This window comes from Tyto alba, unplaced genomic scaffold (genome assembly GCF_018691265.1).
Source record: "Tyto alba isolate M040663 unplaced genomic scaffold, T.alba_DEE_v4.0 Super-Scaffold_45, whole genome shotgun sequence".
Taxonomy (NCBI): Eukaryota; Metazoa; Chordata; class Aves; order Strigiformes; family Tytonidae; genus Tyto; species Tyto alba.
The window spans coordinates 29,706,164-29,968,775 of NW_024881321.1; the positions used below are offsets into that span (position 1 = coordinate 29,706,164).

The 262,612-nt window shown below is 42.3% G+C and overlaps 2 protein-coding genes across 5 annotated transcripts; both read left to right on the forward strand.

Annotated features, from left to right (window-relative positions):
- Positions 1-21,130: 21,130 nt before the first annotated feature.
- On the forward strand, positions 21,131-49,304 carry TM9SF2 (transmembrane 9 superfamily member 2). The gene is made up of 17 exons (XM_042805990.1): positions 21,131-21,381; positions 25,435-25,502; positions 26,629-26,722; positions 27,459-27,586; positions 31,703-31,832; positions 33,416-33,540; positions 34,432-34,543; positions 36,978-37,057; positions 37,168-37,276; positions 37,390-37,522; positions 37,769-37,888; positions 40,073-40,130; positions 40,756-40,915; positions 42,399-42,550; positions 43,594-43,705; positions 44,319-44,490; positions 48,637-49,304. Exons 1-17 carry the CDS (start codon positions 21,253-21,255, stop codon positions 48,702-48,704), a joined length of 1,950 nt encoding a protein of 649 aa, XP_042661924.1. The 5' UTR covers positions 21,131-21,252; the 3' UTR covers positions 48,705-49,304.
- A 16,667-nt stretch (positions 49,305-65,971) lies between these two features.
- CLYBL (citramalyl-CoA lyase) lies at positions 65,972-243,474 on the forward strand. Of its 4 annotated transcripts, none has more exons than XM_042805941.1 (9): positions 65,972-66,038; positions 157,397-157,586; positions 214,514-214,702; positions 218,226-218,327; positions 220,136-220,229; positions 221,601-221,768; positions 226,897-227,021; positions 242,819-242,918; positions 243,045-243,474. In XM_042805941.1, the coding sequence occupies exons 1-8, from the start codon at positions 65,974-65,976 to the stop codon at positions 242,912-242,914; spliced, it is 1,029 nt and encodes a 342-aa protein (XP_042661875.1). In that variant the 5' UTR covers positions 65,972-65,973; the 3' UTR covers positions 242,915-242,918; positions 243,045-243,474. The 4 variants fall into 4 exon arrangements, with proteins under 4 accessions (XP_042661875.1, XP_042661876.1, XP_042661874.1 ...); XM_042805942.1 differs by lacking the exon at positions 243,045-243,474 and adding an exon at positions 229,282-229,337 and having other exon boundaries at positions 242,819-242,906; XM_042805940.1 differs by having other exon boundaries at positions 242,819-243,474.
- Positions 243,475-262,612: the final 19,138 nt, after the last annotated feature.

The window sequence follows — 262,612 nt, forward strand, 5'->3', positions numbered from 1 at the left end:
AATGCTCGTAGCAGTCACCACCGACATCGAGCAAACCCGCTCTCGCTTTCCACGCTGGCACCCTCTGATGAACCACTGCTCTCCTGACCCCACTTTTTGGGGAGGACCTGGACCTCAAGCCTCACGCTGGACTGGAAAATGCCTCACAGTGAGGAGGACCAGGGGGATTTTTGGCCAGTGGTAGGCGATGGGTGTAGAGCGCCAGGGAGCACAACCCGGTCACAGCGTGGCGTGGCTGAGGCTGGCGCCCAAAAGGCCTTGCCCTGTGAAAGCAGAGCTCCTGCGGGGCTGTCAGGGGGTTGCCCTCAGGACCTCTTCCCGTGAAATTTCCCACAGAAAAAATGCGTTTTTCTTGTGCCGCAAATGTTTGGCAGCGCTGTTTTGCCTCAGTGCTGCCACCACATGCAGACACCATAAGGCTGGTGGGCAGTTTTGAGATGGAAAAATCCCTCCCATTTGCAGCTCATAAAATACCGCCACTTCTTTTGTCACACCTCAAAGGTTCCAACTGTTTTATTTTACAAATGAGTCTCGCTTTCACTAGGGAAAGTTTAAGGCACCTGCAGGACCAGGTAGTCACCAAGGTCCTGGTTTCCAGCCGCTTTCTCAACTGCCAGGGCTTGCAGGAGGAGATGGAGGAGGAGGTCCGGGGCCCTGCCGCACGGGAGGCTTGGCCAGGAGGACGCTGCTCTACAGAGTATTCCTGGACCCTTGTGTTACCCTGTTCTCCCGGTCTGAACCCCAGGGGCTAGGCAGGTGTTTCCATGTCCCCAAATCATTAGCACGAGGTTTGCAGGTTTGCCTGTACAGCCTGAATTTGTACAGGCAGGCCCGAGAACTGCAGCCACGCCGCTGCCTGTCACCTCCTTGGTCATGGCGGGAGGTGGGAGAGGGAACATTGCTTCCTGGTAAACAAAAAGGTGCTGGTGTACGTGCTCTGGTTTAATTTCTTGTCAGAGACAGTTCTCCTTATACAAGGCCAGGTGTGGGGGCGGAGAGGAGGAGGGAGGAAAGATGCCAGCGGGAGGAAGCACACCACCCCGAGGGCTGCAGGACCCTGACTTCTGGAGGGCACCCTGGGGTGTTACGGCATTTAAATGTGTCATCTGGCCTTAGGGCCCATGTGGCGTGGGAGAGTCCCAGACCTCAGAACCCGAGTCAAGGCTGACGCCTTTCCCAAGGCATGGAGATCTTCTCGGTAGACAGGGAACGTAAAGCCAAGGGTTTGCCAGTCTCAGCTGGAGCGGGTGCCACCTCAAGCGCGGGACCACGCTTTGCTCCCCTTTTAAGGAAATCTCCTCCAGAGGCTGTGGAGAATCAATAAGAACACCTCGATAATAAACACTGCAGTTCATCGGACTGAAATTATCAAAAGCCAGTGCGGCTTTACTGCAGTTTATGACCATTTAATAAAATCTGCTTTTCATCTCCCTCTGAAGGCACGTGACCCCAGTGATTGAAAGCAGGCCAGAAGCCCGAATGAAAAACCCACCGTACGTATGGGACAAACTCCAGTACAGGCAACTTAGGTGCTGATTAGAGACCATAAACACGTGAACAGAAATAACAGGGCAAGCCAAGGTGCTGGAAAAGCCATTGCTCATAGGAACCATAGGAGAAGGTGAACTGCAAACTGATACAAGGCTCCGTCCGGCACCAGATGGCTGTAGCAGGGCTCCTTCACGTACCGTTTGATACAGAGGGAGATCTGGGGACTAGTTCTTAGGCCAACGTTTAGGCAGAGCAAGGATCTCAACGCATTCCAGCTTTGTGTCTCTTCTGACTGCTCTGTTGACAAGCAATGTGGTGAGACTAAAGCAAGGCAGAGATGAGAAAATGGCCCAGATCTTTGTTGTTATTATTCAGGCGATAAATAAAAATCTGGAAGACCTGCATGTACCCAGGAAGCAGGTACTTTCGACAAAGTTTGAAATGACAAGCTAGTTAGAGAAAAAATGTATAATAACATGATTTTGGACTGCCAAGGAAAAAAACGTTTCCCACAAGTGCTGTCTTTATAGATCACATACCAAATTCAAGAAATAAAAGCAATGGATCCATATTCTTTTTTTAATTTGGCTTTACTAATATTATGAAAGACATGTTGTGAAAGGGCTGCTAGTAAGATCTATTCCAGCCTTGCCTAACCTTTGATGAGAGTTAGCAAACAACGTTGACTGACAGAATTCAGTTAATTAGAGTCAGTTTTTAAGGATCGCAGACATGCCTTCAACAGGGAAGTTAATCTTAGTTAACGCCTTAATCGGTTACAAAAATAAACGATCAGCAAGGAAAAAAAGCTCCTCCCAGAAATCCTCCAAACACTTTAAATTCTTCTACTTTCAGTGATGTAAATGGCCTCAGTATTTAGGGCATCTGAATCTACCCAGGAAAATTAAATTTATGACATTTTGACAGACTGTGGATATTTTGAAATATAAACATATGACATCAATGTTTCTTGAATTAAATCATTGTGTTTGTGTTGGTGAGATTCAGGATCTCCCAATTCACCCACCTACAATGAGATATCTGCAAAGCAGTTAATTTCCTGTGAAAAAAAAAAAAAATTCAACTCTAATATTGAGACCCAGGCAGTGGAGCTGAGAAAGACAAACCTTGCAGAGTTTCAAGTGGAGAAAAAAATAGCGAAAAGTTACATTCTGGTAGTGTGGACAGTGAATTTAAAAAGAGCACAGCTCTGGTTGCTGTTATTTCTTAGATTTGGGACATAATCCTGTTCTGATTTAAGTCAATGGGAGTTTTGCTATTGACTTCAGAGGGACCAGAATCAGGCACTTTGTCTGCTCCAGACCTGATTGTTTTATTTGGAAATATAACTTTTTAAAACACACACTTTTCTCTTAAAATGCCACAAAGTAGAGCAAGTAATTACATTAGGCTCTACCTGAAGCTCCAGAGAATTAATACAAAGGCTGCTTGGCTCTTGCCAACTTTCACTATTACAATTTTACTAGCACCATATGCAGCACTACCTTACCTGCTTGTTTCACCTAGTAAAATCACTGGGGTTTTTGTTATTTTTTTTTTAAAAAAAAAAGGAACATGCAATATCCACAAACAAAAGCTCCAGGGAGTAGGGACCAGCTCGGTGGCCCATATGGTCTTAGTATCAAAGAAATCAGAGATGGAGCAGGTCTGTTTGCTCAGCAACCCTGTCCTTTTTGCAAGCATGTGAGAGTAGGCTCAGGAATAAATGCTCTTTTGGGTGGTTTATGTTGCTTGCTGTCACGTAAGAAACTGTGAAGTGAGATTTCCGGTGTTATTTTGAGCACCCCTGTGGCCAAAAATGAAAAGAGCTGCAAGGTAGGGAGAGGACTGGCTGTGTCAGCTTTGAGACCATGGAAAGGTTGGGGACAGTTTTCTGAGGACAGCCAGGAAAAGGTTTCTGTAGAGGAGAGTTTTCACTGGAAAAATCTAATCCTGTGATTCTTATGTGACTAATTCCAATGCAGGAGAAGAATCGAATGCAAATTATACATAATACAAGGCTTCATATAAAGACCGAAGTGGAGAATACTGACCAACAGACAGATTTGCTAAGGTAGGATAAAAGTTGGCAAGCGATTTGTCACCACAGGACTCGAAAATAAGGTAAAATCTTGCTGGAAGATGAGTTTTGAAGACCAAAGACTCTTGCAGCTCCCTCAGGCTTGCCCAAAAGAGACCTTCTGCTGCATCAGGCTGGGGAGATGAACCTTAGCCGCGCCAGCACCATGCCATGTGGTCACACCAATGGCAATCCTACCTTTGTTTCATCCTAGTGAAAAAGCCCTGCAGTCAAGCCACTGAGGCATCTGGTTCTGCCAACATCCTTTGAGATTGTTTCACTTGGCTGCATTGGAGCAGACTGATAGACCTTTTGGTTGAGTTGGGTTCTCCTCTGCGGGTGGGAAATGAACAAGAACCTGGTGTGCCTCACTCGAGGGCCAAGCGGTGTAAGCTGTGCAAAGGGCAGACAGTGAGCTTTTTCAGCCCTAGGGATTGTGAGCCATGAGGTGGGCAATGAGAGGGTCTGGAAGTCCAACGGGTGTCAGGAGGAAGCAGTGTTAGATGGAGCAGGGAGGTAGGGAGCAGAAAAGGAAAGAAAGGGCTAGAAAAGGAAGGCAAAGGTGGTAAACTCAAGGAAGTTTCAAGTTGTTTCTCAAAGACGGATTTGGTGATCGAGTACAGTGTATGGATAACTTCTGACCACTACACAGAAGATTTACTGTATCAAAGACCTCCATCGTTGGGCTCCAACTTAGTTCAGGCTGTTGCAAAACAAGGTTATATCTTCAGAAGACAACTCGTACCGGCTACTCCTTGAGTCAGAGAGAAAATTCAAAGGATTTCTGAGGAAAGGTTAAAGGTTTGAAATTGAAGGTGCAGCTTTCAGCCTCATTTGGAGTCTCCTACAGCTTAGTCCACAATGAGACTGGGGAGGGGGTTACTGCCAGTACATTGCCTTGGGACACACAAGTACATTGAGCCATGACTACTGCAAGGCACAACCCTGTGGAAGTCAGACTTCGGTGGCTTTAAGACACTGGCTAGAAAAGGCTGACAGGTTTTGTTGCAAACTTGTTTCTGAACCCCAGCATAGCCTAATGCATGCTTATGAGTAAGAGCTAGGCTGGGCAGCCCCCAGGAGCTAGGGTCTGGCAGAGCTGCCTGCTCTCTCTGACCAGGTGAACTGACATGATTTGGGAAATGCTTTTCCATGGCTCTGGGGAAAAGGACCACAGAATCACAAAAATGTTGGTTGCATGGGACTGCTGGGGGTCACCTAGTCCAATCTCCCGTAGAAGCAGGACTACCACCAACATTATACCATTAAGTCAGCCTTTATTTAGCCAAGTCACAAAAAGCCTCCAAGGAAGGAGCCAACATCACATCTCTGGATCACCTGCTGGAGAAGGTTTTCCTAATGGCCAGCCTGAACCTCCCAACCCACCGTGTGTAGCTGTTGCCCCTTGTTACGTCCTCTGGCAACACTAAGAAGAGTCTGGCTCTGTCCTCTTTGTACCTGCCCTTAGGTAGACCCAGGCTGTTGTTCCATCCCCCTTTTGGGCTCCTCTTCACCAGGCAAAACAAGCCCTGCTCCCTCCACCTCTCTCACACTGCACCTGCATTCTGGGTGCCAGACCATGGGGCCAGCCCTTGGCTGGACCTGTCCAGTTTTTTCACATCCCCCTTGAAGCAGGGGTCCCAAAAGAGGACACTGTGCTCCAGCTGTGGAGCCACCAGTGCCACTCAGGGAAGGGGAAGTGCACGGTGCCAGCTCTTGTAGCCACAGCCTTGTTCTGTGGGCCAATGCATGGTGTGGGCAACACCTCGTCTTCATCCACATCCCCACGGCTGGCTGTCAAAGGGGTCTAAATGGTTGATATAAACTAGGAGAAATGGAGCAGTTTCAGTTACAGCTAAAGCTTCAGTGTCAAAACACCAGAGAGCCATCTCCTCAGGAGCTGCATATAACTAGCCACGCTTCTTCAGTAAACCAGAGCAGTGCCCAACTTACATTCTCTTGTTCCTCAAGTTCATGTTTCAGCCTAAGACTTACCAAAACATAGTTTTATATGCTAATTTCCTTATAGTAAATCCCTTACTGTATGTTGTTCATCGATATCAAGCGGTGTACATGTAAGAGTAGGCTAATATTATGTATATATTACCAACTTTATGAGTTCAAGAATTACAATGTGCTTGCTTTATTTAGGTGGTAAAGTTTTTTAATGAGTCTGGAGGGTCCTTTACATAAAAGTAGTGACTCTTTTTCCATGTTTATTAGAAATGTGTTTTACTTTACCATGAAAAAAGCCAAGGAAACATGCAGCCTTAAAGTCTAATGAAGTAGTTACTCATGCAGTCAAAGTTCATAAATTTTAAATACATTTAATTTATAAATTGAAAACATAGCTTGCACTGGCTTTTTCAAGATTATTGCTTGCCACAGGGGTTTTAGGATAGTTGCTGGGCCATGCTTGTTACCTCTTTCCTTTCAAGGCCAAGGCTGGATCTTCATGATTTGCTCACATTCATTCTCATATTTTTGAGAAAAAAAGAAAAAAAAAAGTATTTTCAAAAAGGGAGGTCTTTAAAATATTAAAAATCATAACCCAGCCTGAGGCCTCTTTGTTCTCAACTCAGATAAGATTGCTTTTGAGTTGACACTTAAGAGAGAGCTCTTTCTCGTCGTGAGAAACCCTTTGTCCCTCTGGGTACCTCTTTTCCGAACTAATTGCGGAGCACAGTCCCTGCAGTGGCAGTCTGAGCCGGGTTCCAGTCTCACACCAATAAAACCTCAGTGCCAGCCTCGGTTAGGAGCCCAGACCCCAGGAAAAGGGAATTTAGGGGAGGGAGGAAATGAAGATACCAGCTCCCCACTTTTGCCCTCTGCAGTCTTCAGGTTGTTCATTCGTCCCCAGTGAGCAACTCTGGCTGCACAAGCTCCACCATAATTTGTCCTACTTGCAAAGCAGTCTTGGGTACAAAACGTGCCATAGGGATGCCTGGCACCCGGTGGTGCTCTGCCTGCATCAGGGGGAGGAGAGAGGAGGATGCCAGCCCTGTGCCAGCCAGGATTTCCACCAGACACCCCACTGGGCACCTTGCCTCGTGCCCGTGCCAGCAGCTAGCTGATGACCACTGGATCACTGTTTGTTGACTCAGAGTGTCAAGAGGTCAGTTCTGGAGCTTCAAATAACTTTACAGGGATGTTATGTAAATGGGAATGTGCCTATGATAAGGGAAATCATCAAGCCCCCAATACCAAGAATAGTGGTGTTGATATTTAACTGTTGTATCTTTAGATTATACGGACAATCCCCCCCCGGCTTCTTTTAGCAATACAGCAATGCAGACGAAGGAAAAAGGGTAGCAGGGCTCACCCTCCCCATTTCCATGCCCCCCAAACCAGTCAGTTATACCCAAGCCATTTCAGAAAAATATTTCTCTCAGTTGGCCTCCACCAACAGACATGCCACAACATCCCTCACCTGGGTCCTCACTAAGGCCCTGTCCTAAAAATATTTTTCCTACATCTAACTCACATAAGGGCCACATTTGCGTGGCTCATCCGGACGACTTCAGCCGCAGCCGTGCAGGCACCTCCGAGGGTTTCTGCAAAAGGCAGCTGTGAGATGACAACCTCCCAGCGACTGATGCACGTCCCTGCTCTGCCCCACCGCTCCTCCCGTATCCTCCCTCCCTGAGCCCCAAATCCCCCCTGTCGCTGCCGAGCCGGCAGCACACGCCAGGCCCAGCCAGCACCGGGGAGCGGGGCCGGTAATTGGAAAGGGGAATTACAAAGCACCAAAGCTTATCAAAAGGCAGCGGGGGGGAGTTCAGCAGCCGTCCTCGAGGGCCCGGCCCACGGTCCGGGGCGGGTTGGCAGCTTTTTTGTTTGGTGGCACGGGGAGCACGCATGGCTGCTCCGTTCGGCGCGGGCACCGCCACGGTTGATGCGGGGGGACGGCTTGCCGGCCGGTGCAGCCTCCTCGGGCTGCCGGGGCTGCCGAGGGCGCGGGGAGCAGCGCGGGAGCGGGAAACCGGCACGGCACGGTGCTCGGGGCACACGTGCTCGCTGGGTGCTTTTGGGGTAGCCTTAGGCACAGCTTCTTGGCCTCGGAAGTGCCACCAAGCGCCGTCACGATGCGCACAGAAGTAGCAGCTATTTTCTCACATATCTTTTACTCATTAACTGAATAGTCTAAATATAGCCTTGGCTAGCACTAGCAAGAGATGGTGGGTGCCCTCTGTGGCTGGGTCTTCGCTGCCTGATTACCTGCAGCACTGGTTCTCTGCACCAGATCCTTCGTTTGCCTGTGCCACGTCAGGTGTCCTCTGCTCTCAGCCCTGAGGTGGACAGATAATTTATGTTATAGGTTGCTACCGTGCACAGGAAGAGCATGCTGCCCCAGGAATGGAGCCAGCTCCTCCCATGTTCCTCCCATCCCGCTGTGCCCTGTGCAGTCCTCCCCTCCATCCCTGTGCCAACTCCTGACCAGAGGATATCCCTCCTGTCTGGATGTTTGGATAAACCAGACTCTTGGTGCAGTTGACATGGGTAAAAGTCAGAACTTCAAAGCCTGGATCCTTTTGCAGGAGTTGTTTTTACCCATTACCCAGGAGCTCCCCAGTCCCAGCATGGGGAGATTTAATCCTACCAAGGAGGGAAAGTATTGGCTTTGCCTGGGGTTGGGAAACTTTCAGGACATATCAGGAATATCTGATATGGTCATAGTCTGTGTTCCTGACTTCAGTCTTGGCTTGATGCCAGGTAGTAGTATCTCCATGCCTGCCAAACACTCACTACCAGCCAAAACTTACCCCTTCACTCAGCAATTTATTCAAAATAGTGGGCAAGCAGAGAAGAGGGAAGACACCTCGTGACCCTGTGTGGATTTCAGGCTACATCCCAGCTGTAGTTTCTGCATGTGTCCATTCTTTTTCCCAGTTCTGTAAGAATTGAAAAAGATGATCAAGGGACTAAAATTAAAGGCACATTTGCACTTTGTCTGAGAAAGAACAAGGTTATGGATGCTTAAAGGTTTGTTGTCATATTCGAGGTAAAGGAATATGTTTGTCACCTCTTGCATGTTGACATATGATGTCACTTGTCAACTTATTATTGATTTCATTTTCTGTCCATTCTTAACAAAACACTTTCCAACGCAGTAAAAACTTTAGATAGTCTCCAAAACTTGAAAGAGAAAGGTACCATGAGACTTTGTAATCTCTCTATGGGAATTCCTCAGCTCATCTGTCTCAGCATGATTTTCTTGGAATAAATGCAAAACCACACTTCTCTATGCCTTGAATTCCTTCTATTGCAATACTTGAGGCAGCACAGCATTTTATGGAGAGATAATTCTTGTACATGGCACAATATCCTCATCAGAAGTAATCTGCTTTTTAGTGAATGGCCTCTCATCCATCCTTCCTTGCTCACAGATAATTTTTCTCAGTAGCTGGAAATCTAATACTCTATTTCTTCTCTTGAGATAACAGTATGAGAAAAAAGATGTCAGTGAGCAAATATTTGGTGGCAAAGCCAAAGGAATCATGTTCTTTTGAGACAAAACTCTCTTTACTTACAGCTGAGTAGACAGAGATTAAGTTATAAGGAATCCGGGCTCTTTGCCAATTCATCCCATCTGCTTGTCAGGAACAAATACTTCGTTATTTGACTTGGTGAGGAAGCAAAGACCAGGGAAAAGGGCAGTGGGCCACAGCCATGCCCTCCCACGGGTGCTTCCCCACCCACAGGAGTTGCTCTTGCCTGGGACCTCCAGCACTAATGCTCCATGCTAGTGAGAGAAAGAGGGCCAGGGCTGGATTGCTAGCAGAGGTGAGCACCATACAGGAAAAAAAGAACATTTGGATAGAAGAAAAATGAATGATGATGGATATGTGAGGCTTAAGAAAAGCAAAGCCAGGTGTGGGAAATTAAGAAGGTCAAGAAGCAGAGAGATTTTCAGTGTCCCTGAGAGATCGAGGCAGTTTGTGTCACAGAGATAGAGGCTGAGAGACTACCGGGGGCTGCACACAACTGGAAGAGTTGGTAGTTCCTGGAGCAATGTTACTGTGTCGGCAGTGTATTGTAAAAATTGTGAAAAATTACAAGAAGGGCAAGCCCAAGAACCACGTAGCCTTTCCACGGCAGCAACATCAGCCTCTTTCTGCACCTTCAAGTATCAGAAGGCAAGCTGAAATGATAAGAGGCCTTGAGTGAGTGGCAGACCATTGCATGACACTTCAGTTTGCGAGCTGAGGAAATCTGGGCTGAACGTCTGTTGGATGGTCCGATGCCTGTTTTGCTGTCAGGTGATTTGAAAATTGCTTAGACCATGGGGCTCAAAGGGCAGTGATCAACGTCTTGATGCCCACTGGATAGTTAGTAACAAGCAGAGTGCCCCAGGGGTTGATACTGGTGCCAGGAACATTCCTTATTCTCATCAAAGACCTGAATGACAAGGCAAAATGCAAATCTGTAAATGTATCATCCTCAAACAAATGGTGGATGCTACTAAACTAAGGGAGTGGCTGACAAACCGAATGGTAGAGCATCAATAAACAGACCTTGAAAACCTAAAGACTGCGCCAGCAAAAATCCCATGAAGTTCGACATGGAGACATGTAAAGTTCTGTGGCTGGGACAGAATAACCCCAAGCTGGGAAGTAACAGCTCTGCTGAAAAGGACCTGGGGGCTATGGTGGGTGACAAGAGGAATATGAGACTGTGGTATGATTTCACTGCAAATAACTGCAAATTGCACATTCGGTGGTGTTGGGAGGAGGGGGGCCAGCAGATGGAACTGAATGTCTGCATGGCACTGGCAGGTCTGCAGGTGGAGTACAGCATCCTCTTGTGGGACCCCTGCTTCAAGGGGGATGTGGAAAAACTGGTCAGGTCCAGCTAAGGTCTGCCACCATGGTTCAGGGTCTGGAGCACAGATGTGGTTTGAGAGAGGTGGAGGATGGAGCTGGGCTTGTTTTGCTTGGTGAAGAGGAGCCCAAAAGGGGGATGGAACAACAGCCTGCATCTGCCTGAAGAGCAGCTACAAAGAGGACAGAGCCAAATTCTTCTTGGTGTTGCCAGAGGATGTAACAAGGGGCAATGGCCACACATGGCAGATGGGGACATTCAGGCTGGCCCTTAGGAAAACTTTCTCCAGCAGGTGATCCAGAGAGGTGGTGGCAGCTCCTTCCTTGGACGCTTTTCACAACTTGGCTGGATAAAGGCACAGCTGACCTAGTGGTATAACATTGGTGGAAGCCCTGCTTCAAGTGGGGTCATCTCCAGGGTCCCATACAACCAACATTTCGGTGATTCTGATCTCATTTCTTTATGTAAAAATTATCAATGTAGGTACTGGCCCACTTCACTGGCATGCATGAAATTTCAGAGAAGTTGCAAACAATTAATGCAACACTGCGTACACGAGTAGACACATAACTTGATGCAATTCAAACATGTCACCCTGCTCGGAGCAGTGAATGCACTAGTTGCATATTCAGCTGCATGTATTTTCCATTCAGCCAGGTCACACAAATGTAATTATGCTCTCTATGAAGCCTTTCCCACTGCACATGGGGTGCCAAGGCACTAGCAGACTCAGCTATTGATTGTCTGTAATTGCTTTCAGATTCACCATTCTTGGGAGGCCGACACCAGAGATTGCTCTTCTTTTTTTTTTTTGGCTTTCAAAACTCCCGGAGCACAATGTGCTCCAAACACAAGTGTAGCACTAAGAGTCTCTACAGTCCATATGAATCCATAGACTGCACTGTCATATGCAGTGCCAGCCCACCAGACTACCACTCTGCACTCACCTCTATGAAGGAGGAACAGTACAGAAACTCATCCATGCTGAAACAGCATTGTCAAACATCCACATGCTGGCCAGTGCACTCAGTCTGAGTATCTATGAATACAGCCACGGCACCATGTAATGTCAGAACAGTAATCACCTTTTTCTCACTTAAATTTTCTGTTCTTTTAATTTAGGACTGCAAGTGTTCTGCACATTACAAAGTCATACTATTTAGAAGACCACCTAATCTGGGGGAAAAAAAAAAAAAAAAAAAAAAAAAGGTGACTTGCAAAAATCTTGGCCCTGGAAGATTTTGGGTCGTGTTACCTTTCTGTTTTCTCAGCATCACTGCAATGTATTGCTGCTCATCCAAATCCCAGAATGGCAAACAGACACCCCTTTCTGAGCAGTGCAAAGTAGCCTCTGAAGAACTACTCACCATGTAGGAGTGTTTATAGATTATTGTCATTATATGTATCCTGAGAGTTGCCTTGTTAGCAAACTCACACATCAGGTGAGATTCTTTTCACTACAGCCTCTAGTTTCTGCTCCTGCCTGTCTGCACTGTGATCACGTATAGCATGGCAAGTGATTCTCCCTGGGAATGTAGTGTGATTTCCAGAGAGAAAAGGTCACCAAGAGAGCCATCATCTTTTCACCAGAACTTCCCAAGCATATCTCTTCTCTATGTAAATAAAATGCATGGTTTTTTTCATATCTGATCAACCTTCCTCCCACCAATCGTAAATTAAAGAGGCAATTTTGTGTTTATCTGTAATCTACATAATCTTATTATCTTTGGTGAGATATGGAAGACATAAATCAGAATGTAATTCAAAATTTCCAGCATTACTCTAGTTTACAACGAATTTATAACAGAGAATAACAGATAACTCTCCTAGCTGATGTTTTACATCAACTTTTGACATCCTAATCCCATTGATTTAATTTAATTAAGTTTTAGACTAACCTCCATCCTGTTACTGATTGGGACATATTTGGAAAAATTTTTAAAGCGTGTGAAGTAATGTTTTAAAAAAGATCTCAGCAGAGATCTTATACAAAAATCAATAGGAGAACCCCCCTGCTTCTGGTGCACTCCTTTCCCTGAATTGTCTAAACACTCCTAAGAAGTCACTTTGCAAAGGGCAACAAGGGAACCTAAGAAATAAGTTCAGTTGCAAATGAGAGCAAATAACATTATTAAGCCAGTAGTCTACCCATCAGAAAAATGTACTTCTTGATTTTTTTTTTAATCATTCAAATTTGGGTACTTAGAGACCCCACCCTCTAAAATATAAAAGGGAATTTCATTATGGGAGGAGTTGCATTGGATTTGCTTGCTTTTCTCCCTCATTTGAGAAATCAAAAAGCTTCATGCAAAGGATCTTAATATTTTTGTCGGCATAGGGCAGGTTTGTGTTTACTGATCTGGCAAATCAGGTTCTATTTGCAGTCACACACTATTGCTATGAAGACAAAGGCACTTTCACGAAACTGCAACACTAGATGTGTCATATTGTGTTGTTTTTTTTATTTTGGACCTTTTTTGTTATTCTCAGAGGAAAAAATGTTACCCCATTTTGTGCCTTCTTCCCTCTCCACACCTCTTTCTTCCTCTTCTGTCTTCCATGCACTTGCCTGATCCCTTGCCTCCTTTTTACCCCACTTTAAAATAGTCTAATGAAGACCACATGTCCCTAGTTTGCCCATGAGAGTGTCGTATGGGACAGCATTAAAAGGTTTCCTCATACTGCCTGCCTCCAAGCCACCTTTTACACCATCTCTTTGACTGTCAGGTCATCTTCCTAGGCGGCCACGCTGGCCTCTCCCCGTTCTTGCTGTGAGTCCCTTGCATCAGGGTGGTTTTTCATCATACCTTCAGTGCCTCTTTTAGGAGCCAGCAGTTCTCCCGGGCTCCCTTTCCCATTAAAATTCCTTTCCACAAGACTGCATTTACCAATTCTTTGAGCGGGTTGAAGTCTTCTGGTTTAAGTTCATTAGTCCACTGCTTTCACTCCCTCCTCTCCTGAAACTCGAGAGCTCTGCTGATTTGTGATCTTTTCCACCCAGATCACCTTCCTGCAGCAGCAGCCTCTCAACCAGTTTTCCCACGCTAACCAGCAGCAAACCACAAGCCACCAGGTACAGCTGAGTACGCCTCACATCACCGAAACAAAAAGCCGCTCTTTATCCCCAAAACTTCAGGGATGGGCTAACACGGTGCGGTCGCCTCCCGAACACATATCTAGGACAGAGTTTCTGCTGCTGTGGGATGCAGCCTACAGAAGGTACAGGCTGTACGCAGGGACCTGGTTCAAGGTATCAACTCGCTGTGGCTGAAGCAGGATGCTCACGGCTCTGCTATCAGCCTCTTAGTCTCCATGCAAGCAATTCTTCTTGGAGCCGGGGACCAGCTCAAATGCTTCGGCTCTGTGCTGTCCCCCACCCCTTGTAAGCCCTAGGATGTAACTGGCTGGAAAGAGATGGGCCTGTGAACTTTAAAGTTGCATCAACATTCCCGTTCCTGAATCAAGGGGCTTCTTTCCCGAGTGACAGGCAGTCAGATGTTCAGATGTGGTTAGTGATTTTGCATGGCTATCATCTTGGATGCTGAATTCCTCTCTGAAGTCAACGGAAGTGGCATCAGGCACCCAGCAACACTGAAAGTCACACGCAGGTTGTCTTAAGAAAGGGCAACAACAACAACAAAAAACAACAAAAAACAAACCCCACAAAAATCAAGGCATATAAATCTGAAATGCAGACTTTAGAAAAACAGGAAAGAATAATTTTTGCCTGAATTTCTCCCAGAAACAGCCACTATAATTCTCTGTTAGGCTAAAGATCAAGGAAATTATCTTTTAGTTTTATCCACATCATCTTACACAGTATTTTAAACATAATATTATTCATCATAATTTTTCACTTCTAATTGTAAACTTCTTTTACATCTAAGTGTCAAGCCTAGAAGAACTAAATAAAGCTCTTTTCAGTGTCAAATTCCCCCAGAATTAGAGGGCTGGGTGCACCGAATTACCATTATTGTTTCACACACATCGTGCTTCTCACTGCTCTCTGTCCTGCTTTTGCTTTTCTCCGGTCATTTATTACCTTCTTTCCTTTCCCCACTTTCTATTTCAGGCTGTCAAGGAGAGAGCAGAGTCTGACTCCCGCAATGAAATGCTTCACCTGCAGAGCCTGCTGAGAGCAAAATTGATAAAGGACAGCACCAGCCCAGGCAATTTCACTCACAGCGGGCACTTGCAGGTGAAGCACTACCATAAAATGGAGCAAGGTTACTCGCACGCTGTCTCCCAGCACAAGTCACCAGCTGGTAGCTGCTTCTTTCATGATCTTTTCACCCATCCCCTGCCAGGCACCGCTTGCTCTGACCCTGGCACGAGAGGCAGGAATCGGTCATGAGGACTAGTGTTTGCTAGCAGGGGATGAGCCCAGGTTTGTGCTCCAAACGTTGAGTGCTCAGCAGAAGCGTGGCCCAGCTGCAGGACTGCCGGAGGCCTTCCTCAGGCCACCTTCCCACTGGTGGCATCCCAGGGAGGATGCCCACGGTCCCACCCACATCACCAGGTATGACAACAGTGCCATAAAGCTGTGCCCGCTGCAACCGCCTGACGGGACAAATGTGACTTGTAGCTGTTTCTGTAGGATCTGGTAAGGCTACCAGCCTGATGCTCGGCGTAACTCAGGACAACCTGTACATCATTTTAGCTGGTGGCTCCCATGGATCTATTTCAGCACAAGTTAGGTCCCAAGAGGTAGGAACTCTGCAACTCTAGCATCTCTTTGCCCCAATCCCGTTTTCTCTGCTATTTGAAAATCCTGTGTATTAGAGGACACCCTTTCACCAGCTCAGGATTTTTTAATTTTCATAGGAATACTCCCCAGAGCTTCATTGACACCAGGGCTGAGATTTTTTCCCTCAGACAGGTTAGCATAAGGAGTAGTCATGAGGAAAGCCTGGTGATGCAGAGTGGGGAAACTGGGCTCTGCCATCTACCCCTTTCTTCAACAATGGGAGTAGGAAATGAAACTTAAAAGCTCCAGCTTTGAAGCAAATAAAGAGATTTTCCTTACATAATTCATAATTTATTTGTCAAGCAAAGATATACTGTGTCGTAACTGAGACCAAACTATTCTGAAATCTAAAAAGGATTAAGCCTTTAAGGGAAACAGTCATGGTTCCTGTTAGATCACACTGACAAAGCAGGATAAAAAGTTGCGACGTATATTTTTTCTCATACTTCAGGGCATAAAATTCCAGGAATTTAAGAGATTATTGAGAAACTTCCATTCTAAACTGCTTCTTAGGGAGTGCTCTATAGTCCTTGTTAAAGACTTGAATACCAGGCAGTGCCAGACATGTGGTAGAGCCATTCCTGCAGTACTGGTGGGGGGGCAATTATTAGGACAAATACTCTGTGAGTCAAAAATTACCCATCACAGCATTTAAAAAAAATTAAAGGACTGAAATTAAGACCTAAGAAGCACAGTGCAAACCTAATGTTACATGAACACTCAGCTCCCAATTTGGCACATAATTCCCAATTGAAATTAGTGGAAAAAATAGGAGTCTTGAAATAATTTAACTGCCTCATTACCTTCATAGTTCTTGTCTAGATTTCCAGCAGCTACATCCCAAATCAGCTCTTCACCCTTTACCACGTTGTTCCTAAAGGCTTCCCATAATCTGAATTTCATAAACATTATTTGTTTTACAGCAGTGTGAAATTTACCACCAGGAACTGGACTTGGGTAAAGATCTTTGTCAATGAACGTGGCTGATTGCATGTGCTAATACGTCATGCCACAGGACACAGGGTGAGGACAGAATACTTGAGAAATGTGACCACAGATTAACTGCTAATAACCAGATGGTGTCTGTGCATGTGTGTCAGTGTGTTCCCACTTACGGACTAGAATAATTTTGCTGTACATTATTACACAAAATTTTTATTTTTTCCCTCCCCAAATCTAGTTTAACTCTTGTCAAAGATCCTGGACAGTCTCTTCTTGAAGGAAAAAAACAAACAGATTCTTCTTTTCCCAGGTGATAGAAAACAGTGATCACCGAGAGTGATATTTAAGCTTGGAAAGGCTTGGATATTTAAGCTTACAGTGAAACTGTTAACTACTGACCACGGCCACTGCTGAACAGGTAACCAGCTCAATTATTTGGGGCTCATAAAGAGCTATAAAAAGAAAGCATTCCCCTTTGTTTTATCCACAAGCATATTCCTGTATAAAGGTTTGTTCTTCCTAATCCCTGTAACAGGTACTAACGTGAACAGCAATTATATTCTTACACACTGAGGGCTGAACAAACTAATTGGTGCAGCCTGAACCAGACCCGCTCCAAACATGGGAGACGTGGGTCAGGCAGGCAGTGATCTTCCCACACTTTCTTTCATGCTGGTTTAAAAGTCACCAGGGACCTCCCAGAAACCTTACCTATAGCAGCTGCTGAAGAGAGTCATAAATGCAGCGGCTCCCAGGGCCGCCAGTGCTGAGGCTGCACTAGCTGGTGGTGCCACGTGCCCCCTCTCCCTCCCGCAGGAGTCTGGTTTGTGTTTGCTGCAAGGCATCACTGTGTCCCTCTCGGCACACTCATTTCTCCAAAGGCTCTGCACCACGCTGAATTTAGCCTTAAATATACAGCAATGGCTTGTCCCAGCATTTTCTTTTTAGGTGTAATTCAGCAGTGGTTTATACCTAACAGAGCTTTTATTTGGCTATTTTTTTCAGTCAGTCCTTTCTCTTTTTAATTTGGTGAGTCAGGTATCAGACTGATTGCACATTCCTAGCACCATATGAAGTAGTGGTGATGAGGACATGGGCCTCTGTAGTATACCAAAAGCCTGAAAGGACTTGTTAAATATTAATTTGAAGCTGTTCATAAAGTCATGGGAGGTGCTGGAACTAATATCTGAATAAAGATTGGGGGGGGGGGGAAAGGAAGCCCCAAAATCAAACAGACTTGCAAGCCATAAAACCAAACAAAGACAGCAATGGCACAACCACACAAGTTTCTACATGCTGTGTGACTGCTCCGATTGCTGCACTGTTAACTTAGGTTGTGAACTGGCTGCTGTTCAAGAGGATACACTTTTCATGGCATACTATGGCTCTACTTTGACCCGAAGGAGAAGCACACCTCACATGCCACCAAGCCCCGCAGCGTGTTCACAGGCTGCAGCACGGCTGCTGCAATGGTCCTGAGCTGCAGAAGGCCAACACCTACCCACCGGAGGACGGGGCCTTGGGAAAGAGGGAAACCTGCTGGATCTCTGCCCCAGGGCTTCACAGACGACGCTGCCACCCCCCTGCATGGGCTGGAGGGTGCCAATGCCATGCCTCCCCCCCCACCCGTCCCACAAGTAACGCGGTCAAGTGACACGTTGCTATTGCCAAGGAAACTCTGGATCCACAAAAGGCCTAGGGCATTCAGTGTGCTCGACTTCCACTTCAGGCACAGAGCCGTAGCCCATCTCTAATCCTGCTCTGCTGCTGCTCTACTGAGGAGGCACACAGCCCTCTCCCATTTTCAGGCTCAAAACTCCCTGAAGGTTGTCTTCCCATCACTCGCAGAATTACCTTATGCTGAGCAGGACTGCACTGCTCAAACCTCCTCAGGCCAAAGCAGCATCAGTCTTCACAAACCATAATCCTTCACCTGTTCCATCTGTGAGAAGTTCTCAGGCACACTTGATACACCTGCTGGGGTGGAAATTGTTACCAGCAATCATTGTTAGTTCAGCCATCTGGGACTTCCACTACACTGTGAGGTCCTCACCCGTACTTCTCACTCCCTAAAAAAAATGACCAAACGACCAGTCTGGGGGCTACTTTACAGTAGGGGATTTCCCCCAAATACTAAATTTGTCAACAAGTTATTAGTGCCGATTGTCTCAGGAGTGAAAAAGAGGGTGCTCATTTACAAAACTCTGTATTTTGGTTGTTAGGCGAACTCATCTGCAAGAAGTGAGATTTGGGTTCCACGCTGAAAACACACAGTTTATATTAAATATTTTTTTTTTTTAAATAAGGTTGAAATTACTATTAGCAGTAAAGTGGATGTTACTTGTATCCAGTTAGCACCCTAAACATTATGCAGCAGAGTATTATTCTGCTCTATAAACACACCCCCTGAACTGTAACCTATGGCTGTAAAACCGGTAATGGAAGAATCTTAACTGTGTGCTTGTACCCTCCACAGCAAGGAGTATTTGTTTCACAGCAAGTGGAACAGCCCCACAGCTTGGTTGCTAAGGTGCTATGGTGAGAGAAGGGGGCTTCAGTGCCCTCAGGCAAGGGAGGGACTACCCTGGGAGAAGGCACTAGCCACTGAAGTGTAGCATACAAGAGACTTTAAAGTTTAGTATGTTTCTGAAATTACAAACTAAGTTATAAGAAACGTGAGTCCCCTGAAGAAGGGAGGCACCCCTCACAGCCCAGACATAAGCAGTAAAAGGTGAGAATAACCACAGTGACAGCAAAAGTTATTCACAACAGTTTCTGGTAACAAAAAGAGTGGTAACATTTTCCAGTGAGCAACATTTATTTTCCCAGCAGTTTCTGACCACTCTATATTGTCATCTTTATATTTTCTTACCACAAGAACTTATCAGGAAAAAAACGAGGATGCTCTTTTGTTTTAGCTTCTGTTGGTTCATTAATCTCTGAAACAGTAATTTTTCCTGTGTTTTATTTCACAGTCTTGCATAACCTTAGAATTCCTCATGATAAAACCTGTGACACTTGTTTTTCTGGTACTAAAACCACACCCCCTGAGTTGTAACCTATGGCTGTAAAACCACAGGGAGGGAATCTAAGATGAGAAATTATCAAGCAAATTCCCACTGAAGTTCTCGTTAAATTAGAGAAGACGGGTTTTGCCCAGGCTGAAATTGGATCTCGAGGACCGTGGCCATTCCTGGGATTATAACCCACGGTTATAGCTACTCCAAAAGAGTCACTATACTGAATTAATAACAGAGCCTACAAACTGTTTTTCCACATCACCTTTGTGGAGCAGAGAGGAGGAAGCATCATAGCATTCGGCGTCACATCCACTGAAATGCTCTTCGGACCTACTGCCAAATCACCATTTAAAATAGCTCTGAGTCAGCAGGTTTTGTAGTCATGAAGGCAGAGCAAGACGAGGGATTTGAAGAGATCACAGAGCACACCACAACTCCTACTCATTGTGCTGCCTTTGGAGCGTTCTCAAGGAAGATGAGAATTAAATGGGGAAAGACTTTTAATATTCTCTCATGTGAAGGAATGGAATTAGGCCCACAAAAGTAATTTGCTTGGAATATTAACCTGGGAAATGGGAGATGAGTTTGAACTCCCTTGTGGCAGAAGAGAAACTGAACTTGGGTCATTTACAACCTGATTACCCTAATCATGAGTAATTTTAAATAAAAAGAGAGAACTGGGATTTCTTCTCCAGCTGCGCTTGTCACAGGGCTTGATCTTATAATTGTGCTCTTAGGATATCTACAGGATGAGACAAGTAGGAATTAGACCAACGAATGAGAAAGGTAGATGAACAATTTAAATTTTAAATATATAGTGAGTTCAAGAATATCTAACGTATGTAATGTTATAAATTAACATGTATTTATCTAAAAATAAGAATGGCTTATGTAATGTATACAATATATAAAAATTTATTAAAATAGCCTCACCTAAGGGCTACATTATGTGGCCCAGGTGCTGTGTCTGGTCAGACGCTGTGTGAATTAACCTGCTAGAGACAGGCCGGCCACTTATACCTGTAGCCAGGTATCTCATTTATTGCTTTCTGCTGCACCGCTGCGCTGCGTTGCAGCACGCAGACCTTCAGCCAGCCCCACTCATTCCTTACTGACTTTACTAGCAAGACCTTCGCTGCCTAAAGACGTTGGCCGTATGTAGGATTGTGTGAGCAACAGGTGTATCCCCTGAACCCTGCAAAAAATAGAAGGGTATCAGAGCTGTTGTGAGAAACAAGGAAATTAGTGGAAACACTGCAATGTTTATAAGTACAATTTTCCACTAGGGGCTGTTGTTTGGAATTTCTAAAGCCACACAAAACCGCACTGATGGAAAATATTAGGAAGTAGGGGAAGGTAAAAGGAGAATCTGAGCAATGTCCTCTCCAACGTCATCAAAACAACGGACTTATAATGCCTGTCCCTTCCATGGGGGCGATTTTTGGTGGGGATTATTTTTCGGCAGGGGGTGCCGGATGACAGCGGGAACGGGGATCCAGGTTGTTCTAAATATTGAGCTCGTAAGGGATGTCAACCGCCGCCAACATCTGTCTGTCTGCCTGCCTCCTCCCCGGCTCCGCTCTGACAGCAGCAGGTCTCTCCCCAAGTTCAGTCTGGAAACCGTGAGAGTTGTCCATATCGAAACCCTCGAGAATTTAAGGGAAAAAAAAATATATATATATATATGTATAATATATTTTTAAAAGAGTAAGGGCCGCTGGACGGGCGCGACGCCGGCGCGGGGCCTGCTGGCCGCTGCCATGGCAACCGGGGCACGGCGGCGGGCACCACCCCGGAAGCGGACGACGACGACGACGACGACGGCGTGGCGTGGCGTGGCTCGGTCGCGTGCACCGGCCCCGCCCCTCCCTTCCGGCGCCCGTCAGGCAGGTCCGCGCGGGGGGTGACGTGTCGCGCCCTGTCGCGCGCGCGCGCGCAAGCCGGAAGCGGCGGCCGTGTCAGGGTGTGGGGGGGGGGGAAGCGCGGGGGGGGTGGGGGGGGGGGGCGCGGCCGCCGTGTTTAAGCCGCCGACCGTTTGCCGCCGCCGCCGCGCGCGCGCGCGCGCGAGAGGCGCCCAGGGTCCCCCCCCGTCCGCCGCCGCCGCGCGCCCTCCCGGCTCGCGCCGCCGCCGCCACCGTTCCCTCCCCGCCATGGCCCTACGGCGGCTCCTCATCGCGGCGGCGCTGGCGGCGGCCGCGCCCCCCGCCGCCGCCTTCTACCTGCCGGGCCTGGCGCCCGTCAACTTCTGCGAGGCTGGCAAGGAGAAGCCCGAGTGCAAGGTGAGGGGGGGGGGCGGGAAGCGGAGCCCCGGGGGGGCGGGGGCGGGAAGCGGGGCCGCGGCCGGCGCCCCCGCCTCTGAGGCCCGGGCTGCTGCGCGACTTTTTACCCTTCTGCTGTGGGGCTTGCGTGTGTGTGTGGTGGTGGTGGTGGTGGTGGTGGGGGGTGTGTTGTGTTTTGTTTTGTTTTTTTCCCGGCGGGTTTGTAGCTGCCTCGTTGTAACGGGCCAGAAGTCCCCGTGGGCCGTGGCAGCAGCGACTTGGAGCCTGTTTCAGTTCCCAGTGTCATCGCCGGTGGTGGGTGAAGCGTCCACGTCCCTGGCAGGGAAGGGAATGGAAGAGCTACCAGCTTATCTCGTCGAGTTATGGTCACGTTGCCGAAATAGGGAGCCCCGGCCGCTTATCTCTCGGGCCATCTTAAACACTTGTTGAGAAAGCTGCAGAAAGTAAGAATTGCAGTGACAGCTCATGCCCGGGGGGGTGTGTGATTCTTTGAAGCAGGCAGATACAAAACCAAGGCAAGCATGCAGTGACACTTTCATTGCTGTGTCTTCCCAGCTGCAGGAATCTGAAGTGTAGGGGCTTCTAGGCCCCAGAGTCTCAAGGGAAGCTTAAACTCATTTTCATGCCTACATAAGCGACAAGCAAAGTTCGCATAACCAAATCACATATTTGTAAGGATGTTACTCGGCAGGGAAGTCGGTCTTTCTCGCTTGGGTGAGCTTTAGGAGTTATTTGCTGCTGCTGCGATGGAAGTTAACGCCAGTCTGTGCTGTAAAACCTGAATGAGAAAGTTCAAGACCAATCACTTTTATGACCCGTTGTCTTACTGATGTTGAAAGTGGCTATCTCACATTTCCTCATCTCTCAGCTTCTGTATTACATGAAACACTAGTCCATGATTCTTCAGAATAAGAGTCTATTTAAACTGTATGCTTTTGGTAAATACCTTGGACTGACTTTATTCATTTGCCGTTACAAATCAGTAGAGCAGATAATAAGGCAAACATGGAATAAAGGCGTAGTTGCTTTAAATGTCTTTTCCTGTCTTTAAGTGTGTCGTTTCGTTCAGACCAGCCAAATCTTGCACCTAACACATAGCTGTGGATTTTTTCACTCTTGCTTCCGTGTCACTTCTGTTGTAGTAGTAAAGCATTCTGTGGATGTCCTTTCATAGGATCACAGATGTTTGGAAGTGACCTTAGGAGGTCACACAGCCCAACCTCGTGCTTGAAGCACAACTGTTGCCAGCATAAGATTGGCTCAGCTCTACCTTTTTTTAGGGAAGCCTCAAAAACATGCAAGCACAGAGCATCCGTCAACCCCCTGGGTGACCTGTTACAGTGCTGCACTACCCTCTTAAGGAATATTTTTTCTTCAGGTAGAGGCTAAGACTTTCAAGCTGTAGTTTGTAATTTTCATAACATCCCTGAAAAACAATGCTATGTTTGAGTTGTTTCTGTTTTAAGGTAGGATTGTGGTAGAAAGATTTTTATTTGTTTTTGAGTCAAGTAAACCAGGTTGCCTACTGTCTTTTGTAACTAACCTTGAGACACATACAGGGTGATCTTTCTCAGATATCTTTGTATTTTTTTTTTTCCTCATAAAATGTGTACAAAATGTTTGTCTCCTTATCCTGAGAATTTATCATTTTGTAAATGTCAAGTGAGGTGCTTAGGTAATGTAAATCTACCACCAGTGCCTAGCTGAACATTTTAGGATAACCTCAACAGGTATATTACTGCAAAAATCTCTTTTTGAAATTGGCTACCTCTTATATTCCTTTACCCTGTGCCAGCTAATTTATGCATTAGGTGAGACATAGGCATATGGAGAAGTCTAAATCTTCACATCTAATTCTCTCCATGTAGTCTGCAACTGAATGTAGTCTGGTCCCTGGTGAGGCGAAACTATGCAATCAGACAATTGCTGTATCATAGTATTTATGTAAGTGGATAAAACTGATCTTCCCTGGACAATCTTAATTTTTTACATGTTCTCGTGGAGTTCTTACAATTGTCACTGTTGATTATGATGTCAGTAATAATAGTGAATTTTCCTCTGTCTTAAGGATTTAGATCCACAGATCAGATCTCTAAATGGTACTGCTTGTCTATTATAATCTCTGTGGATCTCCTGTCCTCTGTTGGAGAGATGGGATGTTGTTAGTAGGACATGTAGCTAGCAGCCCAAGAATGATGAGACTCATGACTTTCTCCCCTCCTCTAAGTTTTCTGCTAATCTGCTTGGACAAACTCAGTTTGGCTACTTTTCCTGTTTCTGGTTGGAATATCACCAGAAATGGAATGTGATTTGTGCAGACTTAAATAGTAACTCTTGTCTGAACATTAAGAATCCATACTCAGTTTCATAAAATACCAACGGCTCCAAAGGGGACTTGCTATTATATGGGAAAGTGTTCATCAAAGCTACTGATCTGCAGTGATGCATATATGTCTTATGGAAGATAGGAGCATTCAGGTAAATCTCCTCCTCCCATGAGAAATAGTTAATCTAAGGCTGTGGTTCTGTGACCAGCTGAGGCAGTCTAAGTCCTTGCTGCTGGAAGTGAGAGATTTAATTCCTGTCTTCCTCTGGGCACTATGTTCTTGTCCTCTGCATTGTCCCAGCTGTGTTAACTTGTTAAATCCTTTCTTGAGCTTATTATTATGGCAGGAAACCATCCAACTTTTTGCCAGACTATTTTTTTTTTTTTATTTATTGTGTTACTGAGTTGAAGTGGCTTATAGAATTATGACAAGCATGCACTAACTGCCCAGAGGTAAGCAGCAGGTCTGCCTGGCTTCAGGCAGAGGAAAGAGGAGCAGTGAGGTGTGTTGTCACCTAGTGAGTCGACTTAACAGCTCACAGCTGCCTACCTCTCATAGAACTGCATCCAGACTTGCATGTGCACAACTACAGTATATCAGTAAAACACAGTACTTGACTGAAGTATCTGAGCTACAGGTACATATGAACAATTTCATCTTTTTTCTTATCTCTTCCAGAATTTCTTGGTTTGCTAAACTTGAGTAAATTTTCATAGGGAGGAAAAGTTCTCCTGTTGATTCATGGTGAGAAAATAGATGGCTTGCTGTTGGAAGGGAGAGGTCTTGTTCCTGAAAGCACTCACCTTCCTTTTGCTGTGTCCAGCTCTTGTCTGATTGCAAAATAAGACAGTTCAACTTGCTATGCTGCTAAAAACTGCTATTTTAAAATTTTTGGGTGTAAGTCTTTTGCTGTTTTAGTCAATTGAATTGATTTACTGTGCAAACAGATAACTGTCAAAACCAGTGTAAACAGTTGAACTGTGTTGGGACTGCAGGACTAGAATAAGGGAAGGGATTTTGAGACTAAGAGGGAAGAGTGAGAGACCTCTCCCTTTCCGCAGCAGCAGGCTACCCCTCTGTAATTAATGTGTATAAACCAAACCAATCTGAAACCATAGCAGGCTGAATTTCAGGTTCTTACTCAAGAGTTGCTAAAGTTATTGATAAACTTTTATAAGAAGGTAAATGTGGATATCTTTGCATTCTCTTTGGAAAGAGCTTCTGTTTGAACTTAAAATAGTGTATTGTTCTGAATAGATTGTTTAAATCCCCACAGTTCCATTTACAGTTGCTACATATATAAAATTGTGGAGCAGCTTAGTTACAGGGAGAAGTACTGATCTCATCCATATATTGATTTTTTTTTTAAGACTTATTACACAAGTTGTGGTGATGACTAATATGGCTCTAGCCTGGTACGTTAAACTAAAACACTTGCAAGTATGGTAATTATTCTCGTGCATTTCTTGCTGATTTGTAGTTTGCATGGTTGTTAGCCTTTAAGTGTTTCTGTCATGTGGTCAGTTCTTGTGATAGTTAGATAGTGTTTTACTTATACTCTCAGCAGACAGTTCATTACACAAGATTCTACATTTCAAGATGTATAGTTACACAAACCTTATATTTTCAGCTTTCTTTTACCTTATTCACACCAATCTATTTATATGTATCCATCAGAATTGAAGAAGTGCTTTAATATAACTGCTGATTATCTCTATTCTTTCAGTCTGGAATCGAGCTGTTTGTGAACAGACTTGACTCCGTAGAGTCTGTCCTTCCCTATGAATATACTGCGTAAGTATATTATACTGTTTATGGTATCAGTTCTTCCAAAAAGATGAATTTAACTTATCTTAAAGTATTATCTACATCTTGCTACAGCAGTTTGCTGGTGAGGAATGTCTAGTTATTTTGCTAACATAAGTTAATAGAATTTTCAATGGGCAGATGGGTGCATACATTGGTTCCTTCTCAATTGTCTTTTCTCATGCTTTAAAAGTAGTGCATGGATTCATAGGCCCTCATATAGGTCGAATCACTGCTTTAGAGCAACAAGGTTAAAATGTGTGTGTGTATATATATATAATATTTAATCTTCTGTGTTAGTTGTCATTTCATGGATCAAAATATTACTGCTGTCTTTAGTAGCCTATAGCCAGATGAGTTAGAAGTGGTAATGAGGTGTGAACTTCCCATCAAATTATCTTAATGAGGTGTTAAATGTTTTCTTGGCACACATCATAGGAGTGCACAAAATGTATCAGTGCCTTGAACAGCTATGTAAAGTTGTTGCTTCACATAATAATTTGACTGTTAATATTGAAGAGGTTAAACACTAGTTATACTACTCTTTAATGAACACAAACGTGATATACTTGAAACTAGGCTGGAAAAACTTGGAGGATGTGCTATTAAGTGTATTGGTGAATAAAACTGCAATAACCTGTTTATTTAGTAGTTCTTGTTGTAAAGGAGCTGTCTGTATGTCTGTGTATATATATTCAATTTTTTTTTTTTTGCTTTTATTATTCCCCCCTGCCCAAGAATCTGGCCTGCGTGCTTTTCTCTGAGCTGTCATGAAACTTTATGTGAAGGTTCAATTCTTGGCTAAAATCCCTATTCAAATAGGAAACTCCTAATTACTTAAATAAACTTTTATGTTTACCTATGTTTACCATGTTTAATATAAACCAAGTTCTGAAATAGCTGATGAAGAGATTGATTGTTGGTTTGGTTTTGTTTTTTTCAAAATGGGAATGTGACTTGCTTTGCAGGTTCAAGGAAGAAACTCTTGCCTAGAAGAAAAGCTGTATGATTTCTTTACTTGTCATGAAGGTCTTGATTTGGGAGCACTGTTTGAGGTCTAATATTTGCAGCTGAGAATATTTTTATTAACTTTTGTATCTTTTCTCTAATTCAGGTTTGATTTTTGTCAAGCAGAAGGAAAAAAGCGTCCCTCTGAAAACCTTGGCCAAGTATTGTTTGGAGAGAGGATAGAACCGTCTCCTTACAGGGTTTGTTCTCTGAAGGGATGTTCAGTAATACGTATGTTCAAATGTAGCCAAAGGAGATCAGAATCTTGAAGATCCTCTTCACAAGGGCTTTATGTCAAAGAGCTTCAAAATCTGAAATTCCACAGAATAGAAATCTGTCAATTTAACTTAATTGTAACTATGCGCTTTGCATCACGAAGCTGTAGCTTGAAATGCTGTGGATGTTGTCTTCTCTCTTTGGAACCTGCCAGAACCTGATTCTTGCCCCTCAACTGTCGCCTTGTTAGAGGGAATTGAGTACTCCTGTTTCTCAGAACCAGATCTGAAAATACTGCAGCTGTAAAATGGAAGAATTAGAAATGGTGTTATCCAGCTTGTCTTTGCTGGTGACTGAAGCTCTTGCCTTCTCTCCTATATGTAGAAGGAAAGAAAGTTATTAATTGAATCTGCCTGGGACAACATTGCTGCTGTGAGGTCAAATGACTTGTCTGGTAAATCATTGAAGAAAACAGGTTTTAATCAGTAACAAGGAGCTTTTAGAGTAGGGCTCCTACAATAAGCACAGGAGGGTTTTATAGTTTTAAAGCACACACAAATACAAAAACCTCCTCTGGAGGGTTATTTTACATAGTCTTGGTAATTTGTTCGGTGTTTTTATTATAATAGTATAGGCAATTATAAATGCATGGGAAAACTTTTAAAATACTGAAATGGCACAAAGTTTTTTACAACCTGTTTGCTCTTTCATCTTTCTTAGTTCACATTCAACAAGGAAGAGACGTGTAAATCTGTTTGTACAAAAACATATGATACCACAAAGCCAGAAGATAAACAAAAATTAGACTTTTTGAAAAAAAGTATGCTACTGAATTATCAACATCATTGGTAAGTTGATATCATAATTCATAGATCGGTTAGTCTAGTATATTGGTGATAATTTAGTTTAGCATTTTGTATCTGCAGGTTAATACAGATTGAACACTAGGTATTTGCATTGAATCTATTTCCCTTCTTTTCTTGCAAAAGGTTTTACATTGTTTGTTGCCTTCATAAAATATTACTTTCACTTGAAGGATAAGCACCAGGTATAATGGAAACAAGTCTGTTTCCAAACTCAAAGCTTTCTGTGGTTTTTGTGCTCCCTCTGTGCTTACTGTAAAATGCTGCTATTTTTGTGCACGTGTAAATGTAGAAGCTAATCCTGCCATAGCTTGAGAAGAGTCTTAAGGGACCTTCATTCTACTGCTAGGTCATCTTTGTTTTCCTCAAGAGCCTTTGCACTCCCCTTTGGGTGGTGTGCCCAGGAGATAGGATCAACGGTTCTGAAAGTTTTACGCAAAGTTTGTTTCTTGTATAGGATATGGAAGTGAAAGTTGGCCAGTGAAAAGTAATTAAATAATTTTGAGGAACGCATAAATACCTGGTCTTTCCTTTTCTTTGAGTCCCTCTGTAACCATCTGAGTCATCTTGGAGCATGCTGGGGCTCTGTTTCTGCTTGGACGTTGCCGTCCTCTTCCGATGGGTATTAAAGGTGGGCTGAGGCCGAATGTGTACGCTGAATCCCATGCTGATTTTGAGTTAGGTTGTAGCCATGCTGTCAGCAGGCTCCATCCTGACATTGGAAATACCCAGCCACACTATCAGTGTTTGTATAGTGCTTGGTACGTTGGTATGCTGTGCTAACAGCAGCCTTTGGGCGTGAGGGCAGAAGGAACAACTTGGGTGTGAAGTTTCAGAGTTCCTGTGGCGTGTCTTTGCAAGTAATATGTCAGCATAATTAACCAATGTTGCCCATATGATTCCAAATATATGCTCTCTGTTTCAGGCAAACAAATGTTTTGGTCTTTGTCTAATTAGATTAAAACTTTCTGGATGTATTAGTAAAAATTGCAGGTGAAATGTTGAACGTTGCCACTGTCATTAAATGTTTCTCTGTAATGTCACGTTCCATTTTTCCAGTGTTGAAACAGCCACCCATGCTGGAAAGGCAATGAGTGTGTTTCTGCTGCTCTTGAGAACTGATATGGGATATCCCTTTTTAGGGATAAGCTATGTCTCACGGATGTAAATCTTTCTGTGAACTTCTTGAAAATGGGTGTAGTTGAAAGCTGATAGATTAGGTCAAAAGGGTTCACAGGCAATAACTGTATGTTCATGTAGGTTAACCAAGAAGTAATAAAGAAACCCTGAAAGGTACAGCTACTTGGGCTGGGATTTGCAGTGTATATGCCTAGTGCTGAAATAAGTAGAGCTTCAAACATGCTTGATTTGGTTATATTCCTATTAAATACTGCATGTATTTATAATATTTACACCACTTTGAATTTCACTGATGCCTGCTGGTCTGGCATAAAGCTTCAGCTTTAAAAGTTTGTGTATGTTTTGGTGTATAAATGAAAAATAGTTTCCCAGTGCAATAATTCTGTCACTCTTTGAAAGAAATTCAGTTTTTTAAGGAAAGACCAAAACTTAAGCTGACAAACTGAAACAGTACTGTGTAAAACTATATATTTAGTGTATTTAAGTATATTTTTGAGCCTGTACAGCTAACCTGATAGGACTGCAGATTTTAGTAAGATGTAGTTCTGGTTTTCAGTGTGAAAACTTCCCTTTCAATTTAGGGTACTTCTTGTATTCTTTGTTCTTTTAACAGCACTTCCAGTATGTTGGGTGGTTTTTTTTTTGTTTTTTTTTTTGTTTTTTTTTTTTTTGTTTGTTTTTTTTTTTTTTTTTGTTTTTTGTTTTTTTTGCTAGGCCCACTGCCCTAAAACTTTAGAACCAGTGGCATGAAGAATCCCTGTTTATGTCTGTATGGTAATGATAGTCTTCCTCAGCAGCAAAGTGGAAGTGGCTGGATTTTGTGATGAATGATGCGTGGTCCAGGGGTATGTTGTACAGGGATCAATGAGGTAGCATCAGTGAGGATTTAATAGCTTCAATTTATCACAAAATTCCTGGGGAACACAACTGGTGCAGAATACTTTCAAGGTTTTAAAAGCCGCTTAATAAGATTAGGAATTGACATATTGAATTGGACTCAACAGCTATACTGATATCTTGGCTGACAGTGTTTATCACCAGATGTTCTTGAGAGACATATAAGAATACTGTTGCATAGCATATTTGCACCACATGTATAATCTCTTCAAGTCATTTTAAATTTGAAGATTAACTATGAAAAATGATTTGCTGTTTAAACTATCAATTTGTTCCAGCACAGCTGCTTGAAGGCAGCTCAGTATGTCTGTGCTGCGGAAGATGCAAGGGAAAGCCTTTACCCCAACCAAACTCATTTGCAATAGGTTAATGCTATACCTGGTTTTGATTATGAAATTAAAATACTAATAAAAGCAAGAGGTATCTCTAGTATATGTTATGTCAGTAAAATTCCAAATATGGTCCAAGTGTAATGAATCTGCATCTGGAATAGCTCCTAATTAGCAACTTAATTGTACCCTGTAGTAGCTAGCATGGTGAAGTGAGTAGGATTTGGTTGGTGGCGCTGCTGCTTGCAACTGCGATAGTCTTTGGAATCTCCTGAGAACCTGGAAACTGTTTTTGGAGGGCCTATCTTCACCTCTTCCACTGTGTCCGTATGAGCCAAGAGCATTGCTATGTATTTCTGTCTGGTAGCTAATGGTAGTGATCATGCAGATCTCTATGTTGTGTGAACAAAGGCAGCAGGTACTGCTCTATTGTTGATGTGCATTAAAAAATAGTGCTACTTTAGGGACTGTTACAATACAAAGCAGACTAAATAATGCTTTGTTTTTGTTGTCTGAAGTCATAATTCCTGTGTTTAATTAGCTATTTAAAAGTAACTAATGAGGTGTTATCAGGTATCTATTAGCATTATTAGCCTAGTGGTTATAATGATGGGACATGTAAGGCTATTCAGTAGCTTAGTAAGTTTTACCGAAAAAGTGTGGTGTTAACTTTCAGTGGTCTAGTGATGCACAAAAAGTGGCAGTTGATTCATGTCTTTATGCGTGAAGTTTATTAATAGGCCTTTAAAAACATACCTTGGAGTAATTAATGTTGCCTTAAGGGCAGCTACTGAAGTTGTCTTCTTTGAATTATTTTCTTTTGGGATTTATCTTTCAGCTAGTTAAACCGGTTCACAACATAAAGAAACAGGTTTGGATTTTTTTTAGTAGTTCCTTTTACAAAGGGACAGGTCACCATGTTGGCTACCTTTCTCTATTTTTAAAAGTATATTTTTGGTTATGACATTTGTACTGTTTGAAGAATGTTGGACACTCGTATCTTACTGTTTTACGATACTCTGCAACTCCTTATGGGGGTGTGGGGTTCCTCCACAAATTTTTCATTGAAACTGAACTATAAACCTGCTGGTCTCAGGACTTTTACATAATAGGAATATAAATCTTGAGGCAATAATATAAAAGCAGCAGGTAGACAACGAAGGGGAGGTTGAAAGTGATTGCTTTCCCAAACGTGTGGTGGCTTACAATTTTTTGGTCATGTAAACCATCTAGTTAATACAGGGAACTATAACTGATGTCAATGGTCAGGAATTTACTTAAATAGCAACCAAAAAAAAAAAAAACCAAACAAACAAAACAAAACCCAACAAAACTTAAGCTTTGCTTTAACACAAAAAAAAAAAAAAGTTTAAAGAGTGCCATATAAACCATATTTTTCAATGAAAGAGCAGTGAGGAAGCTGGAGAATTAATAATATGTGTGTAGGCAAATTTCTTTTTGATATTTCCAAGCCATCTTCTGAGGAAATAGATTAATTTTTTGAAATATTTCTTTTTCTAATGAAAATAAAGTTTCAGTTGAAGACCTACATGCTTATATCTCGTTTGGAAATTGAATTGGCAATTGATGCAATTTCACAGGTTAAGATCTGAAAGAAGTATTGTTATTGGAAGATTAACTACAAGAATGAATGTAGCAGATGAATATTAATCTGGTTTTGTTTCCATCGCATTGTGTATTTTGAAAGATTGTGAAGTGTCACTGCCATTTACAGGATTGTGGACAACATGCCTGTGACCTGGTGTTACGACGTTGAAGATGGCCAGAGGTTCTGCAATCCTGGTTTTCCTATTGGCTGTTATATTACAGAAGATGGCCGTCCCAAAGATGCCTGTGTCATTAATGTATGTCTACGCAATTATTTTTTTTTTACTATCCTCCTTTTACTAATTTAAAGACTGGCATTTCTCCTATGTCATGTTTCTATGGTGAGTCCTCACTATCTTAAGAACCCTTGTTGCCTAAAGCTAGGTAAATGTTTTGATATCTCTGCAAGTACTGCAATTTGTAAGTCTCGTCTAAGCCTAAGAACTTTGTCTCTTCTATTGCATAATACAGAAGGGCTCTAGAAGATAGAAGAGATGAACGTGCGTAGCATTTAGTACATGTAACAGATGAATGAGAAAAAAAACATATTGTCCTTCATTGCCTTAAAAGTCTAAACATTTGAAGGCTTGGACTTTACATTTTTGTGGGATAGAAGTGTTTTCATGGAAGCAGGTTTGCATAGACCTGTTGGTACCTTTGCATGGAAACTAATACTTTTTGAAGGATTGCTTTCCCTAAAACTCTGTGAGTTAACGGAAGAAGGCAGAATATAAAATTTCTGAGTGAACAAAGCTTTTCCTGTGAGAGATTAACTGGTGGAGGTCAGATAAGTGAATAGGTAAGCATTGTGGAGATAAGAAAGCAAGAGAAAGTCCAGGATGTCTTTAGATTACCACAGACCCCTTCCATGGTGAGGTCACTGAGAACCTGGAATAGGTGTTTGGTTTTACCAAAAATGCTTGGTTTTACTGAATAGATCTTACAAAAGATGACAGTTTCTGCAGTTTCTAATTTTGTTTCCTTGCTTCCATAAGGAATTGGTTTCAGAGGCTCCGTATGAGTGGATGCATTTATGATCAAATATGTAATCTGGCAGTATTCTTTTAATCTTGCTTAAATAATTGTTTTTAATAAAAGGTAAATAACCTTTGAAGGAGTAACTGGGAGGACTGTAGAAGCACACTTCGTTTATATAACTGTTCTTATAATTGGGGTGCTTTGTAGAAAGAGGTGGGGACATAACCCTGAAGAAGTACTAATTGAACTTCAGTAGATATAATGCTTGTGGTTTTGCAACCTCTTTAGCTGACTATATTCCAAGCAGATGTTTTCCTTCACCTGAGATTAGTATTCAGCATTCTTGGCTGCTTCTTGCAGTTCATCCCTGTGCTTTGGTTTCAAATATCAAGGTGGTTCTGTCACAGCAATTGCTTGCATTGTTTGTCTTGGAAGGTTCTGTTTAATCTATGAAAAAAATACTTGTTTTGAAATAGCTGATGCTTATGAAATGCTTCTGATATGAAAGTTGTCACATAGTTATCTATTCAGTTTACTACTTCAATTAAATAAAATGGGACACCTTCAGTTACCAAAATAATAAATATATTTATAAATACATGTTATATTTAAATAAGTTTTTCTGCTTTGCAACTGTAGTGACGGTTCTTAGCATTACCTTTTCTAGTTTGTCTTTTTAGTGCAAGGCTTTAATGCAAAGAATTTACTACCTTTGTATTCCTAGAATTCCGCATTCATCCTGTATAACTTCTTGACAGAAAAACTGCATGCAGTCTGAAATTCTGTAATGTAAGCTTTTGCCTAAGGCTTTCAGATGTCTTTTATCTTTTTGATTGTTTAACATCATCTTTTATCATTGCAGTCAGAATTTCATGAAAAAGATACTTTTTATATCTTCAACCATGTTGACATAAAAATATATTACCATGTTGTGGAAAATGAAGCTCTGGGAGCAAGACTAGTTGCTGCTAAACTTGAACCAAAAAGGTTAGTACTTAGAAGTAACTTGACATCAAACACTGGTCCATCCTAATATACTTGCTTTGATTTGGGACCTGTTGCTAGTCAGAAATGTTTTCAGATATGTGACCCGTAGATTAGCTTTCCTGTTGATTGATGTAATGTAGGACAATCTAACAGTTTTGTTCTGAATTTGATAGATCTTTGTGCACTATTTCCTGTTTGGGCCAAAAAAAAAAGATAAAACCTGGAAGTGGTTTATGTTCAGTGAGACAACTCTTGTTTCCCTGCTGGGGAACATTTTGTCTTGAGACGGAATAGGCCAACAGTGCCTGATGCAGGAGTAATTGAAATGCAACATTTGATGTCCAGCACTCAGGATTTGAATGGAATGATTTCACAAATATACTTGTCTGTAGTTCTGGTGTCTGTGTGGCTTTTGCACAACTGATGTCTGTTTTATTTCTTGGCATCTTGTCTTTCCTTTCTTTCGTGTTCTTGGTATAATTGAACTTGTTGCATTGTTGGTGCAACATCACGATGAAAGTTTGTTTGTTTTTTTTTTTTTTTTTTTTTCTGACAGAAGTTAGTAATTCTGTTCTATCTTTTTGAGTGTTTTGGAGGTTCTTAACAGTATTCAGACTTCTTTAACTTTTGGTGCTCTGCTTTAAAGACTGTGATCTCTATAGTTTTCTTTTTAGAAGAGACAACTGTTAAAACAAAAGTTCACATATCAAAAAGTCCTGTGCTTTTGATACATTCCTTATGAGTTCTGAAATTTATGAGGCAATAAGAACAGTTTTTATATTTAAGGGAAGAATCCTAGATGAAACAGATGCTTTTGTAAGATGAAATAATTCTTTAAGAGTGTTTGTTGTTAGTGAAGCAGCCTTCATTCTGTGTTTTTTCTTCCCACAGTTACAAGCATACCCATCCAGACAACCCTGATTGCTCAGGAGTACCTATGGATATAAGTAATAAGGCTAATGGAGAAGTCAAAATTGCTTACACATACTCTGTTTCTTTTAAAGTGAGTACTAAGCTTCCTGTGGTAATTACCTCTTACAGTCATGCATTAATACTCCGAGTTATAAAGATGGACAACTAAAATTACCTCATAATAGTAAATTTGTGTGTTTAAAACTTTATTTGAACTGGAATGTCAGAGGTAGCGTGAGATTTAACCACACGCTTTACAATTGTGTATACCAGCCCCCCCACACTGAATGTGAAATGCATACGTGGGGTTTTTTTAAAGAATACACGCTCCATGTTTACCGAGGTTGTCTCTTAGATTATTCTTCATTCCACGCTCTTAACTCTGAGAAATTGTGTTTCAGCAAATTGGTTGTAGGTAGGTTGAAGCTGACCATTTTCTGCTCTCATCGTGTAAAAACTTTGTTCTCTCCAAGGTCTTTCTCCCATGGAAATCTGCAAAATAATAGCAAGCTGGTATATTCTTTGTTCCTCAATTCTCTATTTAAAAGCAGAGGAGCAGTATATCAGGCAGCTGAAGGGAACCATGATACTTGAATATGCCTTATTCTGGTGACAAGCAAGTGAGAGTTGGATTTTTTTAATGGAGTTTACTGGACAAACTGTTTACCACTCTTTCCCAGACTGTTTCCCTATTAGTCTGAGACCTCAAAATACAAGTGACTGGCTAAAAAGAGTGCAGATTATAACTAATCAGATTTCTAAACTCCTTGTGTATGTATTGAGGGGATAGCTCACACACAGCAGTTCATATTTTCAACATCAATAATTCTGTGATTCTACTTTGATCAAAAGCTTGGCAATTAATAGATTAAAAAATAGTGATAAGGCAGGTTTTTATATTTGTTTAACCTTATTTTGATTGCAAGGTCAAAATGATAAGCCATTGTTATATCAAGGCTGTTCATATATCTTAATTCTAGACTTATAGTCTGCTGTGGGATTCAGTTCAACTGTGGTGAAATGGAGACTAAATGGTTGATCTTTAAAGTTAGTTGGAAGGTAGCATTGAGTTAAGCTTTGGGATCCACTGCCACTGTTACAAGAAGTCCTCGGTAAAGCACTGGTCTTACAATATCATTACATTGCCACAGTTTGGGGCATGAACCCCTTTGATCTCTTATAAGCTTATAGCAGTGTTTGTAGAATTACCATGATTGTTCTTTACTCTAGTAACGTACTGGATTACATGGTAAAGTTCAAAATACAATAAATAGCATAAGAGAAATATTCAGATGACTTAAGAATTATATTTTGAGAAATTATATTGGTTATGATGCTGAAGTTAATTTGTATACTGAAAAGCAAGTACTTCTGGAAACTTGTAAGAAGTTAGTACTTATGAATGACTTTAGCTTCATGCTATTATACTGTTTCTCTTTAAAAATTACATGGACAGCTTTGTGTGTGCTACTGTCCTGTGCACAATGTTACATCACTTGGAGTTCATCTTCTGAAATTCCATCAGGTTAGCAGATCAGGTCATCTCAGGAAGACAGAAAAAAGGCATTGTAGGTACAGGGAAAAATGCAATTCTATCCTAGAATCATTGATACTGGTTAAGAAACTTGTTGCTTGCTTTGAGACCTAGTTTATTACCTCAGTGAACTATATATTTGATCTTGGCTAAATTTTTTAACCCGCTGTTCTTTATGTTTTCGAAAACTGGCTTTAATGGAAAGCACTCTTGTTCTTGTATGTTATAAATTACTGAAATAACATCCTGTCAGACACCTAGCCATTTTTATTAATTGATAATAGTGTTTATGGGTTGTTTAATAGCAATTTTCAGGTTGATCAGCACTGTTCATTCTTTTTTTAATGTTTGCTCTGCAAAATAAATAAATGCTCTTTTTGAAGTGTTTCTGATCAATGAATGTTCAGTCTACATAAGTATAATTTGTTGAAATGCCTGATGGAGTAATTGGTTTCCCTCTACTAACAATGTGATAAGTTCTGTAGTTGTCTCCCCATCTGTCTTGCAGTATAAGATGAATTTAACTGGATTGGTAGTTGGTACTGATACAATGTTGTATGAAAGGAAAGGACAGAGCACTACCTAGAAAGAGGACTGGAGACTAGCAGAGCTTACTTGCTCAATGTCTGTGGTGTTGACTTACACATGTTAAAAAATGCATGTTCTTTTATTATTCTGCTAGTCATTTGAATTCCAGATGAATTAATGTAATTCTTGAAGGGAGGAAGCACAATTCAATTGATTTGATAGACCTTTATGTCTTAAGAAGACATAGGTGCTCAATACTATTCAGCAAATATTTTGGTTTAGATTCTGTGGTCGAATCTTACGTTTGTTTTAGGTAGCTATTTTTCAACTACTCCCTTTAAGGCATGCAACATGAAATTTCCAATTTGTCATTAGATTAAAGATTGCTTTGCATGAACACGAGCTTGTAAATTTACAACTTGGATTCTGGCTATATCCAAAATGGATGTGTTTGCTCTTTCAGGAAGAAAAAAGTATAAGGTGGGCATCAAGATGGGATTATATTTTGGAATCCATGCCTCACACTCACATTCAGTGGTTTAGGTAAGAAGAAAGTTTTGTCTACAAGTGTACTGTACTGAAGTGTTTACATTGCAATTTGAATGATGATTTTTTTTTTTTTTTTTTTTTTTTTAATTTATTTTAAAATTCAGTATTATGAATTCCTTGGTGATTGTCCTCTTTCTGTCCGGAATGGTAGCTATGATTATGTTGAGGACACTGCATAAAGACATTGCAAGATACAATCAGATGGATTCCACTGTAAGTCCTCCTAAAGTCTATTTGGAATGGAATTTTTTCAGCTAATTGTATTTCTGTAGCAGACTATTTAAATGGCAATCTACTGTATTAAAATAGGTGTATCTCCTTTACAGGAAGATGCTCAAGAAGAATTTGGCTGGAAATTGGTTCACGGTGATATTTTCAGACCCCCAAGAAAAGGAATGCTGTTGTCTGTTTTTCTAGGCTCTGGCACACAGATCTTAATAATGACTTTTGTTACCCTGTGTAAGTAATAAAGTGGGGAGAAGTTAGTTGAGTACAGGCGATTTTTCACAGCTAATTGCATAGTACTAGTAAAATTAGCAGTATAGTTTTTGTCTAGAAATTTCTTAAAAGTCTAGAGGTTAGAAGCAGCTGAGCAGATACAATAGACATGCAACTTAGTATGCACAGATTTTTAAGGTAACTAATGTACTGGCTTAAAGTTAAATGTGTAGTTACTTTCTAAAATTGTGCATCTCTGCTTCACAGTTTTTGCTTGCCTGGGGTTTTTGTCACCTGCTAACCGGGGAGCTCTGATGACCTGTGCTGTGGTTCTGTGGGTACTGCTTGGAACTCCAGCCGGTTACGTTGCTGCCAGATTCTACAAATGTGAGTAAAAGTTATTTAAAATGACAAGGCTTAAGTTCATTAAAGTAAATTATCACCACAGAAGTGATTTTGATTTTGCAGCACTGTTTGTAGTTCCTCTCAGGACAAGTTGAAGAAATGTACTTACCTTAACAATGGAACACACATAGAGAACACTGACATAGTTACCTTGGTTTTGATGTGGTTATGCCTAAAGACCCTAAATTGCTCTTGCTACTACATATTTATGGAATTGGGAAGCAAATTCCATTTTACCAGTACTAGGCTCATTACAGACTGTTTGGTGCTTTTGTTGTCTGTGGGGAGGGGGAAGGGGGGTGCGGTGATAACTTGCATTTAGTTTTAGCCATTGATGCTGCTTGGTAACATTCCTCCCACCACCTCAGCCCCCCCTAGTCATGAACCTCTGTTCTTACATGCCTGAGATTTGTCACCTCGTTTTAGCTAGTTCCAGGTCTTTGGGAAAATAGTGCTTACCAGACTGTGGCAGGGGCACAGGGGGAAGTATGATTAGGTGTTCGGTAGTGGTAGAAATCAACCCAGTGGTGTTTGGGCACCTGACAGAAGTTAGTTGATACTGTTTTCCTTCACTGATCCCAGCTAGCTATTGTTTCAGGGCCTGCCTACCAACCTCAAATGGTTTGCCCCTGTACCCTCTGGTTTATTTTACACTGAAACATGCCATTCTGCACACAGCTTTTTCTATTTCCCTTACTCAAGGTAAATGACTCTTTCTGACTCAGTGAGCTGGATCTTTTGGACTATGTTAGTTCTGAACATACAGGGCTGTAGAAGGAGTTTATTTCTGAACTTCAGCCTGGCAGTAGGCATTGGAGTTTGTTCTAACCATTTTGCAATATTCATGTGGGGAGAACCACTGGGGAAAGAGGGTTTGTATTTTGTAAGGAGTTTGTCCATAGTGGTAGTGATGCAATAGTGAACTATTCCTTTTCCTAATCTTCAAGCCAATTAGACTTAAATGGAAGGAGACTTTAGGACTAAGAGCATAGCTGTGGACAGAATTGTTCTTTATATCACACTGCATATTACGTGTTTTGAAGAATATTTTTGAAGTGTATTGATGGTAAATTGAATCATGTATCTTTGGTGGAGATGTAGCGAATAATAATTACATTTCATATTATACTTATTGGGAATCATTTAGTTGATACTCAAATGTTGTGTTTAACTACTAAGATGGTGAGTGACTGAAGCAGAGATATTCTTATTATAACACGAGGTGGTCCATACCCTGTATAGTGCATGTGAACATGAATGTTTCTCCGTATAGAATACAAATAAAATAATGTGACACAAACCACTATGCAGCTGAAATGGATATCCAGTTTAAAAAGGGTTTTTTTTCAACATTGCATTTAAAAAGTGAAACCTGAGTTGAATTTAAATGGTTAATCTTAATAACCGGTGCCATGTTCTACCAAGATTTTATGAAGAAATAGAAACTTAATTACAATCACTCTAACCATAATCACTTCTGACTCTTGAAGTAAAGAAGCATGTAATTATGGCAATGCTCAGATGAAATTGTCAGCTTCACTGAATTCCAGCAGGATATTTTCATTTGAAAGTATGCTGACTAGAATTTTTATCAGTGAAGTGCAAGTTCATAAAGATTTTCTTAATAAAGCTATATTTGGTCTTTTGGTATTGCCACTGCTTAATGCTGTTAAGACTCAAGAGACACTTACTACTTCCTGTAAGCATGTTAGGCTTGACATTTTTGTAAGATTTGTAGACAAGAATTACGTGAAGAAAACTGTTAAGCTTGCTTTCCACATACTTATGGTTGTTTTTGCTACTGAAACCTGCACTCAGGTGCTAGAAAGCTTAAACTTCTTAATCACTCCAGGTTTAAACTGTTTTTTAAAGACTTAAAAGTACTGCAAATCTGCTTCTTTTAGCAGATAAGGTGGTCAGAGACCCAGTTTGTTTGGCTGGATAGTTTTCTTGACCTTGGCTTTTCTTTGCCTTTAAACTCTGATTAAGCAATACGATGAGGGAATTCAGGTTTATTACTGAAGATCTAGTTTACTGTTTTAAACTTGGGCATGATAGCACATTATTTGAGTATTTGCAAACTAAGTATTAGAGGTAAATGGACTGGAAAATTAATACTTGTGAGCTTAATGGATGTTTTGATGACTGTCAAATGTTTTAATACAGCATTTGGAGGTGAGAAATGGAAAACGAATGTCCTGCTGACATCATTCCTTTGTCCTGGGTAAGTTGAGAATATCGACATGATTAAAAGATTAAAATTGCTTCTCTCACCTGCATAGCTAATTTTTAAGTTTCAGCTATACAAGTAAATCTTACTACATCATCCTTTATTCCAGAAGTTTCAAGAATATGTTTTGACAAAGGTGAATGTCAATGGCATATCATCCTTAGATATTTTTTTTAGTAAGCATTTGTTTACTCTCATAACATGAAAAGGTTGATTAAGAAAGAGCGTTATGATAGTAGTGAGTTTGACAGGCACGCTTTTTCATTGCTTTCTTTTACTCTCTAGGCTGTTTCTCTGACCATGCTGTAGTTGGTCTTCATACAGTGTATAACCACTGTGATAAGTTTTTCTGCTTAATCACAGCAAGCAGTCTTACCCTAAAGTGTAGTTAAGCATATATTTGAAATTGCTTGGTTGGAACATCAGCTCCTGCTGGAGTGTTCAATCCCACTGGATTAACAAAGAATTGCTTGTTTGACCTCTACATTTTGATATTTTGTGTGTGTCATTTGGCTTTAAGAGATTTACAGCAAAATCCTGATACAGTGCAATTGTTCTGTTAACATTATTAAGTAGTAAGGAGTATTTCTGTGCTTTAAGTGTGTTCTGTATTTTTCAGAATCGTGTTTGCAGATTTTTTTATCATGAACCTCATTCTTTGGGGAGAAGGCTCTTCAGCAGCTATTCCGTTTGGTACTTTGGTTGCTATTTTGGCGCTCTGGTTTTGCATATCTGTACCGCTGACGTTTATTGGGGCCTATTTTGGTTTTAAGAAAAACGTAAGTGTGTTTGAGAAATTGTTTTGTAAGTGTGTGCATACACATATATGTACACATACACATTTTTTCACTCTATAGACTATGACTGAGGTAGCACCTAAGCTAGTTGCATTGTCAGCTCCAGTTCTGTTTAGTTGCTTTAGCTACATTAGATAGCTGATTTGGGGATTCCAAGACTTTGATACTCAGCTGGTGGTTGGTGATGATATTTCTCCACAGCGATTAGTGTTATCATTGTATTTAAGTGACTGCCACAGATAAAGTAGTCATTTGGGCATTTTTATTTTAATTAGTACCTCTTTCATTACTAAAAAAATGAGCTGACCCAGCCAAGCATAAGGGAAAGCAACTTATGCATATCTGGTTTTCCCCCATGTTTTTTGTTCCTGTTCGCCCTCTACAATGAGGATATTTTCTGATCAAATTGCTAGAGTTCTTGTGAAATCTCTTTGTATAAGTGTTCTGTAATTGGTTATCACTGCTTGGAAGACATTAATTGGGATTTACTCCTAAACTGATAGATTTTTACTTACCTATATGAGGGCTCTTTGTGACACTGGTGACCAAACCTTCTTAAATAATGAGATCTGTTCTGTTTTTGCTTAAAAAGTGGTTTACTGTGTCCCCCAAACATAAAAATCTATAAGTTCAGATATTTTTATGTTTTTTCCTGTATAGGAAGCCAGAATTCCAGCTCTCGGTAGCTCTCACAGAATACCTTCAGAGAATATTTAACTATCGTAGAAGACACTTTCTACATTGACTGTAGTTATCCAGAATTCAGTGGTATTTTTCTGATAACCATGTTGAAATTCCAGCAAACACCACTGAATTGTACAGAGGTGGTTCCTTTAAGAAAGGAGGATTTGCTAAACCATAAGGCAACGTGGCAGGTGTCACTTTAAAGACAAATCAGAAAGCAAGTACCTAGCAAGTATCTATTGATGCTCTTGAGGTAATCTTTATGAAAGAGGAAAGATGGCAAGGTATGCATTTATCTACATTATTTTTTTTTTTCTCCAACCATGCTGATTTATGCATGCATCTTAAATTAGATTTTGATTGACAGATTGAATCCTCTTAGTCTGTAAGTTTACCCTAATGTGATTCTTGGTGTAAATCCTGAAGAACAACATACAGGGATTTTTAGAAGGGGAAAGCAAGAGTCTGCACCACCCCTAACCTGCAGCTGAGAAGTGGTAAATCGGCTCGAGCTCTGTAACCATCATGGATAGAGAATCAGAAAAAGGGAAGTCCTAAATATCTGTTTCTGTGATTTCAATAAGAGTTGTCTTCCAGCTTGTTTGCCTAGCAAATGTTGGTAGGTGGGCTGGCAGCGAAAGCAAATGCAGTGGTAGCTGGGTATGCACGTACTCAAAACGAATAGTAGATTTTGTCACCAGTCATTTAAAAAAGAAAGCAAAAAGGTAGTGCTGTAATTTGACGTTTTATTTATTTAGCAATTTCTTATTTTCATTCAAAGGCTATTGAACACCCTGTTCGCACAAATCAAATTCCTCGTCAAATTCCTGAGCAATCATTCTACACAAAGCCGTTACCCGGCATTATCATGGGAGGGATTCTACCTTTTGGATGTATCTTTATACAGTTGTTCTTTATTCTCAATAGTATCTGGTAAGTTAACCACAATCTACCTGAATTTTCCCGGTCATAAGAGGTGGTAATTTCTTTCTTAAGGTTTTTCTTCAAGATGCTGTAACTGATTTTTGGTAATGCAGGGTTACCAGAATACTGGTTCAATAAAAATTTAAGTTATAACATATTTTTAATGTTTTGTGGTTTAGGAGGTACTCGGTGCCTGTTTTGCTTGTTGAGGTGTGGAGAGAAGTGGCTGTGATATGCTTAACAATTTACAGCTGACCTACAATATTCAAATAGATAGTTTTCTCATACTACTTCTCTGACTTCATGTGGAAGTAGCTCTGAAGCTGACATATGGCATGTAACTTGAAAGTAGTAAGTATATTAAAATTGACTTGAAGTGTGGGGTTTTTTTTTTAGTAGTTGTTGGGCTAGAAAATATTAGTACTCTTGGGACAAAAAAGTCGAGAAAAAAATTTGTGAAGTCTTTATAAAGGCACCAGAGAGTAAATATTTTCAAAAATAAAACACTAAAGACTAGTCCAGTGTAAGTGAATTCTGATGTGAGCTCATAGCACACTGACAAACTAATCTACTGTGAGGAATTCGTCTTCCTTCTGGCACAATTTAGTTATTGGATCTTGTTAAACTGTTTCTGAACCTTGAATAGGTGCCTCTACCAACCTAGACAGCTACAGCATTTGACATTTCTTGTTATTTTGCAGCTCTACTCCTTTGATTGAAATGTGAGGTGAAATCCAAGTTCTGCTGAAGTCAGTGGAAGAGGTCATGCTGACTTCACTGGAACTGTAATTTCACTCATTATGTCTAGTCAGTTCTTTCCCTAAAATCCCAACCAGGAGCAGGCTTTGGGCTTGCTTTCTCAGTTTTCAGACTGAGCTGCTGAGGCTCCTATTCTTCAGTTAGGAAATAAATTAGTCAATTGTATGACCGCACAACTGACAGTACTTCAGTAGGAGGGGGAATAACTAACATGAAGGTGATATTACTGCATATGAAGAAATAATATTAGCACAGTCTCTGGTTTAATTTTTTTTTTAAACTCCCTTTTATAGGTCCCACCAGATGTATTACATGTTTGGCTTCCTATTTCTGGTATTCATTATTTTGGTTATTACATGTTCTGAGGCTACAATATTGCTCTGCTACTTCCATCTATGTGCAGAGGTAAGAAATATTCTTCAGTATTCATACCTGATATATTGGTTTAAGATTGCTTCCAAAAAATTGCAAGGCTTTTGCAATTGAAAAGAAGTATTCCAGAATTCAACATAAACACTGTTATCGGATGAGATATACTTAAATCATGTCTTTAAAAAGTGAAGCAGACTATTTTTGGCGAAATTTGTAACAAATATGAAAACACTGCACTGATGAGTACTGCTGAGTTAGATATCTCACCTTTAGATTCTTAACTCCCTGTTTTCTGAAGACGCTAAACTAATCCGTTAATTTTGTTCAATCAACATGCATTCTGGACATGCCCAGCCTTGGGGAAAAAAAAATCTGTGTCTGGCAATAGTAGGTCTGGCTTATTTGGGTTTTTAGATTTTTGCCTATTTGATATTAATCTAGGTTTCTTATCTCTAATTGTGAATGGTGTAGTTAAAACAGTATTATATATGGTTCTTATTCCTGTGGATAAAAACTATAAAACCTCACTTTTGGATAAAGTGATAATAGAAAAAGTAACTCTGCATTCAGTAGTAGGGTCAGTGTGAGGTGTATGGATTATTATTCATGTGCTCATGTGTGTATATTTTTTTCCCACCCCTTCTAGGACTATCACTGGCAGTGGCGTTCATTTCTCACTAGTGGCTTCACTGCAGTTTATTTCCTAATATATGCAATACATTATTTTTTTTCTAAACTGCAAATCACAGGAACAGCTAGCACCATTTTATATTTCGGTTATACCATGATTATGGTTTTGATCTTCTTCCTTTTCACAGGTAAGTATCTTGAACCTTAATTTTAAATTTTAATTGAGTCTACCTTTGGCTTTTCACAGTAGAGTCCTTGGCAAAACTTATCTTGATACAAGATTATAAATATATATATGTCTTTGATTTTTTTTTTTTTTTTTCCAGGTAGTTGTTGTAGCATTTTGCAACTCTGTGATCACAAATTTTAGTGAAAGAGATTAAGTGAGGATGAGGCAAAACTGCTGCTGATTTAAGGTGTGGCCTACAATTAGGTCTTTAAAGGTGTCATATTTGAACACGATAAATACTTCTTCAGTTTTCATTCCTATGTTAGTCATGTGACAAACTCAATTTTTAAATTAGTTATCTTTGGAGAAACACACTTAACATCACACACAATCAAGTATAAAGTTAGTGTCAATTATGGAAAAAATTGCAGCTTTTGAGGAATAGGAGGGAAAAGGGAGGAGTGAAAGTTGACAGAGAATGCTGCCTTTTTTTTTTTTACCCCCCCTCTGTTTGGTCTCTTCCAGAATTTCTTTACCTTGTTTCACAATTGTATGGAAACAGCACAGGGAGTATATAGAATTTCTTAACCATTTTTTGATGCAGTCTTGTCAGAACCTTGTCATCTTTATTGTGAGATTTTAGAAAAACACCTGTCTTAGGTGCTGCATTTCAATTTCCTCTTCAATAAGTGAGATAAGGTCACAAAATCTTACTTTGTCATCTTCAGTACTCAGAAGGAATTTTCAGACACACATATCCCTTGTTTAGGGTGGAAGAATGGAAGTACAAATGCAAGAAGTTTCCTTTCAGATTCTCATGCAGGGAGGCAGCTGCTGCCAACTCCTCAAAAATCTGCTAGAACAGAATTTATTATTTTTAAGAATTTACTCTCTGTTTATGGACTTTACCCTACAGAGCAATATTTTTTAAAACTATTTTGAACTGATCGCTGCTTTAAATAATTTCAAGCCTCATGTTTATGAAGACATTTAATGATTCCTAGGGCTTTGATACATATTTATGTATACAGCTATACAAGTTAGTAGTTTGAGGCCTCCTAGAACACAAGTGGCTTGTCATTGGAGATTTTAATACAGATCTCACTATAAGTAGAATTTTCATTTCCACTTAACATAGGAGGACAAAAAAGTCTAGTGGGAGGAGAACTGACATTTGAGAGTGGTGTTCATTTTAACTATAACCAAATACTAATTTCAAAGACAATTGCCACTTCAGCATAGGAAATACTGAAGCTATTTGTGCACCATGACTGAATGCAGATGGTGTTGAACAGGAGCGAGAGCCTGCAAGGAGTTTCTTGGGTCATTGCCTGTTGAAAGGAGGGAATGGGACTTAAATACATTATGTAATCTTTTTGAAAAGTGATGAAGCTGTGTTCCAAAAGTATTTAGTTTTATCTTCCATCCTTCCTTCTAAGTCAGTCAAATGTGTTTTGGCATTGCTCATGGATATGTTGTCATTTACACATCATCTCTGCTCTTATTTATATTTTGTGTACTGGTTAACAAGTCATTTAGAGATTCTGCTTCCCTTTCTCACTCCATCTTATTTCTCACCCTGCCTGTCTCTTAACCTTTATTTCTGATCTGGGTTTACTAATAGTCTCATTGAACAAAAGAATTTAAGGATGCATGGTCGTTCAGCTAGAAATTAATGTGTACTGTTGTATGTAGACTAATTTTAAATGCAGTACAAAGTTACAAAGTAGCATGAAAAAATTAGTCATTGCATAAGTGTAAGGTCAATTAATTTAGCTTCACTAGCTTTTCCAACAGATACTCAGCATGTCTGCCTTTAGTAATAAACCGTTTTGGCCAAAACCAGAACTGTGTTTACCCGGTCTCCTTTGTTCAGTCTGTTTACTCTGGATGCACGCAGTAATTCTGGAGTGCACACATTCAAGTTAACAGGGTTTTACAGTAAATTTTCTATGCTGAGACTTGACTTAGCTCCCTTTCTGCACCTAAGATACCCATATAATTTCCGTCTTTTGCCCTTGTTCTTTCAAGTCAGTCATGTCACATGACACTGTCTAGAGGCACTAAGATGTGTCCAGTGCATCCCCTTTTTCCTTTGCTCACACATTCACTTCCAATTGGCCAATCACCTGTGCAGTGCCTTCAAGCAAATTTGGGGAGTCCTTCTCAGGGTAGGTTCACAAGCATACGAAGAGGAGGTGGTTTTCTGTCAGACCCCTTCGGATGCTTTCTGTGGTAGTCATCTGTATGTAATCGAACGGTGCAGACAGGAGTTGTGCTGTGCAGCTTGAACTAAGCTCTTGGGGTTTGTATGCTTTTGTTTGTTGAAATTTTCAGTTTCTGTATTGAAATCAGGGGAGAATATGTGTGAAGTTAACCAAACAGTTAAAACTTTGAAACATTGTATGCTTAGCGATTTTTTTTTTTTTTTTTTTTTATATATATATATATTTTTATTTTATCTACTTCCCACAAGATTAAGTGCAAATTGTCATTTAATTTGAGGGAATAGTCTTATTTCTTAAGATTTAAGAATAATTTTGTCCATTTAGGTTGATATGCATTCAAAGGCAGATATGTTCAGTTTTGAGATTTACCAAAGTGCTCTGAGATAAGGTTTTACAGGAGAAGTTAGAGGTGGGGTAACGGGACAGGCAGTTCTCCAGTTTCTTAAACAAAAAAGCATATTAGCAATTTAGCAAAAGCTGCTCCTGAAGGCATCTGGCTTCCCATGTCAGGATGATACAGAAGCTAAAACGAAAAAATCATAATTGTTGTATCAAAACTACTCTGCTGCTGCTTACTCATCTGTTAAAAATCGTCAGTATCAGGAAGGGTTTGGACGGTGTCCTGCTGCTATGGCAGTGTAACACATGCTTCAGGCACTCGCATCCGTACTGCATTCCAGGTCATTGATCAGACTCAGCAGGCAAAATACCAGGAGCTACGTGACAAATCTTTGATTCACAGCTGGGACCACAGCTACGTATCATAGTAAATGAGTCAGTTAAACATCAGTAGTTTAGCAAGCGTGAAGGGAGGAAAAAAAAAAAAAAATACTGTGATATCATTCGTGGTTCCTTCCAAGCTTGTATAGTAAATAAGTTAGCACACAACTTTTGTGGTGCCTCTTACCAGATCTAAAACAAAGGCTATTTTTTTTTCTTTAAAGAACTTACTTGGCTCTTGCATAAGTTAAGGCTGTGATTTTAGAAGAGGTACATGGGCAAAAATCAGAAAATCTTCAGGGCTTTTTTACTGTCCTAGTTTTTGTGGGAAGTAGAGAAGGTTCCTGTAACGGGTGTTCTGAGCTGCTGTTGGGTCCGTTATCGTTCTGATTGAGGCTGCATTTTGAAGTAATACAGTTAGATTAACAAAGTCAAACTCTAGTAACTACTTTGCATTCAAAGGAATGTTTTTGTTAAAAACTTCTGTTGGAGTTTCACAAAGAGAAGGGGTGGGGCTCTTTCTTCAGCTAAATGGCTTATAAGTTGTAAGGGAAACAGTCTTCATCCTTAAATTTCAGTTCAAGTTTGCTTATACCTTTTGGCTGCCTTAAGTATTTTAGAAGTGTTTATTTTTAAACAAATATGCAACACGTTTTCAACAGGAAGTACAAGCTGTGTAGTAAAGACACTATGGTTTGTAGTTTATATTAACTTGATATATGCAAAAATAAAGGTAGTGCTCTAATTTTTCAAGATCTTAAAGTATAACTAAGAAATGGGAACTCCTTCTGATGCTGTCAATCTAACTGGTTTATTAACTGTAATAATATTCTGATCAGCTGAGCAGATCGGGTAGAGTGTGTAGGACTAGTCACTGAAGAAGGGTGAAATGGAGCAATGTGAAGGAGTTGGACTGGGGAATAATGAAATAACAAAGAACAAATATGTAGGAAGAGAAATAACATGGAAACATCTTAAAGCGAGAGTCTTCCACATGATCAGCTCTATGATTGTGAAAATAGTGAGGTACTTTATATAGAAGCTGATGCCTATAAAGACCAGCTACTGTCTGTAGCTTTCCATTATCTGATCTGTTAGGTGTACTGAAGACTAAAGATGGCAGATTGCAAATACATATGTCCTGATTTATGAACTACAGATAGAAATTGATGTCTCCTGTGTCAGTTTTCCTAATGTGTAACTTTTTTTTTTTTCAGGTACAATTGGATTCTTTGCATGCTTTTGGTTTGTAACCAAAATATACAGCGTGGTGAAAGTTGACTGAGGAAACCAATGTAAAGAATTAACACAGAAGAGGTTTAATCTTCATTAACATAATTTAAAGACCTGGTCTAGTTGATGAACTTGAGCTTTATCAGAAGTATTGGCTTCCTATTCTTTGAGAATTATACTGAATATGCAGCTACTTTTTCCACTAACACGTTTGTATTGTGACTTAACAACCTGTTTTCATTCAGGTCTTAATGAAGATCAGAGTTACGGTATTTATGCATTTGTAAATACAACTATACTTTAAAAGAAATGTTAAATTCTAATGGCAGAGTAGAAGTGGCTGTATTACACAACTTAATGATACTTCTGATCAAAGTACAACTGTAAATAGGATTTTCTAGCTTGGTAGGTGGGATGAATTATTTTTCTTTGAGGGAAATGAGAACTTTTTATTATGCTAACTTTGAAGGATGACTCTTGAGAAGTGTTGCTTTTAGTTTGGATGTGATTTTTATTTTTTACTGGTGTTACGTCCATAAATATTCTGATTTCTGTGACTGCATTAGTTTCGGTGTTCCTGGCCTTTTAAACTATGTGCCTCTGAGTCCTTGAATTTATAAATTCATAATCTAATAAATATTGTAAAAATGTCTTCAGTGGCTTATTACATCTTACAAGTTCGTAAAAACATGTAAATACAATTATATTGAAGACAAATGCTTAAAGATTGCATAGAGTATTTTATGGCATTTTCTATGGTTTAATGTATATTGAAACACCCTTAGATCTGCAAGAAATGTTATTTGTGCTACATGGCTATAACACGGAAATGTGATTGTGGCGCATGAGAATTAAATTATACACACATTTAACACAACCACTCTGCAACATTAATCCAGTCCTTAACCCAGATATGTTTTCAGCGATTGCTATGGAATTGTCAGTATGTTGAGAAGATCTTATAACGCATGAGTCAGCATTCTCTGCTGATCCTGCTTTTAAAAGATCTCAATGATGCATATTCTATACGGCAACCATTGCTGATTGTACTTAATGTAGGTTGAAAAATAAAAGGAAATTACTATTTTTGCCTTATATTAAGAGACTAATGTCGATTTCGGATGACTAGTATTAAACCTATATTTACTTTTTCTTAAAATGGAGTATTTTGTTCATACATTGTTCAGTAACTTTAGACTCGTAGCACGATTTGGCTTTTGGCATGTTTTCAGAAGCCTGGTAAAATTTTATTTAAAATTAAACTTCATGTACCAATTGCCATTCATAAGGTTGGGGTTTTTTATTCTTACCGGTTTACTTTTCTAAAAGACCTTAACCTAATGATGCTTGAATACTGAACCCAATAAAAATATCTTTGGTTAAGGTACCTTGTCATTATTAACCTCCTGCAAGTTTGCATGTAAAAAGGCTTCAGGTGACATTTCCTCAGCTGCTGTGCCCCACAACCCCTCCCAGATGAGCCACAGGGCACTCTGCTCCAACCACAGCTCCATTCGCTTCTTGTGGACAGGTTTGTGCTTGTGCCCCTCCCCACGTGCAATCACTGGGAAATGCTGGTTTCAGATAAACCTTCCCTGTTTTGTGTTCAAAACAGGAAAAGGGTGAGTGCGGTAAGCGTTTGTTCTTGCCTCTGACTTGGATCAGTAGAGTGATTTGTGGGCAAGTATTTCTGCAAAGCTTTGTGGCCTTGAGGGGGAGGGGTTGCTGTAGCCAATCCTGACTACATCAGCAGCGCACGATAAGTAAAAACTGAGGTTGCTCAGTGAATGATTGTTACTCCGGTGACAGAGAGCTCAAGTTTCACAGGTGAGGAATAAGTTGCATGTAATCTTGTAACGGAAGTATGGTATATCCTTAGCTGCTGGTAGAAGTATTTGTATTTGTTTGATAAAACATTGTTCTGAACATTTTTTTTTTTTCCTCCAATTGAATGTTACTGCAGTGTTGGGTTTAGATTTGCTCCAGGAATGAATGTGTGAGCTACAACTCTGATAAGCTTAGCTGGTGTGGGGCACACGTGACCATGACTTTATGCCATGAAGTTACATGCCATCCTGTTCCCGTGCCTTACCAGTTTGGACAACAGCTTCATTCCTGGGGGCAGCTGTATCCCCAGCACCAAGAGCACATCCCAACCGAGTATTTTCTTAAAGGAAAGATTATTTGTGCAGGGATGTTCTGGTCTTCTTCCAGATACACGGTTTCCTACAATTCACCTCTAATTTTTTTTGATTCTCAGTATCCCGCTGTTTCCCCTTATGCCAGATAGTTACTAGTGATCTACATATTTATGTATCTCCATAAATCTGACTCCTGAAATATTTCTCGTTACCTCATATGTTGACTTTGGGTACATGTGCGTACACAAGTGTACGACACTTCAGACTAAAACACAAATCTTCAGAGACTACTCAAGAGACTTAATTTATTGGTTGATTATTGTATAGCTGCCATAATACACTTTCTTCTTATCTGAAACATGTGGGACTCACTGTTGAGGGTAGCTAACTGCCTGTAAATCAGATATGCTAGAAGATTACAAATGAAACCCGTCACGTTTGGGTGATGGCACATTCTTGCTGCTTCTCAGGATTCCAGCACTTTCAATTAAAATGCAGTTGAAACTCTTCCTTCCCTCAGAGGTATTTTAGCATCACCTGCTGGCCACAGCACATACAATCTTACAGAGTGCAGGAGCAGAGTAAAGGGGATGAGAGGAAGAGTTACCAAAGTACACTGTTGGCAGGGGCTTATCCTTAACGTTGTCTTTAAAGATGGATGCTCATTTCAAAGTTCCCAGAAGTAAGCTGCCAAAAATCAAGGTGAAGAACAATAGGAGTAATCATACAAATAATTTATCTGTAAAGGTGTTCAAAATGTATTTCCTGCATCTGGTCTGAGCACGCTGCTAGCAAAGGTCCTTTAGAATGAACTGTATTTCAGATATTCAGGTGGTTGGTCCTTTAGAATGAACTGTATTTCAGATATTCAGGTGGTTCTTCTGACCTGGGTACCCGCTCCGATACCTTCCGCCAGTTTTTCTGAGGTCACTAACGGGGTGCCTCAGAGGGGGCTGCAGCGTGTCCGGAGAGGCTGGGCAGCGAGATGGGCTGCAGGCCGTGTCCCAGTGTCATACTTTCAGTAGTGTCCAGCCCTCAGATTTGAAAAATTCAGCACAACCATTATTTTGCTACTGCTGGTGTAAGATTTACTTTGGCTCGTGTGGGGTTTAGAGGTTTTTTTTTTGGTAGTATGTTGCTTTTTAGTTTGGTTTTTTTGTTTTTGTTTTTTTTTTTTAATTGAACTTGTCAAGATGACACATTTATTTCTAATTTTCTTCTCTATTTTTGGGGGAGTTATTAAGGTAGAGAAAATATTCTTCCTGATATTTTTGACTATCCATGACTATCTTCTGAATTACCTATTCAGCTGAGGTATGTAAAATCATGGAATAAAGTGACTCAGCTGTGACTACGTGAGGAAGAACAAGTGCAGGTGGTGACACGGGGCTGGCACGTGCACGTCCCCGGTCTGGGCTCTGCTCCCCCTCAGCCTTGCTGAAGGTGAGCGACTTCCTAGTTCCCAGGAAAGGCAGGTAGCACTGCGTTCTGCTCCCGCCGCGCCCCTGCGCTACGAACGAGTCGCTCCAGGATGCTGCCGAGGAAGCCAGCGGGCTGGTGGGGAGGCCCATCCCCTCCCAAGGACATGACAAGCAGCAGGGTTGTGACGTTTCTTCTCCAGCCTCACTTAGGAGCTGCCAGTAGGAGCAGTCAGAAGGTCAGCCCCATTTCTTTTGCTCTGCAGGTTCCCACAGGGACTCCTAACCACTCTTCCCCTGGAAACAGCTCATCTCTGCCCATTGCAGCAAAACTAGCAGGACAGCTGAGAAGAAATGGATGTTTCGTTCTGTTGCCCTTTTCTTGCTGTTTCCAGGCCATAGTGACAGCAAGAGAGCCAAGTCACACAATTCTGTGTGTTCTCCTGCTGCATGATGTCAGATCAGTGCAGCCCCGAGGCTGGTGGAGGGAAAGGCAAAGGGAAGCAGCAAGTGGCCTTAAATTTACTGTTTATCCCAGAAAGCAGGGTGACCAGAGTAACTGGACAAAAATTGCAGAGAGGAAGAGAGAAGCTTCCTTCCCTACAAGGACAATATCCAGACAGAGTGGGGCAAACTCCAAAGAATTGATTAATGTACCAGGAAACTGCTGGTTTATTAAATCCAAGTCTTTTCTGTCATCCTGTTCCCAGTTTCAAGTGGAGGGTTTTGCTGGAGGACACATCTTCGATTCAGACCAGAATTTCTGAAGAGAGCAAGACAGGCAGACAAATTTAGGCAGATTAGGAATGTGACTCTCAATCCCCAGAGAGCTTCTTGACCAGTGTATTATTTCAAAACAGCTTTACAGCAGAGGTTTGTGAAGACCATTGCTGCACAGAATGGGGCAGAACCTGCAGTCTTGGTGTTCTGTTGGAGAGGTCACCACCTCCTGTCCCATCCACTGCTGCCACTTCAGAGAACTGAGGGCAAAATAACCTGAGCAAGCCACCTCCCATGTAACTTGATGCAGCAATACACTTCTGCATGCTGTAAAACAACGTCCAGACAACCAAATATCCAGCAGGAGCCCCTACAGACAGAGACAGTCTGATGGGCCGTCTCTGCAGGGCTGGGAAGGGAAGATGGTAGCCTTGGAGTCCTCAGTGGAAACACTGCCAAAGGCAAAGGGGATAAACGAGAAAAAGGAATTGCCTGAACAATGTTAAGAGTTCTAAGGCTGCAAATAGATGACAGCAAAGACAAATGCTTCCTCCTGCACTTCCAATTGCCTTTGAATCTTTATTCTTTTAGATGAACACCGACAAGATTTTTACACGTGGAAGAGACTGAACTCATACTATGACCACCAAGTGTAGCGACTCATTTTCAACTATTCTGTTAAAAACAGAACAACTACAGGCTACTTCTCTATATCCTAACACCGTGATGATTAATCAGGCCAATCATTGTTATCTGGGAGGTATACAGGAGGCTGCCATGTAGCAGACACTCACAGCAGCACTAAGATAAATCACCACATCAAAATAACAAACAGAAGAGGAAAGCTGGGCTGCAGAAGGATTGTCCTTGGTCCCATCCATACTGAAAACACCACATGACCTTCTTCATGCAATGGCAAAGAAAATCACTTGGTTGTGCAGCAGTGCATGTTCCCTCGGTGAAACTCTGGGAGGCAGCCTCTTCTCACAGGTACTCCTGCTAGAGATTTTTCTTGTACACTCAGCTCATGGATTTCCCTTGGAAGTTTATTTATTTATGTCTGGAGATGATGATCTCTTTTTGTAGACTGTGTGCCTCCACTATGGATGATAATGGCTTTCTGCATGGTATACAGTATACATCTACTGCCCAAAATTATTTGTAATTTTTACTTTCAGTTCAACTTAGGTTTAATTGTCTCGATCTAAGCCTCTTGTGGTAACACTAAGCTGCTTTTGTTTTTACTTTGGATCCAATAATTTTAATGTTTCCTCCATATGGCAGTGGGTTTTCGAAGGAAAAAACAAGGTCTGAGACAGAGTTATTTGAATGGATTGAAATTAGGAAAGTGAAACTAAAAATATAAATGGGAAATACCAGGTTAGTGTGACATATATGTAGGGAATTCCTGTATAATATAAATATATTCAAAAATCTGACAAGATTTTTCATGTCTTATGTTCAGCCTTTCTGTATCTACGGTGGATTCACTATGCCTTCAACAGCAGCTGGATAAGCAGTACAGCTACTCCTCTGGGGTGAATGCCAGAGAATAACAGTAATAAAATACATTTCGGTGCTTCTAAACAATGTCTTACACCTTCTTGTCAAAAGTATTTTTTTCAAGTATAACTGGGCTGTAGGCTTATTCTGTGAGTGTGGTATACTTTGTTAGCCAAGTTTCCTTTATAGTCAGTTGGATTATTAGCACAGGGAAAAATATGGGTCTGCTGATCCAGTTTTTCAGACCAATAGGTATATTGGTAAATAGTCTCCCCTTGAACTATTTAACCATTTTTTAAATTGGTAAAACCAATGCTGCTGTACCTGGAGTCTGAAACCTGGGTCCCCTCCCAGCTGCGGCTGTGTCCTGTGAGGCCAGGCTGGGGGGCTTCACCCCCAAAGGTGGTACATCAGAGACTACATTCCTGTTAGATCTGCAGGCTGAAATGTTCGTGAGACCACCTCGAACTCATTTGATTTCAAACACATTAGGTTAGCCAAGATCTCCTACTTAAACCTGCTGATTTCAACTAAAGACCTTTGGGAGCAATTGTATGTTCCTTTCTCTCAAGTCACCAGGCAGTTCAGGAGGTCCTGCAGGTAGCAGTAGGTCATTTATAACCACAACCGATGCAAATCCACCTGAAGCAGAGTCTTTGTGTTGCTTTAGTTAAAGCACAACTCTCTTTTCCGTGTAAAGAGTATGTGGGATATGGGAGGTGGCTAGCTGGCACGTTTCCACATCTGCTAGCACCTCCCTGCTTGCATTTAAGTTGTAGGTCGCTCTCCACGGCTGGGCTCTAAGGTGGGAATTTTTTCAGTCCCTGACTGATCCAAAAGTAGCCTAAATTGTTAGAGAACAAATTTCCTGCCATGTGATAGCCATATGGCGATCTCTATGAAATGATTGATGATTCTGGTCTAGCTGATGGCAGAAAATGTTTACATGTCATTAAAATCATTGCGACAACCATTACTTTTCATGCCATGTCAGTCACAAATCTGAAGGTTAAATGGAAGCTGTCTTTCCAATATAATCCTGGAACGCCGGTAACTGTGAGGCTAGTGAGATGCAGGGGCTGTGTGTACCTGTTGGGCGTGATAAATGTGGATGACAAAGTCATCAGATGTGTCAATTTGGGATCTGGGACTGGCACTAATTTTACATCTGCCGTGTCCATGCGGAGGTCTTCAGAGAGCTCCCGGCTTGGTGCTGCTGCGGCATGTGGCACTGAGCAAAGATGAGTCAGTGGGAGGGATACCTGGCATTTTTACCTCTCCAGCCCAATGAAACAAACACAAAAAAACCTCAATTCTAATTCATGCAAAGAGGGGAAAGGAAAATTTAGTCTTCAAAATCCTAGCCAAGACAGAACATGGTGTGCAAAGCACTTCTGTGCATTTGCAAGGGATTCCAGGTTTTCCCAGGGGCCACAGCCCACTTGAGCACCTGCATGGAGCCTGAGGGAGCTCTGCCAGCAGCAGTAATGATCTGTGCTTAAGGACATCTAATGTAATTATTCCCCATCATTCATCTGATGAAGTGTCTCTCTTTCTTGCTGGGATGCATGGATACCCGGGTTATTTGAGGAAAGCAAAATCATTTCACATTGATGTTTCATGCATTGAAAACATTCATGAAGTCTTATCACAATTGCCAGATCCTTTTGTTCTCTTCATAAAAATTAGAAAATTACCTCACTGAAGTGATGTGAGACACTAGCCTTTGGATGTTTAATGGTCTTCGGAAAACTATTTTATTTTGAGATGCACTACTTTCTGACATGACGGAAAGCAGTAGCATCTAAATGATGTTTCAGAGTCTGTAAACAGAATAATATATTCAGAGTATGCACTGTATTTAGAACATGTATTCTTACCTTCTTGATCTCAGCACATGTAGTGGGTTAGAAAATCTTACTGGAAATCACTGAAAGCTCTACTTTCTGGTTTTATTTTTCTACTGTTTTTGCTTTTGTACAATGTAAAGTCTTTCATATAGTGACTTCAGAAATGTTAAAAAAATATGGAAAGCCTGTTAAAGTCGTGGGTAGGCAGGCCAGATTTAACTTCTATAAGACTTCTTCAGATGTTTCATTTATTATTATAGTGGAGTGTAACTTAAGAAGCTAGCAACAATCTCATCCAAATTGACAGGACCACAGGGATAAGTTATAAAAGACTTTTTAACTAAGGAAAAGCTAAATTGTACAAATCTTTAGTTTAGGATTAGATAAGAATTGGACACTCCTTAAATGTTGCTTCAGAGCCATGAAGGGAAATTGATTCATCAAAGCTCACCAACTTTTTAATAGATATTTTCCTCTCCAGTTTCCTGGTGCCGATTCCCCAGTTCTTTGGCCACAGCTGCTCTTTCGGGGCTGCACTGAAAGGCTGCCAAAGGTCCTCCTTTTCTTTCCCATTGATTCAAGTGGCACTTATTTTAGAATATGAAGGTTTCCCAGTCCCCGCTGCACTACTCTGGGCACAAGCATCATTGTCTACAAGTACAACAGTCTTCCCTACATGCAACTCATGCTTGCTCCCAAAGCAATGCCCTTGCAGAAGCCTTCTGCTGACTCGATTTGCTGTCCCCTTCTGCATGGAGTTTCATAAGCTTCTTACAAACCACAGCATCGTATGTCCAGGAGCTGTACAGATGTAGGAATTGGACCTGAAAACTAACAGATACAGTCAGCTGATGGATACCCCATGGAAGGCAAGTCTCTGGCACAGGCACGCTCGCAGAAGGAATTTACTTTGCTTGATATGGAAGTTTCTGAGCATCCATTCAGAAATATCCAAACTCTTCTGTAAAGTACAATAGGGACCTGGACTAGCAACAACAGGATTTCAAAAACAAAACAAACAAACAAACAAACTCCAAACACTACAACTGGCATCAGAAACAATTTTTAAAATATGACTTGCAGTATAACTGAAATTTGGTACAAACACATTCCACCTTGGGAAAAAAAATGGCTTTGTTCTACTTACCTTTTAGTAAATATCATACAATTTCTATACACATTTTTTTTTCTTTTCATGTTGGCATTTAATGACTGAAATTCTACTTTGCCTACTAGTTTGCTTGCAAACAAGTGTCAAACAGAGTTCAGCTCTCCATTATACAGAGCAAGCTTTAACGACAGCGATATGTGGCAGGCACATGAATAAACCCAAGGGTCTCTGCCTTTTAAACAAACCCATTTCCCTCCCCCTCCCAGCCAGTAAACAGCTTCTGGCTGCAGATTTGATCTTCTATAGAAGAGATTTTTAAGATGCCAGCTGACCTGTCCAGCAGCCTGGTAATCCTCAAATCATCTGCTCACCATGCTCATGCAGAGATGTCACCGAAAAGGCTTGTTGACAACCTTCTGTTGCACTAAAGATAAGTCTGTAAAACTGCCACTGTCTTACTCTGTTCAACTTTACCACATGGTCGAATAAAACCTCCCCTTCTGACAAACTGAGAAAGACTGTTGATAGGAGAAAATTTTATGAAAAAAAAATTCTTCTGGTTTCCAGTTCACTTTGGGTTAGATTAAATTGAGACAGATCTATATAACAGCTCGCAAATTCTTTAAAAAAAAAAAAAAAAAGATAGATTATTCCTTCAGAAGTCTGAATGTTTTGCCCATGCACATTCTCATACAACCATATAAATATAATATTTTATATAAGTATGAAGTTAAAATAATTAGTAACAGATTTATGTCAGTTATTCAGTTTTTACTTTTTCACACAAAGTGTTTAGTTTGTTGTCATATCTTAACAAGAACTCGTATGGTAAAAAGGCAGTAATTTGGTGACCAAATACAAACTGTGATATTGTAAGCATCTATGAATCCTTCAATCATTTTTTGCATTGAGTAATTAATACTAACCTCAGCTAAACTGTTTTGTTACATATACAGCATGCTCTGATCCCAAACAACTCCTTAATCCACTACTTTAATAATAGTCTATGGATTAAGGGGTCTATACTGTAAACAGACACAGTGTATTGAGTTCAGATCCTATAGATGAACATTTCTGTGATCCATTTTAATGGCATACAAGCCACTGTAGTATTATGGTGTCAACAGCTTGCAGATTATCTACTGGCTTTCAAAGCATCCTGCAGCAAAGCAAGTTTAATGAACCTCCATAAAGGTGAAAACACTGTCAAATGTGTGGGGAGAAAGGACTTTGAAATAAAAGCATAGAGTATATAAATACCAACAAGTGTTTATATATAACCACCTATTAAATATACAGAATGTTTTGAGTTTTGAAATCTGTCAAAATAACAAAGTTAAGAAGGGCAGTCTGCTTTCTTGGCTCCCTTCTCACCTATACGTGCATCACACTTTTCTCCTAGCATACTCTCACAGCTTGACCGTATTTCATGTAGGAAGCCCATCATGATGGATTTTACTTTTTTTTTAAATAAATTTTCTCCAAATAGCTCCCTATCTGTTATATTCCTGCTTCTGAACTACAGCATCGCCTGCCTCTCGTTAAGTAAAACCACCGGCGTGCTGACGGCAGAGGCTCTCCAGCACCACGTGAGGTAAGGCAGTGTTCCCACCTCCACCTGGCACCCACGCTAAATGTTTAAGGTTCTTCTTCCCAAGCTCTGCCTGTCACCAGGGAAAGCACACGCTCCTACAGACGGCAGTTCAGGTAGGAGCCCTCGTCGCCCTGAGATGCCCTCTTCTCCTTGAGCGTGGAAGGTGTGGAGCGGGATGAGCCCAGCAGGCTGGAGTCGGCGCCCGTACACAGCCCCCCCGTCCCCCAGGAGCGGCATCGGCACCGCTCGCAGGCCCCGTGCCGGGGGAGGGAGCTGGGAGTCCCCCTCCCCAGGGGCAGCGCGGGCACCGCGTCAGCAGGCCCAGGGTACCACAGATAGGGGAGAGCATCCTGGGCCATTCCCGTGCGGCGTTCATTGCTAAGTGACTGGCTAACGCTCAGGAAATAGCCCCATTCCAGCCCAGTGAAAACATCTACTCAGTGTATAGCACCAAATGAAACGTGAGGATGTGTGGGGAGTGAAGAAGAAAACCAATACTGAAACCACACCACTTTTTGTAATAGATCACCTGCTCCCACCTGGAGGACTGGCAAGCACATCTCTGCTTCAAACCCTCTTACAAACTGTTTTCCGGTTGTTTCTCCTTTATTTTTCCCCTCTAATTTCTCCCAGCCAGTGTATAGAGCATATAGGTTGTGTGCTGCTTCCCAGCATGAACATATTTTGACTTTTCTACATTCCAGTGATTTCACGCAGCCACTTTTCATTAATCTTTGCTCAAAGTTGCACAGTACATAGCAGCATCTGAATTGGATAGCAACAAATTCACTGTAACGTCCTCCTGATGGCTGAAAACAGACCTCCCATTCTTGATACCACTTACCAAGCATTTTCTTCAATTTATGGCTGGACCCATTCTTGTAGTTCTTACTCCCTGCAGTTTCACCTCAGCTACTGGCCCTTCATTTTTTCCAGATGTTCCTCCCTTTTTTGACTTTCTTGGTCCATCTGTTGGTGGTGTTAGCCAACAGCTCACCTGGGGAAGGGAAGGGTTTGATTGCAAAGGCAGAGAACTAGACTTGGACAAGCAACCTCTAAAGAGCATCTCCGGTGAGGAGGCTGGGATGGGCAAAGGGTACTTACCTTTCTGGAGGAGCTTCCTGTGATCTGGGGAGGATCCGTGAGCATATGGCTGCGGATTTCCCCTGGTTCAATAGGATGGTGGTAGCAGGCGCTCTCTGCCCTCCTCAGGAGGAGGAAGCAGCTGCCCCAGCTGTGGTTTTGAGGTGGTTGATAAAGGGAAGCTGGGGTCCTTCAGGCCCCTCAAGACTGCAGAGAGAGCTTCTCTTCAAAAAAAATGATCGTGTGTCGACATACCAGGGCTATTCAATCCATTTTCACCAAAATGAACTTTCCATCACACTAAATGTACAGTCTCCAGATGACATGCTCTGCATGGATTTATGGTGGATTAAAACACTATGCACTGCTGGGATATGACATGCACTGCAATTCTGTTAAACATAATGGTGCAATGAATAGACATTAGAAAAACAAATTTTACACCTGTGAAAGCTATTTGGTGTTTGCTGGCCTATTTCTAGTCTTACATCAATATAGTTTTGGGAAAGGTTCCCCAAGATTTTCTTGCTGATGGAAAGCAGGTTCTTCCTCGGGGTCTCCTCCTCCTACGGGAGGAGCCAAACTGTCCCAGCAGTGTGCCTGCATGTGGCACGCTGTTGGCTCTGTGTGCAGCAGCAGGCCAGGACAGTTCTCCCAGGTGATGGGCACGGCCATGACAGCCAGGGGCTGCAGGCAACATTAGGCTGAGCACACGTGGCCCTGGCACCCCCTCCACCGGGGACCCAGGTGCTACCACGCACCTCACAGCGGTGGTGGAGGATGGGGGTCCTGCCTGGCATGGGAACACAGAGTTCAGCTCAGCTTTCCAGACTCCAGACTACCAGTAAGAAAGACGAGGTCTCGGGCAAGGAGGCTGGCAGAACCATGGGCTCCATGCGGTGGCCTGCCCGTAGATGTCCAGTGCCACTTGAGGTGCTCTTAGTCCATCTTGAACAGATGCTGGGGCTCAAGAAGGGTCTCGGTCCTGTGATGTATCTGCAGCCTGGTGCAGATGTCTTACATGGGACTTAAGGGCTTATATCTAGGTGTGTGGACTGAGCTCTCACACACCCTGTGTGACATCCAGGCATTATTTATGGTAGCCTGGATTCAAGGGAGAAATTGCTGTCTCAATCTGTGTCTACACTATCAGTAGGCCCAAAGCAGTAGTGTGGTTTCATAGTGAAATCCACCACTGCATTGTTGTGCCCTGGGTTGGTTCTCAAGGCACCTGTGAAGTTCAGGAATTGGATGCTTTTTGAAGGAAAGAGAGCTGGAAGCTATGCTCCAGTGCCTGCTGGGGACACCAGCGTCCAGTGTCTAGGGCAGCATCATGAGGTCCCCTAACACAGATGTGCCAACAGGAGATGGCTCTTGCACCATCAGGAACTCCCAGAGCACTCTGAAATAGTTCTTGCACTATATACAGGGCAAGTGTGCCACCATGTCAACCTTTGACTGCACAAAGTCCTCAGCACTTTAGGACTCCCATCCACCTTTCTTCTGGCTCAAGATTCTTTATCTTTCTTTCCTTTCCCTTGTTTAGCCACCTATATTTTTATCAGCTTTTCTCTTATCTCCTTAATCCACTGTCCAGGACAAGCCAACCCCATCACTCCTCCAGAAAAGCCAGTGAGTCCCAAGCAAGATCCCTTAGGCGATGTCACTGCTGGTCACTGTGCTGTGAGGCTGAAGGCGGTTTCTTGCTGGACAGACATCCATGGTGGTGCTGTGGAGGTGCTAACCTCCTGGCTGCTGCTGGGTCCGAGAGGGCCACACAGAACCAAAGGTGGTGAAGGCAGCTTTCTTCTAGAGTCAGAACACCAGCTGGGTTATGAGGTGAGAGATGGCCTGGCAGGCCTGCCCCTGTTGCAGGAGCTTGAAGAGGTCTTCTGACATGAGTGTCCCACCAGCCCCAGGGACGGCCACGTGGCAGTGTCTGGAGGGCAACATATCCTCACACTCTGCTCTTGCAGGAGACCCGGGGAGGGATGACGGGCACCCAGCCTGCAAAGAGGGCCTGGAGTGCCCTGCAGCAGGAGCTGAGGGTGCAGGGGTGAGCTCTGTTCTCGCAGGGATGGCACTAGCAGGAGCCAGGAGTGAGAGGCCTCGCGTGGCTGGTGTTGGCGTGGGCAAAGCTCTGCTGGCATACGTGGCATGAGGCAGGCAAGAGGCCAGCGTGGGTTTCCTGGGGTGCTCGCAGTGGGAAGCAAAAGTTTAGCACCTTTCCTCCATTCTGCAAGCCCGAAAACACAAACACAGTTTGTAGGGGAAACCAACCACCCATGGCTAGCAGCCAGAGCCTGAATAAAAGACTGACAATGCCCCTTCGTTCCCTCTGTGCCATTAAGCTAGAGCTGGAAAGGACGGGATAAAGACGTGTAACCTGAGGGAATGCTGTGAGCTGTCTGGTGGCACAGGAGGCACTGCAGAAGGCACCCACCAGGCAGTGAGTGCTCTTGGAGGTGGGAGGCAGCTGCGGCATTCAGAAATTCCCACAAACACTTGGCCAGGTAGGAGACCAGGACCAAAGTAGTAGCACCTTAACACTGCTGGCCGGCAAAAATAAGTGCCTGTCGGAATGAGGCACTAAAATCTCAGTGAGATTGGTGCCAACAGTTATTTATTTCCCAATTTTGCACAACTAGCTGAGGAGGACATCCCCGTGTGTTCACAATACCAAGAGGAAGCCACGTCATTCCTTGGCTGTTACATTGCTCATTTCTCTCTTGAAAATCAAAGTAAATGAGTGTCAAGAGGACCATGGCATGTAATGGCTTCAGGCAGCAACACAGGTCTTTCCTCTATTCAGACTCCACACAGACTCACATAAAAGATTATCTATTTTTATCAGCATGGCTCATTAATAGTTCTACAGTAATTCTGTCCTACACCACTTCTTTTTCCCTTTCTCATGCAAAAATACCTGCTTTAGTCACTAATCGTACCATTAAGAAATCATTAAGGAATTAGAAAATGAGTGTAGAATGATGACAACCATATTTTCTTCCAGAATATTTGGTTTGCTCTTTCACAGGAACCTTATGCTTTCAACATCTCAGAGGATACTATACCACCATTACAAATAAGGTGTTTGAAATACAACAATTATAAAAAATAGTGTACGTGAAATGTACATTGTCGCACTGTGGTTGCTGTGATGCTTTACTGAAATAAGAGAAGGAAGACTAGTAGGCAGTTATCTTTTTTTAGACTATTTTCCCTAGTCCATTAAAATTGCTAAGTGATTTTCAACAGCGCAGTCGATGAGTCATTTGATCTTCATAATCTGTTTTCTATTTGAGAAGTTGCAGGATCGCTCTCTCTGATTAATTTCTCTGTGTAGTTATCACACATTCCGCTGAAACATTTGTGCAGATGAGGTTTTGCAAGGAGACACAAAAAGCAATAAATAGCACTGACAACAGTATCATAATACTGACTAACAGCCCCAGCTGAGCTCAGCGACCCTTTTCTCCACGTACTCTTCATGTACATTTGGCTCCAAGGGTCTTAACCCCAAAGATACCGCTGCTATAAGACTTATATCCTCATAAGCACCTGGGTGCCTAACTTTTGAGGATGTCAGTGGGAGTGAGGCTCATAAATACCTTCTGAGCATCCTCGAAAATGTTACATTGGCTTAATCCAATTCATGGAAAACACAGCATCTTTAAAAGGCCTCCAGTTTTAAAAGTGCGAGACAGATGAACAGTGTTTTTCCCAGAATACAGAAGGGAAAGGATGGTAATGAGATTTAATCGATGCCCCTGTGTTCCTATGATCATTTACAAGCTGAAGGGCTGTATGTCATTTGGAAATGAGCAGACCAGGCTACCCCAGGCTTTCCAACACTGATTTACGCAAAACCTACGCTCAGTTACCAGTGCGGAAAAAAGGATGTTTGGACTTCTGACAAAACCTGAAAGCTGCTCTGCACACACGGGGATGGCTGATCTGCTGTCACCGCTGTGTCCTGCCTCTACTTGATGTTGCAGCACTAAATGCCGTTGCTGCAAGGGAGATCCACATTTTGGAGGGTCTGCCCCTGGCCGGTTGTACCCCTGCTCCCACCCTCTCCACGCTGGCATGGGGAGCCATAGAGAGAAAACGGCCAGCAGGGTCTGTCAGGGGTCACACATCTCTTTTTTTTTTTTTTCTCACTGCTGGCCAGCTTCATCAGCAAAGTGGGGAAGGAGAGCATTTTGTGCACCTGAGAGTCTTGGAGTCAGAAAAGACAAAAGAGGTGCCAGGAAGGAAATCCCTTGTCCCTACAGAGGTAAGAGAGGGGGAGGAGACAAGTCCCAGGCTCTCCTCCACCACCTCATGCCATATCAACTATCCCTGATGAGAAAGTTCCCCATGGATGTAAGATTGGCAGGAGGACAGGGCGAAGGGAGGGAGGCATTAGTGATACAAGAGAGGCGGAAGAGTCTCTGCCACACACAGCTCACTGGACCTATGCTGAAAACTGTTAACGCTCTCATGCTACTGGTGATAGAGTAAGTGTTTCTTTGTTATCACGTTATGTCGGATTCAAGTGGTATCACACATGACTAGCACGTGAGATTACAGAGGGGAGGGAAGTTGAGCACAAGTCACTTCCATGCTTCAGCACAGCTCTTCACGGGAGCATATTTCATTTTGCTAGAAGGGGAAACTCACACCACTTGCTGACACCACTTCCCCAGAAAAGTGATGCTAAGCCAGGCTGGAAAATCTCTACACTGACAAAGAAAAGCAAATTGTGTGTCAGGGAAAGAACAAAGTTATACAACAAAACTCATTAACATTAGAAAATAAAAAAACTCTTCCATGAAGACTTAAGCTTGACCTACATGGATGTGAGCCTGGGCCTCGCAGGCACTGCTCTGGGGTGTTATTTCATTGTCCATATCCTTTTTTTATAAAGGCTGTTGAAACCAAGTGTCTTGGGGATTTCTCTCCTGTGGCCATACTTGGTCCAAATTGGGCAACGTGCTCAGCAGTTTTGGGAGGGTAGGGACAGTAGACGATGGGACAGACAGGCAGCACAATCCAGGCTCCTTTCCTTAGGAAACCTGGCTGAAATATCCACACCACTGGAGCAGCTTGCTGGGATTATTCTTTGTGGCCACTCCAGCACACTCGAGCAGCACTACAAGGAAAAATATGTTCAGTCTAGCACTGGACTGATGGAAAAATAGATCAGCAGTATCCCTCTTTTGTTTTCAGGACCCTTTCTTTCCCAATTTCGTTTCCTTCCCGCCCCCTCCCCTGCTACTTCATGTTACTTTTGGTCTCAGCTCTTTACCCTCTGCAAGAACGAACTACTCCCCCTCAGGGCAGTTATTTCCGCACTGAGCTGTGCAGCGCAGGAGCACCCCTGACAGAACTGACCCCCTGAAGTTGGAGGCACCTCTGCCAGAAGCCTCCACAGCAGCAGCAGCAGCAGCGGGCCTGGCCCCCCGCTCAGCTTCAGCCAGCAACTCCGCCAGGGACGGGCTGACTCTGGCAGCCTCACCGCTGATACGCCCCAACAGCGTGAGGCTTCGCCGTGCCGCGGTGTGTACCGGGGGTACACCGGCACCTGCCCGGCTGAAGTTGTGTCACCACATTGGCTGTACCAGTACAGGCCCGGCTCCCGGGCGGGCGGGCGGGCGGGCGGACCCGGGGCGGCCGCCGGCACCGACTCGCGCTCCTCCGGACGGCCAGTAACGGCCACGGGCCGCGCGCCGCTCACGTGACGGCGCAAGGCTCCTCCCCCGCCCCGCGGCGCCCGGCCAGCTCTGGCACGTGGGGGGGTGTCGGCGCGGGGCACGCCCTCCTCCCCGCTCCCGACCAATCAAGAGAGGGAAGGGGGTCGGAAACACCGCCTCCCCAGCCAATGGGCTGGGCCGGAGGGCGGGACCAAGGCGGTTGATGATGGCGGCGGCGGCGGCGTGGGTCTTCCTGCGGGCTGGGCTGCGCCCGGGGAGGCGGAGACTGTGAGTGACGCGGACGCTGCGCGCGCGCAGGGGGGGGAGGGGCGGGGCCAACGGACCCCCGGCGCCGCCGCCGCGTCTCCCCCTCCCCACTGGAGACCGCGTCCCGGAGCGGGGGCGGTGTCTCCCCTTTCCCCCCCCCCCGCCCCGCCGCAGGGTCCGAGCGGGGCTGGGTGCGCACCCTGGGCTTTTCCTGGTTTTAGGAGGGTGTCGTGTTGCCTCCCCCGCCGAGAAAGCCGCCCAAGGGTCGCGGTGGGGGCAGAAGCGGTGGTGGCAGCAGCAGCCCCCCTCGGCATCCCTCCCCCTGGGCGTGGGGAGGCCCGGGCGTGGGCTCTGGGCAGGAGCCCAGGGAAACTGTAAATTCGCACTGTAAATACCGGATCCCCCACGCAGGCCAGGTCGCAGAGTGGGGCTCCGAGTGACGTGTTCTCTGTGAGATGAGCCCCGCGGCACCTTTCTCCTGGAGGTGTGTGCAGTTTTGATGCCCTGCTTTCGGCCTGCGGGTGCGTGCCTGCGTATTACCCGCAGCCAGAGAATTACTCCTGCCCGAGTGAGCGATTGTTGAGTCAGTGCTGATTTAAGGGAGGTTTTCAACAGCACTTCTAGAAGGAGAGCAGATTTTTTTCTAAGTACAGATATTAGGAAGGCAATCAAGGATTAATTCATTTTAATATTTAAATCATTTAAACTCTTGCAGTCTCTCTTGAGAGACCATGATACTGTAAATACAGTTGACTGACAAGAGTGTGCAGTGTGTATTAACTGCAACGTAGGTGTTACTGTGAACACGCAGTATTGATGCTGGCGTTCTTGGGGAACCCCAGGGACAGCTGGACTGCTTTGTGCGGTGCTAGAGGCAGTGTGAAGAGCCCATAAAATCCACGTCAGTCTTTCTTGCCCACAGTAACACCATCATGCGTAGCACTCAGGGTAATTTTTCCAGCCTACCTCCTTCAGCTTACTTTTATAGCCTGTTTCTGGAGAAGATGCTTGCATGTACATGTCTTTTTTTTCCCCCGCTCCACTCCATATTGGTGCAGAATCATAAACGCGGTGCCTTGCTATTTCTGGTCATGAGGAATTTTGAATATTTATCCTGTGGGGAGGAGTCTGTGCAGCGTGAGGGCAATCAGATGGTCACATTTATATGCGCGTAGCACCCGTTCAGGGCTGGGACAGGAGGCTGACCGCACGCCCCTGGTGAGGTTGCTCTCTTCTATCCATGGTCAGAAAGGGTTTTCCTTGGCTGATGCTGCCACGGGATGGGCCATGGCTGCCAAACAGCACAGCCCCCTTGCTTAACTCGCAGGAGGCACGATGGCCTCTCCGTGGTGAGAACTGCCTGCCTCCTTGTCACCAGCACTGCTGCGGAGCCCGAGAAGCCACCACGCAGGTGGAGGCCACAGAATTTGCGGCACCTAAGTGGTCAGAGACCAGAGCAGGAGGAGGCGTGAAGAGTCCTTGCTCACCTTTGAGCTGGGCAGCCATGTGCAGTGGGAAGAGAAAATACAGGGACAACTTCAAATGTCGGCAATCGATGTGTGTGTGTTGGTTGGATTTAATTAGCAGCTCCCTGGTCTTTAGCAGGAGGTGGCAGGTGCCGCTGGGTCCGGACCCTGGTGCCTGGGTCCCACAGCTCTCATTGCTGCGCTGTCAGGCTGGAACTCTTAATTAAAGGAGGTACCTCTGATGCGGTGCGGCTGCCTTTACAGCTGCTGCCATCCTCTCTTCATGCAGATGTTGCTGCCCCTGCGAAGCCACTGCACAGTTCTGCCATGAGAATGTGGACAGTGTATTTGTGTTGTTAGCGGGCAGGCGAAACCTATGGTACCCAGAGCTGGTTTTGCTTACTTGTGACGTTCCAGAGCCTTTTGGGCTTTCCCTGCCTGCAAAATATTTTTGTATTGTTGGAGAAAGTTCAGAAAACCTCCTTCCAGCTGTTTTTTAACAACAAATGCAGCTGTTCTTTCTGTTGTTAAGAGCTTCAGATGTGCTTTAAAGACAATGTTGCAGTAAAGCATTGACTGTGAAAACTTTTTTCCTGACAAATTTTCGTCAAGGGTTTTCTCTTTGCTTGATGATTATGCTGCAAGAGAAGAGCATTACATACATAAGCATGATCATGTTTGCCCTTGGCTAGCTGAGTATGTGTCTGCTTCTCCCGTGTATAAGAGGGTTTTTTACATGTATTCATTTACATGGCATATTCCAGGTAGATCTATACCCACATGCCTGTACTAAGTCAATCAAAAGCAGCATTATTAAGCTCACATCTCAGTGGAGTGCTGCAGAGTATGAACTATACCATGTGGACACATAGAGCGTGTCATGCCAAAGGTGCAGACACCAGCGCGCCTGCTAGGAACAAAGGAGCCTGAGGAGAGTAATAAACCCGTATCAGATCTTGGTCAGGGACTGTGCCTATGTCATCAAAAATTTCTAGCACTGGGAGTTTCTTCTCTCATCTCTGATTGCCATCTTCTCACCTAGGAATCCATCACTGCTCTGTCTTCTGTTTGACACTCCAAGTTTGTGTTGACTTGGCAAATTAGTGACGATGTTGTTTTTCATGGATTGGACACTGGAGGGTGCTAATGCAATGAGAGCTGGATTTGTTCTAGCAAATTAAAGGGTTCCCCTTTGTTAGTTGGGAAATACTCTTATTCTTTGTTGCGACGTTTAAATGGGAAGACCTGGATCATGGTCCTTACCAGTAGCTGATCCCGCTCAGTGTCTGTAGATCTATAACCAGTAACATCAATAAAGTGTTAAGTCTGTGAGGGATTTCTTTCCTGAACCTCTACCCAAAAAATCACTCATCTTATGTTCTACGTATTTTTAAGTGTGTCTTTCGAGATTATGGCCTCAGGGTGAAATTTATTTGAAAGTGTGACTTTCTAGTGATAAAAATACTTTATCTGGCAGAATTTTTGAGCTGTATCTGCAGAATCTGCTTTTCTACGAGGTCGCTTTGGTTCACCTAAACTAATGTTGTGTTGCTGGCAAGGTGAGAACCTGATAGCAGCTCATGTCGGGGAGGGAGGGGGACACTTCTAATCGAGCCCCCAGTACTGCAGCCCTCTCTCTGGGGATGGACCTGATGGAGCCTCAGGAGGGAGCATGCAGGATTGGGCCTTCCATCAGCTGTCACTGCTAGGTCAGGCGAAGCACGTAACAAAGCTGAGCCTTAGCTCTGGTGTTTCAAGCTCACTCGAACGTTTTTGGCAGGTTAACGTTACACTGGGAGGTCTTACGCCAAAGGAGGTACTACCTGTCCATACTGCTCCAGCTTTTGGCTGAACCAGGTCTCTGCTCTCCTCTACCCGTGGCAGAAAGGCACGGGGCTGACATAAACTCCCCGTTGTGCACTCTGGCAACTCCACACTCAGCATTAAGGACTGTGAAACTACTGCCTGAGCCAGTTCTCATCCTGGCAGCAGCAGAGGTATGATGCCAGCTAACTAATGTTAATGAGAAGCAGGGCGCAAAGCTGAGCGTGTCCAGCTAATCACCGCTGGCACCCCAACTAGTCTGCTTAAAGCTAATGTGGTTCTGAGCAGTCCTGCCCGGTCCCATACCTGTCTTTGCAGACCTGTGAGACAATGAAAGCTGGTATTCATAAAAGGTGTGAGCAAACCAGAACTGGGTACAAATACACCTTTTTTCAGTCGTTCTCGTTTGGTCTGAGTGGCAAATGAGTTACTCCTCTTGTTTGCCTTTGCAAATGAATTGGGCTGTCCCCTCCTGGAAAACGTTGTTAACTTGATGTATGGTCAGGTTGTAACTTGATATTGGTCAGGTTTTGTTCTCTCCCAGGTGTTGCAGTTTGCTTACATATGGCTGGTTTAATATTTCTTTCTTTTAAAAATATCCATAATTTTTCTCCAGATTCTTCCTTGAACTCAAAATGTGTATAGGCATGAAGAAAGACCCTATGGATGAGGAAACCAGAATCCCCTACAGTCCTATTCTGATACTGGTTGAGACTTGCTGTTCACCTTGCCAACAGATGCATGGCCAGTTTCACAGCAAAGTTGCTTGGCTGTTTATCATAAGCAGCAGAAACATATCCAGCTGAAAGTTGACACTTCTTTTGCAAAAGAAGTTTTAGTAGCTTACCAGTATAGGGTTATAAGGCAATGTGAGCAGAAAAGCTTTTTAAAATCATTGTAATAAGTAGCAGTACTGAAGATGGTCTGCTTAAGAGAAGATAATGTATTCTAAGCACCCAAAATAAGATGTGGTTGACAGTGTATTCGACTTGCTTACCAGCTGTTAAAAGAAGACCGCTTCTTCCATCGCACCTCCGTGCTTTCGAGCAGGGAGCCAGGGTGCGCCTCCTGGTGCCGTTTCAAGAACCGACATGCTAGCTGTGGTGCCAAAAGGAGTTGCAGTTGTGCATTTTATATAGGTGGTGTCCTAATTTATCCCGGGAGACCGCTCTCTGGGAGGGAGGTTTGACGGACCTTCCACCAAGCTTGCGTGATCACGTTGAATTTAGATACCACCAACTGTGGGATGCCGTCTTGAGGCCCAACGCCACCCCTGCTCTGTGGCCCTGCGTGGGGAAGGAGGGCGCTTGTTCCCTTGGGGGAAGCTCAGTGCCTTCCAGCATTGAGCCTTCACACACTCGTGCAGTATTTCTTGGCTACTCATAAAGACTGGGTGAGTGGGGTCCCTGGGGTTTTCACGCCCTTTGGGGAGATCAGGCTGCTGTACTTGAAGTCTCTTCTCTTAAGAGTCATTCTGGGAGGTAAAAGCCCCTTGATGCTAAGAGCTTTGTAGGATTTCTGCTGATGAACCCCAGTGTGGTATTTGCTCCTGTCCTCTGCACATCAGGTGGGCTCCTGGTGGTCATCTCACAGACCCCTTTCTGACACCTCCCTGAGCTCTGAGCCTCCTCATTTGGAAAGGGGAAATACTCAATTCACCCTTATTTTGTCAGACAGGCTGTGCATGGAGGTGTTTCTCCAGCCGCTGCCCTTTTCACGCTTTCCTCTCCCTCCCCGTGAGGCCATGGAGCACAGCAGGTCTGCAGAGCTTCAGCTGCAAGTGGGTCTGGAGGTCAGCTGCGTGGTTACTGAGCCCCGGGTTTTGAACAAGTCCCCTTAGTAATTTTTCCCTTATTTTCTCATCGGTGCTATATTTACCTCTCGAGTCTCCCTGTGCCCTTTAAATCTCCTAGCATCATCAACCTAAATAGGATTTGCCTGTCCCTGTGAAACGGGCATCTCCGCAGCTGCCTTGCCTTGCCTTCTCCAGCCCTTTGTGGGCTGGGGTTGACCAGTTGTCACAGGCTGAGCAGCCATACCCGCTTTCTTCTCAGCCGTTTTAATTAAAAATGGTTGGCATCAGGGGCTCTGCAGCGATGAAAGGGAAATGATGAAACTTTGAAGAATTTGGGGCATAAAGTTGATCTCTAAATTTTAATGTACTCATTGCACTTAAACAGTTGATACATTTTATTATTGAGCTTTCAGGTGACCTAATTTCCCTTAGTACTGTACATTTAGCTTTATACATCTGCACCTAATTTGTAAAAAAGGACTTAATGAGAAACTTCAAACAGTTTAAATGTCAATTACAAAGAAAGCGAGGTTTTAAAGTTCCAGTAATCTGTCCATATTGGTCATCGAAACATGATCCCAGGTGGACGTTAATTCAAGACAGATGGCATTCCAAAGGCACAATTACAAAGAGCTTATATATTTTCAACACTAACAAGCTGTCACGCTATGTTGTAGCTACACTTCCAATACTGTATAACCACAATTGCCGCTTTATCTGCTGCGGACTTGGTAGTAAAGAGGTTTGATATCTTGATATCATCAGTGGAATTTTCGGGGGGTGAACTGGAGAGCAGGGTTAGTTAGTGTGAATATCTGTCATTTGCTCAGTCTATTGGATGGGGAGGTTGTGTTTGTTTTTATGTTTTATTTTTTTTAAGTTGGTGAAATGCTCTTCAAAGAAAGGAGGAGAAATATTGAATACGGACATAACAAGACTAGCTCATCACAGGCATATTTATATTGCCTGGCAACATTAATTAACTTCAGTCTTACCAGCTGCTGGGCAATAGCTATGATGATTTGTTAAAAACTCCAACATCCTGGATGTTTTCAGTTAAAAAGTCATCTGAAAGCCTTTGGAGTAACGCACGTGTTACTTGGAAGACTGAAGTCCAAGGGATTGGTAGTGACTTGACTTGCAGTGGTGTAAATGGGCAGCAGCTCGGCTGCAGCTGGGCAGGAGTGCTACACCCTGTGCAAAAGGCGGTTTGAATTATTTTTATGTTTATGAAAGTATTCTTAGGCCCAGAGGCAAAGGTGGAGAGGCTGGACAAAGCAGGGTAAAGGCAGGACTCCCATTCAACTGGAGCATCAACACATGATGTTGTTGATCTAGTTGAAGATGTCCCAGCTCATTTCAGGGGGGGTTGGACTAGATGACCTTTAAAGGTCCCCTCCAACCCAAACCATTCTGGGATTCCATGCAGTAGATGGCAAGGTTTGTTGTAGAAGGACAATCTTGGGTATCTAGTTAGTTGTGGTGGGCAGTGATCTGTATAATTGAATAGTGAAAGGTAACTGGACATAATTTCCACTGATGTTTTGTTTTCTTGTTGAAACCAGGTCACAAACAAGCAAGACTTGCACAGCTATGACTTGACAGTGTTTTAATAGGCTTTAAAAATTCTGTGCTGTTAGGAGCATGATTAATAATGCTCTCCAATAAGGTTTTTAAGATCCTATGGGTATGTGCATCTGCTAAAGAGGTACTGAGAATGAAGAGCATATATTTCTGCTAATTTATCTACCTTTCACTAGAAAGTGGAGAAGAAAGGAGAAAGCCTAAGATGCTTCATCCTTGGAAGGCTGGAATTAAACAGTGAGGTTATGCTCTTTAATTTTTGTTTGTCATTTATGAATGTTGTAAACGTGTTTTTTGGAAGCATTTTGCCCGACCTCCTTTTTGGAGGAGATGCAAGTGCTATTTGAAATACGCAGCTTGCCAACAAGCAAATTAGACTCTTGAGCCACACTTGAAACAAAATACCAATTTTACCTACAGTTTTACTAGGATTCTTGGTTTATGCAGTGTCATTTGAATGGTCTCTAGTAATTGTTCTAGCAGAAAAAAAATTTCAAACAAAAATGAAAAACACAACCCAAACCTCATTAGCACTGTATTTGGCATGCCATGAATCGTTAATTTTTTATATAATGCAGAAGTAATTTGTAACGAACAAAATCCTTTATTTTTTTTGGAAAGACTTTCTTTTGAATTTTTGTTCAGACTGCTGTATGTTTCCCAAACATCAGATGTTATTACCATAATAGGGGAGGAACCAATTCGTATTTTAATTAAATATTATGTATAATTCTTGAATGTCGGATATACTTAGTGGTGATAACTGAATAAAATCAGGTGGAAAACAAAAGACAATAAATAAATGCTTAGATGGGGGGTTTTAACCCAGTTTTTTTTAAACCTGAATTTGATGCTAGTGTGTGTTGTTCTCAAGTGGTTTCCCCTTGGATTTTCCCAGTGCTTATTGGGGTAACATACTGCAGTCTTTTTATTTAGATCAGGCTTTGCTTTCAGAGTTAACTAATTGTTCAAGCCCAAGTGGGAAACTTTCTTGCACCTGGAAAATTAGGAGAGCAAAAGCAAGAGACATGTCCGCATCCTTTCCCTGGTGGTTCTTCACCTGCGAATTTGAACTGCAGCGGTAATAAAAGTTTTGTGGACCTCATTTTATGTGAGATCATTAAGCGACAGGAGAATTCAGGACTAGCTGCCCTTCATAATTCAGGACACTGAAAGGTGCCATTTATAAGCTCAAAGTGCCTGCAGGAAGGCAAAACAGGCTTGTAAAACCTGCACTCCAAACCCTGAAAGGGAACCGGTTTGTACTGCTGGTTGCAGCCTTGGAGTGGCAAAATTGCAAAGGTGGTGGGGATTGGGTTTTAAAAAAAATGGAAGAACACCTGCCTGTAGTAGTTAATGTAATAGCCTGGGTTTTCACACTTCTTGTGTTGATAACTCTTTTGTCCAAAAATCTCCCAAAACATCCCAGGCAATGATCCCAGTAAAAACCTTATCAGTTGTACTGCCCAGCTGTTGGGCTTATTCTCTTTCCTCCTATAGCCCACTGTTTTGCTGAGCTGCTAATTTGGCTATAAAATAAGTTTCTTCTGACTTTTTAATATTTTGCAACCGATGACCCTTGCCCATGATGTGGGCCAGGCATTTTGTAGGGAGAGCTCTCACCTCCTTATTGCTTGAGGAGGAGTAGCAGCATGCACAACGCTTGAAATGAAGAGAGGTTTTCAGGAAAGTGGGTGACATGCCAGCATACCCAGTCTTCGCAAAACTGATTGTTATGGCTCTAAACAGGCAATGTAATCTGCTAAATTCACAACATGCTTCAGCTTCATGGACTTAGAAAGCCTGAAAAGCACTAGAGTGGCAGCCCAAGGAAACATTGAGTCCAGCGTGCATTCTCAGAGCAGGTACTGCTTTCCTTATGTTCCCCCCCTGTTACTCCCCAAATGAGAGTTGAAGCAATCATTTTTAAGTTTATGACCAAAATGTAGCAATTTCGACCTGGAAACAAGGCATCTGTATCTGTAATCTTAAATGGCTGGGGCTGAATGCTTCTAGTCTGGCCAATATAAGCCAACTATTCATGGCCTCATTAACATCCTATGACTGAAGTTACGTGGGTGCCAGTTTGCACTGTCAGACCCTAAATTCCAGTGAAGATGAGAGCCAACTGCACATCAAGTCTGCCTGCAGCGTCTTTGCTTTATTAATCTGTATTAATTGAATGCCTGCGCGTTTATGCACACTGATTTCAGCAGCAGCTGGCTATATGGTGTGATATCCAAACCGTTGTCCCTCGGTACATCGATCAGGTGGGAGCCAGAGAAGTGTCTGCGCTTAAGAAGTGTATTGGTATTATTCCATTTTCTGATGCTGCTTTTGTTGCCTAGATTGATGTGCTCAGGGCCCCAAACACTGCACTGAGTTTAGTATGGCCCCAGGGCCTTTGCAGAGTCGACTGCAAGACTCAAACCTTTATATCCACTATTAAAAGGCAGTTATGTGACAGTTTATGTTAGAGCCAGGTGCTTTGTTGCCTGTGGACATGCTGTTGCTTGACAAATTTATTTTTTTTTCTTTATGGTCAAAATGTGATAAACATACTTACCTGAGTATCTTACTCTTCGCACATGGTCTGGCTGCCTGCAGCAACCACTCGGATTTATGTGGGAGGACGGGAGTCAGGGTTTTCCAGCTCTCTGTTGGGATGTGTCTGTGGCAGCATTCCTGTTACTTACATATTTTCTTTGTGAAGCACATACAGTTTCTAGATGCCATGTTGTCAATATATTTTTAATGATTTTTTGGTGGTATTTTTCATTTAAGTTCTCTAATTTGTAGTGTGTTTCTATTTTTTCTGTATTCATTTTATTTAGGCTTTATATATGAATGCATGCTTTGTGGGCTTATTACATTAAACATGGGTTTATTTTTTGTTAAAGCTGTAGCAACACTGAAGGTGCTTTGGGTTGGGTCAGTACCAAATAGTGACTTCAGCATACTGGAAGTATAAAATCTGTTTTCCTAGTGACTGTTTCTTTGAGAAGTTGATAGATATGGAAACCATTTAATAGTTGTTGGGGTTTTTTCCGTTCCTGTTAAACTAAGCTACTGAGGAAATCTTCCTACCACTACACACTGCAATATGTCAGAAACACCGTTATGTTATAGTTGCATCATTATCTAAAGGAAAAATTGAGTGTGGGTTTGAAGTCGACAAGTGATGAAAGTAGCCCTGAGGTTGTCAATTAGAAAGCCAAGGCCTGGAACTGATAAGTTAATGGCCAGTTCCCTTCGCACCCCCTCGGTTTGCTGTCTGCTCCCGCCTCTCCCCACAGCAGCTTTACTGCTCGGAACATAAAGAAGAGGGTCCCGTTAGTTTGTGTCCCAAAATTTATCTCACTGATATGATTCACTTAAATTCTTGGCTGGTTGCAATGTTCTTGGTATGGACAGATAGTTAAACAAGGAGAAATGAGATGCAGCAGATAGAAAATACAATCTCAAAAGGATACCCCCTTTTTTTCTTTTTTAATTTGTTTATTTTTTATTTAAATGTTGAACCGTTAACACTGTTGTTTCAGACAATCTTCCTGGAGTACACACAGCAGATTTGGCAGCAGTGCATAATTTAACTTCTACCGTATGTTTGTTTGCAGGTTTTAAAACCTGAAATTTAACGGCAGCCGGTTGGAACCCATGTGTTCCTGTTAAAGGTGGAGGGCAACACGTGCATTTTTTCCTGAAGGGAGATACTGGTTACCAAAGTTTATGGCATACTGTTATATAATACAGAGTGTTTCTATTTTGCTTGGGCAGGAGGGAACTAACATGTTGCCATTTATCTTAAGGAACATGTGGGTTCAGATAAATAGGTAAATTATAGAAAATAACAAAAAGGATTTATTCAGATATTAATCATTCTTGGTGTGTTGTGTTGTGAGAACAGCAGTAACTTTATGAAAAGAACTTTAAAGTAGTATTAGAAGTAGAATATAATTCAGACAGGTATCGTGCAAAGCAAAACCTGTAATTTATCTTCTGTTTTTTGAAAACTTTATGTACAGTGTGAGTTTTTAGGGCTTGTAAAAGGTTGCAGATGGGCACCCCCCTCTGCAGCCTGAGGTTTTCTGCTCGTGACACAGCATCTTCAGTGACAATGGAAAGTCAAGATTTTTTCCACGTAGACCTTGTCTCAACCTAGAGCAGATGAGTAATAATCGTGAGTGTGAGAAGGCAGTTTAATTGTAAGCACATTCAGGTTTCTGACCTTTCTGGTGGTTTCACCGTAACCAGCAAACATCTGTTGAATAATTTAAAAATTGCAGTTGCTACTTACCTGCTGCAATCAAATGAAACAGGGAGCTCCAAGCATGGACTACTGCTCTGGAGTCCTTCTCTCCTCTAGACAGATTTCAAAACATGAAGTAAATGTTATTCTAGCTTAATTCACAGGAAGAGAGATGCAATATCGTATTAAACAATTCAGCATTGGCTGGCGCTCCCTCCGCCTGATGTGCTAGCTGTGCCTAAGACCCACGTGGCAGAGCTTTTCCAGTGCTTCACCAGGGGGGTTCAGTGCAGAAGAGGGAGTATATGACTTTCCAAAAGCACATGTTCCTTCTGTGCCATGCTTTGACTTATATCTTGAGATGGGTGTCTCACAGAACCCATAAATAATTAAAATATGTGATGACATTTTTAATGAGAGGTTTTGTTTTCTTACACGTTGTAACTCTGGTGTTTCTAGTGCTACAGGATAACCTCCTGTGGTGGCTTGTTGCAAGAGAGGTTATCTCAAGATAAGGTAAGAGCATTGTATCTAGTTTAGCCTGACCTGTTTAGGTGTCACACCTACCAGAAGGCGTAATTCTGGGGTTTCCTTCTAAGTTGGTCCTTTCCTTAGATTGTCGTTCTGTCTTTACAGGAATATTCTGTAGTTACTTTCTGAATGAGGTTCTGAAAGTTAGTGGCATTGGGTCAGCAAAGTTTGTCTTCCAGGGGGATAGTCATCTCTTTCTGAACTTTTCTTCTCTTAATCTCTTTGATATGCTTTTATATACCTGTCAGCCCAGCAGGGTCGTGCAACTTCACACGCTGTATGGATGCCAGTCAGCCAAATTTTGGTGGAGCCAGTCACTGCTCTGCAAAAGGCAAACTGATGCCAAAAATTTCCATCTCTTTCAGTGGGTTGCTGCAGGACATTGGTCTCTGCTCTTGTGGGTTTTTTCCCCCTCCCCTTCTGTTTTTGCTGTTGGTTAACTGTTTTCTCACCCATGGTCCTCTTTCAGCTTGAGAGTCCTTCTATTGCCATGTGTTTCTTTACTTTTGCCATGCCTTAAGTACATCCACGTCCTTCAGCATGAATGAAAATTTGACTTGTGTGCTGTCTCCTCACCAGTTTATTCTAGTTACTTCCATAATTCCACAGCACATGAGGCACAGGGGTGCTAAACAGTGCCCATCTTAGAGGGAAGGCTATGATGCTCTACAGAGAGGCTACAGGTAGCATTGGTCTTTTTCCCTCTTTCCCTACATAAGGAGGAGTCTCATTTTAGAAGGAAAAAATTGTTTCTTCTCAGCGAGTCTGGGTCCACGTAAATTCTTCAGCTCTGTAGAGGTTTGGCTGCACTTCTGTCTGAACGTACAAACCCCTAGTGCTGGAGCTTTTGATGCTATAGAGCTTTTTAGGGCTAAAAATCAAAGGGGCTCCTTTCCACCCACATGCAGTTTCTGACAAATACAGCCTGAGCAGTGCTCCTTCCTCCCCACGTGAGTGTTCTCAAGTCCAGAGCTCCTGCCCAACTTCATGTTCATCCATACTGAGAGGAATGCTGGATAGAAATTAAAATTACTCACTAAAAAGTGGTGTGGCATTTCCTAATTTTTTCATTCTAATATGGAATCTTAAAATAAGGAAAAGCTTGTCTAGATTCAGTAATTTGAAACATTTGGAATGGATAAAAACCTGTCTTATACACTAGAAATAAAAAAAAAATTTAAATGAAGAAAAACCCAGTGCTTGCACAAAGGCATGTTTGGAGTGAAAAAGTTGACTTGGCATTCCCAGGTTTTTAATTTCTAAACCAAAATTGAATTCCACTGTTGTCTTCATGCAGTCAAGATAGATTTCCTTTGAGTATCTCTGAAATGATACAGAGTTCAGTTAAGTCAACTGTGTCTTTAAGGTCATATCATCATCTAAGACACATGCCATTATCAGGTTGTCATCCTGTAGGAACTCAACATCAGTGTTCCTGAACAAGATAAACCAGAAAATGAATATGCTATCAAAAGGCTGCATTTCTTTGGGCAGCTGTGGGTGTTTTTTATCAGCTTCTTTGACCACTTTTGCCTGGAAAATGACCTATTAACCTTAAAACACAGCTAACAAATGGCAGAATCTAAAAAAGAAAAATTAAGACATGATGATTCAGGTTTGTTGTTCTAATCTGTGACTGTATAAAATCCCATATTCATTATGCAATGGTAATGGCAAAATTAAATGGTTTCAAACCAAATGTAGACTTTTTGAAGAAAACCGGCAACAGAAAGTTTGGGTCTTTCTGGTACTGTAGACCTCAGAGATGCTTGGAGGCCCTGACTTCAGACAGTCAAATATTCACCACCTTGCTGATTCATTTGTTGCAATGCATGGCAGGATCTGCTGTGTGGAGAGGGATGGCTGCAGAATGTCTTTGCTCTACAACCATGAAGAGAGTTGATTTAGAAGAGAAAGACATTAAAGATTTTTAATACTGTAGACATGTCGAGTGTCTTTTTCAGACCACTTTCAGCCTGTTCTACAACTCATAAAAATATTTATTTTCTGGCATTTTTATATAAAACATTTGAGATGTAGGTCTTGCTGCTTTCTGCCACTAGTAACGGTAATGCTAGCACCTTTCTCCATTAAAAATATAATTCTGGAACTAAATGAAAAGGAAAGAGCTGAACCCTGAGTCAATGAGATAGTAAAAACTTAGTGATCAAGTAATAAATAACAGAAATAGTTTTCAGAAATTATGCTGAGTGTATTTCTTCTTAAAAATACATCTATTAAAATTATGCCAAGGCCTAATCTTACTGTAATCTGCTTAAATCATAAAAAAATAACAAACAAAATAGAAACAATGCTTCCAGGTTGTGTGTCAGACCATTCAACTGATGAAAGTCACTGCCTAAACTCTGGAAACCGAAGTGTTTGAAGTACTGAGTTGACTTTTGAGATCAGTAGTCTCTTCTGCAAGTACCAAGAGAATATTCTCTTCAATATATTCAATTAGTTCAGTTAAATGACTAATTTATTCAAACTTGACCAACTGGGGGATGAAAGAAGCAGAAAAGCTTCTTCTTCTCTACCAATCTGTGAATAAAAGCTAATTATGAGAGGATTAGATTTGCTCATGCTACCATATTGAAGGATATTCTGACCAAATACTGAACTGGTGCTAATTCTAGCTAATACAGAGTTATTTTAATAGATCAATTTTTAAATCAAATCATTATTTTCTTTAGAAGTCTAGCCTCTTTAAGACAACGCTATGCAACTGATAAACTGTCTCGCTATATTTTAAGTTACATTCCGGTTTCCATCCAAAGAAACATAAATCACAAGTAAACACAAAGGGATCAGCTAGTAAATAAGAATTGTGCCATACATGATTTTCTAAGAAAAACAGTAAAATTAATCTGAAAAAATGTATAATGAGGTATAGAAAAGCTTAAATATGTATCAGTGGAGCTACTCTGTCCTTCTGGCTAGCAATAAGAAGTGCCAAATTTAGTGTAAAAGCTATATTTAGTTACAAAGCAACATACTTCAGTGGTTACATACTGAGAATTAACCTTTCTCCAAGAAAATAACTAAAATGTTTAAATGGGAAAACAAGATTCAAATTATTTAACTCAAGGTTTCCCATGTGGTAGTGTAACTTGTTATTTAAGTGAGTGGGTTAAAAGATTTCATCCTGCCAAAAGTCAGTGGTAACTGAGGTACCTATGAGTGAGCATAAACGTAAGTGCAAACCTGGCATAAGGATCCAGAAATTCAGCCAAGAATGTGATGTCAAAAAAATGTAAGGATAAAATTTTCAGTCCTGTCCATAAACATTTAGTTTATGGGACACCCCACAATGAAATTTAATTACCTCTTCTGCTGATGGGATCATGAGAAAAACATTGCTTCAGGCACCAGCAGAATGAGATACAGGGGACAGGATGGAGAGTGTCTCAGTCATTGCGCCTTTGCTAAAAAGGTGCCAAGTCCTGGTGCTGTTGGTCCTTGGTGTCCCAAACTTTGAGACAGATACCATCATGGTTCCTCTCCATCTGCTGGTCACATCGGAAGCTGTTTCTGTAAATGCTAATTCATAACCTTTCATCAAATTGCCTTGAAAAACCACTGATTTCTGCTGCTGACTATTTAAAAGATCAGTTTGGCAATGGTTAGGCTGCCTGGTTTTTATATCCGTTCCCCCACAAGCAGAGTCTGTGAATGGTGCTGAGTTTCCGAGAGGTGGTCCTTCTCCAATAGCTTACTTCACGGCGTGGCTGCCTTCCTCTTCCTCACCTCCTAGCCGGGATGAATGACCGGGGCAACAGAGACAAGTGTTTGCTGCAGCGCTGACAGACCAAGAAGCAAATCTCGGGCTGTTCCAGCACCGTGTTGTGGGTGCTGGCTGCTGTGTGCCTGGCTCAACCTTGCTGGGTAGCTTCTTTAGGTTTTAACCTCTCATGAACATGGGTTCCTCATCAGCAGCAGGTCCCTATGCCAGCTGTGTAACTTAAAAGTAGCCTTTTAGTAAGTGAAAAAGGAATTTATGGCTGGAAATTTTGCTGGGTATAATGGTCTGTTCCCCCAGCTCCCCCTTTTCCCTACAGTTATTTCCCAAGGTAGCACTGTATGTTTTCTCTGTATGTCCTGAGCCTCCGGGAGCCTCCTGCTAATCACTTCTCGTGTTGACAAGCCCAGAAGAGGATTTTCTTAACCAGCCGCCCAGCCTGCTGCTCACTGCCGGAGGCAAGTGGATGTAGCAACGAGGGCTGTGCAATGGATGAAAAACCTCGGTGGTGGCACCCGCCTTCCCAAAACTATTAACACAAACAGGCTACGGGTGCCCGCCGGCCGCCGTTCCTCTCCGCGTGATCTGCCGTCTCCCGCATCGGGCTCTGGGGTCCGTGACCCAGCTTAGGCGCTCACCGCGGGAGCGATGAGGCTTTATGTGGCTGTTGAACTGTAACAGCTGAGGTAAAGGCTGTGTGTTACCTGCCCGGAGTCCAGATTTTTAAGTGTGCTATTTCTTTGTAGTCCTTTTCAAGTAAAAATCCAGGGTTTTGCCATTTCTCCTTCATATGCATCCACTGTGAAAGATTAGAACATTATTTAGGTTTTTCCAGACTGATTTTCAGGATAACTTGGACCTTTTTTTCTGTGATGTTTCTAAAACTGGCAGAAGAAGAACTTTTTTTTAAGCCTGCATACACTGCAAGGAGTATTTTAAAATAAAGAGGGTTGTGGTTTTTTTTTTTTTTTTAATCTGTAAGTGTGTTTAATGCTTGTATAAGGTGCCAGATTTTAATTACAGTTGGCATTTATAAGCGTGGTGCTGGCAATGGCAACCATATTGCTGAAAAAAGGCATAAATTTTGACACTGGCAATATGGGAACCCAGCATACGAGACTGTAAACCTCATTGCTTTCTGTTTTAATATACTTGTTTAAGGGAAGAACTTTTAATGGTTAATATTTAACTAGAATGTTTAGGGTTCGATACAAAGTTGTTCTAATTTCAAACCATTTAGTAATTTAGTTCCTATCAAAGATCGGCTTAGGTAATAACTTTCTATTAAACAGCCTTTAAATAAGCATGCTTAAAGTAGGGAAAATAAGATGCTTCATTACAAGAAATGAGGTTGGCATCTACCAGGTTTTCCATTAAGTTCCAGGTCACAGACAAATAAAGGAAGTATGTTAGGAAAAAAAACCTTTTTAAAAATAATTAGGGAGATGTCTGTTTTGTTCACCAGATGGAAAATCAGTAGTTGTGGGTGGTCTGTGCTGGATGGGGCATCTCACAATTGGCAGAACTATGCCTTTAACTTTTAAAGTCCTGGGACAAAATGTGAAAGTAATTGACTGTTCAGAACGCTCTCTCTCTGGATACCTAGCATGCTTTTAAAACCAAGATTTGGTGAGTTTCTGACTTTTTTTTTTCTAAGAATGATCAAGCTGTTGTGTCTAGTATTAGGCCAGTTGGGTGTATTTTTGGTAGCTGTTTAGTGGGGCTGTTATCTTTTGTGCTTATGTCTGTGTGTGTGCCTGGACTTGCATGTGCACAACTGAAATGCCACAGCTTTACAATTCTCTATTAGTATGTTGTGCACACGATTTTCACAATATTGTCAGTGTTTGCTGTGTTCAGGGTGTACATAAATTGTTGGTTAACATCATTTTCTTTCCTCTAGTTCCTTCCGTCTTAAGGAATTTAAATCTATCAATTTGCCAACATACAAAAGAAAACAAAGTTGCAACCTTATTTTTGCAAACAAGAAGAAATTTCCTGTTTTAAAATAATTAAAGGATTTCCAAAAGTATTTAACACACATAGTGTTGGGTCTTTTAAAATCTGAATAAATAAATCCAACAGTGCATGTGTGGATAGTATGTGTGCACATACGCATATTATATACAGTCATTTAAGAATGTGTTAGAATCTTCTTGGTGCCGTTTATAACTTTGTTTACTGTTCCAGTACTGATGCTTTGTAATTGCCAGATTAATTTGAGTATTTCGAATGTGTAACATGAGTTAGAAAATGTTTGTATTCATGTTAAGAATAACAGGCTCTATTATCTGAACTGCGGTAAGAATGAGCGCTGTTCACTGGTGACCTCTCAGAGAACGAGGCAGAACTCATTTATGACATAGGAGGCAATTGCTTTTTATTTACTTTACTTTACAGACAATTTTTTTGCAGTTATCTATATGAATGGACACAGAGAATTGTATGCATGTGTTATATCTATATTGTAGCTTGTGTTAAACCGATCCCCACACTTATTATGTAGAAGCATTCTTGAAGATAAGTGAGGCACTCAACTTAGTGCCTTCTTTGTAAAATCCCTTTTGCTATGCATGACATGTACTCTGTATTTTTTTCCTTGCAGTAAATTATAAAGCTTTTTTCTTTCCATGAATCTCCCTCCAAGAAAACACATACAGCCTAATAACACTCGCCTTGAGAACCATGCATTGCCTCCACTACAAAGCCGTGTTTTCATTGAAGAGATAATTATAATATGGTTTAATGTTCTTGTCAACCCTGAAACACTGTCCCTAAAGAGTGCTATTCTGGGGGATGTCTTTTTGAAGAGAGTTGAATGTAGCTAAGAAAACATACATATAGCCACACACTTTTGTGATGAACGAAGACAGATTTTTAATACAATGGGTCCTCTCTGAAAAGAATTACATGTTTTCTAAGGCGTTAATTTAGAGCTGTATCTCCCTCCAGATTTCACTGTTAAAAATTTGGGGAGTTTGCTTGGATTTATTTTGCTGTCTTCCCCCCCAACTATATTATTTATAGACTTCAAACCTATACAAGGACATAAACTCATAATAAGAATTAAAATGCTTTTAATGTGCTTTGAGGCACAGACTTCAAATGAGTAAAAAAGCCCAAACTGGAACACAAATGCTTCTTCCCAGGCAACAAACACGCTTGGCTGTTGATATGCTGTAATTTTCTGCTTTACTTAGTAAAAACAGCAATTACTTATTTGTTCCATATCCCCCCCCAGCACAGATGCTACTCAGTCTGTCCATTTTCTGAGCGCCGAGCAGGCTGCGTGCGCGCGCGTGGACGCGCGTGCCTGCGTTGTTAATGTGATGCAAGTCAAGTTTTCCCCTTGCGTGCTGTACAACAACATTTATTTGCCACTGGTGCCAGCTTACCACCAGCCCAAAACAATGCTGTGCTGGAAGTGGCTGTGGCTGTGAAAGTCTGGCTTAGCAGTCTCTCCTGCCGATGGCAAACATTTCCAGGTGCAGCTTTGCAAATCGTTGAGCTGACCTTGCAAACCAGTGCGAGGACAGATAAAAGCCAGACAGTCACACTGGTGGAGATTGCAGCCCGGTCAAACAAATCTTTAACATCGTTTTCACTGCATTGTCTTTTGTGGCAGCCTGGTGGTTGTGAACAGTGTCTGGTACTGCTAAAAGCTACGTAGTCTGAAGTAAAAAGCCTCCAAGGGAAATGAAATCACAGGCTGACTGAAGGCAGTGCAAAATTCCCCTTGGCTTCAGGCCGTCTGGGATTTCCCCCTTGGGTTTCAGTTAAAGGCTGGCAAGTAAGAAAAATGTGGTCATCTGCCACACCACAAAAAGTACCCGACCGAAAAAAAAACCCTGAAAAGCTACGGACAGCACAACTCTCACTGCTCGTATGGCGAGTGTTCGTGTACGCAAGGAATTGAGTGCCTCAGCACAATGCAACCTGGTTGCTGAATCAGGTGATTGGGATCTTGAATTTAAGACATAATTATTTTCAAGAGCCACTGTTAAATGGAGAATATGAGCAAATATATTATTTAACTGAAATACATTTTATTAAGTATTTAATCAGTATAATTCTGGAGAGGTAGTATAAAAGAAGCACAAGACCTGGCAAAAGAGTATCGTTTGAACCTTTACAGTCATCTCATTATTAGCAATCCATTTGCTTGCTCTGAAGTTAATAGGATTACTTTTTTTTTTATCTTATTTGAGGAGGAATTGCAAAGTAAGGCCTTAAATTAGTATTGTAAATAATCTCTCTGGAGAAACTTTTCACTGCAAAAACTTCCTCAACAGGCAAGTGCTAAAATGTTTCTGGTGCTGCGCAGTGGTTTTTTTTCCCCTCAGGCTTATATATTCAAGCTAGATAGCCGCCATTCAAAGAATAAGCAAATGTTTCTGGCAGAATTAGCACTTTATAGTCATGTCAAGTATGTTTTGGTTTCCCCACCATCTTTCTTTTGTTTTGTAGTGGAAGGAAAAAAATAGCCTAAAATACAAAATCTTAGTTAAAATGAATGTAGATGCTAAGTGGCATGAAAAGAAATGAAAACTGCCTGTTTCCCACTGCCCCTTCTTTTCCTATCTTTGAATTTGTTACTAGAAAAGTTATTTTCAGAGTTTGTTTTCTTTTAACAAAATATGCTGTGTTCCTACCTAATCTTTTTTATGCACCCCAGCGCCTAACATTTTGATGGGTATTTCATATCTTAAATCTTGGATTTGGGCTTGTTTGTTTTTTTTTTCCTAAACTACCCCTTTTCTTTTTTGATCAAATAACTCATTGTGGAATTAAATATCTGACAAACACATATAGGACTTTCCCAATAGGTGAATATATGTTAGGTTTGTAATTTTTTTTTTCAGGCTATATATTCGATTTATTTTAAAAATCTTTTTTATTTTAGCTACAATGATGTCACATATAAATCCATTGCCACATTAGGTGCTGCTACAATCACAGATAAGGCTCAGTGATCTCTGTCCGACAGATAGGTATCTTTGCTGTTGTATGTCCTCACAAATGTCCCTCTCTGAGAAAGCCTGTGTGGCAGGATACTTCCAGACCGCCTGTTTTGTGCAGTCCTCCTCCCGCTGCCCAGAGGCACGCTTGCCAAGGCAAACGTTCCTACTCCGCTCTTAACATATCCTTAATATTCCACTCTCCTTTTGCATGTAATTTTGCAGATAAGGAATTGTTAAACTCTAAATATTCTCAGTTTTTGTTTACCACCAACACACAGTATTTTTGAAGGCACTTGATTTTGCATCCAAATACTGAGATGGAAAGAGTAACTGAATGGAAAGCTGCATTGTTGTGTGTTGATGACCAAATCTTGTTTAAGTGGGTAAATACTCTGTTTGACCCCATTTCCTCCGGAAATTCCCATTGGTTGCATATTATTGCCAGGAGATGTAAACTGATTCACTAATATTTTCTTGCCCTTTAAAAGACTGGAGAAAAATTTTGCTGAAGTTCTCTTTTGATATTAATAATAATAATAACAACAACAAGAAGAATAATCTTATTTTATTTTATGATCCTGGCACCCATTCAGCCTCTGTATCTCTCTGCACACTGCATTCTCATAAGTCTTCTCTCAAAAGGGAGACTGTAAAGACATGCAACAGCTCAAGACAGCCTCATTAAGGCTGGAAAGTAAAATATTCAGGAGTTAGGAAATGGCAGAATTAAGATAGCTGATGCAATTGAGGTTCAGGCCCCTTATATGTTTGCATGATAGCATAGTCCTTTCATTTCAGGATCATACATGGGATTTTCCACAGGACCCCGGCCTCAGTTAGTGAACAGGATGGACGATGCTGAGTTAATGAGCAGTTATTCAATATTTTGTTTTCTCCTAATTTTTCAATGTGTAGCCCTAGGCCTTATTTACTGCACACTATTGAAACCCTGCTGTGAAGACAGAATTGTTAATTTCCTCATGAGCTTTTCTATGGCACTTATTGCTATAAATATCTGAATGCTTAACAAACATTAATTAATTTATCTTCAGAAAACCCTCACGATGCAAAGGGCTGGTATTACTACTGTTTTACAAACCGGGAGCCGAGGCATAGGAAGATGAGAGTCATGAATGTCCCATAAATTTGGGCGCTGTCAGATTACAGTTAAGGAGGTAGAGATCTGTATTTCAGCATTCAATTTTGAGGCACCTTGCCATCAGAGCAGAAAAGTAGCACTAAGTTAGATAAACAGGCTTTCTCTACAGTTATTAGAACAGCTAGTGAGATGAGCTGTGCAGGAAGCACTAATACCATTTATTGCACTGATAGCTTTTATGTGGGGAAAAAACCCAGAAGCCTTGGGCATGCAAATTCTCTTCACCAGCCAAATAATTTTAATTCTTTGCCAAGTAGAAACTTCTAAAGAGACCCACAGAGCATCATGGCTGCAACTTCACTACGCTTGTGAAGAACTGGAAATATGTACCAGATACAGTGAGCAGGGAATCACCTAAACCTAGGTAAGGGAAAATACAGCAGAATACCATTCCCTAAATCACAGCCTTTTCATTGATTCGGTATGCTTACTGTGGGTTTCAGGAAAGTGCTTTCTTCCACTCAAAATTCAGAGCTGTCAGACCTTTATTAGAGTCACTTATCTAAGCTCTTGCTTCCAAAATCATTTAGCAATTTGATTTAATTAGCTAGAACCCTTCCAGAAGAATACAGAAACAAAAATGTTGACCGGAGTGTCCTCTTACTTTAGAAATTGCTCTGTGCTAGGAAGCAATGGCATCGGTTCATCTTTTTTTGAGATGATTCAAGCCTGTATTTCCAAAACACTGCTTTAACTAGTAACAGGTTAAACTATGACTTTCTAGATCAGTAGGTAGAGGCATTCACTTGGTAGAAGGCAGACCCAGTTCCTGTCCTTGTTCCAGTTAGTTAGCCGAGTAATTGGTTAAAGTAAGAATGTAGTTTTTAGATAAGTCTTCATGGACTGGCCTCAAAGGTCATACTTGGGCATGTTTATATCACCTCCCTCAGGTCCAGTGAATATGTAACTGTATGCCAACTAGCACTGCTTCTGCAGTGTTCCCCCAAGTAAGGGCAAGACCTTAAAAAACCTTAAAATGAACACACAAATAAACAAAAAACCTCTTAGGTTCCTACAGACAATAATCTTCCTTATCCGGTCATGATTCAAGTCTGTCCCATAAAACATCTCTGTGGGAATATATTATTGAAGACAGTTTCATAAACTATATGCCCTGAGGGCTGAATTTGGATTACACAGAAACGTCAGTTTGGCTGTTTCCTAACTTTCTGTTAGTTTGCCTTGCAATCTTAGCAGTAGTATTTTAATGTCGTTTTTGCAGATTGCTAAGAAGATGTTTTAGCCTGAAATGATACTGGACCCCGTGTGGTTTGTCAGCGTGGCTCGTGAGCTGGAGAGCACTGAGCTGTGGTGGGCGAGGTGCAGGCAGTACTGCACTCACCGATATGCAGATGGCAACAAGGCACTAGGTGCCGATACGGTGTCGGTGTCCTCTGTGCAGGCATTACGCCTGGTTTGGTGTGGCTTGGTGTCACTGCGTCGCTGTCCTTGCCACCTCTGTCCCCGGAGCACGGTCGGTGCCTGGTGCCACCCACGGGGAGGGAGGGGGCCACGCTCCTTCTCCAGCAAAGGGCCGGGGCAGGCAGGCGGGAGCCTTGTCCTCATAGTGGGGAGGGGGGTCAGAAAACTGGACCACAGGGGGTGGAAGGAAAATGAGGACTGGAGTGTCCTTAGGGTCACTTTCTGCCACAGCCTTTCGTCACGGAAGGAGTTTGAGCCCCTAGTACAAGCAGGTCACAGGAGCCACAGAATGCCAAAGTCCCACTGACTTGTCTAACAATTCAATTATAGTTGGTGGTACTATGATAATTTTCCTGGGGTTTGGGGGGGAGTCTTTCCAACTAAAGATGCCCAGGTGCATCAGGAGCCATTGCAGGTGAAGTGATGCTTTCTGCTGCAGTTCTGCTTGTTCTCTCTCTTCATGGCATTGTTTCAGTCTCATTCCCCTTCTGACACTTCTCATTTACTTCAGCCCTCTTGCCAGGCCAGGTCTAGCTTTCCCCTCAGGGTTCAGCATTCGGGGGAAGGTTTTGGGGAATACATAAGCAAAATGCCTTCTTCCCATGTTTTCCCAGAACTGCTGGTAGCGACCACCATGGGGCAAGAAATTTGAGCCATGCCATGGAGCTCCCTTGAGGGGATGGGTACTGCACAGTCTGGTCTGACCAAGGGCTGCAAGTGGAAGGAGCACAGCAAAACATTTAGATTATTACCATCTTAAATGAAAAAAATCTTCCCTGTGTATGTTGAATAGCAGTTTTTCAGAAGTCTTTAACTTGGCTGAATTTGGGCCATTTCTAATGAGCATGACAGACATACATAAAATACAAAAGACTCCCAGTCCTCCTTGCTAAGTTGGAACTAATTTGAAAACAAGTATTTTCAAGGTCTTGGTAATTTCAATATGCAGAAGAACCTCACTCTCTGAAATCGCCTGTTCCTACTGTAAAGTTCACAGAACTTCAGCCCGGAGCGGACATGTGGCACAGACAATTCCTGTCCATGCTGTCAGCAGAATTGTGTGCAGCTGAAGATGAGGAGTAGCTGACAACACTTAGTAATAGGCCACAACATGATCCTACTGTAGATAGTCTACTTCCATAAGGGAAGCTGAATCTGGAGAATGATGTTGCTGTGTTAATGGAGAAACAAAACTTTCTGCGGGGCTCGTGGAGAAAAATGGGTACTTTTCCAGTCTGCTTAGGCTGCAAATTCTAGAAATTTAGAAGAAAAAAATGAATCCAAGCTGAAGGCAAGCAGACATCCCACTCCAGTGCTCAGGTGGAGAGCTAACTAAATGTGAAGGTTTGAGGTTTTTGTTAACAAAAAGACCAACGTTGCTAATGCAGACCCCCTGCTATTGGAACACCAGAAGTGTTGGACTAACAAATTAGCACACAGGAAATCTGCAATTGCAGAAAAAGTCAGGTCTCGTGATTGTAGCAATTGTTTACATCTTTCTACAGCAAAAAAAAAGGCTATTTAATCGTGTTAAATTACAACCTTGTGTTCAGATAGTGGGCGCTCGCATTAAGTCTTTGTGAAGATGAGTTGTCACTTCTCTGATCTAGGTTGCTCTCACAACAGAGGCAGCAAAGCTTTCTCTTTGAAATAGAATAGAAGAATTTCTTTTGGTGCTAGGCAGTGCAACAGTTTCCCTTGTAGAAGCCCTAAAGTTTAGCCTTTACTAATTGGTACTGAAACGAAAATTAATCAGTGCGAATGAAGGGAATTCACAGCTGAATTCTAATTATTGCAGAGGAAGTAAGCAAAACTGTGCTCGGACTGTGCAAAAGCATGGCGTAAGGGTGAGTTGCTTAGCTGGAGCTTGTTAACTGGAACTGATGTCCTGAAACAGCTTTGTGTGCTTGCTCTTACCAGCAGCTGGCAGCTAGGTTGTAGCTGTGCATGTTGGAGCCAGCCGTGCTGGTTGAGAACGGCACTGCTCTCCATCTCCCTGCCGCTCCGGGAGGGGCGGCTGCCCCCGTAGCTCTGCCTCGGAGAAGTTCGATGCGCACTAATGGGGCTCGCTGTGCCGGGAGCGGGGCAGGGGCACTCACACCACCCCTTCCCACCAGCGTGGTTGCAGAGACAATCGGGTCCGGCCCGTGGGTGATCCCAAGCACCCCTGGCTGATGCCATCTCAGGCTAGGTTCGAAAGAGGACATCTGCCTGCAGCCTTCAATCACCAAAAGCAGTAGGTGTCCTGCTGGCAGAGGTTTTATGGCTGCTGCTTAGCACAGTGCTCCCTGGAAAGCATTTCATGTTCCTCTTTTCCCTCTCCCTAGCTGAACTGCACAGGCTTTCTTCCCACATGAGTACTCAGTCAATGGAAAAAAATATCTAATCAGTTTAATAGAAGTAGGTTTTTTACACTTTCTCCATGAAGAGTAAATTCATCCACTGGCTGAAGTGCTACATCTCTACTAAGCTCCTGTTCAGATAACACTACAGCTGGTTGAAAAATGTAAAGTAGAATTTCCAGAGTTTTGGAAAATGACACTTTTTTCCTTTTGATATTTCTGTCATTTAAAGAAAAAAATAACATTTGGTTTTCGTTTTAGTTTTTCCTCACCCTCCTCCTCTTACCCTTCTCTTCTTTTCCTTTTTCTAGTTTTCCATTAAAACAAAAACAGTAGATCAGGTTGTGCCTATATTGTCTTCCAATTTTGACTGAAATAGTGAAATGTCAAAGCTTTGGCAGTGGTTTTTTTTTTTTTATTAACTCTTTCTTAATGCAAGAAAAGGTCAACCACCTCTAGTGAGTAACGGCCACAGTACTCGTCAGTCATTCATAAGCACCAGTAAGTAGTCATGAACTTCTGTAGCAGCAGTACATAGGCTTGTATCCTTCCAATTTGCATAGAGGTTGTGGGGAAACATGAAGCTGAACTTGTACCTGCTGTACAATGTGGAGTTACTGTTATCGCCAACTTTGGCTGTTTCTGTTAAGAGCAAAAGCCACTGCAACTGAAGCTGTACAGAGCAAGAAAAGGTCATGCCTTTTGCAATGTCTCTTCTGATAAACCTGTAAGGATTTGATTTGAATTAGCAGATGGTGATAAATGCTGATTTCTACAAAAATCTTTTTTAAAAGACTTACAAAAACTTGGAATTCTGATTGCAAAAATAATGGTGCCCATCTGATTCTTCAGCATACACGTGTTTCCTCTCTTGTTCTGCTCTGGACCCATGGCATTGTCTTTGCCTTGTATATTTAGAGGGACTTGGGCAGGAGAAACCAAAAAAGGCTGAACCTGACAAAAGCTATACTTGGCAATTATCTTTGGCAATGCCTTTTGGCAAAGGTCTATTAACCGTTGATTTTTTTTTTTCCAATAAAAAGTACTAATTACATGACCATTGGAGGCTTTTTCCAAAGGAAGAGTTACTGATGAGCTATTCTTCCATGATTATGCTGGTTTCTCCAAATAACAACACTGCCATGTGTTTTTCTCAAAGTGAGTGTAATTTGCATAGCATGCTTCTGGGGGTTTCTGCTGCCCCAAAGCTAATTTAATACTCATTAAAGTACTGAGCAAGTCTAATCCAAAGCCTTATGTGCCTTCAATGCAGGCCCATAAAATGTGCAGATTTGCACTTGCTAGGCAGCTCCAGGGGAAGCGTGCTGTGGAAAGAGGGGGTTCGCGTGCATCCTGCTATCACAGAGCTGCCACTGCATTGGGGAAAGTCTGGAGAAGCTTCCAGTCGCTGTGGGCAGAGGCATGTATCCCCTGGCAGCAATCCGACCTGCCGGGACCGCGGATGGAGCTTGGGGTCCACTCTGATGACCATCATCCCATCCCAGCGGGCTGACCGAGCTGCGCAACAGGCCCTGGTGTCCCACGAGGGGCAGCTGCCCTGACGCCGCGGCTGCCCTCTGCCTTGTGCCCGCGGAGGCATTGGGCTGCTCAGCTGTGCCACCCACCAGCCCTGCTTCTCAGGAGGGGGGCCCAACGCTTGCTCACCCCCCCCCAGCCCCCCCCGCCCCCAACCCTTCCATCTTGTGCGGAGTCTCTCTGCAGCGGGTGGAATCACGGCGCTGCCACTGATACAGGGCTAAGATAGGAATAGGGGATGTAAGGGTTAACATGAGAATAGCAAGAAGGGGATAACAAAAGAAAATAGTTCAAGGGAAATAGTTTAGATAACGGTTAACAGTCCTGCTTAGTGAGCAGACAGTTTATAAAACACGGTGAGCTCTCTAGGCTTTATCAGTACCAAGCCGGTTGGAACTAGACCCACGGTTTGGACAACAGCCAGTAAGAAACTGAGTCTGCGCAAAACCTGGGGTCACAGAGCAGACAGGAGGAAGAGGAGCTTGACTTCATCCCCAAAGACCCCCACGACCACCACCAGAAGACATTGCGCAGACTCAACTAGGAGGAGATTATGGAAATGCTAATTATAATACGAAGCGGGGATAGGTGTTGAATATGTATAGGCATATTGCGAAATATTATGAATATGTAATCATTCGCTCTATAAATCTTAGGTAACAGCACCACACGTTGGGTACACAATAGGAGGAGTTATCCCCTGTGTACCTCAGCGCTGAATAAACATACCTACTTTACAATCTATCAGATTGTGGAGTCTATTTCCGCACGTCACCACCACGTTCCGTGGGGCCGAGGTTTTTACCCAGCCTGCTGTGGGAGCCGAGCAGCCCACGCCGACACCGTGGCGCAGCACAGGTCAGGCGGTGGCACGCGTGTCAGGTGTGGGGGGGGGGGGGGGTGCCACAGGCCTGGGCGACGCGAGCTGTGGCTCCTGCTGGCACGGAGCCACCCGGGCGGAGCGCTGCCCGGGGCGCAGTGACCTCCCTGCCGGCAGCTGTAACACCAGTCTCTCTTGGGGCTCACGAATGCGCCCCCCACACCCGGAGAAGCGTGAAACAGGCCGCGGCAGCGCCAGAAACACCTGCCCGGCGGCTGCTCCTCCCGGCTCCCCCATCTCCTCAGCGGTTGCAGGCGCATTTCCGACAGGGCACCTACCCTGTCCTGCGCCTTCCAGGTCGTCTTCTGACAACTCACGTCGCGCTGGTTGTTCTCCACGCTGACAAAGTGGGGTGTGGGGTGTGTGGGGGGGGGGGGCGCAGCGGCCCGCTAGCGGGCATGCCGGATGGGTTTGGCCCTTCGCCCCGTTGGTGACCGTGCCTGCTCCGGCTGCTTCGTCTCTCCCGCACTGGCAGCCAGCCCTGGCTTTTCTTCCTCCACGAAGCGACTCTCTCAAGCAGCCGTCCCGCCGCTCCCACGGGCCTCCCTCGCGCAGAACCCCACGAAGGCAGAGGGAGCTGTGCCGGCCCCCGGCTGCCCCACGCAAAGAAGGCGGGTCGCCTCCTTCCCCAAACCTGACCGTCAGCCCGGCGGGGAACCCCGGCCAGCGGCGAGCTTCCAAACCCACCCGCAGCCGCGGCCCACCCGCCCCGGGCCCGCGTGGGCCGCGGCCGCGTTGGCGGGGCACCGCTAGATGGCGGTGCTGCCCCGGCGGAGCGGCGCGGCGCGGGGGGCGGGGCTGGAGGGGGGCGGGGCGAGGGGCGGGGCGAGGGGCGGGGCGAAGGTGCCGGCTGGGTGGCCCGGGAAAGGCGGGGGGGGGGGGGGGGGGGGGGGGGGCAAATAGTGCCGCAAATTAACTGCCGCAAATACTTTACTTTTTATAGAGCCTTTATTGTGAAACATAGATAAATTGTTCCCAGCTAGTCATATAAATAGCAACAATTTAGTACCTTTTACAACCAGCTAGGAAAACATTAATACTGAGACCGTTCCCAGCCTGCTTGGTGAAGAAGTGGAGACAAAACGTCGAGCGATATTGTCTAAAAGCCGTAGGCCTAAATCTCTCATGCTGTAGGTTGAAACCCTGCCAGTTAATCCAAAGGAATTACACCAGTTTATTACAACAGAGACTGCGGCCGGAAAATTTTAAATGTGACCGTAATCATAATATTCAGAAAATTCCTAATTTTCTGATAGTAAGGAGGGAATGAGTCTCTCTCAACCATCATCTCCCTGAAATGACGGTGGGTTGTCTGAGGCAGCCTTGCTTCTGCCGCTTGGTGAGATGTTCGGAGCCTACGTGCAGGAGTGATTCATCTCTGCGCTTCTTAGTTGAGATAACAGCATCGCAAACCCGGCTGTTAAGGTTAACCTGTACGCTGCATAAGGACAACAGATGGAAATTCTGGTTTAGAGCCACTGCAAAAATAAAAACATGTTCCAAAGGGAAAAGGAGCTTGTATTTCTGTGTTTGAACCTTTGATCTTCGTTCACATCTGAAGGGAAGAGTAGACCTTTTGCTGAAGACACATGGTTTTGCATCTGTGAAAACACAGCTGTATAGAGCAAAACAAAACTGGTGCAAAACACGGTGGTTTGGCTGTGTCAGTTTAGCTGTTGGCATTAAAATGCTTTAGTAATAGTGGGGTTTTAAAAAAATGTTTCAGAAAGTCCCTGTCTTTACACAGTTGTTTGTTGAGATTTCACTCTGTGGATTTTAAATTTCACTGGTGATCAAGAGACAGGTGCTACCTAAATATTTAAAGCGAACTCGTGGGAAAGTCTGTAATTCCCTCAACAATCCTATTTTAACAATTTTCTAAAAAAAAAAAAAATGTATGAAAGCATCAAAATTTACAGGAAAATCCACGCTGGCAGAATAACCTTGATTCAGAGAAAAAAATTAATCCGTATCTCGTCAATGCTGTCATTTTTAATGGTGTATGTGCAATATACAGCTATTTCATGAGAACATACTGCCTTTCTGGGGTTGCCCCAACACACCCCCGGAAAGTAAAGCGACGTCGCCGGGTGTCCTCAGTCACATCGCTTTGCATCTGAGCGCGATGGCAAAGCTGCTCCCCGATGCCTGCCTGTTGTCTCCTGCCTCCCCGCATTTGCAGCCACACATCGCTGTCCCAGCAGTGTCCCCAGCAGCCCCGCTGACTCACTGCGTGGCCCAGAGCCTACCTGTCACCCCCCCAAACCTACCTGTCCCCCCCCCCCCGCACTGCCACTCGCTAGCTGTGTCAGGAGCCTGGCAGCAGTATTCGTTTTCTGCCTTAAATCCCTACTCCAGCTGGTTTATTACAAAAGACAAAGAGAGGAGCTAGAAGTGAGAAAAGCTAAATGTGCAAATGCAAAATTATTTCTTCAAATAGAAAGAAATATTCTCTTATTTCTTAACCACTCGCTTCCTTTTGGGGCAGGGAGGGAATCGGACTCCATTTTTTATTTCTTGACATTGGTACAATGGTGCTTCGCTCTTTTCACTCTTAAAATTTATCCCTCCTGGAGCCTTACAATAAATTTTCAAATGTGTTTGTGTTCCTAAACATGCAGCTGGCTCTTAATGGGATTTTCAAAAGAGCATAAGCAGGTTAGACATCCTCCCATCCATTGAAATTGGTTGGATTTAGGTACCTATGTTGCTCTGTTGCTTTTGAAAATCCTGCCAGGTGCCTGTCTGCATCTGCAGTTGTCCTGGAAAACCTGGTCCCAATCTATCCCTGTGACCCCCCTGCTCCCATCGATATTTGTCTCCCATCTCTGTCTCACACACTCTGGCCTATATCGATGCCGGAGTCTCCTCCTTTGTAGTTCCTTAACACCAGTGACATCCCTCTCCTTTCTCTCCACCAAACTGGCTCTTCAGCTGCTTAAAGGCTCAGCTGAGCAGCTATGAGAGTGCCCAGATTTTCCAAATTAGTTTCCCTCTCCTCCTAATGATTTTTAATTCTTTCTTGGTGTTGTTTTGACTGTGTAAAGCATTGGGGGTTAAAAGACTCAGGGCAAACGGGTGTGCGTGTGAGGGGAGCGCCCTGTTATGTCTCTCTGTTAGGTTTTGTGTGTCTCTAGGCTGAATGCAAGGAGATGGGGAATTAATTTCCCGATCAGCCTGTCTCTCCTCATCCCCTGGAACGGTAAAGTGGTCGATGGCTTTTATACTTAAAGTTGAGAAAATTAGTATTTTAATTTCTGGCTCAACCACAGAGCGGGGTGACTCGCTGGGTCTCCTCATGCAAGCAGTTCCCCATCTGTAAAATGGATCCCCGGGTCTCCGTTTGCATGGGTACGGAGCACGGGTAATTAATTAGTGTTTGTGCAGCCCTTTGAAAATCCTCAGACAGAAGGTGCTAGAAGGTGCTGCGGGTTGGCCTGGGGCTGAAGAGGCTCACCCCAGAGCCCGGCCGCCCTCAGAGCCCCGCGGGCCGAGGACATGAGCTGCGGACGCAGAGAGCTGCCGGCCAATTCCTCTGCCAGAGATATTTTCCATTTTCTTTCAGGGGAAAATAAATTGGAAAGGGAGTTATCGGTGAGCGCGCCTCCCTCGCTGTGCGTTGCCTCCTCCTTTCCCAGCAATAACAACAGCTTCATTAGCAAGCTGACAAAAAAAAAAAAAAAAAAAAAAAAGAAAGAAAATAAGGAACGAGAGTATTGAAATATTAATAATAATAATAATAGTCCGGGTAACGGAGAGACAACAACTCTCGTCTCTGGCTCATGCGGAAAGTTTTCCCTTTGAAGTGGTTGCTTCCCTCCTCGCCCCGCCGGGAGGGAAGGGGGAACAATTGTCGAGATCTAAAGCCAGCCAGGAATGCTGAGCCGATGGCTTTCCTGCCTGCCCCCCTGCCCGCCCCCCTGCCTGCCCATACCCCTGCCTGCCCCCCTGCCTGCCCATACCCCTGCCTGCCCATACCCCTGCCTGCCCCCCTGCCCGCCCCCCTGCCTGCCCATACCCCTGCCTGCCCCCCTGCCTGCCCCCCTGCCTGCCCCCCTGCCCGCCCCCCTGCCCACATTCCTGCCTGCCCCTGCCCGCACCCTGCCTGCCCCCCCTCCACACCTCTGCCCGCCCCTTCCCTACCCCCCTGCCCAAATCCCTGCCTGCCCCGACCCACACCCCTGCCAGCCGCTGCCCCCCACCCCCGCCGGCACCCCTCGCCCCCCCCCCCCCCCCGCCTGCATCCCTGCCCACTTCCCTGCGCGCTCCCCTCTGCCCGCCGGCGTGGGGGGGTGGTTTCGGGTGGCCGGCGCGGGGCTGCATTTTGCGGTGGGGTCGGTGGGTGTCACTAGAGCCTCTGGTTTCCCCGCTCCGGCCGCCCCTCGCGTGGCGTGGGCCCCGGCTGCCCCGTGGAGGGTTTTGGGGGGTGGGGGGTGTTACCCTCGAGGAGTGAAGACCCCCCCACACACACCCCACGTAGTGTCCGAAAAAGAGACGTTTCCATCTAGACGCATCAAGCATCAAGCGTGGGAGAGGGTTCTGAAGGGTTGGGTGGTTTGGGGTTTTTTACCGAGGGGGTTGTTGAGTTTTTTCCCCTCGTGGGGAGGAGACCCCCGCTTGTCCTGAGCGTGGCGGGCGCCCTCCAACTTGGGCTGCAAACCCGGCTGTTCGCAAAGGGCGCGATTCCCCTCACGCTCCTTTAGCAACTATAAAAATGCCACCAGTGACAGCAAAAAAAACGTTGTGGGTTTTCTCCCCCCCCCCCCCCCCCCCCTTAACTAACCTTATGTAGGTGTCTAGGTGTCCACCTGCTATCGGCAGCGGGGGCAAGAAATACTTACATTTGGCTGAAGATCATCAATGAACATGAGCAAGGGTACCCCTTGCCTGGCTTTGACCAGCGAGTGAGGCAGCTATAAATGGATATTTGTTCTTTTAAAAAATATATGCTTGAACCATTTTTTTCCCGTGAGGTTTCCTGCATGTCTTACGGGTACAGTTTCTTCCCCGTCCAGGATTATTTTCTTGGAGGATTATGATTTCTCCCTCTCCTTTTTCTTAAGAAAGAAAAAAACAAACCAACAAACAAACTAAAGATAAATACTTTAAACATCTTCCGATGTTATGGGCTATCCACATTTTGCAATGTATTTACAGTAATTTGCAACTTTTGAAAGCCGGGCATTGTTTCTCTCAACTTATTGAAATGCACAGATATGTTAAATAGTGGGGGGGGGGGACACGGACACGACCCAACCCCAGTGACTTCTGTTTCGCTGCATATGCAAAGAGAGGGCAGCTTGACTCTTCCCTCAGCGTTTGTTAGTCACATCCTCTTGGCCATTGTTTTGATGTTTGTGCTGGGAATACGATTTATTTCATGGCAAAGAGTCGGGGGTTGGATTGGGTTTTTTTATTCCCCTCATTTTGAGCTGATCTGAGAAAGCAGAAAAATATTAGCCATGCCAAGGGGCAGCTCCCAAAGAAAGGTCCAGTCACCTTGCAGGAGGTATGAGGATCTCCCAAGTGACCAGATAAAAAATATACACTGCTCTTGCACTAAGACATTTTTGGTTGGATATTTAATTTTTGAAGATCTTAAAACCCATCCGGTAGAGAGACGGGTGAAAACTTGCCCATTATTTCAGACACTGGGCTGCATGTACAGTACTTCTCTCCTTTTTGTAAGCCTTAGGAGGTGGTCCACTGGCTGCTGTAGGTTACCTATTTCTTGAAAATCCTACCCCAAGTCCCCCAGAAAAACTGTTTATAGCAACAGGCCTATTTCCAGTGTCAAGAAGGAGCGGGGGACACATCATTTTCAAATTAGGAGATTATTTTTTTTTAGGGAAACAGAAACAAGTAAGTTCCTTGTGAGAAAGGTGTGAGCTGCCTAAATTGAGAAACTGTCCTGCCTTTGAAAGCTCCCAAGTCCGAAAATTATTTTATTAAAAAGGACATCAAGGACCAAATTTCTGACGTTGTTATGGCAACAGAAATAGTTGGGTGGCAACGTGGGTATCCAGAACGTCAAGATTGTAAGAAACCAGCCAAATAATCACTGTGTTGTATTTGGAAAAACAAATTGAATGGTGGTGGCCAAGTCTTATATTTCTTTCATTCAGCACAATCCCCATTTTCATCTGTCCAGCCATGCCAACGGTGCCTTAACGAAGGTGCCAGCAAGGCACTGCAGTATTTATTGCCCTTAAATGCGACCTGAGATTTCAGTTTGTTGTTTTTGCCATTGACATGCTGGAATAAGGGTGTTTCCTTATGTTTTATATTTACTCCTTCTTCGGTGCCTCCAACTTTTTTTTTTGCTGCCTTTCTCTAGCGACACGTGCTCCAATCTCTTTTTGTCCCTGCGCTCCCTACCTCGCCTGCCGCAGGACTGTCAGCAATCCCCCCGTAAAAACAGCCGAACGTGCTCCTCTTAAACCTCTGCAATATTAAAATTTCACCACCACTTTCATTTCGCTCTGGTGGAGGGAGCCCTGAAACCGCAGCCCCATCTCCCCTAGTTTAGAAACAGCCAAAGTATTTGGGAAGCTCGCGGGTCCCTACTGTAACACGCTTCAGGGACCTTTTGTACAGCAGCCGAACGGGATGAATTTGCCAAGTTTCAAATTTCAGGGGCAGGCAAGACATTTGTAAGTCGGTGTTTTTGTTATTCTGGAAAAGTTCTTTGATTTGCGGGTGCTTTTTTTTTTTTTTTTTTTTTTTTTTAACTTACCTTTAATAAAAAGGAGATGGAGTGTGACATTAAGCAATTTTACAGCATTAGCAGCTTTGGGCTGTAAACAAAGACAAACGAATCCCGCTTACTTTCAGTCTCAGAAGTTTGCTGTCAGTTGTTCCTAAACTGGGGATTCGATCCTACGGGATGTTATTCAAGCAAAACACGGCTTGAAGTCTCGGAGAGTTGTGCCTGAGTAAGTACCCTGGAATCAGCCCCTCTGCCTGCTGAAAAAGAGAAGTGCTGGTTATCTCCTTTTAAAGATCTTTTTGGTGACTGCACACTTCATCCTAACGCTTTTGATTTGCTTTGAGATTGCCTTGCTAAGACAGTGTTCTTGACAAAAAAGCTGGAGAGCAAAAGGGAAATCAATATTTTTTGAGTGAGGCTGGGTTTTTTTCTTTGTTAGATTTTTTTTTTACTTTAAAAAAAGTCCCCTCCTCCAAATAAAACAAACCAAAAAAACCTTTTATCAAAGCTTCTGATTTTAATTTGATGTGATTTTTGTTTTGAGGTTCCTGAAAAAATTAAAACATATTCCCCCAATGTTTTGAGCTTCAATTTTCAACATTTTACAATGTAAGATTACTTGACATTATTTAATTGGACTTGAGGGTGTAATACAGGAATTTCCGTTATGTGATGGATTAATTGTTTTCCTAATACTTTAAAGGCTGAGATCCAAACATTTTTCCATTCTATTGCAAAATTAACTGCAATAAATCTGTCAGACCCAATTATTAATTTAAAACATTCCACACTGATTAAATCTGCACATTTGCCTGCGTGCGAGTGCGAGTGAGGGAGAGGAGGTGTGCGCGGAGGGGGAGTCCAGGTTTACTCCCTCTCCGTCTCAAAACGGCGGCGGTGTTAGAAACAAGTCCCTTAAATTTAATGTGGAAAATGTGATTAGCTAAAGAGTCTAATGAGAGGATGAAGCATACGTAGACGCACATCCCTGAGCCTCCCCACCATCCCTCCTTCTCGCTGCCAGGTCCGGACAGGCAGAAGCATCACGTTTGGATGTTTGATGATATTTGAAAAGACCTTATTTTACTTCTGGAGAGGGGAGTTTTTGGGGTTTGCTTTTTTTTTTTTTTGTTTTTTCTTTAGTTTGTTGATGTTTTCAAAGTCTCTAAACAAAGTCAGATGTGTTAACAGTCTTATTAACAATGTTAAAATGGAATTAACAGCTTGTGGATACCTCTGGAGTACAATAGCATGTCAGCCTACCCTGCCCCCTTATAAATCGCGTCCCGCTGTCTTTCTTTTGTTTCATGCCCAATCAGCAAACTAAAGTTTTGTTGAGGCAGAAGGGCAGTTCAAGTGTTCCTGCTCGGGCGGAGGGAGGAGCGGCGGTGGGGTTTCTCCCTGGCCCCGGTGAGGCCCCTGCGCAAGCGGGGAGAGGGACCGACCCCCAAACCTTCAGGCAGGGCTTTGCTGACCCGCCTGCCTCCCTGACCTCTGCCGTGCTGTTTTGTCAGTTTAAAAGGCTTTGCGGAGGTTGTAGTTTACTTTTATGGGCCTTTCAGCACGGCTACAAAAGCTTTTGTTTATTTAAGATGTTAGCGCGGTTCAGATTTCTATTAATCTTCATATAACTTCGGTAGCTTCGCCGCTTCCATAAAGGTTCGTCGCCGAAATGGTGCCACGACTGGTTTTAGGCAGCCAACATCGGCTGGGTAATTATAGAGAGTTTGAGGTATTTCAGAAATGATTTGTCTCTGAGAGCACTAACACATGCTGTTGTTTAACTCGATTTCACTGTAATTTGCGTTCTGCGCTAAGGAAAGTCTTTTCTTTTACCTTTTACTCCCTCAAGTTTACTTCTTGCAGTTGAACTCTTTAGAAACATCACCCAGCCGATTTCAATGTTAAATGCAAAACGAACATTTGATGGGATCTAATTTTTCTCATGTGGCCAGAATCACCCCAGGTTAATTTGCATAGAAAATGTATGTAAAACAAGAGGCATTCCCCACAATGAAAAAGCTTATATGTTTTGCTTTATGGTAATTGTATATTTACTCCTTTCATCCAACAATCTCCAAGTATTTACAATTCCTCCTAGAAGTGCATATCAGTACAAGGCAGGCACACGTTTCAAGCCCTTTTATAGGTCAAAACCTGCAAGACACAGGCAGGTTGCAGTTCGCCCGAGGACTGCAAAACAGTTGCAAGCCCAGAATAAGAGAAAGCCATCCCTTTTGTGGGGGGCCCAGGCCCCGCATGCTCCCGGACGGTCCCACACGCTGCCCCAGAGCTGCCCGTCCTGTCCCGCCCCGCTCTGACCCCCAGCCCCCTGGCACAAGAATCCAAACGCAGGGGACAAATTAAAAGAAATAAGCTTTGCCTATGAAGTACTGTCAAATCCAGAGAAACGTGAGTTATATGATAATGTATCTGCCAGGTGAGTGCCCACGGGTGATGCGCCTGCCCACCGTGAGACTCGGAACCAGGCAGTCTCCGTGTCCAAAGGCTGCGATCTGGAGCAATAGTTTGCCTCTGGCAGCCCCCACACATCGTGCCCTCTCTGAAATAATCTGGCCAGGCTGGGCTACACTCTTCCCCCTTTTTCCTTGTGGTCCCTGTTGTTGGCTCCTGCTGTGTCCCCACATGCGTCCCACAGCCCAAGGTGCTTCACTTTTGCTTTCCATGGGGGTAGCAGAGGGATATTTGGTTTCCAGCATCAGAACCGCGGCCGGACCACCTGGCCCTGCTTCCCTCGGTCCCCTCTGGTCTGCGCACATCTCTCAAACCCCAGCCTAAAACCCTGCTGCTCTCCCTTCCTTTCAGTTTACACAGCTGTTCTGTAAGTGGAGAAGATGATATCAAATGCAATGTGAACCGATCAGCACTCCATAGGCCATTTGACTCCACTCAGGTGCACATCGAGCATGGCTCGTCCTCACCACAACAACACAATATGAAAACGTTCCCCCTTTCTGGGGACTGTGTCCCCAAGAAGGTGTGTGGTGATGAGGATTAAGTTCAATTCATTATTTTCTTACCTAACTGATAGAAAAACTCTCTCACTGGGAAACTTGTACCGGTTTTATACATATAAAACCCAGTATCTAGTCTTAATTATGACAGAACCAGGGTGATAAAGACTAAATTATAGAGGGATAAAGTGCATGTTATTTATAGTATAGCTCACTGTACCAGGTTGTGAAAATATTATATTTAATAGGCCATCCAATAATATTCTAGTAATTCAGCTTATTCTAAATGCTCTGTGCTTATTTTTACACTACAAAGGTTTTACATCACTTTGAAATTCTACAAACAAAAAGATATGTTCTCATCTTATTTTAAAGCTTATGAAACTGATGAACAAAGAAAAATTTGTGACCAGGTGCTGGTTTATTTATAGAGAAAAAAAATAAATGTCCATTTTTGAGAAGTGTATTCATTTCTATGCAACATCTGTTGAGGGAACAAACACATCCTTTGTCTGACTGCTAGGAAATTCATAAATAGGTGTAGTGTTTGTTGAGACAATATTTTTTGTTGATGGAAATTGTGGATTACAACAATTATGTCAACACTTTGCATTTGTTGTCATCTTCCAGATACAGGGCGTCTCAAAGTGCCTCCAATAAGCAATCCTCTCAGGAAGGGCGCGTAGGGATGCCGAAACGAGCTCCACCACTCACCCTCCGGACCCGGGGGCTGCACTCCCCGTCGGCAATCCCCATCACCTGGGATATAGCCCGCCCGACAGTTACATATACGGTGCTTCTGTTATTATTCCTCCGAGTCTTGTTTATTTTAGTGGCGGATCGGCGGCCATGGAGGAGCCTGGGCGCGGTGCCTGAGGAGCCGGGCAGTCCTCGCCGGCTTGCCTTTACGGGGCCCCAGAGCCCAACCGCCGGAGGTGCTGAGACCTTCCCGGCGGAGCGGCGGCTGCCTCCGCTCGCCAGCTTCAGGCCCCGGCGTGGGTTTGTTTTACAGAGGCTCGCTCCGGTGTGCCAGTCTGCCAGGTTCCTTGACCCGTGCTTTCATTTCTGTGGTTGTGCAGAGATCATCTTCCTTCTTAGACATCTACTGAAAGAAGATTTAAGAATAATCACATTTCCCCCTTTTTATTTCTATTCTTGATAATTTATAGCAAATCCCTATCAGAGATTTGTATTTCTTTTAATAGTGCAGTCTGTTTACTTTTAACTTATGGCAGTTTTGTATATGGATGTATGTGGAAGTTCATTATACGTATCGTCTTCTTGATGAGCTCTCGATAATGCCCACAGAAGTTGAATGAGTTTTCTGAAAAAAGAACCCCACAAACTACACAACAAATAAAAAAAAAAAAAAAAAAAAAAAGGAAAGAATAATCAAGCTTAGTTCCACTGATTTAAAAGCAATTTTAAGTGAGAGAATATGTTACCTACTTGCTCATCCATTTACGTCCAAATAATTCTACAAAAATGGACAGTGGAAATTGAAGCATAAGAACAGAGCAGAGCCAAAGTAGTGTTACATTATGAATCCGGAAAAATGTACCCACATATCCCGTACTACAAATGCAAAGAGATCTTCTGAAGGTAAAATCAAGATGCTGCAAAAAAATCTTTCCCAGACTAGGTCTTGACAAAAATGTCTCTATTTGAAAGAAGCGATGATATTATACAGTACGATGCTATCTTTTATTTAAGTCTAAACTAGTAACTTGTACTTTTGGACGTATTTCCTGATGATATGTCTGGGGAGCTTCTTCCAGCTGTTGGAGGTAGGCAGGATGTGAAAGAGGACTCAATTTTAGTGAAGAGTGGCTATGGGAGTGAGGCGGTGGTCATTCACTGGCTGAAGCAGAGGATGAGGCATTCAAACCCCTTGGAGAAGCCGCTTCCCCAAGACCTCGGAAAAGGCCCACAGATGTCCATGGCAATCTTTTCATTGCCCTTATCTTCAGAAAAAACAAGCGTGTGTCTTTGGGGCAGGAGGAGAGGGTGTGACTTCGATGGGTTTTGGGTTTCTTTTCCTTTGGGTGAGCTGCACATGGGCTGGGCCAGCATGGGTGTTGGGGTATGTGCCAAGGGCAAAAGTTGCCGATGATGGAAAGTCCCATTCTTCCTGCAGAGCAAAAAGAGGTGCCTTGACACAGACAGCACCATCCTGAGTAGTGGAGCACAAAGATGTTTGAGAACCAGACATCATCCGCACGTCTGCCTGCCTGGTGCTCAGCCAGGTGGAGGAAGGCACTTGGACTGAACTTAAAAACTCCTGGGGACTTTGCCAGAGTATTCCTGGGGTTCACCTCTAAAATCAAAACCCACCTGGCTAAGCTTTTCCAAGGCAAATAGTTGTGTTCATATTCTGTCTTCATCTGTCTTGGATGATTTATTTGTTTATATTTTCTGTGCCGGGCAAGTTTTATTGAAGACAACCTGCAGGTTAACCAGATGCAGGTGACTTTAGTTTGAGTGGCTTCTGCCCTTGGAGGGAGGTGCAGCAAGGTGTCTGGAGAGAGGTCTGCTGGGACCCAAGGAGGCTGCATTTCATCCCCAGACAGAGCTGCCACAGGGCGGGTGCAGGTGAGCGGTGGCGTGGGGAAGGAGCTAAGGGAGATTGTAGGTGCCAGAAAGGGACTTGGGCTTCCCCTAGATCATCTGAAGAGTTGTATTACATTAATTCTTTACTTGCACTATATTTCTATGAACACATACTTATACTAGGAAATGCCATCTCAAAGTGCTTGATCTAAATCGGTACACCTATAGAGAGATTTTTCCATAGAGGTATAATATAGTAATAATTAATGTCAAAGACACGAGACACATTTTGAAGATGTAGTGCCTTTAATTCTATATGCTTTCCTATTGCAAGATGATTTTTAAATTGGGAAACTTGGGAAAACCTTGCAAATGAGACTGTCGGTTTATTTATTTATTTGTTTCGTTTCAGCTGAGACAGATGGGATTCTCGGATCATGCACTGTTAAGCCTTCCTTTGGAATTCGCGCCACTGTGGCCACAGAGCCCAGATGGTGCTTAAATCTGTCATTTTTTAACAACCCGACTTTCTTAATTTTATATCCAAACACATTGAGCATTCAAAGTGATTAATTACTGTCCAGATATGTCTGTGCTGCAGCAATTTACTCGCATGTGCCAAAGATCATTTCATTTTGGAGTAGGTAGTTTGGTGAGGGCTGAGTGGTGGCGAGAGACTCACCAGCAGATACCTTATGTTGGAGGTAGCAGTGCGGTGCTGTTTGTATCGTCCTTCTCCCACAGCAGTGGTTTATCAAAAAGTTTCCATCAGTAAAACAGAATTTTGGTGCACATCAATATTTTACAGCTTCCATGTGGGATTTTTTACTGTTGCTGTATAAGCTTCAGTCTCACGAAATCTTCCTTTTCCCACCAAAAAGGGATTTTTTTTTATGCCTGAAAAATACTAGCATTACCTTTTCAGGATTTTACATCCAAACACTAGTGACATGGCCAAGATTATAATGGCCAAGTATTTAGTAAGAGAAAGCTAAGGGATTTTCTTCGAGAAGCAGAGTTTGTACGAGAGGTTTCAGGAATTAAATGATCAAATTACCATAATTCTTCAGAATCAGATATTTCTCCAGTGGTTTCTCCTCAATTTTTGTTTTAAAGTGGTCATTCTTCTGAGAGAGTTTAAATATTATTTGCAAGTCCAACACTTGCATTAATTTGCATGTTTGCAGCAGGCTGCTATCAATTCCTCAACTTTTGGAAATGAGAGAAGAAGTGATGCTGCACGCTCAGTGCATCTCTAGCTCTAGCTTTGCTGCAGACACCAATATAGCCTGTCAAAATCCTTGAACAACTGCTGCTGTTCCCTTTGACCAGGCACTGTTAGACAACCACCTGAAGGTTATTTTTGGATATTACCACATAGCGTTTGTTGGGTCATGTAGGTTTGGTGCCAGTGGAACTGTAGCTTTCAAAGAAACCCAGAGAAGTGGAAGCTTCCTCCGTTGTTCTTGGAGCCAACCAGGGTTTCTAGGTCTTTCCTCCCCTTTGCTAAGGAATTGTAGTGCTCGTGCTATGTTAAACACCAGCAAAGCAAATTTCTAACTCTTTCCATTACTGGAGGACACTGGGTAGTGGCAGGCTGTGTCACTGCTTCTTCATACCATTTTTATACCAGTCTTAGTTGTTGGCACCACTATTTCATGTCTCACCCACCATGCGCACCACCACTGAGGATCAGTTCACGGAAGAGAAAAAACCTGTTACTAGAGACTGATTTGTAGTTATCTGAGGAGTAAAAGTTTAGCAGTGATGAATTTTGGTTCTTCTTAAAAACCTTGAGAAAGAACGATTCCTTGCCATATTAACACATTTTAAAGGAAAATTTAGTTCTGAAAAAACAAAATGAGATTTTTTTCGCGCCCCCCCCCTCATTTTCCAGGACTCTGCATGGAATCAGATAAGTAATAAGTAATCAGATGATCAGACACTGCTGATCGAATGTATGGTACAAAGTTTTAAGGAATACCCTTTACTAAAAGAAAATGTGCTGTTCAACAACTCAAATAGCCAATGTGCAAGGTTTGAAGGAGTACATTCTACAGAGGCTAACACTTACATAGATTTTATTGTTTCCTTGTAAATAAGCGTCTTGCTAGCTCTGGCACAGCACATGCTTGGAAATTGTGATATATATATATATAGATATTTATAAACTGAGTTTAGACAAACACACTTATAAAGTGAATTTACATCTATAATAAAGTGAATGTGTTATATTGATAAATATGTGTGTGAGTGTGTATAACCAGTCTGAATCCTCCCATTTTGAAATATACTGTAGTTTCCATTATTTAACACGCTGCTGTAGAAGGCTTTTATTCCGAAAGCACTACATCTCAGTATAGACATTTCCCTTGTTAAATTTCATTTTAATTTAATTACTGTTAATAATTACTGACTGGTGGTCATTGTTGCAAAATTTATAAGTAATATTAAACAGCTATTGTACAGGATTTAAAAAGAAAAAGCTCTTTTGAGGAGGGAGGTGCCTTGGCATCAAAGCCCAGTGCTGTGTCCCAACACTGATTCTGGCAGCAGTGAACATCACCTCTTTCACATCCGAATTTCCCTCCCTGCTTATAACACAGTCTAGGAGGTCTTACAGTAATTATATGAAGTTGCAGCAGTGCTTTGACGTTTGCTATTGGTTTATGATTTAATAAGGCAGGGGAGGGCTAAGCAGGCTCTGGTTTTTAGAAGGAGAGATTTATTGGCTTTCTGGGGCAGGGAGTTCAAGTTACTCTGTGCTTCATTGCTCCCTTACTGGTGATATTTTTATCTAGCATGACATTTTTCGGACAGGCTAAGAGTGCTATAGTTGGGAAGGATTTTCTTCTGTCTTTTCTGGATTGTACACTACCATATACTAAGAGATGTGTATGATAACACCTTCTGTAGCGTTGCAGTTTTCAGTTAATTTTTATGTAAGTTATAAACCTGAAGTTTATATAAAAAGAACTGATAAGCCCTCAACCTGAGCCCCACTATAAAAAATAACCACAGTGCATTGTTTGTATTAAATTAGAATAATCCTGGTTAGTATTTTGTCTTTTTTTCTTTTCTTTTTTTTTTTTTTTTTTTTTTTTTGGTGATAAATAATTCAGCTTGGCATCAACTCTATAAGCTGTTAATAATAAGCATCATAAGTTTTCATTAAAGTGAATCCCGGTGATGTGGTGGGAGTTGATCCATTCACTAAGTAGGTTGTGGTCTCTCCTCAGCTTGCTCCTGGGTATAATAATACCTAAGTTTCAGTAGCCCATTAAATGACTGTACTAAGCATCAGCAGTTACTTCTGCATCTCCTAGGTGTCCCTAAAATGTAATAATCAGAGTTTCTCAGACAATGGAAGTGCAAGTTTGGTGTGGTTTTTTAGTTATCTTTTTGTGAATAAATATACAGGGAAATTTACATCTGTAGCTTCAATTCTGTTTTGTCCTTCCTGTACAAAGCAAAATACCTTATATTCCATGGGATGGTCCCAGTTCCAATTCCCTTTGTTTCCAGGTAGAGATAGAAAATGTTGCTACCAGGTTTACACTTTTCATGATACTTCAGGGCAGTTTCACCCAGGAGGAAACGGCTGCTGTTGACACTTTATTAGTGCATGTTTGGTTTTGGCACAGAAATTACTTGGAATATCTCTACAACATCTTCCTTGAATCTTGTTAGCCAGAGAATGTCTTGGCACTGCTCATCACCTTTTGACACTTAAAACGCCTGAGGATGTCTTCTCCTTGGAGTCTACCCCTTGGGAAATCCAGGGGTTTGAGCTCACTACTCAGAATATAGAAAACCTATTGGTGCTTAAAAGCTAAACCAGGTTACCTAATCAAAAACCCAAAACACAGTCAAAAGGATGAAACTCCCAAGACCCCCATTCCCATCCACCTTTAAAAAGATCCCACTTCATCTGATTTCAAATCTATTGGCTTCTTTCTTATTTGTTTCCAGCTCTGAAGGACTTTCCTCCTAGCTAAATCTGTGTTGTTAGGCTAGGGTTCCCGTTTTCACTGGTCCTCTGTCACGTAGGATATAAAACTTTAATAGGAAATACTGTGAAACAAGTTGCTTTTTTCTGCAGCTTACCTTTGTCGTAGGGTCAAAACATGATGAGGAGAAAGGGTATCCACCCTTACTAGGGCTCCTCTCTCCTTCCTCCGGGAGTGCTTCTTCCCAACATCCCAAACGCTGGACTCTTCAGGATGCTGCTCTAATCGCAAAAAAGCTGTCTTTCACGAGTAAGTCTTTTTAACCTTTTCCTAATGAGTTCCCAAGTGCTTTTTGGCCATAGATATTAAAGCTTGTGTGTTTGCGATTTCTCTGGCAAGCTGCCGTTCGTAAAGAGGATATAGTGTTTTCTTGGTCCTTTGCCCAAAGTAATTTTGCAAGGAACTGTAACTGCATTTAGTATATGTCATTCACTGGAGAGAAGTCATTGTAATTGCATTTGATCACAATCAGTTTATGGCTCTTTTATCATGTTTTCATGCTGCATATCTACTCAAACTTCATAGCAAAACTTAATGGCTACTGTTTTACTTCTGCGTAAAAACATTTTATGGCCTTTTTGTGCAGCAGACATCAGGTTTCAATCACCATTGCCCCATAGAGAGAGAAAAAAATTGGACGAAGAACTATCAAAAGTCCTTAACTACATAAAATTTTATTTCAGGTCAACTTCCCATAAAAGATATTAAATGTATTTTGTGGTTTATTCTGCACGTTAACAATTTTAGAGGAGCTGCAATATTTTGGGGGAAGCAGTAAGAAAGGGGGAAGTTAATTCACAGAAGATGTTTTACATTTAGGGTAGTTCTCCTTTGTAAAAGAATGGATATGGATGTGGAAGAGGTGGCTGGAGAGTGCTGTAGTCACATTTTCAGAGCAGCTTTAAAAGCTCACTGTTGCCTCCACAGAATACAGATTTCTGACCTTCTGCTAAGCCTTTTTAATCATTGCTTTAAATTTTTGATGTTCCATTCATAAAATCCAGCACAATTCATGTGCCTTAAATGATATCTTTTGCTGCCTGAGTGCTGCCGAAGTTCCCAGCTGAAAAGTTTAATTAAAAGGGAAACTTTGACATGCTGCTGAGAAGATTAGTTCGCATTAGAATGGCAAGATAAAAGAAAATTTACTTCTAATCTAATTAACACCAATTAAAAGATGTAAAAGAATTTGCATTGCCCAATTGTTAATTATGCATCAATTTGCCTTTCCTGTGACAAAAAAAGCAAAACATGACCCATTTTGTTTTAGGATACCTATAGTGTGATGATATTGCCACAGTCATTTTTCATGCGAATTGGCTGAGATGGTAACACTTACTTTGTGTCATCCTGGTGCTCTGGTTTGTGATGAAGATTTTATTGGAAGGTTATTTCAGCTGAATTGGTCTGTAACTTGACAACTGTATGTAGGGATGATGGAAATGCAAATAAAAATTCTGGTTTTACAGAAACCTATTGTGTGTATATACATGCTTCATCTCCTTAAATGTATGTACGTAATAGTTTGGAGGTGTTAGAGGAGTAAGCTCGGCCACTTTTAAGTGTGTATAGTTACACAAGCTTGTATTTATTTTGATTCACAGGGTTTCTTTAGATGATATCTGGGATTATCTGGTAATAAGTATGGGTTTATTATACATGCTTTCACTGCGCTTTTATGCAGGACGTCATATTTCAGGAGAACTGATGTGGCTAGTGAGCTTCTCAGTTTGCTTTGAGGTGGAAGGCTCAAGATATTTAATCGCCGTATGGTAGGCACTTGCTGCAAGTTTAAAACGTTCTTTATTTTTTCAATGTGTGTTGCTTTTTTCTAATTTCGCTTTTGCAGATTTAAAATTTAAACATGAGATGTCTAGTTCAGTATAAAGAAAGGACCCAGGCAAGACTATGCTGTTTACATTCTGTTAAGCACTTCCTAGATGAGTTTATGTATATAAATACCATTTTTTTGGTAACACCACCAAATGAACAATTAGTTTATGACATTGATTGATGCTTGTGCTCTCATTAACCTGAAGATAAATTTAGTAGAAATTTCTTGAATTCATGTTTATCATCTTTTAAACTCTTTTACTCACTGTCTATCTGTACAGCTGATAGTGTAGACATGATTTGCCTTCAATGTGCCAAGACTAATGGGGTTATGAAGATGTCAGAGCTCTGAAAAGTGAGAGTTGCATATTTCTGCTAACCAGCTACAGGGGAAAGGAGATGCGTGTTTGGATCTGAAAAAGTGGTTATGTCAACCCACTTTGGGAAAGTAATATGAAAATTGAATGTTATGACCAAGTGGTTTATTGTGGGGGCAAAAAAGAGGACAGGGAACATGTTGAAGGAAAGAGAAATATTTGTGTTACAGTGTTGCTTGCAATCAAATGGCATAGAGTTGTAACAAGGTCTTAATTAATAATTGTCCTGAATTTGCTCATAATATTAAAAAAAACCTAAGTAATCCTTTACTACTGTAAAAATGTATCAAGTAACTCTTCTGTATGTCTTCTTGTTCATTCTATGCCTTGCTGTGCTGTTCTTTGTGCTTTATATTGCCTTTTGTGAAAAGCATCACAAAGGTTCTTTCTAAAGAAAACAAACCAGGAGCTAGAACATTAAGAGTATATTATATATTTGACCAATCACTTTTATAAAGTCTGATGCAAGTCTTTAATCTGTGATCCTTAGAGAATGCTTTAGTTTTTAATATTTCTATGACCTTCTCCAGGGGACTGAAAAATTACTTTGAAGTATCAGAGTGGTACATGGAGTTTTAGCTGTGTGATTCCCATTAAAGTCAGTAGGAGCCAGGTAGCTAAAACTCAACACAACTATGAAAACATACTCCTTGTGCAGTGTTAAGTAGTAAAGCAATTCTGTGACATGGCAGTGACATTTTACTGCATTTCCTGGCTTTATAGATCCACTCAAGGCTTGTATTTTTACTGGTTTTACTGTTCAGTGAAAATAATAAAGGAATATTCAAAAGCAGGTGTAGGCTATTCTAGTAAAAGGCACAGCTGCCGGGAAAAGCTGATGGCTTACATATATTTTTAATGTAAAATGGCAAAATCAGGTTTGCAGACTCCAAGCTAATCACCTGCATGTTGGTCATACTGTAAGTATTTGTTCGAGGTGCCTGAAAATACTTTGCGTACTCTCAGCCCGGGGCCAAAGTCAGCCCCTGGTGTCCAATGGTGCTGGCAGGCAATGGAGATGTCTCAGCTCAGCCGTGCTCCTGCCCAAGGAGAAGGATGAGCCAGTGATCCCAGAGGTACTGACAGGCTAACACAGAAGAGAAGTAGCCTGATCTAATTAATACAGTGTCTTTCAATCTGAAATACTCTGCAGTTGGCGAATGTATCTACAGAATAGGCATTCAGTCTTCAAACCTTCCCTCAGCAAAGGCAGAAGGATTGGGGGTTTTGTGTTTTTTTGGTGTTGGTTGTTGTTGTTGTTTGTTTTTTTTTTTTTAATATCGGGGTTGCGGGAACCTCCAAGAGGGCAAAATGTTTTTATTTGGTGTCACCTATGGACCGGGAAGACAAGACTCAATGGGAACTCCAGCTATTTGTATTTAGGGCTTTCCCTGAGGATTTGTGCTGGATAGATCTCAGAGAAATCTGTCGCCACATCTTAATCAGACATCATCACCAGCTTCCAGCAGCATGCCTTTACTTTCAGCTTATGGCTGTAAGATTTTTAGTTTTTCCTGTTAAAGATCTCTAAATACTGTGTTTTTTATAAAGTTCTGATTATACTCCAAACCCTGCTGCAATATGTTTTACCCTGTACAAAACCTATATATATTCTTTTGAGTTGACCATGATAACCTGCTCTACATCTTTTCTAGCAAAAGCAACCCATAAAATCAGAGTTGTTGGTCATCCTCATTAACTACTTTTCAGCTCTTCTGGGTTTGTTGCTATTGATACTTTCTAGCTAACACTGTCTCTGACTGGAAGCAGCTATTTTTTACATAAAAACCTCTGGTCTGGCCAAATTCACACCATATATGTAGCCTGGAATGTGAAAAGATAGTGTCTTCTGCAGACAGCTAATTAATTTATTTTTGAATTACATATAGGTTTCCGTATCAGGTTTTCTGAAAGAGTGTGGGAAGTCTGATTTATGATACTGAGACAGGAGAAAATGCAATGCTATCTCTGTTCAGTTATGTCCTAAGGTACAATTACATAGAGTCTTGATCCTCAATTATGAAACCCAATTGCCCTTTTCCAAGCAAAAAGCCCATGCTTATGGGTTTTTTTGGCTCTGGAACTGCATGCAGAAATCCGTAAGGTTGTCATACACCAGGGACTGGTTAGAAATAATTGATAATACCCTGGAGTATTAATGATGCTGGAGAAACAAGACCACCACAGTCTTTAAGCGAAACTCAATTCCAAGTTTTCCTGCCAAGGTCATCTTTTCTTTGTCCAGTACTTCACAAGAAGAGCAAGCATTGAGAGGAGCTGGCAATCAGAGCTCCATTCATCTTCTCAAACTTGGGCTTTGTCCAGGCTGGTCTTTGACCAATTTGAAGTAGCTTTGGAACCAGCACATCTCCTTTTCATCCTTCTGCCTCAAACCAAAACATGCTTTAAAGAAGTCACAACACAAGTTGTAAGGATCTATGAAGTTTAATTTACACCAGTGTAAGAGAATAAGTCAGGTGTTCTATTCATCTTGTGTAAAATCAGAAAGGAGGATTTAAAGCTTCCAAATCTTGAATTTCACAACAGCGTCCAGTAGCTGTTTGACAATCTGGACAGCCTTCTAATGGCATCCCTACCTGGACCTGCCGTGCCCTCCCAAGCAAGGATCAGAGCTGTCTACCAGTGCTGCTGGCTGGGACGTGCTCCCCCATGCAGTTGCAGCTTCTGAGAGGAGTCCTCCAAGTTGTAAGAGATGGGTAGAGTACCTGATGAGGAGTATTGTCACAAAAGGTTGTTGAGGAAATAAACTTATAGCTATCCTATCTGTTTCATAGGCAGCACTGAAAAATCAAAATCAATTACTCCAGAAATTTGGGGCCTGAGTTCATGTCTAATTGACATGATGTGCTAAGAAGCCTACAGTACTCAGAAGATAAATCTAGCCATTAATATCTGACTACAGCTTCTTGATATGGCCAATGATATGCTGACATTTGCATCTTCACCCCAAAATCATGAAATATGCATAATGCACCACATTACCTCAATAATGCTGCAACTTTTATGCAGCTAGGAAAGTGTATTTATAGTGTTCAAGTTATAGTGTATCACATTTTATAGTGCCAAGTGTTTCATCATGAACACGATCATTTCAGTTTTTCTCAAGCTGACTGAAAAATTTCCAGAATTAAGTAACGTGGAAAGATAGCAGGTAGTGTCCATGGGCTAATCTACCTTTAATCCCCAAATTTTTATTGTGTGAATCTCAGCACAGTTTGCCAGAAGCTCAAGTGCTACACAGGGTTTTCAGAAAAAATTAATGGTAATTCATATTTAATATGGGAATGTAGCTCCCAGAAGGTACAGGCTTCAGAATAGAAAATGTCCGAAAGTACAGAGATAAAAAATCCATATCAAAGAGTTTTGGTGCACTTCTGTTTCAAAACAGTACACTGCATTTAGAAGTCATAGCATTGACTTCCTTGGGTCCATAATTTATATGAATTCTATATCCTGAGCTACTTTCATTTTTTTTTGTAAGTACCATTTTCAAACCTTCTGAGAAGACCATATTTATGAAACGTTGAACTATACTATAGGATCCAGGCACAAGGCCAAGGACTTGCTCAGTTTTCCTCCTCTGCTACCCCATGCATGTTTATACTGACCTGTTGGGAAATGTATAGTGTTATTCTATGATTTATTGTTATATGACAATAGAGAGTAACTTTTCTTATATGGTTAACTCAGAATGACATTTCTGTAATTTTTAACAACATAGTGTATGTGTGTGCGTCTGTATTTGCATATTTTATTCAATTACTAGAAAATTCTTGCCCTTGATTTGTGATACTTAGCAAAGATATCTGAATAATAGCAGAAACAATAGTATCATTAGATTATCTGTATGAGATTTTTAAAGATATAAATAGGTTATGATTTTATTTAATAGATTATGACTTTATTATTTATTTCTCTTTAATTGAGAAATATTTTGAAGTGTGCAGAGATTGAATTGAATCTTCATTACATACCTGGTCAGGGACCAGGCTAAATGATTCTTTAAGCAGTTTGGGGAAAAAAATGTTCATTGAAGACTTGTTAAGTCATGTGAGAATATGCATTAAATGCTTATCTCTCCTGTGGGTATGTAGGTATCAGCTACTTGGTTTACTGTGTGAGGTTTAATGCTTTTCTTCTAATTTCTAATGAACTTTACCACCAGACTACTTGATCATGACTAAGCCTATGAACAATGCAAATGGAATTGCCCCCTGATGGTGAGGAATGGGGCCCAGATGGCCCTTAAAAGGTGATAATTAGGAAATATAGCATATCTGAGTAGCTAGAAAGAGAGAAATTTGTTGAAGATAGTCAATCTGTTTGAAGCAATGGTCTTTTCCTTAATTATATAGATTTTCATTTAGAGCTGCTTTAAAGTAAATTTTCCCAGAAAATTTTATTTGCAACTGGAAACGAGAAACCACTGGTTCTGCTTCTCCCTGTTTTAAATTCTCTGTGGAATCTTTTCTTCTCATGTTGTCTTCAAAATATGAGTGACAGACTGACTGTATATGTTGTGGCAGTATTTTGAGTCATAGGTATTCTTCTGCTGCAGAATTACAACAAAATGAGAAGCATCAGAGAAAGATATTGGTATGTTGTAAAACATGTATTATTAGAAGTCAACTGTAAACTCTATTGGATGAGGATTTGCTTGTTTCTAGAAAGATTTGTCACTGTTTTGAGTGTTTCATTGCCTTTTGGGGGTTTCATAAAGCTCAGACTTTTATTTCTCTATTTAACTTTATAACTTTATTAAAACACTGTGATTTGGAAATATATGGTTGCTTTATATTATAGCTCAGATGCTAATGAAATAGTACCACAGGTCATTTAAGGCTTTCCATTGTAGCTCTCTTTTTACAGCTGCCTCGTGAAATGAGGTTTTATGTTAATTGTATTTTCTGTGTTGTGAGAAAAATGCCAGTGGGGAAGGGACATCCATATTGCTAGCTTCTGGGAAGATATGGGAAAAAGAGACAACTTGTTGGTAATTAATTAATTTTTAACGGTATTAATTTTGTAAACTTGGTCAACTCTGTATCTGGGCATGATGTGACTCAAGCACATATCATAATTTCAGAGGACAGGTAGATAGAGACATATAACAGGCAGGTGCATATCAAGTATTAATCTTTGAACATGAAATCTTTAACTGAATTCAGGTGTTGAATGCAAGCCCGTGACAAGTGTTTAGTAGTAAAATCTGTTGGGATGGCCTGCTTGCTTCAAGTTTATGTCTGATTTACCAGGTCAGAAATAATTCTCTAAAACAGAGCTGTATCTTGCAGGCTGTGTTTTGTTGCTGTGGGAAAGGACAGACTTGCTGACAAAGTAGGAAAGGTCCTCCAGAAGGATGATTTTGTCCCCTAAAATATTTGATTCTGTCTCATATTCTGTCCCTTAATAAGTGGTACTGAGTTCTGACCCTGTCACATTGAAATGGAAATACAGTCACTGTATTTCCAGGCCCCAAAAGTGCTCTGATCATAATTGCCTACGTTAACTTCCACCTTATGTTGCGTACTGTCCTCTCTTCCTAAACACATTTTCCTCAGCTTCTCGTTGGCTGAATGGAGATCATCAAAAGTTGAGTTTCTAGATCCTTAAATATCGGTGCATTACTGATTTCTCTTCTGCTGGAGCATCCTCTTCTTACAAGAAACAAACAAACAGTGATAAAGGAAAGCCAGCCTACTGAGAGGGAAGATAGAGGAAAATAATTTTTTTCCATAATTTCTTTTACTTTTCTTTCTTCCCAATGTAAGGTACTCCAAAGCATAGAATGGTACCTATATTGGGTTAACACTTTTATGTCTAGAAGCCTTATTGCAGAAAGTAAAAATATTTCCAAGACTTTGAATACACTCATAACAGCTTGTTTGATGATACAGATAATACTAAATGGTAACATTAATATGAAGTGTAATGAAAAAATAGTCTTTGTTGTCAGTTTGCTATAGGTTAATCTGACAGTTATAATACATCCACAAACCGTTCCTCAAACAGACAGCAGTTTGAGCTCCCACATTATTTTTTTTTAATTAAGAGTTTTGAAGCATGAAAACAGAGTTTGTGAAACTATCTCACATATTTTAGGAGAGTTTTAAAACTATTAAAAATTATGTAGAAAATAATGTAAGTTGTTAAGAATAGCTCTGGCTGCCAGTATATATATTCAAATTAATATAGTTTTAGGAGACTTGTGACTGCTGAAGTGGCAAAAAAGTACCAGCTGTAAGGGACAGGAGGGGGAATAGTAAATCACCACAGTAGTTTTCCTCCTCCTTGCCTCACACATCACAGCACAATGTAACTAAAAGTACAACTTCAGCAAGGCTTGTAGGATTCACCACGTGCCTGACCCAGGAGTGGTCCGGACACAGACCCCAGTGCCTGGAGTCCATACAGCCTGCAGCCAGATCCAGCATGAGCGTGAGAGCCATGATGGCGAGAATTACCCATAATTTAGGTGATTTTGTGAGTGCTGCAATAGCCCTACACATTTGGATAAAAACAGTTTAGCAAACACATAAAAGCGGTTGTGCTGCTTTATCCCGATGACGAGGAGTTTTCCACATGCTCAGCTTTACGCCTCTCTGAAGCAACCAGCACATCCAAGTGGATGGAGTTAAAGGTGTGTAAACAGAAAGCAAACGAGGCAGGCAGTTGACATCTGCATGTAAGAAGCTGGTTGCCTGTTTATTGGTTCCAGAAGTGACTTCCCATTTGACAAGTCGCCTGTGTGTCTTCCAGGAGGCTCCCACCCTTCCTTCCTTCTGTGCTCCTGTGCTGCCTGCACCGGGAGGCTGTGGCCCCTTCCCTGCTGTAAGGGAAGGATTTGCTGCCATCCCATTACATCTCCCAAGCCTTCCGAGTGCTACATTTCTTTTTGTTCTGGCTGTTATAAACCAAATTAGCAAATCTTGTCTGCTAGACAAGATTGTGCTGCTTGCCAGAATTTCCATAGCACCAAGATTTTGGGTTGCCTTCTGCTTTGAATGGAATAGTTGGGTTTATTCTGCTGCTCTTTCAAAGTTGGTTTAAAAAAAGAAGAGAGACTCTTACCATCACTGATGTTGTTTGTTATTTAAAAAGAGTGGTTTCAATCTCTCTATCTGTCCCAGTCTACCAAAAACCTTCCAGAACATTCCATATTCTGTCATTTTACAAGTAATTTATTGCAAGTTTAATTTTACATGGCAGGAAGGAGAAGACGGAGGTGCAGGGTTACTGCATGGTGCTCTGATGCAATTCAATGTACTTGTTCTGTTTATTATAATTGATTGGGAATGGTTAAAGTACCTAACAGCTGCCCACTAGATTGTGCTGATATTTATATGGTACTTTTATATTCTGTCTGAAACCATAAGCACAAAGAGTTTCTAAGGAATTAATATAAAACTTGCTTGTAAAATTCCAAGGTTTATAGCATGATTCCTTCAGTACAGACCTGTTTGGTTTATGTGGGTGGATGCTACTTAACTCTGCACTATCCTTTTCCATGCTTCTCTCAAACAGAAAAACTCCAAGTTTCAAACAGTTTACAACCTTTTATCTTACTGAGACGAGCCTACCGTCTTTTTGTAAGGGAGTTATTTTGAAAGTAGGTGACATGTATACGTGCAAGATTAATGTGGTTTAGATATCCTGAAATACTTTAAATCACTTGGGTAACCAGTGGCCACTTTTTCCTAGCACTTGAAACCTTTTGTTTAGGATTAACTCTTTAGTACTTTGCTTCTTTGCCCTTTCAAACAGGCAGCCTAAGGCTTGATCCAGGAGATGATGCCAGTGCCAACTGACTCAGGACCATCTTTACCCCTTTATCCTGTGACCACACTTGCCATGAGGCAGGCCTCTTCCGATACTTTCCCCAAAGCTGAATTTATGATTTCATGTGTTTTACACCCCACGCTGGGTCTGTGGATCCCAGTTTCCCACTGTGCTAATACAACCCCATCTCTGGTTGGGGTAAAGCACAAGCCCTTTATTTCTTCATGAGCCGGTCACCATCACAAGGCTTTGTACCACCTCCACCCAACTGTGCTGGCCTGTCGTCAAAGGGGCACAGTAAGCTGGGGGAAAACCTGCAGCTCTTTCTGGGTGTTGTCAAACCTGAATGTCTCAAACATATCCTCTGGAGCCTCTCCCACCGCTAGTGTGGTCACTTCTCCAATTTCAGTGACTTCCCGGGAGCCACTGTGTATCAGTCTCATAAATAACATTATCCTAGCACTGCCTTCTGCTCTGCACATATACTAATCGTTAACCAGGAACATGCAAGACCTGAGAATGGTTGGGATAAATTGAAGGGATCGGGGGAGAAGAGTGCAAGTGTGTTAGTCCTGAGCAGGTGGCAATGCCAAGGGCAAAGAAGGTGTGATGTGAATTTTTTCTGAGTCCTTTCTGACTGTAGGAGGTGATGGGGCTGTCCTGGATATCTCCACCTCTGGAGAGGTTGGTTTTCCTCAACCTGAAGCCTCTTGGGTCTTGCTGTGCCTTCAGGCTTGGTGTTTGGTTGTGGGTCTCTAATCTCCTTCTTGAATGAGGTTTTAATGAATCCCCACCTGAAACATTAGAACCCCCAAGGTTTTAACGTGTGTAATAATAATGCTAAGAGTATTCTGGTTTTGAACTGTGGGGTTCCCACATTTCCAAGCTTTTCTCTGCAATCAGCCTGTCTTGAGATTTACCCTCTTTTAAAAATTGCCAGGTAGGTCTATGACTCTCAGAAAGGAAGTGTGAACAAAAGACAACATACCATGTTTTATAATGCTGATAAATCCCAAGGGCACAGTTAACTTACTGAATGTTGACAAAACCGAGAAGAGGCAAATGCCCCTATGAGTATGGTTATTTGTGCCCATTTTCTTTTCATGGGCTGGATTTAGCTTTAATGAATGTGTCAGTGTGCCAGGAGCATCAGAGGTGCTCCTTGACTCTTCCCACTCCTCCCACCCCTTACCCTCCCCCACACACCCCACCCCAGCCAGGATGTTATTACACAATGTTAAGCATATTCTTTCCTGGACATTTGCAAAAGAATAGGAAGATTACCTTATTTTCATGTCTATAGGCTCCATTACAGATAACTTGTGCCCTGTTAGAAGTACTTATACTGGAAAATAAGGTGGTTAATCTGCATCTACAGAAAACCTGTATTAAATAAAGAGCCAGGAGTAGGGTGGGATTAGAGAGAAGAACTAATTGGTCACACAGAAGGAGCTCTTGGGCAGGTAGAAGAATAGTAAGATCCCCATCACATGCATCCTCTTTATTTTGTTTTGGTTTGTATTTGGGCAGCTAACCCGTGGATTGCATACATTAAAATAAGAGACTAGGAATTCACACTTTGGGAAAGGAGCAAAGCTGCCTGCTTTAACACTGTGCTCCGTAGTGGGATATAAGGATTGTCTTCACTTTGCAAAGCAGTTTTGAGTTCAGGTAGCTAATATACATCTGCTGCGCTTAGGTAAAAACACAGTGAAGATGAGGCACTTGGGTTTTGTTCTGAGGTCATACCCTGACTCTGCATGGAGTTAACCTCCTGATAAAAATGAAGTACCTACTTTCCACTGTCTTTCTACCTGCCAATATCTGCCATGCACAAGTTATTCCAGCGGAAGAAAAAAAAAAAAAAAGCTGCTTTTTTATCAGGGAGAAGCCTGAGGCGGTGGAATCCTCAGCCTTACAAATATATAAGTGACCAGGCTTTGATTCCTGCAGAAGGTTTAAGGCTGATTATTTTAAGAACCGTTGAAACCTGAAGCCGCAGCCCTCTGATTACAGTCCTAGTCTGTATTTGACATAGTGGAGTAATGATTTCTAACATCTATTTTAGTTTGGATTTAGAGAGAGAGAGGCAACCTACATTGAAGTATATTACCATGCTCTGACTTGTGAGCATTGTGTAGGAGGTTTAAATCAGATTATTTTAAGAACTCAACAAGCCTGAAACAGCATTTTTATGATTATAGCTTTTTTTCCCCCCATCCTTTCCACCCAGAGCAGTAGTGAATTCTAACATCTCTTTTAGCTGTCTTTAGAGCCGGAGCCAGCCTACACTGAATTGGCCTCTTTTGATGCTACAGTATTGACTGAGGGGAGGGACAGATGGAACAAAAATCCTAATTGCCCAAACTTACAATAGGTTCCCAGCAGCAGCCATCACAAAAGAAATGTTAATGCAGTAAAAGGTAAATGGAAGGAAGCTAAACCCAACTTGTGGACAATTCAAAACCTACGTCAATTTATTTTAAACTGCTTCCTGCAGTTTGTGAACACCTTCCTTGTCATAGTAGAATTATATTTGTTTTAACATTAGTCACTGCTTTGCAGAAGTCTTACCGTGCTTCTGCAATTTGTAAAGTAAACTGGAAAATGTCATCTGGCATGAAGAACAAATGACTTCCTATGGTCAGGGCCAATGCTCTTGAAGTTATTTGTTGCAAATGGTCAACTTCCCCTGCATGGTCTTTGCAGCTGCAGCTGAACACTATCTTTTCTAGTGGTGACAGTTGAGGGTGTCTGCATGCACAACAGATGGCAGTAGTATTTTGATGCTTCAGCCATGAAATGAGGGGGCAAAATGTCGTCATCCATCCATCCATCCATCCATCCATCCATCCATCCATCCATCCATCCATCCATCCATCCATCCATCCATCTCACAACAATTCTGTTAATGGGTCATTCATCATATCCATATTTGCCATGTTTTCTGTTCCATTTCCATTTTCTGATGCCCTTACCTACATGTCTGATGTTTAAAACGTAGCTTCTGTGGGTGAAGTTGCAATTAATTCAGACCATGCTGTAAACCGAAAACTGCTTTGCAAGAAGCCTGTGTCCCTGTTCCATGCCGTGAAAAGCTCCCACTCACTAAATAGATTTTAAGAGTTAGTTTCTTTGGCTGACCATCATTACATTTTCTAATAATGGGTACAGCTGAGGATTGTTTTGCCAGTTCTTAGACTTCTGAACTAGGCATTAATTCAAGATATGACTTTAACGTGCTTTTTGCCATTGTGTAAAGAATCTCTAGTCATGGAGCAAGCCCCCTTGTATTAGACCAAATATTTACTATTTGGGAAGATGATCCATCCTCTATAGAGACTCCAGCCATTACTAATTAATAGGTAATTTTCTTAACTTACGTTTGGGATGATTTTCATAGGCTGTTTGGTGTCCACTGTTTTATGGTTGATGGATACCTACAATTACACTCTTAGGAGAAGCAAATAAAACTGTCCTTTAAAATTAAAGTACAGTGAGAACTGGTCCATATTTAGCACAGAAAATTTTCAATTTTTCCACTCTTTTAATCAAAATCATTAACAGTAAGTTTACAAGGACCGTGCTTGGAAACTAAATCCCACCATGACTGGCTAAGTACCTTATAGAATTTGGCAGTCAGGTTCCTCCCCTTGCATCCTTATGACCGCACACATCGCACCAGCAAAGTCTTTCATGTGGACAAGAGCTGCAGAGGACAAAGCCCTCTGCCAGTGGGCAAGGAAGAATAAAGTGATTTATGCAATTGTGTATTGTAATCAGAAACTTTCTTAGTTGCGATACCTACAACTTAAAGGACTCTGCTATCATGATAATCTTATAAAGAAAAATGCACCTCTCAGATGCAAGTGTATTTGTCCAGCCATGGGGTCACGTTCACTGAGATGGTTGGTGTCTCCCCACTCCTCTGTACCCACAAGGATGCAGTCAGGGTCTTGGAGACAAAGCAAGAGATGCCTTCCTCTTTGATGGTATGAGTGTGCTTATGTGGACAAATATGTATGACAATCTGTGATGCTTTTATTGCACAAAGAAACCAAAAGTTATCTATATGGTTTGACATCATTCCATGCAACTACATTGTCCTGAATTTTTTGGAAGAAAAACATAGAAGTTCCGAGTACAAAAGTCTGACGCAGGGTTATTCTCCAGGGCTTACCTGTGGGTGTCTTGTCAACAGTGAAAGTGCTAAGTAATGAAACTTCTAGAAGTTCCTGCAGAAAACTGTGCTGCAGCTCCCTGCAGGACTCCCTCCCTCCATGCTGAGGTGCAGTTGGCATTTGCCGCTCTTGGTTTCACCTCATTTCTTATAAACCTATTTCCCAAAAAGCCCCTCTCCAACCACATTAAAGAATTGCTGTCCATTTTCACTCAAAAAGCTTTGACAGGACTGCAGTCAGTCACCTCATCCAACATTTGTCACCGTTGCTTTTGTTCTCAAGAACCTTTGGGTTTCCCTCTCCATCCCTCGAGCAGGGTGGATGGAGGGGTGCAGCTGCCAGCTCCCCCCATCCCATCCCCTCCTGCAGCTCTGGCTGGGTTCAGCAGGATTTAGCCTTTAATTGTAAAGTGCTTTTTCCCACCTCTGCCTGATTATTAACCCCTTCTTTGCCTGGTACAAGCACCACTGGTGGGGACGCTGCAAAAATGCCTCCCTGGGGTCCCTGGGGAGACTCGTCTGGTGCTGTATAGCAGAGGAGTTGTTAGCAGAAACAAGGCCCCATCTCCCTTCCTTCCATGTTGCTTTCTGCATCCTTTTCCAGGCAACAAGTTTTGTACAGAATCTTGGTTTCTTGGAAGCTCAATTATTTCCATCCTGTAACCGTCCACTACTGTGGGCGTTTGGTTTCAGTGCCTGGCAGTGGTGTCACTCACTGATCCCCTCCACAGTAACAATTCAAGGTCTGTATGTTTAGTTATAAAAGTCAAAGGTTAAGTGATTTGGGAATAAAATGTCACTTAATGCGACAGAAACACGACAGAACTGAACCCGCTGATGCTTGCATTACTCCTGGGGTTTTCTTTTCGCTTGCAGGCTTGGTGTTAAGTAATTTTATTAACTGAGGAGGGAGAAACATATTATAAGCTAACATTATTATTCCCATTGCAAAATTTGTTGCGTGTTGCTTTGTAAGGATTTGAAAGCATTGCGATTGGGAAGGCAATGAAAGTAAAAATGGAGCTTTTTTTTTTTTTTTTTTTCTTTTGGAGGTGGTATTTAAAACATTGTACGATTAGTCAAAAAGATTAATTGTTGCTTGTGGCTAAACAGATGATAAATTTTAAAATTATATTATTACAGTGTGTCAGCATAAAAGCTCTGTGTCCCAAGTGTGTCGCCTTTTTATGTTTCTGTTGACAAGGTTCACGTTTTATAGCACACTACCAGAAAGTGTTGACACATATTCAGATCACTGATTAAATGTTTTAAAAACGTGCCACTCAGAAACTAACCCTGATGGTCTTGGAGACAGGCATTTTAGTAGTCTGAATGCATTTCCCTTCATCAGTTAGGCTGCGACACAGTGAGCAGTATTAATTAACAAATTTAAAAAAAAAAAAAAAAAAGAACAAACAATTTGGTACATTACTATTTTAGGAACAGAGCTATTTATAATATATTTTCAGGCACATAGTTTTTATGGTTGTCCTCAATATGGCTTAAAAATGGAATGTTAGATAGTTGCTCAAAGATACTTGGGCACTGAAACTGGGGAAAAAATCATCTTTCTCATGTAGGATTTTGTGGCAGTGCTTTTTGGTTTGGAGGGTTTTTTTGCTTTTGTTCATTGTTAACACTTTGATTTGTCTGTCTTGAGACCATCGGATGATGTTAAAAAATACAAGTCAATGCATCTGTAATTTCACGAGGGAGAGGCGCTCCTTATTTTGGAGATTTTGCTCATGACTTTGTTCCAAGTCCTGCAATCTGGTCTGCCACCTCAGGCATTTTTTCCTGCATGGAGTTGCCTGGAGGTGGGAAAGCTCCCAGGCCCACCATTCAGGTTCAGGCTTGGTCCACAGCTTTTTATTGCCTTGTCTCACAGGTTGCTGAGCAGTTCCCATTCCTGCTGCTTTCACAGAAGGGCTGCTTCTTCCCACAGAAGAGTCATAGGATAAAAAGCAAAACCAGTCCTGAAAGCACAGGTTGGGACCCAGGTGTTTCCTTTCCCTGCCCTGCTCACTTTTACAAACTCAGGCTTCTTTGTAGTTTCTGCCCTCATCTATCTTCTGTTCTTGGAAACCAAGTGGTCCATTCGCAGGGATAACCCTGGGTGTGCTATTGCCTGGCTGTAAAATTCCCTCCTAGGGTCGTTGTGTGTTTGAGCCTCCTGAGCCTGACCCTAGCATGAGAACCACAGCTCTCATTCTGGGCAGCAGCTGCTGGGTAGCTTCTTCACCACCTATCCTTCAAAAGAAAATAATTAACCCTCATTAGAAAACCATTGCTTTTCATTGGAAATATGCTGTGAAGCTCAACTTACTATTTTCTGCTGGGTTTTTTTTGTTGAGTTTTTTTTTTTTTTTAGAGAGAGAAGGCGTTACTGAAATATGAAACATGCCATCTGTAAGTGTTCTTTCTCAGTGTTTGCCACTCCAGCCTGTTCTGAATGGATCCATAGTATTTCTGGAGTGAAAAGTTTAGTAAGGTAATAATATCTGGTTGACAAATTACCTTGCTATTTCATGGGATAGGAATGCTTGAAACACAGTGAACACATCTTTAATTATCTCATCTCTTGGTTCACTGGTAGATTTTTTTGTGACTATTATTGTCCATCAAACTCTATTCATATTATGAGTGCCATGTGTATTCTGTTTCCTTGTCTTGCAATACTACTATTCAGAGATACTTTATTCTGGAAAACACTACTAAAATTTGTGCAAATGAGGAAGCTGACTAGCTGAGACAAGAAGGAATTTTTAATTGCACTGTTTAGAGCCTTTGGTATGCTTCATTTCCAAAAAATCATTCATCGTGAAACAAAGGTGGGACTTCAACTACAGTTTCTAGTGAAAACTCCCTATAAATATTTTTAAATAAAATTTTTGAAAGATGTCATGGTTTGAGCTCAGAGGGCAACTGAGCACCACGCAGCCGCTCACTTCCCCCTTCCCCACCAGCACTAAGAAGGAGAAAATAAGCAAAGGGTTTGAGGGAGGGATGAATCACCCATTATGGTCACGGACAAAAGGCAGACTCATTAGGGCAAGAAAAAAGAACATAGATTTAATACAGACACCACCACCACTTAACAGAGTAGGACAGCGAGAAGCATTACCACATCTTAAAACCACCTTCCCTCCAGCTCTCCCTTCCTTGAAGCTCAGCTTTTCTCCTGATATCTCTACCTCCTCCCCCCAGAAACTCAGGGGCAGGGAATGGGGGGTGCAGTCAGTGCTGCCACTTCTTCCATCTTCGAGGGTGGGGGAACTTCTGGAACTTTCTCCTCCTGCTCCAGGGTGGTCCCCCTCTCACAGGAGACAGTCCTCCATGAACTTTATCTGATTTGAGTCCCTCCCACGGGCCGCAGCGTTCCCCATGCTGCCCTAACGTGGGACACCTCCACATGCTGCAATCCTCCCAGCACCAAACTACAACAGCAGGGGCTGCTTCTTCCCACAGCCTCCCAGCCTCCTTCAGGTGCAGTCACTTGAGACAGCATGCCAGCGTCTGCTCCACCGTAAACCTCCATGAGTGGCAGGGGGTGCTGCCCTGCCATCTCACCACAGGATACAGGGGGGGTCTCTGTTCCAGCACACCTCCCCCCGCTTTCATCCTCCACTCTTCCACTGACCTTGGTGTTCACATAGATGTCGCAACTCCTCATGACTCCACCTCCTCCTCCCAAGTTCCCCTTCTTAAATATGTTATCACAGAGGCACAGCCACTGTCTCTAATTGGCTTGGCCTTGGTGCAGAGGTGGGTCCAACTTGGAGCCAGGGGACCTTCGAGAAGCTTCTCACCGGGAGCTACTGCTGTAGCCTGCTCCCCTGCTACCAAAAACCCCACCACTCACTCAAATCCAGAACAAAAGAAGACTTCCTTCCACCTTTACAAGTTGAAATAACCCGTTGTAGGGGAGATTCCCGGATCTGTAAGACCTGGAACGCATCGAATATATGGTCAAGCAGAGCAGATGAAAGAGTCCCATCATCTCACTTCTGCTCTTGTGGTGATGTTGACTCACCTCTTGTTTTCCTTCCCTGTTATGCCACTGATGAGCACTTTTCTAGTGGGCGGACTGTGAAACAAACCCATCCATGGGGCCGTGGTGCAGTCACATGTGCAGCAAGTCCCTCTGGCCACCATTTCACCCAGGAGCCACCCTTCTTGTTTTGCTTCTGCCCTCTTGTGTCTGCCACCCTTCTGCCTGTCCTCTCTGCCGGCAGGAAAAGTGATACAGCTCATCCAACGCAAGGTGTTACATGTGTATTAAAGAGTGAGAAACCATGATTTTCCTCAGGAAGGTAGTTCAGTCCATCCCTGAGACAGCAGTGATGAACCATTCCATGGGGAGCTGCCTCTTTCTCCACAGACTACTTATAAGAAATGGATAACTTGCGTAGGCTCGAGACCTGATATTTAGTTGACTAAAGAATTTTAAAAGGCAGACAAGCAAAATCCTGGCTCAGTTAAATCAGTGACTTTTTTATGTCATTGAATTCAGTAGTGCAGAGATAATTCACCCAGAGCGCTCTGGAAAATCATGCTCTGGCAGTTGGGTAAATGGCTGAGTGTGGAGCACCTGGAGCTGAACCTCCCATTGGGTGAAGCGACATGACCGACACAGAAATGCTGGATCAGTGGCCTGAGCTTGGGGTTTTTCAAGATAAACAAGGAAGCATTACCTCAATATTTGCTTAATTTGTATTTTTGAAAAAAGAAATATCTTCCAAGCATTAACAAATGGAGCCATTACGGCACTAACAGACATGAAAATGCATCCATTGCTCCACTTACACTACAAAAAAGCCTACACCCAAAGTCCCAGTTGGGTATTATTTCCTGGATTTACTACAAAAAGAACAATGCATGTTTATTAAAAACAGAGTGGCTTTTAGCAGCAGCAGTAGCACTGCGCACAATACACCAAAGCACAACGGGGGCCTTCTCCCAGCAATTGATGTGGAGAAGACCTTTGGCAGAGCAATATGGAAATTCGCATTCAGTGGCTTGATTAATTTGGAGTTTGGAAGCCACCTTCCCAAGATGGATGACAGTGGCTTATTAAATAAATAAATAAGGAGCAAGCTGAAGTCGCGCTGGCGTTATAGCATCAGATTTATGTCATCTGCGCAGGCAGAAAAGGCCTTTGTTGCTGCTATTGTTCAGCCTGTCAGCAGAGGCCTTGGCAGCGGCCTTTTGTCAGGGCTTGTGTCGGGGGTAATAACGGGGAGATGACGGCGGTTGGTCCGTTTGATGTAACCCGGTTTTATGGACGCCGGAGTTGGCATCCGCACACGCGGGCGGAAGAAAATAAGCGTGCCGGGGCGCCGGGCCTGTCTGCCCTCAGCTCCCCTCTCCGCCGGCCGGGTGGGGGAGAGGACGGCCAGGGTCCCCGGGGCTCTGCTTTGGCGTGGGTCGGCCGGCAGCCTCGGGCCGTCACCCAGGGTGTTGAACGGGGAGGAAAGGCTAACAGCGAGCAGTGTCCCCCCGAGACGAGACGGCATGTTGTGCCTGCCTCCAACTGCCACAGCTCCCCCCTTGCCCTGAGCAAGGCTCCGGGGCTCGGGAGCCTGCACGGATCCTAAGGGAATGTCGGAAGCAAGTGGCAGTGTTCAGGGTACGTGTGCCTAAAACTATTTGGAAGTGATTAAGAACTGTCTGGTACAAATCAGAATAGCGTGGTATATAATAGTAATCTGGCACACTCAGGATAGAAGCAGATAGGAACATTAGAAAAAAAAAAAAATGCTGCACCACAAGCTATTCTAATATGACATTATTAGAGGGGTGAAGGGACCCAAATTTCACATCTTTTTAGGGGAAACAATCTGAAATCCCTGTGGTTTCTAATAAGATCTTTGTACTTCTTTTCAACTTGATATTTTTATGTCTTATCCTAAAAAGCAGTAGACTTAAAAAGGCAACATTTTATTTGGAGTGCTGTGTGATTCATTTTCTCTACAGAAACATAAAAAAAGTTTATGTTGCTCATGTGAAAGTCACTTACTTCTTCCACCTTAAATATGAAAAGTAGATAGATCGCCACAAGTCACCAAAAGATGTGAGCACACTGACCTGAAGATGGGAGATAAAAAAGGAGACTATCAGTTTGCGGCTGACTCTAAGAGCAACCCACTTTATTATGCCATAAAGCCAATATCATTGGGTAAAAGTTAAAGAATATTTGCCACCCATTGAGAGTACCTGTCCAGTCTTAGCTCCATGGCTTTAGAAGAACTTGCATGAGGACTGAACAATTGCCATTCACATTGGAGGCCTCAATTTCCAATTTGCAAGCAGAATATGAAAGTCATTTAAACTCCACTAATGCAGAACTGACTAGCAGTGAATTTTCTATAAAGACTTCTCAAACTGTTTTTCCTACCTTAGCATTTCTTCAGAGGTGAGTAATTGAAAGTGATCTGAGTTTGAGACCACTGAGTTGACAGTGAACTAAGTAACCCAGTGAGAAAGACTCTTCATCTAGAATCTTTTTTTGGGGGGAGGAGGGAGTTGGAACAAAGTCATCAAGTTTCCTACTTACTTGTTTTAGTAGACTTCTTACAGATATAAATCTTACAGTTCACAAGTAAAAGACCCACGGTATTAAAAAAAACAACCAAGCAAACAAAAAATAACCCTTAACAAACCTTTTATCATAGTGAATCTCATGTCACTGCTAACTACATACTAAAGAGATTTGTCAGGATGGAATTACAGCACAGGAGTTTGCTATAAACTCCACTGGTCAGAATTTAATCTCATTTGTATAATACAAAATCTGTAAAGATACTGATCATTATTATGGTTTATGACCAAATTTCAGTGTTTTTGGAAACAGGGGTGATAATCCTTTGTGTGTGCATGTAATGGAGAAAAGTGTTTTTTTGAACCAGCTTACTTGCTCTAAAATTGGAGGGGAAGCTGGACGTAGAAAAGAAGTACATTTTACTGGTTTAAAAAACTTTAGTACTGTTTCATTAGCTATATGTATACTCCAGCTGGGCCATTTTGCATGAGGATGCCAGAACAATGTTTGATAAGGTCAGTGATGTTATTAAGATTGCATAGTATTGATTTGGTAAGAACTGATATCTGTAATAATTTCATTTAAGAAACTGCACATTCTGTTCACCTTTATGTGACTGGCTGAGTTCAGTGTAAGAAATGTCAATTTGCTTTGAAAAACTGTGTAGATTGCTAAAACAGAACTGCTGTAGTAAGCTAAGGTCCATCTACATTAAACATTTAAAATATAAGGGGTAGACATTATAGATTGCCATACACATCAATTTAGCCTAAGTCTTGTAAATTCATGCTACATATCTGAAGCTTTGGAATGTATTTTATTAGTATTACATAGAAAACATCCTTGCATGACTTTAGATTAGCTCCTGCACACACACCATTGGCTTCTTAAACTGGTTGATGGTTGCCTCAGTGTTGTGAGAAGTTTGTTGGCAATTTCAGTGGGGTCAAGTTTTCATCCACACTAACCTTCTAGAAACAGAAAATCCTGTTTCCAAACGGTTGTCTTCACTTCTGTGTGATTTCAGTTGGTGAACTGAGAGTTTTGCATGTTTCAAAAGAACTAGACCTCATTTTTCAGGATTTATCTACCCTAATTTACTCATGTCAAAAAAAACAAACAAACAACCCCAAAATTGTTTGTGAAGCATCCTTCTGCTGTACATGGTGTGACTTCTCATTATCTGTGGAGCTATTCTTTCATGTCCTCAGTTGTGAGTGTAAATTAATGTTAGACAACATCTTTAGTTAGTATTCAAAGTGTTTTAAAGAAATTATGGCATATATCAAATCTAGGGCAACCTATTACGGTTTGGACTAACAGAAAATAATACACTAAAATTCTGGAATGCTTCTTGGGGTGAAACAAAGCACATATTTTCACCTTGCAAAAGTATCAAGAAAACTTTCTAACCCACTCAAATATCACTCATCCACCATCGCTGTAAACGTGAATATAAACTAACCAATCCCTCTGCTTACCAATATAACTGTTCAACACCTGCACACCAGTTTAACTGTTCAACACCTGCACACATCAGAGATTTTGTTTGGTTTTAGCAGGCTTTGAATATACCATTGTCTGAAAGCCTTCTGATTATCACTGATTTTGCCATGTATTCTCATAGGTAGAAGATGTATTTAATCAGATGTTTCTCTTTAAATGTGTACCAGAGGTTAGCTAATGGCATTTATTTTTTTCCTATTCAGTCATGGAAATCAATGGGGTTTTTATCAGAGCAATGTTTATCAGGAATGGTGGGTATGTGGGTTTCTGAAATTTTCTTTTTTTGATAAAATGTTCATTTTTCTTTTCTGCTCTGATAATAACTGTAATGGTCTGGTATACTTCCACCAATCTTTTCAAATCTAATTTTTTCTGTCTATTTGACTGCATTTCCCTTTATACTGTTTCATTCTGTAGGATTTACTCCTTTCATGTTTGCTTGTTTGTAGTAAATAGTTCCAGTTGCATTTGTTGGAGGAAGGCAAGTATTTTTAGGTGAGGATCTGGTCCTTCAGGTACTGACATCACCATTTCAGTTAAAGCCTGCATACTCAAACAGCCCTCAGAGTGCAGTCACACATATATTCCAGGAAACTGAGTTTGCCCCACTGGTCAGATGCAAAAATGGAGCAAGGCTGTTACCTTGGCATTTCCTTTTAAGTTCCATGCACCACTCTCATCAGACAAATTTGATTTAATTTTATTAGAAAATAAAATTTAGCACCTACTAATTGGTATTAAAACTGTTTTGGTAAAACTTTATTACAGGTCCATGATGTTGAGGGATCAGAAGCAAAATTAGATTCCAAAATTCCTGTTTGACTTATACATTGGGATATCTGAAGATCCAAACAACCAAAAATTCATGAAGAACAATATCTGAGGAAGCAATGACCACTGTAGGTGTGCATGCCGACTGATAAAATATAACTTCAAATCAGAAAACTGTGGCTAAAATAATATAGAGAACCTTCTACCACTGTTTTGTAATGAGCTGAAGTGTTTTTTTCTTATTTCTGAGCTAAGTTTCTAGATCCTAACTGGATCTTCCAAAAGAGAGTGAAAAAGAGAGAAAATCTTTACGGAGTTTGCCCTGACCTATAAAAGCACTGCTCTGCAGGAGTTACAAATGGCTTTTTGGCTAAGTTCAGCAGCTGAAAGGGCCTCTACTTGTTTTGTCTCCAGCTCTGACAATAGCCATGGAGAAGAATGTCTTCTTTAAAAGTTCTAGGGATCAAGCTGAACCTTCAGCTGTCAGAGTTTCAGCACTCCTCTTCCCTGCCCTCCCCCCCCCCCCCCCCCCCCCAAGTATGTTAAAGGGCCTAATCCTGCTTCCATTGAAATCAACATAACTGTCTCTTTTCAGGATGTTTTTTTGGTAGGGCCCTCTTTTGGGCTGCTGTAAGTGCGTTTTATGCCTTTAGGTTAAAACCAGATTTCATATTTTACAGTACAATATAAAAACATCTAAGGAAAGGAGACAAGATTTAATTTCTGCAAAAAATATTTGAGTTTGATAATAAGCAGTAGAAAGTTGGCACTTGCTACACGGTTGCAGACGGTGTGAGCTTTCCCATCATTGTTTGCAAGCATCTGTATCAGGGCTCTGGGCAGCCGTGCCCCAGCACTCAGGGTCTGGCACCAGCAGGCTCTCTGGAGTCAGGTAAGTAAAGCAGTTATTTCATGAAATATCTGAGCTGTCATCAGGTCTCCTTGTTTATTTCTTAAAAAAGGAATGCTTTGGTGCTCACTATGTTTCTAATATTCCAGTGCTACCCCACCTGCCTGGGCAGTGATGGCTGGGCTCAGTCCCACCATTACCCTGAGCAGGTTCAAACATGCTGCTACAAAAATGCCCAAGTCGTCTGGCCATTTGCAGTTTTGCTGGAGGATCCCCTATTCCTTCCGTTGAAGCTGAGCAAGAAAGAAATACCGATGGCTTTTTATATGGCCAAAATGTGCCTACACCTCAGCCTTCCCCAAAACAGGCTGGTATCCTGGAGAGCAGGATCCCTCAGACAGTGTGGGCAATTGAGGGAACCCAGGCTCCCCTTCCCTGGGACATGCTCATTTGCACAGAGACTTGCCCCTCCTTTTGTCCAGCTGTGTTTTAGGACAAAGAAGTGCCTGTGAGGGGGCTCATCCTGAACTGGAGATGTTCTGCGGTGGGATGGGGGCCCATCAGAGTGCACTTTGTTTCACCATCCCTGGTCCTCACAGAGAGCTGCTGAGGATGGAGGACACTGCAATACATTAAGAAGGGTTAAAAGCCTGCTTAATTGCAATTAAGTTGCCAAGACAGAATCCTTGTGATGTAACTGTGGATTTTGAAGTGCAAGTTGTTTGGGTAACTTCCACAGTCAGTAAAGGGAGAGAGGTTCATGACTTGTTCTCTGGCAATATCTCTTGGTTGATAGTAGGGATCACCTACACAAGTAATGTTTTAGATTGCTAATGTGAGGTGGGATGAAATATACTCCTGAATTAGGAAATTATTTGAACTGAAAACGTCATGATGCCACTGAAAAGGTAGCAGTCCTGAAACAACTGGGGAATTAGAAAAATCATTCTGCAGCCAAACTAAGTCTCATGGTTACCTGATGGAAAAAATAACGATCCCAAAAGATGTGGATTTCCAAAGGACAGTATCTCTGAATACATATCTGTGAGCTTGTAGAACTGTTACAAAAATACATTTTGTTTTGCAGAGAAATGCAAAATGGGCATCAAATTGAGAAAATCAGACTAAAGAATTTGGAGGGAATTATTACAAGATAGTAAGCCATTCTTGCTTTTCATTATTTGTATTTCCCATATGGAAAGGACAATCAGGTATCTTCATTTTAACAGCTTCTTTAAAAGTTTTAGCTTAAAGAGAGAAAAGGACACATTGTGACTTCCAAGAGACTTACCCTGTAGCAACAACCATTTTGAGCACAGGCTATGTTTGCTGGATACAATGCAATGTCATGTAGAAATGCTTAAATTACTTCTGAATGAGCTAGCTCAGGAAGTCGGAGCAATGTAATTGCATTAAGTGCTCTACTCAAGCTAATGTTTTCTTCTGCCTGTACCAGGACAGCTTTGATATGTCTGATGGCATTACATTAGGTGTGTCAACTTGCCTAATGCACAGAAGTAATGCACAGTGCCCAAATAACGAGGAGACCAACACAGGTGCCACGAAAAGAAGCAACTGAGTACTTCTGACACTGTGTTATTAAACTCACTTTCCTACAGCAGAGAAACATCACGTGTGTGTGGGTGCTATATAAAATCTATATAATCTATTTCTTATAATGTCAGGCATAACGTAGGGCCTTAGAGTAGGATTAAATCAGAAAGAAAAAGGAACAAAAGTGGGATCATTTGGCCTCCTAAGGCCCTTAAGGAAATGGAAAAGAAGTTTAACAATGTGATGATTGTAGCTCCAAGTTGTCTTCTCGGCATGACACTGCTGTGGGGCTTCCTCATGTACCTATGAAGCAGGGGATTTGCCAGCACACCCCACCGAAGGTAGCCTTGGGTGCACCCAGGACCGGCGCCGCTCCGAAATCACAGCTCACCGGAATAAAATGGAGAGCGGCTCATTTCTTTAAGGGTAGAGAAGCCCAGAGGATAATGGAGTCATTTAACTGCCTTGCCTGGCTTGATGTATGAAGGTGGATTCACGAGTAGTTCCCATAACATTTTGCTGGTGGTTTAATCATTACCAAGAGAAAAGCCTAAAGAATGCAGAGAACAGGACACTGCGCTTGTGGGGTTTTTTTCAGGGGTGGTGTTTTCTTCTGTTTTTAAGAAATGCATGTCTTTGATGAGATATGGCTGCAGGCTACCGTTTTACATTTTATGTCAGCTACCTTTTGTCAGCAGCTGATTATTGATGCTGTATTCTGTTTTAATTCACACTTCTCTGCTAATCAATTACAGCGTTTATCCATTAATCAGGTATTCTGACAGGGTCAATAACTGCTTTGCGGTTTTGTGGGATGTTGCGCGTTATCAAGCAAGTAGCAACAGTCAGTGGATTAGTTTATCACAGTGTTGTTTTCGCAGGCTGGTGAATATTCAGGGGAGTAAACACCTAGTGAGACTTCTGGCAATGACGGGGGTTTTTTGGATTCCTTGTCAAAAAACCTCATCTGTTTGCAAAATTCATCCTCACTGGTGGGTGTGTGTGAATGTGTGCATGAATGCGTGCGCTCACGCATGTGAGCCTGCATGCACCCATATATGCCTGCCTTCTCCCATCTGTGTGTGTATGAAAAGACGTAGGTACGCTATAGTCTAAAGATCTACCTTATAAAACGTGCCAGTTCAGCTCTATGGCTTATAACAGCTATACTGGTGGTAAATCATCACAAGCATTAACCTTTTTTTTTTTTCATTTTAGTAAGTGGTGTAGATAACAGAGGGGCAACATTTAATTGGACAGTTACAGTTTTGGTAGTTAAGTTACCGTCTATAATGGTGGTAACAGGTTTCAATTATCTTTTTTATGACAGATGTACCAACATTTAATTGTTTTTCGTCAAGTGTGGAAAGAAAAGACACTTCTGTAGATTTTTCAATTCTTCTACATGTCACTTAGCTGTCTGCACCATTGTTTGAGCTCCTTTCTCTCATCCTTTTTGCAGCAATGAGTTGTGTCATTCCCTCATGATCAGCACTTTTGTTGTCTTTGTTTTTTGCTGTACCTCAGAAGTCCATCTTTTCTTTCATCTCCTTCCCATTCATGCATGAGGGAACAGTTGTGCTCTGTTGTGGGGATGTTCCGCTGGATTTCAAACAGTAGGGTTTCTTTTTATTCTCTTCTAAGTAGTACAATGGGGCTGAATGTCTGTTGCAGAATGCACACACTAATATGCCAGGTTATTTGGTTTCTAAGAAGTCAATAAAAATGCTACATTTAGGTTCAGCACTTGGCGTGCTTTTTTTTGCTGTTTGCCTTTCGGTCTTCAGTTATAAATCTGTTTGTTTGTTTCTGGTTATAAAATATAATCCTCGATATTAAATCCAAGCGTGGAATCAACAAACACTTAGGAAAAAATGTTACTGGCGATGGAGTATTTTCACACTCGCAGATTTGGCAGACTCTATCTTCCTTGATAAGGAAGGGAAAACTGCCGCCAAATCTAATTAATGGGGTCTACAACAGGGAATGAGAGAGAGAGAGAGCGGGGCGGGGGATAGATGCAATCATGAGTTTGTCTTGGCAAAACTTTCTTGTTTCTTGGAGACTTAGCATGTCTTTGCACTTAAGAAAAGGTAGCTTTAGTCGATTTCATTTTTAAGGACTTTTTGTACTTAGTTTATAAACACTCGCTCAAAAGCCATTTCAACGGCAAAAGGCTAAAGACATAAAAAGCAAGAGATATCTTCAGACACTTTGTTCTCATATTCAGGAACAATCTTCAAAATCCTTCTTAATGAGGTCATAAAAGAAAAAAAATCGAACAAGTGGTACTTGTGTACCTCTCTAGGATGTGTCATCGGGGTCACTTGCCACTAGGTTATCCTATTTAAAAAGGGATTGGGATAGTTCAATCAAGCATTGCATTAAGAGAGAGACTTTGATTAATTCCTTCTCTTCTCTATTGTGCTATAGATAATTTCAGTAAATTTGTGATACTTTCTTCTTAGTCAGTGTTGAGGCTTAACGTTCTCGATGCGTCATGCTGAGTGTTAGCATTTATTGGGCCTATTTGGCTCTAGTAAAGAGGAGTGTAGGCTGCAGACAGCCCTCTAATCTTTGACAAGTGAGGCCATTCTTTCAACATTACCGTTATCTCAGGTCATAGAGAGAAAGTGTTCTCTTACAGGTTTGCTGAAGGAACAAATATGGCATGTAAAGGAAAGGGAAGAAGAAAAAGTAAGTAGACTGATGGTTTATTGCAGATTTCTCTTTGGAAAAAATAGAGGTGACTTTTATGGAGAAAATTACTGTCTTGAATAACTTGTTAATTTTCTGACACAATGGGAGAGAAGTAAAGAAAAGCAAAACTGAGCTGTGTTACTAACTTGCACCATGGCTGGAGACTTGAAATGCAGCAGAACTGCAGCTCAGAACCCAGCTGTGATTGCATTATTTTTATACCTTGTGAAACCTAACTTTTATTTTTAAAGTGATTTGTTTTGGTAGGAATTTTTCTTTTTTCATGGAATTCTTTCTTTCTTTTAAAAAAAAAAAAAAAAAGAAATAAAAACTAAAAGGACCTGTTTTGATGATCAATAAACTGCTTTATATTCTTTTTCTCAACTAAACATGCACTTTTTTCCCTTTAAACGTAGGTCTTCAGAATTTGCATGATATGCCTTTTATTCATTGTAAGAAATTTCTTCCTTTACGATGTTTGGTGTAATCTCCCTTCTCTTTCCTGGCTCATTTTGAAAACGTGTGTGATAGTCGCTCCGGAGACTCAAGGCCCTGTTGGGTATACACATATTTAGGCGCTCTTTAAAAAGTGGATTTTTGACCTGATAGACCGTAACGGCTCCCAGGGAGCCACTATGGTCATTGTGTAAATCTTTCTTAGTTTTCGGTTTACTCACTTGATATACCGTAACGGCTCTTAGGGCCGTTATGGTCTATTGTGGTAATCCAGCTGCTGCACATGCGCGTGAAGCTTTTGTGCCTAAAAATCCTCAGAAAGTTTTGTTGGAAGCATAGCATGCACATCCAGAATTGCTTCCTTTCTGGTGGGGGGAATGAAATGGCTGGAGGAAAAGGCGGTGGCTCTTCTTCCTTTCCCTCTGGCAGCAGCCAAAAACACTGGGACCCCTAAAAGGTTATCAGCCTGCCAAAAAGTATATTAAAAACCCCCAGACCGACTGTTGGATACCCAAAATATCATCTGGAAAGACTGGTTTGACTCAAAATGTTCACAAGTGTGAAACAGTCGATTTTTATTTATGCATTTGTTTAATGTATGTCTAAGATGTGTGTCAGGCTTCTGCCCAGTGGGATTTTTGACAACTGAGTTATTGACCCTTGAAAATGGGGAGTTGTAAGTGAAAGGCTGATATAGTTGTAACTATAGCAACACCGTCAGTGTTCCTGTAATTATTAACTTTTTTTTAATAAAAAAATTAAGAAGCAGCTTCTTTTCTTAAAGAAACCTCTATTGCAAACTGATGGTGCCACCATGGAGATGCAATACATTGAAACAATGTGTGCCAGTTAGTTACTAAAATAATTAAAGTACTGGGAAAGTATGGAAAAATAATTAAACATTGCTTGCTTGTATAAATAAGTCCTATTGGTTCAAACTGTTCCTATGAGTCAGTGATGGCAGACAGGTTTAACCATCATTTTGTGCTGCATAAAGCTGATGGAAGGCTAGATTTTCGTGGCTTGTGCAACTTTTCGTGCCATGCTGCCTTCAGAGAGCAATGTTTGTGCTGAGGCTGCAGGCAGAGATTCAGGCATGTATTTGCAGTTAATTCTCTGGTGTATGGAGGAGAGTGATTTGCCTGTGCAATACGTGTGCCTGCTCTCAGCACAGAGAGTGGCAGCATCTCTCGCGGATGCAGTTTTACATGCGCTTCATGGCAGAGCACACCGCAGGACGCCTGGGACTCAACGTGATGCCGCTGGGCTGTCAGAGCCACACTAGCCTGTGCTACACCCTCCCTCTGCTAAGGATCGCCAGAGGTTGAAGGTCCTCATCCTGGCACGACCCTAAGCACACACAAGATGTATCTCCCCCGTGCCACCTCGGCCGCTTCCCATGCTTTTCTCCCAAGTCTTGCTCCATGGTGGCCATCAGCCGAGGTGGCGCAGGTGAGGCACCTTCAGAAAATGCTGCTGCTGTTCTGGAGGAACCCTTCACCACCGTGGGGACACAGCCAAAGTGCCGGCCTTCTCATCCAAGTATAGTTTTCCAGGACTATGTGTGCGTGTGTTGGGAGGGGAATCAAGAGGGGAGGGAAAGACTGCCATACTTCAGCAGGATCTCCTGAACAGCAGACTGCTCGCAGAACCCTGTTATGGTTTTCTAAGACTTGACAAGTCACTAAAGCTTTTATTATTGGACTAGAGTTTGTTTGCATTTTTTTAATCCACTTTCTAACAGGGATAAGAAATTTCCATTATGTATAAAATGTGTGCACCTTAATATTTAATGTCAGCACAGCGAGTATTTAATACCGCCACAAATGAAGGCAAGTCCTCCATTTTCTTATTCCTTAGAATCCAAAATATTGATAGGACTATATTTAATCGAGTTCTTTAATTGCTTTGCTTCTGTTAAACAATCAGTTGCTAAGCTTTCCTTAGCCAGGTTTTAGATAATGGCTTTTGTTTTTGCTTAGCCATCTGTCCCTGTATTAATTGTCCTTTTCCCCTAGCATCCACCCATAATTTTGGCAAACTTGTTCCCAAGGTTGATCTAAATTCCTTTTGCCTCATTTTCTATTGTTGGACACTGTTACCTTTAGCATTTCACACATTTAATGGATGCAGTTCTGGCTACTGAAGGGAACTGCAGTCATTCGCACTGCATCACAGGAGATGAAGTTACTTTATTTTTATGCAACATTAAGTGCTGGCAAAACAATGTAGAGGCCTAAATTAAAATGATCGCTTGTGTGCGGGAAATCAGCGTGTAGGGCAAGTAAAAACATTTTTCTGCTTTCTCTGTGAAGTGAGGTGACAGGTCACAGTTAGAGGGTTTCAGAAGAACTTATTCTGGGGTCAGCATTGAAGTTGCCATTTCATTTCCATTCTGTGTGCAGAACCACCATTTGTTCTGCATGGTTTACACACCTTCTTCCACAGTCTTCGACTGGAAGGCTCCTGAACCAGGCCCTGATTCGGGAAGGTGCTTAGTCAAGTGATATTATTAGAGTGCTCAGACTCTCCACATTGTGCTCAGCTACTTGGCTGAATTAAGATCCTTCTGTCTCCTTTTTGCTTCCTCCTCCTCCCCTGTACTCCCCACCCTTGACTCCTCTTTCCACTGCTTCATCCTTGAAGATTTATGCCAGGCTACCCTTGTTTTCCTTAAAAAAACAAGGCTGGCTGCACTGAGTTTTTTTCTGTCTCTGATGCCACAACAACAGATTCCTCAGTTCCTGCTTTTCATTGATGCTTCCCTCACCAAAATCTCCACTGACCTTGTTCTCTTCTATTTTTTTTTTTTTCTTAAATTACATCCTCACCTTACTCTTTTAGTCTTGCTTTTGGCCTTGCTTTCTTTTGGCTTTCTAAGTGAATACCTACCTTGGCTCCCTTTTGCATCCCTGGTTGATGGTTTGGTTTCTGTTTCAGTCTCACCTCCTGTCCTTGTGCATCTCTCCTACAGTCCTCCCCAGCTCTCCCTGGTCTTCTCCTGTGATGGCTCAGTTAGGGTCACCTCCTGGCACTCTGCCTCGCCACTTGCACAAAATCTGTTCCTCCCTTTGGTGCCTGGGGGGCCATCTCATCAAGATCTTATGCATTTGTCACCCCCCTCCTGGCCGATGGGGCCACCCTGCCTTGCTGGGTGCTGGCTGTCCAGGATCACTTCTCTTGCTTTGACTCACCTGTAGAGCTGCCCGTTGCATCTCACCAGCTTCAGATTTCATGTCTATGCTGCCCAGGTCCTGAGTTTCCTCACTTCATCCCTCTGCCAGACCTGGCTTCTTGCAGCCTACAATTGCCCTTTTATTTTTTTTCCTTCTGTAGATGGTTTTTAATCTTCTTCCTTACTGGCCCTCAAACATGAGCAGCCTCACCAAAGTTCTTCATCTTCCCTGCATCCAAAGCCACTCCAATACTCCTTGTGCTAAGATAAAGGTTGTTTTTTTGGTTTCTGGTTTCCAAACAATGGAAAAGGTATATAGAGCAATAAGAGTGTATTTTGAATCAAGGCATACACATCTAGTTGAGTAACAATAATCAACATACTGCAGCTGCCTGAAGCTTTATTTGTCTCTCCAGGCTCTGGTATCTTCACTTCTCCATAATTTGGTCCATCCTTATCTAGAACCCGACTTCTCTTTGCTTTCTTCATAATAGGCAGCATCTTTGCAGAAGTTAGAAAATAATAAAACAGAATATTTTAAGACTATTGTATCTAAAATCACATAAAACTTAACTACTGGTTATTTATTTTTCAAACTAATGTAATCTCCTGAGGCATGAATGTATGTACCTACTAATATTTATAATACCCTTTTTGTGAATCAAAATCTAGCAACATCCTTGAAATGCTCAAGTTAGCAGGCATGACTGTTATCATGGTGGGAATACAATTTACATTATATCTGTTTAGGACAGGGACAGAGGCAACATATCTTTAAAAGACCCCAAAACATAACTGTATTTGTTGAAAGGAAAAGCAGGGTTCCAAGCCAGATTGCAGCAGGTTTGTTTTTTCTCTTTGAGCATGCTGAATGCTGGGACTTATCTTGTAGAGCATCAGGAATGCCCAGCAAATTTCCTCTGAATAAGTAGTTGTTGTAATACATAGTGAAAGAAATTATTTAAACACAGCACTAACACTGGCAGTGGTGATAATTACCTTTCAGCTATTCCAAAGCTATACAAAACAGCCTAAATACATGTCCATTCAGGTTCAGGTAGCTGAGATGGGCATGGAAATCTTCCCAGGGACATGCTCCTCCTCACTGTTTTCACAGGGGACTTGAGTCTGTTTTGCAAAGGGCTCAGCTGTGGTTTTCACGGCCCAGCCTGGGCACCGGAACTGCACTGCCTCAGGACCGGGATGGAGAGCTGCATATAGAATCATTTAGATTGAAAAAGACCCTTAAAATCATCATGTCAAGTGAATTCCCACCCTTGTCCTGCTGCTCCTCAAAAGGGAAGAAAGAAATTAGCTATTTCCCCCCCTTTTTGCAGTGCAGTTTAGTGCCTCTGTATACCACTGTAAATAGCTATTTTAGCAGAAAAGTTGTCTTTCATCCCATTAAAGAATAGTGGTAGAGTATTGATGAAACAGCCCCTGAATTCCCTCCTTGCCCTCCAAAATAGTCTGAGCAAGGCCAAGGAAAGTAGGGTATGAGACTGTTCTCTAACTTTTTTATGGCTAAAAATGTTGAGCTCCAGGAGATGAAGAGGAAGCAGCGCCGCTTGTGTGAAATAGCGTGTTGCTCGCTTTCTTCTGGCAGAGATTTGGCAAAGGCAGAAAGCAGTAACATTAGGGGCAGAGCAACCTTGGCTCACTGAGACACGTCTTCAGTGAGAGCAGCTGTAAACCTGCAGGGTCACACCTGTACTTGCAAGATACGCAGGATGCCTGCAGTTGTGCGGATGCAAAGTGTGTGATGCAAAGACCGCAAGTGTTGCAAAAGCAAGTCACTGTCATTGATAACTAATGGTGGAGCAACCTTCAGTCTGGTGTATGTGGGGTCCTGGGGTGACTTCATATTTCGTCGGAGAATTCCCACTCTAATGCCATTGCTGGAGATGCAGCAAAAGGCAGTTTATTCTATCAAAGTATAAGGAACATTTGAGACTAGAAGTTGTGGAGGAAACAGTTTTATTATTTCTTGGATTTATGGAAGATAATTCTTTCTGCCACTTTCCATCATTAGATGATACTGTTGTACACCCACATCGGGTCTTTTTATACACTTACATGTGTGCATGTATGCACATTTATATATGCATGTTTACATGTGTGTAAATAAATAAATAGGATATGTAGAGCTATACATACAGGCACATAAATATGTAAACATAAGCATTCACACATATAAATAAATGTTCCCCCCCGACTATCGTGGTTGCAAGTGAAAGGAAAACTTTCCCTTTAAGAGTAGGGATATTGTACTCTGTCCAGTGTCTCCCATTTTGTTCTTGCTTGCACCCAGAGCTAGCGAAGTTATTATTTTGCATTTGCTGCTTTAAACTCAAGTGACCCAAGAAAGGAGGAAAGGCTTTGCCTGCTGAATGTATTCTGAAGGAGAGAGTGGATATGCCACAATTTTTTCCAAGTGCATCTGATGCTAGTTTCTGACAACAAATCTTGCCATTACTGGGACACTACCTCAACTAAACTTATTCAGGAAGATTAAAATTGAAACACCCATGACATTCTTCCTATCAGCAATGAAACAGATGATGACAAAGAAGGGATGATGTGAGACTAAAACTGATGCTTCAAACCGTCCAAATTCCATACGTATAATATCAACTCTGAGAGAGGTACTTAGTTTCTTAATATTAGTACAGATTACTGACATGCTCTGCAGAATTAAAACATCTCTCAATGGTACAATTTCACCTTTGTACTAAAGTATATCTAAAATGATACCTGAACAAAAAAAAAAGTAGGCAAATACAGTAACAGAATATTTTTTCTCTTTATCCAGTACAGGATAAAAGACATATGTCATCTAATTATCTCATTTCCTTAAATCTGAACCTGTGTTCATGACACAGGTTGTTAAAGAAGACTTTAAAGGAAAACCAGGTGATGCCATTACATATTTTCAGAGGGAATTTTCTCCCACAAGCTTATGTATCAATGAGTTCAAAGAGTCTGTATGTTAATCAGTTTTTATACAAATGTGGAGTGCTATAACACTTAGAGAAATGTACCTGCTCATTTAAATGTCATAAAAACTGTTATAGGGAAGTAAACCTTATCCTATTTCTCCTTATAGATTTTATTTTCATGTAATCCAGGATTTTTGCTTATCTATTATATATGAACATTATGAACTAAAAGCTGTTTTCTTTATTTGTGCAGGTTGCAAGGGAGGCAGTGTATTTTTCTCCTTCACTTATTTTTAAATAAATATCAAACATCCTGTGTGAAGAACGTAGAGAACAAAAATCCTCACTCTTAAACTGAGATAGTCTGGAAGAATTTCTTCTTTGTGGCACGCCCGAGCAAGCTGTGTGCTCGGTGACCCTTTCTCCTGACTTTCCCTCCACCCTTCCCTCTCAGCCATGTCCAACTCTTCCCTCCCTATTAGACAGACATCAGAGACAGGGCTGTTTTCTAAAATTTGGTTTTAAGGTAGGGGGGCCAAAGATGATGGTGTGTGTTGTGATGCAGTGAAGTAGGAAATCCGCATTTAACACAACTGAGGTGTTTGAGGGAAAGGGGGCATCCTGTGAAACAAGGTTGCTGGGGAGGAATCAGGTTTGACTCTTGAGCTTTACCTAAGTTTCAGTTGCCTTTTTCATGTGTTTACCAGCCACAGTAAATATATGCTATAACAGCCACAACCACACAAGTAATCTCACCTGGGAAATACAGATAAGAAATTCCCACAGAGCGTGTAATGAGAGCTCTTGCGCTCACACTTGCACAGAGCAAGGCCCGTCAGGTGCTCTCAGGGCCCCGAAAGGGGCTGCTAGCTGATAATCCAACATTTTGGAAAAAATAAAGTCATATTGTTTTGCAGAGGAGTTGATTTTTACTCCATCTCTCTTCCACTGTTAATGATGATTTTTTAAAGTGCCCACACTGGTGGTTGACTGACTGACCATTAAATGAGATGGGACTTACTGGGTGTGGAATCTGCAGTGGGGACCTTGAAGCCATGGTTTTATGACCGGTTTCTAAGTCTCCTGGGATGTGACAAAGCTGATCTGAAGACTTCTGTGAAAATGTTTGGATATTTAAATTATAATAATAGCTTAGAAATGGGTTTTTCTATTGCAGGCTTTGGCATTTAGTATTCAAATGTGTTCCTTGGCCAACATTTTCCCTCATCATGCATTCGTATTATCTGCCCTGGTAGGTCAGGCACCTTTATGGTCTTTGAGCTTGCCCGCACATCAAAGTTCATCTTTGGCAAGATGGACTGTGACGATATGACTGGTGTGTCCCTCCAAATTAGTTCCCTGCCATGGACACCCCCAGGGGAGGTTCATCTCCTCCAAGCATGCTCGCCTCCTCAGGGCGCTTAGTGAGCTGCCCAAGTCAAGGGGGAGGGTTATGGCTGAACCCCTCCTTGGAGGGTGCACCCAAGGCTTTGACCACACACCCCAAATATGCACCCATGGGTGTGGTGGAACCTTATCCACCAGCTCAGTAGGGCGAGGGGTTTGTCCCTGTCAGGCTAGTGCCGTGCAAAGACTTCTCACTCGCTAAAGGGAACTCGGTGGCTAGAGGGATACTGAACCTGAAGAGGCTGGTGGGTGCTAAATTTACCATTTTTAGTTTACTGTCCTTACCAAGGAGACAATTTTGGAGGGGCAATGCTGAGTTAGGGATTGGCATGCCTGTTTCCATGTAATAAAATTATCGTTCAGCTACCTATGTGGAAGGTCAAAATGAATTGACAACTGTCATCTTTTAGCTTTTAATCATTAGTTTGACAATATTTGGTATTTCCTTTAAGCCCAGCTTCCTAAAATCTCACCTTTTTTTTTTTTTTTTTTTTAACTTTTAAAGAAAATTTCTGGCTTTGGCTGTTGCAAGGAAAAGCTTGAAAATACAAAGTCAGGGACACAGGAACCAGAAAATATTTCATTGTGCACTTTAAAAATGTTACCATTTTTAATGCATCACATTGTTATATTTTTTTTATTCTTGGTGTTGTTAGCAAACAAAAAATTAAAATTTTTTTTGAGAGATGTATGGAATAATGGGCAGATGCAGGATAAATACTGAAGAAAATATAGGTGTTTCATTGTCATCTGTACAAAAGCAGTAATAATATTAATTCTTGTAACATACTGAAAAAGACAGAAGAAATAGGATATTTTATTATTGTATAATAAAACTTTGCCAGCTGTGTATTTACTGGAGATTAAGAAAGTTCTGCAGTCTCCATAAAGTTGTTTAATCCCACCACTGCTGCTAATTGTGTATGTTTTAACTTTGGATAACTGGACAGGGACATAGTTAAAGGCATAAAAATATAGAAGTCAGAATTTTGGCAGCATTCCCTTCTATCTTTAGAAATTAATAAAATAAGATCTGGTTTTCAGCTGATTTCATTCTCAAAGGAAATAGGGCTAGGCTTATTATTGTTACTACCACAACTGTCATAGCAAGATTCCTACATTTTGCTAACATTGAGTAGTGATAACAGCATAGAAAATTCATTTGATCTTATATAATGTTTTCATGGTTAATAAGATTTACATATGACATTTTTGTATGATTAAAAGTACTGGAATTTCATTGCATTTAACTCCTGTGATTGAAGTTAAGGGAGATTTTTTTTTTTTTTTTTTATAGCTAATCAAGAGTTTAACTGCCTCTGGGGCATTTTAAGAAAATGTTATACTGTACTTAACGAACATTATACTACAAATAAGAGTGATATTCCTGTAATTAAAACAGTCTGGATATTGCTTAATGAATGTTTTTCTTATCTTAATGTATGGGCAGTAAGGATTCATGTAGTTGCCTTTATTAACTTGTGGAGTTAGTTAAAAAGCTGGTTAAAACAGTAAGTCCATATCAGGTCAATATAAAATGCTTATGTAGGGATTTCATTGCTCTTATAAATCTGACTAGTTAAAAAATAAACACAGATGCTTGTTTGTACCATCCTGAGCCATACTGCAGGGTAGTATTTCTGCCTGTAGACATTTCTGAAGTTAAATGTTGCCTGGAGGACTGTGGGATTTGCAAGTGTTCTTCTTTATTGTCCATTTAGGAAATATTTTAAAATTTCTACCAGGCTTGTATTCAAAAGTAGAGAGCAGTTGGTTTTCAATTAGTGTAGCTGCACTTGCTGTTGAACTAACAGCATTGTTCATTTGTTCTTTTTTCTGTCATATTGCATCAGCTTTGATGTAATTACAGTTTATTTTTTTGATGTAATTGCAGTGCATTTTAGTTTTATAGTTTTGTTCTTCAGCGGTTTCATATTTACTAATTGCTTGCTAAATTGTTCACTGCTCAGTTATATGGCACAGAAGCCATTCTGAAAAGTTCCATTTAATACAAAATAGTTCTACGTAATAGTTCTTCTACAAAATAATGCTTGGCTAAACAAAACTCAGATTTTCGCTTTTAATCTTATTCTACGAATATCATGCAGAGGTTTTTTGCCTTAACTGAGATTAATCATCTTTATATTATTTAAAAGATATTCACCAGCTAGATTGCATCTGCATGCATCTAAGTCTCAGTCTTGCACAAGTCTGTGCCAAAACCTGAAAATAGCAGGTTGGCCCACATATAGCCTAAGAACACATGGAAATGGAACAGTTTCATAATACAGAATTAAACTCCAGTCCTGCAGGCACTTAAGCGCATGGTAAATTTTAAGTGATTTCTCTGGGCTAAGCACATGCTCAAGAGGGTTTACAGGAGCGATCTCAAAGTGCAGAGAAGACTGCAATATTGTTTTGTTTTTCCTGAGTAGTAAAAATACCTGTGCTTTATTTAGTAGCACAATTTACATGCATCTGTAAGTACAGGAATCATCAAGCTGGTTTTGCTTTGTCTAGGTGTTGACTGCCATAAATTGAAAATGAAGATAAAATATGGCCTATTTAGTGAAAAATTTTCAGAAGTATGAAGAGACCCTCAGTTTGTAAAATATCCCCACCACAACCAAAATTACAAAGAAGCCGATTTGCCATAAAAAATCAGAAATTCTGAAAGACCCAAAGAGGATGACAGATTTCTTCTTTCTTATGACTTCTATAGCACAAGTGTATTCACTCTCAATTCATTTCCTTCTGCTAAATATTCTCAGGCACATCTTTAGTGTAATTTTATTTTAACTCAGATGTAAATCAGAACTGATTTTAAGGACTGTACTGTTTCCCTTTTCTCTCACGCTGTGCAGATATGGATATCTAACCTGCGCAGGCGCTGGTGAATATAGTGGCTCTGTGTTACAGCAAGGTCATTTAACAGGCAGGAATGGCACTTTATTGATTCTGACTTTATCAAGTGCCTGTTTCTTATTTTACATATAACTCGTTAGCAGCCCGCTGCTACACTGCTCGGGAGGCTTTGGCTGTTTGGGACTTAGACTGTAATCACAGTAATTAGCGCTGAATTTTCATATCCTGGTCTCAATCTTGACCTTGCAGCATTTAGCCAACGCATACACAGCTGGACCGATGGCAGGAGCTGCACGAGCTCAGTGGTGGGGATGCTCCCTACATCCTGGTGCAGGCACCGGCGCGGAGGGAAGAGAGGGAAGCAGAGAAGAAAAGCCAGGAAAAGCATGTTCATTGAGAAAAGAAATTCTGTCCAAACATTGTTACCAGTTTTTGTGTATGTGAGCACAGGGACACGGATGGGTGCAGAGTCAGCGTGTGTGAAAACTTTGAGGCAGAATTAGTAGGAAGGGAAGCGCCTCATGGTGAGCCAGAGGGGAGAACTGGAAGAGTCAAGAGTGGTTTTGCAGTGACATAAAGAGTCTCCTCAGAGTTCAGCTTTTCTGCAGAGGCCACCATGGGTCTAACTCTAGAAAAGTGCAACCATCACAGATTTTTGGGTTTGATATATTCACCTCCTAAGACAGAGTTTGGCATGGGATGCTCCAGGACAGCTTGTTGGTGATATGTGCCTGATCCTCCTCCTGAACTGGGAGGTGCTTAGCCCCAGAAGCCATGCTTTTTCCTTTGTGTTGCAGAGCCCTGAGCACCCTTGGTGCATATTGGTTTGTACCCAACAGTGATAAACCAAAACAAATCATACATCAATGTCCTACATCCAAAGTAATTTCTTCTTACTTCTCAATGCACATCTTAAAAAAGGTTATTTTTATGTGTAGTCCTTTCTAAACCTCTCAATAGGGTATTGAATCTTTATCTTTTTTGTGGGATGGTTTTGATATTTAAAATCTGTTGTAATTTTCTGTCTCAGCTGCTAGTTGCAATTGTGTAAAAAAATATGTAATGCAAGAGCTTCTATTGGGAAAATGTAAAGCTAAACAAAATTTTACAAAATCTCTTTACAGTGTTGTAGGTTTAAAAAATGCAACATAGAAACAACATTTGTTAAATACATGAAAGCGCTTAAAATTTACAAATAGAAATTAAAACTTCAGAGCTGTTTATATTTAGTGTTTATGGTTATTTGTGTATCTTTATATTTAGGAAAACAGGGAAATGAATCGTTATCTTAACTACACCTTCCCTTGGTTAATGCGGCGAGGTGAATGTGTCACAGACAAACAGAGTGCTTTTCCATTGCTCCGCAGTGGTGTGGGTTTGATTAGGCAGCAGAAAGCATCCCAAGGAGCCAGAAACTTTGCTAATGGTAAAAGCAAAGCGAGGCACAGCTCAGCTCAGGAATACTTTATGGGCATGACAAGTTATTGAGAGTTATCCACACCGTAAGGAAGGGAGCAAACCCTTGACTGTATGTCACGTATGTTAAAGCTCCCCAAGACAGGACACCAATTAACCTTGGATGATAGCAAACACACACAGACAGGCTGCCCGAGTGAAGCAGCCTGTTGCCATTAGTAGGGAGCAGCAGCCCTTGTCACCCTGAGCCATTATTTAAATCTCTTCAAAAATTCCCTTATTAAGTCAAAGAACCATAGCACTCTCCTCTTCCTCACAAACAGACTATTTTTGCTGCTGTGAAAACAGGAGACATTAGTAATATGAGAAGCCAGCGGTCCTTTTATTTTTATCCTCTCTGTCTAATTTGGCCATTTTGAACTGAGAAGAAAAAAACCCTGATCTTCGGTCAAAGCAATTCAAGGCATGGTGGAGCTCAGAGTAAACCAAAACAACAGGATCAAATGTAGTTGAAAGAAAATGGTGGGGTAAATAATAGGTCTTTTTTTATATACATTTAGTGCTGATGGGAGGAGAAAGTTTGGTTAACTATTTAACCTGTGATAGCCTTTTATCATTTTATGGCTTTGGGGTCCGTGATTTTATGCCTTTGTCAGTAAGTTCCTGATTTGCATTCAATCTTTTCTCTGGTGTCCAGTTACATGTCTTACATCTATTTACTGGAGATAGGAAAAATTTATAAATAGCAGCCAAAGATACATATTTTTCCTAAAACAACATGCCAGCAACTTTGGATTTTGTACTCAGTTTCCATTGAAACCCTAAACTGCTTTCTTCCACTCACACGTCTCTGCATCATGATTTTTTTTATCAGCAGGGCTCTCCTTTCCAATTTGGTTCACCCTTCTGTTTTTTGGCTATAATGCAATGTGTCCTGATCAGTTGGAGCAAGCACTTGCAAAAGGTCACTTGGAAGCCCCCCTTTTCACTTCTCTCCACTACAGTTTCTCCAGCAGGCAACCGCTCTTGGGAGCGACCCCCTCCAATCTGTCCCTTTTGATATCCAAAGCTGGTTGTTATGGGGGTTAAATTTCTTAATTCACTGAGGTTTTTGTGAGCACTGCTTCAGCCCACTGCGCTCAGTCCCTGTGGCTGGATGCAGACCACTTGTCTCCCTAAGGATGCTGTGAAGGTGTTAGGGTTTATTCTTTCACCTTCTTCAAACTTGAGGAATAGGGGACAATTTTATACCTGTATATCTCCCATCAGCTTCAGGGGAATTAATCTCCACAATTACATCATTACATCAGATTGTATCAGCCTTAGTGGGGGAGTTTAAAATCAGACAAAGCCTCTTCCAGGGCACTTTGACTGGGAAGGAAAGCTGCTTGTCAAGAGATCTCAAAACACAGAGCTGGTGGCTTCTGCCTACCCTGGCAAGGGGTTAGGTTTGAGGGGTTTCTTAATTAGTTTTTGGAGGGTCAGGGAAATGACCGTAGAGAGTCTGGAACAAAGGAAGAAATCAAAATGTAAAGCAGAGTGTTTGATATGTTGATAACCCCTAGTTTTAATTTTAGCATAATTGGATCAGGGTTAGTGGCAGTTGTTAGGTAAAGTACCTTCGGGAAGTTCTGGCTTTATTCAGAAGTAAATATCATAGCTCTTTTAATCTGTTTTTCTTTTTCTGTTTCTTTTTTTTTTTTTTTTTTTTTTTTCCCCAGAGAAGAACTGCTCAGTTTACCTCAGATTTATTTCCACAAGGAAAGCCCTAAGATTTCGGGGACCTGTATTCTAATGGTAAAGCTTGTGACATGAGCTTTTGTTTTTCATTCAAGGAAACGTTAGCATTTTTTCACATGTTAACTTTTTAACAATTGCAGGGAATTTCTTTTCCTTGAAAACTGCCGTCCCTTTCTTTTTCCTCCCCTTTTCTCTCTTCTTGATATTTTTATTTCCCTTTTATATGGAGACTTGTAGATTTTGTCACTTCAAACGTTAGCTGTTCCTCCTCTTTTCTTTTGCTTTACAATACACACTAGGAGATTTTTTTTTTTTTGCATATTCCTCCCCTTTCTCTGTGAGATATTGTAGTTGACCAAATTTAAAACACTACAGTATTTAGCATCCCCGCAGTGCCATTTTAAGTATTTGGACCTGGAAAATGCCCCAAGCAATAACTACCTGAATTGCTTTTAATTACACAATATAGCTGCATCATTTTACTTCAGATTCTTTTTGATTGATGCTGTAAGGCAATTGTAACCATGGATGATGGGATTAAGTGCCTCTTGAAGTGACTTTAGCTTCTTGTGGGAACAAAGGGAAAGAAGAGAACACTTAGTCCCTTTTTGAGTGAACAGCCTTTTTTCACTTGCTATATAAAGAAATACAATTAACAAACATTATCCCCAGAGGTGAATTGAAATGTACATGCGGACAATAACCGCTCTTGACTGCAATTAGACATATATGATCCGAGGTATTTTGGCCATTCATTAGTGCTAATTGTTTGAGAAACAAGCCCACAGAACAAATGATTAAAATGTTAGTGCCATAACCAGGATTATTAGCATGTGTGATAAAATGCATGCGCCGCAGCTGTACCAATAAAACTCTCCGGCGAGTCGCTTTGATTCGACAAATACTCAGCTCGGCTGCAAGCCCTTCGTATTTGCACAGGGCCTGCTGATGTTTATAACAAACAACTTATATCTTCTTTTCTTAATTAGAAAGAATTACTATGCAAATTGCAGGGCTCTGTAATTTCGTAGAAGTTTCCTTTGTCTTTGGTGGATTATTTGTGTGCGGTTGTGAGCTACTCCCTAGTAAATCTGACGTAGTAAAACCATTATATTTACTCTGGGGGTTTTTTTGCACATATTGGAGAAATAATTTGTAGGAGATTTTGCTGCGTTAGCTGGGTTGTTTTCAGTGGTGTCTTAGGTCTTGAGTCACTTCTGTCCTTCTGCCACAGCACCACAGTTATTCAGGATTGTGGTTGGTATGCAGTTACGTGCATACAGGTCAGAAATACACATTGTGGAAATTGTCCAGCTTTTTTAATGATTTAGTCAAATGCCTAAAAATGCTCTTCGGGAACACTTAGCCAACACTGTGCCAAAGATTGTAGAAGGAGAGATTTGGCCTGTTGAGCAATGGATATTTTTCCATGCGTTAGGCAGATCACGGTGTAGCATCTCTTCCAGGGATGATTTGATCTAGTAAATAAACAGGGAACAGAGGTGCAAGTTAAAGTGCTGATCCTGAAAATCACCTGTGGGAGTGCTTTACTTTGCGAGCGATACGTTGTTGGCTCCAATGAGACTGCACAGGTGTGTGCAGTTAAGTATATGTGTAAGTATGAGAAATGCTGGAATGCGAAAATGCAGTTTACATCAGGGAAATGTGTATAATTTGGGTAATTTCACTGGTTGCAGTCACACTGTATAGCTGCCATTGCGAAGTGCAATGTCTCTTAGTAATCAAAAAGGTTTTGTTTTCTCCTTCCTGAGGATGAACTATTTGCTCTTGGGTAAAACGGTTCTCAGAGGATCAGAAGTAACTTTAACTTTCCAGCTACTTTTACATATTTGATGAAGATTTTAGTAGAGTGTTATGTTTGCTGAAGAAATTTAGTTTCATTTCCAAGACCCAAGAGCATTCAGCATGCTGCTAGATGCTATGAATGGATATATGCTGCTGTAAAACAATTTAATGAGCATTACCCAATAGCCTAGTCCTTGTTTAAACTTACAGTGCTTAAAGGAAGAAACATTGTCTTAGCAACTTCACTTGGCTTATGTCCATGTGTTTAGTATAAAGCATATTCAAGCTTAGTTTGAATCATTAAAATACTTGCAGTCAGGAAACACATGTAAGATTTTCTTCCTCTTTATGGCATGGGGTTTAACAATATAATTGAGATTGCAGTGCTGTGTGGGGGTTTTTGACCTAAAAAAGTAACTACTGGGGATGTTTTTATTCTATCAAAATAACAGAAGTCAAGATAATCAGGACAGTGTTTCCTACCGGAGGAGCTAACTGCTTATATGCATAGCACCCTGGGCCCTGCCACTGTTTTAAAAAGGTCTATAGGCAAATGGATTTCTTAACAAATCCACTTCTTCCTCTACATCTCATTTTATTGTAGAATGTAAAATATGACTATGCAAGGAAAATTCACAGTGATAACAGAAGACTTTTTAAGAATATATGTCAAAATAATAGCATATGGAAACATTTACTGCAGTCACACTTAAGCAAACTTGTTGAAAACTCTTATTTTACACATACATTCCTATAGCTCTTTGTCTTGAAAGGAGAAGGATGCTGCATTGTTCCACTGACACCAATTTCTCCTGTACATTTTTTTTTGGCCATATCTCTTGGAAAAATTGTTGCTTCTTCAACTTGCTAAGATGTTTTATAAGGCTATTAATTTGTCACATTGACAGTATAATTTTTCAACAATCCGTGTCCTGAGAAACCTGTGTTTTGGGCCCACGTGGCTACAAAGATGAGGAGGAGATACCAATAGTCACCAGGCAATAGTATTTCTAACATTAAGCCTATTAGGTGATAGTATTTTAATGGATTAAATCCACCACTTCTCCGGAGTCAGGCAGACTGCTGGGAAAGCCATACTGCACCCCCATCTAAACCAAAGTTCACAGACCTCAGTGGGGACACCCGACTAACTCTGGTCTGCGGGTAACGACGGTTTTACCTATACGATACTACAGGCCGTTGTGCGTGGTATGCAGAGCAGATCTGCCTTCGTGGGGCTTGCAGCAGTGCGAGGGAAACCAGCTGGTCAAACAGTGCTTGGTTTGATGACAGCCCAGAAGAAATCCTGGGAAACATGTGTGACAGGAGATACATCTCATCTCAGCGTGCTCTGAGATTATGGTGTTAGCCATGTCTATCAGGTTTCTGGCGGGCTGGAAGGTTGGTGAGAGGCAGTCATTAAGGGTGCTTCAGGGGCTGCTTGGCTCTAGGCTGGAGTTAACCATTAATGGGCTGAGCTCTTTGACTCCTTTGTGCCTTTGGGAACTACAGGGTTGAAACCATCAGAGAAAGAGAATAGAAACTAATCACTTTTGTCCCCTCATATATGTTTAGTGAAGGACTGCAAACTTCTTTACTGACCTCTGTGTCACACTGAAAAAAGACCCTCCTCTTTCCATTTGAGATAAACCACTCTTCCACCTCCTCCTTGCTCTCCCAAAGTGTACTGCTGCAAGAAAATGGGATTAAGTGGATTTAACTAGCAGCCACTTGAGTTGCCACAAGTTGTGTTACCATCCCCACTTCAACACAAGGCAGGGGACATGAAGTGGTCTACGGGAGAGGGGCAAAGAAGGTACTTAGGAGAGACTCAATGGATCTCAGCTACATGTTTCCAGGTGTTGTCAGGACCTCCACCAGCTAAGTCTTGAAGCTATTGCAGTTAGAGATGAAGAAGATTTGTTAACAAGAGTAACACTGGCACTCATAATAAAATAATGTGACGTTTCTGTTTAACAGCAAAGCTGCCCTGTTTCTTGGGCTGAATTAAACACTACCAGTCATATTACAAAGAAGAGTCTGGCAGCAGGTTTTTGTGGGCTCATAAAGTGGGTCCACTCAGGACATGCAGAGACGCAGCAGAGGAGGTGGTAGAATAGTTGTCCTTCTCAATTTAGTTTAGCGAGATAAAATGTGACAAAAACTTTCTTCATGTTTTTAACCCAAGACTTATATTCAGCTTTTAAGGTGCACACTCTAGGGGAAGAGAGGGTTCTTCAATGGAGTTAGCTCAGAAAGGCAAGTATCATAATGGTATGTCAGCCACACATTACTTTGGCTCTAATTTAGACTGACTGAACTAATTTCCAAGTGCTTGAGAGGGTTAGTCATGTTCACTTTGAAGAAAACCCACGTGCACATGTAGCCATGTGTCATCCAAGTGTAGCAACTTGGGAAGCATTATTAAGAGGGGCATAAGAAAATGCATGGGTCCCTGACATGATGCAATAATTACATGTTCAGCATGGTGCTAGAAAAGCTTTGCATTATTCAAAGTGCTGAATAATACACATGATAATGCATAATGGTGTTATATGGTAGGATTATTTTGTGGCATAAGTGACTTGTGCTCTGAGTATGAAGGCAAATTGTATTATTTTTTCCTCATTTTTGATGTAGCAGAATACGCCTGGAGGTTACAGCGTGAAATGGGGAGGAACAGGAGCAGGCAAGGGGTTTTTTTTGGAAGGCCATGAAAAACAGTGGCACCCTCTGCAGTTTATGTCTCTGTGCTTGTAATTATGGAGCAAAGCAAGCTCCCTACCGCACTTGAGGGCAGCCTCCTCCAGCAGCCCCACTGCCTCCAAGTAAACCAGCCTGGCATGGGTTAGCTGGTCCCTCACTGGGAGCACTGGCACAGGGTGGAGACCACCACAAACCTGACGCCTACGGGCCATACGGATGCCACCCACTCAAGCCATGCAGCACCACAGGCTCACACCTGCACTGAAGTGTGGTGCACAAATCATTTATAAATTTTAAAAGGCACCGCAGCCAACAACCTGCTGGTGTTGCTGGTGGGTTTATGAGCTCTGTCAATGGAAGTCTGTGCTGTGGATTTGAAGGTCTGAAGGCTTCTGAGAGGACATTAGTGAGGTTCCACGTTACATGGGGTTTTCATTCCTGTTTTCTTCATTTCCCTCCTCCTTCCATTTTGCTTATTTAAAATTTGCATGAAAATACGTTTGTTGATATAACGCTCAGGTTGCAAAAATCGACTTTGCAAACCCATGTTTGTTTTAACCAATGCCCCTGCTTCATTCACAGCATGCCGTCCAGCTCCTGGAGGAAACGTGGCAGATAGCAGCCTCCTCCCCTAAAGCAGTCCTGATCCGTTCCCAGCACAGCCTCCATCCTATGGAGGAGTCCTATGACAGGGGAAAATCCAACCACCACCCTTCTGTACTTACTACTTGCCATAGCACACAGAATGGCAGTGTAATTAGGGCTGCACAGATAACCTCAGCCCTGGCAGTTCGTCAGTTCTGGGTGTTTAAGTTTGCAACTTCTGTTGAACATAGTAGTTTTGGAGTTTTATACTGTAATTAACTGTAATACTGCTATCTCCCTACCTTGACTCTTCCTAAGAAAAAAAAAATATCCCAAACCAGCCACTATCTATGTGGTAATGATTCCTTTTTAAATGTAGTCAAGTATTCTTTACAGCATTTTAGCTAACAGTCTAATTTCAACAATATCCTTTACAGGGTGGATTCTCCTCTGCCAGCTGGTGTTCCTAAGCTTAGTTATCACTATGCATCATCTCACAAGTATGTTCCCAGGCGAGCTGTGCTGTATGTACCTGCCGATGATGAAAAGAAGATACGTAAAATCCCGTCACTAAATGTAGATTGTGCAGTGCTGGACTGTGAAGATGGCGTGGCTCTGAACAGAAAGGTAATTAAAAATTATCTGTGTGATATAATCAGTGTTAAAGAGAATTGTGGAAAAACATTACCTTTGCCTTGGGGAAGTGGCAACCAGAGAGACAAAGATGAATCTTAAGATATATGAAGTAATGTAACAGTGATACGCTTTGTGAAGGCGTTGGGAAAATCTGCTTACCCAGAACTGAAAGACATCCCGTGTGAGTAAGGGGGGAGGGAGTTTTGAAGGAATATGGAACTGGACATAAGCTCTCATCACAGAAGTGTAGGAGATACTGTTATTATTGCTGCACATTTCTTATAGGAGAGGAGGAAATGGACTGTGAGATGTGAAACAGGAAAGAAAGGGTTAGTTCAGAATCACCAGGTGGGGTTTTGTTGGAACTAGAGCATCTTCAATCTTCAGACTGTGAGAGAAACAGCATGGGTTTGGGTTGGAGCCTTGGGGTCTTTAGAAAGGTTTACTTACTCAGCTTTTTGAAAGAAGTGCTGTTAAGGGTGCTTCTGAAGGAAGAAGTTAGAACCTGAGTGCACCAAGGTCTGGAGGGCAGTTTAGATTGCAGGAGCTGCAAGAAAGCAGGGATGGAGAGCAGCGTGGGAAAGAGATGTAGATGTGTTAAGTACCAGTGCCAAGTTTTTGTTGACATTTAATTGTGAAAGAAGAAAGAATGATCTAACATGCGTTCTGTTTCGTTTGCAAGCACATTTTTTAAATATATGAAAATAACCATTTAAAAATGTTTCACATCTTAATCAATCTATTTGAGAAAATAGTGTAAATAGTTCCTAGTGAAAGGTATTTCTGAACAAGAACATAAATTTGCCATTGTTTTTACATCATTTTTGCATCATTTTTATATTTTTACATTTTATATTTCCTGTGCATTTCACAGTGCTTCAAACTACAGCAAACATTGTTTAGGGTTTGAGTATTAATGTGTTGTTCAGGAAGTTGTGAATATTTTCATAACTTGAAAATTTTCCTGTCATCTCAAAAATGTGGATGAAATTTTAGTCTTTTTTGTTTCTTGGGAGTTAATGCTTTCCAGAAGGACTCTTGGGTATTGCTCTCTTTAGCCATCAGGTCTTTATAAGTATGTTTGAAAGAAAAGAAGTTTACAGAGTTTGCAAATATCTCTTTTAGTTCTGAAAAGTGAAAATAGCATTGCTGAATGTTCATATGTACTGCTGAATACAGTTGGAAAACATTTTCCAGTTGCTAAAATTCTGTGTGGAAGACTAAAATTATATCTGTTGTCACCATGAATTGTTTAGGTCATATTTGGGAGGCTGCTGCTGTAAGATGACACAAGATACAATGGTGTATTAAACTGTAGTCTTTTTAGGTGAAGCTTAATTATATAAAACAAATCATTTATAGCAGAAGCATCTATTTGTAATAGAGGATGACAGCATACCAAAATTTTATGATCATGGTGATAGAGTTGATAGTAGTAATTTCTAACGGGTGGTAAAATTCTAGCTCTGTTGAAGTGAAAGGGAGTTATACCACTGAGTATAAGATTTCAAAGAAATTAGAGGGAAAATCTGTAATAGGAACTTGAGATGACAGATGAGCCCCTGACTGAGCTTAAATGCAAAAAGGAAGCAGACAAGAGGTAGAAGTGGGGACAGGCGACCAAGGAGCAACACAGAACTGTTGTCCAGGCAGATAGGGACAGAATAAGGAAGGTCAAAGCTTGGCTGAAATCAAAACTGGTGAGGACAAGAATGGCTGCCACAAGTGCGCCAGCAGCAAAAATGAGAAGGAAGAGAGGGGCAAGTGTGGACCCACTGCTCCTTGAAGCCTCAGGCTTTACTGTCAAAGTCAGCTCTCAGGCCTCCTAGGTTGTCCCCTAGAAGCCAAACTTGGGGGAAGGAGATAGTAGCCACAGTAGGGGAGGATGGAGTTAGGGCCTATTCAAATAAACTGCTCCATGGGACCAGACGGGATACTCTGAAGACTGCTGAGGGAGCTGGCTAGTGTCATCATGAAGCTGCTGTCTGTCATCACTGAAAGATCATGGCTGGGGTTGGTGCCTGATGCCTGCAGAAAGGCAAATGTTACAGCCATCATCAGAAAAGTTGAGTGAGGAACTACAGGCCCATCAACCTAACGCTAGTCAGAATGGACCGATCAGGAGCAAATCATGCCTAACAAACCTGATTGCCTTCTCTGAATAAACTACTGTCTTTGAGTATGAGAGATGAATAGATGTTGTCTACCTTGACTTTAGCAAGGCTTTTGACATGACCTCTCATAAGACCCTGGTCATCAGCCTGAGAAGAAATGGACCAGATAGACACACTATAAAGTGGGTGGCAGTTTGACAGCAATTGGGTGGTCCACGCTGTATGGTATTTTGCACTTGCCTCTGTTGGGGCCAGTGTTGTTCAACTTCTTCATTAGTAACCTGGTTGATGGCATGGAGTGCACTCTCCCCATGTTCATGATGAAACCAATCTGGAGTGCAGTTGATATGCTGGAGGGCATAGATGCTCTTCTGATGGGGCTTTACAGTTGGAGGAACAGCCTGACAGAAAGGTAATGAAGTCCAACAAAAGCAAAAAACAAATTCCCAGCATCAGGCTGTGATAACCCCATGCGCCAGTACAGGCTGGGGGTTATGACTCCCTGGGGCACCTCTGCCAAAAAGGTCCTGGGTGCTGTTTTACAACAAGCTGCACCAGGTCAGCAGTGCACCCTTGCAACAAAGGTGGCCAACCCCCTCCCGGGCTGTGCTGGCACAGGGCAGCCAGCAGGTCCAGGGAAGGGGTCCCTCCCCTCTGCTTGGCTTTTGAGGGTCTCCCTTGGCAGGGCAGAGAGCTGTACCCAACTGTGGTGCCCAGGACAAGAGAGAGACTGACCAACAGGAGGGAGACCAGGAAGGGTCACCAAGGTAGTCACGGTGCAGGAGGAGAGGCTGAGGAGCTGGGTTTGTCCGTCCTGCAGAAGAGACAGCCTTGATGGAGACTTTGATGCCTGAGGGGAGCTGGATGGATGGCAGAGCCAGGCTCTTCTGAGAGGACCCCAGCAACAGGGCAATGATCACAAGCTGCAGGAAGAGCGATGCTGTCTGGAGACGAGGGGAACAAATCTTCCCCATGCGGGTGGTCAAACACTGGAAGAGGTTGTCCAGAGCAATGGTGCATCCTCCCCCTGTGGGGGTATTCAGGCCTTGGCTGCACCTTGGCTACACCGTGAGCAAACTGGTGTAGAGTGGTAGTTAGCCCTGCTTTGAGGGGGTGAATAAACAAGCTGGTCTCCTGAGGTCCCTTCCAACCTGAATTAGACTGTGTGATTTCATGATCTAGTAGTAAAGCATAATTCAGAATGATTGGAAGATTGAATTTCATTTTTAGATCTGCCACAGATATTCAGGAAGACTTTGAGCCTTAGGTTCTATGAATGCGAATCTGAAATTATTATTGCTTTTGCAGCTAAATTTATTAATATTTCTGAGGTGTTTGGAGACTTTGTGTGAAAGATATGTCAAGAACACGCACTGAAGTACAGTATTCAGTGGCCCATTGCAAATGGGTCATCTGAAACGGAAAAAAAAACCACTGGAAAACACAGAAACACTGAGTCTGTCCTTTGATCATTCTATAAAACAAATAGTACTGATGAATTTGACCATTTATTGCTGTATTTTATATAAATAAAAATGCTACTTACAGATTTTCTTGAAAATGCTGCTGAAATGTTGGGGTTTGTGAAAATCAGGACCTGGTTGAATGTTCATAGTGCCTTGGACTAAACTTATCTGTCTTCAGAAGGCCTTCACTTGCGTCAAGCAGCAAGTCTGAGCCACATCTTAACAAGTCTATTTTAACAAGATGCTGTGTGGTTTGTATTTGAATTAAATTAGATTTGGAGAGATCAAGAATCTGGAATGTCCGCAGTTTGTTTGGTTGCTCATTTAGAAGGAAATAAGGAAGATGAGCTTCCTACAGCTGAAGCTGGTAACATTTGCAAAACTGCATCTGATTGCAGTAGCTGCTTTTGAAGCAGCAATTGTAAATTAAAAGTCTTTAATTATTTTCTATAACATATTTTCTCTCAATTTTTGGAAGATATCATCTCCTGCACCTTTCCCCTACAATTATGTTTTGTAATGGCTCACAGAAAGCACCAGAAGAGGGGAGCCCGTACACATACCCTAACTTGCATACCATTTTGGTGCCTGCATTTCTTAACTTCAAGAGCTACAACATTGTCCATCATTTCAGGTATCATCTGTTGCCTTCTGAGTCTTTTCACTGTTTTTCTCTAGTTAATATTTTGACTTAATCAGAAAAAAACCCTTGCAGCAAGAAGTTCACAAAGATAGATTTTCTCCACTTTTAAGCGGAACCAGTGGGAAGAAATGGCTAAAAAGCAAAGTTATAGTATGCCAAATACTAAGCCTGCAAGTAGGGTGAAAGCTGATCCTGGTGTGAGTAGGACACCTGGGGCTTTTGCAGCCCCTTTGGGATGGACAGAGCCATATGAGGTCTTCAGAAATTCAGAATAGGGAAGATGATAGGAAGATAGTCCAGTGTTGCTGCAAATTTCAGACTTCTTATACAAAGTCTGCTGAAGATAGCCTACTAGTCATGCTGACCTCAAATCCTGGTTGAGGCTCCACACGCTGGTTTTAGAGATTCAAATGCATAATGTCACACAGTGTGGACTGTCAGCTGCCTCTCCAGGTGTCTGACTCTGTAGGACACTGGGAATTTCTACAACAGAAATTTATTTTTGGTTGGAGGGAGAATTGAATACTGCTAAAGGGAAATTACTTTCCCTAAGCTACTATTCACAGACGAAGCTAGGAGCCCTTCCCCACTGATATATGTGTAAAGTTTCTCCAGTGTTGCTATACATTTTAAAGAAGTGACTCAGAATGGCTTGCTTGGTGATATTTTTAAGTGAACAATTCAAAAAGAAATCCTAAAACTATAAAATCAGAAATAATACAGATTGCAGTGTTGATATGTTGCAAATGCATCACACTCTAGAGACTTTTTGTGAAATGGTACAAAAATAGCCTGTATCTATTTTAACCCTTCGCAGGAGAAGGCCTGAATATCCTTTCATTTTAATTGTAAAAAAAGAAAAAAAAGAGGTGGCTGCATCACATGCTTGACCAAGTCATATAAACCAGCGGGCTGAATTGAATGTTATGCCATTAAGAGGTCTCTGTGTAGGAGCTGAGGTCTCTAAAGATATCTCTAGGGCTCTCAGCCAATCCAGCACTCCCTAGTATAGCTTTCTGTGTAGAGTTGCCATTACTCACTGTGTTTCTATGCCAGGTGAACCTATTATCAGGTGGAAAATTTTCCCCCTCCTGTTGGAGAAGGGAAGATTTCCACGCCAGTGCTTTCATTTTCCAAGGGGAGAGTAGGCTGAGATTTCATAGTTAGTTCTTATGGGTCTTGTAAGGTTACCAGCCTTGCAAGGGAGTTTTCCAGAACAGCATTTTTTCCAGCAGGATCCTGTCTTCAGTGCTGCTATTCTTCCAGAGCATCTAGGAGGTGTTAGCTGCCAAGCCAGCCTAGCAAGAGACCAGTTAGAGCTGCTACTATAGTGTTTATGCCTCTTTATGAGTCCTTGACAAGAGTTTCAGAGCATTTTGATGACACCAAACTGGTGATATTAGTGGCTTTATCTTCACTGAGGTCAGTAGGATGATTTTGAATAATTGGGATATACAGTGCCTTACTCCATAGCTCTCTTCAGTGTGACATCAGGCCAGGCAGGGCATAGTCTCTCCTGCCAAAGATGATCTTTGAAATTTATTTCAGGCAAATTTTGAAGGGGCTAGGATTCAGCCTTTTCTTTTCATGGGGAATGCCAGTGTTATAATTAAGAATCTAAACAAAACTCTGTGTTCCCACTCCTCATGTTTTTTGTATCAGAGGTGTAAAAGCAATCCCTTGGAGTGTTCCTATGGCTGGGAAACATCTATGCAGTCCTGTGACATGAAACACTTGAAAACAGGAAATTTTATTGTTGTTCCTCTGGAACTAAATAGATATCATTTGTCCGATAAAATTTATTGATATACATGGCTGCACTGTAAAACTGTAGGAGCAATTAGGGTTTAAATTCCTGTTCCCTTTTTGCTGTGAATTGTGATTTTATCACTTTGTCTCTTCTAGAAAGAAGTTGCTGTCTTCTCCAGCACTTAAGTAAGAGAAGCTGGGGAAGAGGAAGCCTCAGCTCTGTCCTTTCCTCACATACATTCCTCGAGAGGGGAAGCAGCAGCCCCTGGGCCTCTTCTGTTCTCTCTGCTCCCCGCAGCAGAGAGGGGAAGTTCAGTTGGGCTAAGAGGATGGATAGGGAAGGACCTATTTTGCTTATCCGCACTATGGCCTCTTAGGGCCATAGCATAAATTTGTTCCTACTTAATATCTTGTAGCCACTTAAAAGATCATCACAGTGCTGTGACATGGAAGAAAAAAAGAAATCAATTAATTCTTTTGAATCATCTGTTTTTAAAAATAGAATTAAAGCCTGACCACTTTTCAAACTGTTCTGTTATGAATAACACATACGTAAGAGATGACTCTAGGTTCATTACAGTTAAGAGCAGATCATCCGCATACATGCTGATTTTATGGAGATGTCTCCCCAGGAAAATGCCTTCTCCATCTCTCTAGTGATCTGATCCTGGGGTCAGAACAAACAGCACGCTGGCAAGAGAGCATCCTTGCCTACCATTTTTCCCCTAATCAGAGGCCTTCTGACCTTTTCATTCCTTGTCACTGATGAGAAGAGGCTCTTGCATATAAAAATAGCACTTCAACTAAATTTGGAGGTGGAGATAAATACATAAAATGGGTCAGTACGGTATACAAAAAAAATCCTAGGCTTTCCTTATTGAAATGCATTTCCTTATTGATCTTATTGAAGGCATTTACAGTATCAGTGGAAAAAGCTGCAGTTGGTTTCCATAAGTCTCTAGCTACTTCAATTAAATTCAACAGTTTTCCTGTATTATGTGATGATATTTTTTTTTTTTTTTAAATAAAGCCAGGTTGGTTAGGATTTATCAATGCCACAGGTATTTCTCTAGGCTCATAGTGAGAATGTTAGCTAGTACTTCATAAGCACAGTTGCATGAAACATTGATAACTAGGTTATTTTACCAGGTCTTTGCTTTATTTATAATAAATTAGTACTGTACCTAATTGTATTCCTCCTACAGGGAGAAGGCTTGCTGATAAAGTGTGTAGAGAATGATTAAATGTACACAGGCGCATAGTAGGGTGACTTCTCTTCAAAAGATGCACAAAATTAAAATGGGAATGCTGCTTTCCCCGGTGGCTTGCCATTATTAAAATTCTCAGTAGCATGGGAAATTTCTTCTATAGGAATTGGGGAGTCCAAAAGTCTCTCTGGTTTATTGTAGGGAAGCTGAACTGTACAGTGAAACTCTGCAAGGCCTTTTTGATCCTTGAAGAGTTCTGATGAATATACAATTTTATGAAAGTTGTAAAGTGTTTTCATTTCCTTATTAATCCCACCATGGTCCTGGAAGAACTGCCACTCCTGAGTGGTAACTGTGACAATAAAAGTTTTTGTTCCTATTGTTTTACTCTACAAGCCAATCATCTTCCTTACATAAAGATTTGAGGATTCATAAGGACGATCACAATATTCAGCAATTTTCTTCTTAATGAGCTCAGTAATGCCTGTGTCTCTTCGAGCAGAGCCTTTAAATTGCCAGTTATTTCTTTTCCACTGATTCAGATTTATCCAATTAATTTTGACTTGGGCATGTTCTGATGTAGCTATTATTGCTGAAGAATGGTGTCTAGAAAGTTAGGGAAGAAGTCTTGGCTCAGTATTAACGGGGATTTCAGGCAGAAATACATTAATAGACCTGGAAAATTTTTTTAAAACTTACAGTTAATGTTTGTATGGAATTGGAATTCACAGCACTTCAAGTCTTCATGTCTAGTCCACTGTCTGCTTGCACATCATCAAACCTGGGTGCTGAAAGCTAATTTCAGGACTAGAAGTCATGAATTGCTACACATTTCTGGACCAGTTTTCAAAATTTCATGTTTGTGTAGCAGGAAGGACCTGGATGCACAGCCATTGAGCATCTAGCACTTAGTTTGAAGGGAGACCTTGAGTTTCAAGTGTGCCACAGAAAATCCAGCCAATATAAAAATTTCAGTATGCACACATAGCTCAGAAACAATCTGTTGGATCAGATTTGGGCAGACTTTTGTTTGTATGCAGAGCCATGTGTTGGGTTGTGTTGTCAGAGCTGCAATGGTACTGGGGGTGAGGAAAACATAAAGGTACTGCCCAGATCGCAGTCATGGGGGTTCTCAGCGCTCAACACCATTTGCTCCAGGTCTCCTTTGCCTTTTTATTGGCCATGAGCAGGCAGAGGAATATGTTTGTATGTCCAAGTTTCTATTGCAATTAGTCTTGAAACCTACTCTTAAACCTAAAATGCAACTGTGCTCGTAACCAGTAGTCCACCTTACTTACTCTTCTACATTGCAATGGCCACATTTTGAAAACAGAGAGGCAGTCCAAGCATGAGGAAACCCACAGACCCCATTAACAGGGACATGGGTCAGAAAGTGGTAGGACACACAGAGAATACAGCACTTGCCTTCTTTGATAAACTTTCCTACGAGGTATCTGTATAGTCACAGTCAAGGTAGGAGTCTGGTGGACCTTTGGTCTGATTCAGGTAAGATAAGTAGATAAGGGAAGACAGAAATAAATGCTACATTACCCAGTGCATTGGTGTCATCAAAGCTGGACCTGTTCCAGGATGGTGAGGAGTGAGGGGAACCTTAGAGATACTCAGAAGATTATGGGCAAAATCTGTCGTTTATTTTACTCAACTGTTTTAATATTACCTGTTTACATGGGGTTTAGTAGTATTATTAGGTAGCAAACCAAGGAAGTGTGGTGGGATTTTGGGTAAAACAAAATAATTTTTGATGTCAGGTGGAGGAACAGCATAGCTGTATACATGGAAGTTGCAGATGAGGGTGAGGATGTGTGTGGTCTTGGCTAGGCTCGGGAACCTTGGCAGGTGTCAGCTGAAAGCATGATATCTGTAACTTTGGTTTCATCTGTTATTCTTCTGGAGACCAGAGAAAAGGATCCTCGCAGTTGTGGCAGCTAAACCACCAGTACCTGTGTGGAAGCCTCATTTTCTTCCTCTGTACGTCCAGTTAACAGGAGTCCAGAGTACTTCTGATGCTGTGGATTCTGCAGTCCTCATTCAGATAACATTTCACAATGAATTAAGGACGTTTGTGTCTAAATGAGTAATTCAGGATTAAGCCCTTTGGGAGTTTGATCAGCTTGTTCTATACACCATTATATATTGAATTGAAGGCATGTATGCTGTGCTAGTTCCAGGACACACCATTCCCAAAATAAGCATAGAACCAGCTAAACCCAGCCTTTTATTTCCACCATGAACTAAGCCCATGCCATGATGTCCCTTCAACTTAGAGTAGAGCAATTTATCTCTGTTCAACAGAAGACAAAACACATGGATTACGATTGCCTAAAGCCATGGTTTTTACATATTCTGTGAATGACTTGCTTCTCTGAATTGTGAAAAGACTGTATGCTGAACAGTGCTGTATACACCAGAAGAATACACTTTCATAGAACAGACTGGTACCCAGATAGATACAAAAAAGTATCTCTGGCTTACTGAAACTGGAGAGCATCTAGAGCCATGAATTCATTGTGCGCTAACACACCAGAATAGAAAACAATATACAACTCCTGTGATTTTTCTAGTCCCTGTCATAAAAGCCATAATAAATGGGGACAGAGCCTTAAGAAGTACATGTATTTGTTTACTCACATGTAAACCTGCATAGTAGCTTTGTTGGCTACATAGTATGCAGCAGGATCCAGGAGCACAAAAGCTGTTCGTGTGTCCCGAAGTTGCACACTGACATGCCGAGAGTTTGGGCTTCCAACCCAGGAAATTTTTTGCAAAGAAGCAAAACACATGCCAATTTTTTTTTCTTAATCTCAGGTAACTCAAAACATCTAGCCACACATGAAAGTCGCTGTTTTGGCAGTGGATTTTATGTATGTATGGAGCACATGCAATTAGCATATTTAAAGGCACTGACAGAAGTATACTGTGTATCTGACTCCAAAGACAAATGCACACATCTGCAAATCCATCATACTGCAGATTTGGATGTTAATGTAAGCTGCTCTGCCGAGGTTGCCCATCTTTCCTTTTGGCTACATATATCTCAAGGGAGATTATGATCTGGCTTCTTGTTTATCAGTAAGGAAAGTGATAAGCTGACTGTGGGGACTGATCAGCACTTTGAATCTTTTTTGAAAGGTTAAGTAAAATCTTTGTGTTTTCTGAGTTTGACTACAATTTCTATCTTTAAAGCAGCTTGGTTGCTCTGAGATTGCTGTTTCAACTCCTGAATGGCTGCATAACATGGTGCTGTATACTGTGTATCACTGTAATAGCAATTTTTGCTATCCTCCTTTCACTGCAGTGCGTTAGGGCTACCCTCTCCAGAACACCACTTTTTCCAGTAATTTCAAGATTGGGAGAATAGAACTGTAAATATTTTTCTTCATTTCTGGTCACTGAGCTCCAGAAGACCATAAATTCTTGTGTTGCTCCTCTACTGGAAGCAAATGGTTGTAAAGATCCTGGCTGTTCATTTTAGGATGATTATAAACCACAGCTTGCTCATTCTTTTCTCCTTACTTGTTACAGTCTCTTACTGGATTGGCTCAAAATAGCTGCTCCTATGCCAGGCTTGAGATAACTTCATCTTCTAAGGTTTCACAATACAATTGTGTGTTAAAAGGGGATCTGTTGAGCAAATTGATATTTTCTTCCAGCTTAGTCAGGTTATTTGGTTACATTTTAAACTTTTATTCCACACAGACCCAATCTTCCACTCATTAACCAATTATTTTTAAATAGAATAATTATAGATCATAATTTAGTATGCATTTTCTTGAGAAAAAGGGCAAATTAATACATGTAAACATGGGTGAATCTATTTAAATAAACTGTCCACAAAATCCTTACAATATGTAAACAACATTTGTTATGCCTTGGAGATAGCATATGATTGGACTCATGAGACCCTGTTTATCCTACTGAATGTTTCTTTTACAACTTCAAAGGGAATTTTATATATTTATGGCAGTAGAAGGGTGTTAAGTGTAGCTAGATAGAAATTATACCTCAGCTATTTAGTTAATGCCAATAGGGATTAAATTAGATTTTATAGCTGTTAGTAGAAGTCTGTTTTGTAGCTAACAAGTGGGATTTTTAAATCCTGGAAAGCATAATCCTATTATAAAACTGGCAGCTGAATTAACATTATCTAGGAAGCAAGTCTTCACGGATTAACATTTTTTGACATTAACAAAGAAAAACTAATGCTACAGGGATATTAGATGCTTTTCCCAAAAGTAGGGAAAAAAAGGAAAGTGAATATAGGACAAGATAAATGGCACAAATACTGCAGAAAGGAAAAAAGGAGTGAAATATGCATGAGAAATGAAATCTGGGAGTGGCCTGTTCTGCCTCAAATACAAGAGAAATTCACCGAGTAGGAAAAGGCTCCACAATTGATGATTCGTATGTTAGCCCATGCATTGATTTATATGTGCCTTGTGACTAATTCACAGTTATCCAACGTGAGCACGGGATAGCCATGAAGGCCTTCTCCTGTCCTGAGGGCTGAGGTCTTTGCATTCCAGCTAGATGCCATAGGAGCCAAGGACTGGCAGCACTGTAGAAGAAACACTTGTCTCTTCACTGAGCAGGCCCATAAGGCTGTTCCACAAAGACCTTGATTAAGTTCTCCTTACATACCTTGAAGGACAGTTATGGGACAACTGCTGTAGGCAGTGGTACAGGAGATGAGTGGGTCACTGAACCTGCTTGTCTTGCAATATCTTATTCTAGGCTTTGATAGACTAGATAGCTATAATGGTATATGCCACGTCATATTTCAATTAAAAAATCTTTGTCCCCATCACAGTTGCAGAGCAAACCTTTTATTACTTAAAATTGTGAAGTATACATCTCCTATAAATTATTTTAGAAGCTCTGTGTTTAGAATCTGAGCCCTTATTCACAGCTGCAGCACTGAAATAATGAAGGTAATATTTTGTTGTGTGAAATGTTGAGGAATCCACTTGATAAACTTATCAGTCACAAAAACATGCTGGACAACTTCTTCCAGATTATACAACATCATATTCAGTGTTGTTGACCCAGTACAGATCTTACTGTAACAGTATCTGTTGGCTGCCATCTTGTCTCACAAATTTCTTCCTTCTTATCAAATAGAGAATTTCATTAATTATTAATGAGAGCTAAACTGAAACAATTTGTTCGAACTTTGCCTTCCAACCTCCGAATTTCTTGGTTCAGGTAAAGCAGAACTAGATCTGAGTCACTGTCAGACTGGGTTTTTGTCATCGGAGATTTAACTGTGGTTTTGCTAACCTAATACATGTCTTCACAGGTTGATTCTTGGCTTGGTGCTTTTGAAATGCTGCATTTTTCCACCTTGTGGGTTTCTACTTTAACCATTCTTACTTACTGGTTTACATTTTTACTGAGCATCTTGTCTGCCAGAGCATGTGTGTATAGCAATCTTTGCTGTGGTTAAATCTGTTACCAGAGGTGTGGCAGTGCCTGCCTTAAGGGCTTTCTTAAATCATGGTTGTGAAGCATAGACTTTACTTTGCAAATCATATAACAACATCTAAGCTGTGGAAATAGTGTGAAATTTCTAAGTTGCCAGACTGTCGTCCTCTGGAGTTAGTGCCATGAAGAAGAACCTTGGCACCATTATGTCAGTGAGAAAACTCACACCATTTGGCATCAACAGGACCAAGATTTATCCCCTGTTGTGTACATGTTGCACCAATGATAATGAACCCTAGTGGGAATTGGAAATAGTTGCTTGCCCTCTGTTGTGGCTCATCTTCAAAAATCTGTTCTCCAAACGCTTTTTTGGTTTGGGGTTTATTTTTTTTCTTTTTCTGTATATAGAAGTATGCAACAGCCCATAAGCCTGGTGCTTTAAAGCATGCAGGTATCTTTTAGCCATTGCTGCAGCCCTCTGAGGTGCTGGGCACCTTTGGAGAAATGGGAGTAGAACATGCCTGTGATTTCTCACATCAGGAAGGATATGAATTTGATGCCTCACAGAAGCACATGATCTTTAGATAAAGGACCTATCTTTCATTCCCCCTTGAGTAATGAGCAATCCTATAGCATTTTAGAGTTTGTTTCCAGTTTTGCTGTCTGGGTTGGAAAGTATATAGATTTGGCCAATAACACTTGTGTTGTTTTTAAAACACTTGGCTAGCTCCTCAGCTTGTGTAAATAGGTTTGACACTTCATTTTTCATATGGTGACACAGCAGGTGAAGCAACTCTTAAATGAGAATTAAATAAAGATTATGTCGGAAGAGAGTGTTATATGACCAGGGAGTTGCACCCACATCACCTGGCTGGATGCTCCTCATCTGCCTCCAGTCTCTGGAAGAGAGAGATGAAGATGCGAGGGAGCAATGTGGTTACTGAGCAGAACACCTTTCATCCTCCAGATGACCCTGCACCTGCTATGACCCGCTGCTGCTTGACTGTGAAAGAGCTCACTGAACAGAGAGGGAGGGATGAGGGGGTGCTTGGCTTTGCCACCCAGTGCTCTTGCATCTGAGTATGTGTTTTTCTAGAGCAGATGCTTTGTGGAAGCTGGTTCAGGGCCCGCATGTGGAAAACAGCAGCGGCAGCGCCCGAGCATTGCCAGTCAGGGCACCTGATCCCAGCATTAGGCTTCATGTTGTCAAATCTGCTTATCATTGGTGAGGTACAATGGAAGTGCCAAGAGAAAAAGGAAATGCCCAGAAATGTGATGGCGGGTTGTGGGTTTCAGTGCTTGTGGCTGCTACAAGTACCCTGCACACACATGCTGAATTTTGTAGCTGGGGGGAATTCACTCACTGAGCAACCTCTGAGTAGTGCTTGATGTGACTTGACAGAAACTAGCAGAAAGAGCAACTGGCTCTTAGCCTGTGTGGATGATCCCAGTCCCCAGTCAGCAGGCATTGCCTCTTCCTATGTCCATCTCTTTATAGATTTGGTGCTACATAGCAAAGTGCTGAGTGGCTTATGCCCTCCTGGGGCTGACGTTCCCTGCAGGAAAAGCAATGGTACTTTACCCTAAGAGCAGCCAGCAGTCCAAAGAGGTCTCAGAGACCTCCCCTTTCTTTTGCTGTTGAAGCTCTGAGCTTTCTCTGTGCTACTAAGGGAGAACAGACCCCCAGAGACCACCTTTCCAGGCCGTGTGGTCTTGGCAAGCAGCCTCCTGACTGGAATCAAAAAATAGGATAATTATGCATATTGTGCATATCTAACACATACCTCTGAGCACTGAAAACCATGTAGTGGCAGAGAAGGGATTTCTGTGAGCTCATTGTAGCGCACTGCAGCTGGAGCTGGAGGTTAGAAGACTTCTCCAATGTAGTCCAGGAGTTGGTAAGTGAGTTGGTAGTTTGGACAGGGTGTGAGGAAACACTAGTGAAGCAAATGAGGCCCCTCTAAGGAACAGTGGCACAAAGCAGCAACGTTTCAGCTGAAAAAAGTCTTGCCTGGGGTTTCGCACAGGGCTGCCTATAGGCCCTTGTTTGACTCTTGCTGTTCAAGAAAAGAGGACTTGTGCTAGTTTTTGAATGGGCAAGTTACAAGCAGGAAGCTCCTGACTCATAGCCGCTGACTTTTCACACCCAAAACTTGATGAGTGCTTGGTAAATTTGGTATGTATAGCAAATCTGCCACGGCTGTTAAGCCTGATTCCTTGAGTGAAGCAGAACATTTACTGAATTGTGTCTTTTTTTGTCCTACTGATAAACGTATCTGGCAGGGGAAACTAAGACCTCCATTTGGGATCATTTGTTGGAGGGTTTTCTGAGGTAACAGAAGTATTGAGCTGGAGGAGCTGTCATTATCTAATTCAGTCCTCTGATCTGAAGCAGGATGAAGCCTTTCAAAAGCACCACTATGGATGTTTCTGTAACCAGTTATAGAGAGTCTCCACAGATGTCTCTGGTCCCCCTAATGTCTACTCAGGATTTTCTAATAATTTAACTTAAATGTTATTTTCAGAAAATGAGATGGATTTTGTTGTCCATGACCATTTACAGAAAGAAAAGCAGAAACCTGTAACCCTCTCCTATAAAACATTATTCTGTGTATTGAATTGTTATTAATGGCTCCTATAGATTTTCTCTTTTTAGTGAAAGTGACTGCATATTCTTCAGCTTTTTCTCACAGGAGGTGTCTGAACATCTTATCAGTCTTCCTATAAGCTTGTGGACTCTCCAATCTTTTTCATTTCTGGTCTGCAAAACTGGATATTTCAACTGAGCTCTTATAAATGCAACATAAAACAGTGCAATTACTTCCTATTTAATTATATATGATGTTCCTGTTAATATATTTCTAGAACTGACTTTTTTTTGTAGTAACACTGCATTGGTGGCACTCATTCATTTCAATCTACTACTTAGTGCATTTTCAGCTTTGTTTTTGCCTCTATGTCTCTGTGTCACATGTGGTATTGTTCTATCTTTTTCACTTTTTACTGCCTACCTAGTCTGAAAATGTCTTTGCATCTCCCCCCAAAATACAGGTCTCTGAAGATACTGAAAATCTAATCTCTCTTGCGCTACCCAAGTTGTTAATGAAAATACTGAAATTATGCCCCTTCACCCTCCAGGAGAGGCACTCAGTCGAATACTGGTTGCTATTTTTTGAAGGCAGGTTTCCACATTAGTGCATTTCCTTTGAGGTAGCTATGTGCAGCAGTGTCAAAAGTTTTCTCACATCCTGACCACCCTCCACAGATTCTCCACACCTTTCTTGAAGTAGGTGGCCAAACTTGGAGATCGTACTCCAGGTACAGCTTCACCAATGCTGAGTGTAAGGGGACAGTGTCCTCCTTAGTCTTCTGGCCATGCTCCTCCTAATGTAGTCCAGTGGGCAGTTCGCCTTGCTTGCAATGAGGGCACACTGTTCCCTTGCTGGACCTTATTCGGTTGCCACCCACCAAAACCCCAGGCCCCTTTCGGCAGGCCCAATCTGTAGCCTGTCACCTTCGGCCAGGCAGACGTGTGGGTAATCCAGTCACCACTGCACAACTCCTTGCTTCTCCTCACTGAACTTCCTGGTGCTCCTGTTGGCCCAGTCCTCGAGTTTCTCATGGTGCATCTGGACTGAAACTCTACTGGTTATGTCCTTCTAGTTTGGTGGCACTGGAAAATTTGCTTAGGGTGCACTCTGTGTCATCACTGAGGTTGATACAGAAGATGCTGGATAACAGCCTGGGGTTCTCCATTTGTTACCAGCTGCCAACTAGTCATTGACCCATGGATAACTATCCTTCAAACTCAGATGTCCAGCCAGTTTTCAACCCATCTAATAGTCCATTCATCTAGCCTGTATTTTCCCAGCTTTCGGATGAAAATGCCATGCCCATTAAAGTCACAGTGCCTTACATCTGCTGCTCTCTGTTTGTCCATTAGTCAATCATTTTGTCATAAAAGGCCATCAGGTTGGTCAGGCAGAGATGTTGTCCTCCTATCTCCAACCCACAAAGACTTTTCCATTGTCTTCACTCGTTTCATTATCTGTGGTTATCATGATGTCATGATTGCAACCTGTTCTGTCCTCTTTTCTTCTTCACCTAGCTAGAATCAATAGACGTGATGAACGAGAGACTTTATTCTTACTTCATTATATAGCTCCACGGTGTCAAGTATTTTGAAGTGTCCTTAGCACTGGAGCATATTATACTTTCTGATCATTAAAATTTTAGTTGCCTTGAGTTGACTTTAGACACCTGCATCCAAGAATGCAATTCCCAGCCACAGTGCTAATCCCTGCATGTGCTCGTAAGTGCTTGAAAGTCTGCCTTTGTGCATACTCAGAAATGCTTCTGTCCTATTCTGGCAGCTCGTTGTCTCTCTCATACCAAGGCTGTCAGAAAGATATGTTCTGTCTAAGGCCCTTGAGCAGATGGGATCAAAACCTGCCTAGCAAACTCTGACAGGAGACACAATGCAAATCACAGAAACCATTACATTTTTATTTAAAAATGGCTAGGATAAGAAAGAAGAAATAATGGCCATATCCGTGGTGGTATGGGTAGCAGGCTCACTGTGAGCTGATGGATCAGGGTCAGAGGGGAAGCCAGAATGGGAGAATGTCATGGTGGTGCCTGATCAAGAAGAGATCATGGACAAAAAAATTCTTTAAACAACTGAAAGAAACATCTCAAATTCTTTCTGACTCTCATGACGGACTTTAACCATGCCAGTATGTACTGAGAGTACAGTGTGATGGGACACGTGCAAATGAGACTTCTGGAGTGCATGGAAGACTATTTTTTAATTCAAGTGCTGAACAATCTAACTAGGGGAGATGCTTTGCTGGACTTCTCAATGAGAATGAACTGTCAGTCAATAACAGCCTTGACTGCAGGAGCTGTCAGATGCTGGAGTTTACAATCCTGAAGGCAGTGAGAAAGGCAAGGACACAAAACTTCAGCTGGTACGCAGGCCTGATCCCAAGTTAGGCTGCCCCTGAAGGTAAGGGAACTCATAAAGGCTGATCAGTGACAACCTGCTCAAAATGCAGGAAAATCATCTGAAGGGCAGAAGAAGAGGCAGGCATGGCAGGAGGCCAACTTGCTGAACAGGAAACTCTTGATTTAACTCAAATGCAAAAAGGAAGTATGCAGTAAATGGAAGCAGGAACGGGCTACCAAGGAGGGATAGAGAAATATTACCTGGGCATTTAAGGACAGAATGAGGAAGGTCAAAGCCTGGCTGGAGTCAAAACTGATGAGGGACCTGGCGGGCAACCACAAAGATTTCAACACTTCTATCAGCAACATAAGAAAGTCAGGGAAAAGGTGGGTCTACTGCTGAATGGTGGCCTTTGCTTGTAGCATGTGGATATGGCTGAGGTGTTCAATACTTGTTTTGCCGCAGGCTTTACAGTCAGAGTCTGATCTCAGACATCCAGGTCATCTCCTTGTGTATAGAAGCAAAACCTGAAGGAGAGAGGTTACGTGCAGTAGAGGATGTAGTTAGGGTCTATTTAAACAGGCTGGTCCGTGGGACCAGATAGGACATGCTGGAGGCTGCTGAGGGAGGTGTCATCATGAAGCTGCTGTCTGTCATCACTGAAAAGCTGTGGTGGCTGGAGGAGGTTCCTGATGCCTATGTCCCATGATATCCTAGTAGCCCGCTGAAGGAGAAATGGACCATATAGGCCAATTGAATGGACTGTGGAGCTCAAAAAGTAGTGCTGAGTAGATCAGAGCCTAACTGGTGCTTTGTTAAAAGTTGCATTTTGCAGATGCTGTGTAACATTTTAATCAGCAATCAGGGTGATTGCATGGAGTGCACGCTCGGCAGGTTTGCAGGCGATACCATTTTGCAGGTGAATGATTGGACAGCAGGTCTGTCCCTTAGAGGGACTCCTGCAATCCGGAGGAAGGGACAGGCAATATGGAAGCAAATTCCCAGTGTTAGTTTGGGATAACCCCATGCGCCAGGACAGGCTGAAGTGTGTGACTCCCTGGGGCACCTCTGCCAAAAAGATCCTGGGTGCTGTTTTACAACAAGCTGCACCAGGTCAGCAGTGCACCCTTGCAACAAAGGTGGCCAACCCCCTCCCGGGCTGTGCTGGCACAGGGCAGCCAGCAGGTCCAGGGAAGGGGTCCCTCCCCTCTGCTTGGCTTTTGAGGGTCTCCCTTGGCAGGGCAGAGAGCTGTACCCAACTGTGGTGCCCAGGACAAGAGAGAGACTGACCAACAGGAGGGAGACCAGGAAGGGTCACCAAGGTAGTCACGGTGCAGGAGGAGAGGCTGAGGAGCTGGGTTTGTCCGTCCTGCAGAAGAGACAGCCTTGATGGAGACTTTGATGCCTGAGGGGAGCTGGATGGATGGCAGAGCCAGGCTCTTCTGAGAGGACCCCAGCAACAGGGCAATGATCACAAGCTGCAGGAAGAGCGATGCTGTCTGGAGACGAGGGGAACAAATCTTCCCCATGCGGGTGGTCAAACACTGGAAGAGGTTGTCCAGAGCAATGGTGCATCCTCCCCCTGTGGGGGTATTCAGGCCTTGGCTGCACCTTGGCTACACCGTGAGCAAACTGGTGTAGAGTGGTAGTTAGCCCTGCTTTGAGGGGGTGAATAAACAAGCTGGTCTCCTGAGGTCCCTTCCAACCTGAATTAGACACTGCAATTTCATGGTTTTCCTAGTGGTTATAAGACTTGTCCAGGAAGCAGGGAGCAGAGGTCTATTTGTCCTTAGCTGGAGTGATGACAGAACCCTGCTTGCTATAAAACTCTGATCTGTAGGCACACACCTCTGTGGTAGAGACATCCTCCACCTTGCTTTAAATAAGTAGCTATTAACTGGGCCAGAGAGCAAATCTAGGCCTGAAGCTGACTTTCTAGCTCAGTGATTAGGGCATGAACCTAAGAGAAGAGAGACCTGAATTTCTATCTGTGCTCCAGGGAGAACTTATACATTTTAGCCTATGGCTTTTTTTCAAACATCACAGTGCATGTGTCCCTGTGTGGTTCTAGTCCTAGTTTACTAATCTAATCAAGAAATCAGATCCTCAACAGGCATGAAACTGGTACCATTGAAGGTACCACTATACTACCAAGGAGATTTTCATTTATGCTTTTTCTTAACAGCCTGCCACCTCCATAAGCAGCTCTTTCTGTTTAAAAACCTTGAGACAATTCACAGAGCTTTTACTGCTTTTCTAGTTGTAAGTGGAAAATTATGTATTTTACTTATAACTGCTGACAGCTATTTTTTCCCTTCATCTGTATTCTTCCCTCACCTGTTGCAGTTTGAAAAACTATTCAAGCCAGTTCCTCCTTTTGCTGGAAGCACCTGCCTTGAGACTGCAAGGGTCAGGACAAGAAAAAAACAGTGCATCAGAGGCTGCTGAATCTGCAGCCTGTTAGAGCCAATTCAACCATCAGCAAGGCTGAGCAAGTGTTCCAAATAGGCACATGCATACATGTATTTACATATATATGTGTGTGTATGTACATATGTATATATACTTTCTGACTGTGCTAAATAGATTGCGTGGCCAGCCACTTGGTTCAGCACAGTCAGAAAGTAGTGACTTTACCAGCACTCACATGAACACAGTACTCCTACAAACATGGACAGCACGATGGGCAAATCCTGTTCCCAGTGTTGCGTATGCTCTCTCTGTATAGAAGTATGCATATTTACACAATGTCTGTACAATATATGCCTTTATATACATATTATACAGACCAGCCATATCTGGCCTTAGGCAGTCAGTATATCCTACAGATGGTCCCAGATCCCCTGATCTCCTCAGCTTCTGTGCCCTGGACCTATGAAGCATGGAGGTTTGTGGCCCCACTGCAGTTGCTGTTAGTCAGACTTCTTTTCATTAAACACACACATGCACACACACTGGGGCAGTCCCATAGCTGGCCCCAAATCCCATTAGCAGTTCAACTTGCCTTACCATTAGCCTGAGAATTACCACTCTTATTGACCATAGCCATATATATTGCTAGTAAATTAAAGGCAATGTTTCTCAAATTCAAAGATTAATGGTAAGAAACTTGCTGTCACTGTTTTTTTTTTTTTTTTTTTCAAGAGCAGTTGGGTGTTAAACTGTTATTCCAAACCCTGTTTGTCTACAGATGTAGCTATGAAATGAACAGCTGTAAGTGTGGAGTGCTCGAGTGTCCTATAGAATCAGGAAGGAAACTTCACAGAACTGATATATGTTTTATTTGCAATTAAAAATGCAAAGCACTGTATCACTTAGCTGTGCTTACCCACACGTGAGGGTCTGTACATGCAGCATGTTTTACCGATCCTTTTGTAGAAGGAGGAGGAGGAGGTGCAGCTCAACTGGGTTAAGCACAGTAGATGGTATAGATAGGAGCTTCTGGCTACCCTGCTGCTCTTGCAGTTGATTAGCTGTTTTCAGTAATTACGCATTTCCATCAGGGGTGCAATGGTTATCACCTCTGGTAATGAGATTACTCCCATTTCATACAAGTGTAATGTTCTGCTGGTTCCCTTTTGGCACTTTACACGTTTCCTTGACTTGCGCTCTCAACCCTTGCAGAGGTTGTTCACCATATTCTCTCCTATGGACTCACCGAACCGTGCAAATAGGTTCCCCAGCATTTGTCAGTCTCGTGGTAGCAACCTATAGGCACACCTAGGTAGCCTCACAGCACGTACAGTAAAGAGCCTGCTTTGCAGTAACTGCAGTGAACTAGTTCAATTTTTTTTGTTGCTTTTTTTCCCAAGTGGCTGCAGTAGGCTGTCACAGAATGGGAATTACATGTTTTTCACGTGTGTGAGGCATCTCTGTAACCCATGACATAGCATTCCAAAACCCCCAGAACATGGTTTTGCATCCCATTCACCACAGAAGGAAAAACAGATAAGGCACAATCCTTTCATTACAATACTGAAAAACTTGCAAACTTTGCTGGGATTCCCTAAATGCAGAGTACTTGTTCCCCAAAGCACTGTTAAAACTCATAATTTCTAATTATGGGACAAGCCAGAAAAGTGGATGCTGGTGTTGCATCTGACTTAAACAAATTGTCCGTTCTTCTGGTGCTGAGTAATTACCCTGGATATTTTTTAAATGGGAAGAAAGAGAAACACCCCAGTAAAGGACAAATAAATCATTGAAGAAGATACAAAATTGTAATGCACGCTTCTGGAGCTTAACAAAGAGGAAGGACTATGCAGTGAAACATTACACTGCATGGAGCTGCAGATTCCAGGCATTCCTTTTGATGGAGCCTCTGAAGGAAGGATAGAGGCTGTGTACCCCTTTTGAGACAGTTTTACAGGTCACAGATTTGGCCTAAACAAAAGTATTTTTTTCTAAACTACTCCTTTCATTTTCCTCCTCCTCATGTCAGGACTCCAGCAGAGTTTTGTAAGCGGTCTGAGGGCCTCCCTCCCTGCCTCTGGGGACCGATTCCAGGTCATAGATCAGAGGGAAGGTATACATCATAGGGTGCCTTGGTGCAAGCACACCTCCTTTCATAGTTATTTTTTTTTCCTTCCAGAGTGTGGCATGAAAAGGGCAACACTGTAGGCTACCAATCAACCACCTCCTTAAAATAAACCCCATCATCACAGTATCTGACACGTAGACATCCCAGGGAGTAAGCTGCATGGTGCAAAGAAGGGCATCTGGTTTTCACCCTGTTCTGGAAATCAAGTGAGTACATAAATGCAGTTTTTGCCAAGAAATATAAATGCAAGTGCTTGAGCGGCAGCCTTGGAGCGTGGAGACATCCTTGACTCTCCATGTGGTCCCAGGAGCCATGTGACAAGTTCCTTTAATGCTTTTTCCCATTAAAATTGATCCAAGATCCCAAAAGATAAGCTATGAAATTCTTCATACATGTGAAGCTGCCAGATTTCCAAAGGGAAAGACTCTGGTCAGGAGACTAGAAAACAACGCTTCCTCTGCAGAAAGCCTATAACTTGAGAAAAAGGTCTTCATCCTGAAGGCACTGCTAATACCAAGCGCTTCCGAGCAATCCTCTTTAGGGGGAAAGAGATTAAAGGTGCCTTCTTTAGGAACGTGAGGGCCCAAGCCTCCCACACCATGAGCCAGCACAAAGGAGCTGTCAGACGAAGCCTGCCGCTCAAGAGAATGGTCTCCTCCCTTCCTGCTTTTCTCCCTTTCCTGCTTTCTTGCCCACGGCCCTTGTTTTCAGTGTGCTAAAATGGGACAGGGTGGTGCTCAATCCAGTTGCTTTCTTTGGGCTTTAGAGAGTCAGACTTTTGGAGTCCAGGCACCAGCTGTGAAATTAAATTGATAAGATCTACATTTCAACAGAATAAGACATATAATTCACCCTTGAAAAGTCAGGAGCCTTATTTCTGAGAAACTACTACTTAAGCGAAGATTTGACTATACTCCTTAATTCAGTCTAATCTACCCAGTCTAATTATATGCTCATTTCTACTCTAGTTGAGAACAGTAATATAAAAAATCATACAAAAATTGGGATCTTTTTCAACATTGCATGAGGTCACTAAGCTTGGGTCATGTAAGTGCTGTGAAGGCAACACCATGGAGTTTTCATTGAAAGGGTTTGATAGGGGACTTTTATTGTTGCAGAGGGAAACGCACTTGGAAAATCTCTCTGTTGAACTTGTTACTTTATGTAAAGCGATAGCTGCAATAATAAGAAAAAAAATCACATCTAATTTCCTGGAAAAGTGGGAAGTGGAGAGAATATCTTTTAATAGCAGTCAGATGATTAACTCTTTGAGATTCCAGTATATTTCAGTGATCTCTAAACACAGCTGTATAGTACAAGTGCCAGTGCTGGCATGAGGAGCATCTGAGAAAGTTCCCCGTTGTGCCAAGACTGTGACATTGCGTTCTGCTGGAGATCTCTTTGGCTCCGTTTCATGCATACCTAGCAGATTTAGCAGATTGTGAAAATGAATGTTTTCCATTCTCATGGCTGATTTTTGCATGCATCTGTTCACTCATCTAAACCTTAGTTACATGCTGCTATGAGAATGAAAGGCTATAATTTTTTCCTTGGAAATTGGGATTGTTTCATGCACCACAATTTCTGCTTAAGGATCCTGCACAGAAATTGTGAAACACTTGTCTTACTAATGTCTTAGAAAAAAATTGTAGCTACAGGAATGTATTTTTCTCCCCTTCTACATGCATATCTGGGCTTCACGTTATAGGAATTGTGTGCATAAATCTAGAGAAAAGTACTCCCCCTAGAATGGAAAATACCTGTTGGCAGGTACCAAAAGATAAATATTTAAACGTGGCATTTGCATATGGCATTAGTAAACCCATACTGATTATGTCACAAATTCTGTATTGTAATTCATGGTGCTTACTTTATATACCAGGTTGCAAGTTACTGTGAGTGGCTCAGAGTTTGCCAGATTGTTTGGATATTATAGCTGTGCTATATTACAGGGCTTACATGGGCATTTAAATGCTGAATATTCCTCTTTTTATTTTTTGGAAAAAAAATGGCCTGGCAATTAGCTCAATACCAGTGAGCCTGAATAGGGTCATGAAAGAAAACAGATGTATGTGACACTACAGAATTAGCAATATTTACACTCTAACTTTTTAAAAAATGCATTTCTGGCATGTTAGCTTTTTATGCTGTAATTTCATTGTAAGTGTTTACCATTCTAAATATCCTTTAATATGATTTTTTTCCAGAAAAGAGAGGTTTAAATGGCTTAACCACATTCTCATAAGAGATCTAGGCAAAGACAAAGGCTGAGATCCAGATGACTCTCAGCCCACCCAGCCCCTGCAGTGTTTCTAGTAAATAGCACAAGTCCCTTATTTTTTTCATATTTATTTGTGCTCTGAAGATTTGTATTCCCTTTGCTGCAGCAGTGTACTTCGCTGAGCCTTGTTCCTGTGCCACCAAAATTAACATGCACCATCTAAAAGGTAAAGACAAGGATACAAAGGCAAAAAAGCCATCAGTGGAAGCATTGTGCCCCATAGTACTCTTAAAACACTTACTTCTTGTGCATCCAAAGCACCCATTAAACCTTTATATCACTCTTCAGAGACTGTCATTTCTTTTTCCACAGCATAAAGTTTACTGGTTCTTCTCTTTTCTAAGGCACCCTCTTTTCTGAGTAGTCACACAAAAGGAACAGAGCTAAAAAGTGAGTCACATTAGTCATGCTGCGTAAGGTCCAGTGAAGTGGATTTCCAATTATTGCTAATTTATTCAAGGGTAAATTGTTGCACTGCGAGGGGGCTAGCAGTAGGGGTGGGTGCAGATCCACGCCGGCCCAGCAGGAGCCTGGCAGGGCACATCATGCAAAGGCTGTCATGGTTGCTGCATCTCCTGGGGGCTGGCTTCAAAATGCACACACGCACGTGCAGAGCTCGCTCCGCCGTCTTGCAGAAGGAAGAAAGGAAGGTTGGGTTTCATTGTCCCCTTGCTCCTCTGTGAGCTCTCTGGGGACCCTGGTTGCACGCAGGAGCTGAGCCAGACCCGAGCGTTCCCCGTCAGAGGAACATCGGGTCTGTTGTTGTGGCTGGGTCCTACTGGGGGCTGGAGCCTAGTGCTTTCCATAGGAGGATGGGGTGCCTCCTGCTCATCTGTTTCACCTGAACTGCATTTCTCTCCCGGTCTGGGCAGTATTTTGTGGAGGGGAAAGAGACCACCATGACCCAAGGCTACCATGTGGCAACGATGCAGGCAGCGTCCAGGGCCCTGAAAGGTCTCAGGGTGAGCCTCCACATGCTTGGCTGTGCCCAGCCACAGAGACAGATGAGAAGCTTGGCCACCTGCAGCTGTGTGCTTTGTAGTCCAGGGAGCTCATCATCAAGCCCTTCCCTCCTGCCTTGTGCCCATATACAAGTGTTGCTCCTTTAGCTTTGACATCAGCATGAGCTTCAAATCATTCCACATCTGTCACTGCTCAACTCTCCATTACCTTCTCTCCAACATCCATGGCTCCAGTAAGGACATGTAGAAGAATTGGTATTTAATTTTCAAGACCTCATCCTCTGCAAGCTAGCACATACACTAGCCGTATTCTGGCAAGGCAGGATAGGAAATGTCCCCACTCACCTCATGGAGCAGCTAATCAATGCTTTTTTCATAGAATCATAAAATCATAGAATTATAGAATCATAGAATTGTTTAGATTGGAAAAGACCTTTAAAATCATCAAGTCCAATCATTAACCTAGCACTGGCAAGTCCACCACTAAACCATGTCCCTAAGCACCACATCTGCACATCTTTTAAATTCCTTCAGGAATGGTGACTCAACCACTTCCCTGGGCAGCCTGCTCCAGTGCTTGACAACCCTTCCAGTGAAGAAATTTTTCCTAATACCCAATCTAATCCTCTCCTGGTGCAACTTGAGGCCGTTTCCTCTCGTCCTATTGCTTGTGAGAAGACATCGTGACCCACCTTGCTACAACCTCCTTTCAGGTAGCTGTAGAAAGCACAAAGGTCTCCCCTCAGCCTCCTTTCCTCCAGGTTAAGCACCCTCAGTTCCCTCAGCTGCTCCACATGGGACTTGTGCTCTAGACCCTTCACCAGCTTTGTTGCCCTTCTTTGGACACACTCCAGCACCTCGATGTCTTTCTTGTAGTGAGGGGCCCAAAACTGAACCACACTATTCGAGGTGCAGCCTCACCAGTGCCAAGTACTGGGGGCCAATCACTTCCCTAGTCCTGCTGGCCACACTATTGCTGATACAAGCCAGGATGCCATGGGCTGCCTTGGCCACCTGGGCACACTGCCAGCCCATTTTCAGCCATTTAATGCAACTGGAAAGCTTACATGTGTGGTCTTCTTAGCTAGCATGATCAGAGCACTAGATAAAGACACTTCTGCAATTAACAGATATGAAGCCTTGTGGTTGAGAAGAGCTGGTTTGGTGTTAGTGGCAAGCAGTATGTTTCTGGCTGGGCATCGTAGCTGACCATGGGAGCCAAGTCCATCTGGGCCCTTCCCCAAGGGCCACTCTCCCTGCTATGACTAAAGGGTATTTCCCCGTTGAGCTTGCCAGCCTTTCTCTGCAAAGGAGCTAGCTACTAATTTTTACATACTGTGTCTTAGTGAACCTTTGGGGACCTTCTGAAAAGCTGAGGATATTTTCAATGGAGTTTAGACACCCTGCTTTAAAAGTCTCATTTAGCCCATGCAAACCTTTAAGTCAGAGACACTTGAAGTATTATTTCATAGCAGTTTCTGCTGCTCAGTGATCACAGTGGTACTCACAGAACCAGAAAGGCTGTATTTCCTTCTGGGCTAGGAAGAAATACAGTAGAACAGGTAGAGTTTGTTGCTTTACAGGTTGGAAGTAATCCTGCTGTCTCTTGTGCTATTAATTTAAAATTTGCATTCCCTTGAATTCAAAGGAAAATCAGAATGCAGTGTCTTTCTTCAATGAAACAAAGTGTCCTTAGACTTTTAAGACCCCGCATGCTAGGTAATAAATAGCAACAGTAAGAATAACCAGACTTATTTTTACTGATTCCTATTCAATTTATGATGCTTTGCAAAATTTTCCTGCACATTTTTACTATGTGTGTACAAATTTGTTGTGGAATTATAGGTGCTGTGTTCAGGCAGAAAATTGTAAAGTGTTTACATTTATGAAGTTTTGTTAAATTGGAATGCTATTGTATTCTCCACTCATCTAATATTTTACATAATGGAGATGTAAGTTTGCTTGCCTTCCTCTTTTTTTCCATTATAAAATGTAAGAGCTGCAAAGCAATTAGAAATGGTGATTTTCTTTTGGCAACTAAAAACTGTTAATAGTCAGAAAGTTATGTTTGCAGCATAGATTGCTAATAAAATTCGCCTCTTCCTGCCAAAATCAGAGGGTCCAATTTTCGACATCTCCCCGGTCTCTCTCTCTGCACGAGCCATCCTCACCGAACTGGCTGCACTTCTGGCTGTTTTGCTCGTGCACTCTGTCAAAAAATATTTTCTGCATCTCTAATTTCATCAAAATATGCTTGACTGTGAGCGTCAGCATCACCAAGCGCTAGTGTTTAATTCAAAATTCGCTGCGTCTGTGGCTGCGGCAGCTGAACAACTGAAATATCAGTGAGGAACCAGAGCACCAAGGTGCCGCGGTTTGTTGGCGTGTTTGTGCGATTAGATGGGAAATGTCACTCTGGTGTGACTGCCCGTGCTTCAGCAGTGCTCCATAGACCATATAGCATCCATTTCTAATATTCACATCAGCAAAGAGCTATATGTCAAATCTCTGCATTTAATTGTTGAATACCTTTTATAGAGGCATGTGCCATATTTTGAGAAATCAAAAATACCCTTTTTAATTTCCCCATTAGTCACAGCAACACATTTTAAAATAGCAGTCTGCAGTGATAATTATCTCATCTGTGCATATTGCTAAGGTATTTCTTACACTGAGATACAGTCAGCAGCATTCAGGCTTTAGGAGTCCGAAAGTCAGACGTGGGTAGGGTGGCAAAGGTTGTAAAGAGCTAAGACTTGAAGAAGAGAGATGGGAAAAAGTTGAGGTGTCCACCTGCCTCTTAAATATGTACTGTTTTTAGGAACATTGGTTATTTTTGAAATGAAGCTGTATCATTCATGTTTGATGTGCCCTTGCTTTCACTGTTGATTGTGATCTACCTTGGATGTAATGATGGTTCTGTGATTATCTCCTGCCCTGGCTATTTTACTGTCCTGCTCAGATAGTTTTTCTTGAGCACTGGTACACTGGGAGAGGAAGATGCCCAGGATAGAGAGAGTGATGTTAAGGCACTGCACTTCAAACTGAGGTTGCCTTTGGACGTGCTGTTGTACAGTGAGGGGGGCACAAGTTGGGAGCGGGCAGCTGCCTGGACCCTCAGAGGTGTGGGGTACAGCTGGGCTGGTGTGGCCCAGTGTAGAAAACAGGCCAGTGAACTTGATTCACATCGTGTGTAAGTCCAACCATTGCTGATCTTCCCCTGAATATATTTAGCGAGGGAATTGGGTTTAGTGGGTGATTGTTTTGAATGATGAGCTGTTCATTACATCTGTTTTCCTTGACTGCTGATGTGAAATAATTGACAGATGAAATGTGAGAGGATAATTTCATGTTTCACACCAGTGACTCCATTTTATTTGGTACCCTTCTCACATGATTGGGAAAGACTAGTGTCATATGAATCCTTTGCCCAACTGAATGGTGAATCAGCAGGTCAACGATGAGGTCATACCAAGACCTCCCGAAAAGCTCTTTGTTGTTGTTTTGGTTGGGTTGGGTTTTGTATAGGCAGCATGCAGTTTAAGTACTCGTCTCTCCGTTCAGATTTAGTCCTGGCTGGTGCTGTCAAAGATTTTAGCTCTCTGACAACAATGATACTTGGTGGCAGTTGCTTTTCTAGCAGGTTTAGCAGAGTCACCAGTGGTTGATCAGATACAGACACTGGCCCATGCTTTCAGTCCAGGAATAATATCTTTGTCTTGAGACTGAACAGTGCTTGCATGAGTGCTTGTGTGATACCTTGTTAGGGAAAACAGGGTGCCTGGGCTCAGCCTGCATTAGGCAAACCAAATAAATCATGGGATTTAATCAGAAGGGAAGGGCCAGACACGGGCAAAACAAAACCTGTCGTAAGTTTTATCCCGGTAGACATGCCTGAAACATCCTTATCTGCTTGCTTTGCTTCTCCAGAAGGTTCAGGTGACACTGGCTCATAGCGGAGGGCAGCCCTGTGTGCTGTGAAATCAAATGACTGATCCAAACCACAGCAGGTACTCACGGTGGAAATGAGACCTTAGTCGCCGGGAACGGCTCCCTGGTGCAGTCACCAGTGTTCACAAGCTGGTGCCCAGCAGAGGAGTTTTCAAAGCAAAGCAGAGGTGCAGAAATCCTTCCCCCTTCTCCACTAGAGATTGGAAATTAATGTTTGTGTTGTAACCCTAAAGCTGCGCGGGGATCTATAAAATAGGGTTTGTCCCATGTTTGTCCTGTTACACTTGATACTGAAAAGATAACGTCATTTCCTCCGGCCACCCCCATGACGGGAGAGGGTGGGGGCCTCGGAGCATGGCTGCTGACATGAGCACAACATTGGCAACAGCATCCTGGCATTCAGAGGGCTAATCCTTCCCGTAATGCTGAGGTGCCTATCAGTAGGGTTTTCCGATGGACCGATGCTCTGTGAATAGAGCTGATTTCTAACTTAGAGAGGGCTCCGCACGATACCTCCCTCGCGAACTCCTAGCACAAGATAAATAATTGTTTTGTGCTTCTGCTTCCTATCAATGGTACTATTCTCGCGGCCGTTCCCAGCCCCGATGCTCGGTCTCCCAGCCAGCAGGTGTGGGAAGCTCAGCCAGGGTGGTCCGGGCTCGGCGTGCTCTGCAAGAGCCTATCCTGTGTCTCTCAATAACAGCCTCTCCAAACGGCGGATGAGCCCCAGAGGGAGTCCTAGACAGTCCTGCATTGGGCAGAAGAAGTTGGCAGCGACACAGGGCCTCAAGGATGGAGTTTATAAAGCCGGGGAAAAGTCCCCTCCTGTGGCATAATGCTCGGTGCCAAGGCCATCATCCTCCCAGCCAAGGCAGGCTGGATGGGTCTCCCATAAGAGCCTGTCAGCCCCTTTCATTAGACAGCTGGAGGGGCTGCTGCTGAGTGATGCACGGCACCTCCTTCCACCCCATGCATGCTCCCCGCCAGCTGGGGAAACAAGAGGCCAGGATTAGAAACCAAACTCTGGGGTTTTTTGCATGACTCTGCAGGGTATATTAACATTAGACACTTTTTTTTTTTTTTCCCTTTAACAAATATTTTCTATTTGTTTTTTTCCAAGCATCCGTAGTTTTGTTCTTGCCCCCCCGTCCCCATCCCCATCCCCTCTGCCAGAGGCGTGGGTACACGGGGGATTGTTCTGCACCGAGCGGAGGCCTGGATGTGGGTTTCAGGGTTTTGTCCATCTCATTACAGCGAATGCATCACCTGCATGACTCAGTCATTCTTCAGCTGCCTGGGGAGAGAGGCCTTCAAGAGCAGTTGCAACAATAATCCTGTCTCATTACGGCACATGGCACTGCCGCTGTGAAAGTAGGCAAGCTAGCAGATCTCCTTCTTAGAAAATACCAGTCTAGCCGTGCGGAAAAACTACCTTCTATTACTGGGTAGTCAACGCTGTATTGTGGACTTCTGTAGATGGGGTAATTTAAATCACAATAATTAAAATGAAAATTTGATGCCAGGACAGTGCAATACCTTTTCCTTTCATCTAATATCTACCATGGAAAAAGATATTTCAAAAATCTCTGTTGATAAAAAAAAAAAAGTAAAATAAAAAAAGATTCTTCAGCCCCGGGGGAAGATTAAATATTTGTAAAAAGCAAATGTGCAAAATCCTTGCATTTCTCTGCATTTGCCCAGGGAGTTTTGCCCCTGCATTTGGGGAAAGATGCTAAAAATGGATGCATTTATTCAGCCCCACTTTAAGTCACTAGCTCAGTTTGCCACTATCGCAGTGTGCCATGCTCTTCCAAACCACAGCCCATTTTCTGGAGTTTCCTTCATGCCTGCACTTCTTCTGGTGAACGTCCACCCTTCACGTACCAAGGGCTGGAATACATTTAGGTAAAGGTTTAGTAATTCCCCTCTGTAAGGAAGAGATGCAAACTGCCTCTGGAGGCTCTTCCTATAAATCCATCTCTTCCTACAAATCCACCTACAAATCCATCTAGGACGCCTGCAAGCTGTACCCCCAAGTTATAGACTTTGTCCTGCTATAGCCACCATCATGGGTCAGCATAAGGCCTCTCTCCTCTGCTCACCCTGTGGTCCTGGCTTCCCTGGGGGCTTTCCCCTTGGCCCGCTCCCGGGGCATGGCCGAGGAGCTCCCCGCGCTGCACGGGGTCCTCCAAAAGGGGTGCTCCCGGAGCCGGAGTTCAGCTCCCTCCTGCTCCCGCACAGGGGCCGGAACGGTATCACTGTGTTTTAAAGGATTTTCTGCAAGAACCTCCTCCCGAACAGCAGATGTCCTTGCCAAAGAAGGGTAGTCAAGCTTATGTTTTCTGTAAGAAAGATGTTTCCTGAATTACTAGATTTTTATTCTCCGACTCTGTATTAAAATAAAAAAAAAAGGAGAAAGTATTACTTCGCGCATGTGGCTGTGTAGTTTAAGTGTAATTAAAGGGAAACTAGTCTTTTTTTCTTCTACTAAAGAGTTGCATTTATACATTTTAATACAAAGATATGCTCAGTAGGGAGCAGGAGCCTATCATTGGCTCCTACTGCAGGCAACACAAACTGCAAATCTCAAAGAAAGGGCTACGGCACAGAAAGGAGGAAGCGAATTTTAGATGCAGAGGGAGAATACAAGTATTTAGACCATATCTGTAGCTATAAAGCTAGAGATAAAAGGCTTTTTCCTTTATATTTTCTTTTTATTGTTTTTTATAGTGCAGTACAATACAAACATTACAACCTGGCTGACTCCTGCAGAGATGCCAGGCACTAGCATCGTGTCCAAAAATTAGCTTTATACATATGCTAAATTAAAGATTGGCAGCCGCAGCAGCACAAATCCCATATTGGCAGCAGTTTGCAAATCCCACGTTGGCAGTCTTCTCCACATGAAAGAAGAGAGGAAATACAAAGGGCAAAAAGCCCAAGAGACTTTCTCTAGCGAATAGCAGCGAGTGGAACATAGAAACTATCTGCAGGGAAAAAAAAAATCTCCAAATTACTGAAGATAAAAGAATAAAGCTGAATCTGTGACGAGCTAAAATAAAGGCCCATTTACACCTTTTGGAGAAAGGCCCATTAGTAAGCAAACGTTATTTTGGTGGGAAGAGTGGGAGTCCAGTGCCAGGCAGAGGATGGCACTAGCCCCTGTGGGGGCTGGAACCAAGAGGGCTGGGTTCTTCTCTGACACTTGTGTAAAGCTCCATTTAAATCTCTTCAATTAGGCTGTTGTTAAATGTATCGGACCTAAAGCATATAGGGTTCTCCTTTATAAATTGTATATTTTCATCTATCTGCAGAATTAAAAAAATATAAATTGTATTTTTTATGAACCAATCAAAACTGTCATTGCTTTTAATTCATTAATTTGGACATCAATATTTTCGTGTTATTTCTGTTTATAACTATTCAGAGTGCATTTTGCAACAACAAGTAGTTTCTCTTACAAGTATGGTTGGCAGCAGTTTGTTCTAGGCCTGCCCAGTCAGGATGAATTACTTGGCTCCTTCAACCTACCCACCTATGTTATTTTGACTGGTGTTGTTTCCTTCTTGAGAAGTTACTGCATCTGGTAATTTACCATGAACAATAAATCCTTCTAATGCTTTGACTTGCCTGGATTTTAGAAGTCATGCATCCTATTTTCAGGGCAGGTACTTGGACTTGAACCAAGATATGCATCAGTAAATGGCTGTGTGAAAATAAAAGGAAGAGCCACAAGTTAAGAGAAGTCACCTGATAGTTAGTTCTAATGCTTGGCTGTATCAAAAGATGGACATGCATAGAAGTAGAATTAGAATTTTTCCAGAGCTTTTGGTTTTGTTTAGTCTTTAAGTCCTTATAAGATCTGAAGTATTTAATGACCTTCCAAACCCATATGTCTGGTCACGAACAAGGCATGATTTTTTTTTTTTTTTTCCCTTCCCCTAAAAGAGATGTACAGTGACTCAAAGAGCAGCAAACGATGGAGGTTTAATTCCATTCCATCTGCATGCTGCCTGTCAGGCCTTGCCACTCCTGCAGCCAACTCCTTCCCAAGCCAGTCATTCCCAGGCCAGCGCTGCAGGATCTAACGCACTGCTGAGCCAGGGCACGTGGCTCCGGGTCAGGCACCGCCGCTGAGCAGGGCAGGGCATGTGGGACAGTGGTTTTTTGACAGCGTGGGACACGGTCCTGGTGCACAGCATCCCCCCTACCCCATTACGTTTGGCCTGCCTGCCCCCTGCAATGTGGGGCACTGGCCACCACATCAGATAACCTGACAGGGAGACTCTGTGCCATTTTCAGGCTGCCATTTGCTTTTCCGCAGCTCATAAGCCGCAGAAGCACGTGCCAGGAGACAGCAAAGACCCTACAAATTGGAGCAGGGCTGTGCTCCAAGTCCTCAGCCTCGAGTGTCATCTCCTGTACTGCCCAGACGATGCACAGGGAGAGGCTGCGGGTAGAATTGGGCTTACAGACCACACCGGTGCCTGTCCTGCAGGAGGGGGCAAGAACAGGGGCAAGGACAGCAGCAGCACAGTGACGGCTCAGCAGCAGAGCAAGAGCTGCAGGATGAGAAGGCCCACATTCATAGCTGATGAACCCCTTTGCAAAGGGGGAACAAAATCACTGCCATGGCCACCTGAAAGCTGGTGATTGCTCAGCTTTCTCTGCTACACTACCAAACATTCAGGGCTGCAAAGTGAAAGCCAGCAAAGCTCTTGGCCCTCCCTTCTCACAGCTGATGGACACGTGTTGTCAGAGCAATCTTTTCTCACATTGGGCTTTTTAGCTGCATCAAGAGGTGGGATCTAAAGGCTGGACATGGGATTTTGAGGAGAAGAAAGTGTTGTTCCTGTATTATTCATTAGCTGACCTCTGCTAATCATGTCCTGGACAAAGGCCCTCACGTTTTCCACTGAGGCACCCACTGAAACCTGGCTGTGCTCCACACTCATGGTGGCTTTCTCTGCCAAGTCTGATTTTACACGTTCACTCTGTTGAGTCTTCTCTCACCACTGCAGCCCTGGTTTTGTTCCCAGGCTTTCTCTAGAGCCTGTAGGACCAGCTGTGTCCTTGAGTTGTCTGGCTTTGGCTGCGGATGCCAAGATGTTTCAAACAAGAAAAATTATCAAGTGGCACGTTCCAAGCAAATCAAAAATCAGCTCTGTTTCACACAATACATAGTTAGGCTCTTTTCCCTCTCAATATTGTGGAAATGAACATCAGTCCATATTCGTGAAAGTATCCAATCAAGGACTATTAAATACAAAGATGCTGCCTCTCATTCCAGGGATCCCGGATCCAATGTAGGTAGAAGGGGAAAGTTATTTTCTTCATACTACTGGAAACAGAGAATTTTTGACAGATTCAGTGGAAGATGAATGGTTCAAGACCAGCTTCCAAAATGCAAGAGAGCGATGAGAGGGAGCTTAGGTTGACTTTTTGGTGATCACTGACCATTCAAAGGCACCACACAGATCAGAGGATGTGACTTGGATCCATGCTATTCTAGGCTGGCAAATGTGCATCTTCAGTTATGTCAAGCGTACCCTTATTCTGTGATTGCATACTGTGCCTGTAGTGCATTAAACCATAAGATCAGAGATCTGCACAGTTTCCTCTGGGAAAGTTTGCTGTACTGGGAATCCTTTTTATCTCAATTTCAGGTTTGATTTTTATAAATCCTGATGCATTAGGTGAAGTTCAGGAGATGATCTGTAATTATGTATGGGCTTTGCTCTATGAAGTTCTTGGATCTCACAAAATCAATAGCATGTGATTCATGACTACTAATTCTAGGAAGGGCAAGTCCATAAACCTGTAGAGTTTAGACCCTGTGCCAGGGCCAGGGCTGTTTGGGAGCATTCAGGGTGGAGACAGCTATGTAGGTGTGTGTATGTGCATATGAGAAAATGGAGTTGCAAAAAGCTACCTTTTTGCCCAGTACTCAGCATGCCCAGAAAAAAAAATGTGAAAAAAATAGTGTCCAAACATTGCTTTCACACTGAGTGACATGAAAGTCAAGCCAAATTCTGGATATCTTGGTAAATCAATACTTCAAAGAGGTTCCCTCCAGTCACCTCTTCTCTATCTGTGGTGTGGTCATTAGCCTCTTCTGGAAAGAACTGAGTTGTCCTCGGTCAAAGGATGACTTCTTCTCCAGGGAACCTCCTGTTGCATTTGCAGTTGTGTCTGTGTTCTTGTTTGGATGCAGGTAAGCTCCTTGTAGTGCTGACCTTGAATTTCTGTCATTGCCCTTGACCATTTCATAGGCTTAGCTCAGAGCTTTTCCTTGAGTGACTACTGCTCCAGTGTCCTGAAGTATCCGCACGGCACATGTGCGGTGATGTCCCAAGCTCCCCCTGGTTGCCCCTGCATGGCTGCTGCCTTCACAACCCAAGTGCATGCAGTGCCCTGGCCAAATGCTGGTGTTCCCCTGGAATACCACTGTCAGCATGCAGTCTCCATCATGTTTGTCTGGGACTACCAGCTCAGCCCCGACACTGGTGATCAGCAGCACTTTGCTACTGTTTGGTGTGGTTGACATGGGCTGTGGTGGCTTGGGAGCTATTGGGTTTGTTCAGGTGTTTTGCAGTGGGCAAAAAAAGGTCAAAGCTAAGTCAACTTCCTCATGATTCGTCATGGCTCTGCACATAGGGGAGGGCAGCCACATCCAAGGGACAACCAGGCAGCTTTGGAGGACTGGAATTATAAAAGGGATAAGAAATGACCCGTGAAAAGTCCATGGTTAGCTGAGGGAAGTCCAGTCATTTTTATGCACATCCACAGCCTCTGTTCTGAGCTATTGTCACCCTTCCAAAAAGCATGAACAGCCTTCACCTGGCAGAGGGACCTTACCCTGTGTCAGTGCTTCGCATCATGTCATCAAAATGATTTTAAATTCTTGGATTAGGTGCTTTAACCATGAGACACACTTTCCCACTGACAACGGCTTTAATTTTTGTAACTTCTTCACAGTATTTATCTAAATTGATAGTGATATTTCTCTTTTACTGCATTGAAGAACTTACCACTTTCAGTGGAATGTTAACATGCTTGAATTATTTGTACATGCCTTGCGTCTTAATTACAGTTAAGCCAAACAATACGTATCTATCTGTTTTTATCTCTTTTTTACTTTGCTCCCTCTTGCTTCTTTACAAACTTATTTCTAGTTATTATGGTCTTTCTGATGACAAAGTGCCCAGAATTAGAAATACAGGCTGGCAGTACTGTTGTCATCGAGCTGCACAGGGATGGAGGTGACACAATACAGCTCCACTGGCTGTGGTTTTTACTACTTCACAGTCACATAGCACATCCCTTTCCCATTTGCCATCCCTGGTTAGCCACACTGCCTCTTTGGCTTTGTCTTTCTCACTGACAGTCCATGACTTTGAGTTTTGTTTTTATCCTTAGCTCTCTTGTATTTAGTTCTCATCCTCTTGCACTGCTTTTGATTTTTTTTCATGTTAGGGTCACTAGAAAATTTCTGTTGGGATGATGTTCACATTTCCTTCACCACCATCAGCATGGTTGTAAATGAGAAAAGAAAAAAAAAATCCAACGGGAGTACCCTGGGCACTTTTCTTAGCTCAATCTGATTATTTTACTGTTTATTTCAGTTTATGATCTGCTTAACAATCTTTTCCAGCAATGCATCTTTTTACCCCTTGAACATTAATTTTGAGCACTCAGGTTTCAAAGGCAAAATATATAAATTGCACTGAAATTATGTGAAAGTCTTGAACAGTAAAATCCTGTTGTAATACATAATTGTTTGAATTGTCCTCCTGACTCCACTGCATTATTTTCCTTCTATTATATCACAATGGCATGAGCACATATATCAAAAAGCTGAAACGAGTTATAATCATGACCATCTACTCCTCCCCCATGTCCTGTCAGTTTCTTCATCCCAGATTAGTGTCTGTTGGCTTGGGAAGCAAAGAGGGAGCAGATGGACCACAAAATGAGATTCTGTAACCTTCTTACCCAATAGATCTGCTTTCTGCATGTATTCAGACATATTTACTTACTGTAGTGACAATTATCAGTTTTATTTCTTTTAAGAAAACCAAACAACTTCAGCTCAGTATGAAAGAGAGCAAACTAAATTATCTTCTGGCACTGTTACCATCCATATAATTTTAAATCAATTAGGAGTTATGTGGCTGGATTCCGATCTGCATCATACCTGAATATGCCCATTAAATCCATAGATATGCTTAGGTATAAGGGGACAGACACAGTATGTACAGTCTGTGGACTCTAGATAACTTTTTATTGCTCATAATGCAGGTCAGAAGAACACAGCTGTTTATTTCCTGGGATATTTTGTTTGAATATACTATCTGGAAGGCCAGATGAAGCATCTTTTTACTTGTAAATGAAGGGAGTCGGATACAAAAGTAACCAAATAATAACAACTACAAAGCATCAAAATACATCAAAGAATTCTGTTTATTCAGAAACTTGCATGGTTCCTATGTCTCATTTGAGACGCACCCATTCAGAGCACTGATTGTATTTTAAATGAGAGGAAATAAATGTCACTGGCTAGTGTTTGGTTAAGGAATAGCTGTAAATAAAAGCATCTCCCTGCTCTCAGACATGCAACGTGCTGGTATAACCATACATTGAGCTCATCCTGAAGATCCAATATTAGTGTGATACTCTTATAGCAGCAAAGGTCTATAGTTAGACCTTTTGTACTAGCAAAACATTGTGTCTTTCCTCTGGGATAGGAGCCACCAGCCCCAAAAACACTGAGGTGAGACTCATCTTGCCTGTTGTATCTCTCTAGGAAGAAGGTGCTTCATCCCAGTTAGCTGCCGAGGCTCCCAGCATATTCTGCCAGGGGAACTGGTTGCCTCCAAAGAACAAATCATCTCTATGCCTTAGACAGCTGGTCTAGAAGATAAACCTCCTTCCAAATATACCGACCTCTCACTATTGGCTGTAAAAATACTATAGGAAAAAGCTTAGAGCAGACATCTAACTTTTAGATGACTCGGGCTGGATGCAAGGAATCTAACATGTCAAACCTAGTGATTAGGACCTGGAATTTTAGGATTTTTAGGTAGCAGGGAAAAATAAATCCGAGAGGTAGAGACTTTCTGTACAAGAATTGCCTGGCTGCCTTATATGCACGAATGCGTTGCCAAGAGCTGCAGGTGTTCAATCAGACTGCTTTTATTTGAGGTGCCTAACGTAGATTTCAAAACCACCACGTAGGCAACCTGGCTTGAAAATTGACCTTAATTTCTTCTAATTGCATGTCTTATTCTTCATTATTTTTCTTGTTAGAGACAGAATTTTGAAAGGCGATTCACTAGTGCAGCTATTTTTGACTCATCTCTGACTTTGTCTTACTTCGTGTTATTTAATGGGTTCCAGTGGCCATATGCTGCGGAGAATCCTGGAACAAAGTGAGTAAACTGGGAGGCATTGCTCGGAAGGATAAATTTCACAGTTGGAAACACACTTAATACTAAGCCTTCTAACCAGTTTTTCCAGAAATCGCAAGCTTGATTGCCATGATATCTGAACATGGCATTAGCTACTCTAATGAGGAAAATAATTGATATGCTATGGAAATTAGGTCTAATTAGATCTTGTTAAGATAAATATCTCAGTTCAGCTGAAAACTTGAAGAGATACATTTTGCAGCATTCCAGATTATAAATATGACCCTTGTTCTTCACCCCCCTCTGCGTCTTGGGTTACTACTGGTAGAAGTGAATGTGAAAAGCCTCCCTATCAGAATCATTGCAGTCTGTACCCACTTTGACATGGAAGAAGTGACAAAGATGCTAGGTAGTTTAAATCTTGCATAGCTTTAAACCCATTTATTTTTTTACATCAGCTTTAAACAAAGATCCTAATTTCAAAACTGTGCAACAAAATGTCTCCTATTAATTTTTTTTAATTAAAGAAATACGTTAATGATTATATATTTTCAGATCCACAGCAAATAATGCTCTTCAGTGCTCTTTAACTCTGTTCTCAGGGACTTTAAAACAACATGTGTGCAGTATTAGATCAATACCATTTTGATGGAGGGCAAATATTGAATGAAAACTCTAACAAAATGAAAATTACTTTTAAATTTTAAAGAAAAAAAGAATAAATTAAAGAAAAAAAATATATATATATATATAAGGTGGGCCATCCAGAAGGTGTGGACTTTGTTAGTATTTAGACTGGCCAGATGACACACCTACATTTGTATCTTGCAAGGTTCTGCCAAGCAATGGGCCAAACTCATCTTTCCTCTTCACTGGTTGAGTTGCCATGGGACTCAAAGCAGGATGAAACTTTATTGACAGCTGCCTCATTTTCTTCCAGCTTGCTCAAAACACAGATCCAAAGTCTTTACAGTCTGGAGGGACTTGAGTTTCCAGCTTGCACACTAGCACTCCTTCCACAGTACAAAAGAGAAGAATCAACGTTCTGTAATAATTTTAGTTTGGTATATCCTCATTTTCACAGAATAATCTATTTTTAAAAGTCTGCCTTCAGATATTAATTTTTCAGAGCTCCTGAGCTAATGACCTACAAGCCCTAAAACCACTGCATGCATCCTGTAACATCACAGGCCATTTTAAAAACGTCATGTTAAGGAGCCAATTTCCATTATTTGCTGTAATTCCTTTGCCATCAGCCTGGCAGAGCTGGCAGCTTTAGCCAACTGCTCCTGTTCCCTGCAGCCGCCAGCTTGCCTTCCGGGGAGTGGGGTGTACTGGGGGGTGACTCTGCAGAGTGGTGGCGACGTCTCCATGGCGCATCATTGACACTGGGAGCCCAAAAGCATGAGGATAGTACAGGGGACCAGCCTGGGCTGGGGGAATTTGTCCATGAGGACAACCACTCCAGGAGACAGGTCCACTAATGGTCTCTGCAAGGACAAGGGTCTATGGGCAGAAGGTACAATAAAAGACAAAAAAAAAAAAAAAGAATCCATCTATATGTCCTATTCTTGGCAAGTCTTGAGCAAGGGAGAGGTGAATGATCTGATGTTTGCAGTCATGTTTCCTGAGAGCTTTTCAGTGTCTCTGTGTCTTAATAAATACATACCTCTGTCCGCTGACATTTTTTCTTACAAAGTGAGTGAGGAGGAAACTGTAGCAAGCTAGTATATAATCTCCCTGGATGAAGGTGAATAATAAGTGAGTAAAGCGAGATGACTCTTCCTATGACCTTTAAATATTAATAAATTAAATATCCTTTTGAATTACTCATTTTCTATTATTAATGTATTTCTCTTCTTTTATTCTTGGTCTGTCTAGTCATTACCACTCTTCTGCATCTTCCATTTCAGAAATTACTTACAAGCATTGTAATGGTTCCCAAACCCTCCATGTATAGGTGTACATACACAGAGGTACTATGCCAACCAACAGCAGATGCATGTAGATTTCTTCAGTGGGAGTCTATTGCAATGATTTCACTATTTAAGTCACACAGCACCAAGGCAGCAGTTGGTTTTTGTTTTTTTTTTTTTTAATCTATTTACTCTTTTTGTGACAAACCTAATGATTGCAGAAATGAGAAATCAGCCTGCAAACAGTCCAAATTTAAATAAAATCACCCCCACACTAGACTATAACAGTGGCAGATGGACAGAGGAAGAAAGTGTACATAGTCATATTTTTTGCCATTATAGTATAGACCCTTTCAGATTGCAGCAAGCAACTTGCCATCTGCAAATCTGAGTCTTTCCTTTTCTGCTGAGGCACTGATTCAAAAATCATGATTTCTGAAGTTTGAGTTAAAGTATTAAGTGGTTTATCTCTCATTTTAAAGGCATACTGATCTCATGATTTTACTTCAAACACATGGGAAAGGCATCCTGAAAATTTCCCTCGGAGTTCTCCTTAAGACAAAACCCAAAGCCACTGGCTCACACTTAGGTATGTGGTGAGGTAATGGATTTCGCACATGAATAGCTTTTTGTCAAATAGTCTCTTATTGCTGTTGTTCTCACAGCTTTTGTTTGGTTTACTCTATGGGGAAAAGATTCCCTCTGTGCCTATATGATAAGTAGATCACATTAAGCACCTTCCTTACTGCAGTACACATACTCAACAGCAGGAATAGGTGTTTGGTTTTAACATTGCCCCTCTGAAGAAATCAGAATCTGACCACTACATAAATGTCATTGATTTTCAAGGGCCAGATCTTCATGTAAATGGCCACTGATTTAGTGGGAGTGTCAATTTAATATAGATTTGCAAACAAAACTGGGCACTTTTTGAAAAACCCTCAGTGTGTCAACCCACTGTTGTTTTTCACAGTTTTATCTGATCATAAATTTGCAAAGTGATGCAGAGGATGTGACCATCACAGAGCTCAGAAAAACACATGCAAGTTGCATCCTACCAGAGTTTCTGATGCTTTCACATTACGGGCAGGGAGTTACTTAATCTGAGGTCAGGACTCTCACACAGGTTTAACATTTTTTTTTCCCCCTTTGTAGCCAGCAGTAACCAAAAAAATCTCCTTTAGGGATGAAAGCCTATTTTGAACTTGTCTAAGAAGAAGAGGATGCAATTCAATTCTGGCAAGACCCTTTCAGGAGGTGCCACAGTATGCATTGCATCACAGTATTTCTAATATTCACCAAATCAGGGTTGCTCTCTGCGAGGCAAAAAGAGGAAAGGTTTCTTTTGTTAATCATACATACAAGAATCATGTACTAAATAAAGTATTAAATACAGTAATTACAGTAATTTTTGTTAAAATATTTCTACACAATAAACCCATGGCTTTGAAAACTCTACCAGAAGCAAAAGAAAAACAATCTGTAATGAAAAAATTGAAATCAGAAGCCACTAATAACACTAAAGGGAGCCCAGAAGCCAAATTAATGTTTCTACAAAGAAATACTTTCCTACACCAGGCAAATTCCTAGTAAGACTCTTACCTGGGTCTTTATATATAGGATTCAGATTTCATTTTGAAGCATGCTTTTTACAAACTGTTTAGTGTTCATATGTCATTACCACTGTTGGGCCAGATTGCACCTGGCATCGATATAAACAAAGCTTTGGCAAGAATTCTTTCCTTTGGGATGTAGACATCTGATTTTCAAGCTGAAAACATGTCAGTGTTGCAAGACACTCCAAATAGCCTGTTTTACCAGTGCAGTAAATTAACCCGCCTGGTGTAGTGTTAAATGCTTTACAAACATCGACTGAAGGCGAGGGAGGGAAACAGCAAAAAAACAAACAAAAACATTTCAATAACTTATTTGACTAGGAGCAGTGAAAAAAGTACAAGCAAAACTCGAAGGGAGGGGCTGATCCTTGGGAGACAGGACAGCAGAAGGACAAATTATCGTATTTTGTCCTGTATTCAACCCAGAGAGCATGCCACGTTGTGGGAAGACACAGAAGTAGCAGAACAAGTTATATAGATGATAGAAAAGGTATCTTCATTTGAAAAACAGATGAAGATAACAGGAAACAGTGACTTAAACTTATCATTGCCTTGTCTGCAGGAGGAAGGCTGTTTGAAAGCTGTTACATGTAAGAGGTTTGCCTTTAATGCCACAAACCGCTGATGGACAAAGACTACGTAGGCAAAACAGAGGATAAAATATTAGGCTATCCCCCTTACTTCCCCATTGTTCAGGATGAAAAAGCTGAGCTGAACTTCTGGGCACACAGAATTGGCTGAGTGAAAGCTCTCGTCACTAGATCGTGCATTTGTGCTAAGCCTGAATGGTCTAGAGGACAATGGGGTTCAACCTGCCTGTGGCTCTACAGCGATTCTGCAATATAGATGTGAAACTAGAATAGCTGGAAAGTAGGTCCACATGCGTATGGAGTCGAACAGTGACCTGTCCTGAAACACAGGCAGAAGCAGTGTTCTTATTATATATATTTATATAGCTGTTAGACTGAAGCCATTTTGCTATTCTTGTCTCGCTATTTTAATTATCCTGATAGCCATCTATTTACAAACATGCATGTAAGTGGGCTAGAATAATTGATTAATATTCATAAGCATTCATAAAATGTGATAAAGTTTATGTTAGAGTGGATGATAATTCCCAAGAGGCTTACATTTGTGTTAAGTGTAGATTTATATTAGTAAGATTCAGCATGATTGATTCTTGCTTGGCCAGCGATAGAGGACTTAACGTCCATACTGGCAGAGATTATATCTGGTCAACAGGAAAGGAAAACTGGCCAAGAAACTGCCAACACAGAATCTGAAGCTGTGAAGCCTGGTCAAGAAGAAATAAAGCCAAATAAGCAACAGATGAAAAATTATCTTAAAGCAAAGATCAAATCAGTCAGTTGGAAACAAAAATTGTATTGGGAAAGGTGATGCCTGGAGCATGAAGGGACATAAGAATTTTTTTTTAAATAATATTAATAAATAAGGTGGAGTGCTGAATACCAGTAATTTTTTTTTAGTGGACCTTAACATTTTTCAAAAATAAAAAAAGAAGTAGACAGTTTTAATATGCTCAAAGACACCTGTCAAACAGCATAGAGGACTTCTAAACCTTGCAAATCATTTGGAAAAGAATGCCAGAGGTCTCAGTACACAAGAGCCATGGACATACTGGAGGGAGCCCAATGATGGGCTGCAAAGATGATGAAGGGACTGGGGCATCTCCCCTGTCAGTAAGGCTGAGACAGCTGAACTGTTCAGCTCAGGGGGGTGGGAGTTCATTGATTTATATAAATACCTGAAGGGAGGGTGCAAAGAGGACAGAGCCAGGGTCTTCTCAGTTGTGCCCAGTGTCAGGTCAAGCAGCAATGGGCACAAACTGAAATACAGGAGGTTCCCTCTGAACATCAGGAAAGACATTTTTACTGTGTGGTTGACCAAGCACTGGCACAGGTTGCCCAGAGATTGTGGGCAACCTGTCCATCCTCGGAGATATTCAAAACCATCTGGACAGAGTCCTGGCAACCAGCTCTGGGTGGTGCTGCTTGAGCAAGGGGGTTGGACAGGATGACCTCCAGAGGTCCCTTCCAACCTCAGTGTGTTGGGTTTGTGTGTGGCAGGGTTTTGGTAGCAGGGGAGGGGCTACAGAGGTGGCTCCTCTGAGAAGCTTCTAGGAAGCTCCCCCAGCTCCAAGTTAGACCCGCCTTTGGTCAAGGATGAGCCAGTTAGAGATGGTGGCTGTGCCTCTGCGATAACGTATTTAAGAAGGGGAACCTGAGAGGAGTTTGAGTTGTGAGGGAAATACCTCTGCAAACACCAAGGTCAGTGGAAGAAAGGAGGAGGGGGAGGGAGAAGGTGAGCCAGGGCAGAGATTCCCCTGCTGCCCATGGTGAGATGGCGGGCTGTCCCCCTGCCACCCATGGAGGTCCACGGTGGAGCATATGCCCACCTGCACCCCGTGGAGGACCCCACGCCAGAGCAGGTGGCTGTGCCTTAAGAAGGCTGGGACTCCTTGAGAAGCCTATGCTGGAGCAGTCTGTTGCTGGGAGGACTGCAGCCTGTGGAAGGGACCCACGCTGGAGCAGTTTGTGAAGAGCTGCATTCCTGTGGGAAGGACTCATGTTGGAGAAGTTCGTGGAGGACCGTCTCCTGTGAGAGGGACCGCACAGTGGAGCAGGGGAAGAGTGTGAGGAGTCATCCCTCTGAGGAGGAAGGAGCGGCAGAAACAATGGGCGATCAACTGATGACAACTTACATCCCCTGCCCAGGGGGATGAGGTAGAGAAATCAGGAGCAAAGATGAGCCCAGAAAGAGGATAGGGGTGGGGGGAAGGTGTTTTTAAGATGCGGCTGTATTTCCCACTGTCCTGCTCTGTTTGATTGGTAAATTAGTAGTGGTAGTGGTGGTCAAATTAACTTGATGTTCTTTTTTTCTTCCCCAATCGAGTCTGTCTTTTGCCCGTGACCGTAATAAGTCATCCCTCCTGTCCTTGTCTCAATCCCTCAGTCTTTTGTTTTAATTCTCCTTCCCATCCCTGAGGGGGAAGGAGTGAGCAAGCAGCTTGGTGGTGCTCAGTTGCCCTCTGGGCTTAAACCTCAACACTCAGCCACCCTGTGATTCTGTGACTCTGTCTGAAGCCCACTGGGGAAGGTGATACATTGAACCAGGAACCATAACAGAAAGGGACTTTAGGAAGGTACACACATTACAACAGTTTTCTGGTACTGTTGTACCTGGTACAGCACCCCCAGCCATTACAGTAGTCCAGTGGGCTTGAGAAGGGCAACAGACTTGTTCCTACACCTGTGCTGCAGAAACCTACTGTCTCTAAAAAGGAGACTTCCTAGGAAGTTTATTGACGATTGCATGCCAAAGAGTAAGGAGAGAAATGGATAAGGAACTCGCCGACAGATAAAGCCAAACAGCACCGATATCACTGTATATTTTGCCCTCAGAAAATAAGTGAAGTTCTGCAGATGTAGAGCAAACCCTTGGCAAGCAGTGTGAGGACCACTTTGGCCACAGCCCCATCCCAAGTGAAAGCAAAGACACCTTAACTAGGAAGGTACCTGAACAACTGCAGTATCCAGCAGCATAACCACACACCAGCGCAAGTGCCACAAACATGCTGGCGGTGATGGTGACTCGTGCCCAGCTGGAAGGAGAAAATGGAGCCAGGGAGCTTCCAGAGGTTGCAGGGGCGGCTGCCAGATGGACACGATGCTCGGTGGCAAGCTGGCAGCGGAGGGAGAAGCCACTGCCAAGGAAAGGGAAGGGAGCATCACCTGAGTCCCATCAGGGTTAACCTGCACCTGATGCAGGTGATGGGAGAGGGGATTCTGGCTGGAGAAGACGTCTCTGAGCACTTTGGGGAAAAAACTACCTTCTGTTCTCGATACGAAACATGTTGTTACTGGGGCAATCAGAAAGTGTAAACAGGTTTAGCAAGTAAAGCAGAACAGTTTCCCTTAAAAAGCATTCATTAGGTAAGTAGTACATGTTTTCATGAATCTCTTTTGTCAGTCCTTCATTCAGATCAAGAAGAAGATTCACATCAAGTCAAAGGGACAAAAAAATTGCCAAATACATATTTAGTCCAGACAGTTACACAACAATAAAGCATGTTGGGCAAAAATGTGAGGGGAAAAAAAAAAAGTGAGCAAAAATGGTGATTTAATGGGTGTCAAACTTGTGAATACTGAATTCTATTTTATCACTGTTGTTTTAAAATTAGTATAATAAAAACAAAACAGCAGTACTATATGAATGCAATTATACTGCTGTAAAATCCTGATTGTCCGTGAAGTTCATTCACACAGGAAAATAAATTATACCACTAGCAGCATTTTGGCAAACAAATACATGCCAAAACTCTGCATCAACTTAATGTTATTGGTGTCAGCTACTTTCAAAGTACTTAAATCAGTACAAAGGCAGGTTCCAGGCTGTCCACAGCACTTATTATATGTGTTAAGTAATGGTACAAAGCTGAACCCGTCTTATTAATCTTTTATTGACATTGCATTTGGCAGAGTCATTGTCCAAAAAGTAGGAGAATATACCTGATAAGCCAGACATAAAGAATTTGAGCTCAAAGCCTGACAGACCACTCGAAGTGGATTAAATCCATGTTGGATTTGGGCTTGGACAGATCTAAGGGTAGGTAACAAAAACACAGGTGAAGGAGCCCACAAGTTCAGGATCATAAAACGTTATAAAGGGAGCAACCTAAGTGAAGGCAAGAGTTGTGTTAGTCAAATAATTGATGGTTTAGCAAGGTGCCCTTCCAGACACCCCAGTCGGTTATGCTGAGGTACCGTTATGGGTAAATACATATGGATGTAAGAATGGGGGCTCATAGTGATGGCTGTTACGGGATGCAGGCATTTGCTTGATACTACCTGCTACTCTCCTCATTAGCACAAAACAAGTGCTTAGCTGGTTGGCTCTGGTGGGAAAAAAAAAAAAAACTGCTCAAGAAGTTCCTCTTTCCGTGTTGCCCTTCCTAGCTGCTTATTGTCATCCTTAGCAACCCCCTAGCTTGCAGTGATGCAATTGTATGGCCATGCTGTAAATGGAACTGCTGAAATGATCTGGGGTTAAAAAAAATCCTAGTCTCCCACCCAGAAATAAAATAAACTTAAGTTTTTCAAATATGATTGTTTCAGTGATCCAGTTTGCAACTTGGATCAAGAAACAGTTGCACTGGAAATGCTTGCATGGGGAAAAAGTAGGCCATGAAGTGGGAATAAGCAGAAGAGGGTAGGAACTGCTTAGATCTTGCAGAAATAAACATACGTTGATTTACCTTGTCCTTTTATTGGGGAATATGCACCAACCTTACTTTAAACTTCACAGGTATTCCAGAAGTCCCACTAAGAATCACCTTCTCAGTCAGTTTAGCATTTAAGAATAATTGATTTCATGAGAAAAAAATACAGTTGAAGAACAGCTTAGAGAAAGAAACGTCACAAGTTCCAGTAATTTGTTCCACTGCAATTGGGAATATCTAAATGAGGAACTTAAAAAGGTTTTGAAGAACACCAATAAACCATTAAGATTTCTTCTCTACATGTCTACAAAGAAGTGTATTATATTGTACCAGTACAATACATCTACCAGTGATGTATAAATACTGTACTACAACCATAGAATTGATATAGGGGAGATTTGACCTAGAAAATAACCACCTCCTCAGGTCCCACTTTCAAACTGGAGAAAAATCTCTGTTCCTTTAACACCGATCATAGGTCTAGGCAAGGAAAAGTTCACATTGTCAGGTTTGGTTTAGATCACAGAAAACAGATTAAGTCATTTCTAAAAGGTCCTTACTCCTTGCCATGAATACACGAGTCATGGAGTTAATCTTGTTTTATATGAGGCCTCAGTCTCTGCCTCAGCTAGTCACTGCCAATGCGGGGACGTGCGGGACATGGCATTCTGGTGCTGTTTCCCTTCTCCCACTTCGGGGATGTGGGGGTGGAAAGAAGGGGATGCAGTTGCTTTCGTACTGCTTCCCGTCCTTCAGGGACTCTGCCAAGAATGAACAGCTAGCTGTAACAGGCTTCGGCACATCATTAGGAGCATCTGAGAAAATGTTACCTACAGGAGGTGCTAAAACCTGCATTTGGGGTGGAGTGGGGCATTTGGGTTCCTTGACTCACCCCTGGCACCCATCCAAGAGGGATCTCTATCAGAAGGAAGCCCTTCTGGTAGACAAAGAAGAATGATTTCTGGCAAAATCCAGCGTAGTGAGGTGGGTCTTTGTTAAGGTAAGCACTGGCTGAGAAATACACGTGTAAAACAAGTTTCCTTTGCAGTAAGGCAAGAGTTGTGTCAATTTAGTGTGAAGTTTGTTAGACCAAAGTTTCCTGTGTTGAACATCTCCTAACACTATTCTCCCATGGAAGTAATTACTGCAATTACAAGCTACCTCTACAATGCTAAATGCATCTGATCCAAGGAGAGATCCATGGTGCCCTTGCCTGGTGGGGCAGAGGGACTCATGTCCACATTGCGTAGGGGCAAACCTCCAGACCTCCAACTGCAGTGACGAATACGTAGCACGTGGGTCTGCATCTCCCCATGACAGAGTGAGGCTTTGATGGACTTACAGTATGATTGGTTTTCTGGGTGGTTTTTCTTCAGTTCCTGCAGCTGAAATAATATGATCAGCGTGACATATCAACATGGGGGTTTTTAACCTATAGCTGAGGATATGTGTTGCATGCCCTGGGGCATGGCGAGATGGCACGTGTGAGTGGTTGAAGGTACACAGGCTTTTCTGAGCAGTGTCACGGGACTGAGCAGGGTGGAGGCAGCTGACCTTGGTGCAGTCCTGCCCATACAGCTCTGTGGGCGTGATGCCTGGAGAGATCCATCTCTAAAACCACACCTGTGTTTTGGTTTAGAGGAAATAAATGATTCACTCCCCCAAAGGAGAGTCTGGATGTAAATAAGAAGTTCTGCCTTGTGGGCAGTCAGGGCCCAAGACCTTCAGGTGAAGCTGGAAGCTAAGTTATCTGGTGATATAGATAGTCTCAGGTCTTTAAACAGAAATTGATACAAACGGTGTAATCACAGAAGGGTGTACAGGCCTACGTGAGATAATCTCTGCTTTAAAAAACTGTCTGTGAGATTAGAAGATTTAAGAAGTCCTCTTCTAGATGGCACAAGAACCCACGTGGTGGGAGGACTTCTTGGGGGTGCCTTGCTCAGCGTAAGACACCCAAGTAACAAGTTAGTGTCATAAATCCCACACTAAATCCATTGCATGGAAACACATGCATCTACAAGGTAACACCACTTAACTTTAAAATATAAATTGAAAATGAAGAGGTGAGAGCTTTTTTACACAAGTACAATTTTACTGTGGACATAACCTGTAAACACTTGGATTTAGGGAATTCTGTGGGATTTTGATCACATTACAGAATATTAATTTGCTATTTTACAAATGCAGATAAAGCACTTTATGAAAATTGAAATAAAACTGTTAAGCAGTATTTGCACAATACCAAAAACCATGCACAGTTGTTCCAAGTTTTCTCTCTGAAACACCTAGTTTTATTGAGACTGCAGGTAGACTTGGAAAAGTTTCTTCCAGAAAAGATGATGGATGCAGGAAACCATGACACAGCTGAACTGATTTTTCTTAATGCTGCCTTCATTCCTAGGGGCTTCTGAGCAACTTGGGGCAGACACTGGCTCCTTCAGTACAAGCAAGCATAAGCCTCTGGACAGTTGTTTTTTTCCTAAGAGACTTCTGTTTGCATTTAGCTTGCTTTTAACTTTCCACATTATTTAATGTTTACCTCTTTTGGCCTTAATTATAATTTTCAAATAATTTGTTAAATAATTGAGGCAGTAATTAAACAGCTCTTGTGGTGGTACCCATTTGTTGATCTTCAAAACGTTTGATCTGTATCTCACTCAGAATCACCACACCTGAAATCAGTTGCTGAACAGGGATTGAGTTTGCTAAAACAGATTTACTTTTGATGGACAGCAATGTATTTAACTTGAAACATTAACAAAAACATACATTTATAAAAATAAAAAACAGATGCCTAAATATACATATTGTCCATAATAATTTATTACATCATGCCAAGAAAATATACCTTAAACTAGAATATTTTTAAATAAAAATTAAGCATAACATACAGTTAAGATCATGTGTCAGATGAAAGAAATGTATAGCCTTTTTTTTTAATTGATACATCAGACTGAGTATTTCATGGTCTCATTTCATCATGTGGTAGCTCATTCGGGCTGTCCAGGAGCACTAACTGACACTAATGCTTCTAAAGAATTTTCATTTGTGATGCTAATCTGTCACAAAACCAAAACTATCTTCAGAAAGCCAGGGAAAAAAGTAAAGAGACATCTTGCAGCCAGCTTAAATTAGTGTTAGTTTGATTTGTCTTAATTGAAAGGTTGTTTACATCTCTTTTGTAAGTGTTTATAAAAGTTGGCAGACAGAAGAATAGCTGCCTATCTATGTACATGAACAAAATTTTCTGTTATTGAAGCTGCTGTATATAGTACCGTCATTAAAAAGCCTTTTGAAATATTTCTGTACACATAGTCTTAAGGTATAAGCCTGTCTCTGTTTATGTATACAGACACACCCCATGCTGTATTATTTTTGCTACTGAGATATTTATGATAAGTCCTCATATTACATGAATATTTCTATGTGCCAATTCATTCTAGCATCCTACTGGCCTCTGTTTAATTTTCTGTGAGATACATGCAAGTTGGAAAAATATCTTAAACACAACTTGTGAAAATGTCTTGCTCTTGCACTAATATACACATTCTTGGATACCCCAGCTCAGCAGAAATGTAATGCTTACATAGCTGAAGCACCCCTAAAGCTTTACGGGCATTCATGAGCGCTGGGTCCTGGGCTGCCAGCTGAGGGGACCTCAGGTTCTTGTCCTCTGGTTCCCCACGTTCACAGCATCTCAAGACAAGCCATTACCTGATCATCATACATGGAAACTGCCTGACCCTGATGATGTTGGGGAGACCCTACCTAATATCTTCAGGACCCACTTTGTCCATGCTGGTAGAGGGAGGGAGAGGATTGCTAAGTTTACGTGTCAGCAAGCAGTTCCCAGCTATTTATAAACAGCTTTAAGAGATCTTGTCCTTTAAAAATACAGGATAAATATTGTTGATAGGCGCACTGATGCATTCCTAGACCTTAAATTAAACTTCTAGGAAAATGGGCAAAGAAATTACGATTCCTCAGCAGAGCATAATTGAATTGCAGCTTAGTTCATAATGCTGACCACCGAAGTTTGCTTCATTTTAGTGTTGCTAGACCATGTACTGCATGTAAAGACAATTAGCAGAGCAGAGGGAAAAGCAGCAGATGCTAGAGATGCACAGGGTTAGATGACTCATTATGTCATGAAGAATGTCTCTTTCAGAAAAGTGAAAAGGTTGGTATAAAAAAAGAAAATACTTGAATAGACCAAATAATTATTAAGGAAAAAAAAAATTGATGATTTCAGGAAAGAGTAGCTGAAAAAGCAGAATCTTGCAGCACTCTAAAACATGCGTTTGCCTGAATTGCAGAGGAGAAGCACTGACATACACGATGGGAGACCCTATTCTCCCTCCTCATCCCCACTCCTGCCCCTTCTTTCTTTTAAGATTACGTGGTACGTTGGGCATGTTCCCCGTTGAACTAAAAGAAAATGTGTTTTTAAACTTCCTAAGTCTTTAAAAACTCCTCAACTGATTATGTGCTTGAAAGTAACTGTAAGAAATGACTTAGTTACATCTTCCTGAAGGCTTTGCAGTATATGCATACTTTACAGCAGTTATTCAGTCTAACAAGACTAACTAGAAATAAGTATTTGCCATTTCAAAGATTTATTCTCACAAGTACCTGATGCATGTAAGGTAGAAGGCAGGTCTTGTGAACCAAGCACCTCCTGTTCTCAGAAACACTCTGCTCCACAGTTATGGTTCTCTTTGTTTCCTTAAATACAAATGTAATTTGTCTTTTCTCTTAACAGTCTCATCTGTGAATTTGAAACTAGATGAAGTATCATTCTGTATGTTGTCACTTCACTGATGGAGCATTAAGCATGTAAAAAATGTCAGGCTTTCCCTCTGCAGAAACTCAGTTTTTCCCGAAAAACACCGTGGATACATAATATATATGTGTGCTTCTGCAAAGTCTTATTTGAGAGACACATTCACAGGATATGCACTAATATAAGTGGCAAAAGATTCAGCAATGTCAAGTCCTGTAAACAAACCACTCCAGGGAAGTAACATTAACACATAATTGTATGTTTTTACCATGTCAGACCTGTCACAAAAAATAACTTGAATTGTGATTATAGTAATTAATTTTTCCTCTGCCATTTGAAACATGCAAACCTATTATGGCAATGAGGATGATAGATTCTGGCCTGCCATTTTAGCACATCATATATTTACATTTCCCTATGAAGAATTATTACCAAAAGTTGGTAACAGGATGAGATCTATACATAAACATATCTTTAAGTATACCCACTATCTTAACATTAAGATGCGAAGGTCTTGAGAAAAAAACAGGGGTAGGGCTAGGCACAAAAGATAAAGCAAAACAGAGATTTTGTCCCCAAAGTCAAGCAGATCTAGAAATCACAGTGCTGGAAAACTGGTTTGTAGATTATCGTACCAGTTTGGAAAGAAAGAAGAAAATGTAATTTTTCCGTCTGCCATTGCAGTCCCCAAAATTCTATTAGTCTGACCATCTTTGCTTCATTATTGCTGTATTAACACTGTGTCCAGGGTGAGTGGGTGGCTGAGCTTCCAGCTCTGTGGCATTCCTTCTGTTTCAAAATGGAAATTTCTATGTCTTGACATATAACTTAAAGAAAAAAAAAAAAAAAGAAGGAAAGAAGGAAAAGTACTGATTCAGCTGTTAGGAGACTGTGATAATACTGTTACCAAAGGCACCTATTTAGGTGCACTTACTCAGTGTAGATTTATCAGTAAGCCTGAGGGGCTCCTTCTTCACCGCCACCCCCTTCCCCAAGTCTCGCGCTCTGCCTGCCTGATCCCATCCGACAGTAGAACTGCTACCGCACTAATCCCCGCAAGTTTGGGACTAATGAACTAACTGCTGGGCTGCCGCCACGGAGCTTGGTCCCAAACTATACTGTACTTCACACTCGATTTATTCTCCAGATGGCGAGACTGCGCAGCCCCGCCGCGAGGGACCACCTTTTCCACTGGAGTGTAAAAGTGGAGGGATGTTGTTTTCTTTGCAGATTTGATAATTCAGAAGTAGGAACTCGTAAGGATGGTTAGTTATTAGGTTTAATGGGTGCCAATCGAGCCGGCAACACGCGTATTCTCGTCTTTAATTTCAGTGTCTGGGTGGCAGTGGATTTGTCAGCGACGCTGTGTCACTGAAACCTTTATCTTCTCCAGTTGGCATAGCAGCGCGTGGTAATGAACATCTTCCCGTGTCCTCTTCAAACAGAAGGCATGCTAAAGTAGCCACCCTGACCAACGGATTTTTTTTCCCAGTGGGTTTTCCAGCACAAGTTGCATATTTAGCGTATTTTAAGAATATCACTGTTTACCACAAATCTCTCTGTTGTCTTTCTCTTGTTCAGTTTGATAAAGAACCCAAACCACGTGGGACCCAGTGGGGATACCACCATCCCAGGCTACCTGGGGATGGAATTGTTTACTTAACAATCGGGTTTATTTCTTTATCAGCTATTCATTCATGACAGAGTAATATTCAATGTCGTGGTTCTCATGTGAAGAACAGGGTAACTCATTTCTTTTACCATTCCTTAAAAATTCTAGTTTGACCATTCTTGGCGGGGACTTTGCATAGTGTTCAGAAAATGTGTTTATTCTTGCATCTACTACTATAAAAACATTACTGTACCAACGACTACTTTTTTCTCTACTGTTACAATGCTGAAGTAGTTTGCCTAGCTTAAAATTTTAGCTTTTGAGTGGATCCTACAAGAATAGCATCTATGTTTCCCTGCGTGATGAGGCAGAAAGGGGTCTCCCTTTCCTCCATGTTTTTAGTACATTTAGTCAGAGGTTTTAGTACATTTTTTTATTTCCCCATGAAATGTTTTATTGGAAGCCTGGGTGGGGATCTGATACACTCCACTAACATCAACGGGATTTTCTCCATTGTAGGAAGAGTAGGCACTGAGTCAGCCCCCTCACAAGCTCTGATTTGGCATCCCAGGTCCTCTCAGTTTGTCCCACAATTAAAAACATAAATTGAATCCTGATGTGGAAACTATAGTGACTATAAGTATTTTATCATGGAAGAGAAATGTTTCTGTTCCTGGGCTATCTAGGCAGACAGATCTAAAATGTAGTGCTTCGAAGAAAAAGCATCAATTCTCAACCCAACAGATGGCATGGGTGTGTTAACTAACATAGCAACATATTTTCTATTAAAATATGGGAAAAAACAACAACCCCCTCCCCATGTTTGTTGGTTGGTATAAATTCAGTGAAGTTGTTGGTTATTTTTGGGATACGTACCAGAGGGCTGCACATTTAGTTTATGTAAATTGATAACAGCAACAGCCTGTTAATAAGTGTTTTGTATGGAAATATACCTAGAAAGACACGATCTGTCTTTTTTGGGAAGGGAGTTTGCAGCCTGAGGAGAAAAATAGCTAATGAGACGGTCTAGTGCTCATTATTATAATCTAAAAAAAATTATAATGAATTAGGCTGTAAGTTTGCTAGAGATGTGCCTTCAGTTGGAATTGGATGCTGCCTTAGTGGATAATTTGGGGAGATCTTTCTTTTGCAAATTGGATCAGTGTGTGCTGAAACGGTGATAATCTGACTTTAATTAAAAGCATAAATTGGTTTGGAGCGTGTTTTTAAGCTACCCCTCTGCATCATATCCAGAAACTTTCAGCCCAGCCCTAGAAACCCATTATCCCTGGTCGGAGAAGGAAAACGTAGGGGATTTGTATTACCTGGTATTGGCATCATACGGTTTGGTTTACCTAATTCGGAAGAACAATTTCAGACGGCTGTGCGCCGGAGCTGTCTTCCAGCTGGACGTGTTTGTAGTAAACTGCATGCATCTTTGTGTGGCTTTCCTAATGGCCCCAGCCAGAGTCCATTCACAGCAGTTCGAACATTTTGGGTTGTATTTTCCAGAGATTACCTCTGAACGTGCCCCTTGATCGCAGCACAGGGATGCGTACACGTGCACCGTGTTCCCGTCTGTCCGATTAACGGGCATATGCTCTCAACCTTCGGAGAAGCACAGCTAGTAGCCCCAAGCTGAAGGCTGTTTGCTTCAGATTTCATTAACTTTCTGCTTCATTATTCCTTCCTTTTAACCAGTTAAAAACCATCGCTTGCTTTTCTCTAAACTTACCCTAATTATCAGGGGTCCCAGCCCTGTAAATCAGTACACTGCAGAGCTGTCTTAAACTGGCCTGGGAGACCCTGTTCTGATCGGACCTGACAACTGTAAGCTACTGTTCCCTCACACTGTTTAACTCAGACCACATTGGAAAACCGCCTCTGCCCCTTTCGCCGGCAGAGATTTGCATCCGTCTGGTTTAAATCTACTGTCATGTGCTGTCTTGTTGATTGGTATTAGCCTGGATATTAACTTTGATGATTTTTTTTTTTTTATTTTTTCCCCCGAGTTTGCCTGTTTTCTTGAAAAACATCTCTATTCAGTGACTGCATATTGTTAAAGTCGTTCCTGAACCTCCGTGAGTCAGGAGCTTTAAAGTTTTATTACCCCCCATAAAAACTCTTCACAAATGAAATTACTTTTGATAAGTGTGCATTTTGACAATGCGAATTTGTTAGGGGCTGTTGGCAAGTGGAAGGAATTTGGGGTTGAAACTGCAGTTGGCAGGAAGCAAGGAGCCCGGCACCCTCCTTTCCCCCCCCTGCCCTCCACTTCTCCAGGTCAAGAAATGCGTTTCATTTCAGAAAAGCATGCAAGAATTCTTCATGCAAATCAACTATTAAACAGAGTGTAAACTTACATTCACAAAAATAGAAAGCGGCCATGGGAAGCATGTGTCTTTGGAAATTTTTCTTTATCAGAAATAGGAGAATAGCTTTTTATGTGATTCAAGAAAAATCTCCAAGTTATTTTGTCATTGTTTTCATATGCAAGTTGTGAACTCTACCATGAGCTACACTTTGGATACATGGAGAAAAGGAAGATTTATATTGCAAAACCAAAGAAGTATATGTACAGCTGTACTTACTGATGTCCAAGCAATAAAAAGATTGTTTTAAAAAATTAATTGCTTTATGCAAAACTAATAACATGCCAGTTTTGTGAGTGCAGACAGTTAGTGCAACACATTGTGGTGAGTATAAAGGTTTGTGTTTGTTAGACATGTTCAGCGCTAGTGGACACAAAAGTCTTGTTTTCTGCAAGTGGTAGTGTAGAAATACTTAGACATAAAACCCGAGCATTTCATTGACCAGTTATAAAGAAATGAGGAAGGTAAAATTGCAAGGTGTTGATGATGACTGCTTCAGTAAAAGTCCAAGAACATCAGACATTTTGGGGGAACCAATATACTGGCTGTCTAGCTTTTTCCCCATGTAATTTCAACAAATCTCCCGCTCAGTGCACTTTTCTGTCAATAGAAAATATGCTTTCTTTTTCTTTTGTCATGCCTCTAAACTCATATATATTGTAGAGAGAAGCAAGACTGACCGTTGTGAAAACCCTTGAAGAGTTTGATTTTGGCCAAGCTGAAAAGTGTGTTAGGATAAATTCTGTGTCCAGTGGTCTTGCAGAAGAAGATCTAGAAGTACTTTTGCAGTCCAAGACCCTTCCTTCAAGCATGATGCTGCCAAAGGTTGAAAATGTTGAAGAAATAAGATGGGTGAGTACCAGTAACACAGTAGCTTTTGACTGAAGCTGTTGGGCCAAATTCATATAGGCATAGAGATGAATGACGCTGAGTTATGATAAAAGCTGCATAGAGTGTTGCTTGGCTGAGGTCAGTGGGAAATGCATCCGTTTAAATGTGTGTAAGATGTGCTGTATAAAAAGCATACATGGAACACCTTGCATTTATAAAGAAAATCAGGTTTATTTCTCCCATGGTCAACAAAGAACGAATATTGATGTCAGAGTATATTATCAAAAATAGAAGCATAAGTATCTGACTCTTCTCTAACTGTCCTAACAAGCAAAATGACTGTTTCTGCCCATGAGCCTTAGTTACATGCATTGTAATCAGGAGATGGGGAAACCATGTTAGCGACATATGAAAAAATGGGTTGGGGGGAAGGTCACTCCTTGGGGCAACTGGAGGAACAAACAGGAAGCTTTTAACTAGTGTTTTTAATTAGCACAGATATTATTTCCTGAACAGTTCTCTATTTCTTCCTTTTTAATTGCTGACAGGTGTGTTTGTGTTTCACGACTGAATTTTCAGCCAATAAAAACCTGAAATGTAAATGGTTGGCATGTCAAATTACTTAAGAAAACTTTGAAATAGGCCTAATTATGCCATAATTGTTTTAATTGTCAAGAAAGGGGGACGTTTGTTTAGATATACCATTATTGCTGTAACATGCCAGTAAAGGAATAATACTTAATTATCCACTTCTATATTTTTGAAAACTGCTAGCCAAGCAACTAGCATGCGTGCAAGCTGTGATGAAAGGCAGGCAGACATATTAGGATCTATTTTAATCTCAGCACCTAACCTTGGTCAAACCACTGAGATCAGGCACGAGCATACAACTGAGCAAATACATTGGATACGTGACGAGCCCTGTCCGTTCCGTGGCACTGCCCCTTCGGCCTCTGCTGCTTGTGATGGAGGATACACCGTCCCCTTCCACCAACATTTAATTAAATTAACCAGAGTATACCTCTCAGGGTTTACAGCCATGTAAGTGTTAGACGTAACTTGTCAGTAATGAATATTCATGCTTCCAAAATAGCAGGGCCTTCGCTACCACCAAGTAGGTTTTGCGGGGAGGTGGGATGCGGGGCCTCTTTGTCCCCTCATCCCCTTCCACCTTCCCTCTCGCTAACTTTGATTTCCATCCTGCAAAACAAGCCAGCACCAACAACATGGTCTGCCTTTTGCTTCCCTCTCACTTTGCCCAACTTTTGCACACAAAGAGCGTACTCTGCTTAACGCCACTGCCTTCTTTTCCCAAACCTCCCCAAATTCACTCCAGCATGATTTTTCAGCCTCCCAGAAGCTGTTTATTTCCCCCCACACATACACCCCCCCCCTTCATTTTTATTTATGTGCAGCAGAAAACCTGGAGGCTGATGCACAACTAAAAGATGGGCTTACTTGTTTTCTTTTGTGTGAGAATCTCTTGCTTTCCTTTTGTCCCTAGTGTGGGTACTTGTTTGACTGGCATGGCTTATTGGACTATAACAAGCGTAACTCTCCCTCCTTTGTGGCGGGACAATTCTCCCACAAATCCCGACCAGTGTGCATTCTTCCCGACACACTATTGGGTGTGCACTGGAATTGAAAGAATTGCTGAGGCCTTGCTACTTCATCCCCTCCCCAAGCTTTGTGGGTTTTTTTTCCCTCCGCCTTCTTTTTTTTTTATCCCCCTTTCTCCCTGAAATGAACACTTTACCGGGCCGGAAACATTTAATCGTCTCCTTTTGAAAAAAAAAAAAAAAAAATTAATTGAAACTTCTCCACTCATTACCTTTTGTATTGGTGCTTATTGCAAATTTTTAAAAAGGGAGAGGAAGGGAGAAAATATTTAATTAAATGTGTTCTTTTTTTTTTTTTTGTTTACCTTCAAAACAAAAGATAGCAAAAATCCCAGAAGTGTGACTTGTAAAATATTTTAAAATAAAATAAGATTTCTGCTGCTTTAACTTACACCCAAAATATAAACAAAGTAGCGCTTTTCACTTTTTTTCTGCTTAAAAAATAAAAATCAAGTAGGGGTCTTAAGAATATATGCTGATGTCATTATATTACCTCATTTTCTGCATTTGCCTGGATGAAGTTTACTGTTTTCTGTAACTATAGTACCTGCCATACTGTACACTCACATGTGTGAATTGCATCGGTTATTATTTTTTTCCTCCTTGCACATTTTTGGGTGGAATTCTCCTCTCCAAGGAAAAGTTACTGAGAGGGTCACAGTGATGATGCAAAGCAGGGATGGGAAGGGCAGAATTCTTCACCGAAGAAAGCTGTGATTTATTTTGGCCTAATTGTAAAGTTACTGCAAATTGCTGGAAAGCTTTTTTTCAAGATCTGGGTGATTAGATTTTCCTTCTTTTGGGGAGGGGCGGTGGGGGGAAGCTAAAAGGGGAAATAACACCTCTAATCCAGCTTCTGGTAAATAGGCTGCCAGCTTTTAAAATGAGTTTCCTTTCTATTAGTCAGAATATTATGCTAAGCCTTAAGCATTAGTTTTTTATGTTGCCATAGCAGCCTTATTCCTGCAGGGTTGTGACCTGCGATGATTACAGTACAAAGCTTATAGGGTCTTGAAACCCCCTTTGAAGATGAAAAGTCTTTGATGGTTTATATTTATGCAAATCTCTTAGATATGATTTACCCAACTGAGACTGAATGGAGAGATGATTAAAATTCCCTTTCCTTTGATATCCATTAATAGTTGAATATTCCTTAAATTTAAAATATATGCATATGTTATTTTTGTCTTTATTTACTAACATATTTTTGCCATACCTGCGATATGTTTATCTCTGCACAAATTACTCGATCTGGACAGACATAATATAGGGCTGAGGGTTTTTTCCCCTCTTTTTCTTTTTTTTTTTTTTTTCCCTTTTGAAAGGGGAAAAATCTGTGCAAGAGCTTTTGTATGTTTCCAGATGATAGATTTTGGAATTTGGGCTACCCCACTGGCAGCTCAGAGCTAGCTGTGAACTGGTCTCATGGAAAAAATTGGCAAGCTTTGGTCTTCAAAGAATTAAACTTCCTTTTTAAGGCCTTCCTAGGTAAGCTAAAAAATTATGAAGAAAAGCCTATTGAACAAAAGGGTAACGGTGCCGTAATGAATAATACGGATGCCACTTAGAAGGCTGGGGAGAGCTTCCAGTGATGGCAGTGCTGGACCTGAAACAAAACCGGACCTCAGGTACAGCAGCACTTCATTGTTTTCCAGGGCCCACGGATTTGCATTTCACTAAGCCAGGGTGAGAGGTGCTAAGCCTGGATTTTTTTTTTTTGCAAACCAGCCTCCAAACTTAGAAATGTATGGGAATGCTGTGGTTTTGAATCGCAGGCCTTGTTAAAAGCTGGTTTAATTTTTTTACTTATAAGGTTTTGGAGTGGGGAAGGGTGTTCTTACAGGCAGGTGAAAATTTAACATGTTATATATACATGTAGACTGTTCTTTTTTTTCTTTCTGAAAGCTCATACTGTCTAGTTCTAGTTTTCAGACAAATTCTTACATCACCTAAAAGGCCGAACCCTTGTAGAACCAATGAATTTTATCCCCTTTGTGGAAACTGCAGTGGGCTTGCTCAATTTTAAGGTAAGCAGGTCTTGAAGTGTTCCTATTTTGCCATCTCAGCATACTAAGATAAGCAGAATACTCCCCAGCATCCCCCTAATTTCACCCAGGAAGAGAGGTTAAAAAATACTAAACATATTGTTCTATCCCCTAAAACATTTGTACGTTGAACTCTCATGTTTGTATTGTAAAGGCCTTCATAAATTCAAAATATTTCGGTGACAGAACAGTTCCAGATAGTCCATGCCAAATAACAAAACCTCTCTGCATTACTGTTATCATTTTTAACACAGTTGGAGTGGAAATGGGCCTCTCCAAAGATTTGGAATACTCACAGTGTTGCAATGCACTTGGCTATTTAGTAGCTATCAAACTCGACTTTTGTATATCATTTAATCAGAAAAAAGAATTTCACTATTGCTAAACTGGCATCTTTGTAATGATTTCTACTGATAAGATTACAACTAAATTTCATGTTATCTTTTTTCTTTCTGTTTGATGGGGTATTTAATGCTAAGATTAGAAGTATAATTAACTGGGAAAATAGGAAATATCTGAAGAACATGCTCCTTTTTTAGGGTAATTTTAGATCAAATTTTATTTTTAAAGTGCATTTTAACATAAATTACTTCCCAGCCTTTACTATCAAGTCCAGGTTTTTCAGAAAGGCAAGGCAGTGTGGTAATGAAACGGAAGATCTCGTGCATGCACCAGGAATTCAGCATTCCCCTCCCAAGCTCTAAGGGAAAAGTTTCGGACCAGCTGAGGACAGACACATCAGAAGTACCTCCAGAAGGACCGGCAGGCCTCACAGGCAGCCTGCTCGTTTGATACAGCCATTTATCTTACAACACACGCTAACGTATCTGGGAAGATAATAAAGCAGTAACCAAATAGACACACTCCCGTCCAGTGTGCATACACAGAATTAAATCATATTTTACACCAGCTGAGGTTTTTAATTCACCTGCAATATTTTATAGTGGAATTCTTAATATTCCAGTTCCCGATGTCGGCAGGAGAGTTGTCTTTTAAAGCACACTGCTAAAGAATAATTTCTTGTCCCACCAGCTGCCAGAGAAGAACACCCATTAGAGCTGGTAATTACATCTGTCTCTCTCCACGTACCTTAGCCTCAAAAAACATTGATATTATCCAAGCATCGATATCAAATAGTAGTATTTTGGAAATGCACTTCTTCATAGAATAGCTACAGCAGCAAAATTTTTTCTTGCTTTTATTATAATACTTTTCTGCAGCACTTGTTGCATTTTTAGCTTCCTTAGCTAATTTTTAGTCATATATAGCAGAAGGCTTTAAATTGGCACTCCTATAAGAAATCCTTATATCCTGTAAGGAATCTACAACCACTTTAAACCTTTCGTATTGTTTATTTAATAAAAGAGATTATGATCTTTATTTCTGTTTCTCATGCAGATATATTATGTGTCAAATTCGTCAAATTCAATACACTTTGTTTGCTTTTAAGCAGTATTTGATGAATGTTTTGTTTCATGGTGTTACATAAATATCTGAAGTAGTGATCACAGTAATACCCAGGACATTATGTCAGCCAGAAGGCAGGGAATCTGCTACGATGTCCTGTATTTACACAGTCTAGGCGTAGAGGTGCTTAAGGAAAGATAAAGTTTTCTCTTTTGCTGAGTCATTTTAAAGCACTGTGTATAGTCAAGCACCTACAATGGCTTTGCTTAATAGGAGCAATTTTAGCTGAAGGGTTTGGGGAACACTGAATTGCTGTAATATCTTCTGTAGTCTCTCTGCGTCCTGCAATTCTGTAGAAATTAATACTCTGTTCTCATTTGAAGGCTGTCTGTGAAGAATCACTGAGAACAGGAGCCCAGGTTGGCTTTCATTTGGACGCAGTCGTCTTTGGAGGAGAGGATTTCCGTGCCAGCATAGGTTGTTACCTGTGTGTTTACTATAAATGCTAACATATGGCATTTGCATTGGAGAAGCCCGATGTGATTTATGGCCATTGCTTTTTCAACAGCAATAATTAAAGTAATGACAACACTTGATCCTGCAATTTACATTTTTGCTTTTCTCCTTAATTATTTTCAATGCAGAATGTCTCACTGGCAAATTAAAACGTGGTCCCTGTGTGTTACAGGTCACTGACACTTTCTTGTGCTTCTTGCCATGCAGTACCAAAAATTAATGAAAAAAAAAAAAAAACCAAAACACAACCTGTTGAGTCACTAAAATTATTTTAAAATATGATATCCATAAGAAACATGCACATGCTTTTAAGACTACATTTGAAGTCCTGAAGTTCCAGTGCCTGCTTCATCAATTTTACAAACAATTATCAGTTATGCTTTTGACATCATGCACAAATACCTTCCTGCTATATTTTGCATTCATAAATTTACTTTAAATGTCCCATGTCAATACAGCCACATATTCATGTGAAAGCACTAATAGCCTTCCTCAAAAATAAAAAATATTTCGCAATTTCTTTTATGAGAGGCCGCTTAGCTTCTTATTAATCTGATTCAGTTTAAAGATAAAAGTGCCGAGCTGTCAACATTTTAATTAAAAATAAGTACATTAATGGAAAAATTAGTAGTGCTTTACTAAAATATTCCTTACAAACTGGAAACCTGTATCTAAATAGTGACCCTAAGGAAAGAGAAAATATTATTTTTATTTTTTTTTTCCTTAGGGTCACTATTTAGATACAGGTGCCCTGTGAACACATGAAGTCTCATGAATGCTTTTGCTTCTTCTCAGAAGTCATCTACCATCATTTTTTCATCCAAATACTAAAGCTTAAATATTCAGCTTAGGACATCAGTTGTGACAAGAATCAGAACCAAGGAAAGTGCAATTCTGTTCTCAGTGTGAAATTTTTAACCATTTATTTGTACCCCATATATCAATTTGTGTAAAGCTTCTCTTGCTCTAATGCTTCTCACTGTACATACAGTAAATAATATAATCAAATAATTACTTTGTGTTACCCCCAAGTCAGCAGTCCTTACCAGCCAAAGCTTCCACTGACCTCAGGCTTACAACTTCTGATTTGAACTAAATGAAAATCTTAATTTTATAAGTTAGTGTTAAATAGATTTTTTTTTTTGCTAAAGCAGCTTTTTTTTTTTTTCTCAGAAGAATATAATTTTGACAATATAGCTTTTCACTCCTCTTTTGTTTACTAAATTAGGTAAACAAAATCTCAAACTTTCATTTTTTTAACATAGGAAATCTTTAAAATACAAAGGTTTAAAGCTCTCTTGTCAGTTGTCTTTGTTTTCATTGTTTTCGCAGGTGCAACAAGCAGTAAGGAAACTCATGATATTCTATATGCCAGGCAAAAAATAATAGTCACAGCAAAGGCATTTGGCCTTCAAGCAATAGACCTTGTTTACATCGATTTCCGAGATGAAGATGGACTCCGCAGGCAATCAAGAGAAGGTGCCTCAATGGGATTCACTGGTATGTCTTTCTGCCAATGTCTCAAAATAAGGCATAGCTTCATCAATTTAAATATATTGCTACACTTACTGTCATTTAGACTAATAACTTGGGGTTTATTTCAGGTAATTTATTGAAAAACTCAGTAATACCAAGCTCTTCCATGTTTATTAACACCTTTAAAATCAGGGCTGGAAATTTTGCCTGAAAAGGCACAGGCTGCCTTTTAAAACCACATCCCATGAAGCGTGTGACTGTTTTTGAAGAGAAGTTGGGGTAGAGACTGTGCAGTGATTCCTCCCATCACAGAGCAGGGGAAAGGCGGTACTGTGCTCTGCAATGACCGTTGCTGCAATGACAACCTACTGTACTCTGCGATGACAATTGCTTCCTGAAATACGTGGTTTCCTTTCTCCTATTTTTTGTAAACGGCAGTTATTAAAAAACACTTTTTAGATGAAGGCATTGAGAAGCAAATCTTGCATGCTAATTGCTAGGGGAAAGTTATTTTCTTATTATTTTCTTTGATTTGTTTCTCATCTCCTGGCTCCCCTCCCAGTCAGTGCTGGTGACACCTACGGGTATTGGCAGACAGCAAGAGCAGCAGGCTCCTTGCCCCAGCGTCCTGTAATGCAGCCTGTTACCCTGTGATTGGTGTACCAGACCGCTCGGACACCCTGATGGGACAGCGCAGCCACCAAAGATTGGGGCTTTGCAATAGAAATCAGACATTTGACACATGCATTAGAGAACTCTAGCATATAGGACGAACATTTTACATTATTTGTCTCCAACCATCATTCAGGATACACATACAGTTATGGTACATCCCTTCAGTATTTGTTTCCAACGGCATGGGTCCTGGTGATGCCATCTAGCAAACTATATTTCTACAGTTAGCGGTATATGATATCTTACAGCACCAAGTAAAAAAAGAAGCAATTTTTTAAGTGATCTTGACGTGCCAGTGAATCAATGCTCTTCAGCACAAACTCTGCCTTACTGTCTGTTGAGCTTCAACATTTGCAAAAACAGATCTTGTTTCAGAGGCAAAGCCATTAGTTCCTCACAGCTACATTATCCATGTCCATGTGGACTTCCATCCTTCATTCATCTGCAACTGAAGTTGGGAAAATAATAGAGCTCCAGAATGGTAGCATCTGCTGATGGCTACCTAGTCTCAACTGATATTTCCTAAGCTTAAGGAAAGGCTTGATTTTCAAAAAAACATAAGCATCTGAACCTCCTATTGACTGAAGATGGAGTTCCAAATGCCTAGCACCTTTGAGAGCACTCTTTTTGAACACTTAATGTGTATTTAAATGCTTAACTCAGACTGCCAATTTAGGAAATTTAGAAATGCTCAGCATAAACATCGATAGTGGTTTGGACTCCACTGACTTTATGGTGGAGGTTGTCTGACATCAGGACAGGGTCCAGATAGGAGACAAATGAAAAGGTCACATATGGCAATTTAGAGCGTAAAGTGAATATCTAACTCAGCCATAGAGGTGTCCTGCCTTTCTGTACAAGGAGTAAAGATCTGTGAAAGGTACAAACTTCATTAAGATGAACTCACAGCTCCTGCTCTTTGCCCCCTGCCTTTCTGCAACTATCCTCCACACATTTCCAAAATCGAGCAGGCAGCCTGATTACCAGTCCCACTGTAATTAGAGATGGGTAAATACTGACATTTCTGATTCGGTGGCAAAAAAAAAAAAAAAAAAAAAAAAATCCGTTTAAGTCAAAACAAAACAACATTTTTCATATTTTTTGTAAAAAAGAAAAAAATATTTGAGGTCAAATCAAAATGTTTCGCTTGTTCTTTTGTTTCTTTTGCTTTCAGTTTATCTAATGTTTTTATAATCTTTCTTACTTGTATTAAAATAAAATGTCATTTCAAAACGGAAAGCAAAAACATTTCCTTCCAAAACTATATAAATGAAATATTTTAATGTTTCCGATTTAATATTCATCACAGAAAATTACAAACGGGTCTTAACTTAATCCACGACCTTGTATAAAGCAGAAGTCTGCATATCATATTTGCCACTGACAGTCCTCTGATAATGTAAAATACTGAAATGTCACCTTAATAACAAGTTCAAAACACACGATTCTTGTTACTTTGAAATATTTAAGATCCCTTCCTGCTACTTTTTCACAAATAATCAAAATCATTGAAATCAACAAGACTAAAAAGAGCTGAGGCTTCCACATTGCTCTCTTAGCTGGACAACACACACTTATTTGCATGCATAGGGCCAAATTCACCACTCTCAAAACTAATGCAAATCCAAAATATTCAGCAAAGTTATATGTCCTTGGATTTTCCCATATTCAGATTTAGACCAGTAGAATTGGCCTTAATATAATCAAATATGTTCACTCAAGTTTAAACAAGTGACATAATATAACAAAGAATTTGCCAGCTATTTAGTTACTATTGTGACAGTCATTGCTTATTGTAGACAAGTTTTCTCTTCCAGTTATCTTAAAAGTAGCTGGTTTTCCTTCAGTAAGTGTGCTTACATAAAACCAAATGTTTCAAATGTAATTTAGCAAAATTAATAGATCTTTTATAGGTATAATTATTTTTAAAATTTTTTTCTAACATATATTGGGAGGATATATGTATATATACACACGCACACACGTACACACGTACACACCCAGCAAGATGTTTTACAGTACCAGAACCCATGGACTTAAAGTCGGTGTGTTGCCTATATAAATGATCATAAGTTTTAGGAATGTTTATGTAAAAAATTAAGTAAACCTTGCCATAAGCTTTAACAGCTGACTTAGTCATTATAGAAAGTCCTGTGCTACATGCTGAGAAGCCAGATATAAATATGAAACACTATAGGTTTCCTCTCTTTTTGCAGTCTTTTGTAGAAGACTAAAATGACACCATCATACAGTTACCTAAAAGACTTGACAGGTATTGATTTAAAGCACGATATATCAAGTGGTACTGTAAAAAAGATTTCATGGTCATAAATTTTAATGTCTTCCAATTTTGTACTCTCTCAGTAACTTGTCAATAACAACAATTCTGTTTAAAATATTTGCTTCATTCCTGCATGGCATTATGTCTATTATACAGTTATTTAGATACATAATCTGTGACAAAAATCAACTGAGTGCTAGATTATATTCCCTGTAAATTGTTCAATTGTATTTTAACGATAAAAAGTATAGCTTACTGCTACTGTTTACCTTTATCAAAAGCAAATCTTTTTACAGAAATGCTTTACACTTTAAAAAATCATATATACATATTTTTATTTTTGTTATAATTATAGACTGACTTTAAATATAATTTAAAATATATTCTGCATTTTTCCCAGAAAATTAAGCTCCTTAAGGTTTTGCAGGAATTATTTGTACACCCTTCAATTTTAGAATTAGTATTTTAGCTAGGGAGAATTTGTTGTATTACAAATAAGGGACATCATAAACTTATTAATGGTGACATTTGATTAAATTGACTAAAAACTTTTGATTAGACGTAACAGAAAACATATTAGTTAAGAAAATTTGTCTCCATGTAATTTCTTTCCAAAAATATAGTTCTTAATGAGTTTTAAGCTTTTACCTATTTTTAAGCTTTTTTCAAAATACTTATGACATTGAAATTTCAAACTGGATATTTGAATGCCCATAAGATCATAAACTAAAGGTTGTTTAATAAGAAAGAAAAGAAAATTGACCTGCTTCTGGCTTTTTAGCAGAGAAATGTAGCAACACTAAAAAAATTACTATTTCTTTGCTCATTAAAGTAAGCAGATTGTGCTGCTGCATCCCCATATTTTGCTTGTACTCCAGGTTATCACTCAGACCCACTGCAGCCTGATAAAAGCCATCCCAGCTTTTTTTGCAGCGACGATTTCATTTAAAATAGGTGTATCTCTGCGGTCATGCGTGAGACGTCTTAGACCGAGCGACGGGCTGGTTTCTAGCGTACGGCTGGCTCCAGGAACATGAGAGCAGATCCCGTTGTGCGCAGGAAACCTCCTCAGGTCCTGGCGCTTCCAACTTTTCCTTTCGTGCAGAAGTGCCGCTCCCGCGAGAGGCTGCAGCGTGCGGCGGGACGGCACGGCCGTGGGACCCTCTGGGCCGGGGGGGCTGCTCGCTTGGTGGCAGGTTTGCAGGATCAGGCTCATCCCCCTGGCCAGTTTTGTTATCTGGCACGGAGGAGAGTCATTTATTCCACGGGAGGCTGGGAATTACGGTAGCCTCTCTTTATGAAAACCCTATGCGACCAAAGTGCAGAAATCACACCAGTCGATGAGATTTCCTTGGAAATGAACTAGCAGTGTCAAACGTTACACTTTTAAAACTGTCAAAGAAATTAGATTTGTATTTGTTTTAAGGCAGCTGAATACAATAACAGATTAAAACGGATTATGTGGCTGTCTATTCATGTCTGAAAATCTCTAGTAAAAAAAAGGGCAATATCTATTTTTATTTTCTTAACATATATTTATACAAGAAAGGGAAAAAATAAAAAAGTGCTTCATAAAACTTCAGGGCACCACGGGTAGTTGTTGATTATACTGGTGACTAAATAAATATTGCAGCCTACCTGCAACTGCTAACTAGTGCAACAACAATTTAAACATTGAGGATTTTACGATGCCAAGCCAATACTGAGAATTGAGGGCATGATCCTTAAGTGACTAGTAGCTTTTCAGTCCTACAAATCTTTTACCATCTTCAGATCTCATTTTTTGAACACATTTTAATGCAATTTATTTACGAGTGGCTGGAACTGTTATTTATATAGTTAAATTCAGAGAGGCATTATACCTAGGTGTTATTGACTGCCCCAGACAGACGATTGCACCTGGAACAACGGAGAGAAGACATATGGATTGAAATGGGGAGGGAGGAGAAAGAATCGTGTGTTCTTTCAAACGATATTGGATGCAAGCATAGCTCAAGATATTTTTATTCTTAAAAAAATCTGGCAAAAGGCTATCTGACTGTTGTCCAGTTTAAAAAATAAAAGAAACCAAGTAAAATAATTACTTAAAGAGCAAGAAAGTCTGCAAGGCATATGAGAGCCTCAAGTGGTTGGAACATTTTGCTTGAACATCTGTTTGTCGATGCATGATTCTGGTGTTATTAATCTTCTTTGTAGGTAAGCAGGTGATTCACCCCAACCAAATTGCTGTTGTCCAGGAACAGTTCTCTCCAAGCCCTGAAAAAATAAAGTGGGCACAGGAACTGATTTCTGCTTTTGAAGAACATCAGCGATTAGGCAAGGTAAATATTTTGTTAATATGCCATAGTGGAAACCAAATTTTAATAATATTTAAGATTTAGAAAGACTGGTGTTGGTTCTTTGCATGTATCTGGTGAAGTGTGCTGTAACTGAGAGTAGTGCTCGTGAAAGCTGTGTCTGGATAGACTAGAGAGTGTGTATTTATTATCAATGTGTCACTTCCCAATACATTGCAAATAGACCAGCTATCTTTTTCTTTCCCCCCATTTTAACTTTAATTTTTTAATTACACAGCCTTTTGAGTACCTGCATGCATCTGCAACATCGGTGAATTAAAACTGCTTCTCCGTTATGCCTCAGAATCACAGTGTTACTGTCACAGGGAAATATTTGCAATCAAAAGGCAGGTAGCCTGGCAGACACCTCAGACTGCTTGTGCAAACATCATTTATGGAAATAAATAAACAGATTAGGAAGTCTTGATTTTCTAAACATTCTCTATGTTGGTAAACCTCGTTCACTTCTGGGGGTTTGATCCTGCAAACATCCCTAGTAGTGAGTGAATTTACTTTTGAGCAGAACTGCTTGCAGATTGTGGTTCGTAATCATTAAAAATGGGAATGTTTTATGTGCATTTGTACCGATTGCTGGACCTGAAATTTGGATAGAGGAGAAAGCAAATTAACACTAGAATATGATTGTTCCTAATTTAGTGCATCATTGAGTCTCACGTTTCCTGCTCTGTGGGTTTCTGCTATGTAAATATTGCGGTGGTGATGCACAATCTGTCTCTACTTTGTGCCAGTAATACTTAAATTAGGGGTCGCCTGAAGGAAGATTTTATGCTAGTTGCGGCATTGTCAGTTAATTATCTTAAAGGTTATTTGCTATAATCCAGTTTGCCTCTTTTTGAAAGAAAAAAAAAAGTTGCAGCTAAATATGTTTATCTTAGTTGCAGCCAAGCCTGGGCTAGTTAAAAAGCAAAGTCCTGGTGTCAGAACAGGGAGAGCAGATGAGCGGGAACGGTTCGCGTGCGCTTGTGTGGCATTCAAGTGGGAGACAAATCTCGTCGGTAGTGAAGTTCACATATAAGATTGTGCACAGGGTCTCACTTTCTCCAGTGCTGTATAAAGCTTTTCTGTACATTTCTTTGCTTTCTGGTGGGTAGGAATATATTGGTGCGTGTGCCTTCCCCATTCCCCTGCCTTTCTGGTACTGCAGATGTTGTGCATTAGAGATGCTAAAAAGGTCAAAGCAGAAATGATGCTTTCATCTCAGGGCAAAAGTGTGACAAGGTATTTGCTATTGCTCTGCCCTTCTCTTTGCTAGGCTATCGCATCCCCTCTGTGGTACCTGGGTGTTCCCAACACGTCCATGACTATGATATTTGGGTGCTGTCCCAAGCAGTTATTTCAGAGTCACTATTAGGATGCTGTATGCCTGTGTCCCTTTCTTCTTTTCCTTGGATTTTGAAATGCAGCTGTCTTCATGCAAGCGATTTAGAGATAGAAAAAATATGACTGGTTATGCCCATTATTCCATTTTACAAAGCTTGGCTCTCTTACAAAAGGCATCGTTATAAACATACTGCTGGTGCAAATGTGTAGGCAGGTAGATGCAGAAAGAAAGAAGTCAAACAACATACTCAGCCAAATATTGTTTATGTTTATGATGTGTATAATGCTATTCATGCAGCTGAATTTAGTGTCAGAAACTCATCTAAAGAATACCCTGTCATATGAACAATCAGTGAGGAGACTGGACTAAATTTAATTATAGTCCTACTATCACACAATAATGAAGCCAAACGTTTAAAATTTAAGAATTCTGTATTAGTCAAGCATTGGTCTTTGGATTTATTTGAAGCTGTTATTTTACTGACATGATCCTGGCTTCCCGATTATATCAGCCACTGTGGGGGTTTTTGTTTGGATTTCGAGGACTGATTTTATTTATTTACTTGTTAATAAAAGCTTTTTAAATATGTTGTAAGCTTCTATAATCAGCTGCAAGAACAGATTTGCTGGAGGTTCATGGTTTGGGGTATTTTTTTAACCAACCACGTTGCATGCTTCATATATTTTTGCATGTAGTCATCTATCAATAAAAATGGACTGGCAGGTTAATATGTGAACTTCTAGATCCTGTATCCCTGCCATATTGCCGGGCTTCCTAAAAAAATTAGAAAAATACTTTTCCATGTAGTGCTGTAAACTTCTTAACCAAGTTTGCAATTTGGTATTATAAATGTGTCAGTAAGAAGAGCTTAGACAGTCTGATTACTTATTTTTTTTTCCAAAGCAAATATATCTCACTGAGGGATCCTCTTGCTCCGTGTCCTAGCGACATGCTAAAATGTAAGTAATAACTCTTCCCCTACCGCCTCCTGACAAATACTCCACACAGCGGTTTTAGTAATCTTGATGTCCTAATGAAACACCTCTTCTGTTTTCCTTTCCCTTTTATTATATTAAAGTGTTCATGTCAGTAAAACTAAAAATATAGCTGTGGTTAATATGGCTGAGACTTGCGTGGTTTTGCCATGTTATTAATCAAAGTTGAAAGCCTGGAAAAAACAAATGCAAGGGATTTGTGCGGCTGTTTGTATGGTAGATAAGCTATTGGTCTGCAGTCTCTGGGATCACAGTTTGTTATTAATTGGGTTTAAAGTTCGATGCCCTTAGTCAATAATTAAATATTAAAATACAGTAATAAGCTTTTATAATCTATTCCAGTTTGAGAGCTACAGTTGCCATAACTATCTTTCCTTGAGAGAAGCCTGAACCAGGCTACTTCGTCCTGGAGGCTGAAATGCTTTGACATAGTAGCCCCCAAATGTGAGTACTGAGGTCAGGAAAAATTAGGATCTCGGATGAGCACTGCGGAATTGGAGATGCTGTGGCAGTGTCCAAACCCAATGAAGTCAGAGAGCTAACCAGATAGCCAAAAGTATTTGAGCTTACCTGACGGAGATAGTCCTGTTTGAGGGGTTGTTTTGGTTTGGCTTCTAGGTTGTTTTGGTTGTGGGGTTGTTTGTTTTTTACATTTCTATTCTGACTGGAAAATGTCATATCTAGGAAATAAATGGTAATGTTGTGTTTTGGACAATTAGAGATAAATGTTGAAAAAGTACCTTTTGTCTTTTATGCAACAATTTATTAAATACTCTCTTTTGTCTAGAACTTTGAGATCTAAAAATTAAAAATCCTTAAAAATAAAAGTATTATTTACATGTCATTTCAATATTTCTCCAGTAGAATTGCATTACTGGGGGATATGATTTTTAAAATTTAAAAATTCATCCTAAAGAAAGCAGTTATGTATAGCTGTTGTGAAAGTCTAAATATAAGATAAACATCAGAGTGTGTTCAAAAGAAAAAAAGAAGGGTAATAAACATTGTTCTCATAGTCTAAAGGACAGCTTCTGTTCTAAATTTATGAAGTATTTGTACCGCATTAAACAGGGAAGTGATTTTACAAATCCAGATTGACTGAGTCCAAGGGACTGAGTGAGATGGAAAAGTTACTAGCTTATTTCAAGAGAAAGATCCAACTTCTATCAATGACAGTACAATAGTCTTTACTGTGTAAGTAACTCTGGCATATACATTTCCAGTAATCTGGATACAGGAATATAATCTCTTCTATATGCAGTTAGTATTTATTTGTGACAAGAAAGTAAGACATTGTAAATGCATTTTTGAGCCATTCAACTTGTAAATACATCAGGCACAATATCATTATTGTAACGGGATCTTCCTGAATCGTCTATTTTTTAAATAAAATTCAGACAGAAATAGAAGTAGAAAAGTAAAGAGGTTGCTTCCACATTTATCTCATGTACTAATTTATAAATGCTTTCAAAGCACCCGCACATTAAACCAGGGAATAGCTAAATGCTGCCGCCAAAGTTGCCTGTCAGGTAAGGACTATTGGTAAGGACTATTTAGAGTTAAACAAACCCAAGCTGTAATATGGGCTGAATATTTTAGATCCCGTGGGACAAAATAGAAGAAATATCTGCACATGCCACATGCAAATGCACAGAGTGCTTCTAAGAAGACCTTTAGCATATATCTCTTGCATTATATTCTGTGCCATTGTATATCATGTTCCCAGCAGCTGAAAAATAATATATATGAAGTCCGGCGATTTGACAATCTCTACAGTTTCTTTTACGGACCTTTCCAGGATTATGAAAAATCTTAGGAATGCATTTATTTACACAGCATCTACCCAACAAAGGAATGGAAATTTCCAGCAGTGGCTCCCTTATAATGCTCTTTGTTTAGGAAAAGCTACCCCAAGCCACTGTATCTTGGAGACGATGCGCCCTCGTGCTTGGGCCAGATCCAGCTCCCGCCGCCGCCCGGGGAGGTCTGTCCCCGCTGCCCTCCCTCTCCCGGCAGCGCCACGGCCCCCGGGAGGGCTCTCCCTCTACGGCCCCAGCCATGAGGGATCCAGCCCCGTCCCAATCCAGCCCCTGGGTGCTGGGAGAGCAGGACCATGCCCTGGGGGTGGCAGGCTCCTCCGGGCTGCCTCCTCAAAGGGATGTGCTGGAGCATCCCTCTGGCGCAGGGCGGTTGTGCAACCCCAGCAGGGATTATATCGCACTTCATAGGGCATTATATCTCGGGGCTTTATGCGGAGCTGGGGGTGCTGGAGCAGCCTGGCTCCCCGCACCCCTCGCCCAGGACAGACTGAAGGGAGAGCTCTGAGGTGCCACCAGCTAAACTGGATGCGATCCCTCCGTGCCCGCTGGGCACCCCTGTGCCCGCGGGGCTGCAGCGCTGTCAGCCCTCGCCCCGAGGACACAGGGCATTTGCTGCCGTTTATGTTAATTAGGCAATGTATATTCCTCACGCTGCAGAGTGGGGGATTCAGGGATTTGTGATAAATTGCCACCTTTTATGAGTTTCAGCCTTAAGAAGTATAGGCTCAGGTGCATCTCTATGCAAAGATGGAGTGCACTGGTGGGATTTAAGCATGGGCCACTGTTATGTTGTTGTTACCTTTTTAAACAGTGGCCAAGTGGAATTTTAATGTGAAAATTGATGAACAAATAGAGATCGAGAGAGCTCATGTTAGTACTTAAAGTTTCTCTATAGAATTTTATTATTTGAAAAGTGTTTTAGAAATGTGTTTTGTGTCACAGTTGAAGGCTTTTCTCATAGAAAGATCCATCTGGGGGCAAATTTTGAACCTTTACAATAGAGCAGAAGGGGCTGTATTAGCTAATTGCTTGTGCTATACTGGTTCCTACACTCTTGCAATCAGTCCTGAGGGAGTTATGCCAGGTGGGGAGAGAAGGAGACAGATTTTACTACGCGGGGCTGCAAAAGCTCCTAAGCAGGGCAGAAACTCATACAAAACATTTTCTTGCCAGCTCCCTACACCCCCGCCCCGCAGCTCCCCAGCAGGCATTCGGTGGCTCTTAACCTGTTTTCCTCCACTCATTAAAGACCTGTGTCCAAAACGCGAATGGAGAGGGACCAGGATGGCGCTTTGACATTTCCCGCAGGGAGAAGTTTCTCCGCAAGCCGGGAGCAGAAGGACGGATACTGTGCCCCTCCGTCGCCTTTCCACCCGGGGGGGGGTCCTGGAGGCGGCGGCGGCTGTCCTGGGGGGGCTGCAGGCCCTGCAGAGGGCAGGGGGTGTCACCCCTCGGGGTTCCTCCTCAGCAAGGCACGACCCTGCTGTCCTGCTCGGCTCAAGGAGGTGCATGCGGGGTCTCGGTGAGACAGGGCGGGCGCCCTGGCTTTGGGAAGGGTGCTGGCACGCTCCCGATGCAGGCGATGCTTTTTTGCAGGCGGGGAGTGGGGGGGGGGGTGGGGTGGGGGGACACCCATCGCTGCAGACACCTGCCCGTCATCATGCCAAAACCTGCTCTGCACCACGCAACCCACTGAGCCAACTACCCACCTTCCAAACACCTCTTTAAAAAGCATTAACAAGCGCTCATGAGCCTCGTTTCAATTTCCAAAGCAGGATCTAACCAGAGATATAATGTTCTGACCAGATGGCTCTTTTTAAGGCTTACTGAGGGAATTCAGAAGCCTGTACAGCCAAAATATTGTTTCAGTTAATTTAAGTAACAGCAGTCTTGCTGCCTCTTCACTCCTCTCTGTGCTAGCCGGCTTTTTCAAGGACCTAAAAAAGCTCTATGCAAAAGCTCCATCAGCTGAAATGGAGAATCGCAGTAAAAAATGGCTGTTCAATCCTGTTCAGAAAAATTAATCTGAAATTAGAAAAAATATAGAATACAAAAATACCGACGATTCCATTCTTGTTGACAGAATGAGCTTCACTGTTATTATTTTTCTCAGTTGTATTTTACAGCTACCTTACCCTTTGGTATCAAATGGCTTTTGTGTGTCCTATAGTCATTTACTTCCAGAAGAAATTTTCTAGTCTGTATTTAACAAATTGCTTCCATTAACCTCAAGTTAATTCTAAATTACTTAATTAAGGGCATCTGAGGATGCTGAACTCGTAATACTAGTTACTTTTCATTTTTCCATATAATAACTGTGATGCTCACTAGGGAAAAAAATGCATGGTTGGATAGGATGTTTGTCCAGGAAGCTGATTTTGTGCTATAAAATAAAGATTTGCTTGGCAGCATCAAGTGTGCTCTCTAGCATTCTTTCATTCCCAATGCATGATATGACAGAAGATAGAAACCAGTGAAGAATATTCCCAATTTCCAGGACTTTCTTCTGATTTTTTAATTTTATTCCTTCCTACTCTAGAGGATCACACAGGAAGGCAACAACCACAATGAAAAGGAAACTAAAGGAAATGTAAAGACATCAATAAAAAACCCTCATGTCTACCTTTCATTCGAGGATCTTAAACAGGTTGTTTGCTCAGTGAGAGGCAGAGACGTTAGTGGCCTGGAAGAGTTTCTGGAGCTGGGCGAAGCAGGATCCCTGGGCCCATCCCAGCCTAAATAGCTGTCCCCAGTGGTTCAGGGAGCTTGGGGGACTGTAAGAGGGAAAAACGGTTTGTCTGGCTCACACAGCAGGGCAAGACCTTTTTCTGTGGGCTGGGAATAATAATGTCAGGTGGAGGAGAAGCGAAAGACCTTTTAGGTCCTTGTTCTTCATCTTTCCTGCCCAACTGTGGACTTGAGGGATCACAAAGTCCTTCGTACCTGTTGAGCTTTAGAAAGGGCTTTTTCTGTCAGAGTTCTCATACTGCTGCTAGGGAGTTATTTGAGGTAAAAATTAATCTCTATTTCGTGTGGTGTTGCTCTTTCTTTCTCGACCTTTTGTGTCCTTCCATCTGCTCCTAGAGGTAGAAGCCTATCTCATACAAACAGGCCTGCTCCTGGCATTACAAACTGATTTATCCTCTGAACTAACTAACTGCTTCTGCTCTCGTGGAAGTTTACACTGGTGAAAAGAAACAAAAGATAGTGATATTTAATGTTTTCTTCATATCACCAAAATGGCTACAGAAACATGCTGGTGTTCATACTTTGCAAAACTCCCTCCCCATACATCCTTTCCTTCAACAGATCACAGAGATCCACTGAGCATCCCCTTGTGCCAAAAAGACATTTATGATAAACCTTTCCAGGGATCACTGCTCATCCCCAAGGATTTTGTGTATGTGTCTTTCCTCCCACAATGTTGCTATGGAAAAGGGGCGAATGTCAAAGGATTCAAAGGAGCGTTTATGGAAATACATAACCTGGAAACTCTGTTTGTATAGCTTGCTGTGTGTGACATTTTCAGTTTGTCATATGTGGCTACCCTAGTTATTTGGGCATTTCCTACCTACTGCAAAGATGCTAAAAGAAGGCTATAGTTGTGTGTCAACCTGATCGGGAGGCAGGACAGGCCTGAGCAGAGAGGAGAGTGAGACATTATCTTGTTATAGCCTGAAAAACAAGCTCGGTTGACCCAGATATCGTCAAACACCTCCTAGCAGCTCACTAACCTTTGGAAGTTCATCATTAAAGGGGGAATCATGACCCACCTCTTTATGATGGCTCTTTGGCTACAACTCACAGAAGAAAAAAATTAATTAAACCTGCATTCAGTACCATCACAGCTGTTAGATTATTTCCTACTCTTGACTTCCCCAAAAATATGGTTTCAACCTTCTGTTTCAAGGGAAAGTCATTCCGTTGTAGTCAGGATAATCACTCCTGCCCCAGGCACAGACCCAACGCCATTTGTTGTGACCAGGACTCTCTTCTCTTTTGTTCATTACCTATAAGCAAATCCAAGCATTCTTTTTAAGCCCCAAAGCAAAGATTTCCAAATTTCCTCTGCAGGGGGTTGCTTAAAGGACATGTGTTTTCATTTAATCCCGAGGGAATTTTCTTCCTGAATGCCGTGCCTTTTAGGGGGACCCTTTGCCATCCACCTGTTTCCTTCCCTCTTCAGAAAAGCAAATCTGCCCTTCTTCCAGAACACAAGGCTCTAGTTAATGTTGTTCAGGATTAGAGATAATGTTCTCAGACCCAAGCATATTTTAGTGGGTTTATTCTATGTATTTTTGTGGTCTCCAAAAAGTCATAGGGCCAGATGATCCTTAAGGTCCCTTCCAACCTGGCATTCTCTCATGCTATGATAACTAGACCTTTGGGTTTTCGACGTGGGTGAGTCACTGAATTGCCATGAAAAGAACTGATGTTTCTCAGATAACTGTGGATCAAAGATTTCTTGCGTCTGTGGACTTGAGGATGCTTGTGCTTGTCTATACGGGTCCTCCATTTCCCCTTGCAGACAGTATGCAAGGTTTGCACTCTCCAGCTGGCATCGCCCATTTTGGTCATTTCCATTGAGTCTGGCATCTGCCCACGCGTGCTGATACAGGTCACGGGGGTTGGAAGGGGACTTACATAATTACTTATTTAGACAATGGCTGTATTCACACACAGCCTCTGGCCCGCGTTACCACAGGAGTGTAGAAGTTCTGTTTGATTCACAACACCTCCTAATGATGAAGGGGGTGGAGAAGGGTGGTTGGCTCACTGGTCCCCCTACGCCCCTTTTCCCTAGCTCCTAGATGCACATCCCTCAGAAGGCAGTCAAGTAGGACAAGGAGAAAACCTGACTGCCACACACGCATTGCAGGGATTTGGACTGCAAAGGAAAGTTTTGATAGCTCATCTGTTGAGAAAAGTAATCGAAGAAAAATAAATCTTCATCAGCAGGCCAGTATTTCTAACCCTGTGACAGCAGAGTGCCATCAAAGGACCTACCCTCAGCCATGAACTTGCTTGTCTTGTGAGCAGCTGTCCCCTAACTAGTGGAAGAGATTTTTGGGAGCAATTCCATAACCATTAGATAACCCCTGTCTTAGACCTATACTTAATCCAAACTTCAGCAGCGGGTGCTTTCTTGTCTGCATTGCAATTTCATGGAACGTGACCTTGGCTTGCTTCTCCCTTTCTTCCACTGGCCCTGGTACTCAGAGTCTCCACCATGTCAAAACCTTATCTACTCACCAGGATCCTGTAGCACCTCCGAGCCTACCATCTAAATCACCTGACTAGATTCCCAAAGTAAACTGCTTTTGAAAAAGCTGGCTGTCTCTACATAGTGGCCCAGGATAGCCCATATGTTGGCACACACAACAAATTAATATAGCACTATTGCCTATATTCCTTCACCGGATGCAAGACAATTGATTTTTTTCTTTCTACTCTAGACAAGCCACAGGCTTAATGTAGACTTTATATATATCTTTAAGAAAGTCCTGGCCCCTGTCACATGGGAGCTAAAGTTGTTGGCTACATGTATGATGAGATCTGGTAAAACAGGGCATCAAATCAAAAGTTTATTTGCAAAGGCTTGCCAATAATCGAGGTAATTAATAACAGCAGTGGTTCCCAAAACAGAGCGCAGAGTGGTTGCAACCAGTGCTCATGATGGGACTCCCATCTGCTATCAAACAGGAAGCCGATAGACTTTTTGGAACTTACAGGACTTACTTTGAAATTCATATACTTGCTACGCCCTAGGAAAGCCAATCCTCACATTCAGTACCAGTGCTGGTGATTAATAGATTCTGGTGGTCTAAGAACTGAGGGTCTGCAGTAACCCTCTTAGTGAGTTCATTGCAGTCATGGGGATGGATGTGGATAGAGGCACAGATAACCACAGGCAGAGCAAATGCTGAGGAAAAAGCCACAAGCATTCCCGGGTGCAGGAGTACATCTAATTCTTCCTTCTTGTCAGCCAAAGGGGACTAGCTTGTCTGATCACCGTCCCACATGTCCCAGAACAATTATTACTTTACTTTAATTAACTCATGTACTTTAATCCACAGCTCAGAGTGAAATGTGTCACGTAACTATGAGGTGCCTTAAATGTTCTGTATCCTGATAGTTTTAGCCAGCTTGTTTCTCTTGTTAACCCAGTGGTACATAAGGGAACAAAAGATGGTGGGAGTAAAACCCCATGTAACATTGTATATTATATAAAAAGTTTTCAGGACAGGTGAAGAATTGTGAAACTTTACTTTCCCTGAGCATCTGGAAAAACATGAAGGGTACCTCACTTATGATCCTGTCCATCCTCTGTTGTAGTCAAAGTCAGCACAATTCTACCACCCGTGGTAAACTCTAGCAAGAGAATTGGCTGTATTGTTTCTTCCCCTTCCCTGGTTCCACCAGAACATACTGATCCCCAGACGGCACAGAAATCATGCACTCTGAATCTCATCCATTTAACTTCTAGAAAGGTAAAATGCTTCTTGTCATAAAATATATATATACACACACACATATATATACACATATACATATATATACACACGTGTATATATATATACTCTGTTTATGGGATGGTTGTATAGATTTACCAACCTCTTAACCACTCCCAAAAGTTTCACAGAGCAAATGTTCCTGGATGCTGCACACACACAAAAAGAGGAGGCCTTCATGTTCCAGGAAACACTGCATTAACATGTTCATCTTTTGGCTATGCAAATAACAGACCAACACTGAGACTCCTTCTGTGACTTCATACATGTCATTCCTTATAGATAAAGAAAATCTTTAAGGAGGATATATAGATACAACAAGAGCCATGTCCAACATCCATGGCAACACATGGCCAGAGTTGTCTTCTAAGTTGTCAAAGAAGATCCCTCAATGACCTGTTGAACTTGGCTAGATCTGAGTTGGTTTGGGTAGTGGCTGCCTTTATCCAATAGGAGGTTCATAAGGTACAAGCATAAGCTCTGACAAACTGATGTGTTACAAAGTTAGGTTCTGCATCTCTTCAGTCTCTCCATTGTCACCTGGAAACTTATTGCATTAGTTATTCCTACTGCACAACGTGGTTTGCCCCCCTTTTTCATGAGCCTATATCATCAACTCCTGACCTGTGAAAATGACTGTTCTCTGTCAACTCTGCCTTATCACTTCTCTAGTCTATAGGCTGGATCTTTCTACCACTTGGGGCTGACCATGCTCCATTCTCTTTTTTCCAAGACTATCATTTTTTGCTGTTCCCTTCTGAAAAAAAAAAAAAAAAAAAGAAAAAAAAGAAAAAAAGCAGCTTTCTATAATTTTAATTCCCTTTCAGCTGTTTTCTGTATTTGCCAAAAGCCTTCTCTGTTCCACTCTCAAAGCACTTTAGGACATATTGAATTTCAAAGTCGATCTGTTAAGACCTTACTCAGCATGGCCTGCATCTTGCATAAATAGCTGTTACGTTTTTTAAAATGTTACTACTGTTTTAACAGAGCATTAAATGTCATCATGAATTTATTGCATTCAAATACTACGTGGTTCCTGGGGGATGCAGCAAATTGCACAGTACTGGCTCTGCATCGCTCAGCCTGGAAAAGGTGGGCTGGTACAAGAGACAGAGATGGAGAAATGACGGCATGGTGGCCTTTGTGGGCAGCTGCAATAGCCAGGCGGAGAGAAGAGGAGCTAGATGGGTCTGCTGCCTTCTTCTTGCTCTTCTCACACAGAGCTATCCAGAAGGAAACACCTTTCAGTCTTTCCTCTCTTGTCGGTCAGCTGGGAAGGACTCTTAGCCACTCTGCGCGATGACCCAAACAGGAAACCCTGCTTGTTCACTTTCTTACTTGATTTCTCCCTGATTATCTGCTCTGGCAGAGGCATACAGCCATCAGGCTGAGGGAAGCCAAAGGTTGTGCAAACACAACCCCCTCCACTCTGCTGTGCCGTGCCGTGCCGTGCTGTGCTGTGCTGTGCTGTGCTGTGCTGTGCCGTGCCGTGCCGTGCCGTGCTGTGCTGTGCTGTGCTGTGCTGTGCTGTGCTGTGCTGTGCTGCCTCCACAGCTGTACGGTGTAGGCCAGCCAACGCGCTCCGACAGCCCCCGTAGCCGATGGGCTGGCGCGTGCCAAAGTCACCCTGTTTGTCCCACTCACTGTGTTGCTGCACGAAGGATGGCGCTGGATAAGGACAGCAGGACATGTGCTGCCCCCCTTAAAATGGGGGTGGCGGTGTTCTTTGGCCCCCAGAGCCGCCTGTTCCTCAGAAGGGCTGCGCTTCCAGCCCGCTGTCCGGCGAGCCCCGCAGGTTTCCTCCTTTCCCCCCGCTCCCCATCCCACCCAAGTTACCCGAAGGCTGCGCCCGCCGGCTGCGGCTCTGCCCTCTCCCGTCAGCCTTTACCTGGAGGGCCTGTCTCTTCCCCGGGCAGGTCTGACGCCTTCGACTCGCCTGATGGCAGGGTCCTTTTAACAGGTTTCTGAAAAGGCTCCCACTGGCCGGTGTGTACGGCCACGTGGCGAGCAAGAACCGCAGCCACGGGACGCGGTGGATGCAAACCCCAGCCTCGCACCACGCACCCGCCGTCGCTCCCACTCACACTGCCAGCTTCCTTAAGAACAGGCCCTTGGTCCCACCGTTGAACTACTGGAAGTCTAAGTACAGGCTGGAAGCGTGAGATTATGGAGAAGATTAGCCAAAAAGAAAATTTAGATCTATGACTAAATTAATCCCCAGATTAACGCTATCAAAGCAAAACGTGTTTATAGAAAGCCCTGTTTTCTTTATATTCATGCAAGAGAAAATCAAAAGCATGCTAAAGGCAAGTTTCATCTAGCAGAATTGGAAAAGAGAGCATGGGGACAAAGCTGTAATTACTGGTATTTCCTATCTGTTGAAACTTGTGGGTGGAAAGAGTGGCAGTGAATAGAGTATATTCAATGGCATTAAAATCGGTTTCTTTTTCTGGACTTTAGCTCAACACTGCAAATTAGCAGGGAGAAAATAAGCCTCAGAGTGAACAGGCAGAGAAGCCAACTTCGTGTTACTCTTTGGTGTTAGGAAAAAAAAAAAAAAATTTTTTTTTTCTTCAAGCATTCAAATACCTAGCAACCCAAACTGCAGCTGCACGCTGACAAGAGGACGTACAGCAGATCTCAAGTGTTTCGGTGTTCATGTGTCCACACACACCATTATCCTGGTTTGCTTTCTAAACATTATTTTAATGAAGAGAGGACAGGCATGCTGTTTAATTAACTCCTGCTTTCTAAAAAAGACATCCTGACCCAGTTCATCATGCTCCAACTTAGGCACCTGCAGAGGTACCTGACTTCAGAGCATCCCGTATACTGTCAGTGGGAGGGATAAGACCCTCCCAATCATGATTTGGACCATCAGAGATCAGAATTGCTATCCCTAGGTGCCCATCTCTTTCTGAAAACTATTGCAGGTACTTAGGATAACAGTGCTCCTAAGTCAGACACTTCACAGAACTAGGAAGGATGATTCCAGACCTTAACATATCTCTGTTTATCACTGTCATCCCACACGCAAATTTCTCTTTTAAGCAATAGCTATTATTTGACTGAATGCCTATAGAAAAATAGACACAATTAAAACATACTTTCCTTACAGTAAAAAAAAAAATATCTTGCAGTTTGAGGTCACTGTGTAGACCTGGATTATTCTGAAGAAGTCCTGTGTCATAAAATGTTTACTTAGTTGCCAATTTATTTTCACAACAGTTAATAAATGGAATAGTTTGAGGCTGCATTTTCTGTAACGGTTTAAAAGTGTGAGTGAAAATGACTGAGATGTAGCTAAGATTAAAAGTAGTGTATTATTATTAATAATAATAATAATATTAATGTTGTTGCTGTTGCTGGGGTAATGTAGAGTTGATTGGTTGTTCTGTAAACAAGAAATTAGATTTGAACCATCTACCCTTGAATATCTGTCAGTCCCACTAGTCTCCAAGCCCACCTAAAATACTGCAAGCTATAGTAGGAAATCCTATTTTGAATAAAATAATAGCTTTAACTATCAGGTTTTTAATGGCTTTAATACAGCCTGTTCTTACATACAACAATATTGATTTGTATTACATTACTGTTTAAGGTGGATTTTCGTCTTAACTGTTCTAGAATGTGATCTAGTATTTAATAAATACTGCTTCAGTCAAGCTAGGTATGTCACCGGAGCAACACATTTCCTAAACATTTTTGAAAGCAGGTTATATTTTCACTTTACTTACTAGAGTCCTCTATTTAATAATTATCAAGCCTTAAAAGAAAACCAAAAATGCAGTAAACGGCTTGTTCTCCTCTGCACTTCTCTCGCTGTGCAGGCACACCGCACGTGCGGCTGTCGTCCTTACCCTGCTCTTGGTCAGCCTCTCCCTCTGCCAAACCCAAGGCCGGCCTGCGACCCCGCATCGATTGCAGCAGGACATTCAAGGGGCGCGCAGTGCTTCACAGAGACGCCCTACGCAACGCTGGGGCCAGGCCTTCAATTCTGAATTCTTCAGGGAAGGGATCGCATCTTTGTATTTGGGATTTTTTCAAGAATGTGTCAAAGTGCTGTCAGAATTACAAATAAATTTTTTTTTTTTTTTGGTCTACGGAACTTTGGCATGTCTTGGTGCACAGTGTTTTATCATCAAAATCCTACCTCAGCAACACATTTGTAGATTAAAGCATCCAAATAAACAAGCCACATTTGGCCCTATTTAAAACCTGTTCCTTCTGTTTAAGACTTAACTACGGTTCCTAGTTAATTACTTTAAACTGGTCACCGTGGTATGAGCACAAAATCCCTAGAAATACAAAGTGACTCCTGAAACGTGCCCTGGCTCTCAGGTGGCCACCGGCTAGTTCTGCATCCGCTCGGGGAGATGCCCCACATGCAGCGCTCGGGTGGGCTTCACCTTGGCCCCAGAGCAGATTTGGGCAATATTATCATGCCAGCCACTTGTTTTTTCAGCTTTCATCCCAGCCCCTGGCTCTAAGCACAAGCCCAGCCTATCTTTTGCACCAGAGACCTGATGGAGAGGTGCAGCAGCAAACCTCAACACACCCCCAAGTCAGGAGAACTTCCCTGCACACACACATGCACATACACACGCACCCCTCCAAAAAAAAAAAAAAAAAAAAACCCCTCCTGTTGCTGTTTCCTGACAAAGGTAACACTTCTGGCTTTGCTCTGCATCTGCAGACAGTTTCACGCCGGCCCTGCAGCCCAGCCCTGGGGGGTGCTGGAGCGGGATGCTGGACGTGGGGAGCAGAACTGCCCCCCCCCAGCACCATGTCTGCCAGCACCCCCCCGGCTGGCAAGCACGGCCTGGCGGCTCTTGGCCCTCGACGTTTGCCAGTTAGAGAGGCTGAAACGGGCAGGCTGCACGCTGGGCTCCTCTTTTCTCTCCCTTTTTGCCTCCCCTTTGGAGCACTCGGCACCCACCGCATTTCTTTAAACGCATTTGCCCCGTCTATGTTAGTTTGTCTCCTAAAACTCATTCAGGATTCCTGGGGGAGCTGCTGTTTCTTTGCGAACGGATGTGTTGTTAAAGAAAAAGACAAGCCAACTACGATTTCCAGAGGTCCTCTCAGGAAGTTTATATTCTCTCTTTTCCAGGGAGCATTTACTTTCCACGGGAGCATGATCGACATGCCATTACTGAAGCAGGCACAGAACATTGTTACGCTTGCCACAGCCATCAAGAAAAAATGAGCTGGTAAATGAAGCTCTCGCCATGGGGCCCCAGTAGCTGTTTTAAAAGATGACTATAATACTTGGGGGAAAAAAAAAAAAAAAAATTAAAGACGTCAAGCTTAAGCAGAAATTCATTTCCATTCTGCAGATCTGTCATAGTTCGCTTGCCAGAATTGCTAATTACTAAAACTATATTCAAACCACTGCTCGCTCCTGCACGGCCCACATCCTACTCGCAGCCTGCAACGAAGTTACATCACCGACTGTGTGACATCACGATAATTACTACGAGTGCAGGATTATGACTTCACTGAAGGAGAAAGGCAAAACGTAAGCTGTGAGCTCCATTAAAAGAGCAGAGGAAAAACGGGTCAGTCGCTTCTATTTGTACCTACGCTTCTTCCCGCTCCGGTGCAGAACTGCCATCAAGAAGGGCAAAGCCTCGAATAATTACGCACCGGTTGAAATAATTGCAATGAAAATCATTGCCCTATGTGGGCTTCGCATCCATGTATGTCCCCCCCCCAATTCTGTAAATGTGCAACAGCCATTAAAAATACCGCTCCGACAACACGGAACTCCTGACTTTCTTCACTTTTTTTACGCGGTCGCTATTCAGAGTGTTTCCTCCTGGAAGCGTCCAGCCTGGGAAGGGTTGGACGGCAATAAACTTGTAGTTTTTGGAGACACAATGCAGCAGAACTTGTGCATATGGTCTCCAGTCAGATTTACATCACATTAGGGATACGGCTACAGGTCATGTGGGCCGTGTGGTTAACGGGCTTAGTAAAGCTGTTTTGAAGAGGTTAACCCAGCTTGTAGTAAGGGTAAATAAACATAACAACCAGGCATTGTCCTCTATTCAGCATGTACTCTTATATGGAGGGCTAAAGGGTATTGAAGCTGCAGAGGATCAACTTGTGGTTGCCAGAGGACTCCAATGAAGTTTGAAACACCAACAATCAGAGATTTTGTTTCTGTTCCTCATTAAATCATGAGCTTTTGTGCTCAGACTATGAACGACTGTTCTTTAAGAAATTAACAGAATGGGAAGTTTTAAACTATGCACCAACCTTTTCATGACCTACACAGCAGCAATGCTGCTGCACTTAGACAAACACCGCGGGGAAGGCTGTTCTGTTTATTTAAATTTGTAAATAGAAAACAGTTGTTTTTTAGTTTCATTTTTCACCGCCTCCATGGCCATTTTACGTATGGAGTCACAGTGGCTTATTCCTCCCATCTGCTCGCTTAGTATGCTTCCCCTCTGTCTCCGAGCAGCGATTTTAAACATTTTGCTTATTTTGGGTTTAGTTAAGGGAGAAGGAAAAGAAGGGTGAGTCGGGGGGGGGGGGGGGGAACAAACCCATCCAAAACCCACTGACCAACCCGCGTGGAAAGGGCGGCCGGGGGGCGGCGGGAGCGCCTCGCCGCGGCCCCCCCGGGAATGGCGGGGACACGGCTGGGCTCGGCGGAGGAGCGGGACGGGGCACGGACAGACGGACGGACGGACGGATAACCCACCCCCCCACACACACCCCCCCCCCGGCACCTCCGCAGCGGACGGCGGCGGAGCCTCCCCCGCCCCACGCTGCGGCCCCGCCGCGGAGCGTGGGGGTGCGCAGCGCGGGTCGGCACCCACCCACGCGGGTCGGCACCCCCCCACGCACTCCCCCAACCCCCCCACGCGGGTCCCGGCCGAGGGCGCTGCGCAGGGGCATCCCTGACAGCGCGGGGACCTCCAGGCTAATCTGATTAATTAAAGACTACCTGTTTATATTGCACCTCGCAACTCCCCCCCCCCGGCTCCCCCTCCCCTCCGTGAGTTTCAGGGCACCCTCCGTTATTAATTCTTGGCTGACTAAATTATGGGTAACACTATTAAAACATTATCAGAACTAATGAGAAACAATTACTTAGAAGATGAGCTGGGACAAACCGGAGCTGGGCACATGTGTAGTTATCCCCGCAGATTACGTTAATAAATCATCAGGTGCAAGGCAAGACAGAGGCGAGGCCTGGCTCAGGGAACGGAAAATGAGATTTATGAGATATACGGTTTGGTAGGGGTTTTTTTTTTTGCTTTTTTGCATAATTTTTTCATTAATCTCAATAGGACCCGTGTGGCGTAGATTGTTTTATTCCCTTAATACCGCGCCGGGAGTTGGGGGCGGGAGGGGGGGGAAGAGAAGAGAGAGAAGAGGATTTCAAAAAAAATAACATCTTCATTGTTTTACTGAAGTCTCAATGACAGCGCGTGACAAGCCCGCGGGAGCTGCGCGGCCGCGGAGGCGCCCCCAAACCCCGCCCGCCGCCTCCGCTCCCTCATTAAAGCCAAGAAATATTACGAACTTCTTCCGAGGTGTTTCCGCGCAACCTCTCGCTTCCACAGCTGACTGCTTAACTAACTTCATTTCACACGCGGGGAAATCGAATATGCAAATAAAATTTTGGCTAGATTCAGATTTCTCCTTAAATTTTCCTGACACACACCCCACACCCCCCGTCAGCGGAAAATTCTTCTTCCATTTCACAGTCTTAACCATTTTCTCTTTATAAGAAATAAAATCCGATTTATTTGTTTTTTCGTTTACTTTAGGAAGCTTTCCGTGTTTTTACGGCTTTATTCTTCTCCTCTTTCTTTCTTTTTCTTTCTCTTTTTTTCTTTCCCGCCTGGTGCTAGGCAAGCAATTGATGAAACAAAACAGATTATAAGATTAGCAGCAGGATTTTGTGCATATTAATGATAGGGAAGGGCACCGAATGGGTTTGTAATTGCAGATCTTGCGCTTGGGATTGGGAACTGTAGCCCTGCTACAGCAAAGACCCCCCTGTGAGGTTTTCACATTGGAACTTAGGGGAAAAGTGAAAAAGTAATTACCAGAGCACAACACTGAAATGTTAAAGCACTTATTCTTTCTTTCAGCGTTCTGTTTTAAAGGGGGAAAACGGGCAAAATGGAAAATAAATTACTTTCAAATAAGTAGGTTAGCACCTGAATGCTGGTGTGCATTTTCCCGTCTTTTTTTCTCTCTCTCTCTCTTTTTTTTTTTTTTTTTTTTTTTTTTTTTTTTTTCAAATTCTAGCAATTATTTAGCAGGGCATTTGCTTCTGAACCTACCATCCAAGCAGCAGAAACGGGGGAAGGGAAGGCAGGGAGACCTCGGGAACAGAGGAGCACTCCGCCTGGGAGGTTTAAAACAAATATCGCCAGGAAAGCTGTTCAAAGCTGCAGTTTGAAATTTAGAAGGATTTTTTGTTGTTTTGGTTTTGTTGGTTTTTTTGTTCCCTTTTCTTTCGGTTTTGTTTTGAAATCGGGACTTAAAAGGAAAAGATTGTTTTGGTTTCCTCTTCGACACAAGCATCAAACGGTATTTTAGCAAGGGATGCATTTCACAATCACAAATCCCTTCCGGGACCGGCATGTTCCTTGCAATATCGAGAAGTAACCTGACGCTGAATTTTTACTCTTATTAAGGGTCCCTCCTTGTTTCTTGGGCTGTTTCAGTCCCCCTCCTCCGAGCTTACTCTTCCTAAAACTATGGATTTTTGCGTTCAAAACACAGTGCTCCTTTACTGACTTTCCTAATCCTTCTCTTCTGTGATTAACAGCAAAAGATGGCTTAGGTTTAATGGCACCTACTCGCACGTATTGTTTTAATTCTGCTTTCAACGGAAAATAAATGTATCTGGTGGAAATTAGGCTTTGAAAACTTTTTTTTTACGAGCCAATAAAACGGAGTATCTGCTCCTCAGGCAGTAATTTCTGATTTCGAATTGGGGGGGGCGGGGGGGTGGAGAAAAGGGGAGGGGGGGGGAATACAACTTGGACCGCGTTTCATCCATCCCATCGCTTCAACCCTCTCTTCTCCCATCTTCACTTCCCTCAGGTCCAGAGTACGGCAAAGCACCCAGACAGGGCTATTTTTTTAACTACTGTTTTAAAGATTAAAAAAGGGGAAGGGTGAAGGAAATAAAACCCCGTGAGGGCAGTTTATTATTTTCTACTTTCCCCGGTGCCCCGGGGCTGGGGAGCTGCGCATCCCCCGTGGAATCCGGGGCCGGGGAGGGGGGGGGGGGAGGGCGGACCTGCGGGGAGGGCAGGGCTGCGGGCCGTTTTGGGGTGCTGGTATTTGCAGGAGCTGCCCCGCTGGCGGCGGGGGGGATGAGGTACCAGTGCCCCCCCGTTTCGGGCTGGGCTCAAGAAGTTGCCAGCGGTGCCCGGGGCAGCGGGAGGGGACCCCCACAGCACCCCACACTGCCGGGGGGCTGCCGGGAGTGGGTGGGTGGAGGGAGGGATGGATGCGCGGGTGGATGGACGGATGAATGGGTGGATGGGTGGATGGTGGTCCCTGGCTCCACGGGGACCAGGACCAGGACCGTGCCTTCCCCCAGACACCATGGAAAAAGGGAAGTGGGGAAGGGGAAGGAGAAAAGTAGAAGGAGGAAGGGGTGCCTCAATCACAGCCATTACACTGCCACCAGAACAGTGTCCTCCAGCCACCCTCATGCCCACAGCACCCCTTCAACTGGGACCAGGGCGCCTGCAGAGAAGCACACACACCCCCCCAGCCCAGCACCAGCCATGCCCTCCAGCTCCTTTACCCCTTCCTTCCCACTCACAGTCCCCACTGGGCCTCTTTGTCCCCTCGGTGCACCCCAGGCCTCCCTTCGCCCCCCTGCAGTGGGTGTCCCTCACTGGGAACAGGAGGGGGACTTTCCTCCCCGTGTCCAGGGCTGTGGGAAAAGGAATGTGGAGCAGAAATGTCCCGCGTGTGCCCGTGCAGCAAGCAGGGATGAGATCAGGCGTCTTCACTGTCTCTGGAGTTATTGCTTCCCAAATTAAGTCTGGAGCTCTCAAATCTGTGACAGCAAAGCCAACACCGTAAAGTGCTGCCCAGAACGACTTCTTCAGACATGCAAGCAGCCCGGCTCCTAAAGCTGTTGTCAGTGCCTGCTGCCTCCTGGCATCATTTGAAGCTGATCAGCCCTGGTGAGAATGAGGAGTGGAAATGCCTGTGCTACCTTCTTGGGCCTCTGTAATTCAAAATGTGGCTCCATGCAGCTTTGGGTCTTATGCTGATAATTTTATTCCTATTTCTAATGCTATTGTTAGTGTTATTAAATTAATGTTATTAAAGTTGTGATATCAAGCACATTTTTCAAAGTGAAGCTTGCTGAACTTAAAGTAAAAACCTTGTCCCTGTGTGAGACATGCCTGCAATAGCCTAGAATTTATGGGAGACACCTTTCATGCTGCTGGGAAGACCTGGTCTAGGCTTCCTGATACCCGACTTCATTCCTGGCTTGCTTTTGCAGTAGTCTCTAATATATAGCAGTGTTTGTGCAGGTCTGGTACACTTCGGGATGCCACTAGAAACGCTTCATGTTAACTCTGCGTGTCCTGTCCTACGTAAAAATGCAGCTCGGGTACAGTTGAGAGTGCACGCGGCACTGCAAATCTGGCCATCCTTGATAGCCCTGCCTCCAGTTTTGCCACCAAGAGGCCTGTGGTTGGTTAATAGAGACTTAAATTCTTGCAAGGGAGGGAGAGACCAGTGGCAGAGGATGTGCAAGGGCTGTCCGGTTACATCGCTGGTGTTTCCAGTGTGACAGGACAGTTGGGAGAACAAAATCACGTCCCACCCCGCCTCGATCATCAGCTCTTGGGCCGTCAGTGAAAAAGGGTTTGTGTTTTACTTCAAAGTGCTGAAAGAAGGCCCCCCAGCTGTGCGGTACTTGGTCAGGGTGCAGGCAAGAGCTGTGGTCTCTGCCCATGAGATGCCTCAGCCAGAGATCACCCCGCAGAGGCTGCCCCCCCCGCCCCATCCCCTGCCTGCCCCACGGGGTGCCGTGCCTCGGCCCCAGCGCTTGCCAGTCCTGTGCTAACAGCAAAATCTCTATTGGTGCAGTTCTAAGATTTTGCAAGGAGTTACAAAATCCAGAGGTGAACGGTACTAACTGACTTCATCTAACAGATTAACTGGTGTCTAATATTTTGTTGAATATTAAGAATATGCCAAATTTGCAGAAAAAGGCACACAGTGAGTTCAGTAATAAAAGTAAATATGTCTCTACATTGTAGCTGTATTAGGCAACTCTTTCTTTAACGTTTAACTAGCGTTTGTTAAGGTGGGTGTGTGAGGGTGATGTGTACAGTACACGTTTGCTGTAAAAGCCTGGGGAAATAAGTGTGTCTTTGTGCCTAGGTTTTCCCGAATCACGCATGTTCCCAAGTATAGGCAGACGGAGAAAATTGGAAGGCTGTCCCATGTCACATGGAGGGGAGATGTAAAGATCAGTGCTCGGTTCCTGGCCTTGCTCCCCACTTACTGACATCAGTTTGTGTCAAGTTTACCAAAAAACTCTGCTGCTGTAACACTCCATTTGAGAGGAGGGTGGGGGGAAAGGATAATAAACTTTTTTTTTTTTAATTGCCTCCCTGGCTATAAATTAGCATGCATTGGGCTAAATTTTATTCTGTGAACAAAAGCACAATTGACAGCAAGGCTTAGGGAAAGTAGGGAGGGAGCTCTGAGCCCCAAGGCTCCCCTGCGTATTGAACCTGAGCAGGGGGAGGCCTTGTCTGTGCCCAGAAGTTGAAGGGCACTGAGAACTACAACAAAACAATAGGGATTTTTATGTTTCACTGACTGTTTTTGCAGCTGCATCTTCCCCCCTCCTTCTCCCCCCTCCCATTATTTCATGTGAGAACCAAGTATGAAAATAGACGCCATGGCTTTTCCTCCTGCTACAGCCAGTGTGCATAAAACTGGGCCAGAAACCACCAGAGATCTGAGGTTAGTTATAAGTCACTGTTACGGGCAGAAGCAGAAATTGTTTTGCGCTCCTACCCCACGTTTTGTTTCTGTTATCATGGATGTAAAGACAGGGCTGAAGCCCACCGACTGCATTGTGGGTTCAGTGTGATCATCTTCCCATCCCTGAGGCTCCCGATGGCATTTGAGGAGGAGCTGGCAGAACCCACTGAGTTCTGCCTCTGCAGCTCCCTCTCCATGCACACCTCCCATTCAGCCCTAGAATATTTGGTAAACCATCTCTTCTCGTGGTAAAAGCTCATATAAGCTGATTTTTCTCCAGAGCTGTCTGTGGAAGCCCTTACACGACTGCTCCTCTGGCACATCCAGTTCCCGACCTGAACAAAGAGCCGACTACAAGTAAGAAGTAGGCGGGCACGGACCATAAACTGGAGAGCAAATGTTAACAGAGAGGTGGCCTAAGGAATGGGGAAATTCTGGTGGAGAGTGACTGAGAAATGACTGAGGGATGGGGATGGAGAGGACAGATGCATGCCTGTCCCTCCTCTGTGGTGGAGCCACCCCTTGTTCTCCACCTCCATAGGCAGGATAGGCAGAAATCGCTTTAATCTGCAGCAAGCGAAAGTGTGAACATCTTCACTGTTTGTAAAATAAAAAAAGATACCTAATTGAAGACCAGTTGCACAATGAGATAAGTCACTAAAGGAAAGGTATGAGGTTTCTTTAGAGCAGGCTAGGTAAGCATCAGCCGCAGGACCTTCATGAGGGGGGTGGACTATGTGAACCCTGAGGTCTTTTCTAGTCATTTTTTTATGCTACAGTCATCTTTTTTAATGCTATAAAATGTACAGAGATGCAACAAAAAAGGGGGAGGAGAATGAGGAACCTTAGAAAATGAGTAAGGGAAGAATAGGAAACTTACTTTCCTACTCCTATTCTTTGTCAAGCTGAGCTTGCACTGTAGTCTCCTGACTAAACATGGACAGTTTCCCCCTTTGAAAAACACTTTTATTTTTTTTTCTTTCTTTCTTTCTTTCTTTCTTTCTTTCTTTCTTTCTTTCTTTCTTTCTTTCTTTCTTTCTTTCTTTCTTTCTTTCTTTCTTTCTTTCTTTCTTTCTTTCTTTCTTTCTTTCTTTCTTTCTTTCTTTCTTTCTTTCTTTCTTCTTTCTTTCTTTCTTTCTTTCTTTCTTTCTTTCTTTCTTTCTTTCTTTCTTTCTTTCTTTCTTTCTTTCTTTCTTTCTTTCTTTCTTTCTTTCTTTCTTTCTTTCTTTCTTTCTTTCTTTCTTTCTTTCTTTCTTTCTTTCGCTCCCTCCCTCCCTTTCTTTCTCTCTCTCTCTTTCTCTCTCTTTTTCTCTGTCTCTTTCTATCTTTCTTTCTCTCTCTCTCTCTCTCTTTCTGTCTTTCAGGAAGGCCTACAACACTACTATTTAGAGAGATGAAACAATCTCGGTATTTTCATGTGGAGCCTTCTTGACTTCTTCAGTGTTCTTAACTCAGCGCACTTTTGCCTCAGGGAGCAGTCTGTGGTAGGCTAGAAAACCCAGAGTACAATCTGAACAGGTGGGTACACTGTCTCACCACTCACCACACATTCACTTGCAGAGGTGTCTGGCTCCTGAGATACTCTCCCTTACCCTTTATAAGGAGCCGTGTGTGAAGAGCTCTCTCCCATGAGTGTGTCAAACCTCCCTCCAACCAGAAATCCCAGGAGATGCTGAAGTTGTAACTAAGCAGTTGTAACTCCCAAGGTGTGCTTCCTAACAGATACTGATTTCTTTTCATGTATCAGCAACGGCAGCAATGAATCCAGAGCACCGACTCTTTCGTGTGAAGGCACACTCCTCCTACTGCCATTCGGGTTCTGACAATGTTTATATATATATTTTTTTTTTTTTTTTTTTTTTAGTTTGTATATTATTTTAAAATTAATTTACCCCAGGTGCAATATAATTTCAAACAGGCAAATCATTCTTTTCTCATTGCATTATAGAATGGAGCATTTGCAAAAATCATTAGTAGTCTCATATTTGAATAAATTTCAGGCTAGTGTCCTGTTATCCAAGGCTGTCAGTTATTTTTTCATGTTATTTTGGGTGATTTTTAAATCGGTGTGTTTTCTGCCATTACTATTAGAATTGTATGAAACATCTTGTTTGCAGAGCTGTGAAATGCTTTAAAGGCATCAATTGAAATGACATGGCATTGTCCAAATGGAAATTTATTTCCTCCAAAACAGTGTCCTGAACATCCAGGTGGTAATAAACATTTTTCAACCACGTACAAACTGTGAATTGTATTTGAAATTAAATCTCCACATTAAAATCTGCATTGCTGAACCTCCTGCTGACATCCACCGTTCTCCTGAAAAGTGACATCTTCCCTGGCACTGATGGGGTGGGAGTTCTTGCACGGATATTACCAAATGATTTCCTATTGCTCGTTGGATATTGGGACTTTATAGCAACGTATACCTAAAAAGTACAAAGGATGTGAGGAATACAGGAGAGGGCCCCCTCAGGTTTAGTAAGTATGGATGTTTTTGTCCTGACACACAAGGGTGGAAACCGTTTTACAAACCTCTATTAAAGCAGCATATTGCTGATGTCACAAATTATGTCATTTTTCAGCAAGCTGTTAGGTAGCAGCAGGATACTTAGAGGTCCCAATCTGAGTTCACAGCTTGAGGCCTCATCATCCATTGAAGTCAAGGAAATACTCCAGTCCCCCAGCCCTCTGTTTACAAATAATATATCAAGAATCGGGATGCCCACAAATGAACTTTCAGGCACTGAGCTAAAGGAAATGGTTTTGTGTGTGTATATTTGTATGTAAATATACATACTATATATACATGTATATGTGCACGTGTGCGTTTTTGTGTAGTACAACTGAAGTCTGCAGTTTGTCATCAGATTTTCTTTACAGATGTATGTTGCATTTTTCCTTGGTATATAGAACTGATTCCTCATAGCCAGTTCTGCAGCAATTTCACACACAGAAACCCCACCAAAATTAGAGATATCCACATAGAAAAGGGGAACAAAGTACTCCCGACACTTCTTTTTAAAATAGTGGGATTTTTTAGTGTCTAGTACTTATATATTATAAAAGAGTTCTGATTTTAAAAGATATACATAAGAAGAAAATTATCTATAATGGAGTTGAGTAGATTGTGCAAATAAAATGACTGGAACATCTAAACACATACTAATTAGTACAGCAGAACAGCTCATTGGAGTCACTCCTTATCTCCTGGATGAACCATATTTACACATAGATGTGTGTTTCCCCCCACTAAAGCTGAATATGCCATCGTGTTCTGACAAAGCACGTACACCTGGGAGATGACAGCCTATATTAGAAGATGTAAAGTGCGTAGTATGTTGCCTGAGATGGTAAAACAATCCAAGAGAAGGAATTAAATTCAAAGCCAACAGTGCCAAACTCATCAGTGGGTGCTTTCACACACCCCCACGTATTAGTGGGAGCCAAAGATGGAGTGTCAAGGCACAGCCTTGGATTTCCTGACATTTGCCAGTGTGTTAACATCACTCCCCTAACAGAATGAGCGTGCTGGCAGGGAGATGGATTAGATGGCCAGACAAGGCATCTTTATCCCTGTGCTCTCTCCTTAAACTGATTCCAATATTTTGCTACTTATTTACTGATGTCGTTGGCTGTAACTTCCTCTATTGGAAATTATATTACAGGGTTGGATTAGCTTCTCCTCTATAGCGTATCCCTGATTTAATTACCGCTGCAGCTATCCCCCACTATCAGCACAATAAATGCTGTTGCTTACAGAAACATGATTACAGGATTAGAATTATTGGGCCCTTGCCCAGACGAACGCGGTGACATTGCATAGCACTGGCACCTCTGAAAGCTACACTGACCTCAGGCATCTCTACATCAAAGGCCACAGCCACAATCTGAGCTTCATTAGCTTTCAAGGCTGAAGTTACAGGAGCACTACTTCCTCAGCCACTAATGGGAAACACTCTCCTCCATTTGCTGTTGAGGTGTTAAAAGTTCCTCTTAACATCAGTTACTGAGCTACAGCTTCACTGGTATCCCAGTAAAATAAAAATGACTTGTGGAGTGGGAGCTGAGGTCAAATTGAAAGGCTGTGTTGGACATCCCTTGCTCAAGCAAAGGGCAGTCCCCGGCGCAGGGATGCCTCGGGAGTGAGGGTTACAGGAGGAGGCACACCCCAAATCCCAGACTGGGAGCCATAGGGAAATTCCCGCAGCTCCTGAAGGGCTTCATGTGGTTGCACCAACTGTTTAATGACTGAGGTACCTGAAGGAGCCTCTGGTTTTCATTTGTAGGATGTGATGCAGATGACTATGCAAACAGGAAGAGCTTGGCAGCTAGCTGCAATGCAGAGCTCGTGCATCACGGGGTCTGCACTCACCGTGAGAAAGCTGTGAATTGTGGTGAAAACTCCTCTAGCCCCCCTGGCTGATCTGCACCAACAGGGAAGAGACTTGGCGGGCAATATTTAATCCCACAAAGAGAAAAGCTAGTCAGAGAGAGAACCACAAGGTGGCAAAGCACTAGGTAGGATCAAACCGAATTTTCGCTTCTAGCATAAACTTCCTATGTGGAAATGTCTCTTAAATTTTGGTATACCTCAGTTCCTCTTCACACAGCTGGAACATGGGTATTTCCTCTGTCTTGTCTATTTACACTATCCATTCTGGGACACAGGTTACCTCTAACCATGTTTGCACAGTTCTAGCATAGTCGTTTGGGGCTTGTGGTTATTACCCTAACTGAATGGTAATACACGAAAGATGAGAATACATTATTTCCTTGCACAAAGAAACTAGATAAGCGGTTAGGTGGCATGGAAGAAGCCCCACATTTTCATGACTCTCTATCCAGAAGGGGAGAAGAAATACTTGTTCCATGAAAATACTTGAGAATGGTAGGACATAGTCCACCATGGTGAGCACAGAGAACCAGCAGCTGGCTTTATATGAGAATGAAATGGTTGAAATACATAATTTGTATTAAAATGCCTCAATAAGACCAAAATAAAAAAGAGGAAAGTAGAAGAGACCTAGAAGGTTTATATCGGAGGGCTGGCTTTTTTCTTCAGTCCAGCTAGCCTTCTCTGGTGCTTTGCCTATGGGATTGCCATTGCTATTTTTTAAACTGGTGTTGAATAAAGTGGCTTGCCCATCAGCCTCCAGGCTGGGCCAGCTGGATAAGGTGGGCTGGTCAGGTGGTGCCAGGGATGAGGCTAAGGAGTTACGAGGCTGGCCTCTGGATCTAAACTGCTCCTTCTCTTCAGGAGACAGGAGACTTCCCCAGGTCTGAGGAGCTCCTTGTGGCTGGAAGGTTTAGTGGGCTCAGATATTAGCAGGATCACATGCCAGCTCCAGCTTGCATGTTTGATAAATCTCAGAAGCTTGCTTCAGCTGGCAAGTTTAACTTAATCTCTTGGGTTTGTTCTGCCCTAAGCAGCCTGTTCATGTTGTCAGAGCTCATTTCAGTTTTCGAAGCTTTAGGCTAGGTTAGGAACTAAGGCACGATTAGAAACCATAGTAAGAAGAATTCAGCTGATTTTCAGCTAAGCACCTTTTCACAACAGAGATTTACAGAAAGGCATTTATTTCCTAGGAAGTTGTCGCTGGATTTCCTTTTAAATTAAATTACCGTCATTCAAAGAAATAGGAAATTCCTCCTTATGTGTACGTTTTTCATGAATTACTGATTCTTTCCAGGCTTTACCTTTGCCACATGCCCAGGGCAGTGACCCCAGCTCAGGCACTGCAACAGCTCTCTGACCAGTGATGGTTTAAGTACTACAACAGCCACTGCTGTTACAGCAGAAATCCAAGCCCTTCGCTTTGCAAACTCGGGAAGTATGTGATGCTAATTAGAAGCACTCACTCCCCTTTACTAAAATCAGGGGTGGTGTGTAGGCATAGGCTGACCCAAGGAGGGTAAAGAGGGCTCTTCTCCCTGTCAGCACCAGGAGCTGCAGCCCTAACTGTCATTTCATATGACACAGATGCAGCTCTACAGTAATTTTCATTTTCATTTTCATTTTCATTTTCATTTTCATTTTCATTATTTTCTCATCTGTCTTTCACTTTGGACCAGGCAGAGTGTGAAGAGTGATAGGGTAAGCGGACACAAGAAGGGATGACAGTGGTATTTTGGTCCAGGTGAGAGCGTTGCTCTTTAGAGCTGGCATGTTCTCTAGAGGTGATGTACACCAGTCTTTGGTGTGACTCTCTTATTGTCGCTAACGATTATTGCCATAATGATTTCAAGGTGCTCAAGGCTCTGTGGGAGGGTCTAATCCAGAGCCTAAAAAGATTGACAGGAATTTCAGATTGAGGGGAGCCCATAAAATACAAAATTTAAAAGATCCAAAACTGCAGATTTCTAAGATTGTCTTTAAATAAGAAAATAAAATAGGGGAAGGAAACAGTTTCTTTCTTCCTCTGGCTTGGCATCATGCTTTGACGGAAAACAAGGAGGTGATCTCAGGAACACTTGCTCCAGCCTCCTGTTCACAAGTAGCAGGAAGGCCTGTCAAACCTGTCAAACTCCTTGAGCTCCTGGGGTTTACAGACTTCTCTCAGCTACCCCAAGCAAAACCACAATCCCATAAAGAAGCCTTTTCAGTAAAACCTTCTGCCATTTGCCTGAAGCCAACAAATCACTCGCTTAACAAAAAAAAAAAAAAAAATCTATTTCTCATTTGGAAACATCCCTTCCCCCCCATGCTCACTCTCTCCTGGTGAAGCCCCGAGCAATGGCCTTGCAGCAGCAGTTTTCTGCAGAAACCTGCCACCGCAGGGTATGTCAGAGCTCAAAATCTGCAGCTCGTACAGAGACCAAAGTCTCACTGGTCCAAGGAGAGTCTGGCTGGGGTAAGGACTGCAGAAATGACCACCTGGCTTCAGTCGGAGCTCAAGGTCGATGCAGGTTGGCTTGCATACATTCCTGTCCCTTGCCTCTTGGTGGACTTTTCTAAGCTACTTGGCTCTAGGTAGCTGCCAGGTCCCCGTTCCCCACTATTTGCCGAGAGGTCTAGAAGAGACACCCAGGCTGTCCGGTCTTTGCCCTTCCTTTCATTTCCTCCATTGCTCGTCCTTTCCCTGCAGGTTGCTGTGAAAACAAAAGCTCCCGGATCATCACCACCAGCCTTTGCCCTCGCGCTGCACCCACTGGTTGCCCATCGCCAGGCTCACCTCCGTCCCTGCCCCGCCAGCATACGGCTGATGGAAAGCTGTGGTGCCGCTGATCCAAGACTCCCGTTGGCCACGGCACGAACTGCCGCAGTTCTGGGGACCAGTGCTAGGTTATGGTGTCTAATACAGTGACAGAAAAAAATGTAGCCCCCCAAAGAAGAGGGCAGATGTGAAGCAGCAGCCGCTTTGGGAGGCATTATCCGATTTATTTGAATAGAGTTGCAGGGGCACATTCTGCCCTGAGTTATGCGCCTGACCATGGGTCTGTCAGCTATTTTTCAACGTCATTTTGGGCTTGTCCCAACTGGCATATGTCTTTGGTAATTATCTGACTAGCTATATGTCAAATCATATTGTTTGATTTATAGGTGGCAGATCAGAGGACAAGACACAATCATTTTTTCATGTACTTGCTGAGAGTAACAGAATCATACTCAAAGTCCATCATGGCAGAACCATAGCAACACCACAATAAATAAAACAGCAATTGCTCAATGGGAGCAAAAAGTGGCAACTTCAATCTGCAATTTATTCACAATACGGGAGACGCGCTCTGGCAAGAGTTAAGCAGTCATCAATACATGTATGGTAAGGGCAGAAGTATATCAGAAGCAAAATTCTGTTGACAAGACAGTAAACAATGATATCATGAAGACTGAAGCAGAACTTAAAACATACCCTGAAATACAGGTTTTGGAAGATGGCACTTAGCCTACACTGTGAGCTGAAATCCTGTTTCATTTTACATCTATTTTAACTTAGCATGAAAAAATCCACCTTTGGCCACCTGACTCAATGCTTGAAAATCCCAAACCATATTTAAGGTCTAGTTTTCCAAGATGGATTAATATGATGCAAAGAGGGTTTTTTCCTACATCCTTAAAAATAGATAAAGACTATTCAGCAGAGACTGCAGTGATCATACTATGTGAAAAAGGAGCAGTATGTGGACAATATTAGACTTTTCTCCAGAACGCAAAATATGAAAATGAAGTGAAAGGGAGAGAAAAAGAATCTGACACACTTCCTTAGGACCTAGAGCTACTGACTCCATAAGCAGGCCCCTTAATAGACAGAAGCAGAAATATGACAGGAAACATGAATCAATCTCCAGTACATTACCCAAGTTCCCCTGAATTGGGACTTCTCCATGGCAAAGGGACAGAATACATGTTTCAAGATAAGATTCATCCACATCCATGGATTTTACCCAGAAGTGGTTCATAATCCTGTATGTTAAAAAGTAACTATATTTGTACTTACATATATGAAAGAATATGAACGTAGCAAGAACAACTGACAGGAATATTTAAGATGCACTGTTGTGGTTTGAGCCCAGAGGGCAACTGAGCACCACACATCTGCTCACCCCCACCTTCCTCCCCCCAGTGCTAGGAAGGAGAAAATTAAGCAAAAGCCTCAGGAATCAAGATAAGGACAGGGATGGGTACTCACCCATTACAGTCACATACAAAAGACAGACTTGTTAAAGGAACTAAAATAACATCACTTTCATTCAGACACTAACAAAAACACTTAACAGACAGAGTGGGACAGTGAGAGGCGCTGCCACATCCCCAAAACACCTCCCCCCACCCCTCCTTTCTTCCCAGGCTCAGCTCTGCTCCTGATCTCTCTACCTCCTCCCCCAGCGGTGCAGGGGCAGGGGATGGGGGTTACAGTCAGTCCCACTGCTCCTTCCTGCTCAGGAGGGAGCAGGGGGAAAGTTGCACATTTCTCCTCTATTCCACGTGGCTCCCCTTTCACGGCAGACAGTCCTCCATGAACCTATTCTGGCGTGAGTCCTTCCCACGGGACACAGCCGTTCCCATGCTGTTCCAGCGTGGGTCACCCCCACGTGCTGCGGTCCTCCCAGCGCCGAACTACAACGGTGGGGGCCACTTCTTTCCACTGGTTCCCAACCGCCTCCGGGTGCAGCCGCCTGCTCTGGTGTGGGCTCCTCCACAGGCTTCAGGTGGGCCTCTGTTCCACCGTGGACCTCCACGGGTGTCAGAGGGGCAGCCCTGCCGTCTCACCACAGGATACAGGGGTGGTTCTGCTCTGGTGCACCTCCCCCTGCCTTCCTCCCCCTTCCTTCCACTGACCTTGGTGTTTACATAGGTGTCCTCCTCGTGACTCCTCTTCACAACTCCCACTTTTCCCAGGTTCCCCTTCTTAAATACATTATGGCAGAGGTGCAGCCACCATCACTAATTGGCCCAGCCCTGGCCAGAGGTGGGTCTGACTTGGAGCCAGGGGAGCTTCAAGAAGCTTCTCACAGGGGCCACTGCTGTAACCCCCTCCCCTGCTACCAGAAACCCCCGCCACATAAACCCAGCACATGCACTGACAAAAAATTGTCACCTGTCTTGAATCTCTTTTCTCTTATGTCTCATGCTTTTCTTATTTAAGAAGAACCCTTGTAGTTCAGGATGGATAATGGTCACGAAGCCAGGAATCCCATCTCCGAGGGTGCATATGCTGGATGCCTAATGATAAGGACAAGTGCTGCACTGACACTTCTAATGCACTTCTACAGCCCACTCACCTCCTCTGTCTGTAAAAGGCAGCAAGACACCCCAGCTCATTGCACTGGCGCAGACCCTTCATCAACAGTCACCTGTATTTTGTAAGGACCAACGTCCTTACAAAATGTGCACACAACTAACAATTAGGACAAACTATCCATTTATCTGTGATGTGAGAAAATAAGATAATTAGTCATTCAGGCGCAATCATGTGGAAGTCTGTACCTTTGGATGTTATGTCACATTTTTTAGTATATCCAGGCTTGAAAAGGTACAAGGAAAAGTTGGAAAAGGCTTAAAAATTACGACAAAATGATCAACTTCCTTCAGAATTGTATTAACGAGAGAAAAATAGCCAGTACTTTGCCGCAGGCTCATACATGATGTCCTAAAACTGAGGGGTGACACACAAGTGAATTAGGGGAGGCAGAACAAATCTCAGGACTGTTGTTCACTTTGTCTAGGAAAGAGTTGACAGGCTACACAAAACCGATGCACGCTTGAGGCAGCTATGTTGGCTCCTGCTTCACTGGAAAGAGAAATATTTGCCACATGGAAGCAGAAAACATTGGCAGGAAAATAACTTTAATTTCCAAACTTGAAAAGGAGTATTGCAAGCAGGGAAAAAAAAGTGGGGAAGAAGGGGAATAAAATCCAACTGGACTCTCTAATTTCACCTTCAGACTCTGACCCTATGATGGATATGTTTGAAAGTAATTAATTTGTGAAAGAGAGTTTAAAGTTTACTTCTGAACACAAAGTAGGGAAAAAAAGCATGTGCGCCTGTCACCTGTGGATGACCTGAGGATGAGCGAGGACTCCTTGGAGGAAGGCAATGAAGCTCTTCCATACCAGTCACCAGCACAGACACCTGACTGATGTTATAGATGTATACGGTATGCATATGTAGTTACATACATACATACATACTGGGAAAAGACAGCTGAAGAAGTCCCAGCTGTAACATGCACTCTGCAAACACTCCTCCTATATTTCTCCTGGTTTGAGCCTTGTGTCAGCTTAGGACCCAGGAGAAAGGCAAAAAGGCATATTTATATCTAGCCTGTGCCATGAGAGAGTGACAAAACCTTATGAGACGTTTTGTCTCATCTACAGCCTTCCACGCCTGTTGTCATTTGCCTCCTGAGCCTAATGGAAACCTGCCCTGGATGGTATGTTCATTGTTACTGTTTCAATTTCCTTGTCTTTTATTTATTTCCTTTGTCTCTCAAGAGCCGTTCGGAGGTCCCATTACTTCCTGCTGACCAGGGAAGGCTATGAGAACAAATAGTTATGCTGGATTAAAATACACACACTATCACAAGAAAAACAGAGGGAAGGGGGCAGGGGACTTGCTTAGCAAAGGGTGGTGGAAGTCGTGGGACAGAGAGCTGCCAGAAATATTGAAGTGGGGTTTTATGTCAAGATTTGTTTTAGACTTGATCTCTGCGAGGAACAGAGCTTCTGAATTCTTCCCATGGCGGTACTGCAACTTGAACCTGCATATATTGAATCAGTTCAATGTTTCTTTTGGATTTCAAATAAAAGTTTGTTTGAAAAAATGCAAATGATAGCTCTTGGCAGTGCGGATTCTCCTACCCGTACTGGTGGAGGAGCCAGTCGCTGTTACAGCAGAAGGAGAGCTTGCACACAGCGTGCTTCCCCTCTGCAGCGAAGGCACCACGTTGACCACCATCTTCAAGGAAGACAACATTTCTGCTAAAACGATGGACATCATTAGCCCCCCATCTCTAGGGCAAATGAACCCTGTGGTCCATGCTTGACCCAGGCTATAGCAGATTGCATCTGCTGTATTTGGAAATTTTCCTTTCTAGCATCTGTTAAAAAATTATTAGCAGGTGCTGAAAACCGTGGCCTCCAACCTAGAGACCTAGAGCCAAAATACCAGAGGGGAAAAAGTCAGTTCTTGACAACCGCCTGACTCCAGAGTTGGACGAGCCAGAGAGACAATCTGCTGCTACGGGAGATGCCAGATCAGACGACGGAAGTGGTAGCACCTCATGCAATTAGTCTAAATTCTTTTTTTTTTTTTTTTTTGAAGCTACAAGTGGCAAGGGCCAATTCCTTGCCTTCATGAAGTTATAAGGCTGGTGATCCCCTCTGGTGCCATAAAAGAGTTAGACCAGCTTGCAGCTGGTCAAAAAAAGATTAGGCTACCTATGCGCCACCCAGAATAACAAACTGAAGTCATTTGACATTTGCTATGTAAATGGCACACTATGTATGTATATCGCAGTGAACACAGGAGAAAAAATTATTACATGCCATGTAATTACACACACACTCATATAGAAATGAGCTGATATAAAATAAATATGCATATAGCTATGCCTATGCCTATTCCAGCCTCCACTATGGGGTTATTGCACTGCCAATGTGTTGACATAAAAATGCAGTTTTATGGATTACATCTAAATAGAAATGTGTGAAAAGGGATTTTGTTTTGGCTACAGCCCAGTCTCTTAATATAATTATAATTACTATTTTTACTACTACTGCTACTACTACTACCACAGTGAATTGGGAGCCCCCTTGGTTCTACCTATGGTACGAATAGCAAACACAAACCTGACCTAAAAAGCAGGAGAGCTGAAAAAGGGAGAGAGGCGGTGTGTTTTCTCCAAGCAGGAGTAACAGGACAGGAGGTGGATGTAGGATTCACTTCTCTTAAATTCCAGTCCCCAGTGTGGCCTGGGCCCTCACTGTCTCTCTGCCACAATTTCATACGTGGCTTTCTCAGGGAAGATGAGGAAAAACAAGTACTTTATTGTTGCAATGGGGAGAGCGGCTTTTGTTATTGTTAGGGTGGCTCTGCTCAGCGTTTTGCAGCAGAGATGGTGGTAACCATCAGTGCAGGCTGTCCTGTGTGGCCAGGGCTGATGGCCATGGCCATGGTGGGGAGGAGGTGGCCGCTGCCGGACACTTTCCCCGTGACACTGTGGGCCACCACGGTGGCAGCCACACAGCAGAGGTATCAGCTTGCTCAGGTCACAGACGTGATGCTGAATGTGGGGAAGTGGGTCTTTCTTCACCTGCCTGCCTTTATTATGACCATAGGGCAAGTCACTGTGCTGTGTTTCAGCCTGAAACTCAGAAATATGTCTCTTCTGTTTACTCCTTAACAGTTCATCAAAATAGGAGAGTTTTTAAAAAATCTCTCCAAGGACAAAA

Bases quoted from the DNA above. Each gene is read 5' to 3' on its own strand.
- TM9SF2 (XM_042805990.1), top strand. From the start codon at position 21,253: ATGGCCCTACGGCGGCTCCTCATCGCGGCGGCGCTGGCGGCGGCCGCG. The intron at 25,503-26,628 runs GTAAGTATATTA...TCTCTAATTCAG, and splicing joins CTTCCCTATGAATATACTGC to GTTTGATTTTTGTCAAGCAG. The intron at 40,131-40,755 runs GTAAGTTGAGAA...TGTATTTTTCAG, and splicing joins ACATCATTCCTTTGTCCTGG to AATCGTGTTTGCAGATTTTT.
- CLYBL (XM_042805939.1), top strand. From the start codon at position 65,974: ATGATGGCGGCGGCGGCGGCGTGGGTCTTCCTGCGGGCTGGGCTGCGC. The intron at 66,039-157,396 runs GTGAGTGACGCG...TATCCTTTACAG, and splicing joins CGCCCGGGGAGGCGGAGACT to GGTGGATTCTCCTCTGCCAG. The intron at 214,703-218,225 runs GTGAGTACCAGT...GTCTAGTTCTAG, and splicing joins ATGTTGAAGAAATAAGATGG to TTTTCAGACAAATTCTTACA.